Genomic DNA, 278,638 nt, shown 5'->3' on the forward strand with positions numbered 1-278,638 from the left:
CGAGCTAAACGCGAGCTAACCGGCACGAGCCAGCAACCAACATCGGACAATGAGGGCGAATTATACGTTTCACCACACACTGGAATTAGAGCCACCGGCCTCAACTGGAAAACCAGTCTAAAACCGGTATTATCATGTTTTCGTTTGGTAGTTGTGCTTCTGTTCCTCTACTATATGGTAACATATTTGGTTTCGAGGTTCATACCTCCAGCCGACTGCGTAACGTGCCCAACGTGCCCAACGTGCCCAACGACTTCAACGTTTCTTTAAATTCAAATTCACATTGGTTTGGTGAAGTCTGATACAAAATTTGGCTAAATAAAAAAATAAAAAAAAATAAAATTGTGTATTGTTTTCAATTTTTGTTTCTGGGCGCCCCCGTACCAGATGGAATGACGGAAGCCGAATGAGAAAACGTAGTATGTCGAACGATGCATCTCGGATCGACAATTGTTAGTGGCTCAGTTTGGCAACGAGTTACTTTTGTTTCTCTTATTTGTCAAATGCTTTTTTTTTCTTAGAGAGCAGTTCGCTCGTTGAAGACGATCACAGCTTCGTTGTGACTAACTAGTGATACACGTCCCGACAACGTATCACTATTGCCTAGAACATTCGATGCCTTCGTCTTTTTCAGCGCCATCGTGGCGGCAGCGTCGTGACGAAGACCCCGGTGAGAAATTTTCACACCAATAATAGGCACGACGCTACGGCCCGTCTCAGTTTTCTGATTTATAAAAGCAGAGTGAGTTCCAACCTTTCATTTTCTTGATAAGTAGTGCCAAAATTAACTGAGTGAGAATGACAGGACGACTGCTTGGCTGGGCAGGCCGAATAGGGGGCTTATTACGTGCCCAGGATGGTAGTGAACGTGTAAAGTAAATGGTAGTAAATTTGGTCGGGTAAAATAGACTTTATCCCACATTTATTTAGTTATAATTAGAGGCATTAATTTCTAATTGTTATATTTAAGGTTAAGCTATATACATATGTTAAGTGTGTTGGCTTCGTTTCCAACACACGAAGAAAATTCTCCAGAATGGTCAAAAATATAAACTTTGGTACCACTAGAAAATAAATCGATAATTTAAACAATAAGGTACCTTAATTATAATACATTCAAATTGGTAAAGTCTTCATTTTTATTTTTATTTTTCAGAGGTCGGGATTCCAAATCATATGAGTTCGAAGGACTACAGAACTCCCTAAAAGAAAACTTTCCAAGTTCAAATTATAAAACAATAAAAATTTTCTTTTAAACTAATGCATTATTTAGTCCCTCTAGGTAGTTTAGGAATAAATTTTCTAAAAAAGAACAAAAATTGCTTCAACATGACAGTTTTTTCCTTTTTATCTAACCAGCGCAATACTTGACCCAAGTGAGAAAGCGCAAAAAAATTTTCATGTTGAAGCAATTTTTTCTTTTCAACATTTTTCATTAAAAATACATGGAGAAGATAGCTCTTTTCAAGGGATATTGACTGATGTTTGTGTTTTTTACATGCATGTAATATTTTAGCCGTAATTAATTTTTTTAATTTCAAACTTTTTGCGTCGGGAGGGTAAAAGAACCAAAACTGTCAAACTTTGGGCACATCATTTGGGTCTTATTATACGCCAAATCAATAAAGTAATAGATAATTAAGATACCTTAAAACCTTTAGAATTTTTTAGAGTAAAAATTCACTTAGATAGTTATAGTTTTGGTTCTATAAATTACAATAATAGTAACCTCTTCCTTACACCCATTAAAGCGGCCATTTTGATTGCGCGCCTAATTCAAATATAATATAAATGTAATCTATAATTAACTAGCAAAGCAAACTATTTGAAACGAAATAATGTTCTATCTAAATAAATAGAATTTTTTACATGTGCCCAGTGTTTTATATAGCATAAAGAAATAGTGTATTTCATTATTTAAAATACAAGAAACATCAGTTCCAAAAACACGCATTTGAAATAAATTTATTCGTAAACTACCTAGAGGCATTAAATAATCCATTAGTTTAAAAGAAAATTTTAATTGTTTTATAATTTGTACTTGGAAAGTTTTCTTTTAGGGAGTTCTGTAGTCCTTCGAACTCATGTGATTTGGAATACCGACATCTGGAAAAAAATTAAAAGGTTAATATGAAGACTTTACCAATTTTAATGTATTATAATTAAGTTACCTGATTGTTTAATGTATTGATTGATTTTCTAGTGGTACCAAAGTTGATACTTTTCACCATAGTGGAGAATTTTCTTCTTGTGTTGGAAACGAAGCCAACACACTTAACATATGTATATAGCTTAACCTTAAATAACACTATTAGAAATTAATGCCTCTAATTATAACTAAATAAATGTGGGATAAAGTCTATTTTACCCGACCAAATTTACTATATTGTTACTATACTTTTACTGAATTCAGAGAACCTAGTATACTGCACTGATCTGTATCTACTTATAAACTAAATAAATGCTCAGCTAGAATTCCAATGTTGCCAAAGGTAGGAATGCAATGTTGCCGTCATTAATTGGTAATATCTATTAAATATCTATATACAGTCATGCTTGCAAGTTTCTTTAGAAGGCAAATGGGTCTATATCCTTTCATTTTGTTTGGACAGAAGGGATACTATGGTGCCTACCATACCCTCGTTTTCTTTCCATTCTTCTCTTCCTCTACGTTTCAGTTAATTTTCCTACATTTAATGTGGCACCTTTTTCGCGGGTTGCAAAGAAAGAGAAATAGGAATAGCATAAAGGGGTACGGTAGGCACCAAAGTATCCCCTCCATCAAAAAGAAATAGAAGGATATAGACCGATTAGCCTGCTAAAGAAACTTCCAAGCATGACTGTAGATATTGCAAAATATTTATATGAAGTCATAACTGTGCTAGCTTAGTGATATAGCACTGTTTTACTATCAATGAGGTCCATGGTTCAAATAAAAAATCAAGTGATTTTTATTCAGTCTATATAATGCCTGAATTATTAACAGAATGTGTATGCGATTAGCTCAGTGGTATAGCACAAGCTTACGAAGAAAAAGGATTTTGGTTCAAATCTAGTTGTTGGAAATATATTTAACATTATATGTTTAGTATTCAGTAGATTTAATTGGTTATTTAGATGATAAAGTGAATGTACTATTTACTTTACTATTATTACGACATTTAAAAAAGTATAATTTAGTTTACTATTGTATGTCTATGATAATTAAGTTAGAAATACTATACTATACTATATTATACTATACTATACTATACAATACTACACTATCCCTGAGAGATTTTTCTTGGGAAAGATTGAAGGCTATCCCGTGGTTATGGGCCCCAAAATGTTTATTGTTTCCCCAGGGGTTCCAGCCGGGTTTTGATTGGTTGTCAATTGAAGGGAATTATCTCGTGTAAACTGAGGAATTTTTCGTTTTCATTTATTTCTTATTCCATTCGGCGTATTAAACTACGTGTCTGAGCTGAATTTCAAATCTGTTGGTGTTTGTGTTCATTTTATAAATTTATTTATTCGGTCGAAATTCAAATTTTGGAGGTTCCCGCCGGTTTGTGATTTGCTGCAAAATTGAGGGGAATTATCGCGTGTAAACTGGGGAACTTTTCGTTTTCATTGATTTCTTATTCGATTCGCCGTATTAAACTACGTGTCTGAGCAGAATTTCAAATCTGTTGGTGTTTGTGTTCATTTTATAACTTTTATTTTGTGTTTGAATGTTTGTTTACAAATATCGTAGGCGGCTGTCGTTTGTCATTTGTTCTGGATGCTGTCATGCAGAGAAATGTGACTTTTGGATTTCGGATAAACTTTTCTACTAATTTACACTATGATTTCATTTTCCTAGGTAAAATTTTATCATGAACTTCCTTTTGCTGGTTGCCTTTAATTATGTGTTTTATAATATGACATTGAACTTTGCATGTCACGTAAGTTTATCTTGACCTAGATTTTTATGTTTATAATTCTACCATCAACTTATTTCTTCAAATTCTAGATGCATCCTGTCAGTCATTGTAATTTATCGACTTGCGCTCAGTCACTTTCCATGCCCAAGATCCATTACTGTTATCACACCAGAACAGTGAAGCGTTCAAGACCATTACAATTCAGATTTTCATATAACCCAATATAACATAGGCAACCTTATTAAAGGATTTCACGTTTTTGGTGTTGTAACCTGAAAGCTGCAACAGTGTGTTTGTATTATGGCCATTTCTACTTCTGTTTAGTAGGAAACCCAGCTGAGGGATAGGTTGGGTTTTATTTCTCATAGGTAAATTTGTAATTAACGTAGAGAAATCATTTGTCCTATTGCTACCTACAGTAGTAGTGTCCTGAAGAGTGTGATGTGAGTAATCTGATTTGTGTATTTATATGTATCAGTTCTGCTTGATGAAAGTCAAATGCCTTACTAAATTCATCACCTGGCTGATAAAGTTGAAGGTAAACATTAATCACTAAAAAATCAATATCACTATGCTACTGTAATACTTAATGACACTTTCTTTGGCCTCAGGAAATTCATCTCAACATGAGGAGTAATGCTGTTTGTTGGTGTGAATTTCAATTTTACGGTTTTCCATTATGGACATCAGTGTGCTTCTTGGAAAAGGTAAAGAATGTTGATATATTGTTTTTTAATTTTTATATTCTCATAAATTTTATACATTTTTTTAATTGCTGCATTGGATATGCGGTATTGACGATCTCTGGATTCAGAAAGAGAAAGTTTTTTCGTGTCATTTGTCTTAGTTGACTTTAAATTACTTTTCTCTTCAGGATTTTTGTCGTCGTATTCTTTATCCTATTAGGTTCCCACATACCATTTCTTGGATTGTATGCTGCTAACCATCTGTTGAGTTCTTTAGGCGCTTTTAAAGTCAGCAGGTGATTTAAATTTTTGTCGCTATGATGAAGGGGAAGTAATCTTAAATCTGATGAGAGACGGACACGTGAAATTGCAACGTAGAAAGTAGCAAATGACACTTGAGGTTGGAAGGGTCTTTTGTTTAAATCTACAATTAGTTTATCACACGTTTGACCCTGTATTTTGTGGAATGTAATGGCAAAACCCAGCTCGTAACCATGAATCTTTTTGGCTTTTAACGTCATTGTTTTTCTGAAAGGAATGTTGACTTTACAACATTTGCTTTCGCTGCTCATACCTAATGGGATAACTACTTTCGTTCTCTCCAACGTTAAGTCCGATGAAATCGTCGGGATTTGCGTGTGGTAGTTTTACTAACACAAAAAGTGGATTGTACTGCAGTCTCACGTCGTCTTCATTCGGCTGCATAAGTTTCCGTAATACTCTATGGACATCTTCGTAAGGGTCAAGAACTAGAGAATGCAGTGTTATAGGTGTACCGTTAGATAAGCCGCGACGTGGATTGATATTGTCTTGTAAGTATGCTGGTGCACCCTTGACAAAAACTCCAGTGAATTGCGTGTAGTTGTTGTAGATGTAGTTAGTGTCCTCTAAAGTGAGGCTGTTTGCCACAATACCGTCAATTGGTTTGTTCCATAAAATTCTTGGGCAGTTATTTCTTTTTGAAAGTGCTTTTGATTGCTGCTCGTTAATTCTGCATCGTTCCTCGTTACTGGTTACAACAATAGTCGCTTGTGTCCAACTGTTATTTTTTTCAATATCTTCTTTAGTTAAAGATTTCAACACACTTAATGATTCATTGGAAATGGATGTGCTCGTTGAAGAAGATCTCAGTTGGTTTAAGAACTCTGCGTGTTTCAAGTCGTCAGCAGCTCGCATTTGTTCAGTGAGTTACATTTTTTTGAATGTTTTGAATAGACTGATGCCGATGTAACGAGAACCTGTCGCAGTATTTTCAGTATTTAAAGATACATTTTTGTTCAGCAAGCTCAATATTCCGCTATACAAAGTTTCAGCCGGTCTAACAGGTGGGAGCTGAAAGAAACCACCCATGGTCACAATGGCTAAACCACCAAAAATTTCTTCGTTTTCAATGATGTGTTGCAATCTGGTATTGATGTGCCCGAACAGTCGTGGTCCAACATTCGATACTTCATCGATTAAAAGCAAAGCTATGGTTGAGACTTGAGCTCTATGTCTGAGATTATTCAGAGTAGTGACTGTCGGTTTTTCGGGGCAGGAATCGTTCGAATGGGAAATTGGAATTCTGCAAAAGTTATGGATTGTCCTGCCTTCAGGCAAGTTACTAGCTGCTATGCCAGTTGGTGCCATGCATCCAATAGTGAATTTATATTCCAATGCAAGTTCATCAATGCATTTTATTAAAATACAAAAGTTTTTCTCATTTAACTTTTTTTCCTTTCCTACCAGGAGTAAAATACATACATTTTTTAATAAAATAAACACACATTTTAATCTAGCTTCAATGAAACTTGCATTGTAGCAAATAAACAATAAACTAAAAATACAAAAGAGGTTTTAAAAAAGTAAACAAAACTGCTGAGAAGATGTCGAAACCATGGGAAAGAAAACAAATGAAGGTTATGCCCCGTGTGCCATGTTACATCATAGAGTCCTATGACAAAAATTGTGTCGCTGAGGGCAGCACATTGAAAGACGCGACTTAACGGTACGACTAAGTGGTGGTCACATTCGTCCTAACGGTACGACGCGTTGGCTGATATCAAGTTGAATCTATGCTGTAATTGTAAACTTCGTGTAGGTCGCCAGGGGCGCTGCCAAGCAGAGCCTTCTTTGTGGCCGATATAAAAAATAGCCGTTGTTCGAATTTTTCCCCCTGTAGAAGCAGACGCCATTATTGTGTCAAAGTCAGTTCAAATAAATCAGTGATAGAACCTGCCTAAGTTTAGCCCTCAAAAGTATTTTATCACAGGTATTAACGTAATTATTGTAACAGGTTAAGATTAATACTTTTCATGGTCCTTCGAACCTTTTGAGACTGACGATATCGTCCAATTAATTAACGTAATTTAAAAAAGTGTAGACTTTGAGTGTGAGATTCAACACGTGTTGTAAGGAATTACGTGTTGGGGAAATTTTCAGCCCACTATTAATTTATAGTGTAAGTGTTTTGGCCTATTTGTTACCTAACTAACAGTTGAATTTTAATTTCAAGTCGTTAAAGGTGTTGGATTTCGCAAAAATACAGTCTTTTGTTTCTTCTTAAATTCATTTTTGTGTTGCTTTCTCATACACAATATTGCCTTGGGATGTCCCACTATAATTGTTATTTATACAAATTTTTCAGATCACCAATGAAACTTCACAACAAAAATGGCTGCCAAGAGGTTGAATCAAGCAACGTTGACGGTAACCATAGAAGTTTTGGAGAAAGAAATTCCCAAACACCTGAAAAATTATGAAGACGCAGCTTCTGAAAACAGATTGCAGGAAGCTGAATTTATCAAGAGCAAAAGAAAGTCCGTTAGTATCTATGGATAAAATGTATGACAATTCATTTATGAGTATTCGGAAACATAGAGGAGATCCGGCATTCCAAGCATTAAATCACGCATATGATGAAATGGAAGATGTTAAGAAATGGTGGAATTCTCAATCTGTTAAAACACCAGAAAGTAGGGTACTTGCATTTAAAACTTTCCATGAATTTGAAAATATGGATCATGTGGAAAGATGGGCATACAGAATGATAATGTTTCAATATATACCTGAATCTGATAAAATTATTATGAATTATAATTCTCCAGATGGCAAAATTTACCCAATTAATTTCGTACGAGATGGGAGGTACCAACAATATTATGGTCATGGAGTCAAAATCCATATGCATTAATTCAATCACCATATTCTACCCAAAAAATACAATACGCTATACATAAATGGCATGAATCTAAAGATGTAAAAATTTAATGTGTTAATTGGGAACCTATTTATGCAATTTGGTCTACATTAGCAGATCCATCTAGACAATTTGCTGAATCACCAGGACATCAAAAAATCTTTGAAACATATCAAACGATGGAAGAAGCAGAAGCAGCAGCTAAAGAATTAGTTTAAAAATCTCAATTAAAGAAGGACAAGGAGAAAAACGTGATAGAGAAGACGATATAGAAGAAGATGGAGAGAATAAGAAACCTAAATTAGAAATACAAGAAACAGAACAAGATAAAGTTATTCGCCCTGCAAGTCCCGACACAGCTAGACGTGTTGGTGAGGAGGCTCTAGCTGAGACACACCTAGATCTTCAGAAATAAAAAGCGAAGACGATATGTCAAGAAATACAGCAATAACTACTACTACTGGATCAGAATCAAGTGCAAAAAAGGGAAGATTCGAAGGTTCTGGGACAGAACTGGTAGGAGGTGTGACAATCAGTTTAGGCCCACCAAGATCTTTAATTCAATTAAAAACAACAACTATATCGTGTGACGTAATTTTACGTGACTTTCATCTACTTGATTATGCATTTGGATTTTCCCAATTTGAAAGCGGATGGAAATTAAGGACTGGACAAGCTACAGCTGGAGCAGATTTTACTTTTAACTTTGTGGATAGATTTACAAGATATAATAGAGTTGCTGCTCAATGTATTCCACTGGATATTCCAGCTTTATGTTTAGATCAAAAGGCAAGAGCTGCTATAGATTAAATGCCATGGATGAGAATGAAATTTCTCGGAGGAAAAATATCATTCCATGGTCCCAGACATAAAGTCAATCAATTAATAAATAGTACAAGAATGGCATATAGTGATGGTGGACCAACATTAAACAATGTTGACAGAAAAATTATGTAGAAAATGTATTATCGTGAAAGAGATTATAATTGGATATTTGATACAAAAGGCGATGCTACTGCAATAGATAGTGTTTATACAAGAGACACAATAAGTAACTCTTCAACCGATAATATGATAGAATATTCAGTAACAAGTGCTGCTCCGCGTCTAGGTCGAACGAAAGCGGAATGGAACAATTACATTGCAAGAAAATCATTTGCACAATTAATTACAGACCACAATCGGTCGACATGCATTTAGTTTCTTCAAATGGCGTGGCTCAATAGAAAATTGGAAAAAAAATTGCAATCGGTATTCAAATCCTGATAAGTGTTTTCAAAATATATGGGATCTTTATAATATTCTTCGTTTGTATGTACTGCAAAAATTCCCTTAGAACGAGTAGAATTATTATTTTTTAAATTTAATTTTTAAAAAATCACTATTGCTTGATGTAATATTTTTATAGATGAACAAGAAGTTTTTATAGTGCAACCACAATTATTCAACTCTTTAACAGGGATCTAACGTCGATCTCCAGGCTGGAGATCGATGTTAGATTCTGGAGACGTTAGATGCTGGAGACTCCAGCATCACAGTCAGAACCGCTACACATACGCCATTGGTAACGATAAAATCATGCACAGGCAGCTAGAAATTAAGCTAAATTGTAAAAGAAATATTCCACAGCCCAAGCCCCACGTTTCAATCAATCGCTTTAAAAAACATACTACCCTGGGGGGTTGCAAAAAATGTCGAGCTGCTACTTATCCTGAAACGTTATTACCTTAAAGCATAAACAAAACAAATTGTAGACTTCTACAATTCTGCCTTGTCGTGTCGACTTCTTCTTAAAGAAAAATAGACAAACAAAAGACTCTATACTCTGTCAATAGGTGGCTTTAAAAAATGTAACTATTGTTCCGATTTTTGTGCAGGATACTGTACAGCTTAGCGAGGGAAAAACAATTTTGACCAGCCTGTTTGGGTTATTGCGCATTGGGTCCTGTCCGGAGCATCTGTTCATTAAAAGAACAACTGGTTCGTTGGTAAAATTGCGCACGATAAGTAAAAATACATTATATAAACTTTATACATCACGATCGACCCAGGCGTTTCTTTGCCATACGTATGGGATTGGAGATGGTTGATCACGAAAGCAGCGAGTATTTTTTGAACTTCCAACTAAAAGAGGGTCTATTTTAAAAGAATCATTCGCGTTTACGCACAGAACGAGCGTAAGTCAATCTTTTGCCCGAAGAGCCTTAGTACCCCTAATGGTTTCTCAACATCCCTCTTTACTGCTAACGTACATACGTGTAGGTCAAGCACGATTAAACAAGCAAGTTTGGTCCATGTTGTGCAAGACATTCCATACTCTGTAGCAGACCAATTAGTCAAGAATCGCCTATGGAAATAGACTAACTTAATCTAGGATTTAAAAAATTAAAATTTAAAAGAAAAATACCGTAATGAGAGGTTCCGCTTTTGTGACGTTAACATCTCCAGTCTCTCCAAAAAGAAGAACACTAGGCCTGATCGAGCAACGCTATCTCCAGTTGCCACCCATCCAGATTCTTTAAAATCCCAAATTTCCTTAGCCATAGCTTCATTTGATGCCTGAGCTTGAATATGTGCTCGTGAAAGAGAGAATGGTTTACATCTTGAAGTAAGATTGCGTATTGCATTAAGCCAATTCAAAATAGAATCGTCCAATTCGCGATACCGAGACTAATTTGCCATCCGTTATTTTTACGGCTTAAAGATTTTATTCTGTAAATATATTTTATGTTTTCTTTGATCACTCTTATTCAATGAATTTGAAACTTGGAAACGCAAAACAAAGAAGCAAAGTACATTTTCGACTTATTTTCCTCAATAAATTTTATGACTTTCATTTTGTCTTTCAAGAAGACATTTTCTTTATTTTTTTTATAGGACGCCCATGTAATACAACAGGCTTTACCATTTCTTGAACTGACACAGAGATCAAGTTACACAATAACTAATTTCTTTCTATTGTTGCCCACCCGAATTACTGCCGTGGATCATCTTAGGTTGAGTCACTGAACCAATTTACACCATTACCTAAAATTGTGAAAACCAATCCAAGTAATACTTGTTTGCGTGTTTTAAAGTGCATAAGCCATTAATTCCCACCACCGAAACATGGATCTAGTCCATTATACGGCAAACGGTGGCGCTGAAATACGGCAAAGAAAAATAGGTTCGATAACCGATCCGGTTCCATAGCTAGACTGTTCTACAACTGGACGGGCACGGTTCATAGCGTTTTGGACCCGTAACAATACTAAAGTATAGAAATTCAAGACGGCGAAAAATCCTATTCGACAACAAAGTTAGCGACCAATACAATCGACGCGGATTCTTCGCTTACAACAAGTGATTAAGCAGCTGAAGCCCAGTTCGTCAGTGACAACCAAAATGGTATATTGAGAGGATTTTTGTAAAGTTATTTAACGTCTTATTGTACAAAACTGTTATTAAAGCGAATCCAAAGTGGTACAAGTAAGTATAATCACACAAGTGTTGTATTTGCAAAAGAATAATACAACAAGTGATGACTTAGACTAAACAATGTCTTAACTAAGACCAAAAAGGGATTTAACTAGATTTGTTAAACTTTACCAGACTTGGAGAAGCTCTGAAGAACACTAGATAACCCAATGAAATCATCAAACGGAGCTCAGCCAACTCCGGGAGCTCCCCCGTCCTACCATGCAGACTCAACTTACAGAGTTCCACGGAAGCTTTTTATACCATCACGCGAATACCCTTTCCGGACTGCGGGTCTCCGTGTCTTCCTTATGCGGATTTCTCCTGATATAGTTGTTTTACCACGGTCGCAGGTTACACTGATGTTTAAAGACTGGGCTCATGTTAAAAGAAGGTAACTGTTTTGGTTTCAGGGTAAAAATCAGGATAGGCGTACCCGCCTATCTCGAATACGGTATAACCGGGCCAATAGGGTCGAAATACTAGATGGATTTTGTTTTGGCATAAATCGATTGGTTTGGGGTTGCATCATCAACCCACATATCACAGATCGGTCTCACGAACATCCGCAGTTTATCCAACACCGAAAAGGGTGATATCCTACGGACATCCTTGGAACTGCCAGACCTCCAGGTTGGATGTTCCTTGGGTATTGACTGAATATTGCAAGACTTCCCGGGATGGTGCCAGTGGAAAATATATGATCATCCGAAAGGACTTGTTTAGGCTATAAATAGCACATTTTTTACCGTAAAAAACCTTTCAGAAACGGGATTCGAAATCGGGACTGTCGCTTCACAATCGGTTCTCCTACCATTCTGTCATCACATTCATATATATTTTTTTTTAAATCTATATTTTGCTACTAATTCGAAATATTGTGAAATACTTGAGAAATATCTTCTGCTGAGGATGACTTATATATGCAACAGCTGTCTTATATAATTATCAGCTTAGTACAATTTTTAAAACTTGCGTAGAGTTGTATTATTTTCATTCTATTATTTATTTTGCTGTTCTTGTTACACTATGAATTGCTCATACAAATTATCGAGCAAATCAGTATTTTAAAAATGGAATGAAAAAAACTGTTAAGTCCCCTTTGTTTTAAACAAAATTTATTTTGTCTATCAAAATCAAAACATTCAAAAATCTTCTTGGCTTTTGGGGTGACGTTCGTAGAATCAATTTTTTAGACATCAATTTGCACTTTAATTGTGACTATCCGACGCAAATACCTGGAACTACCCATAGAGTACATGGATATCTAATGGATGTTTGGCCATGAATCGGACATCCGACAGCAGAAGTGTGGTAGGTGGGAATACGTACCCCGATTGAACCTTGGAAGTCCTGCCCCTATGCCTTGAGATGCGAACCCCGATCGGCAAAACAGCGCCTTAATGGGCTTGGGACCGATCCCTAGTCTTAATATATCCTAGTTGTTTAAATACTGACCATTTGAGGCGCCAAATTGAGTTCCTTTTTCTTCGAAAGACATAAACCTATCGAATTCTAGATCTTCCATCGTACCACTTTCAAACCTTTCCATGATCTGCTATTTCTCATCTAGTGGCTACAGAGTTCTCATATAGTACAAAACAACAACATGCTTCAAAAGAATGGCATTCTATTTAAAATGTACTGCAGCGCCAATAGACTTTATCCCTTACCACGGTTGGTTCAGCAATCAAAAAATTTAGTGTCAATGGACTTTGCTGCTCCGGTCAGAAGTCGGGAGACTCAAAAGCCCGACTCTAACAGGCGAAAGGGGCAGCCATGTTTAGGGATTTGTATTAGAAGCTTTTTTACATTATGTTATTAAAGCAAATTCAAAGTGGTACAAGTAAGTATAATCACACAAGTGTTGCATTTGCAAAAGATATCGTGTTCTGTCTGTGCTCAAATACACCTCCGAACCCAGTGAAACTGTGTCAATACGAATAGCTAACGTTTAATTCACTAGTAATCAACCTGAATTAATAAAAAGTAGCTGAATTGTCATCCAAAACACTTAAAAAGGTACTTATTTTTATTCCCGTAATTTCCCTTAATTTCCACGATTTACTATACTTTCCGTAATTTCTAACACTTTTTCCGCTTTTTCTCAAGCAGTGAACACCTTAAGAAATAGAGTCACTGACCCCTCGCTTGTATTAAATCTTAACGGATTTTATAAATTTGTTGCTACTTCATTGGCGACCTCGTCACTATGTCAATATGCTAATGTCATGAAATTCGTTCAAAACGAACAGCTAGGGATAACATTCTTGTTAGTTTATAGTTTGATTTGATTTTTCAAAAACATAAATTGCATCCGTAATCCAAACTGACTCTTTTATCATGATCATAGAAATTTGTAAAAATAAAAATAAAATTTATTTCTGTTAACTTCTCAAAAGTTGACAAATGGTTTTTATGTCGCATCCTTCTCGTAACAATACGTTTGGCGATCAGATATCATGTTCGATAGGCATAAAAAGATCGTCATTCAACCAAAGTTATTTGATTATCGCATATTTGTTATGATCTCGGTAACATTCAGCGAATCCTCACATAAGGAAAATATGACGAACTGGGACTGAACCAAGCTGACTACTTAGCACACACAAAATGTGTAACCAAGCGGAGCACGAGTCTTCATCACTAAAGGGTCGTCACCTTTTTGAGCTCGGTATCCCTTCATACGATCGTCGCTTACCTAAATATGTGTCGTTTTGTTAAACATGATCTAACCACGAAGAAAATGTCTAAAACAAATTCTCGTGTATATATTTTTTAAGTCATTCAAAAGACAAATAACAAAAAAAGAAAAAAAGCATTGTCTTCTATCTATTTCAATATTGCGTAAACCATTGTAATATGTTTAACAGTACAGTAAGCGTCCAAATAATTCTCTGGAGTCCAGAAATTGACCAGGTCTTCACCGAATATCCACGAGAGCAAACTAAGTAGGTAAAGAATTCAAAATTAACGATAGGGATTCTATCAAAAATCATCCTCACCAGTTTTTTTTGACATTTTCCCTTTTACATGGTGTCATTTTTCATCAGAACAGAGGTACCTGTTTGAATCTTATTCGTTTTTCAGTTTCTTTAGCAAGGAAGCGGACATTGGTGTCGTGTTGTAGAACACATAATGGTGCAGTGTAACGTTGAGTTCCCGTAATTTTCAGCTCAGTGGCAAAGAATTGCCCAGTAATCTAGTCGGCCGACTCGAGTTTCTGCTATTTTTTTCTATACGATCGATGGCGTTTACGGCCAAAATTCACTCAAAGTATGGGAAATCAGGCAATGAACTTACTTTTCAGGATAAGGCTTCGTGACGTAGCCTGGGAACGAACTTCTTTTGTAAAGACTATGTAAATGTGTTATTTATTCCGTTTCCGTTACATCAATTGGTCTCGTGTCTGTTTTGTCATTAATGTTGTTACTTTCCAGGTGCGGTGATAAGTACTTTTCTCGAATATGTGATTCTGATAAAATTGTATACTCAATTTTTGATCGTGTGCGATACTTTTTGTTAACCTGGCTGAAGGTCTTGTAAAAGTTATGACTCTGAGGTTTAATGTCGGCCTATGGTCCTCAAAATATTTAGGTGCAGATCAGATCTTAAGTTATAGAGGAATCCTGCACTGATAAGTAATTTTACTTGATACAGCTTTACCAATGTAGCCTTCTAGATAAAAGGAGGAAAAGCGAGCAATATATATGACTGCCATCAAAACTGCAATAAATTAATTCACTTTAAATTCATTTGAATGTCCAAGACTATGTGGAAAAATTCAAAAAAAAAATAGTGTATTTGTATTTTTGGCAGAATCCCTACCCCTATGACAACAAGAAATATGACATTAATAGAACACGGAGTTACCTTTTATAACCCCTAATGAATATTTTCGACAGAAATACTAAACGTTTGTCCTGCACAGGATTTGAAGTTTCCAAGTTCATGTTAACGAATGCGATTGCTTTATCTATTAGCTATTCACTTACAAAATTTTTGACAGTGATATCGCTACTAGCATTTATCGTCCTAAGGACATCCTAAGAACGTTCGGGGCTCCTAGCTACGTCCACCGTCTTTCGAGACGGTTTTGAGGTTCCATGGACGTAAAATTTGGAACGTCATTGGTATCAGCCAAAATGAACGTTCAGGTGTGTGTCAACAACTGGTTGTATTGAGACTCTTAGTCTGGGGTATAGGGCATGTGAGGTTGAACTCTAGCAGCCAGATCCAAAACATCTTCCCCCTTCATTCTTTCTTGATTTTAATACACACGTTAACATACACCAACACTGAATTTTACTTCTTACACGAGGTTTTGAGGGACATGAAAAAATGACTTTGAATGATGAGAAAGGCGATATAGCGAGAACGGCGATGAAAACATGAGGAACGACTTTCTTATTTCTATTTTACCAGTACATATTTTTCTTTCATCATTTATAGAAGAAACCTGAATTTTCACTGGTCGTGTTGTCTCGATATCAGCTTAATCAAGTCACTAACGAGGACATTCGGTTGAACGATTGTCACATGAAAGCAGCTCAAGTTCTCATCAAGAAGATTTCCCCAGAGGTTGGAGGTCTAATGGACACTGTCCATGGTTCAAATCTTGGCTTCCCAAAAGTAAAGGAGAAGAAATGGATCCAGATTCTACACGATGGAATGAACCACTGGGTTACGGCTTACAAGGCACCTGACGAAGATTTTGTAAAAATTTACGACAGCTTAGAGCACGAGGACAACCTGCACGTCATCGCCTGCAACTCTGCTTTGCTGCGACACGAAGGAGACAGCATTTCATATGCCTATGTGAAATGCCAGATACAGAATTCGGAGTCAACTGTGGCGTTTTTGCCATCGCCTTTGCGGTGTCCTTAATTACCGGTGGTGATCCTACCAATGATAATTTTGCTAGCGACACGGATTTACGGCAACACCTGAAGAAGTGCCTCAGCGATGGCAAAATGTCACCGTTTCCAAAAACTAACGAAAAAATTAAGATGAAGAGATCATCGAAGGTTAAATCGACGAAGATTTTCTGCCACTGTCGTTTGGTCAAATATGACCCACTGAACGACAATCCGGATTGGCCATCCAATAAAAAGAGAGAGAAGCGGCTGAAAAACATCGACCCAGATGCTCGTAAAAATGCCAAATCCGAATCGAAATGGAACTACATTCAATGCAGCAATACTGCTTGCAAACAATGGTACCATTGAGGCTGCGAGGAAGTGTCAGATGAAGACAAATCTGATAAAACGAAGAAATAGTTCTGTCAGAAATGTCGTTTGTAGTAATGGCATGCTGATATTACTGTTTTTCATGTTCATTCGTGCTTATTGTATTCAAATAGTGTGTCAATTGCAAATCCAAGACTTTTCAATACAGACTTTTAAAACATTTTAAATTTTAAATCACGAAAGTATTTTTCGAAAAATTGCATGCGGCAAGTGGCATGTTTATTTAAAGGAAGAATGAAGAAAAACATTTCGGGTTCTAGTGCGCCTTTCGTTATTTAATAGGCGCGCATATAAAGCGCGCACTTTAGGGTCGGCGCGCGGGTGTTTTATGTCGCGCAGTTTAGTGGTGCAGGAGCGCACAAAAATCCGCGCATTTTAGTGGCGCGCTCACGCATTTTATGGACACCCTAATGAGATGGGAAGGAATGTTATATGAGACGGACAATGAATAAAATAGAGTGAGAGAGAGAGAGAGCATACACATTAAGTTTTTAAAGTATGAACGACCCGAGCGTGTTGAATCTGGATGATTAACCATAGTGGCCGGTGGACTCCAAGGTGGTTTGACAAGATGGGGCACTACAGTCGTTGCTGGCCTTACCTTAGGTGGTCGACCATGACGAGGTTCAATTGCGGGTGAGGAATTTGATGGCTGCTGGGCCGGTTTAGGGATCGCGCCTGATGAACTCAATGGCTGCGATATATGTCGACGTACACCGGTTGTTGATTGTTAAGCTGTATGCTCCGAAGGGTGTGATTTTTGCAGCACTAGTATCGGTGACGCGATTGGTGCAAAAGAAAATTACCCTAGAACCGGCAGAGTAGTCATATGATGGACTAGTCCGGAAGGAGGAGGTGCTTCAGCTTAAGGGCTGGAAGAAATCAATTGAAGACGGCCGGACGGACCATGCCAAACACGTTGGAAATCGATTTGTCTAAATTTATGTTGCGGCACATGCGACGAAAGAATAGGCCGTCTTTCAATCGAATGATACAGGAGTCCGGCTCAGTACAGACGGGGTGGACAGAAAGAAGTAGCTGCTTGCCGACGTTGCAGCTGACTATGAACAAAAGCCGCTGAAATGAACTGTGGGCCTAGACGACTCGTAGTAACGGAAGATTACCTCTAATGTGACGGCCCTCCAGAAGAACCGTTGAAGAAGAAAGATCAGACGATGCTGGTGTAGATTGGATAGCTGCTAACGACTCCCACAGCGTCCGGCCATCCGCGAACATTTTGCGAATCGTTCTTTTCGCCGTTTGAATGTGACTGTCCACCAGGCTGTTGGACTGTGCGTAAGGGGTCGCCTCTTTTAGCTAAATTAGCTAATAGACCGAACCAATATATATCGGTAGTTGGTTAGCGAATAAACCGATCTTATGTAGTATAGCCTGTTGAATAGCGATTGCAATCGCTAACCAACAAATAGCGAATGCAATAGCTAACCGGCTTCATTTCATAGCGGTTCGAATCGCTAATGACTTTTGATAGCGATTGCAGTAGCTAATAAGAACACTTATGGAAGAATTACTGATATTATATAGCTCTTTGGATAGCGATTGCAATCGCTAACCAACTGTCTTAAATAGCGATTGCAATCGCTATTAAGCACATTGATTAAAGAATTTTCATATTATATAGCCCATTGAATAGCGATTGCAATCGCTAACCAACTGCCTATATAAACCCCCTTGGATAGCGATTGCAATCGCTATTAAGCACATTGATTTAAGAATTTTCATATTATATAGTCCCTTGAATAGCGATTGCAATCGCTAACCAACTGCCTCTATATACCCCCTTGGATAGCGATTGCAATCGCTAACTAACTGCCTCTATATACCCCCTTGGATAGCGATTGCAATCGCTATACAACGTTTCTTTGCGATATTCGACCGTTTCGCAGCCCATTGCCTGGGGGCTGTTTTGCACAGCATTTCGTGTTTTAACCACTCTTCGTTTCGCGTTTCACTTTTGCGTTTTAGGGACACCCGATGACCCGAAATCTAATTTGCTAAGAGAATTGAGGATTCTACACGAAAAAAGTTTATGGGGTCTTTTTTTTCTACACTCAAAACTTCTTTGTCTTCCTGTGATCCAGTTATAATACAACCGCCTTTGATTTCACAATCAGAATTACAATTTTCTCAAATTCAAATTAGGAAGGGTGGTTCTGCCGTAGTATATTTAGGTTATTTCAGGAAGACCGAAGTGGCTGTGAAAGTGTATTACATCGATAACCCTCAATTACCAATCTACAAACGCATGTTGGCTAAGGAAGCTGCTCAGCTAATCCTTTTAGAGCATCCTAACGTTGTCAAATGTCTTGGAGTGTGTTACGAGAAGAGCTGTTTGGTTCTTGCTCTTGCGAAAAAGAAAGTAACAGTGGAAGATGAATCTTACACAGTACACTCGCTTAGACAGCTAATAGATGTTTTAACCCCAACTTTGTTCATACTTAAGTTGAAGTAATATTATTTTCACTGACATACATTACAACTGTAATCTAAAAATCTGTAATATTGTTTCCAGGTACGAGGCAATATTTCAAATAGCTTCTGGACTACAGTATTTGCATTCGCAAAAGGTGTATCATTGTGATATGAAAAGTGCCAATGTACTTGTTCATGACCAAAGCTGCGACAACAGTGATTGGACTTTTTGGCTTTGTTATGTTGGGGAAACACACATGGAAAAGAATACTAAAATAACATGTTCAGTAAGAACAGCAAGAAGAGATTGAGCCAAACAAGGCACGGTATCATTTGAGGCCCCAGAAATATTCATTTCAGCAATGAGAACCAGCAAGAGTGACATCTATTCCTTTTCCATGGTTATTTATGAGTTGGTGCATCTCGAATATCAATATCCATGGGCATCTGTGTATCGCATGGGGAAAGCTGAATCAATATCTACTTTGATTATCGAAGCTGTGAAACGTTGTGAAAGACCACAAATTTGTGAAGAAGTAGCTGGTTCATCATTAGCAAATTTAATGATATCAATGTGGGACCAAAACCCAAACCTAAAACCTGATGCTGCTCATATTATTGCAAAAATAGAACAATTCATGGTAATATTACACTGAATTTCCGAAATACTATAACTTTAAATACTAATTTTAATTTTTTGGTATAATATAGGCTACGGACGTGCCAAGTGACGATGTAATTCAAAATGCATCTCGTCTTCCCATTCAAAACACTTCTATGTTTCGCCCTGGAGCTGCTTCTCCTCTTAAATACGCAGTGGCCAAACGATCGTCAATTATTAATGCTACGAGGCTGGAAATACCGAAACGTCGGCTCTTTGCTGATCAAGGGATTTCTTCTAGTGTTGATGAAACTGGGCGTGGTGATGTAATTATTTTCCACAACTATTTCTGTGTGTAAACCATCAAAAATTTATGCCAATTTCCTTCCCAGGTTGCTATGACAAAATCTGTTCCTAGTGGCAGTGACAAACATACTGATAATCTGGCAGTAAAGAGTTTCGAAGACAACCCGTCTGTTCAGCAGGTAAGTCTTGGAACTGATATGAACCATTCAGTTAGTGATGTATTTCTTCCCAATTTAACATCGTGAGATACATTTGTCATTTTCGAGAAAGATGTCTCTGCCATTAACAGTTCTGGTGTCAAAGAATCATCTGAGCTGATTCGTGCAACTGCCACTACCACCTCTCAAAACAATGATGTAATTCAATCAAAATAGAAATGCCTTTTTTTTTAGCTAAAACACAATTCTTTTCCTTTTGTAGGAAAATAGATATGATGTTTACAGTTCTCGACCAACAGTGTCTTGTTTTGAAGACAACCCGTCTGTTCAGCAGGTATATCTTGGAAGTGTTATGAACCATTTCAATTAGTGATGTGCTTATTCACAATTTAACAACGTGAGATTAATTTTTTGTCATTTTCCAGAAAGATGTCTCTGCCATTAACAGTTCTGTTGTCGAAGAATCATCTGAGCTGATTCGTGCAACTGCCACTACCACCTCTCAAAACAATGACGTAATTCAATCAAAATAGAAATGCCTTCTTTTTAGCTGAAACACTTCTTTTCCATTTGTAGGAAAATAGATATGATGTTTACAGTTCTGGACCTAGTGAAGCATCCACCAATCTTATTGCTCCAGCTGTCATTACCAACACGGTAATCAAATTATTTTATTTTTTCTTCCTCATACAGAAACTTTGTAAATGTGTACCAGCAGGTTAATGAGTATCAGCATAGTTCAGAGCAGGAGCTGGTGTGGCAAGGGTACGCTTCTAAATACCTAAACGCAAAATTTCAGTTAAAGCCGTTCCAACTAGAAGCAATTCGTACCTTCAAATCTAAAAATGATTGCATTGTCATTCAAGCTACTGGATCTGGAAAGTCTACATGCTTCCATATTCCAGCTCTAATGCTGAAAGATGATCAATATGGCCTTGTGATTGTCCCGACTATCACTCTCGGTGAGAACCATCTGCAAACTTTACAAGACATCAAAATAGCATCCGCATTCTTCAAGTCAACCACCGAACAACATGATTATAAGATGGCTTTCGATTCCAGTGTGAAAGATGCCGAAAGAACGTCCGTGTTGATTATGATGCCCGAGTTCCTTTTCGGAAGCAAAAATCATACTGGCCTCATCGATCGAATCGAAAGTAAACGGCTTAGTTTCATTGTGATCGACGAATCCCATCTTTTGTTTGATTGGGTTTCTCTAACAGGCCTACTAACGGTTTGTGATCTGTTTCCACGACAACTGACTGGCCATACACGTACTGGCGAAACCTCATTAGGCCGAACTGGACAGCTAGTAGCTGTTTCTAAATTTGAAAATACCGCTTTTGCGTGACAGTTAGGGACGTGGATGAGTATGCAATCGGTTGATCGTTTTGTAGTAGCACAGCTCCAATACCAATGGGCGACGCGTCGACTGAGACCACACCAGGTCGTGAGTGGTCAAACAACCGTAGCACAGGGAGCGACGAGACAGCTACTTTTAATTTTGCTAGGCACCTCTTTTGTGGTACTTCCTCAATCCACGCTGCGTCCGCTTTCAGAAGATTTCGTAACTGCCTAGTTAGACCAGCCAGGTCCTTGCAAAACTTGTCAAGATAAGTCACCACGCCTAGTAGTCGGATGAGGTCTAGCGGCCCGGAAGGATCAGGCATGTCCACAACGGCATCTATTTTACACGGATCTGGTTTCAGAGTGCCTTGGCCAATAATAGGGCCCAGCCACGGCAACTCCTGCAGAAAGAAGCGAACTTCTTTAGCACTAGCTTTAGGTTTTGTAGCCGACAACGTACCAGAACAGCGCGCAGATTAACTTACAGCTCTTCCTTGGTTTCGCCCGTCACCAGAAAGTCATCAAAATATATAAACACGCCTGGTAATTCTCCAAAGAAGTCGGACATGGTTTGAAGATTTATTTCAGGGGCCGACTTTAACCCAAACGGCAGCCTGAGGTACCTATAACGAACTTTCGGTGTTGCCATAGTGCAGAGATAAGAAGCTTCGTTCGAAAGTGGGATTTGGTAAAACCCAGAAGCAGTATCCAGGGGTGGAATTCTATCTGTGGCTTAAAGTCAAGTATAAGTTTTAAGTTAAAGTAAGAAAATTTTATACTTAACTAAGTATTACTTTTTTTTAAGACAAACTCGAATTCCAACACGTGCTTAAGTACAGTTTTTGCCTTTACTTAGTTAAGTACTAGGTAGCAAAAGTCGACTTAGACTTCAGTCGGGAGGAGCTTATTTAAATTTGTAGAAGCCAATGGAAAACGTCGTTACAAGCACACAAGAAGTTCCAAATAGCAGACTAAATTAACAAGTGATTTTTGATTACGAAATTTCTTCTAGTTTTCCATTCGATTTTTCTTCATTGAACGGATTAATTGATAATAATGGTACGTAACGCATCGGCTACATGGAGTAGTAGTGAAACAGAAATTTTAGTTGACGAGCTCATCGCACGAAAGGTATTGTTGTGTTTATATTTTACCGTTTCTTATAGTTTTTTAGTCCCATAGTCCGAACGAGACTTACATCTCGTTTCAGTGTGTTTTACAATGATTCTATTTAAAATATTTTTGACTCAATGACATTTGTTTTTTCCATAAGGATATAATATTTGGTGCACAATCAAGTACTGTTACGAACAAAAGCAAACAACAGCATTGGGATGAGATTGTGGCTACAATTAATCAGCAATTTCCAAGCCAGCATCCCCGTGATAGGGAAGAGACTAAGAAAAAATGGAATAATTTGTCGTCAGATGCAAGAAAAAATCTAAAAGAACACAAGAACTCTGTAGAGCAAACCGGTATTGTACTATTTCATTTATGTGCCATTTGAAAACATTTTTCTAATAAAAGAAAATACTGTGATTAATAGGAAAAGGAAAAGCTTTCCCAATGAAACCTTTAAACGAGAAGATTGTCAACATGATTTGGGGAGAAGTAGTAGCGCAGCTTTGCCGGGAAACAGCATATCCGTATATTATATTAAACTACATTCCACAAATAACATTATTTCAATGAAATTTATCAATTAGGGCGGAGTAGAGACAGACGTGATGGAAAACGCTAATGATACTCTACGTATTAATAATAGTGCCTCTAGTGCTTCTCTCCATACAATGAATGCCTCTAGTTGTGCAGTCTTGTAAGCCATAATATTTCTTTCTTCTTAGCCATACACTAATCCCATTTTTATTCACAGGGCTAAAACGGTTCAATCGTCTTTTCTTGAAAACGAGGAAGACGACTTATCTACATTTGAGTTTGATGATAGCCAATCAAACCAATCATCTTTATGTCAAACATTTAGTAACGCTGACTTTGCTGACGGTGTACCATCCACATCCCGAGTTGTAGCTTTGCTCCCCAAACGCACATCAACTCCGGTATTGTCCACTAAAACAACAGATCATAGTTCTGCAAATATCGTGTTTGCGAAACGCTCTCAAGCAACTTTGGCACCGGTTGAAAAAGATGCTCTACTAGTTGCAGTAACTTCATTTTCTACGACGAATGGAGAATCTTTAAATAAAAATCCTTTAGCTCTTCGTGATATTGTCAATCGCGCCAAAAGAGCACATGCTGAAAAATCAAACGTTTCTGTTTCTAAGAGGTTGATGCGCGATCGCTTTGATTTGCTGCACTCTGTCATTGCAGTAAGACAGCTTATAGGAAAACCAATTGATGCCGAAAAAGACATTCCGGTAGACCTTTTAGAAATGATGAACAACCCGTCTCAATTAATTTGAAAGAGCTATGTTACAAGTTTCGTTTGATTCTGTTTAATCAATATGTGCAATACAAACTTGAAAGCAACTTATTTAACGAGTGAAATCATTCAATGTCATTCGATTTCGCTTTTCGAAACCTTGTCTTCGTAGACGTAGAGCTGCTTGAGCCAAATTTTCTTGTCTATCGGGTTGATTGTCATAATCTTGTTCCTCAAAATGATTAACTGCTATATCGTCGTCGAAATCTGGTTGTCTTCGTGATAGGGCTATATTGTGAAGGATGAAGCATGCCATTATCACGCGACAAGCACGACCGGGTTGCATGCGTATTCCAAAGAAAAGAGCCGGAAACCTACGCTTTACCATACCAAAAAACCGTTCGATTACGCACCTAGACTTTTTGTGAGCAACGTTAAATCTTCGTTCTGGTTCATTGCTCGGCACTGCATATGGCGTAAGTAAATAAGGTGTACATGCATAGCCACTGTCCCCGATTAAATGAAAAGGAGAAAAATCTCCTCTTGCTAACCGTTGACCAATTATACTTTCAACAAACATTGCTGCATCATTAGTGCTTCCGGGTTTCTTTGCATAGACGCTTAACGCCCTACCATTGGCATCACAAATAGCCTAAATAATCATTTGAAATGTAACTTGGTTTCCGAATCATATTTTTGAAAAGCGTTGGACTAACCTGTACGTTGATAGAATGAAAATTTTTAAGGTTAACATAGATTTTCTCGTCAACCCATGGCCTTGCTATTTTTATATGACATCCATCAATTGCACCAATTATACCACGAAAACCAGCAAATTCTGAGAACTCAAGACATACCTATAAATTAATGTCAATGAGATTAGAATGAGAAACCATATAATTATTTCATATGTACCATATTTAAATTTTCTGGGAAAGAAATCCATTCTCGTGCTATAGAGCATAATGCACTTGAAACGTCATGTACGCTGCGACACACCGATGATTGACTCATTCTAAGAACATGTCCAACCTCTTTTTGAAAAGTTCCAGTGGCATAAAAATTTAGTGCAGCAAGAATTTGCTGCATCGGTGTAAGAAACTTTCGACCATTTAATTTTCGTTCGAGTTTATCATTTATCAATCCTGTATTAATTAGAAATATTTTGTACGCTCATTAACATTAGTGTGGTCCAATTTGTATACCTTCAATAAATTGGAGTGAAGCTCTATCAAAACGAAAGGTTTTGTATAATTGATCGTCATTAAAAAACTCGTCGTACATATCGGTTCGTCTAGAATAGAAAGGAACCATTCTTCTGCGTACTTCAATGCGCCTTTCACGCCGAGCTTCTTGGTCATCACTACTTGTCAATTCGTAGTTCATTTCGTCTAAGTCGTTTAAAAAGAACTCTAGCTCTTCGTTGAAACCTCTATCGTCATTCATTTTAATTGAAACTGTCAATCAACAATAACGTATGTTAAATAGCGCCACCTTAATATGGAGAACATTAATCGGGTTTAGTTTTTAAGTGTACTTTATTGCGTTTAAGCCAAGAAATAGTTGGCTTAAAAAATTGACTACTTTTGCTTAAACTTAAGAGTCCTTTGTCTCCTTGAAAACTTTTGAGTAGGACTTAGAATTCAATATTTAAGTAAAGTACAGAAATAAGTACAAAACTTTGCACTTAAAGTACATACTTCTACTTTAAGCCACAGATAGAATTCCACCCCAGGCTGCAAAAATAGCGAGCCTTACTTAATTTGCTGGACAGCCGTTCAACAGTGGGAACCGAAAATTGCTATCGCTGTATTGCCTTGTTGAGCCCCGAAGGGTCCAAGCAGATTCTAACATCTCCATCTGATTTTCCAACAACTATAATTCTGCTTACCCACTCCGTGGGCTCTTGAACAGGTGCAATTATGCCTTCAGTCACCATGTCCTCGAGTTTTTGGAAGACCCGCTCTTCCAATTTGAATGGAAGTCGACTTGCTGCATAAACAACTGGGTCAACTTTGTTAGCTCCTGCTAACAACTTAATGTCATACTCAACGGGCAATTTTCCTAAGCCTGTGAAAACATCCATCAACTCTTGCACTATAGCTGGCTGTTGCGGAGACACCGGTGAATGTAGTGATTTAATCCGATGAATGAGGTTTTGTTCCCCACACGTTCGTAAACCCAAGATGGCTGGTTGGCCCGATTCATTGACAACAACAAAGTCAGTGACGAAAACAACACCTCGGTGTGCTACTTTTGCCATGTGTAGACCCACTGATAACTGACTGACTGACTTTCTGATGAACTATGAACCGATGACTGTCGTTGATTTGTTGGCCAGCATTGGTCTGGCGTACCACCCGTTGACGATTGCGAACCAGGTTTCCTTTCTGGCTTCCGGTCGGCTTGTCGAACTTGGAGCGCATGTGCAGACTCCACTACTGGAGCATTAATCTGCGTTTGCTGCAATTTTGACGATACACATGCCCGAACAACTTCACACGCTTTTGCAAGCAACAAGTTTTTTTTACACAGTAATTTTTCCCACACTAAGGGATCAGCAATGCCCAACACAATATGGTCTCGTAACACTGACTCAGTACCTGTGCCGTAACCCCATGACCTATCTAGTCCACGTAACTCAGTTAACCGCGTGTCAAACGTTTCACTAACGAGTTGGTGGCGTCTCAAGAATGAAAACCTTTCAAATACTTCGCTTCGACATGGCTCAAAATGAGCTGTGATTTTGTCAAGTACAGAAACAATTTTTCTCGCATCGGTATTTCGGTTGAACTCGAACGGGTCGAAAAATTTTAGACCCTCGCTGCCAAGTAAAGTCATGAAGACACCCACTAACACTTCTTCGTCGGGTGGAGTCTGGTCCGTTTTCGGTGCCACAATATACCATTCGAACAGTCGTTTCCACACGCTCCACTGAGTGGCCAAGTCTGTGGCACCAAACGAGAAAGGTTCTGACGCTTTCAAAGACGACGGCATAGTTTCCTTAGTCTATAACACAACTGGAGTTAAATCGCACACTATACAGGATTCAAAAGATAACGACAGATGAACAAGAGTTACTTTGCTGGCAAAATGTAGCGGCCACGTGACTAAAAGCTCACACTTTGCATACAACGAACTTCTGACACCATGTTATAAAGACAAGTGCGTGAGATGAACTGTTGTATTCTCTGCTCCTCTTGGTATTTATAGGCAGCTTCGGGGAGACCTCTGGTAACTGGATCCTCAACACTTTAGTGATCCATAAAAAGAGTGCGCCATAAGCAGCAGATATTATTGAAAGATGGTTACCTCTTGAAGCTGACCCAGAAATTGTTGGAGCTCAGAAAGTGGAATATTTATTAAAGAGAGTGACACTTTTGACTAGTCCATTTTGAACGGAGCTGAAGCTTCTTCTTCGGTAATGGACGTTGAACTCCTTCCTCCTTCGCCACCTAACCCAGTTAATAGCATAGCTAATTTATCAGAAGAGAGAATTAAAAGTACGTAGTTTAAGTATTTGTATTATTTTACCGCCACCAAAAAAATACAGAAGATCCCATTTTATTAGGATTAGCCCAAGACTCAGATTCTATTTAACTAAGTGATATTACATTAACAGAATCTTTTCGTTACATTAAGCTTTTTTAAATTTCTTTTATGACTAACACTTTGTATCGTTTTGGTTTGCTCCATTTGTTAATTCTTGTTTGTACAATCAACTCCCATTTGACCAATTGGAGATCGGTCAACCTCTTTGTGGTAGAATCCTCTTCTTGGGAAAGAAGTGGAGGAGTTGTTAAAACATTAAGTTCTAATATGATTACTTCAGCTATTCATTCTAATCTTACAGCACCTTCTTCCATTCCCGCCCTTCTAGAAACTCATATTTTGTTCCCTTATGGTATGGTAACAGTTTTTCGAGTTCACCATAGCGCTGCTTCAATGGATGGCTCCACACTCCATGAACATACATTTGTATCTTACCATTAACACATATACAATATTTTATATAGATAAAAATCGTTATAAGTTTGTCATTACAGAGATTCGAAAACGGAACTATAGTTTCCTATCGTTCATCATTAACACTGTGCTATACGCATTCACAGACTATCAAAGTTTGAGTGATGAAAAAATCGACCATAGTTGGCTCTGAGACCAGGTACAGTATATAGAACCATTCAGTTACAGAACCGCGTTCAGGCTGTTTTTATAACTGGGTCGGCATAGTATGCACTGTGATTTGATTAGAATATTTCGATAAATGATGAAAATGAATAAATAAACAATCCCAAAATTCTGCATTTTCTTTTTTTTTCATTGCAATAGTCGTTAACCGCATGAAAGTGAATAAAGAAACAATAATGAATCCTTAAATAAAGCTTTTGGCCATTTTTTGTGTGTGAGCTTGAATAATCGTTAGGCGTTGATTACTTATGCGTTTTTACACATTATTCTGTTTCTGACTTTATATTTGGATTCAGGAAGAAAAGTGGAATATTGTGAGGACTCCGAATAAACTTAAGTTGTAACATTTAGTTAAAGCTATTCATCCGATTTTTGATGCTTCTACCTCACTTGACCTTCTTTCCCTCGCTATCACTTTATTTGCTATTTTCCGCTTGACTAAGGTGTAAATGACTCGACTTTATCGGTTGACCTTATTTTCTTTTATTACACCAGTTTGTATATCTTCGTTAACTGGTGGCACATGTTTTCATCTTTTACAACACCCGCTAACCCTAGCATTCCTAGGTTAAGATGTGGTATAAAACCCACCTTCAATTTGTTTTTTCGAGTAAATAATCCCGTATTTGTCATGTCTAGTAGACAAGTAGTTTTAGTAAAACTACTTGTCTACTTGTCTAAAACTGTATTATACGTAGTGAACTTGACTTTGCTACTATTGTGTGTGCCTTCTCTTGGAGAAAATAAACTGTCTGACAACCCACAGCATCTGTATCCGTTCTTCGACTCCTCCATCAACTGCCCTTGACGAGAGACGACTTACTAAGTTCACTCCACCGCCTTCCGGTCCGCAGAGGAATACCTCAGTAACCATGACGCCGATGTAACTACCTTCTAGCAGTATCCTTCATCACTTTCTCATCGTTGTTCATTTCATATCCAGGTACCCAACGTGACTAGTTAATGTTTCCTAACCAATGAATGTGTACCACCCATAAAATAGACTGGTAGAATTTTCCTAATTTGTAATAAATCATATGTGTGTGTGTGTTTTTTTTAATATTATCATAAGCGATTCAACCAGTCGCGTCAGCCGTGTCTGGCGAATTAGTCTTTCGGCTGGAACGTGTTACAGAAGTCGGGCTTGTTGATCCCCTACAGTGGTGTGGGACATATTGATAGCTGTGACATAAGGTTCGATCGGTGGAGTAGTAATAATTGATGCAAATCGATCCGTACCGATAATCATGGTCTATTAACTTAAGGTCTGACAATTGTCACCTGTTAGTTTTTTCGTCTGCTACTTCCGCGGATAAATTCTGGGGCAGCCGTTAGGGGCACTGACTACCCGGTTCTGGCATAGATGTCGAATGAGAATAGATTGGAAAGCCCGAACAATAGAAAAAATTTGTCAATTTTTGAATTATAATAGGCGCTTTTTGGCCCAAAAAATTCATAAAAAAAAACTTTGGGCTAGAGTAAATTTACCTATTTAGCCGTTTTGGGGTAATTTTACTTCAGTTGAAGTTTCGTTTTGGCGTGCACATTTTTTTTAACTTCTCGTTCAGCAAAATTTTAATCTTCACTTTTTACAAGTACTTTTTTTTACTTCAGCTGGAACAAGGTTTGGACCTTGTTTCAGCTTTGACTTTTCCAATCCAGCTTAAAATCACGCCCCCTTACATTTATTTGGCAACCTTGTCTTCAGATGACTTATGTCGTTATTTCACATTCAAACATTTGAAAGTATTTTTGAACATTTTTTTTTAATTTTTAACTTGGTAATTAAAACATTTTACAATGGATTCTAATAACATTATAGATATTGAAAATGTTTAAGAGCTAGGGGCTACTATTAATCAACCTACTACAGAAAAAAAGGATGTTTCAAAAGTGAAAAAACAAGTGTGTTGGACGGGGAAAAAAGATAAAATCCAATTAGCAATTGACAAATCAGCAAACGAATTATTTATGGGTATTATTACTTGCAAGTGTAAGTTATATGGTTTAGTCTTGAAAGTTTTATGTTTTTATTTCAGAATTCATGAAAGATCACATACTGATAGAAAAATTGAAAAAGAATGTAGAGACCTGGAAAAAAGTAGCCGAGGGAATGAGTACTGGTAATTTTAACATACTGGGTGACCCGGTTAAATAATGGTGAAAGTGAAATGGAACAATCAACTTGGGAAATGAAAATGTATTCTACACTCCTTTAACAAACAGGGGTGGGTACTGAAGTCTTAAAAGAGAAGTCTTCGTTTTACGAAGACATGCAGATGATCACAGGTAGATACACTTTAAATAGAGACTTTCAACGTTACAGAATAACTGATTAGTTTGTGAGTGTAGGTAATGCAGTCAGCATCCATTCAGAATACCTGGGAGATAGTTCAGATGAAAGAAAACAGCCAAAGATATTGAATTTAAAATCCTCCATCAAGAAGGAAAAGAATCTCATAGCAGGTAGCAAACATGATGCTAAGCATGTAAATTATTTATTTACTGTACTTTGCAAAGGGAAATCGAAAGTAACCACATTATCCAAGGAAGATAAAGAGGCAATGATATGGCCATGGCGTCAGACACTGATCCAAGGAATATGTTGAATTCCAGCAAAAAATATCAGATAAGCCAAGACGTCAAACGAAACGAACTAATAATAGAGCACCAAACGCTGAAAATCTATTGTCATTGATGAGAGAATCAGAAAAAAAGAGAGTCGAGGAGAAAAAGAAAAAGGAAGCCAAAAAACAACAACAACATAAGAAAAAATGGTTGTACAGCATGATTTGGTAAATATTTTGAGATGTTTGGCAGTACCAGTAATTGTACCACCGCATCCTAAACGACCAAACAAAGGAAAAGACGATTAAATTCCATATTCATTTGATTGAAGTAAAATGCTGATATTTCTATTTGTATCAGGAAAAAGTCGAAACGAGATAAGAAACCGGAGACTAGTCAGAGTGACAGTAGTTCATATGGAAATAAGACTGATTAAATATTTTGACGTACTAATGGAAATTGATCAACACTTTGCCTTCCATAAGGTTTTCTCAAGTTTTTTTTCGAATGGTAATTATATTATGATATTCCTTTCAATGTTTTAAACAAGTATATCACTTACCATTCCTAACTGTTATTTTGAAACGGACATGCGTGCAATTGAAAACATTAAAAAGAATCCTCATTCAAGTTCTATCACTCATTCTATTTCCACAAATTTGAAAGTTGTACGAAACCTGTTCCCTGAAATTACATTCTTTCTCTAATAGATTCTCTTTTTCGGTTACCGACTTGATTGTTGTGGTTCAATCCTGGATATGGTGGGTTCACATTACTGTGTAGGGCAGGATAAACGTGAATATTTTAACAGGAGTTGTATTTGAACAAAAACAAATGAATACAACAAGTGATGACTTAATTCTAAACAATGGTTTAACTCGAACAAAAAGGGATAACCATTACCAAAAGTTGGAGAAGCGTCTGAACACCTCTAGGGAAACCAGGGTACTCCTCTAACGGAGCCCAGCTTCGGGAGCTCACCCGATGGAGACTCATCTAACGCAGATTCGGGGCAGCGTTTTATACCGTCGCGCGAATTACTCCCCTTCCGGACTGCGTATCTGCGAATCTTTCAAAGAGCGGACCTTTCCCGATAATTTCTTCACCACGATCGCAGCGTTGTCCAAGGAGCGGATGAGTCATCTCTGCGAAGAGATAACCAATCTCCCTTTTCACCCGCGACAATTTAGTGATTAAGGTCTCCGTTGCTTATTCAAATGTTGTGAATAACGCAGGTGACAACAATGTTATGTGCTTCATGTATCGTGGCATAGATATCTTGGCATCGGCGGAAACGATTTTACAAATCACCAAAAGCATTTTCCACAACAATACCGGCAGAAAGTCAACGGTTAAAATCTTTTTGCGAATGCTTTAGACAAGCAGCCGATAGGGCACTAGCAGCCATGCTTTCAGTGGGAAAGCTGAGCCTCCAATCAAATGATACCGATCATGGTTAACAAGTTTTTGATTTTCTAGCTGTTGATATAACGATGATTTCAAAATACATGCGATTCCTGGCTGCTTCCAGGAAAACCAGTAAATATATTGAAACAATTGGCGTGATGATGTTAAGTTAAATTTGACACCAATTACATTACCAAAACATAGCGGCAAAAACAAAAGGGAAAAGGTAACAGACGGAGGGAGGAATCGGGAGAAGACTGACTCACTGACTGCCTCGCTGGTCGACTGGTGACTTGACTGGCTGCTGGGGAAGTTTGTCCGTCTTTTATACGGCAAAACAGAGAGTCGAATTTAAAGTCAAACGAGGTCAGGCGTGTTCAAAAATATAAGGTCGGTGGAAAAAGGCTGGCTTTACCGTTAGAGTAATAAAAGTAGAAAGTGGGTCATTCAGGGCCACAAATTTGGGGTAAAAACAGGGCAATAAAAGCAACGCGTTAAACTTTACCGTTTGAATTTTGATTTGGTCGGTGGATAAATACAATATATCAAAATCATTTCTGAGCGAAAACTACCAGTTTGTAGATGATATAGAAGCAATCCAAATGAGACTCTGCTAACACGGAAATGTCTCCAGAAATCTTGATATGTGTTGTAGTGCCTAGTGCTAGACCAAGACTGCCGTGTATTGCCTTCCGTGTTGGCTATCACCCCTCCCTGTCGGCTCACCGACAGGTGGCCACATCTGGTGAGTGATCACCTAAGTATCACATTACAACATCTCCCTTTCCTTAAATCATCACCAAAAGGAAAAGACACATAATCGAAGTTTGAATGAAAGAGGCAGCGATGACATGATAGGGAGCGTACAGAATGAAACGAGACTGTATGAGATGGGAGGATGATTATGAAAGAGAACATAATGATGAGATGAGGTCGATGAAACGAGACAAATGATGAGACGAGGTCGATAAAACGAGACATTTTAAAGGAAATACCAAGGGACGACAGACAGATAAACCAACAACGCAATCGGACAAATTATTTATTCTTGGTCGCGTTCATGTTGATTCCAAAACGGACGCCAGATCTTGTAGTACCAAACGGTTCAATCTCCGGTAAAACAGCGGGAGCATCAGAAGACTCGGACATATTATTGGGGCCCACCTGAGCCCCAAATAAACGAGCGGGAGCGGTACGGGATTGAAAACCACTGTTGACTGGATGAGGGCTGGGTCTAAGTCGAGATAACGGAGTGGCCGGACCGGCGGGTGACGGCTGCGCACACACTTGGATCAGAGTTTGAGGCACCGCCGGCGTAGGACACGTCGCGGCCAAGGTTGGGCGAGACTGCACCGAGCTTGCCGTCGACGGACCTGGCTGAGCACGATGTGGAATTGGGTGCGACACATCATAGCCAGACACCATTGGAAAACGATGGCTCACGTATCCATTATCGACGTTTATCGCCCACCGCGTCCGCCGAAATAAGCGATCGTCATCTAGGCGAACCACATATGACTGCGGCTCGGGGCAGACTGAGTGAACCACTCCACGGAGCCACTTGTGTCCCACCAGTGCCCTCACCACCTGGCCGACCCGAAGAGCAGAGGCTCGTGCGCTCGGCAATCCCGCTTGAAGAGAAGCCGCTCGAGTTTGACGTACAGAAAGTTCCCTCTTTACCAGAGAAGAAAGGACAAACTTAGGCTTTAACTCAGCCAGAAGGAACGGAAGATTGCCGCGTAAATGACGGTCCTGCAGCAATATGGACGGAGCCGGAAGAGTTGATGACACCGGAGTAGATCGAATGGCCGCTAATGACTCCCACAGCGATTTTCCCTCTGCAAACATCTTTAAGAGAGTCCTCTTCACGGTTTGGATATGGCGCTCCACCAAACCATTTGACTGGGCGAACTCGGGGCTGGACGTAACTTGTTTGACGCCAATCCGCCGGCAGAACTCCCGGAACTCAGCACTGCAGAACTGGGTGCCATTGTCCGACTCTCTGAAGTTATTCCGGGCGGCCAAAGTCACAGAAGAAACGGGATACTTCACCAATAATGGCAGACGAAGTTGTCGACTTCATCGGGACTACGCATGGCCACTTGCTGTACGCATCCACCAGCAACAAGTAAGACACTTGGGAGAACTCGAACAAGTCGGCCGATACAAGCTGGAGGTTTCCTTTTCAGTACTGGACGCAACCACATTTTCGATCACTTCTTCTATATGGTTTGCACGAACTTCTTTAAAGGCCTTAATCATATTACTCCCATTGTCGGTGATAATGATCGGAACTTTGATGTCCCATGCTTTGAAGACTTTTTTGATCAAATTGGCCACTTCAGTTCCAGTATGAGGAGGTGGAAAGTGGATCAAATCTATAGTGATGTTACGTTTAACTTAACGGATAACGTAAAACATGCGTTAACGTACCATTTTGAGGGTCCGTTAACTTAACGGATAAACGTAAACGTAATATTATTTTCAGGCGTTAAATTTTGACGTTATTTGCAGAAAAAACAGCGTTGCCTTTTTTAAATTCCTGTAGGTTGACAACCAAAACAATGGGCATTACCCATTCTGCCAGCCTATTGAAAATTTGAAAACGCTGCTTTCTTTTACTTTTAGTCTGCTAGTTATTCACAATTTATGAATTTAAATTCAAAAAGCATGAAAAAAGGTTGTCCATGTGATTTAAATTTGGAACTCGAATTCATATGAAATGGAATCTGAAGAATCTGACTTGGAGGAAGCCACGCCATTTGTACCTGCTAGTTTATTCAAAAAGAGCCCTATTCATAACTATTTCGTGTACAACAAAGAAACTAACAAAAGTTTGTGCAAAAATAAGAAGTACAAAGCTGAAATTCAAGGGAAAAATTCCACAAATCTAGTTAACCATTTGAAGATCCCAGTGCACATCAACGATGAGTACCAGAAATATGTAAAAGAACTAGTAGACTACAAAGAAGCATCCACAAGTAAGAAGCGTAAACTGTCAAAGACAGTAACACCAAAACTACCACAACCAACTCTTCAGCATGTACGTATTAATTGATACATTCATTCTATGGGATTTTACTAACTGTATTTTATGCTTGCACTCTTATCAGGTACTTTCAAGAAAGGTGGTGTATTCTAAGAATTCCCAAAAACAAATTTTACTTCGCAAGAAATTTGCATTTTTTGTTGCAACCACATCTTTTGCAAATTCTCTTTGTGAGAATCAGGATTTCAATTCTTATATTCGTCTTTTGGATGAACGGCACACACTTCCTAACCGGCAAAGGCTAACTAAAGACATTATTAGTCTGGCCTGCAAAGGAAAAGAACTGATTAAACAAACAATCAAATCCGGTCTTTCCAAGCCGATTGCGACAGCTGACATTTGGTCGAAAAAAGGATTGTCCTCGTCTTACTTAGGTATTATTGAATACTTAAGCTTATGTTTGCTTGACTCTTTTATCTATACATGTTGTTTTTCTGATTTGTTGTAGGAGTCACTCTTCACTATGTCTCATCGGAACACAAATTGCAAAAGGTTGTTGTTTTAGATTTGATCCACTTTCCACCTCCTCATACTGGAACTGAAGTGGCCAATTTGATCAAAAAAGTCTTCAAAGCATGGGACATCAAAGTTCCGATCATTATCACCGACAATGGGAGTAATATGATTAAGGCCTTTAAAGAAGTTCGTGCAAACCATATAGAAGAAGTGATCGAAAATGTGGTTGCGTCCAGTACTGAAAAGGAAACCTCTGATTGCGGAAACTTATATTCAGATATTGAAGATCATACTGATGAGCAAGAGGAAGAGGATCATACGGAAAGGGATATGTCGTCCAACGAAGAAGATCAACCGCTTGGATTTCCGACTAATTCCAACAGTGAAACTGAGGAATCAACAATTTTACTGGAGAATGAAGAAGTTGAGTATGATAATTTTGAGATTCAAATCACAGACGCTCTAGCTCACTGTCGAATCATCAGACGTCCAAATGAAAGTGAAGAGGAACTTAAGCTGAGGAGGCTTTCATGCCTCTCTCACCGCCTGCAGTTGGTGATGTCCATTTTTGATAAGTTCAAAATGGAAGCTAGGAGATCAACTTCTGATGAAGCCTACGAGACAAGACGCAATATGCCTGCTTTTGCGAAAGTTATAGCAAAGTGCAGAAAACTAGTATCAAGAATTAACACGTCTTCTATCGCAACGCCACTCCTTATCAAACTGGCTGGGAAAAAACTATTGAGTGACGTGAGTACTAGATGGTCTTCAAATTATCTTGTGATGGATAATATGTACACTCTTAGAAAACCCATTAATGATGTGTGTGAGCAAATGGGTTGGGATGGCCTGTCAAATTCGGACTGGATTTTATTGAAGCACATCATTGATCTACTAGAACCATTCGCCTCTTACACTCAGTTGGTCAGTGCTGACAAGAACATTACATTTTCTTCAGCTGTTCCTTGCATCGAGGAACTCAAATTACATCTAGAAGAATGTGCTAAAATCCCAGGATTAAATCTGGTGTCAACAGCGATGCTTCAAGATTTGATTAGACGACATGACTTCATGACTGATGAGAATCATCCCGAATTCGACAGTATTTATTTACTGGCAACTTGTCTAGACATTAACTACAGAATTTTTGTTCTTTCCGATCAATCTGTGCAGGATGTACTTGTGAAGAAGATCGTCAAAGTCGGACAGCAAATGGGACTTGAGTACAATTCAATTTCAAACGAGGAACAAAATCAAGATCGTGACGCTCACATGGAAACAGCACTAGAAGATAATTCCCGGGAAAATTTTAACACGTCTTCTTTTCGTTTGCTATCGAAAAAAATTGCACAAAGACTTTCAACTGATACTGCCCGCTCGCCATCTTCCCTGTCCGGCACTTCTCATGTCGATGATGAAGACGCTCTGCGCCACTATACGACTATTGAGTCCGAATTCTTGGACTACTTCAAACTTGCCACTCATGAGATGAACTTAAAAAACTCAAGCGATGTTCAAACCCCCATGAAGATGTTTTGGCCGCCAAAGTTTTTTTAACGTGCAACAAAGATCTGCTGAGACCAATGCTTATGTAGTTTTTATCTTTTTAACTTCTGATCAAGTGTTTAATTTTTAACTATTGAGTCAGTTTAGAATTAAGAAATAACTAATATTTACGTTTTCAATGTCATTTACTAAGAACTTGTCATGACTGTATTCAAAACAGTCGCGTAGTCATAATCAAGACCATTGATAAAATATTATTCCTTTGATTTCATCACCTAACCTGTGCATCGCAATAAATTTAATAATCAAGATCCTTTTATTATTTTACAATTATTTTTTTCTTTAACGTAACGTAAAAATAACGTGTAACGTACGTTAACGTGCTGTTTCAAACAACGCGTTAAATAACGTATTAACTTAACGTATAAATTTCAAAGCTACGTTAATTTAACGGATAACGTAAACGTAGTCAAAATTCTATAACGTAACATCACTACCGTTTGCCACATTCCCATAGGACACGAATGAGACATCTTTTAACATGACATTCGCCTTTTCGAAATCAGAAAGAATTGCCGTCTGAATGGAACAAGTGATAAATAGTGGCGTTTACTAATTTACATAAAAATCTAAAAAAAAAACTTACCAAATTATGGGACTTCACTGTAAATGAAGTGAAATTGTGGAACACAATTGTGACGTGGTCACATCCTGGTCGGTGGAAGGCACTAAGTCGAAACACCAATTCGGACATCGGTAAGAATGTGGTTCCGTTTGGGTTCTTGTCCAATTTTTCGTGCATTGCACTGTGAGTGGCCAAAGCAGAACCATTGGCACCGAAAAATCCCACCCAGTTTTGTATCTTCGTTGTTCTAAACGGGAAAACACTATAAGAAAATGTATGTTAAACTCGACTACAATTACAAATAAAACCTTTTTACCCATTGACGAGAAAATGATTTCAAACCATCGAAACTTTGTTCGGTAAGGAAACGTCCTCTGGACTGACGTCCTACAAAAGCAACATGGTTCACTCCTTTTGTTGTAAACGGAGGATACCTCACCATGGATAATTTAGCTTCTTGCTAAATAAATGCATTTCCGCAAAATAAGTAAGTGATATTTGACTTTCATAAATAATACTTACTGCCTGCGATGTCTGTGGAAAGTTTCCCCTGTAATAGGCTTTACACACCCGTTTATCAGTTGTGTTCGTGGGATAAGAATTGGGTACCTAATGTTTTAAAATAAATTACAATTAGAAATGCAATTCATAATAATGGCAAAGTTGTACATACCTGATTGAAACAAGATGCGCACATGAGCCCTTCCGGTAACTCCAACCACACATTTCAAGGACGTGTTCGTTACGAGGTACAGCAATACACAAATTTTCTTCTTTTGGCACAACATGTGCCTGTGATAAATCTTCTAAAAATACAATATAAAATAAATGTTCTGCAACGGCTGAGAATGAAATAAAAAAATTTATTGGTAAAGAACAAACCCTAACAGTAACTTTGTAATAGTTTCTAATCCACTCGACTTGACAAGCACAGCACTAATTTCGAGATCGTCATCTTCACTTGAGCTTTACGACTATCATCAACTGCTGTTACCAGATTTGAAACAATGGCGCCGAAATTGACCAAGGATTTTCTATTCATTTTGATAAATGAAATTACTTTATCGATTGTAACTAACGACTTTTCGATGAAAAACACTTGCAAGTTAAAAAAAAAACCGAAAATTTCATCTGCTAAACAAAGGGGAGGAATTCTGAGAGGGACAGAAAAAACTTCAGCGATTGCATTTTGTTGTAAATTACTTACGAGGAATAAAGGTGAAATAAAATTTCTTCTTTTGCTACAAGTAACTTCAGCTAAAAATCGTTTTGACGTGAATTTTTACAATTCACCTGAAGAAAAAGGAGAATTGAATTCATTCGCCAAAACGCGCCTTATGTAGAAAAATTATTGAATTAAATAATTTAGTTTTTCACTTTGATTAATCAGAATATTTTGAATATATGCTATGTAATGAATATTCATTACATAACACGACAATTGCATGAATTCACATTTGCAAAATTATATTACCATTTTACCCAGTTTGCGCAGTTTCTGTTGCTCTTCTTTCAGTGTTTGCTCAACACTGTTTTTATAGCGCTTAGATTCAATATGGTAACGACTTTTAATATATTCATAAATATAAAAAGAAAAAATTTATTCTTTGTGAGATTCACAGCAGATTTTGGGGATGCCGAGCCCATTCGTTGCAACATCCTTGATGACTTTCTCAAACGAATCGCGCAGGTATGCCTTGTCAACCTTGGAGTGATTTTGAAGAATTTTTTCAACCTGGGCAAAATTGTAGTACCTTCCTAGTAAGGCACATCGCAGGAAACCTTGACTTTTCATGTAGGTGATGTAGGCTGCATAGAAATCACTTGGCAGTTCATTTTGTTCTGTAGTTAAGGAATCAAAGCCGCGTTTGTAATGTATCTGGTCTTGTCGAGTGTGAAGAAGGTATCCCAATATATAATATGTTTAACTTTATTGGATGAGGTATAGGTTGTCTACATTTTTAGTCATTTTGCTGATCGTTGAAAAAATGAGTTCTTTGAGTAGCGCAACTTTGAGATTTTTGCACATTCCTGCGTCTTCATCAACATTTCTCTTGAAATTTTTTATCATACATTTGTTTAACTGGTTAAAAGATGCATCATTTCTTGGTCGTCCATATTCCTATCCACTCGAAGGGCATTTCTAACTGGGACGTAGATGTAAAGCAGGCGGTAAATTCGCAGAAACGTGGTTACCATTGGCGCATCTTGACCTCCTCTATAAGATCCTACTATGCCCAAAAAAGCACTAAAATAAAAAAATTCTATAAAGTTACAGTTATAGCCGATTGTAACAATTGTTCAAAAGTGGAAGCTTATTTCTAAGCAATCTTGATTAAACTTTCCGCTAAGGACAATGCCTTTATGACGTTATGCCGCTTACGTCAAACTAATTAAGCGCATTGGTTTGAGCTGAATACGCCAAAACTTTGTCGTGATGGCATAATGACATAAAAAAGCCGTTTCATAACGGCTTGAAATTTGATATAAGAATTTTGGATGATAATTCTTATGATTTTTGGGACGGAGGGATGAACCAATGAAAATAAAGGAAATAAATAATTCGTGAATTTCAGAAATTAGAGCTACTACATTGTTGTAAAGGCACTAGCGTATGACTTGATGAAAACGTTTCAAATATTGCTTTTAAATTTTACTAGTTCAAGTTTTGAGAATAAAAGGATAGGACAAGTGTGCAAGGCCCAAGTAAGCTTTTTATTGAAAATTTATTGAGTGTTTGGAATTTTGTGACTGGGAAAATAAATTTAACATGTGTTTTCATGGTGCTTTTAGGTCTGTTGCTTTGAGATTCTGGACTGAGGCTGAAACATTCAACTTGATTGAATATGTTTCCCACTTTCCATGTCTTTACGATTCTCAGAATGCTCAATACAAGAATGTTCTTATTAAAACTCAAGCTAAAGCCAAGATTGCAAGTAATTTTGGTAACGGTGGTAAGAGTCATGCATTATTTTGCCTTATTATACTTATAATTTATTTATTGCCTATTATTAGATCCAAATGAAGCTTTCACAAAGTGGCAGCTGTTAAAAACACGATATTGTCACGTGGTCAATGACCACGTTATGTGATCCGTTTAGTATTCAATACTACCGGACGTGTGACGTCAGAGTTTCCCTCGTATATAGTCCCCCCGTAGTCGTGTATCGGGGCTCAGTCTTAGTCTTGTTAACCGTGAATACAACGCATTGCTACAATATCAAAGAGAGAAAAAACTTGAAAATGAGCAGCCACCAAGTGGAAGTTCAGCCTACGCTGGCAGAATCAAAGCAGACTGGATGTTTATGGAGCCGATGTCCTTTCTTGAAAAATACATCAAGCAAAGAATGTAACTATTGAATTTATGAAAAGAAAGTATTTTTGTATTCTCTTGTTTTTAAACACAGGCGCACAAGTAACATTAACAGGGCTGAAAAAAACTCCGGGTATAGCAAAGAACAAACCTCTTTCTTCTCCTGTTTCAAAGATCAGTGACGATAGTGAATCTAGTTCAATAACCATTGACGACGAGAACTACCAAATTCATGAAGGCTATATGAATAACATTTCAAAAAAAAAAGGTTGAGATTTGTCCCGATTCCGACGACGAAGACTTGAACGAAGACTTGGCATTAATCAATGACTGAAGTTCTTGAAAACGATCCATTAGGGGATGAAGAGAGACCAAGTACATCATCTGGTTTACCAAAACCTCAGCTCAAGAAAACTGGATTCCCGGAGAGTGTAATGCAACCAAAATCTGATCAAAATAATAATGACTCTACCACAAAGGACGGGCAAGGTATGGGCTAGTTGTTTTAAACAATGTGTGGCGAACTAATGTGTCTTTTACGTGCTGTTCTCAATAGGTTCAACGAAGGACGTAAAACGAAACTCCATTGACGACAGCCGACCAAATTCTAAAAGGAGGAAAAAGAATCCCGTGTTGGCAGCTGATGAAAAAATAGATTCGGCCCTAATAGCAATGGGAAGCTTTTTTTCGAGCAGGATAACTCAAGTTCCTGAAACGATAGTTCTCCCCGAAGTACCTACAAACCCTGTTTACAGTGATTGGCTTGCATATTGTTCTACCTATGCTAAAAGAGTTGCTTCCATTAGCGATGTTGGTAAAAGAGATGACATTAGATATGAGATGGAAGGAATTCTGTATCAACATTTGAAATCTTACAATGCCAACAAAACAACGTGAATACAATCATTCATAATCAGACTCAGAGCAACAACCATCCTCATTAACAAGTTAAAATTTCCACGGTACACTACCTTCATCGAACAATAGTCTTTCAATAAATTTCTAACAGACTTAGCTTCCCTTGAATAGTTTCAGCCTTGTAAGGGAACAACTTCTGTCAAACCTGTATGTGCTCCACTTGTTTGCTTTCTCCAACCCCCTTCGATTAGTTTGCCATCAGGACCAAAATGGTCAGCCAAACTCGCACCACTGTATTCCTGGTCTTTGTCAATAAGAAAGTTATGAAGTATTATAGAAGCTTTAGTGTAGTGCTCGACGTGTTCGGGACTGGCATTTTTGTTTGTTCTAAAAATTCTCCAACGATTGGCAAGATGCCAAATTCATTCTCAACAACTCTCCTTAAACTCGAGAGTCTAAATTTCCAGCATAATGAATACTAGCAAAACTTTCCTGAAATACTATTTGGCATATTATTACCTGTAATTAAACACCCTTTCTTGAATATTCATAAGTCCAGTAGTTCTACCAGGGCATGGTTTCATCATAAATGTTTTAAGAGGAAATGCATCGTCCCCGACAAAGAAGTGTGGGGTCACTTTGTTGGAGAATGGTAATTTTGTTGGGCCAGGTAGACCCATCGACCCATCGACCCATCTTCTAGAGATTTTGATATTTCAGACGTACTATCAACCTGCTTGTCGCCTCAACACGAGTTGTAGCGAGCTAGCTCTGCCCGGGTGAGCTTTTCCATTCGCTCAGCCCGAGTGAGCCAATGTTCTAGGTTTACAGCACTCGTGGCGGCAGTTTCAGCAACCGCAACTGTAAATACTCACTTTATAGACAATGGCTGTATTTCTGTATTTCTGTTTTTCTTAGTTTAAATACTTTAAATTGAATTTGTAGTGACATGGGACGACCAAAACTTCCCGAAAATGAAGAAGAAGCAAAAATACAGAAAGCTAAGAGGTTAGAGGCCCAAGTCGAGGCCAGAGAAAAGAAGGCATTTAAAAGAAAAGCACAAAATTTGGCGAAAAAACTTGTTGAGAATAAGAATTACAGGAAATCCTCAACGCCACAAGAATTGTACGAAGAAAGGATTCTCTGGTGGAGGATTTTCTAATGATGCGCATAAAAACCAACCATCAAAAAAGCTATTGGCTGATGGGAAAAATGAAGTTGAAATATTAATTCAACAGCTCGACAAGGAAGTTCTTTTTATGGATCCTTTGCCAGCACGTCTTTCAGATCCTCAACAACTAACAGGTTTCATATTTGTTCACTTTAATATTTGTCTTTATTTATTGTATTAGTTTATACCACATTTCATTTGATATGCGTTTAATCTTCCTGCAGCTGCAGCATGAGTTTCTCTGGAAGGAACTTCGAGAGCAGTTTGGACATCTTACGAATGGCATGCAAGGATTTCTTTCCCGTCTTCATGGGCAATGCCATTCCTGGTACTGCCAGATATTGTTTTTTGGCCACTGGAAAGTTGGAGCTCCTGGAACCCTCCCATATAGCACATTTCTGCCGTCGGATGTCCGAATCATGGCCGAACATCCGTTAGATATCTATGTACTCAATGGGTAGTTCCAGGGATGTCCGTCGGCTAGTCACCTTGGAAGTGCAATGGATGTGCGAAAATTATATTCTACGGACCTCCTTCCAACAGCCAAAAAGATTTTCAATTGTTTCATTTAAGGATCGGCCTCGAGCCAATCGGGGCGCTTTTTTGCAAATCGGGTTTCTCATTTCGGGCCAAGGAGGCGTGGCTCAGGGTGGAAAATTCTTCTCCCCGAATTCAATTGGGGTTTGCAATCAATTGGATTGCAATCAATCGATTCATCAATGAAAAAAACATTATCGATTGACCCGATCTATCCGATAACAACCCCGATAATAGCTCGTTCTACCCGCTTGCCCCGATTTTTACTCTGAAACCGAAAGAACGGCATTTTTTTTTATTGCTTCGGGGCAACGGGTTAACCTCAAATTTTTTCCCCGCACCGCCCCGGTTGAAAAAGTGGCACCTCATTTCAACCCCGAATGCACTTTATCGGTGCGGGGCGGTTAACTTGATTAGAACTAATTGGGGTCGATCACTAAGTTTCATTATTAATTGTCAAAATTTCTTGAGAGGGGGAAAACTTAACCGTGTTCAAATTTTTCCCTTGAACGTATTTTTATTTGAAGTCCAGCATTTAAAATGAAAAATTTAAAAAATAAAGGAGTAATGATCTATTTGCCGGATGGTTTATTTTAAAATTTATTACAAAAATGAATAAAATATATGAAAGTCGTGAGTTTGTTTGCACAAGCTTTCCGTTTAGCTTACGGGAACCAAGCCATTGAAAATTAACTCACAGAAAATAAATATTATTCGGCATCTAATAATATTAAAACCAAGTATACTTATGATAGGATTATAATTTCAAATAATAAAAAACTACTTTAAACTTAATAAATCATGCTGAAGTTTAAAATTCAAAAAATATTTAGCATAAATTGTTTAATTTCAATTTATACACCTCTGGTTTAACCTAAGTTCGACATCATCTTGACTTCTTAAAAATCCTGTATGTGATTTGTTATCGAAAAAGCTCAAGTGTTTTACAACAATTCCATTGTATTGTTCGAAAATGATACATAATATATCTGTAGATTGGCACAGTGGTTAGTTTATGGAGGGGTTTCCGGAAGGGGAATAAACATGTATGGGGTGAGTGCATTTAAAAATATTACTAAAATTACATAAATAAAATAAATGGGGAAGAGTCTACTAATCTACTGGGTATAGAGTTACTACGGGAAGAGGGGCGTTATCCTCAGCTTCGGGGTTTGGTGCACCATGATGGAAATGGGCACACACCATATCCATTGATCCCTGGATCGCTGCCAATCGGGCCTTGAATCGGAAGGCACCCCAGGATCTTCCGTTGATTCCGAGAATCGAACGGATTTCGTCGTTCCTGGGGTACCATGATCCAAGAGACCCGACAACCAGGGGGAGAATCCTCCCATGCGAAAAATATTTATCATATTTCCGCTGGTAGGCATTCTCCATACTCCCTGGTTGGTCATAGGAGACCACGACGTCAACCATCACCCGGGAACCGGATAGTTGAAATTCAACATCCGGTCTTAACCTTTGCCCGGGGATGGCATTGTTGATCGTGACGTCGTGTCCCTGCTTGACTAGCAGCGACTCCAAGAGATCTTGGATGGTGTTGTGCCTCTTGGTGGCGAGCTGGAGACCTTCTTCACAGTGGTTAAGCACATGAAACCCGGTCTCGTTTTCCTTTCCGCATCGGCGGCAACTCGTATCTTGCTCCTGTGAGCAAAACCACGAGTGCCCCCGAAGAGGAAGGATGTCGAGCCGGGCCCTGTGAAGATATCTCCAGTCTCGGAAGGAGAGGGGCGTACGGAAGGATACCAGGCGAGCCATGTCTTTCGACTTGTCTTCCAGGGAGAGGCCAGTGGCAACTACTCCCTGGTGGCTCTTGTCGGAAATTAGGTCCCTGGTATAGCGCTGCCGAGCTACTTTCCGAAGTCCGCGGACTGCCTTGACTGGGCTTACGGAGACGTCATCGGCGACAATTCTTATATTTTCATCGCCGGATACATCAATCCGCACTCCCAGTCGTTTGGCAGCTTGGCGGGCAAGAGTCCAAAGATTGGACCCTGCCTCCGCGTACCTCAGTCTGTAGAGCCCCCCATCCACGGATCCCGAAAGATATTCCCCAACTGGCAACACTCCTGGATGCTCGTTTCTGAACCCTCGCCGGATGGTTTCATGGAGCTGCTCTCGACATATGTTCCTCACTGTAGGGTCTCTACAAGTGAGGAGCTGAGCAGCCCTGGCGATGGTCCAGATATCGGCATCATCAGTGAGGCGGCATGTTCCTAGGCCCCCAACCCGCCGGTCCGCGTAGAAAAACGGGACCGTTGCGTGATTGGGAAGGTTGCAAATAAGGCCTAAGAACTTCCTACACTCAGTGTCCAGTTGGGTGAGCCAGTCTTTCAGGACCCGACCCGAAGCGAGGTGATGGGAAAGGGAAGGTAGAAGGTGGCTACGGAAAATCTCAAGTTTTTGCCATGGTGCGAGGTGGGAGGCGGCAATCTTGTCAAGGTTAGGGATAAGGTCAGTGGGAGGACGAAACCGCAATTTCCCGCCGATCGGTGTACCAAGATATGTCTCTTGGTCGTCTGGTCCCAAGCACCGAATGGGTTGAGTACCGATTCGGCACAGAGCCTCAGACGGCTTGCCTTTGTCAATGACCAAGCAAGCACACTTCCCGGCGTTGAATTGCAGCCCTAAGGTGTCAGCGGTGAGGGATAAAATGTCTAAAATATTTTGGAGCTCGTCAGGAGAATTTGTAACCACGGCAATGTCGTCAGCATATGCCGTGGTCTTGACGAGCGAGCCAAATAATAAAAATCCGGGGTTGATATTGGACTTTCCGGCCCTGACGAGGGGCTCGGAAGCCAGATTAAAAATAGGGGCGCTAAGAGCGTCACCCTGACGAACACCTGCTGTTGGGGAAATACGAACAGATTCTTTCTGAACGGCAAAATCCATCCGATTCCCCGAGTAAATGTCCGCCAGGATGCGCCGGAGGTCGTCTGGTATCGGAAGAGAAGCAAACAGCTCTCCAAGAACGGCGTGAGGAACAGAACCAAACGCATTGCACATGTCTAGCCATGCTATAGACACATGCCTACGTTTGGTCCTTGTCTCCTCGACAACGGTCTGCAAGAGCTGTGTGTGCTCCTGGATACCATGGACCCCCGGGAGGAAACCCTTTTGCTCGGGAGATAACCAGCCAAGATCTGAGGCGACCTCTGTGAGTCTCTGGCTGATTACTCCCGAGAACAGTTTGTAGATGGTCGGAAGAAGGGAAATTGGCCTAAAGTTGGAATAATCGCTAGTGTCCCCTTTCTTAAAGATGGGGACTGTTCGCGATATTTTCCAACAGTTAGGAATTCCAATCTTCCAAACTATTCTACAAACTGTTTCCAGCAAGATGCAGTCGGGGTCGAGGGCTCTTAGATGTCGATATTCTAGGCCATCGACCCCTGGTGATGTATTTGTAGCCCGGCGAAGTTTAGCCTCAAGCTCTTTTTGGCTAGGCGCACGATTGAGGAAGTCCATCTGGTCCCTTGATGGATGGGACCAGTCGCAGGTGTCGTAGAGTACCCTCGCACTCTGGCACTGCTGCGAAGGTAGACTCGAGCGGTGGTAAGTCCTCTCGAGGTATTCCTCCGCAGCTTCAACAGTGCCATCGTACGAGGGTGAACGATCTCCGAGCACCTCTCGAACGGCTCTTCTTGGGTAGATATTGAAAAGCCGTTGAATCTTCCTCGCTTCGTAGGCCTTGAGCTTGATCTGTCGCCGGGCCTTCTGCATCTGCCGGTTTTGGTTTCTTTTTCTACCATTAGGGTTTCCTCGGGGTTTTTCAGGGCTAGGGTCTTCTAAAATCTGTGCTTTGAGGAGCCAGTCAGCAGTGCAACGTTCAAGGACGCCTTCGAGATCAAGAAGAGTCTCGCAGCTCAGAAAAGCAGGTACCCAGAGACAAGCGAAATCGCTGCCTCTTTGGCTTTGCTCTTCTGAGCTGTCTTGGCTGCATCCTCGAACATTTTGCTGACTGGGGGAAAAGGGTTGGGTCTCTTGAAGGGGATCGGGTTGTGGCCCTTCCGGAGCTACAGGAGGTGGATAAGAAATTTCTTGTAGAGGGAGTTCGTAGAGCCAACTAAAATTTTGTGTATTAAAAGATGCGGTGAACTCCCTCTCAAGAATTAAAATGGGGCTTTGGGTAAAATTTGCTGGAGATTGGGCATTACCAGGCCCCTCCTCTTCGATCGCCGGCATTCCCATCACGGATAACTCTTGACGCTCATCTTCTGTGACAGCGATCTCCTCTTGGAAGGTCGCTACCACAGAAGAATCCCGAACAGAGGTATCCGCGTTGAAAAACCGTGGCGACCGGATGGAGGGTGATTGCTGTGGTGCTGAGTGCAATCTCTGGTAATGCCCTTTTAGTGTGGGGCCATCTCCAGCAAATCCACACACTCCGCATTCCCAATATTTAACTAGTCGGAGTGTGTGGGCTGTCTCTAGGTGTCTGTGGATACTACCCATGGCTCTGGTGTTAGTTGCCAAGGTAGTCCACTCACACCTAGGACACTTCGTGGGTTTCCCAGGGTATTTTAAAATTATTTTGTCCCCTTCAATTCTGGAAGGGGAAAACGTGGGGAGAGAAGAGTGAGCGGGATTAGGAGACCCCTGCGAACCATCCATTGCAGATGCAATGGTTAGTTCGAGGGATTGGCGGAGAATACTGGAGGAAAGGGACTCAGTACAAGGTCTTGCATGTCTGCCGGCTGAAATAAACGAATTAAATTCCTTTTTACAAGCCAAGGCAGACATACTGGGTGGTGTACTGAACCCCTCTCCTAGAATGTCTTTCTTTTATGTGTGTCTCCGCCAATTGTCTCTTGCGATCCCCAGACCAGGGACCGCTACCTCGCTCACCTTGACAGGATTTCTCCCCACATTTTAAAATGTTTGGCAGAGGAACTGGGATTTTAATGATTGTCCCATGGAGTCTTACTCTAGTAGAATTTCTACTAGATGCTCCTTCCTCTGCCATTGCTACCCTGGGCCCACTTACATATAAGAGTGTAAAACAGAAATTCTTAGGAAGTAAAAACAAAAAATGAAATAAAATTCGGAAAAATATAGGGAGAAAAATTTAAAGACCAATTAAAAATTTGATGAAAAATATATTTTTTTATAGGATTTGATAGGATTAAAAAATAAATAAATAAATAATAAGGGAAATGGGAAAAAAAATTTAAAAGAACGGAAAATGAGATGAAAAATGAATATAAATAAACAAGTAGAATTGAATATTAAAATTAAAGAAAAAATAGTATTGAATAAAAGCAAAATATTTGTTTTTGTAAAAACAGAAGAGTTTCTCGGATGAAGTTAGATAAAAGAGAAGAACAATATAACGAGCTAAAACATAACATCAATAAAACCCAGAGCCCTTTGAAAACACGTCTGCTCTCGACAAAGTCTAGCAGAAGACCCCCTCAGTGGAATAAGATTCGACTGTGATGCGGGAGACCCGAGTTCGAATCCTGTTATAGCCTAATGTTTTTTCATGAATGGATGTCCAATACATGTCATATTTATAGCCAAATGAAAGCCCGTTCGGATATCCTTAGAATGTCTGACGGCGCTGTTTAGGGCGGTCAAAACCAAAAAAAATACATCCGTAGGACATCCAAATCGGATATCGGGCTGTCCGGAGGATATAAAAAAGATGTACTCAACATCCGACCCCGACATCTGTCGGACATCCGACGGACTGCCTTGTGTTATGTGGGCTAGGAGAAGAATCGGAACAAGTCTTCATTTTTTTTTCGCGATACGCTAACGTTTTGAAAGTAATGAGCGATGCAGGTGAGAAAAAGTGTATTTTCCTTTTTCAATGGAATTTGTTTTAATAATATGAAGTACATTTTAAATATCTACAGGTAGAAACGACTCTCTAACCCTGGTTATATTATATTGGAATTCAAGAAAAGAAAAAATTCTGACGAGATTGATCACCTCAAGACTTCTCATCGTAAGTAGCCTAACTCAGCAGCCTTATTCGAGCGAATTACAATTAAATTTCAACGTATTTAGGCTGTTCATCGTGTACATTTCTACCAAAAACGTTTGGTATATTTATTGGGAAAAAGAGGACTGACGGAGGCCGACCTTCCTCATGTACATCTTCAACTTAACAACAAAGCCTTTGAATATATCAAAAGTAGCCTATTCATTCCCTAATAATTTCTCAGTTAAATTTTCGAATCGTACAAAATTTTATATTCAAATATTCAGGCAACAGAGGAGACAAGAAAAAAACAAAGTTGGAAATTGTTCAGAATGAAATAGAAACATTGTATTACGAACACTCCAATATGCATGATAGAATTGCAAGTGTTTTGGAAACTGTTCTATGCCTTTTCATACTGCTAAAATTATTTGAAGATTAACTTATTCTAATCAAATTTTTTAGCTACTTGCAAATGGAAAGCCCACATTCGGAATAAAATATCCAAGTTGAATGTAAAAATAAAAGCAAAGCTTGTAACTTTAAATGCTTTGGCAGAAAAAGATTGGATTACCGAAATAAATGGAGACGTTGACGATCCGCTAACGTTCCAACATTTTACGGAAGGAGCTTTCCCGTGGGAAGAGTCAAACGACGGTAATGAAATGCAAACTTGTCCTTTGGAGTGAATTTTTCTTGATGATGTATTTCTAGCCTCCTTCAGGGAAATTTTAAACTAATCGATTGTTGGATGCTGCTTAAAAGGAATGAAGAATAGCCGGGTCAATCTATGAAAGAAATTTCTCAACTTCTGTATTCCCTAAAGAAAAGTATTGAATTTCATCATGCTGAAGTTGAAAACCTGATGCAACCCGATGAGACTGACCATTTTGTTGTTCAAGAACAAGAATTGGTTGAAGATTTGCTGCCACAACCAGACAAAATGCTTTTTAATCAAGCGCAAGCGTCAATCAAGTTTGCAGAAATTCGCCGCCTTCAAATGGTCCTAAATGATGCTTTAAGATACTTAAAGTATTATCAATATCTAGAACCGGGTGATTATGAAAGTATGCTTAATGAGGAAGAATCTGACGGTGATGAAATAAATGAATGCCACGATTCTGATAGCAATGACAATGAAGCCTGATACATGAACCTATGCGTCTTACCATTACAAACCTAAGGAACATTTTATTCAATGAACTGAAGAATAAGTTGTAACATTGCGTGTTTGTCATCATGTTGATACTGTACCTGTAGGCGTTGGTCACATTTCTCTGTTTTTTAAACTGCCTCTCAGTTTTAAAATGTTCGGAAACTAAGATTTAAAGAAAATAAAAACGCGAATTCTAAAATACAGACATTAAAAAATTATTTCTAACTACTATTTATTTACTGCCTCAAGTGTTTAGGTTTTGTCTTGAATTCTAAAAGAGAAAGAGCTTAACCATCTCTATCTATTTCTTTAAAAAAATAACTTGTTTGAAGATTAACTCTTGCCATTATTATTGAAATAGGTAGAGCTGGTTAAGCTCTACGGATAACTTAAAAAATATATTGAAATAGTGCCCAGTGAAAGTTTATGAAAAGTTACTTCGAATATTATTTCTCTCTTCAGTTTGAGCACCAGGGTCGAGTATAGGGCTAAATGAGAAAAAGGCGGAAAAGGATATGAACATTGATCTCTTTTCGAGAATTTTTATTTGATACACTTTCGAATCAAATTTTGCATAAATCAAAAGATCTCAATGAGAGCTTTCTAATTCTGCAAAAATAAACTAATTTGAAGACTAACTTTTGCCATTATTCAACTTATAAATTTTTCCTTAATTTTAGAAAGGGGAAGGGAATAAAAATAATCACAAGTTTGGAATGGTCGTTTGGCCGTTTTTGTTTGCATATTCGCAAAAACTTTGTGTTATTCATGATCCTCGTTTAATCGTGCATCTTATAATTCCTTTGAATTTCGAAAATTTTGCGTTTTTATTGCCGAATGAGCTAAAAACGTTACAGCCAATCACAGCCGAAGTGAACCACGCTTGGTAACTAGGCGGGAGATTTGAATAACGAATATTACTTAATGGATTCACCTACTATAGCCCTTTTAGAAATCAAAACAAAACCTAAACACTTGAGGCAGTAAATAAACAGTAGTCAGAAATAATTTTTAAATGTCTGTATTTTAGAATTCGCGTTTTATTTTCTTTAAATCTTAGTTAAATACTTTAAGTACCTTAAAGCATCATTTAGGACCATTTGAAGGTGGCGAATTTCTGCAAACTTGATTGACGCTTGCGCTTGATTAAAAAGCATTTTTTCTGGTTGTGGCAGCAAATCTTCAACCAATTCTTGTTCTTGAACAACAAAGTTGTCAGTCTCATCGGGTTGCATCAGGTTTTCAACTTCAGCATGATGAAATTCATTACTTTTCTTTAGGGAATGCAGAAGTTGAGAAATTTCTTTCATAGATTGACCCGGCTGATCTTCCTTCCTTTTAAGCAGCATCGAACAATCGATTAGTTTAAAAATTTCCCTGAAGGAGGCTAAAAATACATCATCAAGAAAAATTTCACTCCAAAGGACAAGTTTGCATTTCATTACCGTCGTTTGACTCTTCCCACGGGAAAGCTCCTTCCGTAAAATGTTGGAACGTTAGCGGATGGTAAACGTCTCCATTTATTTCGGTAATCCAATCTTTTTCTGTCAAAGCATTTAAAGTTACAAGCTTGGCTTTTATTTTTACATTCAACTTGGATATTTTATTCCGAATGTGGGCTTTCCATTTGCAAGTAGCTAAAAAATTTGATTAGAATAAGTAAATCTTCTAATAATTTTAGCAGTATATAAAGGCATAGAACAGTTACCAAAACACTTGCAATTCTATCATGCATATTGGAGTGTTCGTAATACAATGTTTCTATTTCATTCTGAACAATTTCCAACTTTGTTTTTTTCTTGTCTTCTCTGTTGCCTGAATATTTGATTATAAAATTTTGTACGATTCGAAAATTTAACTGAGAAATTATTAGGGAATGAATAGGCTACTTTTGATATATTCAAAGGCTTTGTTGTTAAGTTGAAGATGTACATGAGGAAGGTCGGCCTCCGTCAGTCCTCTTTTTGCCAATAAATATACCAAACGTTTTTGGTAGAAATGTACACGATGAACAGCCTAAATACGTTGAAATTTAATTGTAATTCGCTCGAATAAGGCTGCTGAGTTAGGCTACTTACGATGAGAAGTCTTGAGGTGATCAATCTCGGCAGAATTTTTTCTTTTCTTGAATTCCAATATAATATAACCAGGGTTAGAGAGTCGTTTCTACCTGTAGATATTTCAAATGTACTTCATATTATTAAAACAAATTCTATTGAAAAAGGAAAATACACTGTTTCTCACCTGCATCGCTCATTACTTTCGAAACGTTAGCGTATCGCGAAAAAAAAATGAAGACTTGTTCCGATTCTTCTCCTAGGGTTCCAGCAGCTCCAACTTTCCAGTGGCCAAAAAACAATATCTGGCAGTACCAGGAATGTCATTGCCCATGAAGACGGGAAAGAAATCCTTGCATGCCATTCGTAAGATGTCCAAACTGCTCTCAAAGTTCCTTCCCGAGAAACTCATGCTGCAGCTGCAGGAAGATCAAACATGTGGTCTTCAAAAGCAATTCTTGTCTGCGCTTCTTTAAAATTTAACAAATGAAATGTGGTATAAACAAATACAATAAATAAAGACAAATATTAAAGTGAACAAATATTAAACCTGTTAGTTGTTGAGGATCTGAAAGACGTGTTGGCAAAGGATCCATAAAAAGAACTTCCTTATGTTGAGCTGTTGAATTAATATTTCAACTTCATTTTTCTCATCAGCCAATAGCTTTTTTGATGGTTGGTTTTTATGCGCATCATTAGAAAATCCTCCACCAGAGAATCCTTTCTTCGTACAATTCTTGTGACGTTGAGGATTTCCTGTAATTTTTATTCTCAACAAGTTTTTTCGCCAAATTTTGTGCTTTTCTTTTGAATGTCTTCTTTTCTCTGGCCTCGACTTGGGCCTCTAACCTCTTAGCTTTCTGTATTTTTGCTTCTTCTTCATTTTTGGGAAGTTTTGGTCGTCCCATGTCACTACAAATTCAATTTAAAGTATTTAAACTAAGGAAAACAGAAATGCAGAAATACAGAAATACAGCCATTGTCTATAAAGTGAGTATTTACAGTTGCGGTTGCTGAAACTGCCGCCACGAGCGCTGTAAACCTAGAACATTCGCTCACTCGGGCTGAGCGAATGGAAAAGCTCACCCGGGCAGAGCTAGCTCGCTACAACTCGTGTTGTGTCGCCTTCACGACCATAAGCTCCAATGTCAATAAGAGGGAAACGATACTTTGCGTCGCAGACGGCCATGAGTACAATACTGAAAAATTGCTTGAAGTTATAGTAGTCAGATCCTGAATTGGCTGGGCACTGAATAGCTATATGTTTTCCATCAATCGCTCCTACACAGTTTGGCAAATTCCAGATTTTTGTGAACTCATATGACAGACGTGTCCACTCCTCTGTGTCGGGTTGTATAAGATGATCTTGAGCCAACACTTGATATAATGCTTTGCTTGTTTCTAGCACTATTTCTTGAGCAGTGGATCATCCTATTCTAAAACCCCAAGCCACCGTTTGAATGCTGTCCCCTTTACCTAGAAAAAACAATGTGATTGCCAGACGCTTCCCTATATTGACAGAAGTTTGAAAGGTGTAATCGATAGCACATAAAAATTTCAAAATTATATTACCAGCTGTTATGCTTTTAGGTAATCTTGTATCCTCCTTCTTGATCACACTATTTAATTTTCTAACTAAATAAAAGAAAGCTTGGGGACTCATTCTTGTAAACTTGTAAAACGTTTCCAAATTTCTATCTATTGAAGCCTTCATTATGGTAGTAAACCAAGAGTGACGCTGACGCTTATTAAAGGTATTGTGCATGCGAGTCCATAAACGGCCAGTAATGAAATATCAACCATCAGAATGTGAATTCAAAAATAAAAATTATTGCCAATACAAATTACCCAGTGGTCGACGTTTACGAAGAATAGCTATTTGTTTCAACAATATTTTAATCCGTGCAAGAAAAATTAAAGCTACAGCACCTTCAAACATTTCTGTTACATAACTCTCATCCATTTTGGTGTAGAAACACTTTTAGTTGTGACTGTATTTAAATGACTCAAGAAACTATGCAGAAAAAAAATGTAAACAAACAAGCAGAAAACAATTTAATAAACGCCATCTACACACTGTTGTTAAAAACACTTATAGCAGATTTTACGCTGCTTTCGTTATAATTGCATAAAACTAGACGAACATTGTAAACAAGTGTGGCCGACAAAGATACATAATGACTTAACGTCAAACTTAAAAAAAAAAACGCCAGTCTGAACGAGCCTTAAGCTAGTCTCCAAGAGGAATGGACGTGCATTTTTGTTTGAAGCTTTTGAATAGGCCTCAGTTTAATTTATGGCCTCCAAAAAAACCACCAAACATATTTTTTTTTGCTTCCAATAGCCTGTATGTATCCTCTCCTTATAATGGCTTCCATTAAGGACGTCGAATGCATTATTTAAGATAAGGCACATTTCCTCTGTCGCTTTCGTATGCTTGAATACCTCTATTCTTGTGGGATTTTTCAGTCGATATAACTGAAATGCTTTTGCGACGGAACGTGAGAATAATCTGAAACAACCAATTATGCAATCATAAGAAATATTTATTACCATTAAAGTAGGTTACTTGGGCCATAAATCTGACGTTCATTTTCGAGAAGCTGTTGGGAAAAACATGCTCATGTCTGAGTCGAAACGCTACTCCCATTCCGGCGTCCTTCGGGTTATCCCATTCAAAAAGAGTAACGAAATGTGAATGCCACACTATTTCCCCCCTAAACTTTATGCAAACAAAATTAAAGCTTACTTTTTTGGTATGATAATCACAAGAAATACTTGAATGGCTTCATCCACGTAGCATTGTTTCGGGACTTCCAGTTTCGTTTCTTCACACGGTATCTGATTAGCTGAGCGGCTAGTAGCTGAGGATTGGAGTATAGACAAAGGTGAAGACGTTGAGCAATGAAGCAGTTACTTACTCATTCTTGCCTCCTGGCAAGAAGGAGGAGCAAAGACTCAACAGCTAAGGTGAAACAGCTCATGGGTTGCTAGGACAGCCTGAGAAGTCTTAGGGTCCAGAATGTCACGTGAGAGTACACCAAATGAAAACGGAAACAAGCCTATGATAAACAAAAGGAGAATAGACACCAGCCTAGCCAGTACGAGGTAGGGAGTGCTAGCTTGCTAAGAGGAGCCCCAGCGGAGACGGTTTTGGTGGATAAAAGTGCACATGGCTTCCCACACGCCACGATTTTCCGGGATTAAGGGGAGTGATGGAGGCCAGATGACATCATAGACACTACAGACGGCTTGAAACAGAGTTCGTTCTTGCGAAAACCGAGGGCAGAAGAATAAGAAATGCTCCGTAGATTCGAGAGGAGCACCGCATCCACAATTGGGGGAGTCGTTGAAGCCAAAGCGACTTTATTGAGAGTTAAGTAGAGAGTGCCCTGAGAGGATTTGTACAACCTGGCTGGAAAGGTGCTGACTCGAGATAAATGCTGCCGTTTGAACCTTTGGGAAGAAAGCCCTAGTGGATGCACCGGCCTGACCACTGGCCCACTCTCCGTTCCAAATTGACGCAACGGATTGGTGGATTTCCAATTTCACGGCCGCTTTTAATGGACGCAGAAGCTCTGAGGAAGTACAGTTAGGAACACCAAGTTGAGCAATTGAGTTGGCCAGATAGATCCAGGGGTTACTTGAAGAAGAAAGGCATGAGAACAATACAGTATTCTCTGTGATTTGCAACAGCGAGTCACGATTTAGCTGCTGTAAGCTGAGAGTTTAGTCGATGGCAGCAGAAATGAGAAGCTGGAGGTAGATGCCGAGAAGAGTTCGATACGGCAGTACTCTCGATCTAGCTGAGACGCAATTCGCAACGCTTTTTAGATGCAAAATTGGATGGCTGTAGGCTCATTCACATAGGGATCCAGGGACCCATTAACACTCTCCTTTACGCCACAGTAGTTCATTGCCAAGACACAGAAATGCATAGAGTTCTCTATTCGCCGATGCCCAGTGAGTAAACGAAGCTGGCAAAAGTAAAAGTCTAGTGATTCTGAGTCATTAGATTCAAACCTAATCGCAGCATATTTTTCGACGTTTTTTTTTGTTGGGAAAACCTTGCTTAAATGTTTTTTGACGGGATTTTAGAAATCGGTTGCACAACAGACCTATATTTTTTGAATTATAGTGTTTTTCTTGTAATTGGAATTGGTAATTATTTTAATTTAATAAGAATTAGTAATTGCGGAGGCAACCCTGATATCAATAGTAAACAAATTTGCTATTCAGCCAAATATAGTACTGCAGACGATGATAATTTTAGATTTTCGTCTGCAATTTGTATCGATACTAACCAACAATAGTGAATTCTTTCCAACTTACGTAATAGTTACTGACTTGAATAGCATAGTGGTATAAAACGATGGTCATGACAATAAGGATCCGTGTTCGATCCAGATTCCCAAAATATTTTTTTTTTTTGGTCTGCAAATTATATATATAGTATATTATTATATTATTAAATTATATATATAGTTTCCCATAGTATGGGAAAATGATGATTTGGCATTCGTAATCGTTGATAATTTCAAGGTTTTCTATTTACTATTTTCTATTTCCTATCGAAATTTAAAACACAGATGGTAGAACTTGAAGGCAACAGTTGTATTTTCTTTAATACACAGCATATAAACAAAGGAACCTATAGGTATAAACTTTATTTTTAATTTTGTTTTGTACGATTTTTGAACAGTACGCCATCTGTTGAATATCGGTAAAACTACTTGGAAAGTATCGATACAACGATATATCTAGAAATATCGACTATCTAACATTTATCTAAAAATATCGATATATCGTTAAAAAATTTTGATAGATGCCAACACTACTAACGCATGATATACCCCAGTTGTGACAGTTGAGACATGAGAGTTGGCTAATAATAATTTGGTCAGGATTACGTTCTAGCTGGTTCTAGTATTGAAACATTCAATAGACTAAGGATTACAGAAAACCGGAATTTATTTTTACTTCTGTCAAGAACATGATTGCTTGATTTCTTTTTTTCGCCGAAAATAGAGATAACTGGAATGGCTAGTCCTCGTTCATCAACTTCATTAAACCCACCAGAAAACGGAACGTCACTTATTCCAAACGACTGCCCATCGGCGCGATTTAACACAACTCCCGCTTTGCAGAAAAGTCAGCATGTATCAAGAATTGCAAATCATAATCAAGAAATTGACCAGGAAGAGCTTGAGGATAAAGAAGAATTGAAGTATGAAGCAGCTCACGTAATTACACTTTTTGTCCCTGTCTCACTATGCATGATGGTTGTTGTGGCCACCATCAGCTCAGTAACCTACTATACAAAAAAAGGAATATACTTGTAAGCAAGTGTTATTTTACCCTCTAAAGCTGATAGTTAATTTTCCATTTTATTGCTAGGGTATATACACCATTTCATGAAGATAGCCCAGACACTGGAACCAAAGTGTGGAATGCTGTGGCAAATTCATCAATTCTCCCTAGTATACATTTACCGTTTGAACATAGTAGGCGCATGGCTTACGCTTTCTATACGCTAGGTTCTGGTACATAAAGGGTTATATCTACCGTCAGAAATAACTGAAGGAAAAAGTCGGGGGGGAAGAATAAATATGATTATCTTACCAGTATACAACCAATATAATTACCAGGTTTCTAAACAGTAATGAGGTTTTTTGGAATCAGTGCAGAGGACTAGTTTAACACTTGGAAATACTGAATTTAAATACGCTACTTCTACGCTAATCAAGCAAGCTTTTTCAACGGCTTCAGTTTTTTAAACTCAGTTTGCTACTGGTAAAAGAACGGTATTAATTACATTTTGATTGACAAAGGCCTTGCAGTATAACCTACCCGGGTAATGCTGGTATTGAAGAGGTATACAAATTACGCTTCGACTGCTGCAAGCGTAGTAGCAATTTGTAAGTATTTTAACGTGAATGAAGCCGGTTTATAAATAGTCAATAATCCGCTCACATTGAATTTTTTTGTTATTAATTTACAGTTTTCTATAAGCGTTATATTCCAGCGTACAAAGAGTAAAATTAACCACAGTTTGGTAAAAATTGTTCTATTTGTGATACTGGTTTAAGCCGGCATGCTATTGGATAATATTACGTTCTGTTTGTAACACAGAGAGTTTTATATAAGATTCTATATTTAAATAAGCGCACAAATACATATTCAAACATCATGACAGCGTATGACGAAGAGAAGTAACAAACTGTTTCGTACATTCATTTGGTGATTCAATATCGGGTAATTTTGAAAAATTGCCTTGTTTATACGGCATAGCGAACATTTTCCCCATAATTAGGTTAATGTTCCATTCTCCCACTCTTTCTTCCAATTTCGATACAAGGAATGTTTGATATTTAGAAGATGGATACTGGTGAAGGGAAGCATTTTCTTTACTAGAAAATTTGAAGCCAATTATTCTGAAAATGTTGCTGCCTTTGGGATGCTCAATAAAATCATTACATACAACCACATTACCATTATTCAAAATGCAAACATTGTTTGGAAATTTAGTACTTAAAGTGAAACTGAGAAATTTCATTCTTTTTTCCTGGTTTTTCCCTTTACGTTCAGTAAAACTGAACGTAAAGGGAAAAACGGCAAGTTCAACAAGTTTCCTGGTTTTTCCCTTTACGTTCAGTAAAACTGAACGTAAAGGGGAAAACGGCAAGTTCAACTTGCAGTCTCTCAAAGCTATCCATAATTTCTCCATCCGCAGTTGTTGGCAACAAATACTTGTGTCTTTCCATCAATCGATTCATAATTTGTTCAAGTGGCCTGTTTCCCGACCGTAAAACATTCCGAAAAAAACGGAAAACATTTTCAAAAACAAATGCGCTTAAAGTTCCTACACCGCATTGAAAATTATGAGCATCTTCAGGTAGATTAATAATAGCGTGAGTGGTTGGCCTGATTGGGTACTTTAAATCTTTCAACCGCTGCACGTACAATCGTAAAACCTTCTTGCTTTCAACAATATCTGCGGATGATACGGGTTTAGGATTGAAACCGCCCATCAAAAGCATAGAATACTGAAGTAACATTATGTTTGTGAGTTGTTCTTCGCTCAATAAATCCTTAAATGTAGGGAAAAGGTAATACATCAGAAAATCTCTTAATTCGTGGTGTTTTTACTTCTTATAGCATCTAGTTAAGGAGCGCAGAGTTCGATCAAATTCAAAAGGTTTGCAAGATGCAAACAATTTGAGCCGTTCATCTATCTGGGATAGTGCATTGTGGCTCAATTTTCCCTCTTTGCGATGTTCTACTAAACCCTCTAGTCGTCGGCTAAAACAACCGGCGTACATGGTATGCATTGTGTCAATAATGAAACCAGAGATCATCGGAAAGTTTAATTTAGTAAAGAATGGACTTAAATCATTAATATTATTAATATTGCCATCCGGGGAATCGTTTCTTTTTGTGTAGGAAAGAAAATCTTCATCTAATGTAGGTGAAGCGTTAAGATCCTTAAACTGTATAGTGCCCTTTTTATTGGTAGCGGGTTTAGTAGTCGACTGGGTGGTGGTATTTTCATCCTCATCTACGCATCTTTCACCTTTCTGGATGCACCTTTCACAGCTCCAGTAGCCGGAATGACCTTTAACTTTTTTCAAGTATGACCACATCGGCCAATCCGCAATTACGCATCTAATTGAAACGGTGAATTCTCTAACGGATATAATAGCAGGATTGCCGTTGTCTGGGTCAAGTCTATGAAGCTATTTCATTGGAGGATTTAAGAATCTGTTTACGCGGTTTCCCGCGACCATTAGCAATACCTATTATTACGGGGAATTGTGTTTTCAAGATTATAGGAGGAGCGTCGGAAAAAGCTGACTCTTTTACCGAATGAACTACCATCATTATGGGGATGCATTCGTTCTTCTCGGAATTCTGAAATAGTTGAACACCGTCAGCATTCAAATCAATGGTGAAGTGCGGTAGTTTTTTAAGGGTGGTCGAGGCTGGCTGTGCTGAACTGCTGATGCCTGCATTATGGCCGTCAGCGCGAAGCAACCGTTTTGCATGCAAAATTTGCTCGTTTTTATCAAATCAAGATCTATAAAAAAAATGTTACAGGAAACATAGCTTAGTATAAATCACATAGGTATTTTAAATACCTTTTTGGTAATTGAGAGAGGAAGAATGTCTTGATGTTTTTTGTAGATACTAGCATACTGAATGAGTTCAGCATGCTTGAAAAACACACCCGGCGAATCCCCTGTAATTCCATTTTCCAAACCAAAATGAACACATTTGGCTTCCCCTTTATCGTTTAAATGGTAGATAACCAGTGACAGCTTGCGCACTGGCCTCCTTTCACGTCTAAAATCAATCCCTTTATCAGGTACACCAGCCGACGCATCAGACCTAGCAGCAGGTTCAACAGACCTAGCAGCAGACCTATCAGACATAGCAGCAGGAACATCAGGTCTAGCAGCAAACGCATCAGGTCCAGCAGTAGCTGTATTAGATATAACAGAAACCGCACAAGGTCCAGCAGGAGCTTCTCCAGGTCTAGCAGCAACTTCTGTTAGAATACGTATACAAATTATGTAATCAACGTCATCGGCTTCATTTCATTTAATATTCTAACACGGTGGCGAAACCCCATTCAACAAATAAAATAAGTTGCATATTTACCCGGAGATGGTGAGCCGTTATAGATTCTGTAAGAATCAACAGTGATTTCAACGTCTTTATCTCCTCCAATGTTCGGCAAAACTACCCGTTCTATGAAAGCTTAACTGCTTTCTACTCTCAGTAACTGCTCTCCGGTAGTAGGAAGAGTGTCGTAATCTATAACTGGTCGATAGTGATGTAGCAGCCGCAAAAAGTAAGTAATATGGCTTTTCTTTTGGGTTGTGTACACTGCGTGGTGTTGTAGCAGTCTTGTAAATGAAACCATTTTCATAGGAACAGTATGAGGTAATAGCAACCGAATCAGACTTTCGTCGTCTCCAACTTGCTCGCCATCCATGCTACTGGTATCGTCTTCTTCACTAGTCATTGATGCATTTCCAATTATGCTCTCTTCCGGATTAACCATCTGCTGATGCATATAGTCCCAGTCGGCCCTTTCATCTAAATAAGTGGCTAAAGCACCAAAAGAATTGATCGGTGACTCAAGTTTGCCATCTACGTGTCTTGGTACTATATATGTACTTGCACTGTATATATTAAACATGTTATTGCTTACCTGATGTACATTGATTCACTGTTGTTTACGATGCTTGGTCATTTGCTACAAAATTACTAGATATCTTTGATCGGCCAATGAAACTTAGAATTATTAAAATATCAAACATTATCTGATTAGTATTACAGTCCAAACTGTTAATTATGCGATTAAGGTAACTAGATAATAATACCTTCGGCAGAAACGTCACAAGTTTTCTGCACCAGATTGAAGACTGCTGCAACATTATTCGAACAATCATTTAGTTTGTTCCAAATGAAAAATGTTGTTTATAAAAGAGGAACGTAAAAGGCAATGAGCCCAGCCATTGCGACTTGTAACACTTGTAAAATAGCGGTAGGGTGGCAAAATGATGCAGACTTTCATACCGAGATATGATATCGATTAACTACTGGTATCTAGACCAAAATATTAAATAGTCTTGTTAAGAAATATCTGATGGTGAAAGTGCCACGGATTGAGGCTTTCTATACGAATTGACGTTCGGTTGATAACCATTGTTTTTACATGAAAGACGCATCACGTGATAACTAAACAAGCTCAATTTTCGTAAAATCTTAATTTTGTTTGAATTAGTTTTGAAAATTGTAAATTCAAAAAGTGAAAAGGAACGTTGTTAGCCGCACGCGTTTGATGATGTGTTTCAAGTAAGCAAAACAACAATCGCTGATTTTTAGTTCAAACTAGTCGCACGCTACTTGTTTTCCAACTTGTTACACCCTAATTGTTGGTGAGATGGTTCCAGAAAATCTTAAAACGGTTGTCCATAATATTACCATTCATTTGAATAAATCTGCATAATGCTCGATAGAAAAAAAACAGGGCTTTTTAGAACAACACGTGTCATAAGGAAAGAAATGTATAAGTAGTTTCAAGGGGCAGCAACAAAAAATAATAGAAAGGTGGAAGAAAAGGAAATTATTTTTTGTCTCATCATTGTGCCTTGCTTATTTTTTCATTTAAGTAAACGGAAAAATTGTGGATGCCTATTTTTTTAAGGAGGGATGTTGTTTTGAAGATTTTTTTTTACTGTGATTACTCGGTAATCAACTGTGAATGCCAATGGTGCGTTTAAATTGTTTCTTGTGGTACGGATGTTTTTTTTTTAAAGAAAAAGTGTTTGGCGCGAGATTGCCGCGTCAGAGTCAATTTCATCGAAAGTGGATTAACTAAAAATAACATTTTCTTTTTTTCTCTTGGACTTTTCGTTTGCGAGAATTGTTTTTTGTTTTTTTGGTTTTTTTTTTGGTTTTTTTAAGTTTGTACTTGGGGATAAATCCAGATCTAGTGAAACAATTGGGGTGATGATGTTTATTTAAATTTGACACCAATTACATTTCAAAACACAGCGGCAAAAACAAAAGGGAAAAGATAACAGACGGAGGGAGGAAGACTGACTCACTGACTCCTCGCTGGTCGACTGGTGACTCTCCCCCTGCTGGTGAAGTTTGTCCGTCTTTTATACGGCAACGCAGAGAGTCGAATTTAAAGTCAAACGAGGTCAGGCGTGTTCAAAAATATAAGGTCGGCGGAAGAAGGCTGACTTTACCGTTAGAGTAATAAAAGTAGAAAGTCGGTCATTCGGGGCAACAAATTTGGGGTCAAAACAGGGCAATAAAAAGCAACGCGTTAAGTTTTACCGTTTAAATTTTGATTTGGTCGGTGGATCCTTACATGGGTCCCCGTCAAAATAGATTGCGTCTCGCAATCTCTTTTCTCAACATAGTAAAACATGCAGTTCAAGAGAAGAAAAAGTAAGCCAGGAATATTCGAGGAGTTTTATCGCGTTGGTAGCTTTCTCAGATGGAATGAGACAATTTTTTTATTCGGAACGAAATACAGCGAAGGAGAAAAGATACAGCATTAAACGAGTAGTGACGCGGACGTCTGGGAGCGCGGAGCTCAGTGTGGCGTGTTCCGTTGAAGGAAATACGTTCGCCTTTGAGCACGGAGCTCGATAAAAAATAATCTGAAGTAAAGTGTCTAAGCCTAGACGGTCTTTTGAAATCAGATTTTACAACAGCAAAACAAAGAATATGAAGAAAGAGTGGTGACGCAGACGTCTACGAGCGCGGAGCTCAGTGTGGCGCATTCCGTCGAAGGAATTTTTACGCCTTCGAGCGCAGAGCTTGATAAAACAAATTTGAAGCCAAAGTGTCTAAGCCTAGACAGTCTTTACGAATCAGATTAAAAACAGCAAAATAATGAATATGAAAAAATGAGTAGTGACGCGGACGTCTGGGAGCGCGGAACTCAATGTGAAGAACACTCGTCAATCAGGTGTCATTTCTGAACCGGAGCGCAAACCAATCTACTACATCCGGTCCGGTGAAACCAGCGATCAAACAAGTCTCGTTTGATCGACGTCCCCCAGGTACAAGAATAGAAATCCAATGTAACAATTGCAACGGATTCGGACACTTTGCAAGAGATTGCCCCCATCCTAACCCACGTTGGTCAAAACCGAATTCGGGAAATGGGCAAGCCGCCCCATCGGGGCAGGAGCGGCAATAAATGTGAAAAAAGTCCTCAAACCAACCAATCTGGCTCTAACCAAAGTTCATGTCGCACGAGTGGGCCCCGTAAAGGCCATGGTCGATACAGGAGCCATGTACAGCGTAATCGAAACAATAATGGTTCAACATTTACTAAAAGATGAACATCTAACAGGAGGGACTTTGTTGAGTTTTAACAAAGAACAGGTTGCCGTAGTGGGAGAAATCTCGCTAACAATTAGATTCAAAGACCGTGTCGTGGACCTACACAAAGTAAGGGTGGTAGAACAATCTTTGTTCCCACTAATCTTGGGTGTTGATTGGATGAGTAAAAGCAACGTAGGTGTCCGACCAAGCCTCCATGATCGGTTTCAAATGGAAGCTGTTATGTTCCCTGAATTACCTATCTGTGATATCTTAGCAAATCCCGAAAGCTCGGGACAGGTTAAAAACCCCATAGAAGAGAAAATCGACGATGAAAACGGGTTGCTGGCCGCCATCACTCTCTCACCCGAATCACCACCCGTTCATGTCGTAAGATACGTGCAAGAGTCATGTGTTATTCCCGCCAGAACAATGAAATTTATCCGAATAAGCATCGAGGAATCAAACAGTCATACGGCAATTGTGGAGAGGGCCCATTCAGCCTTTCCCAGCAAAGAATGGGTAGTACCGCACTGTCTGGTGAACATAGAAGGAACTCATGTCCGCGTTCCAGTCACGAATCTGTCAAATGAACCGCTGCTACTTAAAAAGGGTGAAAAGCTTACCCGAATTAGTCCATGGGGTTCTAGCAAAGACGCAACAGATAACGAAGGGATATGTGGCAGTCTCTTAGAAGAAAACGCGGGTCTATCAGACGAAATAAAACAGAGAATGACCAGCCAAACTACTATTTCGAACGAACAGAAATTAGAGCTATATACAGTCCTGGACAAATATGCCGAATGCTTCTCCAGTGAGGGAAAAGTCGGAGTAGATGCTGGGTACGCCCATCGCATCGACACAGGCGAGTCTCGTCCCATAAGCACACGACCTTGGCGAGTCTCTACATACGAGCGCCAAATAGTAGCAGATCAAGTGGAGAGTATGCTGTCAAAAGGAATCATCGAGCCATCTAACAGTCCATGAAGCGCTAATGTAGTGCTTATTAAAAAGAAAGACGGTAACCTACGGTTCTGTGTGGACTATCGACCACTGAATTCAGTCATCAAAAAGGATGTTTATCCAATGCCTAGACCAGACGACCTTATTCAAAGAGTGGCCGGTGCAGTAATCTTTAGTTCAATGGACATCAAGAATGCGTTTTGGCAAGTACCAGTACACCCTGAGGACCGGGAGAAAACAGCATTCGTGACGAACGATGGTCTTTTCCAGTTTAAATATTTATCTTTCGGGCTCTGTAACTCTCCCGCAACGTTTGTAAGAATAATCGACCTCGCACTTCTCAATCTGAAATGGACACACTGCCTCGCGTATATTGACGACATCTTGGTATTCGGTGCAAATTTCAAAGAACATCAAGAACGTCTAGAAGCCGTCCTCGCTGCCTTCCAGCGTGCAAAGATAACACTTAATGTGGAAAAATGCAACTTCTGTGTCTCACACGTCAAGTTCCTGGGACACCTGGGTGAGGGTGATGGCCTCCGACCAGATCCACAAAAGATTGCAGCGCTGGACAAATTTCCAACACCAGTGGATGTCACGTCTTTAAAAAGCTTCCTCGGTTTAGCCTCTTACTATCGAAGGTTCATTTATCAGTTCGCCCTTCTGGCCTCCCCCTTACATCAGTTGCTCAAAAAAGGTGTAACTTGGGATTTGAAAGAAAAGCATCAACAGGCCATGAGGAAGATGCAAGACGCCCTCCTGACGGCTCCAACCTTAGCACACGATGACGATGATGTGGAGACTTAATCTTGAAAACCGACGCCAGCAAACATGGTCTAGGAGCTGTGCTGAGTCGAGTCAAAGGGAAAACGGAACGGCAGATAATTTTCATTAGTAGAAGGACTTCGAAAGCGGAAATCAATTACCACAGCAACGCTTTAGAGTGCCTCGCCTTAGTATGGGCCTTGGAAAAAACTAAAGCCATACGTATACGGAAGAAATTTTACAGTCTTCACCGACATTTCCGCACTGAAATGGCTATTTTCCAAAAAGGACATCGATGGAAAATACGCTCGCTGGATCCTGGCACTTCAAGAATTTCAAATACAGATAAAACACATCAAGGGCCACTTAAACGTCGTAGCAGATGCTCTCTCTCGCTTCCCAGTCGGAGAATCAGAAGAAACGAACTTACCCGAGGCCATGTGTTGTGCCATGGTAGGAAGCTTCCATCCTCCGGAAGAAATCGCCCTCCTACAACATGATGACAGAGCTACAAGATTAATCAGAATGCAGTTAAGAGAAAACGGTGCCGCCGCAAGCGATACGTTTGTATTAAGAAAGGATGTGTTGTATCGAAAAAATCGTCAAACAGGATGAAAACTCTTACTGGTGGTTCCTTCATTCCTAAGAAGACAAGTACTTAGCACTTGTCATGATGATCCCTCGTCCGGTCACATGGGTATTACCAAAACATATCATAGAGTGGCAGAAAGATACTGGTGGAAAGGCTCCTGGAAATCAGTAAAAGCGTATGTATCGTCGTGTAGAGTCTGCCAGTTCAACAAACCGGTGTCTGGTCGAACAGAAGGACAGCTTATGTCCATACCAGTACCCAGCTCGCCTTTTCATACTCTCGGCATGGACCATATTGGACCTTTTCGGCAAACCCCCAGAGGAAATGTACACGCATTAGTTATAATGGACTACCTAAGTAAATGGATAATCGTTGCTCCATGTCCCGACGTCAAAACAAGGGGAGTTGTAGAGATTCTCAACCAGGCGGTAATTCCACAACATGGCTTCATAAGAAGAATTATCACCGACCAAGGAACTGCATTCACATCAGAATCCTTCGCCATGGAAATGGAAAAATCCAGCATTCATCACGTTTTAGCAACCTGCGAAAGGCCTCAAACCAATGGGCAAGTTGAACGAGCGAATAAGACTTTGGTGTCCGCGTTAAAAAGTTACGTTAACCTGGCCCACGATGACTGGGATCTCCATATACCGATGGCCACATTAGCGATAAACTCCGCTCGACAGTCAACAACTAAGCGCTCCCCATTCGAGCTAGTGTACGGAAGAATACCGATTGTATTGTATTGTATTGTAACAAATGGGTGTACAGCTAGGGCGAAATGTTTTACGTCCTAGCAACTGGTCTTCGACGTAGCAAGGACCTTACACACCTGCGCTTGTTTGTCTAGATGTCGTCTGGGTAGGGTGGTGAGGGGAGGGGGGGTGTTGAGTAGGGGTTTAGAAGCTACTGGCAGGCGAACGTTCCATCTGGCGGAGGCGAGTGAAATTCTATGTTCGTTGATAGCTGGACGCTAGGCTGCAGTCGTCTCGTATTCAATGGCGCCGTTGTGTGTGGTTGGCTTTCTGGCAACCTCCAGTGTCGTGAGCTGATTAAAGGTGATATAACTACCACCTTCAGGCCAAGTTGTGTTTGTGGAGGTAAGCAATGTTTTGTTCTACTGTTGTTGTTGTCATGGTGCTGGAGGGGAATATTTTTGTTTACGTTTGTTCAGTGAAGCTAAGAGAGGGAGGGGGGAAGGGTAACGTACGATGCATGTTCAATTTGAGTTTTTCGTTGGTTGGGATGATGTTGTAGTGTGGAGTGATGGAGCTAGACTGTATGTCTAAATTTCTTTTGGATTTCCTTCAGGTATGCAGGGGAGAGTTTAATGTGGATGGTTTGTGATCCCCCGTAGGTGATCTGGTAATTTGAGTATTCTGTTTTTTGACTGTATACGACTAACTTTTCTTTTCATTATCCCCAGTTTACATTGCTGCTGCCGTAGAGTACTTGAGTGGGTGTTATTATCAAGATGGAGAGATTCTGAGAGGCATGAGGATCCCGAAGTGCTGGTGAAGGCATGTCTTAACAGGATGCTGTATGTAACCATTACTTGTCTGATTGCTAATCGTTAGTCCTGTTTTCCCCTTTAGGTGATGGTGGCCATGAGATGACTATTGGTAGAGTCTTCATGCACTAGGAGAGTCATTCCTTGGAAGGCCGATCTTAACCCAGTAAAAGGAGCACTGTGAGGGGTGTTGCACTGTGCCTACTGGCCGGCCTGCTATGGACATAGTCCCCATTCGTGTGGTAAGTTGCTGGTTATTATTTCAAGATTTTTTTCAGCAGGAAGTGTGTGGTATGGAGATTCCACCCCGTCCGGTCTGGTTGAAGTCTAACAACCGAAAAAAAAAGGCTGGTCCCCATTGTGATCTAGAGGTGTTCGTAAATGCCATTGGTATCCTTCCCTTCGTACCTCCCTCGTTTATCTAAACGATGCTAGTAAGGCCCGTTTGTTTTAAGAATGTTGCCAGTTCGTTGCGGATAAGAAATTGGGTGCGGGTGTCGAGTTTCGTGTTGAGGCCAAGCAAGGTCTCGAAGTTGAGCACCAGTTTTTTGTTGTTGAACAGTTGTCTCATCTTTTGGCGCGCTCGTTCATTTTTTGGGCATTCTACTAAAATGTTCCGGGGATCTTCTATGACGTTACAGCCATACCGGCAGCTGGGGTCCGCTTCCATGTTTATTCTGTGGTTGAAGGCATTGAGGTAGTGATGGCCGGACCGTAGTCTGTGGAGACAAATTGCGATCTTCCTATCTTTATGTTGGTGCCATTTTACCGTCCGTAAAGAGGATTTCATTAAAATGCAGGGTTTTCGGCAGTGTTTGAGGGTGGCAAGGAAGTTCTGGGCCCAACTCTTCCTGAACATGGATATTTTTTCGCTCGGGGACAGTTTGTTGCTTATCTTGTTGTCTGTCTCATTGGCCTGTTGATTTACGGCTAGCTTGTCCACCTGCTCATTACCTGCGATGCCACAGTGGCTCGGTATCCATATGAGGGTGGTTAAAGTGCCACTAGACAACAAGCTGTCCATTAGTTCCCGGATTTCCGATATCGCTTCATTTTCAGAAGGGTTAGATGATTTAATGACTAGGATAGCGGGGCTAGAGTCACAGAATATTTTCACCCCGGGGTAGGACTGGTCACTATTGTAGATCATTTGGAGGCATTGTTTGATGGCTTGTAATTCTGCGGAGAATATGCTAGAGTGTTTAGCCAGCGTCCATGCCTTGGCTATGTTGAGGGCGGGGATAGCCATCGCGCATGTTGCAGTGTTGGTGTCGGTGGATACCGACCCGTCGGTGTAGGCGATAAGGATGGAATCGACCTGCTTTTGGAGTAGGATGTTGAAGAATGAAGCAGTTTTCTCCGGGTCGATTGAGGCAGTCTTTTTCGAAAGAGGAAACCATTTAGTTATGCATTTTGGGGGTCTGCTAGGCGCAGGGTGTTTGTGGCGTGAGGGAAATAGTGCGACCTCCGGGAAAGTGTCGAACTCTAGCCGTTTGAGTTTCCTCATAGTTTCCGATAGGCATGGTGCGCTCCTCTAGGGGTAGATCCCGGTGTAATGGTACTCGATTTTTGCTGCTGTATACATAGGGTTATGGGGCTTGTGCCCGAGGTTCAGAACATATTTGCTGGACAGCCAGTCCCTCCTCTCGGCCAGTGATTCGGTGCCAGATTCCGCGTAGAGCACTTCCTTCGGGGTGGACAGTTTTGAGCCTAGTATGGTTCTGATGATCGCCCTGCTGACCACGTTGATTTTTTCTAGATTAGACTTACTTGCGTTACCATACGCTATGAGGCCATAGTCAGATTTGCTGCGGACCAGGCTTTTGTATAGAAGGGTTAGCGTGTCCACTGGTGGCCCATATCTTGCATTGGCCACAACGGTGAACAACCTTTTGAGGTTAAGGCACTGTTTATGAACGTGTTCAATATGGGTCTTCCATAGTAGTTTCTGGTCGAACCATACCCCTAGGAACTTGAAGTTCGGATGCGAGCGGATGCGGTGGCCGTTAAGGAAGAGCAATGGGTCAGCGCCTGGCTTGTAGGATCTAGTGAAGGCCACAATGGCCGATTTGTCCGGGGCAAACTTCCATTTCCTGCTCCAGCTGAAGATCCTGTTTAGGGCGGCTTGAAGGATATCCTCCGCATCAGAAGGCCGTGGGCTGGGTGTGTATATAGTGATGTCGTCAGCATATAGGAGGGTTTTTATCGGGAGCGGGTTCGAGGGGAAATCTGTTAACATTATGTTGAACAATAGCGGGCTGAGAACTGCTCCTTGCGGTACACCATTTTCCACTGATTTGGGGAGGGACAGTTGGTCTCCAACTCTGACTCGCATGCTCCGATCCGTCAGGAACTCTTTAAGCCAGGCGAGCACGGGGCCGGTAATGCCTAGTTTGGCCGTTTTATATAAAAGTCCCTGGGTCCACACCGAGTCATACGCCTTCGAAATATCGAGGAAGGCTGCAACCGTTGACTGCTTTTGGCTGAAGCTACGTTTGATGTCGGACTCGAGTTGGATTATGTGGTCGTAGGTGCTGCATCCTCTTCTGAAACCTGCTTGATCTTTGTTCATCAAACCTTTTGTCTCGAGAAACCAGTGGAGGCGATTTGCGATGAGGCGTTCCATTGCTTTGCATAGGCAGGAGGTGATCGAGATCGGCCGATACGAAGTAGGGTCTTCTGCCGGTTTCCCAGGTTTTAGAAGAGGGATTACTATGGATTGTTTCCATTGGGGAGGGACGAAGGCTGATTTCAGGAGCGTATTGAATAGGTGTTTAAGGTATATTTGGTTTTTGGCAGTTAGGTTCTTAATCATTAGTTTGTGGACCAGGTCTGTTCCGACAGCATTGCTCTTCGACTTGGGGAGGCATCTGACAATTTCTTCCGGGGTAATGGGGTCGTTAAGGATTTTGGGGGTAGGCGAGGATATGCTAGCGTTTATGAATTCTTCAAATACAGTATTAGTCGGGATGTTCGCCGGATAAGCGTCGCCAAATTGGAGCAGAAAAGCCTCGGTTTTTTCTTTCGGAGAGTTGATGACTCCGCCGATCGTATTTATGGCTGTACCGTCTGCAGAGATGTTAGTACCTTTGCCTGTCATACATTTGACAAATGACCAGAGTCTTGGTTGGTCTTCGGGGCCAAGGTTGGACAGGAATGTCTCCCAGGTTTTCTTTTTTGTTGAGATGATATATTTTTTCTTAATGGCTTCCGCTCTGCTCCATTCCGCACGTAGGTTGGTCGATAGGGGGGATTTGCGCCATCTTCTGAAAGCTTGACGGGCATTTTTTACCAGTCTGTTGCATTCTTCGTCCCACCACGGCCGGCTTTGTTCCCCAGGCTTCTCTGTAAATGGCTTGGGTTTCTTGAAGTGGAGGAGGTTGGACACATTCATCGCCTTGGTAAATCTTTCTGCTGCCTCTGCCGGGTCCGATACCGAGATGAAGTTGTCCGCTTCCAGTGATTCCTGTAAGGATTTATTCCACTCTGCCCACTTTTTGTTGTTTATGATCCATCGTTCTGGTTGTCCTGAGTTGCGCGCAGGCGTGCTATTTAGGGTGATAGTTAGGGGTAGGTGGTCGCTTCCCATAGACGGGCCAACTTTTATCGAGGCTGCTATGGCTAGATCCGGGGATGTGATTGTGAGATCGATGGTAGATAGTTTCCCGGTTGATGGGTCAAATCTAGTCCCCAGGTTCGACGGTGTTATGAGGTACAAGGTTTGGCTGTTTAGTAGAGCCTCGTACATAGACCGGCCTGCTTTGTTTGTGTGTGTCCCGCTTTCCCACATGGGGTGGTGGCCATTGAAATCGCCCGCTATCACCATCGGGTTGGGTCTGTTGAACAGCTCTTCAATATCTGCCACTTCGCAGTCCCCTTTAGGAACGTAGGCAGAGATAAAGTCGGTTAGGGAGATGGTGGGGGACATGATGCTGACACCAATGGCTTCTATGGTGTCGGAGGGGGTTAGGTGCAGTGGAGAAAAACTTAGGTGCTTATGAATTAGGATCGCCACTCCTCCCCCTTGTCTGTTGAGGTGGTCCTTCTTGAGGATGTGGTAGGCCCGGAACTTAACATTGAATGATGGCTTCCAGTGCGTTTCGCTTAAGAGTACAATATCAGGTTTAACTAAGGAAAGATAATGTCGGAATTCTTCTAGTTTGGCTTTTGCAAAAGACTCTGGCATTCCACTGAATGCACGTAATCTTGTGTGGGTTAGGTGTTTTTGATCGTCTAAGGGTCATTGGCAGGATTCATGAGGTCCATTGAGTCATCGTTCCATGTTACTCCAGCGTTATAAGGTGAGCCGATAGGCTGCTGGTCTGCCCATTGATAGTTGGTCGTAGATGTTTCAAGGGGATGCGCTGTTGAATTTAAATTGAGGCGTTGGCGGGAAGGGGGATGACCAGGTGCGGTACCTGAGGATCCGGACAATTTGCAGAGCATTTCTTCTATCCTATCGAATCTTGTTTGCGTCTGGTTGGCTGTATCGATCTGTAGCTTCTCAATCCCATCCAGTTTATGGTCAAAGCTATTTACTTTCTTGTTAGTAGCCATCAGATCAGCAGCTATGGTGTTGATCTATTTCTGGAACTGGGGAATAGAAGCTTCTTTCAGCTCTTTCACTTCTTTTTGCAAGAGCATCACCTGGGTCTTGAGTGCTGCCATCTCATTAGATTGGATCGGAGTCTGCGTAGCAGGTCCGCTTGAGGCCCTTTTTGCGGCCGAGCTGAATAGAGAGGACTGCCTCTCGCGGGCTTCTTTTATCGTTATCCCTTCAAGGAACGCCATTTTTATTATTTTATTCATATCCAGGTACGCAGGGCAGGTGTAGCTATTTGATTCATGGGATTTGCACCCGCAGTTGATGCAGTGAATAGAGCATTCTATGTCAGGTAGATGGATTTTCCCGCATTTGGTACAGCTATGGTCTTTTTTGCTGCATCTTGTGGCGGTGTGGCCTAGCCGGAGGCATTTTCGGCACCTGTATGGGGTGGGGATAGAGACCTGTACTGGGAAGCTCATGGATGCAATTTTTACCCTTTCCGGGATAGCCGTTGCGAATGTCAGGATTAAAGTTTCGGACAGGGTGTCTGGGCTACCTCTCATTGGGAGGCGTCTGACCTCCGTGACATCTTGATCAACAAGAGCTTTTAAGATATCCTCCACTGTATCACTAATTGGGACGCCGAAGATAACACCGTTCTTTATAGCCGCCGAGCTATTAGGGACGGAGCTCTTGATGGGTCTGCCTATCAAAACTTTCATGCCTAGCAAGGCCGTTTGTTGTGCGGGATTGACCGGGGATATCGAGAGATCACCTCCGCTTAGAACTACACTATCCCGTGGTTCTCCGTAGGCGCTAAGAATGGCCCTTTGCATGGCCTCCCTTTCTGCGATCGCCATTTGTTTGAAGTTAGGACCATTATCGTTAAATTTCAGTATAACCGGTGTTAAGTTGGTTTCAGGGTTTCGGAGTCTTTTTGTGGGGGGGGGAGTGATTCCGTTCATTGTTCCTATGAGACTTTTCGCGGCACAAGTTTCACAGTAAGGTATTCCTTTCAGGTAAGGCGCGAGTTTGGTGCACGATATTCCGTGGAGGATGGGCGAGATAATTGAGGAGACTTTATCACTTCGCACTGTCACTATAGGTGTTTGGAGCTGCTGATCGACACGTCTGGACTCAGCCAAGGCTAGGACCGAACTCCATTTTTTTCCCTGATGTAATGGTGCAGATTTATACACAATACCAACACTAGTTTGGATCGTTTGTTGCACAGCGATATCAACGTGATTTCCTTCAAAAAAAATAAAACATGCACCTATGAAACTAACCCAACGTTGCCAGCTCGATTAATCAAGTTTCCGGACGAGCGATCGGCCCATCGCCCCGATTGGCTGTTATCGGGGTTACCGCCACGTCCCGAAAAAAGTCAATTGGGGACGATCGGATGACTAATTTTGTAAACCGAGGCGGGGCGGGATAAAAATCATGGGATAGCCTCGGAAGACCCACCCCCGAAACCTGAAAAACCTACCGCTTAGATCGTGGCCGAACCGTAACGGTGGGCAATGGCGTGGAGCATGGCTAGTACGTGCGCAGCCCATCAGCCAGCTACTTGGCTTATTGATGATGATGGGTAGAGCACACCCCGAGACAAATGAATAAATCGTGATAATTATTTGGCGCCATGAAAGCCGTCATTTAAAAAAGGGTGGTGGTGCTTACCCACAAAAAAACAACCAAACCCACTGAGCTTGAGAAGTATTTACTGGTTTGCACCAAAATGTTTTTTTGTTTTTTTGTAGTGAACCGTAGGGTAAGGGTAACGCAAAATTAGCAAACGGAGGACGAACCCTGATGACCATTCCACTGCTGGATTCGGCCAATGATAAACGTTTTTTACAAAACCTTATGGCAGTTCTAGATAATTCCCACCAAAAACAAATGACTGCAGTACGTGGATCCTCGTAACTGGCGTTCTTTGTGCATTAATGTAAAATATTTTCTTCACTCTAACGTGTGTCTTCGCGCACTTTCAACTGCTGTTAAATACGAAAATCTGACTTGTGCTATTTATTAATCTTTTGTTAAATTTTATTTAAAGCAAGTAAATGCAAACCTATACGCAAAGCGTGACTCCGCATAGAAATATGTTTTCTCTGTGTTGCAGTATCTGTAGGGCCATCAGTTATCAGTTGTCCATAGATGTCTTAGGTTGTGGTTCTGGGAAATCAACTTTGCTTCTTGGACCACTGGGCCCCGAACCGAGTTCACACTCACCTTTTTAGAACACCAGATCCGGTCGCAATTATGAGGATAGAAACAAAAAAAATGCATACTGGTTATTTAATGTTGTGGCGGATGATTTACACTTCATATTACCCGTAACAATTTCGTATTCACATCCTTCAGCGCTGTTACCCCAGTCCCCAAGAAAACTTAACCAGTTCAAATTTCCTTCGTAGCTTTGGAATGTGATTAGATTGAATACTGTATTTGGGATCAAAGCATAAAAACGCATGATTTGTTGTGCTTACCTAATGTTGCTCGGCAACCACGGAATGAGAATAAGGTTATCCCATGTTGTCCAAGCGATTCCTACATATATCTATAAGACAATTCAATAAAGAGAAAAAAAAGTCGAACGTTATTTGAAATTCGATATGTTATAATTATTATCATGTATTCTTTCCTTCATCGGTGAAGTCCTGGAGAGGTAAACCCGGGACGTAGGTATGCACGTCTGGTGTTAAAGCGTTGAAGGTTAACAGGTAAACTTGGAAAGCAAAGCTGTTATTAACCGGTAAATTTCGACAAACCTGGTGATCCCCAAAGACCATGCGAGCCATTTGCACTGTACACCACCGGATGAGTTCCCATTAGCTCAACGGTAGGCGGATATTGCGGTTCATATCTCGCATCCTTTTCGTAAGGACTGTCGTCATAATCCGGGTCAACCTGCATTTAAAGTTGGTTTATTCTTTCCCGCTTTTGGGTATGGCGACATGAAAACTATTATGGGTTTAAGCAGCATCTCGTACCGCAGACCAAACTTCTTCTCCAACAAAGAAATGAAATTTTTTTGTAGTCTCATTCCATTCATAATAAGCGCCAAAGCTGTGAACGTTAAGGTGAATCATATATGGCTGTCCATTCTTTTTGGAAGATACAAAGATAGAAATTTTAAAGATTATTTAGTAACAAGAATAGAACTTATCAATAGACGTACTCTAAAACGCAAAGCATTGTGTTCCCAGTCTCCTACATGATTTCCAAGATTTTTTTCTGCTCCAGCACAGCTCCCATTAATTGGAACGCCTGAGATGCCGTCAATGAGTAGAAATAGCCACAAAGTTCAAAGTTTTCGTAAAAAGTTAAATCTTACTACACTATTTTTTTTTCCCGCTAGGACACCGAATAAATAAATGCAAATACGCTACCGACACATGCATCCTTCCCACGATTATACGGGTAAAAGGCAAAATAAGAAACGTCAAGCGTTTTAAATACATCGTCGTATTCACGGTATATTGTGTAGGTTGGTACTCCACCATTCTCAATCGCCTGACCGAAAAACATGCCCAGGTTGTAACAAGAGGGGCAATCTAGGACGACAAAGAAGGGTCATGTTCAGAAAAATTGCAGCAAAATTTTATTTTTTTAAATGTCTTATTCAAACATACCTAAAGGTTCTCGCGTTTGCATGTGTAACGTTAAACTCGCTTCACCGCCTATAATTTTTTCGGGGGTTACATAGTCCTGGATAATTACACTTTGGTTATCTTGGACGGTGACTTCCGGTAAAAAAAATTCGACTGAACTCGGTAGAAATTTTTCTTCGCTGTGTAGCCAAACCAAAGGGGACCAGGATCGAATAAGTTCTTCGACTACACATATGAAGACATAGTTAAACGTACTTGTGATTACAATAGGGAATTAAATTATATATACGTATATATTTTAAAAAAGGGTATTTAAATTCTTTACATGGATACCTTCGGGTGTAATTGCTATGGCAGGGGTTGACATCAATCCACAAATGGCGACAAATACATAAAGTCTCCATTTCCGCACATGTTCCGTTTGTTGATGCATTATGTACTAACAAGGTGAATGTGTTCGGATTGAACGCCCCAATTTCACTACCAAACACTACCCAAAGTGGGAAGACCTAGTTATAAACTTTCAACAAAAAAAACAAATATCAGATAACACCTATGTTGATTGTTTAAGAAAAGTACACACCTAATCTACTGTGCTGAACCTCTGTTTTGTCTGTTTCATTATACTGATATCAAACAAAATAAACAATACCGTCTCAATGCAAAAACACATCATACAATACGTACATTCTGACGTCAAACCTACCGGAACGCTTGAAGTCGAAGTGACTATTTACCTATGTCAATATTTTACTGTGGATTACACTATCTGCAGAGATCGAATTTAAGACGATGTATGACGACGTTACAAATGTCTTCAAGTATTTGTATATTGCCTGATATCGCCTCTTCAACTATTCATACGTTTTTAAACATTTTATTAAAACTTGTAAATCGACGTAGTAATAATCAACGAACTATCTAAAAAATTTCAAATAAAAATTTCGAACAAGAATAAAGAATCAATTAGAAAATAGAAAGAAAAAATATCTATTTTCTAAAATAGAATTAGAAATTTCTAAATTCGTCGAATAAAACTTAGTATGGCTCTATCCAAAATTCTTATTTTTTCGAGCACTGATTCCACTGTTAGCCGAGTATCAAATTTTCGAATATGCAATGCAATATGCATATGCAAGTTCGAAGAATAATTTTTTTTTTCCTTTGCGTTTTTAAGCAAATAAGGCTTGATCCCTGTTTTCTATGGTTCACCGCCTAAAAATAGTCAATTTGGGGTGATCCAGCAGACTGTTTTGCAAGTTGAAGGTTGGGTAAAACAATTTTGCCGGATAGCCCAAAATTTACTAGTTATGGGGGTGAACTTTAGGGCACCCGGGTTTCAGCAAATCAGTGTCGAGCTCCGACTGCACAAACACAATTAAACATTCTAAATTTTTGTTAGAAATTTACTGGAAATTCGTGAATAAGTGTAAATCAGAGCTCAAAAAGAATCAGAACAACGAACAGAAAAACACTAGATTTATCCGACAAATAAAGAACAAAAAATTTACGATTCTTTATTCTTAAATGAAATTTTTATTTCGAGTTAATTTTATTTGGTAGAACACTGATTTGATTCGACAATATTTGGTTATTACCGTCATTTTATTGTAGATCATTTCTGTAAACGTCAAAAGGACAACGCTTAACCATCAGGATTTTTCTTGACGGGAGATTTCTGTTAATATCGCCATCTAAGCAAGAAAACGCGGATTTTAAACTCAATCAGTAAAAGAATACACAAGTTATGGAAAATACAAAACTTACATTTTCAAAACTTTGTCTCGTCCACCAGAAACAACTCGTTGCGAGTCAGGGCTCCAATCAACTGCAAATACTTCATCTCCGTGTCCAGGCAAATCCAAATGTAATTTCTTTGTCTTTAGGTTCCAAACTGTTAAAACAAACAAGCTAATCAAATCTTCTATACAAAAATTGGGAGGAAAAATAAAAATAATAATAATAACAATAACAATAACAATAACAATAATAATACTAATACTAATAATAATAATAACAATGACAATAATAATACTAATAATAATAATAAAATAAAATTCAGCCAGCAAAAACCTTTCAAAGTAGAATCAGCGCTTCCGCTTACAAGTAGGCGGGAATCCGCGGACCAGGCAATTTGATAAACGGCTTGTACATGACCCCTAAGGGTAGTTATGAATGTACCAGTTCACCCATCCCAGATTTTGATGGATTTGTCAAAGGATGCGGATGCAATAAGTCTAGAATCAGGAGAAAACTTAACGTCATTTACCAACTGCTGGTGACCGGTCATCCGTGCTAAAAAGTGAAGAGAAACAAACGAAACATAACAACAGGGTTTTTCCATCAAGCAATATCACAAAAACATACCTATATGCTTTTTATCTGATTCAGGATTCCACAAAAATAACGTAAAATCATCCGAGCCAGACACTAAACGTTCGGGTCCGATTTGTTGTACTTGCTTGTATCGGTCCAGAGCTTTATTCTGGGCTTCTTCAGGTGACAAGATTCTCTGTGGACGTCCTACTTCTGCTGGTTCGAAAGCTCCGGCACGGAGGATGAGAAGAAGGAGGAACATCGCTCCATAAGCCTCATCAGGGAAAAGTGACTACCCCAGTGTCCCTTTATGAAAAGTTGCCAGATTTCGGGAACTGGACCTGAGACCCCACGTTGCCAGTTCTAAAAAACGACATTTTGGTGAAAGTCCCTTAAATTTAGGTTTCCATGACGACAGTCGTCTGCTTTGTGATGTTCAAAGCATGGTTTGAATGTTATTGTTACGCTGTTAAAAGATTTCGAAATGCCCTTTAAGTGTGCCGTTCCAACATGCTCGTCTTCTAAAGGTAGTAGAAGTTTATTTAAGAATCGTGTTTCATATTTCTCAACCCCAAAAGATCCAATGCTGCTTGCTGAATGGGAAAGCAACCTTCACCTGTTGGATGGTCAACATCTTTCATCAAAGTCGAAAATTTGCCAATTACATTTCTCAGAAAGTGAAGGAAAACATGAAGGAAAATGGCAAAGATTGCTTTATTTCCCACAGAAATTGGATACTTAAGCCAAATGCTCTACCCTCAAGTGGTAAGTTGTAAACGATTGTGTAGTTGTTACCACCATTGTCTATGTACACAACGAGTTTATTTTAGAATGTTGTAACATTTTTTCTTATCCCTAGAGAACGACTTAAATTGTGATGCTCAGACACCTTTCATTGGAGTTCGAATAGTTCAGCCATTGCCACTTGCACTGGATTTACCAGCATTTATCGAGGAGGAAGCTGATATGCAGCACTCATAAGCAGTGCAGTCCCTTCCATCGTCTTTAAATGGTAAAATGTATGTAATTCATTGCATGGATGACGATAACTGATTCAGGTTTTACAATTTTTATAGGAATGAATAACACCAGTTGTGAAGCTGAGATCCCTTTAAGTGTAGTTGAAGAACTAGGCACTGACAGATCTACCTCAAAAGGATGTGCATGTACCTGTACATGTGGAAAATTAGGTCTTACAAACACTGGGGTTTGTACTATTCAGGAACAACATGGAGAGAAACAATCATTGGTTATTGATAATTTATCATCTGAGACTAACAATGCGGGGAAGCGCATCTGTTTAGACGATGCCACGGTAAATTTTTCTTCTTCAGTCTCACCATTTCAAACAGATATAAGTTTTAGAACCCTATTCATTTCTGATTATAACTTTTATATTGTATTCCCACTATTAAGGTTTTTACGGCAATTGAACAACAAACCCAACTGCAAGTGATGGCTACTGCTGAACAGATATTGAGCACAATAGTGTCATCTTCTTATTTTAGAGCAAATGAAGCAGTTTTAAAAATACCGCTACCCCCTGCTTGGGTTTGGGTCAAAGCTGCTATTGCCAAAGGATGGACGTGTAAAGAATTCGTTAGTGATGACATTTTTACAGCTACGTGTACGTTTAGAAAACGGATGACAGTTAACTTTGAAAAGTTACAAGTGGACTACTCAGTTTATGGGATGGAGTGTCAAAACCAGGATCTTATTACTAAATCGTTTACGAACATCTCCGAACTGTGTAACGCAATAATTCGTTTTCATAATACGAAAGTTTGCTTGGGTTTTAAAATGGACAACCTTGACATCTCCAGTTTGGCGGAAATAAAAGGCGGAATTCTGAAACACGGAACTTGGAGAGCAACCAGGTGATTAATTACTACATTTTACCATATCTTACAACGTTCTACATAATTTTTTTTATTTTGAAGTTGCCAATTGCTGTTGGCCAATGGGCGGCGAAACACATGCACATCATGTTTGTCTTTACTCAACGGTACCCGCAAAAGATTAAAACGCTTGGCGTTCAGGAATCGCCAACTGCAGAACGCACATTACCGTTTTCAAACGAAACAACAGTTGATTCAACGGCTGCGTTTACAATCGTTGAAATTGGATGTAGCCAGGCGAAAAGTGAAAAGGGCAAAACTAAGTAGCAAGGTAAAATCAATAAAGACCTCTGCGTGACCTTGTATGATCCGAATTACCTCTTTGTTACACAGTCCTTGAAAAAGAAGATAAAGCAGCTTGAGGAGAAGTTTGATGCACTGGATCACTCGAAGGTTGAGATGTTAATAAAAGATGATGTTCAGCTAACTGATTCGGTAAATTGAAATCCCCTACACCGAATATGCACAACACCAGCTCTACCTCGCACGCAGTCTACTACACCCAGTATAATCCACCCAGTGTTCTCAAGCCATTCTACTACACCCAATGTTCTCCAGTCATTCTACTACACCCAGTGTTCTCCAGCCATTCTACTACACCCAGTGTTCTCAAGCCATTCTACTACACCCAATGTTCTCCAGTCATTCTACTACACCCAGTGTTTTCTAGCCAGTCTACTACACCCAGTGTTCTCCAGCCAGTCTACTACACCCAGTCTTCTACACCCAGTCTACTACACCCAGTCACTACACCCAGTCTACTACACCCAGTCACTACACCCAGTCTACTGTAGTACTACTGTAGACACTGTATATTACTGTAGTACTGCAATAAAATATTTAATTTTTCCTTGTTATTATGATTTCGAATATTATAGGATAAGCGAACAATTCTTATGGTTTTGAAGAAGGCTAAATGCCTGAATAAGAAAAGTATGAGATACGATGCCGATTGGCTCTTAGATTGCCTTATCCTTCGCTTGAAGAGCAAGGCAGCGTATGATCAATTGGTGACGTCGAAAATGATTCCAGTCCCTCATGTCAATACTTTGAAAAGGCTGCTGAGTGGGATGTCCACTCATTTTGGTTTCAACACATTTGCCCTTCAGGCAATGAAGCGGGCTCTATCAGGGCTCCCGGACATACAAAGAATGGGATCGGTCGTGTTTGATGAAATGTCTATTAAAGAGGCATTAAACTTTAATGCCCAGACGTTTAACTTTGATGGCTTTATAGACACAAACAGTGAAACGAGTTCTACGATATTACCAGCAATTCACATACGCCTGGAAGAAGACGAAGTTTTGGACACGGAAGAATTGAAAATGGCTGACCATGCCTTGGTATTCGTTTTTAGGCCCTACATGGCTTCCTGGATACAGCCTTTTGCCGTATTTGCCTCCAAAAACTCAACTTCCGGTGAAGACCTTTACCGCTTGGTTCTGAAGGCTCTTGTATTGTTGGAAGAACACGGTGCCATCGTTAAATCAATTGTGTGCGATGGAGCGGCAACGAACAAAAAGATGTGGAGCTTGGCTGGTGTTTACGGTCACACGGACGACCATAAAGCCATTCTGAACAACGTAATGTTGCATCCAACAAATCAAGAAAAGATATATGTTATGGGCGACGCCCCACATCTGATCAAATGCATCCGCAACCATATATTGAACACGACTAACATTCAAGTATTTATAATTCGATTAAAAATGTAGCGCAATCGATTTTTATTGTTTTTTTTTTACAGATGTCTGGGAAACTTGTTAGCTGGACCCATGTCGAAGAGCTTTTCGCGACTGATAGCTCAACTGTTGGGGGTTTGCAGGCTTGTTCTCGCCTAACCCCAGTCCATATTCATCCAACAAACATGCAAAAAATGAATGTTTCTCTGGCAGCACAAGTAAATATTACAATTCCACGCCCTTCTATTTTATAAATATGTTAATATACCAAGAATTATATTAGGTATTATCAAAATCTGTCGCGGATTTGTTCCGGTATTACAGAACGCAAACAGAAGACCCTGAGCTTGCGCTACGTTTCAAAGACACTGAAGGAACTGAAGAGCTGTTCCGTTTAATTAACGATGTATTCGACATCATGAACGGACGATGTAGAAAGAATGCTATCTCAAGAGACGACTGGGAAGGAAAAAAAGACGTACTGTACAGAATTTTATAGCAATCATGAGTAAATAAAATAACGAAATAATATTACAGCGACTCAGAGAGCTGCTTACGCACATAGACGAATCTGAGTGCTACGGATGGGATTTTGAGGATGGATTTGACTGCCCACCTTTATATCCCGCGTTTGCCTCGACGTTGACTCTCTCAACATTGAGAGTCACCATACTCAGCACTATAGATTTGGTGGAAGAGCTGTTGGACTTGGGTTTTACCTACGTGCTGACGGGGAAATTTAATCAAGATTGCATAGAAGTAGAATATATACATCATTTCTTTGGTGTGCAAGCTTATAATAATTCTTTTAAAATTTAAATTTCTAGAGATTTTTCGGGATTATTCGCTCTTGCGGAGGCTCATGCAATAAACCAACTGTTTCATCATTTCTTCAGCTCTTTCGCATGCTGACACTGTACTACCCCACCAAAACTATTATTGGATCAAATGTGGATGGAGTGGAGCGCATGGTTCTGCTTTCATCCTACAAGGACTGGCTCAAAAATTTGTATATAAATAATCAGAAAGCTTTCGCCGCCAAAAGAGCCCAAATGAAGGACATTTTGTTAAAGGGGATTGTAATAGAGCTAGGACCCTGGGTAAAAGAAAAAGATAACTCCACGGAAGTCAGCGACAACATCGTCTATTATATCGGGGGCTATCTGGTCTATTCTTTTGGGAAAAAAAACAAAACATTGCGCTTGTTGTGTGAAGACCATGGCGGCAGAAAACGGTAGTAGTTTGCCTGATAATATGACCGCACAAACTCTGACGAAACTGAAATCAAAGGGTTGGTTAAAATGGGCGTCATTAGATTTGTTCAACCTATTGACGATTGTTGAAAAAACAATTATAAAGTTTGTAAACGAGGGAATTATTTTTTTGCGTGATGCTTTCGAAGCAATTTTAAGGGAACTCGTTTTCGATAATCTTCCTCAGGTGGGCTGCCATAAACATGGCAATGAGTTCATGACAGAAATCATTTTCAAATTTATGATATTGCATTTCAAATGTATCGCAAAAAGAAAAAGCATGTAGAGAACGGAAAAGAAAAATAGCAATGCACACACACACGCAAAATTGTCAAAAAAATAATGTTTCCTATCTGTCGTTCAACCCTGTTAAGCCCGATAAGGCATAACAGGATTGACCGTGCTCTAGCCCGACAAAGGCGAACAGCCGTCGTTTGACTTACTAGCGCAAGCCCGATAACGGCGAACGCAGTAGTCGTTGAATAAAGTGCTACGGCACCAAACAAAAGTTTACCCGAAAGAAAGGCATACAGTCTGGCAGGCTCACCCCCGTAAGACCCGACTGACCTTCTGCGCCAGCAGTAATCTGGCCTTGCGGGATAATCAATCCTGAAAGCAGTGGGCCTTACTTATTTCAACAATGAATGTGGATATAGACCCTACTGGCTTCTTAGTTGGCATCTACCTCGTTATGCTCGCAGCACTGGCGATATTCGAAAAGTAATTTTCGTATTTATTTTCGATTGCGTCTTCTTAATAAAATGGGTTTTTTCCCCCTTGATTTTTAGGGTTAGGAGTATTGATATTGCTCGCTGTTTGACTTTATTCGCGATCTTAGATGTCACCGTCTTTGGGCCGTTCAAAAAGTCACTTTCTGCCTTTCACCACTCTTGGTTAAAACGTCATCCTGGCCAACGAATCAGCATCAAGGAAGTTGCAGAATTGACTCGTCCCGCTTTCCAGCAAAAAATGTCTCCATCAAACATGATAGCCGGTTTCAAATCTACTGGAATTTATCCATTCAACCGATATGCAATTGATCAATCAAGATTTGCACCTTCATTGGTAACAGACTTGGCAGGTAATATTCATTTACAAACTATTTCAAATAGTGTCTTTCTTGTCAACAATTTTTACATTAGTTCCTTCTGCTGAACTACCCGACTCTGTTGCTACAGACAATTCATCAGTGACAAGTGATAACTCAAGCCTAGACCATATAACTCCAGAACAAATTCAACCATTTCCAATGGTAAAACAAACTGGGATGAGGAAAAAGAAAGCGTGTAATGTAGGTTCAACTAAAATTCTAACATCAACTCCAGAGAAAAAAATTATAGAAGATCACCATAATCGCATTCAAGCTAAGAAAAAGGGACTTGCAATACCTACGACAAATAAACCAAGGAAAGTGAAAAGTAAGGGCAACCAAGATATATGCATAGATGATGAAAACAAAGAAAATGATTGTGTTAAAGTTACACGAAAGAAAAATTGTGAGAAGGGAGATAAATGTGATGATGACTTGTCGATTAAAAATTCTTCTGCCCTTTCTGTAGTAAACAGAACCAGATACGAACGTGCAGCCAAAAGGAACTTGTTTTCATAACCGTCTTATTGTATTTATTCAGCTACAGTTGTTTTTTCATCTAAGTATGATCTCGAGAGAACTAATCAAGTTTAGTCAACCAAGTAATACATTATGTTCACCTGAAATCCTTCTTTCATGCCTTTTCTTTTTAAGTAGACATTCACCAAGAAATGAAAAGATTATTATACATAAATTTAAGACAAATAGTAACACAGTATTATTATTTATGAATGATAAATATTTGGAAAATTTTGCCACACTGATTGTCTGCTCTGCTTTCCACAAACAAAACGTCAACTTAGCTCCGCCCACAACTCCTCCCATTCAACACAGAAAACGCTGCCAATCAACCCCACAAGTGTCTGGTCCAATTAACCCAAAAATTTCTTTGACAAAAAATTACAAATTTCTATAAGAATAGGACACTCAGTATAATTACAATTAGTATAGAAAAATGTAGAATAACATTTTCTTCAAGTGTTACTATTTTGAATTTTTTCTCTTAATTACACAGAAAAACTATCTTAAAAATAATAAAAAAAAATTTAACAATTTTAGATACCTGTTTTTAAATTTAATTCTAACTTAACAATAAAAGCGTTTTAACTTACGAAAATTCATCCCCTCAAGTTATTTGGAATTTGAAACAAGGCTGTACAAATAAAAAAATTTTTTTAACAACTGGTTCTGCAAAACATGCAAAATCCATTCAACCCCAAAGTCAAAGCAGCCCCGGTCTCCCCTACTTATAATACTATAGTTGTGGGCCTTACTTATTTCAACAATGAATGTGGATATAGACCCTACTGGCTTCTTAGTTGGCATCTACCTCGTTATACTCGCAGCACTGGCGATATTCGAAAAGTAATTTTCGTATTTATTTTCGATTGCGTATTTGTGTGCGGCAATACAAATTCGTTTATTTGACACTTGATCGCAAAAAACCCGAGAGCCTACCGACCGAAGCTTTTACTCTTACGACTCTTCAGCGGCAACTGGCGCGAAAAAGTTTAGGAGGCTACAAAGGCTTACCTAATCATTAAATCACACGGATCTATGAAACACATATTGTACCGTGAGCTAGAATCCCAACTTTCTGCAAGACTTTTTCACATTTTCTTAAGCATTCCCAATCACAGCGAAGCCTTCTAGTCTTTACACTGTTCTGCCATACTCGTTAAAGGTGTTAATAAGTGTGTAATAGATCGATCGATCTCCTATTGACGTATTTTGTTATAAAACTTGTGTGCAATAGAACAAGTTAAATTATTGGGAAAGTCATATAGTGGATAAAACCAATAATTCTCCAGGCGAGGCTCGAACTCGCGACCTCGGCATTACTTCTTTTTCCTTTGCATTATTTATCAGCGCAATCAGTTACTGTCTTTAAGTACCATGCGCTAACCAACTGCGCCACTGGAGATATTTATCTTGTATTCCATATATACTAAGATTTTAAATATTGTCGCGGAGGGACAATAGCAGAAATGCTTATCTCTTCCTAGAGAAGCTACAGCTGACGCTGTAATTGTGTGATTTTTGATTTTCGTGACTTAATCATTCATAGAGTGTTCGCCCACATCGCAGTTAAAATCTAAATAATCTCTATCAACCTTTCTGCTTCGAGACAAACATTTTTAGATGCAATGCCATTAATTATTCATTTCCTTTACCTCTGGCGAGACTCGAACCCGCAATCCCCGGCTTAGGAGGCCGGTGCCTTATCCATTAGGCCACAGAGGCTTGCGAGTTAATAATTTGCATTTAACTTTTTAAAACATGAAATTGTTTACGTGATAACTACCCATCACCAAGCAACAATTTTGAAGATGTATTCTGCATTATAATATTCAACTACATGTTTGTACCACTGGCAGGACTAGAACTCTTAATTCCCGGCTTAGGAGGCTACAAAGACTTACTTAATAATAAAATCCCACGGATCTACGAAACACATATTGTAGCGTGCATTTAGAATTTAACTCTTTGCAAGACTTTTTCACATTTTCTTAAGCATTCCCAATCACGGTGAAGCCTTCCAGTCTTTAAACTGTTGTGTACTCGTTAAAGGTGTTAATAAGGTTGTAATAACTCGATCGAACTCCTATTGACCTATTTTGTTAGAAAACTTGTGTGCAATAGAACACGTTAAATTATTGAGATTGTCACAGTGGATCAAGACCAAAACTTCTCCAGGCGAGGCTCGAACTCGCGACCTCACCATTACTTCTTTTACCTTTGCATTATCGATCAGCACAATCAGTTACTGTCTTATAAGTACCATGCGCTAACCAACTGCGCCACTGGAAATATTTGTTTATTATATTTGTTTTGTATTCCATATATACTAATATTTTAAATATACTAGTGGATTAAAGAACTCTCAAAGTGTTAATTCCCATTCAGTACAGGTATTAACAGATTTTGATGTTCGTGACCCAATCATTCACAGAGTGTTCGCCCTCATCGCAGTTAAGATATAAATTATTTCTATCAACCTTTCGGCTTTGAGACAAACAATTATAGACGTAATGCCATTAACTATTCATTTCCTTTACCTCTGGCGGGACTCGAACCCGCAATCCCCGGCTTAGGAGGCCGGTGCCTTATCCATTAGGCCACAGAGGCTTGCAAATTAATAATCTGCATTTAAATTTTGAAAACATGAAATTGTTTACGTGATATCTACCCATCACCAAGCAAAAATTTCGAAGATGTATTCTGCATTATAATATTCAACTACATGTTTGTACCCCTGGCAGGACTAGAACTCATAATTCCCGGCTTAGGAGGCTACAAAATCTTACCTAATCATAAAATCCCACGGATCTATGAAACACATATTGTAGCGTGCATTTAGAATCCCAACTCTTGGCAAGACTTTTTCACATTTTCTTAAGCATTCCCAATCACAGTGAAGCCTTCCAGTCTTTAAACTGTTGTGCCATACTCGTTAAAGGTGTTAATAAGTGTGTAATAGCTCGATCGAACTCGTATTGACCTATTTTGTTAATAAAACTTGTGTGCAATAGAACAAGTTAAATTATTTGGAAAGTCATAGTGGATAAAGACCAAAAGTTCTCCAGGCGAGGCTCGAACTCGCGACCTCGGCATTACTTCTTTTACCTTTGCATTATCTATCAGCACAATCAGTTACTGTCTTATAAGTACCATGCGCTAACCAACTGCGCCACTGGAGATATTTACTTTGTATTCCATACATACTAATAATTTAAATATAGGGGAGAGTGGGGGCAATTGATACACTTTTTGGTTTTTTGTATTTCTTGAAGAAAAAACTGAATAATTTAATATAAAAGCTATATAGAATTGTAGCCTATTATCTCAGTTACTAAACTGTATTTTTTCAAATGAGAAAAGATTAATTTTAATAGTAGTAAATTGTAAAAAACTGAGGTTGCTTCGAGTGTTTTAATTGCCATGGTAGCAGGGCAATTGAAACGGTGTGTCAACGCAATTGCAACGCGGGTTTTCCCATAAGGAAGCTTCTTTATACCCACATAAAATGAAAATCACGATATCTCAGCAGCCACAACTGCTAGTGTGATCAAATTTTACCAATAGGTACAATGCGATTTACAGATTTTTAAAATATGCTTAAATTATATCGTAATTTAGTTTAAAATATTTAAATAATTAAATTAAAAAAAAAACATTAAGCAACATGCTTTTTTAAATAAATCCCAAACAGCGAATACAAGTATTATAGTTGTGTTAATATGATGATTTACATTTGTTTAAATGAATTACGTCAAATACTTGCAAAAAAATGCAACCACTCGCAGACAGGGAATATAAATAAAGTGTTTCAATTGCCCTGCAATAGGGTCATCGTTACATTTAATTATTAAAAATTATTTAAGAGTGCAGGGAAAAATTAAATGACATTAAATTGTAGAAAAATGAATTGCAAATCATCTGAAACTAATTTTATTACTAAAACGTAGCGTTTTAGGGGTTAAAATAAAACAATTGAAAACGCAAATTTAACAGACGGAGAATAAAAAACAGTTTTTTCGAGATATCTTAAAAAGTTTTTAATAAAAAAACTCGTAAATTTTTCTAAACTTGTAAACCCCTCATTCTATTAACCCTAATTTTTTTCAAGAAAATCCCTCGTATACGGCGAGAGAAACAATTTTTGTTTCAATTGCCCTGTGTCTCAATTGACCCCACTCTCCGCTACTAGTAGATTAAAGAACCATCAAAGTGTTAATTCCCATTCAGTACAGGTATTAACAGATTTTTGATTTTCGTGACCCAATCATTCATAGAGTGTTCGTCCACATCGCAGTTAAAATCTAAACTATTTCTATCAACGTTTCTGCTTCGAGACAAACATTTATAGACGCAATGCCATTAATTATTCATTTCCTTTACCTCAGGCGGGACTCGAAACCGCAATCCCCGGCTTAGGAGGCCGGTGCCTTATCCATTAGGCCACAGAGGCTTGCAAACTGATAATCTGCATTTAAATTTTGAAAACATGAAATTGTTTACGTGATAACTACCCATCACCAAGCAACAATTTCGAAGATGATTTCTGCATTATAATATTCAACTACATGTTTGTACCACTGGCAGGACTAGAACTCATAATTCCCGGCTTAGGAGGCTACAAAGGCTTACCTAATCATTATATCACACGGATCTATGAAACACATATTGTACTCGTTAAAGGTGTTAATAAGGTTGTAATAGCTCGATCGAACTCCTATTGACCTATTTTGTTATAAAACTTGTGTGCAATAGAAAAAGTTAAATTATTAGGAAAGTCATAGTGAATAAAACCAATAATTCTCCAGGCGAGGCTCGAACTCGCGACCTCGGCATTACTTCTTTTACCTTTGCATTATCGATCAGCACAATCAGTTACTGTCTTATAAGTACCATGCGCTAACCAACTGCGCCACTGAAGATATTTGTTTTGTATTCCGTATATATTAAGATTTTAAATATACTAGTAGATTAAAGAACTCTCAAAGTGTTAATTCCCATTAAGTACAGGTATTAACAGATTTTTGATTTTCATGACACAATCATTCACAGAGTGTTCGCCCACATCGCAGTTAAGATGTAAATTATTTTTATCAACCTTTCGGCTTTAAGAAAACAATTATAAACGTAATGCCATTAACTATCCATTGCCTTTACCTCTAGCGGGACTCGAACCCGCAATCCCCGGCTTAGGAGGCCGGTGCCTTATCCATTAGGCCACAGAGGCTTGCAAATTAATAATCTGCATTTAAATTTTGAAAACATGAACCTGTTTACGTGATAAATACCCATCACCAAGCAACAATTTTGAAGATGTATTCTGCATTATAATATTCAACTACATGTTTGTACCACTGGCAGGACTAGAACTCTTAATTCCCGGCTTAGGAGGCTTCAAAGACTTACTTAATCATAAAATCCCACGGATCTACGAAACACATATTGTAGCGTGCATTTAGAATCCCAACTCTTTGCAAGACTTTTTCACATTTTCTTAAGCATTCCCAATCACGGTGAAGCCTTCCAGTCTTTAAACTGTTGTGTACTCGTTAAAGGTATTAATAAGGTTGTAATAGCTCGATCGAACTCCTATTGACCTATTTTGTTAGAAAACTTGTGTGCAATAGAACACGTTAAATTATTGAGAATGTCACAGTGGATAAAGACCAAAAGTTCTCCAGGCGAGGCTCGAACTCGCGACCTCGGCATTACTCCTTTTTCCTCTGCATTATCGATCAGCACAATCAGTTACTGTCTTATAAGTACCATGCGCTAACCAACTGCGCCACTGGAGATGTTAAATTTGTATTCCATATATGGTAAGATTTTAAATATACTAGTTGATTAAAGAACCCTCAAAGTGTTAATGATCAAAATATTGACAAAAATAGTCTACATCGACACTGAATCATCGATTGTTCCTTTTGGTTCTTCCATTCGATTCTTGCTCCGCCGCAAACATGATAAGGTATACCTAGCATTCGTATAAAAGACAACATGTGCATAAAATAACATATCACAAATAGAAGTAAATAAAAAAATTAATAAATAGAACTAACTAAGGAACTCGCTTACTTTTCCATTTCCTCGGCTTCTTCAACTGTGTCCGGTAGAGTTGTCTTGTTAGTTTCAGGTAAAAGAAGACAAAGGAGTCCTACACTCAGGTTGACACCAGCAAATACTATGAAAGGCAATGCTGGATCAATTTTCCTTCCCTGTGTATAAGCTGTAAATTCAGGTAATCTCCAGTAACGTAATATTTTACGTAATTTGCTTACAGCGGTAGCTATAATAGGTGCTAATATCCCACCAACACGGCCAAAGGTCGAACAGAGTCCTACTGCAGCACTTCTAGCTGATGTAGGGAACAGATCTGACGTATAGGAATAGACCGTTGCCATCACGCACGATATGAACAGTTTTCCGAGCATGGAAAAAGTGATCCTGATTGCCGGAGGATCTTTATCACAATCAAGCAGCTATTCATGCTTCTCTTTGCCCTTTTAAGCAAAATAATATATCTAATTCATACCTTCAGGAACAAGGCCTGTTATCAGACAAGCTACGCCACTGGCAATCAAACCGCCGCTGAGGGTAGGTTTTCGCCCAAGTTTGTCCACGAGAAAGATACCGCTAATATAGGCTGGGATTTCCACAGCCCTGTGGGTAATCAATTGAAATGATAAGAAATCAGTGAGCTATAGACAAATTGGATACTTGCATTGCTAGTTCATAATTGAGGAAGAAGTCATCAGATAAGTTCGTCGCTGCAAATGTGATCCCGTATTACCCCATCACGGCAGCAATCCTTTAGGTTTTTCCATCACAATTAAATCGTTGTTCTGGGATGCTAATAGTATATACTTGATGTACAAACTTGATACTTACCAAGCCAAGAACATGATCGCAAATCTCTTCAATAGAACTTTGGAATGAAATACATCTTGAATGCTCTCTCCCTTTGAAACGCTGCCGGAAACTGGTTCCCCTTCGTGATCGCGGCCACCTGTCTGTTAAAATATTCGTAGACATGATTGTGTCGTAATTTTGCTGTTATAAAAATCTTAATGTTTTGTTTGACTCAATGGACATTTGCAGACTTAATATATAAGATGTTTAAGGATTTTGGTGTGTACATCGTCGCTTTTTTCTTTTTCAACAAAGATCAAGTGATCTGGCACGTTTTTCTTATTCATTTTCGCCGCCTGAAGGATGAGGAGACGGGCTTCCGAGTAACGTTTCTTCGCGATTAGCCAACGGATCGATTCCGGGACGACCCTTTTCATTTCAGAGAATCATGCATAGATCAGCAACAACTTGATGTAAAACACGTACAATCGGAGTTCTTACCAATAAAGGGAGACGAGGGCAAACATTGGAACACTGATGACGAGTTGCAGATTTTTCCAATCGCGGATGTAAAAAGCCACCAAACCAAGGACTGCGCATCCGACGGTAAAAACGCACTGGTATATGAAACCGCACATCACACGGTATTTCTTGCCAACAGCTTCCACACCTAACTCGTTACCGGGAAACGTTTTTAATTGGAAAGAAGAGTAATAAATTCATCGTTTTTTCAGTAGTGAATAGTTTCAAAGTTACCAAACAACTTACCCCATACGAAAAGTATAAGAAAATGGCCGATGGCGGTGACGCCGCACAAAAATCGCAACACGCAGAATGTAATGAAATTCGGAGAAAATGCCAAACCTGTGGTTAGAGTGGCAAGAAGCACAACGTTCACAGAAAACGCCAACTTGCGGCCAATTCTAAACAACAATATTACTTCAATTAGGATAACCTTAAACAGGTTCGATACCTATACACCTACTGACTTGAATTCTGTATAAGAAAACTAGGTATACCTATCGGCTATGTTGCCAAGTGTTGCTGCACCAATTAGCATTCCAAACATGTAAACTGAGCTGGCCAGGGTTTCTTTCCATTCGTTTTCGCAGGTCAAATCAAACTGTAAAATAATGATTCTTACATTTAAAAAAAAAAAAGCAATTCTACAGGAGTATATGATAAACAAACCTCCGTGACGATGGTTGATTGGAATAATGATGTATCATAAATCCAATGGTCACATCCTACAATCATTGTTGGGTCAGTCGGGGCGTTAGGTTGCTGGCATTCTTCTAAGTTTGTCCAAGTGTAATTGTAACGATTGCATTGATCCGGGGTATTGTCTTCTTTCCAGGGAATTGTATTGTTTAGCCAAGGCGTGAAGAAGTGATTGGACTCAGACGAAACGCTATAGTCAGCATCGCAGCCCTCTACAAAACATCTGAGCAAGAGTTATACATTTACAGTTTTGAACAAACAATAAACATTTAACAGATTATTTACCTATAATCAGGAACAGCGCCCGTGAACGTGTAAGACATCACCACCATACCCGGGAAAAACGCGGGTACGCAGAGCCATAAAAATGTACGTAGTTGATATTGTCCTAACTGCCCTACATGTTCCAAAATGTCGTCGTAGTTGAAGCTTTCCCCTTGCTGTGTTTTAAGGTCATTTTGCTGACTCTTTGTGGAATCGTCTTCGTCGCAAATGGAGCTTGTGGATGAATGTTCCGCCATTCCCATTAATTGTGTATTCAATTAAAGTTGAAAAAGGCTTAACTTTCGCTGTTTTAATGACAGAAAACTCCAGGAACAAGAATTAGGCCAAGCGCGGAGCATTTGCTACATTCATGCAGCCGACTGATCACCAAAGCGACTCATTTGCGCATGAAGACCCCTCTTAATCTCTTAATCTCTAGAGAAAAAACGAAATCTTTAAAATTACTTATTGCAAAAGAATTTGTAAAGTTTAAGTCCCATATCAAAAACGAATTCCAAATGGCAATGCATGTCTGTTTGACAGCTGACGTTTGGGATGCAAAGAGACGCAGTTTTATGGTTGTTACAGCCCACTGGCTTAAGATGCTTCCTGATGGAACTATTATTCGGATGTCAGCTGCGATTGCTTGCCTTAGGTTCCCAGGTGATTACATATTTTTATGTGAAGAAAATAAGAAACTCATTTTTCTCATTTTATTCTACAGGGTCGCATACTCACGACAAAGTAGCAGAAAATATTATGCAAGTCATGGATGAATACGGTTTGCCGGCATACAAAGTGAGTCATGTTGTAACGGACAACGGATCGAATTTCGTTAAAGCATTCAAACAGTTTTCCGTAAGTAAAGTTTTGTCTGAGTCCTTTTACCTGAAACATTTGTTTATTTCGAATATGAACTTTGTAGGCCGAAATGAAGAAATCTCTCGTCGAGTCTGCTGTAGCTAAGCTAGCCGAACATGTTGCCAACGAGGCTCAACAATTTGAATTTGAGGACGAAATTGCTGCAACTTCTAGTTTGCTACTTGATTGCAGCCGCAACTCATCCCTTCTTAATCTCTATAGTCTGGCCTTGATTATACTGATGTAGTGTGCTCTAATCATAGCTGTCATTCATCGTCTATGTTATTATCTAATGATCATTTTTCGTGTCATGCAAGCCCAACAGTGGCAAGGCTTCAAATGCCATTGTTTGCCTTGTGTTTACTGCCGTTTTATGTACATAAGCTTCGAGCTGTCTCACACAGCTTGGAACGAATAACTAAACGTCAGCATATTAAATTCAGACGCATAAAGGTAGGGAAAGCACAAGAGATGAGATACTGCATTTTTTGGTGCTACATTCATTTTTATTGGCTTGATTTGATCCAAAATGATTTCATCAGAAATATGATTGTGCTCCAGAAGCAAGCCTAAAATTTCATGTACAGTCCATGATTGGCTTTGGAAGCACGGACGCAATGCGTTCCGTTGGGAAAGGGTACTGTGACACCAATAATTTTAAAAATTACGATTCATGATGATCATGTGTCGGAATGTTTACACTATTAGGTTGCAGTTTTATTTTTATGGTTTTAAATTCAAACGAAAATTGTTAGGGGTCGCAATGTATAGTGGGTATTCGGAGTTCGTGTTTAATCGACATCGCCTACGTCTTGTTAAACAATTTCAGGGCTTACAAGAAAGCCACCAAAACTAGTTATAAGGTGTTCTAGATTTTCACTTTCATGAATGGATCCGACAAGTAATTCAACCTCAACAGTGTCATTTTCTTGCAGCTTAACTGTAGCCTGTAGAATCACAGGGAACCACCCATGCATGTCGTTGGAGTTGACATGACCTTCGGCCAACATTTGTGCAGTTTTTTCTTTCTGATTTCTGTTAGCCCAGAGCCGAACAGTGATAATGCTTGTGCCCGAAATCTCCGCACTGGCCTTCAATGCTAAATTTAAAACACTTGGAATTATTGAAAGAAAGACCCACCCTGCTTCGTAATGTCGCTCGACATCCGACTATTGCATAAATCTAAGAGAAAAATAATAAAAATTTCCGTAATAACCGGTAAAGTAGAAATGGTAGTTTCCGTTAATTGGCACTGTGAATATTCCTGATGCTTGGTTAAACGCCTTTCCATCATTTAATCGATTTATGAGGTACGGCTGTATAGTATTCTTTTGATCAAAGCTACTGTTCCTTTGAGCGAAAAAAGCAACGTTTGTCTGGAATTGTAAATATACAGTTACATTTGCAAACGCTATTCGATTCCCATTTGTTTAAAAAAGCCAATAAAATTCAAAGGAAAAACAGAGTTACTTACCAGTTTTTTAGAGTAACGCTGCTCTTCGCCATTAATCTTTTCTACCACTTTATCTATCTTTTCCTCGATTGTTTCCAGTTTTTTCTGTATTATCTGAAATGAAATAGAAATGCGTGAAATCTAAATGTACCTTGAAACGAATAAATGCTTCACTACTGCTTACCTTGTTGGCTATTTTGGTAAAAACTCTGATTTCATCTTCTGATACATTTCCGCTATCTAAAACAAAATGCAGTTTGGATTAATTTAGCACAAGAAACTAAATGGATCAAACGACCAATGATAACAAGCAACATAAGAGATAAAATGGGAAACTTTAACTTCCGATGATAAAAAATCGATTATCACTGCAGTAAAACTATTTTATGGAAACTTTACAATCTCTATCGCATTATGGCCTTTCCTTTTGACAGACCTATCAAAAAGGAGTATTGGAGGAACACATGGCTCGAGCAATCATCGTGACAGGGTTGAAAACGAAAAAGAATGGAAGTAGTGCACTGATATACCTGAGCTTTCTGGAAGAATTGCAATAGTTGTTGGATTATTGGTTATTCCTAAAGCCCCTGTGGTATCAAAGAGGAACGAGAAATTCATTAGAGGCTTATTTAACGAAGGCCTACAAATACATTTAATTATGACACCCACATTCTTATAATATTATGTTTACTCTCCCTTGGCATATAATTATGTCTACATTTTACTCTCTTGCATTTACTCTTCTTTTGCATATTACTCGATTATTGTAATCCGCATAGTAACCATTTGTCATAGACATCTTAGCGTTGACCTAATTGAACACCTGCTGTCTGACTCACACGTGCGACGCACATCACGCCACTAAACAAACTTCCGTGATTGGTTACACGTGCGACGCATTATCACGCCATTAAATAAACATCCGTTTGATTGGTCGCACGCGCGACGCCAATCAAGCCATTAAACAAACACCCTCTGATTGGCTGCACGCGCGACATAGCGACACGTCAACAGCATCACGCCACTTTGACGAGATGCGAGGTTTCATGGTGAACTCAAAATCTAAGAAAGATCAGACAGCTAGCAGCTCGCTAAATGTTCAGTTGCCTTCAACAACACTAGTTCGACATCTAACTTGCCTTAGTGTTTTCTCTACAAGTGTTTCTCTGACTACCTGTTTCCGTAAGTGCCTATCTGAATTGTATTTCCATTCGTGTCCATTTCGTGTCTGAATTCGCCGCATCGCTCGCGCTACTACGGTAAGATCAATTTACGTTGTCTCCACTTACACTTTGTTTCCCCTTAGTTCTCGTATTCTTATGCGTGTAGTCTCTCTTATATTTTATGGCCTAGTCTAGTAATACACTGTCATCATTGTGGGTAAACGCCTCCGAGTTCCGTGGTAATCTATTTGTCTTAATCAATAAAGTCATTCGCCCGAGAGGGAGGATGCTTTACATAATGGTGGCAGCGCTTTTTGGAACTCAACCACAATGAATGATGATGTTGTTACTGGCGGGCATAAACTTGTACATTCCCCTGTAAACAAGCACTTTCAGCCCGAAATAACTGTTACCTTACCCGATCAGGAAACCGTAGCTCGATCCCTTGATTTTGATAACTTGACTACCGAAACTCAGTTTGCACCAGATACACTTCAGAGTGGTAGGACTTTGGAGACCACTGCCGAAGCAATTAGTAGATCCGCTTCCCCAGTTTTAAATCCCAAAGTACACCCAAAGAACTCTCAGTTACGAAAACTACGATCGAACGCTGCGTACAAAGCCGTAGCGGGGCTTGATACAACTCCCTCCCGAAAAACTCGAGCAAGCGCTACGTCCGAGGTTGCGTCAGGAAAACGATCACCTTCCTTTTTCGCTAGATTTGCTGTACGTATTTCACCCTCTAAATCTCCTGCGAAAGTAGCGACCAAAACTAGTTCTTTAGCAAGCACAGTTCTCGGTTTCTTCCATACGAAGAACACACCGAATGGAAAATCACTTGAACCTGAGCCTGAGCCATCTATTCAACATAGTCAAGAACAATCACGAAAAGATATTCAAAACCAAGGCGAGCAAGCTCCCGTCCCTAATACTTGCGATCAAGAGCCTGAAGGAGAGAGAAGCGGATTTCCAGTCGAACGATCCGAAGGTGCAGACCCAGATAATTCGTCTGATACAGGACATCCGACTGACGAAGCTATATCAAGACGACCAGAACCCATCGACGGTGTGGAAGGAACCAACGATCCTACTGAAGTACTTAACGTCGATCCTAGAGGTGAGACTCAGTGCACAATCGAAGAAGACGACAGTAACGGAACAACAGACGTCCGAGCTGAAAGCGATTTTCACGTCGTATGCGAGACAGTTCTTGACCTTCCTGCTGGGACAGTTTCACAGCATAACCGACTTGCAGAAAGGCAGGGCTATCTTGGAATTAACCCTGAATTGTGGGACCACATACAGACACAGAGAGGATCAATATCGCCATCTCTCGCAAGAAGTGGAAGACCTTTCCATTCACTTGCAGACGGTATCTCTGGCCTATCAACAAATATTTCTGGCGGACATTCGCAACCTTACGCTATACATACGGGAGCTGCAACTACTGACTCCACTGGAACCACTGACGCCCGAGATCAACTTACTGCTGAGGAAGCTGGACAATTTCCCAGGAGCCAGCAGACCGAACAACGTACAGCTAGCAGAGGAGATCAAACGAACGCTCTCCCAAACCAAAACCGAATTGAAACAACTGCTATCACTGGATATCACGGGACAGATACCACAGCAATCCGTGGCACCACAGCAAGTACCACCGCTGTCGAGAACCCCTCAACCACCGATACCAGTGCGACACACCGTCCACCGCCCTATTCGTCAACCACACAACCAGCCTACAAATCGACACAACCTTTCCCCGGAACAACGGTCCAGGCGGACAGCAGACGTTGTTGCGAATCTCGATCGCCTACGAGCAGCGTTCCAGCACAGTCTCAGACTTCGCAACAGGGAAATTTAGGATTTCGATTACCGGTTCAAAATAACAACATGGCCTACAATACTTCCCCCACCAGAGCAGCAACAGTCAGAGATTTGGACGATTTTCAAAATAACCAGCATACTTTCTCCCGGTTACAATTACTTCCTTCTTTCACCGGAAGCCCTATTACTCGTTTGGACTCTTGGTTAGAATCATTTGAAAGTATAGTAGATGGGTCGGGATGGTCGGAAGAAAAAACGATTCAGATGTTACGTGCTAAATTAACGGACAGAGCTTTTTCCGTCATTCAGGCAATTTTAAAAGAACATCCGCATAATTATGAGTCAATTAAAGAAGCATTGCTTGACCATTTTCATGGCGATGAAAATGTTGATTTATATCTTCAAAAGTTTAACAAAGCCAAACGTAAGCCAGGTGAAAAAGTTGTCGATTACGCGCTACGTATACAGGAAATTTTTAAACGCGCGTATCCCGTAGGTCATTCCGAAAAATCGTTTGCAGTTATTCTCATGCAAAAATTTATTGAGGGATTAGACTCCAAATTGCAGACAAAAATCAAATATAAGGAATTTAAAGATTTTAACGAACTGGTTGCAGCAACACGGGTGTATGCCCTCAGACTAGAAGCGTTGGAAACCGATCGCGAAAAACAGGAGTTTATTCGATCCATAGACGGGTCACAAGACACCAACAGTGCAGAGTTAAAAGAAATTAAGCAGATGATAATAGACCAAAAAGAAGCTGTGAATAAGGCAGTTGCCAATATTCGCCACGGGGATAAACCTGTCGAAAAAAAGAAAACAGAAAGCGAAGAAATTAAAGACGTACTTAATGAGCTTATGCAAACCGTGAAAAAACTTCAACTAAATAAAAATGACGTCTCTTATCCGGCAAACGCAGCATACCGGAAGCAAGTTTCTTTTCAAACGCCTACTGTTAACCAGTATAGTAATGGTAGACCGTTTCCGCCGCGCTTCCCTAACAATAGTGGCAATCGACAATTCTCAAACACACAGAATAGGCCTACAAACGCTACACCACCGTTTCCGAGATCATCTGACGACACCAACAATAGGCCTACACAGCCGTCGATAATTTGCAATTTTTGTTGCTATCGTGGTCATATTCAGGCAGATTGTCGCCGTTATCAACGTCAAGGACTAGAACAAGCTCAGCCTCCTATATGTTATTCTTGCCGGGACATCGGCCATACATCTAATAATTGCCCTAAGTTCAGAAGCACCAATAGGCCTAACATACCAGGTTCCCCGCAAAACCAGGGAAACCAGTAGGGATCAACTGTAGCTTCGGGTCAGTTGATGAAGAGCCTCATTTTAAATCCCGACAAGTCGCGAAATTAACAACCATTACGAATGAATCAACTCCAAGAATTCCATTAAAAATTTTCCAGGTCCCGTTACAAGCATTATTTGATACAGGCGCGTCTAAAAGTATTATTCACGAGAGAGTATTTAAAAAGTTGCCCCCTAGAGGTCAGGTGATCTGCAGTCAGCTTGATTTCGATTTATATGATGTAGGGGAGGAAAAGTTACATACGTTGGGAAAAGTGACTTTGCCCGTTGGATACGGAGAGTCAATTTTGCAACAAGAATTTATTATTACAAATGGGATTTCTGAAGATTGTATCCTTGGATGGGACGCAATTCAGAAACACGCATTTAAGCTTGATGGAGAAACGAAGAGCATTTATCTAGCTAGAGATGGGCAAGGCTCATCTTCTGTTTTTAGGGTACCGGAAATGGCAGTTACGACGGTCAAAAAGACGACGCTATCTCGTCAGACGTCGCTCGTAATTGTAGGCCAGCTAAAGGGTTCATTTCCGTATGTTTCCCCTAACACCGCATTTATATTTACACCAGTAGAAAATTTGCCGGCAGGAGTTTATATTGAAGAATTTATCGGAAAAGTATCGGGAGATGGAACGTATAATATTGTAGTTGAAAACCATTCGTTAAACCAAGTCAAAATCCCAAGAAACACCAAATTAGGCGTAATTGAAATTATTCATCATGTCATCGGAAAAATAGCTTTAGATCAACGAGAAGCGAAGCCTAACGAAATAACTGAGCCTATTGTAATTTCAGAAGTCGACACTGAATTTCAAGCACCGCTCTCTAAATTATTAAATGACTTCCACGACTTGTTTGCGTCAAAAGATTCCGAACTAGGGAATACTAACCTTATTAAACACACAATTGATACCCAAGGACGAGGCCCCATTCGACAACGCCCATATAGAGTAACAAATAACCAAAGGAAATTATTAGAAGACAAAGTGCAAGAAATGCTTCAAGCAAATGTAATTCGATATTCGCAGTCCCCATGGGCTTCACCCGTGGTATTAGTAGAGAAAAAGAATGGAGAAATAAGATTTTGCGTCGATTATAGGAAATTAAATGATATTACAAAGAAAGATTCTTTTCCCATGCCAAGAATTGACGAAACTTTAGATAAATTATACGGAAAAAAATTCTTCACAACTCTCGATTTAGCTTCCGGCTATTGGCAAATTCAAGTTCATGATCCAGATATTGAAAAAACATCTTTTGTTGTAGAAAATAATCTTTACGAATTTAAAAGAATGGCATTCGGTTTGTGTAATGCACCAGCCACTTTTCAACGATTAATGAATTATGAACTAAGAGACGTCTTAGGAAGTAAAGCATTAGTATATTTGGATGATGTCATAATTTTTTCAGACACTTTTGAAAATCACTTACGAGATATCAGAGAAATTTTTACCCTATTAAAAGAAGCAAATTTAAAATTAAAACTTAACAAATGTCAGTTTATTAAACGTTCAGTAAATTATTTAGGGCATGTTATTTCAACGGACGGTATTAAACCCGATCCTGCTAAAATTGATAAGATAGGGAATTACAAAACGCCAACTTCTGTTGACGAAGTGAGATCATTTCTTGGGCTTGCTGGATATTATAGAAGATTTATTAAAAATTTCGGTTCAATAGCTAAGCCGTTAACTCGATTAACGCATAAAGATCTAAGTAGAAAACCTTTTGCCTGGGGAACGGAGGAACAGGTTGCCTTTGAGAAATTGCGCACTTCTCTGGTAACTCCCCCAGTCCTCGCTTATCCAAATTTTAACGAAAAATTTTTGCTTTTTACTGACGCATGCGATTATGGAATAGGAGCCGTGCTGTCTCAAATGCAGCATGGGCAAGAACATCCAATAGCCTACTCTAGTAGACAATTGACCAAGGCCGAAATGAAATACAGTACAACGGAAAAAGAAGCATTAGCCGTAATTGATGCAATTAAACATTTCCGACATTATCTCTTGGATAAACCCTTTGAAATTATTAGTGACCATCGTCCTTTGCAATGGCTGAAAAATCAGAAAGATAATAACGGTAGGTTAGGTAGATGGGCTATACTATTAGCTGCTACAAATTATGAATTAAAGTATAGGCCTGGACGTATTCATCAAAATGCTGATTGTTTATCACGATTGAAAGTAGCTAGTATTCAGCCGGTACCAAATAATATTAAGTTAATTTGCGAAAAACAGCTAGAAGACGACCTTTGTGTAGCCATTAGAAATTATTTAGAGAAAGGAGAGCTCAATGAGGAAAATAGCCAATCTAAACCTGAATGGGCTAAAGAAATTGAGTATTTTGAAATTAGAGAAGGTACACTTTATCGCCACGAAGTGCCTTCCAAAAATAGTAAGCGTAACGAAATTAATTGTCAAGTAGTGTTACCCTTATCGCTCCGCCATTTAGTATTAAAAGAATTACATGACGCACCGATGGGTGGACATTTAGCTTTTTATAAAACGTATTTGAAGGTCAAAAATCATTATTATTGGCCTACAATGAGAAAAGATATTTTAGAATATTGTCAAGCTTGTGAAACTTGTATAGCTAACACTTCTTCCACATATAGAGCACTTTTGCACCCCCATGAAATTGCTAAAGCCCCTTTCCAAGTAATTGGCATGGACTTTTTAGGCCCTATTACTCCCGCTTCGCCTAATGGAAATAGTTATATTTTAGTTATTACTGATTATTTTAGTCGCTGGGTGGAAGCAGTTGCTCTAAAAGACCAAACTGCCCAAACCACGGCAGAATGTGTATATAAAACAATAATTGTAAGACATGGTATGCCTAAAGCCATTATTTCCGATCGTGGAACGAATTTCACCTCGAAATTGTTCCGTTATTTTTGTAAGAAATTAAAAATTGACCAAAGATTGACAACGGCCTACAATCCCGCTAGTAATGGCGAGACAGAAAGGTTTAATCGGACACTAACCGCGATGTTAAGAAAAGAATTGAAAGACGGAGAACATGCAAATTGGGAAAATATGTTAGACGATGTTTTATTCGCTTATCGTAGTTCAGTTCACTCTTCGACACTTGAAACCCCTTATTATTTAGTTCACGGTAGAGACCCTAATCTTCCCATTAATGAATTTTTAGACGCTGTCCCTCAAATTTTTAAATCTGTATCCGACTATGTAGGAAATTTAGCTGATCGATTACGCTATAGCTTTCAGCGAGTCCGTGAAGAAAGCGAGAAAGCACGGAATCGTCAGCGTGAACAATATAATAAACGCGCGAAAGAAAGAAAATATGTCGTAGGAGATAGAGTTTTATTAGATATTCGTGTAGTTAAAGAAGGTGACAGTAGGAAATTCACCTCGAAATATAAAGGTCCTTATAGAGTTGTAAAAGTACATACCAATAATACAGTAGATATAGCCGATAATTCCTATGTATGCCAGCGTACCCACGTCAATCGTTTGAAACCTTTGTACGAAACAATGCTTTGGAAGACTGAAGATTGTCCATCCATTGAAAACTCATTGGACTTTGAAAATCGATTCCGCAAATCGATTGCGACTCAGACTACCGATATCTTCGAAAATGAAATCGGACCCGACATTGACAATCCAGACGAAACCTTTGACAGTGACGCCCTCCCATTTGACACTAATTTTCCGACTCAAGAAATTGGTCAGCGAAAGTTAAGCCAAGAGAACGTCGCCGTTTCATCTCATCAAAATACAGAAAATCAGTTGCCATCCGCTGAAATATGCGCCGATGCTACAAGTCAGCGTCATTCCACTCCAATTTCCGATGACAACTCCACACGCGACACTAACGAGTCCGAAAATCCACCAACAGAGTCCAAGGACGATTTGTCAGTAGAAAAGCCGGAACACCAAAATGCTACCGGACGACGCCCGCAAAGAAATCGAAGAAAACCAATTCGCTTTACTGATGGAATGGTCGAATGACTTTATTGGACGGAAGCGGACGAGACATCCTCGTAATCACCATCCCCGGGGCAAGAGCTGGGATGCCAGCATCAACACCTGCCGTATCACCGTACGAACTTCAACACCAACCAGACATCGACCGCGATTCACCAGCGCCCAGCACCGATTCTCGGGAGTTCCTGCATTGGCGGCACAGAAGGATCGACCTGATTATCCGACGATTGCGCCGAGCAGCTCTACAAGAAGACGGGTTGCCGCAAGCCGCCACCCGTCGGCCTCCACAATGACGTCGCCGTCGTGATTTTCTTTTTTTTTTGTTGTACCCTTTGTAGTTATTAAGTAGGAATACATTGGTTGTTTTATGGTATCCCATGAAAAAAAAAATAAAAAATAAAAAATAAAAAAAAAATAAAATAAATAGAACATAAGAAGGGAGAGAGAGAAGTAAGTCTCTCCCTTAATAGTAGAGAAAAAATAAAAATAAAATAAAACAAAGGAAAGGTATAAAAAAAAAGGAAACAGAAGTACTCTGAAAAAAAACAAACGAACAAACAAACACAAAAAAAAAAAAAAAATATAGAGGAAAAAGAAAATTACCTCTTTAGACGATTGAACTTCTTACATACTTTCCATACGTTGGGATACCATAAAGCAATGTCGTGTCCAACAAGTATAAAATAATTTGTTGTTTCTTTTTGCCTCTGTGTTCTTTGAAATATTTGCATTTAAGTTGTTCCCTCTCTGAGTAGGCCCATAAATTGCAAAACTTTCCATAGAAGTAGCAGACATTTATAAAAAAAAAAACAAAAAAAAAACTTGAAAGAAATAGTAGAATTTATTAGAAGTCCATCTGTTATTCTTATTCGGTAGCAATACAACATTAGAAATAGTAAACAGTAAAGTATTGAGAAAAGGAAATTAGAAAAACCTTGATAGTAATGTATTCCAATTCAGTTCAACAACTCCCACTTCTCTTAGAGATCCGTACACGAACGAAACAGCTGAAATTTTTCTAAGTCCCATTATATATCACTTCCCTTTTATGATTTTCTATAGCTTTACTATCACTGCAAAGACTTTTCCCATATACACTACACATAAAACAGCGCCACCGCTAGCGCATTCCATTCTTACACACTCCAACATACGCTAAGTTTTTCACTTTCCCTTTCGTTTTCCTACTGTAGCTTCCCCGCCGCAGCAATATTGAAAATATTCAAAGTTCTTTTTTTTTTTTGCCGAAGGCTATTTTCTCTACTCCCCCTATTCCATTTTTATTCCCCTCCGCTTCTTCCCCCCATTTGTACTTTTCCCCTGCATTGGACTTAGAAAAAAAACGAGATATGCGCGTGACCTTCCACGGCAGAAAAATTTTCCGCCGTAAAAACTTTGAAACGTTTCTTTCTCGTCAGCATTTCCACACGATTCAATATTTTTCAATTCTTTCTTTTTGATAATTAAGCTCACTTTCCCCTCTTTCCAACGATATAAATTTATTCAAAAAATATTGTGTCCTTCTACCATAAAAAACGGTTATATTACGACACCCCCTATTTTTCTATTATTTTGCCGTGGCGTAGCCGATGAAAAGCCGACGGGAAATCGTTGACCTTTCAAAAGCCGTCAGAAATTTTTCTTGTTGTTTTCTCTCTTTTACTTTGACGTTTACTTCCATTATTTCTTCTTCATATTTGATTATCTTAGCTAGTAAACCCACATGATGACTTAGACTAAGTTGGCCAGTATACTTTTCATTTTATTTTTGTTATGTCATTTACCATATATTTTTACATCGAAATGTCCTCGTTACCATTCCTACTGCTGCTATGCTTTTACGGGTTACACCCGCAGGCATTTGAGACAACTGTGTGCGATTGTTTTGAACCGAAGAATATGGGAATTATTCAATTTTCCGATTCAAACTGCAAACCGGAAACAAACAATACCGATACCGTGCAAGTGAAATACACCGTTTACAGTGATGAACGTGCCGCGGTAAAACTTCCCGGTTTTATTTGCGCGCAGTGGATAAACATTCGCCGTATTACGAAGACCTTTTTCGGCCAATTAGTGATCGTGCCGGACAAAATTTCTATTGATACGACACCAACCGAGTGCTACGACATGATAAACAATAAAAGGTGTGGTGAACATCATATGACTTTATCGGACAACAAATATGTTTTTGGACGTGATCCGGAAATTGTCGGATACTGGTTACAAACAATCGATTCGGAAATTCTGAATTGTGTGCTCGAACAAGTTCAGCTCTATCAACAAATGGAAGATGAAGATTTTTCGACACCTATCGGCAAAGCTTCCGCAAAATCTGGTAGCTTATCCCACAATCACCTTACACTTGTCTGGGACAAAACGTACACGCAAAAATCTCAACATACAATGCGAATTGTTGAATCTGGAACCGGCTCACTAACGAAGAAATTGGGAGATGAAAAATATTTTCGTCTCTTGGATGATCGCCGCCAACTGGATTTCCATTTAACTCCTCAGCCACCTTGCGTTCCAACTCAACAACACTGCTCCAACCGTACTACAGCCTTTAACATCGTCGGCCAATCAAAATTGTCCCTGGTAACGGCGGCCATCATGGAAAAATTTCCGCCAATCACCGTAGAGACTCCCGCGCCATCTAGCGCTGAAGATTTAGACAAAGCGGCAAATAAACAATATATTCAAGACCGTGTTACCGATCGTGAAAATGAATTAGTGCGTATGATTCAAAGGTTAGAATGTGATGCCCGGAAAGCAAAACATGAAAGAGCAATTGCAGCCGCTCAGTATAACGGTTGGCTTGCTGCTTCACATTTAAAATTACCACAGTGCACGAAATTACAAGCTTTCGGACAAACTGCTGTTGTGGTTAAGTGTAACTCAGTGAACGTCACATTTGAAACTGTAATTACGTCATGCGGACCACAGCCAAAATTCAACAATTATACCATTAATCTCGATGGCTGGGAATTAGTTAAATATTCCCCATGCTATTGGACCAACGGATTCGTTAACTTCAACGATAAGCCTTACGCTTTTCGCAACAACACCTGGAAAAGAGTTGACGCTAACATGGTATTGCCGGAACAAACGCTGGCACATTCCTTCCGTTACGACGACGTAAAATTCTTCGATTATGAACATCGTACCAACCCTGCTTACAACGACAACCTACTTAACCACATGAATGTCATGGCTGATATAGTAGCCGCCATGAATGAACATCCACCGACCGAATTTTCGTTGAATCACCAGCCCAGCGCATCAAGTGTGTTAGTGACAGCCGCTGGAGTAATACATTATACCAGCTGGTGGGAGACCATTAAAATGTGGTTCTTCATCAGCATATTCTGTATTCTCGGCCTAGTCATCTTACGTATCTGCTGCTGGTTGGGTATCTTTCGATTCATAAGAAAATTTTGCGGCTATCCAATAGAAGAGGCTCGTTCAACAACCACCAACCGCACCGCCATGCATCCAGTTTGATTACGGGACGTAATCTCGCACCGCCGGGAGCGATGTAACGAAGGCCTACAAATACATTTAATTATGACACCCACATTCTTATAATATTATGTTTACTCTCCCTTGGCATATAATTATGTCTACATTTTACTCTCTTGCATTTACTCTTCTTTTGCATATTACTCGATTATTGTAATCCGCATAGTAACCATTTGTCATAGACATCTTAGCGTTGACCTAATTGAACACCTGCTGTCTGACTCACACGTGCGACGCACATCACGCCACTAAACAAACTTCCGTGATTGGTTACACGTGCGACGCATTATCACGCCATTAAATAAACATCCGTTTGATTGGTCGCACGCGCGACGCCAATCAAGCCATTAAACAAACACCCTCTGATTGGCTGCACGCGCGACATAGCGACACGTCAACAGCATCACGCCACTTTGACGAGATGCGAGGTTTCATGGTGAACTCAAAATCTAAGAAAGATCAGACAGCTAGCAGCTCGCTAAATGTTCAGTTGCCTTCAACAACACTAGTTCGACATCTAACTTGCCTTAGTGTTTTCTCTACAAGTGTTTCTCTGACTACCTGTTTCCGTAAGTGCCTATCTGAATTGTATTTCCATTCGTGTCCATTTCGTGTCTGAATTCGCCGTATCGCTCGCGCTACTACGGTAAGATCAATTTACGTTGTCTCCACTTACACTTTGTTTCCCCTTAGTTCTCGTATTCTTATGCGTGTAGTCTCTCTTATATTTTATGGCCTAGTCTAGTAATACACTGTCATCATTGTGGGTAAACGCCTCCGAGTTCCGTGGTAATCTATTTGTCTTAATCAATAAAGTCATTCGCCCGAGAGGGAGGATGCTTTACACTTACCTTAAAAGAGAAATGTAAATATTCACCAAGTGCAAAACTACACTCGGGGAAAAAGAATATTAAGGAGCTTACCAGCATCTATAGTTGCTTCTGTGGTAACAGGTTTGTTTTCCATATTCGGCGTTGGTTCCGTCATAGTTAATGCCTGATCATAGGCATTTGACACTATTTCTGCATTGGAGTTTTAATCAGATTTTTTTTTTTCGGGATAAACTATTAACTAAAGAAACTCATTATATGAAATATACACACACCCAAAAAAAATGCCCATGACTTTGACTGAAGAATTTCACTACCCTTCCAACAGTAAATAGAAAGGAGAATTGGTGATTGATACCTGAGATTTCTGAAAGATCTGTAGTTATCGGATTATCGGTTGTTCCTAAATCCTCTGTGGTATCAGGAGAAATTCATTAGGTAGAAGGATCAGCGGATAGAAAAGCGAAAAAACAAACAAACATGCATAGTGAAGAATTTCACTATCATTTAAACAGTAAATGGAAAGGATAATTTTTGATTATTACCTGAGACTTCTGAGAAATCTGCACTGGTGTTCGGATTATCGGTTATTCCTAAAGTCCCTGTGGTATCAGGAGGAATGAGAAATTCATTAGGAGGAAAGGTTATATCTTAACAGAAAAATGTAAATGTTCACAAAGTGCAAAATTACACTCGGTAAAAATGAATATTAAGGAGCTCACTGGCTTCTGTAGTTGCTTCCGTGGTAGTATCTTTGGCTTCTGTACCCAGATAGGAATTGTTGTCCCATAGGGGCTCCAAAGCAGTACCAATGGCACCGCTGCGACGAGTTCATCCAGTAGATGTTCCAATCCAATCCCTTGAAAAATGAAGTACTTCCATTTTTCCGTTATATTTCGTTTGTCTCCCGTTGATGTCCCTAGCCCGTCCCATTTCTTTTCTTTTGGCTCTCTATCAACACTTAATAAAATTCGTTATTATCATATCTTTTTTCAGCGCGGGGAAATTTGCTCACTCCCTTTTACGACAGAGTTATCGTTTCGCTCATTAGATGGTTAGTTCAATAAATTTTGTAAGCAGTTTCTATTATTTTTTTTAATAATTTTTTATTTTCTATTTTTACTATCCTTCTTGCTGTAGATTTGTTATTGTTTATTGGTAATTTATGGAAAAAACATTTTTACTTGACTGTTCATCAAACAGTTCTTGGCAACGTTTACGCTCATTCTGGACTTGGTTGTAGCGTCTGTTTCCTGCATGGTGTGAGAAAGCTGGAAAAGAGTATCTCTGTTTCTTGCTTCAGTTAATAGATATTTTTATTCAACAAGGTTGTTACTATTTTTCCATGATTCTAGGGCTCTATTTGTTGATTTAGCTCATAACGAAATACGAATACCATGGTTGGAAGGGTCATGAAATCAATCATGACCTACGAGTGTGGGAGTTGTTTCTGCTATGTAGGCCTCAATGAGGATAAAGTTGCTTTTAAAACTTATACTATTTGTGATATTGTAATTGGTGAGTAAATTGCATGCTTCAAATACATTTTTTTTTAGCTTTCATTCGACCAAATTTAAACAGTTTTTTATATTTTTCACAATTTCAGACGGGTTTGTGAAGTGCACAAATCCATGACAAGAGATGCAGTGGAATCGAAGATAAAGAATTGGTTTTGTCACTGCCCAAGGTATGCCTTCAAGAACAATGAAGATGAAAAATAAATGGGGAAGACGAGCTCCGACAAGTTGATAGCGACTACTAATTGCTGACTAATTTATCATTTTCTACGTAAAGTGCGATTATTAATGCACTGATTAAATTTCCTATTTTGAGTTTCATATTGTACCTGATAAGTTAAACTATTTTGAGTTTCATATTGTAATTGATTAATTTAACTACTTTGAGTTTCATATTGTACCTGAAGAAATAAAATAAATTTGAGTTTTTTTAGATAAATTACAGAAAGAAATTACGAAAGAGTCTCTTTATTTTATGGAAAATAGCGGGATTGTCGCAAATTCATCAATATATGCAGCGGAAAAAATGAGAATGAATGAAGATACTATTCGTATACAAGACGTTTATTACGCATCTCACTTGTTCCATTGACATACCCAATTCCGTCCGAATGACGTCCAAGGTCTATCCAATGGGACGAGATAGGTACGAGTATGGGATCTCGGCGAAGCGGACATTACCCATGCGTAAAAGACGTCCAAGGAATGTAAACTTGGAAATCTGGTATGTTCCAAGTACATCTCAGACGTCTCAAAATGGCGTGTTTGGGACGTCTCTGGGATGGCACTGTGTTATCTGGGTAGTTGCTTCCGTGGTAGTATCTTTGGCTTCTGTATTTGCTTCCGTCGTGGTGGCATCTTTGGCTTCCATGTTTGGCGTTGGTTCCGTATTAGCTGATGTCTGAGAAGAGGCAGTTGACGGTAGTTCTGTATTTGAAGTTTTAATCGGATTTTTTGAACTAAAAATTTAGGGTTGAAGTATTAACTAAAGACAAATCATTTTATGAAATACACGGCTACTGTGGATAAAATCTACGTGTTTCCGACATGTTGCCAACTGACATCAAGTTTACAATACTTGCTTAGGTGGAAACTTCGCCGAACGCAGCGAAGAGAAAAGCGGAAAAAACAAAACAAAAAAAAAACATGCATGGCTATGAAGAATTTCACTACCCTTTAAACAGTAAATAGAAAGGAGAATTGGTGGCTGATACCTGAGGTTTCTGAAAGATCTGTCCTCGTTGTTGGATTATCAGTTATTGCTGAAGTTCCTGTGGTATCAAGAGAAATTGAGAATATTCACCAAGTGCAAAACTACACCCGGGAAAACAAGAATATTAAGGAGCTCACTGGCATCTGTAGTTGCTTCCGTGGTAGTATCTTTGGTTTCCGTGTTTGGCGTCGGTTCCATAATAGTAGATTCCTGAGCATCCACATTTGACGGGGTTTCTGCGTTGGAGTTAATACAATTATGGATGAACTATTGACTTAAGAAATACACAGCTACTGTAGATAAGATATACCTGTTTTCGATGTGTTATCATCTGGCCCCAAGTTGACAGTACTTGCTTGTGTGGACAATTCGCCTAACGCGGCGGATAAAAAAGCGGAAAAACAAAACAAAAATGCACGGCTATCATTTCACTAGCCTTTAAACTGTAAATAGAAAGAAGAATTGATGACAGATACCCGAGACTTCTGCATTAGTTGTCGGATTTTGGGTTATTCCTGAAGCCCCTAGTGGTATCAAGAGGAATGAGAAATTCATTAAGTGGGAAGGTAACCTTAGCAGAAAATTGTAAGTATTCACCAAGTGCAATGCAACACTCGAGAAAAAAGAATATTTAGTAGCTCACCGGCATCTATAGTGGCTTCCATGTTCGGTGTTGCTTCCGTAATGGCTGCTGCCTGATCAGGGGTATTCGACGGTAATTCTGTATTGGAATTTTAATCAGATATTTTGAAAAAAAGAATTTAAGGACGAATTGTTGATTAAAGAAACTCCATACATAAAATATATAGCTACTGTCGATCAAATATACCTGTTTTCGATGTGTTACCAGTTGGCATCAAGTTTACAGTAGTTGATTGGGTGGAAACTTCACCGAACGCAGCCGATAGAAAAGTGGAAAAAAAAAATACACGCATGATGTGAAGAATTTCATTGTATCCTTTAAACAGTAAATAGAAAGGACAATTGGTGATAGATACCTGAGATTTCCGAAACATATGGTTTAGTTGTCGGATTATAGGTTAGTCCTAAAGTGCCTGTGGTATCAGGAGAAATGAGAAATTCATTAGATCGAAAGGTAATACCTTAACAGAAAAATCTAAATATACATCGAGTGCAAAACTACACTCGTGAAAGAAAGAAAGAGCTCACTGGCACCTGTAGTTGCGTTGGTGGTAACATTTCTGGTTACCATTGTTGGTGTTGGTCTCGTAGTAGCTGATGCCTGAATAGAGGCATTTGACGATGGCGTTGAATTCGTAATAGTTGATGCCTGAGCAGAGGCATTTGACGGTGTCGTTCGATTCGTAATAGCAGATGCCTGAGTGGAGGCATTTGACATTGACGTTGGTCTCGTAGTAGCTGATGCCTGAGTAGAGGCACTTGACGTTAGCGTTGGTATCGTAGAAGCTGATGCCTGAGTGGAGGCATTTGACATTGACGTTGGTCTCGTAGTAGCTGATGCCTGGGTAGAGGCACTTGACGTTAGCGTTGGTCTTGTAGTAGCTGATGACTGGGTAGAGGCATTTGAAGTTAGTGTTGGTCTCGTAGTAGCTGATGCCTGGGTAGAGGCATTTGAAGTTAGCGTTGGTCTCGTGGTAGCTGATGCCTGGGTAGAGGCACTTGGCGTTGGTCTCGTAGTACCTGATGCCTGGGTAGTGGCACCTGGCGTTGGTCTCGTAGTAGCTGATGTCTGGGTAGAGGCACCTGGCGTTGGTCTCGTAGTAGCTGATGCCTGGGTAGTGGCACTTGGCGTTGGTCTCGTAGTACCTGGTGCCTGGGTAGAGGCACTTGGCGTTGGTCTCGTAGTACCTGGTGCCTGGGTAGAGGCACTTGGCGTTGGTCTCGTAGTACCTGGTGCCTGGGTAGTGGCACTTGGCGTTGGTCTCGTAGTACCTGATGCCTGAGTAGAGGCACTTGGCGTTGGTCTCGTAGTACCTGGTGCCTGGGTAGAGGCAGTTGACGGTATTCCTGTAATAGAGTTTTAATCAGATTAAAAAAAAAAAAGGACGAACTATTTACTAAAGAAACACATAGTATCAAATACACAGACACCGTGAATAAAATATACCTGGTCTTGTTGTGCCACCAACTGGCATCCTGGTTACTGTAGTCCTACTAGCTTGAGTGGTCAATTGGCCGAATGCAGCGGATAGAAAAACGGATAAAACCAAAACAAATGCATGGCTATGGAAAATTTTACTACCCTTTAAACAGCAGACAGAAAGGAGAATTAATGACAACAATCATAATACTTGCAATATTAAGTTTTACCATTGTTTTCATAGTCGAATTTTCGTTTTGCTTTCGGATGTACAAACTACAAATGAGTCTAATTACGGTCTCTCTGCTTATATTTGGTACGTATAATACCGGCTACGTGCTTTTTGAAAAACAAAATTAGTTTTCACTCAACAGAAAAATGATACGTCCGAAACGAACAAGATACACGTTAAGAAGAAAAAGGTTACAAATTTAGCAAATTATTTTAGAATCAGCTTTCAGTCTTCGTTTCAATCCATGTAGCCTTTGTGGTTCTTCTAAAACTTTACATCTAAACATGTTTCAGAATTCAACAAAGCTAAGCTATTTTGATTGAAATTGAACGCGGAATTCGAATTTCAGGTCAGATTTAGCGTAAGCTAATCTGTTTCAAGTTTTGATTAGAATTTGAACATGTTAGAATTTCATTAGAAGGTCCTACTGTTAAAACTACAAGTGTAACTTGAAAATGGACCTGATTTTCGTGATCGCCGTCGAATTTCGAGTAGGAATCAAGAGCTTTTAGCCAAAGTTGGGATTTGACCAAAAATCGCAAAAGTGAGAAGGCTACAGCCTTTGCTGTTTTTCAAATTGTTGGACATTTGGACATATCTCAGAATTTGACCAAACTTCAATAATCCAGCCAAAATTGAACGAGGATTTCGAATTTCAGGTTATATTTGGCGTAAGCTAATCGATTTTCGTGTTATGAGTAGAATTTGAGCATGTTCGAATTTCTAGATTTCCATTTCGAACGTCCTACTGTCGAAAATACAAATCACACTTCAAAACGGACTTGATTTTCGTGATCCCCGTCCAATTTCGAGTAGGAATCTAAACCTTTTAGCCAAAGTTGGGATTTGACCAAAAATCGCAAAAGTGAGAAGGCTATTGCCTTTGCTGTTTTTCAAATTCTTGAAAATTGGGACATATCTCAGAATTTTGCCAAATTTAACTATTCCAACCAAAATTGAACGAGGATTTCGAATTTCAGTCCTGATTAACGACTTTACTGTTAAATTTTGGACATGTGTATACCGTTCTGTTTAGAGCCTTTGCCTCAATAAACTTTACTCTCTAATGGAAAAAGTAAGTCAATGACCAGCATTCGGCTGTTTAACTACATAAAGAGTCCATGCAACCATGCCAATATGCCATATACCTGTGCCATATATGAAATACGAAATGACTTCGTATTGAGGTATTGAGCCTCATCTTCCGGGTCGAACTAGTGGCGCCGATGTGTTAGGAGGCTACAAAGGCTTACCTAATCATTAAATCACACGGATCTATGAAACACATATTGTACCGTGAGCTAGAATCCCAACTTTCTGCAAGACTTTTTCACATTTTCTTAAGCATTCCCAATCACAGCGAAGCCTTCTAGTCTTTACACTGTTCTGCCATACTCGTTAAAGGTGTTAATAAGTGTGTAATAGATCGATCGATCTCCTATTGACGTATTTTGTTATAAAACTTGTGTGCAATAGAACAAGTTAAATTATTGGGAAAGTCATATAGTGGATAAAACCAATAATTCTCCAGGCGAGGCTCGAACTCGCGACCTCGGCATTACTTCTTTTTCCTTTGCATTATTTATCAGCGCAATCAGTTACTGTCTTATAAGTACCATGCGCTAACCAACTGCGCCACTGGAGATATTTATGTTGTATTCCATATATACTAAGATTTTAAATATTGTCGCGGAGGGACAATAGCAGAAATGCTTATCTCTTCCTAGAGAAGCTACAGCTGACGCTGTAATTACGAATATGGAAATTCGTTGTAATGTCATCGGGCATTACTCTTTATTAAGCAGAAATTTTAAAAATAGATTAAGAAAGTACGTTAAGTTCATGTAACCTTAGGGGAGGGGCGTATTTTCAAGGCTAGTATAAAACCCACTATTTTCTCTCCCTCATTAGTTCTTATTCCGCTAGACCCGTAGCTACTAATTAAAAGAGTGTTATTCTTTTTCTCGCATGTATTTCACTTGTTTTGAGTTACAATACATCCCTTTAAAGTCAAGTGTGACAATATACTAGTAGATTACAGAACCCTCTAAGTGTTAATTCCCATTCAGTACAGGTATTAACAGATTTTTGATTTTCGTGACCCAATCATTCATAGAGTGTTCGCCCACATCGCAGTTAAAATCTAAATAATCTCTATCAACCTTTCTGCTTCGAGACAAACATTTTTAGATGCAATGCCATTAATTATTCATTTCCTTTACCTCTGGCGAGACTCGAACCCGCAATCCCCGGCTTAGGAGGCCGGTGCCTTATCCATTAGGCCACAGAGGCTTGCGAGTTAATAATTTGCATTTAACTTTTTAAAACATGAAATTGTTTACGTGATAACTACCCATCACCAAGCAACAATTTTGAAGATGTATTCTGCATTATAATATTCAACTACATGTTTGTACCACTGGCAGGACTAGAACTCTTAATTCCCGGCTTAGGAGGCTACAAAGACTTACTTAATAATAAAATCCCACGGATCTACGAAACACATATTGTAGCGTGCATTTAGAATCCCAACTCTTTGCAAGACTTTTTCACATTTTCTTAAGCATTCCCAATCACGGTGAAGCCTTCCAGTCTTTAAACTGTTGTGTACTCGTTAAAGGTGTTAATAAGGTTGTAATAACTCGATCGAACTCCTATTGACCTATTTTGTTAGAAAACTTGTGTGCAATAGAACACGTTAAATTATTGAGAATGTCACAGTGGATAAAGACCAAAAGTTCTCCAAGCGAGGCTCGAACTCGCGACCTCGGCATTACTTCTTTTACCTTTGCATTATCGATCAGCACAATCAGTTACTGTCTTATAAGTACCATGCGCTAACCAACTGCGCCACTGGAGATATTTGTTGGTTATATTTGTTTTGTATTTCCATATATACTAATATTTTAAATATACTAGTAGATTAAAGAACTCTCAAAGTGTTAATTCCCATTCAGTACAAGTATTAACAGATTTTGATGATCGTGACCCAATCATTCACAGAATGTTCGACCACATCGAAGTTCAGATATAAATTATTTCTATCAACCTTTCGGCTTTGAGACAAACAATTATAGACGTAATGCCATTAACTATTCATTTCCTTTACCTCTGGCGGGACTCGAACCCGCAATCCCCGGCTTAGGAGGCCGGTGCCTTATCCATTAGGCCACAGAGGCTTGCAAATTAATAATCTGCATTTAAATTTTGAAAACATGAACCTGTTTACGTGATAAATACCCATCACCAAGCAACAATTTTGAAGATGTATTCTGCATTATAATATTCAACTACATGTTTGTACCACTGGCAGGACTAGAACTCTTAATTCCCGGCTTAGGAGGCTTCAAAGACTTACTTAATCATAAAATCCCACGGATCTACGAAACACATATTGTAGCGTGCATTTAGAATCCCAACTCTTTGCAAGACTTTTTCACATTTTCTTAAGCATTTCCAATCACGGTGAAGCCTTCCAGTCTTTAAACTGTTGTGTACTCGTTAAAGGTATTAATAAGGTTGTAATAGCTCGATCGAACTCCTATTGACCTATTTTGTTAGAAAACTTGTGTGCAATAGAACACGTTAAATTATTGAGAATGTCACAGTGGATAAAGACCAAAAGTTCTCCAGGCGAGGCTCGAACTCGCGACCTCGGCATTACTCCTTTTTCCTCTGCATTATCGATCAGCACAATCAGTTACTGTCTTATAAGTACCATGCGCTAACCAACTGCGCCACTGGAGATGTTAAATTTGTATTCCATATATGGTAAGATTTTAAATATACTAGTTGATTAAAGAACCCTCAAAGTGTTAATGATCAAAATATTGACAAAAATAGTCTACATCGACACTGAATCATCGATTGTTCCTTTTGGTTCTTCCATTCGATTCTTGCTCCGCCGCAAACATGATAAGGTATACCTAGCATTCGTATAAAAGACAACATGTGCATAAAATAACATATCACAAATAGAAGTAAATAAAAAAATTAATAAATAGAACTAACTAAGGAACTCGCTTACTTTTCCATTTCCTCGGCTTCTTCAACTGTGTCCGGTAGAGTTGTCTTGTTAGTTTCAGGTAAAAGAAGACAAAGGAGTCCTACACTCAGGTTGACACCAGCAAATACTATGAAAGGCAATGCTGGATCAATTTTCCTTCCCTGTGTATAAGCTGTAAATTCAGGTAATCTCCAGTAACGTAATATTTTACGTAATTTGCTTACAGCGGTAGCTATAATAGGTGCTAATATCCCACCAACACGGCCAAAGGTCGAACAGAGTCCTACTGCAGCACTTCTAGCTGATGTAGGGAACAGATCTGACGTATAGGAATAGACCGTTGCCATCACGCACGATATGAACAGTTTTCCGAGCATGGAAAAAGTGATCCTGATTGCCGGAGGATCTTTATCACAATCAAGCAGCTATTCATGCTTCTCTTTGCCCTTTTAAGCAAAATAATATATCTAATTCATACCTTCAGGAACAAGGCCTGTTATCAGACAAGCTACGCCACTGGCAATCAAACCGCCGCTGAGGGTAGGTCTTCGCCCAAGTTTGTCCACGAGAAAGATACCGCTAATATAGGCTGGGATTTCCACAGCCCTGTGGGTAATCAATTGAAATGATAAGAAATCAGTGAGCTATAGACAAATTGGATACTTGCATTGCTAGTTCATAATTGAGGAAGAAGTCATCAGATAAGTTCGTCGCTGCAAATGTGATCCCGTAATACCCCATCACGGCAGCAATCCTTTAGGTTTTTCCATCACAATTAAATCGTTGTTCTGGGATGCTAATAGTATATACTTGATGTACAAACTTGATACTTACCAAGCCAAGAACATGATCGCAAATCTCTTCAATAGAACTTTGGAATGAAATACATCTTGAATGCTCTCTCCCTTTGAAACGCTGCCGGAAACTGGTTCCCCTTCGTGATCGCGGCCACCTGTCTGTTAAAATATTCGTAGACATGATTGTGTCGTAATTTTGCTGTTATAAAAATCTTAATGTTTTGTTTGACTCAATGGACATTTGCAGACTTAATATATAAGATGTTTAAGGATTTTGGTGTGTACATCGTCGCTTTTTTCTTTTTCAACAAAGATCAAGTGATCTGGCACGTTTTTCTTATTCATTTTCGCCGCCTGAAGGATGAGGAGACGGGCTTCCGAGTAACGTTTCTTCGCGATTAGCCAACGGATCGATTCCGGGACGACCCTTTTCATTTCAGAGAATCATGCATAGATCAGCAACAACTTGATGTAAAACACGTACAATCGGAGTTCTTACCAATAAAGGGAGACGAGGTCAAACATTGGAACACTGATGACGAGTTGCAGATTTTTCCAATCGCGGATGTAAAAAGCCACCAAACCAAGGACTGCGCATCCGACGGTAAAAACGCACTGGTATATGAAACCGCACATCACACGGTATTTCTTGCCAACAGCTTCCACACCTAACTCGTTACCGGGAAACGTTTTTAATTGGAAAGAAGAGTAATAAATTCATCGTTTTTTCAGTAGTGAATAGTTTCAAAGTTACCAAACAACTTACCCCATACGAAAAGTATAAGAAAATGGCCGATGGCGGTGACGCCGCACAAAAATCGCAACACGCAGAATGTAATGAAATTCGGAGAAAATGCCAAACCAGTGGTTAGAGTGGCAAGAAGCACAACGTTCACAGAAAACGCCAACTTGCGGCCAATTCTAAACAACAATATTACTTCAATTAGGATAACCTTAAACAGGTTCGATACCTATACACCTACTGACTTGAATTCTGTATAAGAAAACTAGGTATACCTATCGGCTATGTTGCCAAGTGTTGCTGCACCAATTAGCATTCCAAACATGTAAACTGAGCTGGCCAGGGTTTCTTTCCATTCGTTTTCGCAGGTCAAATCAAACTGTAAAATAATGATTCTTACATTAAAAAAAAAAAAAGCAATTCTGCAGGAGTATATGATAAACAAACCTCCGTGACGATGGTTGATTGGAATAATGATGTATCATAAATCCAATGGTCACATCCTACAATCATTGTTGGGTCAGTCGGGGCGTTAGGTTGCTGGCATTCTTCTAAGTTTGTCCAAGTGTAATTGTAACGATTGCATTGATCCGGGGTATTGTCTTCTTTCCAGGGAATTGTATTGTTTAGCCAAGGCGTGAAGAAGTGATTGGACTCAGACGAAACGCTATAGTCAGCATCGCAGCCCTCTACAAAACATCTGAGCAAGAGTTATACATTTACAGCTTTGAACAAACAATAAACATTTAACAGATTATTTACCTATTATCAGGAACAGCGCCCGTGAACGTGTAAGACATCACCACCATACCCGGGAAAAACGCGGGTACGCAGAGCCATAAAAATGTACGTAGTTGATATTGTCCTAACTGCCCTACATGTTCCAAAATGTCGTCGTAGTTGAAGCTTTCCCCTTGCTGTGTTTTAAGGTCATTTTGCTGACTCTTTGTGGAATCGTCTTCGTCGCAAATGGAGCTTGTGGATGAATGTTCCGCCATTCCCATTAATTGTGTATTCAATTAAAGTTGAAAAAGGCTTAACTTTCGCTGTTTTAATGACAGAAAACTCCAGGAACAAGAATTAGGCCAAGCGCGGAGCATTTGCTACATTCATGCAGCCGACTGATCACCAAAGCGACTCATTTGCGCATGAAGACCCCTCTTAATCTCTTAATCTCTAGAGAAAAAACGAAATCTTTAAAATTACTTATTGCAAAAGAATTTGTAAAGTTTAAGTCCCATATCAAAAACGAATTCCAAATGGCAATGCATGTCTGTTTGACAGCTGACGTTTGGGATGCAAAGAGACGCAGTTTTATGGTTGTTACAGCCCACTGGCTTAAGATGCTTCCTGATGGAACTATTATTCGGATGTCAGCTGCGATTGCTTGCCTTAGGTTCCCAGGTGATTACATATTTTTATGTGAAGAAAATAAGAAACTCATTTTTCTCATTTTATTCTACAGGGTCGCATACTCACGACAAAGTAGCAGAAAATATTATGCAAGTCATGGATGAATACGGTTTGCCGGCATACAAAGTGAGTCATGTTGTAACGGACAACGGATCGAATTTCGTTAAAGCATTCAAACAGTTTTCCGTAAGTAAAGTTTTGTCTAAGTCCTTTTACCTGAAACATTTGTTTATTTCGAATATGAACTTTGTAGGCCGAAATGAAGAAATCTCTCGTCGAGTCTGCTGTAGCTAAGCTAGCCGAACATGTTGCCAATGTTGACAATTATTGATGCACATCTTGTGAAACCATCCGTCGCAACCATTCCCGTCACATACGATAAACTCCAATCCTTTTTTCTCCCAACCTGTCCTACGACAATTACAATACAATAATTCTGCTTCGACAGTCTCGTGAGTCCTCGTTGTACGATGCTAGTACCGGCTAGTACCCAGTGATCCGATCCATCGTAAACGATCTGCAACCATTGATCGTCTCGTGCTTGATTATTTGTTTCCCTTTAGGTTGAAAGTTACGTTGAAAGTCAACGTCTTTTGGTTGAAGGTCACGTTGCTTGCCGATTGATTTCGTTTGTTGAATCAAACTAATGCATTAAAGTTGTTTAAAAAGATGTTTGTTATTAACTTTTCTTTCAAATCAATCAGGCATCTAGGAACGGGGAAAACGTTTCAAAATTGGTTGACGAAAACAATTTTTGATGTTAAGTATCAAGTATGATGATGAATCATACTTACAGAATAACGACGCAAGGATCACAAAAGTCACCATCACTGATAAGGACTGCTCCGAGATCGCAGCATTGGAAGAGTATTTTCCCGAGGCGACTCACATTTTATGCCATTTTCACGTCCTTAAAGCGGTTGATGCTCGTCTAAATAAAAAGGTTGATGGTAAGGGATTAACTGAACAGTGCAAAGACGAAATCCGCGAGCATTTTCGAAAAGCTCTGTACGCGGAAACGGACGCTGCCTTTGAGCATGAAAAACAGCATTTGTTCAATCAAGGTAGCTTACAAGTTATTTTTATAAAAAAATATGTTACTTTATATAACATCTAAATTTGGTAAGGGGGAGGAGAGTCTTTCGTCGTACTTTCAGCTGAATTGGTTTAACATCGCACCAAAGTGGACGACTCTCGGGCGCCGTCACTTACCGACGTTTGGTAATAACACAACAAATCGTTTAGAAAGGTAAAATCTGAATTTAAACCAAAAAAAATTTAAATTAAAAAAACATAATTGTTCTATTCACTCAGGTCCATCAAACCATCAAGGAAATATTTCTAAAAACGAAGAGATTAGATCTAGTAATACGCCATCTTCTAGACAATATCAAGTTACGGATGACGGAGAGAAAATTGAAGCAAAAAATTAGAGAGCTGCGCTTTCCCCACAAAAACACCAAAACCAATCCACTGTTCCAGGACTATCAACGTAAAATATCCCCATTCGCTTGGAGCCTTGTAGCTGAACAGATCGGGATTGTTACAAAGAAGAAAATCTCATACAACTACATTCAGAAGGATAAAGTGTACGACATCAAGTCGAGGAACTACAATTACCGGACTCGTACTGATTTGACCAAGTGCACTTGTCAATTTTTCTCGAATTATGGACTGCCCTGTCGCCACATCATATTCTTCCTCATCAAAGACAAGAAGGAAATCGAAGCTAACTGTTTTTCACAACACTGGTTGGTTGGCTGCCCGGAGGTAATTTGCATACTTTTAGTCACAATTTACAATACTTATTCTTAAAGTATGTATAGGACGGTGTAATAGTACCTGAGAGTATCGCACCACCTACAGTAATCCAGGAAACAAAGAAAAAAAGGATACGTCCTGTGACGGCCAGAGAACAATTCAACATGGCCCTGACGCTCTTCAAAAAAATGGCTGAGACCCTAAGTGGCCTTACTTCCAGTGATTTCCAAGAAAAAATCCAACTTTTTTTAGATATTCACGATCTAGTTAAGAAGGAGAAACCAATTAGGTTATCTAAAACGGGTAAATTAGTTTCTTCAATCTAAAATTTAATATTAATTCCAACTATTCATCTTACCTTAGATGATTTCCCAGATGGAGAGGTCGTTAATCAGGGGCAATGGAGACGAGGCGAGGCGCTGAACCGGATAATAAGTGTCCTGTGGTTTCACCGCATCCATGGAAGGATCTCTGAATTTCACGGGTCCCGAAAAAGCGAGGAAAACCAAAGGGAAAAGACAAAAGTCTTTTCAGTGAATTCCATGGCAGAAGACAAGGAGGAGCGACCAAGCGTGTACGTAATGAGAAGAACGTGAAGCCTAGGAAACGATTGAGAACAGAAAACGTAAGCAAATGTCTTATATATCCTAACAATACGTATAATAACTGTATTGTGTTTCTCACTTTTGATTAGATGGGCAGACTTATGAGCAAAGAGATGGAAGAAATGCTAATTTTGGCTGTGGAAGAAGAACACATGAAGGATTTTTATAATCAAGATTCCTCAACACAACTTCAGGATTTACCTAGTACACTAGAGGTAAACCAATATCATTAATCCATTGAAAATTATCCAAGTTAATACTCATTGATCTCCTATAGATAACTATCGACGCTCCCACCATACCTACACCCAGCGAAGTTTCACCTGTAAACAAAACGGACGTTTGCATCACCACAGCCACTGATGTTCCACCTGTCGATGAAGTGGACGTATCCATCACACTGATCACACCTACATTATTCGATACTTCTGTAGAGGTAAAAAAAATATATTTAGAAGAATTTCAGTATAATGATTCAAATTTCCTTATTACCTTTAATAGCTTGTGTCTTCGACTGATGGTTGCCTTCGAAATAAACGGGACAGGAGTAAACAACCCTATCTTTTCTTGGATAAGCCGCAAGTATTAACAAAGACGAACAAACTCATGTCAGGCGACATCAACAAGACGCAGGCAATCCTGAAAAAGCAAAATCCAGAAATAGGGGGTTTGTTCTGCTGTACAATTGGAGGCAGCCTTGAATTCCCCCGAGCGCAGGGCGATCAATGGTTGCAGATCGTTCATGACGGATCGGATCACTGGGTATTAGTTGCCAAAGGATTTATTCAACGTGAACATGTACTGGTTTATGACAGCAGTCCCGGCCATCCATGGAGAAACGAGCATGTCCTAAGTTGTATGTCCAGTCTCCTCCAATCATCTGAAAAGGAAATGACATACATAATCAAAGATTGTCAACGGCAGAGCAATGGGTATGATTGCGGGGTATTCGCAATTGCTTTTGCTACGAGCTTGGCATTTGGAGAAGACCCTGCTAGAAGAATGTATGACCCCATAAAGTTACGCCCTCACCTTGTTCAGTGTATGGATTCCGGCAAACTAACTCCATTCCCATCAGTTCCAAGTCGTGCAACGAGGACTCACGAGACTGTCGAAGCAGAATTAATGTATTGTACCTGTCGCAGGACAGGTTGGGAGAAAAAAGGATTGGAGTTTATCGGATGTGACGGGTGCGTTGTCGCGGATGATTGTGACGGATGGTTTCAAAAGATGTGCATCAATAATTGTCCTAAAGATATGAAAGATAAATGGTTTTGTATTAACTATCAATAATTGTCCCAAAGATATGCATGATAAATGGTTTTGTATTAACTGTCTCAAATAAACTTACTGTACAAAGAAATGTGTTGCTGCTTTGGCGATTAAAATACATTGATTCAAGACATTTTCTTATCAACATAAGAATGGTATAGACATTGGCCACTATTGCATGCCTTTGTAGAAGGAAGGGACTGTTGACAATCACCAGTCTGCATTCCATCCATCCATCTGGACTGGTGCAAATCACTCTTGAATGCCATCGTAGAAGATATGGACTGCTGTAAATCACCAAGTACAGCACAGATTTCTTTGCTATCAATCCCTCTTCCTTTACAAACACCTGTAAATAACAAAATCAGTGTTGTTAATCAAATAATATCAACAAAATGAAAGAAGAGATTCTAATCTAACCTAGTTACAATCAGCGTGGTAAAATTAGTTAGGGCAAGTTAGGCAGACGAAAATAAACAAAACAATTTGGCAGACAAAAAATAATTTTAGAAAAAATAATAAAACTTAGCAACGCCGCCGTGAAGTGCAATAGCATGTATTGGCCGTTGGAGTACCTCACCGGTGAGGTGCAATAGATTTTACCTTACCAATTAGCTAGGTACAACATGCATACGAATAAAACCAACCATATCCATGTTTGTTTTGAAAAATTTATCGGTTATCTTATTTCATTTATCTTTATTTAAAATGAGTATTATCGCTTCTGGTGTCTATGACTGCCATAAAACTCTTTTGCATTTAAAAAATCTACGTATTTTGCGTAGAAAACTATTCTACACCTGTTACACCATTTTCGACATTTTCTTTCGGGATGGCCTTATACCCTTCTTCAATGGCGAATCAATATAGTCCCAGATTGCCTCGATGGGATTGAGATCGGGTCTCTGTGATGGCAAAACTATCCTTGCGATGTTCCCTAGAATATATTTTTTTACATTTTAAGTTGAAGATAATTGTATGAATAATGATTCTGCAAATCAAAATCATGTTATAAAAATTAGTTACCAAATTTCTCTTTTTATTCTATATCATTTCTTCAAAATGTAAATGAAAGTTTAGTGTCGTTATCCTCCTGGAACACAAATCTTATCAGTCGTTTTCCCTCTGAAATGGCTGTTTGAACTAATATGGAATAAAAGCCTTTTTGATCCATTATTCCAATGACTCTTTTATGTCGTGTAACACCTTTATTTTATAAACCATCTGACACCATGATGCTCCCACTACCGTGCTTTATTGTCGGTAAGAGTCATTCCTTGCTGAATCTTTCACAAGGCTGTCCACCGTGACGGCACAGCTTTTGTGATTTTTAATGGTGATGCCAGGGGAAGTACGCAGAGTAATTCAAGTCACTGTGGTTCAAAGAATAGAAAGAATTCTATCTGTGAAGTACAACACTTAATGTGGATTCATGTTCTAAAAAAAGAAATAATGTTACTTCGTTTACAGAAGTTTTAAACAGTATAGAGGCAATTCACTTCGCGGTTTCGCGTGTCAATTGTTTCTGCGTCCGCCATTTTTGCTGGTTGGTATTGTTTTTATTCTCATTGTTTGTATAGGGTGATGTTAAAATTTTTGAATGCAAATAACATTTGTGGAAAAGCAGTGTAGTTTTTTGTTATTTTTATTCCAGCATCTAATGTCTACATCTCTTGTTAAGTATTTGTTTAAATTTGTGTTAATGGACCTATATGGTTTTATTTTTAAAAAATATTTGGTTCAGGGCTGTCATGGGTGACAACGTATTTGAAATCGAAATTCTCGAGTCAGATTCCTTGCTCGAAGAAGAATCTGTGTTAAATACCGATGTTCAAATAATCAACTTATCTAACTTGACAATTTATGCATCCACATTGCAGCATGAAGATAGGTGTTGGTATGCAGCCAAACTATTATTAGTAGGTTGGTATTGCCCGTACACAATTCATGAAGAATATTGGTGTAACGGACTTACAATCAGTGAAAAAAGACTCAGGTTACCAATCTGGATTTGGTGAATTACCTCATCTGCTCCAAGTCTCCTTACACCCATGAAGACCTTAAGGCATAAAAGGGACTTGAGGCTTATAAAAGATTCATCGACTGTGGTATAGGTTCATTGTATGTGCTAAGCCTGCTCAACAAAAATGTGTTATTGAAAGCAAAGGTTCTTTGGTTTTTTTTTTGTTTATTGTACACATCAGTTTAATGTATAATTTTTTTTAAGGTTCGTCATTCTATGAGCATTAATGATACACCAGCCCAGCCATGGGCTGCATTCAATTCAGCTGGCGTAGTCATTGCTGGACACTGCAATTGCACAGCAGGGTATGTTTAATTTGAAATTTAGATTATAATGTGTAAAGTGATACGTAGTATTTACCAAAAAAAACATTGCAGTTTAGGTGAGGTACAAAAACAGGTTAGGTGAGAACAAAAACACGATTAACATAATTGTCATAACTTACCTAGCACAAAATGTGAATCAAAAACTGTATAGTTATTCGTAACTTTCTTATCAACTAGATTCAGTCTTTTTAACCAGACTGCTCTTCGTCTTTTTTCCTATTTCCAATTCTTCTTTCCCTAGATTTTTACGAATACAGGGGACATAAAAAAAACGCACACTTTTATCCCTGCTTGATTTTTTGCAACCTGGAGCACAACAATACTGGAAACCCATGACTGCCCTAAACAAAATATGTTTTTAAATTAAACAATAAAGGTCCATTAACACAAAATTTTTACAGATACTTACCAAAACATATAGCAATGAAATGAAAGAATAAAAATAAAAATAAATTTAGCCATCTTTTCACAAATTAAATTTCTATTGATAAATTTTAACCTCAGCCATGAAGGAGGAATGGAGGAGGAGCTGGTCGGGCAAATTTTTGAGGCGATGATGATATCTGCCTCAGGGGAAGGATTTGTTCCTTTTTCTGCCACCAGATGCGGGAGAGTAGCGAAATATGTGAAAATCTGGGCTTTCGCTGGTTGCTATCGTTACGGGTTGGCACGGGTTTGAAAAATATGAAAAGGCTGATTTCTTAAATATCAAACAAAACATGTGTACTTCATGAAAAAACAAAATTTACATAACATTTTAGACAACTTTCATTGTGCGTGTTTTCGCGTAATTATTGCACCGGAAACATCGTTGCTTATTTGATTGGCAATATATTTGTAACGAATAATCATGAAATCGTATATCAAATTAGTCATTAGCTTAAGAAAATGGGAATCACAACCTACTTTTGGCAGTTTGTCTACGCACAGCGTGTAGAAAATATCCCTGAAGGAGTCATGTTGAACGATATACCCTACTCCGCAAAAATCTAGAATGTAGAACTCGACTTGCTTCAGCATTTGAAAGAGGTTCGGGGAAGAGAACCTTAACTTGCCCTTACTTTTAGTTTTTGTGAGATGATGCGCATTGAATTCGGGAGAAATATCTTCCTCTTTCACCTCCATTGTTTCATGACATTCCTTACAATGCTTACCATCTTTTACGAAGCGATAAATCAAGTAACCGCTTATTTGAGGTACAACATTTTGATTTTTAACAGTGACATCGACATCGAAATCGAAATTATGTTCGATCTCTACCTTGATATTTGTTAGGAGAATATCCTTTATGTAATTCTTAAACGTTTTGTTCATTTTTCGATTGTCCTTGAATCTTTTGATGAGCCAGTCAGTATAGCTAGTTAGCATTTCCATTTTCTCCTGGCCGTCAACGTTGCAGCCGCGGAGAACGGTTTTTGTTGGATAGTACAGACTCAGCATCCTGAAAAGCTGCAGGAAAGACAAAGCGGTTGGTTTATTTTGGCCTCCACCAGCTGATCGAATGATTCCAAAAAACCGCTAAAAAAATTAAATAATTAGAATTTCTTAATACAAAAACCAAAACAAAATCACACCTCCAAGCAGTCCTGGTTGAATTTCGCAGTTAGGACGTATCTCAAAGCATATGTTGGACTTAATAGGAACTCCACAAGTTCTATCATCGACTTAATAGTGACCCGCAACGCCTTAATAGTATGTTTAGAAACGAACGGCGGTGGATACTCTGGACGCTCAACTCCTTGATAGAAGCACTGGGTCTTGTCTTTTGGCCTCGTGACTACGGGGAGTTTCACTTTTATAAAGCAAGAACTATTTTTTAAAAGGTCATTCAGTTTCAGTAGATTCTGTTGTTGAGTATAAACATCGCGAGAATTATTAGAAGCAACGAAGAACGGTAGCAAAATTTTAAAAAAAACCTCTTTCTTCATTGGCTAGTTATCCATTGTAACGCCGTCTCTTGGGCAACGGGCGTTCATTAAATCGAAAGTGTCATTTAGTAATTGAACGATCTCCTCTAGTGGTTGACTGTTTTGGAACTGTAATCTTATCTCTTCATCAAGTTGTGGACAGGTCCGATAAAACTTAAGTCCTTTGGACACTGATGTTGATAGAACCTTAAGAGAAAATACAAATAACAACTGAAAGACTATAGCGTAAATCACAGAAATACCTGCATCGCCAAGCTGACATTTATTTTTTGAAATGAAGTAGGGTTTATATGCATGTCGCGAAGCTTTGGACAAACAGATCCCTCTCCAAATATGTTGTCTGTTTTATACAAGAGCTCTATCAGCCCGTGTGGCGTCATCAGTTCGCCTTTACACTGGAATAATAAAATATTAAAAATAAAATAATTGTCAAAACAGTAGAGCACTATTAATACTACCTGCACAGTAGGATGATTGTACATTTGATTTCCGACACACTTAAATGCATGGGGGGATCTTGCAGCACGAAAATCTCTCTGTTAGATATTGTTGGATGAGCAAAGGTGTTTTTAACGTCTTCCTCATTTCCCTTTTGAAAAATGCCAGCCCCAGCCAGCTTCCAAAATTTCATGTTCGTTGAGGCCCCATCGCTGACAACCGCCAAAATCCGTACACCACGAGCCTCTAAACGAATGATTGCCGCTATGACCAATCTATACAGATCTTTCCCAGACGCAGCGCCAGCTGAAGCAAACACTCCAAAAGGCTGGACCCATTTGTCTAGCAATGGCCTAAAGCCGCGTTCACACCAGAGGTTTTCGGCTAGCCGAAAGATAAGAGATGAAAAAAACGAGCTGAAAAACGAGCTGAAACGAAAAAAAATTTCATCTTTCCAAAGACGAAACTTTCTAAACTTTTCGGCACCGAAAAGTTTCAGCTAGCCGAAAAACGAAAGCTGAAAACTGAACAGCCAATCACAGCTTTCCATTTGATGCGCAATTAATTTTTGATATTAGGTCAACATCATCAATGCCAAATCTGTCTGCTGTCATTCTTTCAAGAAGTCGTGTGTTCCTCGTGATTTGTTTCGTGTTGTTGTTCATAGTTTCTGGAAAAAAATGCCCAAGTTAGTCGCAACAACGAAGTCATCGAGGAAATCTCCTAATTAGCTGGGAGTGAGCGATACAAGCAAAAAAATTACCAACGCGTATGTGTTTTATTTATAATTTCATAAGTGTGTGTGGCAATGTGATCGTCATCCCTCATATTTTTATTATTTAGGAATCAAAAACGAGTTATTAAAATATGGTCAATTGCAACGACTGAGAGATTCATCCAGTCTGTTGAAAAGCAGCCGGTTCTGTATGACGTGACGATGTCTAATTATAAAAACAATGTATCCCAAGCTACAGCTAGAGCTGTCATCGGAAGGGAATTTTCCATTAGTATGCTGTTTATTACATTTTCTACAAATTATTCAAATATATTCTGTTAGCTATTTTATGTAACTGTTTTTCAACAGGTCCTGACGAAGTAAAAAAGAAATGGAAGCAATTGAAGGACACCTACAGGATTGAAAAGAAGAGGCTGAGTGAAGAAGATCCAAGTGGCAGTGGTTTGGATGGATCCAAACGTGCGAAGAAGCGTTGGACTTATTTCGAAAAAAATGGGATTCCTTTCCAAAGTGTAAGATGTTGCCGAGTATGTATATATTACATTTAATTTTTTATACGTAGGGCGACAATTACAAATATTTCTACTTATCAGGAGGGTCACAAATGTGGACGATGAGGATGAGGAAGGAAAACGAAATGAATCTTTGGATGAGGAACAAAGTAATACACCTATCAAAAATTGGAGAATGACAGAAATTTTGGAAAGGGAGGACTTTTATTATTCTTCTGGTACCACCTTTCAAATTTTGCTCACAGAAATGCTATAATAAAAGACTTGTACTTTCAGATTCAGATCATCACGACGAAGAAAATGCGATGTCCTCGTTGAATGATTTAGAAAGTGCTTCTGATTTTTCTGATCATTCGTTTATTAAGGAAATGGATCTAATCGCGAGTGGTAGTTGTAATAAGGAGACCATCGAGGGACTGAAGGAACCTGGTTTTAAGACTCCGATTTCTTCTGCTCCAAGTCCAACTGCGCCTAGAAAGACTAAAGGTATCATTAAGAATGTTTTTATGTTTTGTCCGTGGACTAGACATTACGTATTATTTTTTTTATGTAACAGGCAAGAAGGCTAGTCTGGAAAGCGAGGCTGCCAAAGAAATCGGACAGTTAATGAAAACAATCGGTCAAGTTTTAGAGAGCAAACCCGAAATTAAGAAACCCAATCCTCTCGAGCGAATCCTCAACGACATTGAAGAGGTCGTACGAGGTGAAGAGGCCCTACGATCAGCTATGGCAAAAACTTGGGATTGCGTGTGGCTGCGATTGATGACGAAGAGACACGCGATAACATCCGCCATGAAATAGAGCAGGCAATTTACCACAACAAGCAGGAACTCAAGAAGAAAAAAACGCTGTAGTGACTGGCGAAGGAAATCACTCGCAACACAGATAAAAAACGATTAGAGTCAATAAGAGATTTGTCACTTCTATGTATTTTAATGTGCAATTTAATGCTAGTGCAATTTGTACAAACTGCAACACAGTAATAAAACAGGGAAACGTTAATATCGCCATTTGAAGTTGTTATTCATGCTCCAAAAAATAATCTTCCTGCCACGGAACAATACCCTCATTATTAAAATATTTCCTTTGGTAATCACGAACTTCTTTCACTGCATTTGATGCATTTTGTCCGATCTTGGGAGCTAAGTCTTGGAAACAGCAAGTTGATATTTCTCTTTCGCTGATGTCTTGACGCCATTGGCCCGCTGATAATGTGCCGTTCCGATAGCGGTCACCGTAACTTGCATCACCATACCTAGGATCAGCAACTGAGAGGAAATTGTGCAGCACCACTCCTGCAAGGACTAAATTCTTCACATTCTTTGGATGAAAAGGAATCGGTTTCAAGAAGACCCGCCAGCGTGCTGCCATGATTCCAAAAGCGTTTTCAATAGTCCGTCTTGCTCTGGAGAGCCTGGATAAATTAAGAGCGGTTTTTATTTTAGAAGAGATTATGTCGCTGACATTTGAAAATTAACCGTAATATGTTACCTGTAGTTGTATATCATCCACATCCTGGCCATGAGACCCGTGCAGCGGTCTGGATAAGGCTTCCACATGTACACTTCTTGAGGAAAAGCGTCATCAGCTACAACACCATAAGGCATCTCAGGGTAATAACTTGGATTCGCTTCTGGGAGACGACTAGGTGGAGGTAGTCCTATAAGATTCATGAAATGTCATAATGACTACATTGATATTAATAATTTAATCAAATTAGCCCACCCAAGGAATTCGTTTCAAATTGCTTTTTCCATTTGGAAGAGTTGTAGACACTTCTATCGTTTTATCTGCCGTATGCTCCAAAGTCAACCAGCGTGAAACAATAATTAGCGTCACAGATAGCCAGAAGCACCATACTGAAAAACCCCTTATAGTTGTAGTATAAAGAACCTATATTATCAAAAAGTAATGATTATTATTAATCAATGTAAACATGTGATTGATCATACAATTATTACGAACCTGAGTGGGCAGGACATTGGATTGAAATGTGTTTACCATCTGCAGCACCAACACAGTTGGGGAAATTCCAGCGGTTATAGAACTCATTCGCCTTTGTTCTCCATTCTTCTGTTGAAGGTTTTTTCACTACGTCCCCTTTTAGAACTTGAACGAGGGCTGCTGTGATAGTATTGACTGATTCCGTTGCAGTAGAATGCCCGACACGGAAGGCGTAGCCAATGCTTCTGAGGTTATCGCCAGTAGCAAGAAAACGGAGTGTTAGGGCCAGTCGTGCACCTATAGAACAAAATATGTTCTGCAATTGTGTTGATATTTGGATATTTTTGGTACCTAGTGGTATGCACTTGCGATACTTTGTGTCCTTTTTATGCAATGACTGCACTGTACCCAAACGCAGAAGAAGATCCTCAAATGTAGTTGGTGTCATCCTTGTGATATTAAAGAAGACGACTTGGTCGTGCATTGCAGCTTCTCTTAAGATCGTATTGTACCAAGAATGCTTTGCACGATTTTCTTCAGTGTTATGCAAGCGTGTCCACAACCTTCCTATCGGTCGTCTTCTACGGGCAACTTCACATTTTCTCAATGACAACTTCACTTTCCAAAGTGATAACATGATGTAAACGACCTTCAGCTTCCAAATCCAAAGTTCGTACTCATAATTACTCTCTTCTATTCCTACTTCCATTTTAATTTTAAGAAAAAAGAGAACTCACAATAATCACACACAAAAATCAGAAAATCTGCAGACGACACAAATAATTAAGTAGCGAAAAAAGTAATAAGCGCCATCTACCAAGATGAACAAATTTGTAGTGTGAATAGTCGAAGATGAAAACGAAATTTTTTCATCTTTTGGTTTTCATCTTTCATCTTTCGGCTAGCCGAAAAACCTCTGGCGTGAACGCGGCTTAACCATAAAAACTAGGGCGTGATCAGCCAAAACAGGGGTTCCGCTGACATCAGGTTCAGGTCTCGGTCCATCACCATCGTGGTTATCTATTTCATCTCGGTTACGAACCGGATCAGTGTTGAGATTTGCAAACCCATCGAATGCAAGCGACTCGGTGTTGAAATCGGGCTTGGGCGTCAGAGATACCTCGTCGAAAGAAATTATAGGTAGGAGTTCTTTGCCTTCTTTGCCTTGGACAATTTTTTCGATTGCTTCTAACGCTGGAATGTTGTAGCCGAAATGGCAGCTAACACCGCTCAAAAGTTTTAAAAGGGTACTACGGCTTGGAAGGGGGAGTAGTTTTAGTTTTCGAATATGTTCGTAGCTAGCAACGCTCTTGATGCGTAAAAGAAGGCATTCCAGAAGCCACTCAGCTTCATATCTCATGCCGTATTTGTTTTTGGCTTGTGACTGTGTAATAAAGTGTAATGGTTTTCAAAGTCAGCAGTGTCTGTGAAGGAAAAATAAATCGTTTAAGATTGACAGGTATCACAGTTATTTCAGGCATGCATAATGGTAACATTACGAAATAAATAAATATGTAGGGAAACATGAATAATAAAGAAGAAATACTAGACTTTCAGGAGATAATAATGATGATAGATAAAGATAATAGGGATGATGATAAATAAGGTATTGTATATTGACATGTTCACACGGATGAGCAGGAAAGGATGCAGGTTCTCATATGTAGGAATCCGATGGGGATAAGGTATCATTTGTTGGCATGGTCGCACGGTTGAGCAGGGAATGCTGCAGGTTCTCATATGTACGAATCCGTTAGGAAGGATTTAATAGGATTGAATTCAAAGGAGTGTTACCTTGGAGTCCATTTTTGTTTTCATTTTATCTTGAATGTTCTGTAACGTAGTTGATTTTGCAATTTCACTCATCTTGGCCCTCAAGTTGACGACATCTTTCTTCATGACCTATTCAAAAACATTCATAGTAAAGATATACTGGAATAGATTCACACTGTTCTAGGACGACTTGTTATACCTGCAATCTGGCCTTAGCTCGTTGCTTCCATTGCATCAACATTTTTATTTTATTTGATGCTAATCTTAGTTTCTGAACCACTTGTTCTTTAGTTTTACAAGCGTACTTGGTTTTATTGGTGGCTTTACGCGTTTTCTGATCACGGGCCATCCTCATAGTTAAAAAACGCAAAAGTGACTGACACTCTGTACATGTAGCACTACCGTTGGCTGATAGTAAATGGCATATGCATTGCATAAATGATATTTAAAGTCAGCAGTTAAGTATTGCATAAGTTGTAAACAATGAACGTACCTAGTAGCTCTGCAAATATCGTTTTCGTAATCAGGTTCCACAATATATAATTCAGTATTCACATGACTTATATTTTGAAATTTGGCGACTGAAATTCCGACACATCGACCTCTTGCCGCGAATTCTCTCAATATGTAGTTTGCTTCAGCGTAATTTGAGAATTTTTGGGGATTTTTAATTCCAGAATCGACCGGGTCACATAATTTGTCAAGCATATAAGTGGTCACAGTTGAATGTAGGAAGTCAACAGTTACTGATTTCCTAATGGAATGAACTTCTCCAACAAACATTGCTTCAACCAAATGAGTATTGTGGCTGGGTCTGTTCGCGAGTCCTTGGTTTAACTCTGTCCAGTTGTCAGCCGGAATGAATATTCCGAGATCGTCGATTGAGGTGGGTAATGAAGAAATCATTTCAGGATAGTCGGCCACAACAGATCTCTCAAAGGTAGACTTGTTGTTTGGCTGGTGATCACTATGTCTACGAAGAATAACGTATTGTTAATGTATGACGATCGATATTAGTATTTACGTAACTTTATTGTTACCTTGAGTTCCCTTGATGTATGACATTACATTCTTCAGTGTTTGAAGTCAGGACATCTGTAACAATTGAAAGTTGTGTTTCCTCAGCACAATCATCTACATGCATGCCAACATTCTCATTCACATGAAATGGGGTTGTGGTCTGTAGATGGGATTGTTGTAGTTGCAATATCTGATGACATGGCTCTCTTTCATATGTTTTTCTTTTAAAGGGTAAAGAAGTTGTAGAGCAACTTTATTCATCAACAGATTTCCTTTTTTTAACTGTCGGTAGCTGTGGTTCATTACCTAACAAATATAAATTGTTTAATGATACTACGAGTAAATATACATGACTTATTAATAACTATTGATCAATAGGACTAATGAAACCATATATACCTTCCTCCGGTGTCAGATTGATAGATGGTATTCCATGTGGTAAAAGCCTGCTTCGCATTCCATCAATTGTATTTATGGTTTCTTCTTCAATATTTATTTTATCAACGCGAAAATCACTAGACAAGAAATGACGTGCACACACTCTGCTTTGGGGCTTCGGAGCCAAATTTTCTCTTTTAACTGAATGGAGGCTAACTGCAGTTATCCATTTGCCTCTTAGTTCAAAGTCTTTTGGAAAATAAAAACTACTATGTTTGGTAGGATTTGGATGTTTTCTTGTTGGTTTATAACCTTTCCTACACCCTATGATGCAACAAGTCATTATCACTTTCACTTTCTTTCTAAAAAATATAAAAAATATGCCCTACACTCAAAATTTCACTTCAACATGCTTAGTTTTGACAAGCAAGCATGATGGTAGTTTTGACAAGAGTCTAGCAGATGAAAAGTCCATAACGGTGGCAACCAAAATAAAGCATAGATTTTCTCATATTTCGTTACTCTTCCGCATCTGGTGGCAGAAAAAAGAACGAAAATTCTGCCCGAGGCAGATATCATCATCGCCTCAAAAATTTCTGCAGGGCCTTATGGGAGCAGCGTCTCCTTCTTTCCTCCTTCATGCCTCAGCCTATAAACACAATGAGAAAAATAACACAAAAACCCAGCAAACATGGCGGACGCAGAAACAATTGACACGTGAAACCGCGAAGTGAATTGCCTCTATTAAGGTTACTAGTAATAAACACACAACAATTTAATGCAGTAACTTATCCTAAATCTGTCTTAGGGTGCGTTTTATCGTCAACCTGTAGTTGAGCTGCTCAACTTTTTGGTTGACCGTAAAACGGTTTTTACGTTGATTGAGTAGAACTTTTTGGTTGAACTACGCAGTTAACCATAAAACGAAAATTGATCTCAACATGTGGAAAGCCCCTCCTCCTTTCCCATCCCTTTCAGAAATACTTGTAACGGATACTAATTGTAAATTTTATAGAAATAAAAAAAAAATTGTTGTTTTAGGAAATAACGGTGTCTGTAAATTTTTCAAAAATATTGATCGTAGTATTACGTAGTTTATTAAAAATTTGCAAAAATTTTTAAATCTATTGATTAGTGTGAAGTAGCAGACATAAAACGTGAACATGAAAAATTTTTAACAGCAAAATCCAGATGTCACAATTTCTTCAATGTCTATTCAGAAGTTATTTACTTATCTCTTATCTCAAATTTCTGGAATAGTAACAAATGTTAGTGTAGGAATTATTACAAAGTTTAACATATTTTTATTATATATTTTTTTATTTCATATATTTTTATTATTTTTTTATTATTTTACCTCTTGGCCTTAAAACACCTTTGTATTCATTGTGATTGTGACAGTCTGGACTGTGATTGAACTTTTGTGGTTGAGCTCGCAAAATTTGGTCGAGCACAACCTTGGTTGAACTTTTTGCTTAACGAAAAAATACTGATTGAGCTTAATTTAGGTTCGGGTTGAGCTAAAAATATGACGATAAAACGCACCCTTACTAGGACGTGCAGTACTGGACCGCCAAAGGACTTTATAAGGACGTGCTTGAGCCACGGTCCTTTTTAAAAATAAATCACGTCTGTCAGAAGACATCTTATTTTGATCTATTTCTTTAAAAGCCACGTTGCCACAATTAACAGTGTAGCGCTGGGGTGATTGGCGGTGAAATAGGACCGAAACGGAATAGGACTGGAGAAATAGGACTGGGAGAAATAGGACAACTTTTTAAACACATTTAAAACAGTCCTATTTCTCCTTTGACCAGTCCTATTTCTCCTTGGATATAAGGCTATTTCACTTGCCTTTATCTTACATATTTAAGGACAATGAGCCTCCAATCCGGTAGGCGAAATTGGGGGGATATTGCAGTGGAAGAGCGTTGGCTTTATATGCCTACGCCCTTGAAAATTACCGTTGACAAAATGGCAACGCTTACTTCGCTTGCATGCTAAGAATTCCTTATCCTATTTAACTTTTTATTTCAGAATATGAACCGTCATTTTTGACTGAATACAGTTCATTTAACAAATAATTAAATTTAATAAATCTAAATGTTGTTTAACTTTTTCTATTGTAAATTTTTCGTACATCTTGCAACACAGAGGGGGTTGCGTGGGATGATTCGTACCTTGGAATCTCAGCCCCTTTGGTGAATCATCCCCCTCCCTAGAAGGGTGAGGACCACGCCCATCGTAGCCCCTCTATGATGCAAGTCGTAAGAAGAATAAATAATAACCAAAGTAAAATTGCACTCACATTTATGAAATGATTAATTTTTTGATAAATGAACTATGTATTGTAAAAAATTTCGGTTAAAGTACTGAAAAAAATTTTTTTTTATCATAACGAGTTCTTAAGCTGCAAGTGAATTAAGCGCTGAAATTTTGTCAACCGTAATTTTCAAGGACGGAAGGATATAAGCCAACCCGCTTGTCTCGGAAAATTCCCCTCCCATCTTGCCTACCGGTTTGGAGGCTCATTGTCCTGAAATATGAAAGAGTAGGAATAAAAAACAGGCCTTACCTTAGGAGAAATAGGACCGGTCAAAGGAGAAATAGGACTGTTTAAAATGTATTTAAAAATCAGTCCTATTACTCCCAGTCCTATTTCTACAGGAAAAATAGGACTGGAAATTTTCAGTCCTATTTCTCCAGTCCTATTTCGTTTCGGTCCTATTTCACCGGCTACCGCTGGGGTTCAACTTTGTAACAATTACGTACACCACATCAAATAATAATCTAGAATTGCTTTTTTTTCAATACGTAGTGATTGGTTAAGAAGAAGAAGCTCAGTCTGTGATGCAGGAGTCCAATGATCGAAACTCAAAACAATTATGTTTCTTCTCCGGTATTTTGGTCAAAGAGCGGAATGTGTCGATTTATTAAATGCTAAATTTTATTCAAAAATTCATTTCTTAATGATGGAATCCAAAATTATTTCACTGTGTCAGTCTAAAAATACCTGTTATGTGGTTGAATCTTTCGAATATGGTTAGTTGTTAGTTTATGGAGGGGTTTCCGGAAGGGGAATAAACATGTATGGGGTAGGTGCATTTTAAAATATTGCTAAAATTACATAAATAAAATAGATGGGAAAGAGTCTACTAATCTACTGGGTAGGGAATTTCTACGGGAAGAGGGGGGATATCCTCAGCTTCGGGGTTTGGTGCACCATGATGGAAATGGGCACACACCATATCCATTGATCCCTGGATCGCTGCCAATCGGGCCCTGAATCGGAAGGCACCCCAGGATCTTCCGTTGATTCCAAGAATCGAACGGATTTCGTCGTTCCTGGGGTACCATGATCCAAGAGACCCGACAACCAGGGGGAGAATCCTCCCATGCGAAGAATATTTATCATATTTCCGCTGGTAGGCATTCTCCATACTCCCTGGTTGGTCAAAGCAGACCACGACGTCGACCATCACCCGGGAACCGGATAGTTGAAATTCAACATCCGGTCTTAACCTCTGCCCGGGGATGGCATTGTTGATCGTGACGTCGTGTCCTTGCTTGACTAGCAGCGACTCCAAGAGATCCTGGATGGTGTTGTGCCTCTTGGTGGCGAGCTGGAGACCTTCTTCACAGTGGTTAAGCACATGAAACCCGGTCTCGTTTTCCTTTCCACATCGGCGGCAACTCGTATCTTGCTCCTGTGAGCAAAACCACGAGTGCCCCCGAAGAGGAAGGATGTCGAGCCGGGCCCTGTGAAGATATCTCCAGTCTCGGAAGGAGAGGGGCGTACGGCAGGATACCAGGCGAGCCATGTCTTTCGACTTGTCTTCCAGGGAGAGGCCAGTGGCAACTACTCCCTGGTGGCTCTTGTCAGAAATTAGGTCCCTGGTATAGCGCTGCCGAGCTACTTTCCGAAGTCCGCGGACTGCCTTGACTGGGCTTACGGAGACGTCATCGGCGACAATTCTTATATTTTCGTCGCCGGATACATCAATCCGCACTCCCAGTCGTTTTGCAGCTTGGCGGGCAAGAGTCCAAAGATTGGACCCTGCCTCCGCGTACCTCAGTCTGTAGAGCCCCCATCCACGGATCCCGAAAGATATTCCCCAACTGGCAACACTCCTGGATGCTCGTTTCTGAACCCTCGCCGGATGGTGTCATGGAGCTGCTCTCGGCATATGTTCCTCACTGTAGGGTCTCTACAAGTGAGGAGCTGAGCAGCCCTGGCGATGGTCCAGATATCGGCATCATCAGTGAGGCGGCATGTTCCTAGGCCCCCAACCCGCCGGTCCGCGTAGAAAAACGGGACCGTTGCGTGATTGGGAAGGTTGCAAATAAGGCCTAGAAACTTCCTGCACTCAGTGTCCAGTTGGGTAAGACAGTCTTTCAGGACCCGACCCGAAGCGAGGTGATGGGAAAGGGAGGGAAGAAGGTGGCTACGGAAGATTTCAAGTTTTTGCCATGGTGCGAGGTGGGAGGCGGCAATCTTGTCAAGGTTAGGGATAAGGTCAGTGGGAGGACGGAACCGCAATTTTCCGCCGATCGGTGTACCAAGATATGTCTCTTGGTCGTCTGGTCCCAAGCACCGAATGGGTTGAGTACCGATTCGGCACAGAGCCTCAGACGGCTTGCCTTTGTCAAAGACCAAGCAAGCACACTTCCCGGCGTTGAATTGCAGCCCTAAGGTGTCAGCGGTGAGGGATAAAATGTCTAAAATATTTTGGAGCTCGTCAGGAGAATTTGTAACCACGGCAATGTCGTCAGCATATGCCGTGGTCTTGACGAGCGAGCCAAATAATAAAAATCCGGGGTTGATATTGGACTTTCCGGCCCTGACGAGGGGCTCGGAAGCCAGATTAAAAATAGGGGCGCTAAGAGCGTCACCCTGACGAACACCTGCTGTTGGGGAAATACGAACAGATTCTTTCTGAACGGCAAAATCCATCCGATTCCCCGAGTAAATGTCCGCCAGGATGCGCCGGAGGTCGTCTGGTATCGGAAGAGAAGCAAACAGCTCTCCAAGAACGGCGTGAGGCACAGAACCAAACGCATTGCACATGTCTAGCCATGCTATAGACACATGCCTACGTTTGGTCCTTGCCTCCTCGACAACGGTCTGCAAGAGCTGTGTGTGCTCCTGGATACCATGGACCCCCGGGAGGAAACCCTTTTGCTCGGGGAGATAACCAGCCAAGATCTGAGGCGACCTCTGTGAGTCTCTGACTGATTACTCCCGAGAACAGTTTGTAGATGGTCGGAAGAAGGGAAATTGGCCTAAAGTTGGAATAATCGCTAGTGTCCCCTTTCTTAAAGATGGGGACTGTTCGCGATATTTTCCAACAGTTAGGAATTCCAATCTTCCAAACTATTCTACAAACTGTTTCCAGCAAGATGCAGTCGGGGTCGAGGGCCCTTAGATGTCGATATTCTAAGCCATCGACCCCTGGTGATGTATTTGTTGCCCGGCGAAGTTTAGCCTCAAGCTCTTTTTGGCTAGGCGCACGATTGAGGAAGTCCATCTGGTCCCTTGATGGATGGGACCAGTCGCAGGTGTCGTAGAGTACCCTCGCACTCTGGCACTGCTGCGAAGGTAGACTCGAGCGGTGGTAAGTCCTCTCGAGGTATTCCTCCGCAGCTTCAACAGTGCCATCGTACGAGGGTGAACGATCTCCGAGCACCTCTCGAACGGCTCTTCTTGGGTATATATTGAAGAGCCGTTGAATCTTCCTCGCTTTGTAGGCCTTGAGCTTGATCTGTCGCCGGGCTTTCTGCATCTGCCGGTTTTGGTTTCTTTTTCTACCATTAGGGTTTCCTCGGGGTTTTTCAGGGCTAGGGTCTTCTAAAATCTGTGCTTTGAGGAGCCAGTCAGCAGTGCAACGTTCGAGGACGCCTTCGAGATCAAGAAGAGTCTCGCAGCTCAGAAAAGCAGGTACCCAGAGACAAGCGAAATCGCCGCCTCTTTGGCTTTGCTCTTCTGAGCTGTCTTGGCTGCATCCTCGAACATTTTGCTGACTGGGGGAGAAGGGTTGGGTCTCTTGAACGGGATCGGGTTGTGGCCCTTCCGGAGCTACAGGTGGTGGATAAGAAATTTCTTGTAGAGGGAGTTCGTAGAGCCAACTAAAATTTTGTGTATTAAAAGATGCGGCGAACTCCCTCTCAAGAATTAAAATGGGGCTTTGGGTAAAATTTGCTGGAGATTGGGCATTACCAGGCCCCTCCTCTTCGATCGCCGGCATTCCCATCACGGATAACTCTTGACGCTTATCTTCTGTGACAGCGATCTCCTCTTGGAAGTTTGCTACCACAGAAGAATCCCGAACAGAGGTATCCGCGTTGAAAAACCGTGGCGACCGGATGGAGGGTGATTGCTGTGGTGCTGAGTGCAATCTCTGGTAATGCCCATTTAGTGTAGGGCCATCTCCAGCAAATCCACACACTCCGCATTCCCAGTATTTCAAAAGTCGGAGTGTGTGGGCTGTCTCTAGGTGTCGATGAATACTACCCATGGCTCTGGTGTTCTGTGCCAGGGTAGTCCATTCACACCTAGGACATTTAGTGGGTCCTCCAGGGTATCTTAAAATTATTTTGTCCCCCTCGATTCTACAAGGGGGAAAAGTGGGGAAAGGTGAGTGAGCGGGATTTGGGGACCCCTGCGAACCACCGATTTCAGAAGAAACGGTGAGTTCGAGGGATTGGCGGAGAATACTGGAAGAAAGGGACTCAGTGCAGGGCCTTGCATGCCTGCCGGCTGAAATAAAGGAATTAAACTCCTTTTTGCAGCCAATGCAGACATACTGGGTCATGAACTGAACCCCTCTCTTCGAGTGTCGATCTTTGATGTGTTTCTCCGCCAACTGTCTCTTGCGTTCCCCTGACCAGGGCCCGTTACCCCGCTCACCCTGGCAAGCTCGTTCCCCACATCTTAATATGTTTGGCAGAGGAACTGGGATTTTAATAGCATTCCCATGGAGTCTTACTCTAGTAGCGTTTCTACTAGATGCTCCTTCCTCTGCCATTCTAACCCTGGGACCACTTTCATAAAAGATTAAAGGAAAGAAAGGAATAAAGGAATAAAAAAAAATGAAAAGAAAAGAGCAGAGAAATTATATAAAAAAGGAAAGAAAATGATTAAAACGATAAATATATTGGCTATTGTTTTAAAAAAGGTATCAAAAAGGTTTCACGAAAAATAAGGATAAAAGATCGTCTGCTCATGTAAACAAACGATAAAAACGGGAGCTCATAAAAACACGTCTGCTTCGGACGGAGTCAGACAGGATAGTGCATATGCGAATATGGTAGACTACTCGACTGTCAAGCGGAAGACCCGTGTTCGAATCCGATGGCAGAATAATGTTTTTAGCGTTTTTTGATAGAGCAAAAATTCGTCCCAGTGAACGCCCAAATGAGAGCTTTGGGTGACCATAAAAATCCGTGTATTAGAGCAGTTTTTGCCGGTCATCGACACCTGCTAAAATCGTAATGAAGTCGTCATTGTATGATTTCAGGACAGAACAAAGAAATCCTAGTAGTCCCGTTAGGATGAATAAATATCCTTTAAAAAACGTCAGTGTGGTGTGTGGGGGTAGAATACTTTACCCATTAGAGAATATACACATCGATTAGAGTGTATGAACAGAAAATTTTGAATTTCGCTGTGGAATGACAATGCGGGATGGAGTGTGTTTACATCAAAAGGTGTTCACAATCATGATGTCGGTTTGGGGGACAACATCTTGCAACTGGAGTGAACGAGTTCTTGAAAACAGCACGAGCGCTGCGAATGGTTCGACCAGGATCTAAGACAATCTTAGAGCATAGCCTACTATATATAAGGAAGCCGAAAAGATTGGCATCCCCACCGTGTTGAAAGTTGAAGCCGATTTTGCTCACCCTTCCCTTATTTAGGCCCCTCCCAAGTAAAGCCACGGGAGCCATCTAGGAGTCGAGAAAACGAACTTTTTTAAAAACATCATCTTTCGTTGTTTTTTGAATAAATTTTTGTTGTTGGTGGGGATAGCGGGGGGGGGGGTTGGTGATTGCGGAATAAAATCACGAAACAATTTATGAACGTGCCTTTTGTGTTGCTTGGAGCAATTGTATTGCCAGGTATTACATTTCGTAACGTGTACGGAGCCATTTTCCAAATTTGTAACATTTCAGGAAAAAAGGCAGTCAATATAAAATGGAGGTATCGTGTATAATTAAAGACTGGGAATTCCAGGGGGAAACTCGGAAAAGAAAAAAGGGTAATGTTTCATCATTTATCTTCAGATCAAATGATGCGTAAGAAATGGGCCGACAGCATTACCAATAGTTTCGGCTTTAAAAAAGAGCTAAAGGCTATAGGGGATGCGTCTTGCGTGTGCAGTGAACATTTTAAAGAAAGCGACTACATAACGTGATTCACCGGGACTAGACGTTTAAATTATAAATGTGCAATTTCATGCACAGCACAAGAAAATTGCGAGGTAAAAAAAATGAAAGAAAAATTAACTTGTCAAACAATATTCTTTTGGGGAGTACTCATTTAAAAAAATTAATCAGGTGCAGTTACGGGCCTCAAATATTGGACCGTCTGTCAAATTAAGTTATCCATTAGTTTCAACTTACCGTAATACGAGACTTCAAACGTTGGAGGGAACACAATGGTTAGATGATTTGAATGAAAACAATGGTTTTTCAAAAATAACCAATACCCTTTACAACGAATGGCAAATTGAAATAATGAAAAATATTCCACGGCAGAATAATTCATATGACTGTGGCGTTTTCATCTGTCAATATGCTTACTGTATTTCAAAAGGAGTCGCATTCAACTTTCAGCAGAACGATATGATAAACATAGGACAAATAATGAAAGAAGAACTTGCCACAGGGAAACTTCGTAACAGACTGTTGATGGTACCATCCGTTTTATCACCGCAAATGGCCCTGTTTGCTCCTTCGCCGATTCCGGCTCTTCCACCGGCAACGCTTTTGCTACCTCCTTTGCCAATACCGGCTCTTTCGCCGGCAACGTTTTCCCCACCGCCTACGCCGATTCCGGCAGTTACAACATACAGTCCAGCCAGTTCGATTTACTGTACAGCCGAGTCATACGTACCAGCACCTAAGAAAAGAAAGATTGTTAACGATAAGGGACATATAAAATATGACTATCGTTTAACTAACACAGGTGCGCATGGCGTAGAATCGCTTCGTGAAAAAGTAAGGTTTCTACAGCAACAAACAAGAAGACTCCAAGTAAAATTATTGGAAAGCAATGAAAAGCTTAACCAGTAAAAAAAGGACATGGCAGATCTAGATAAAAAGACGTTAATGGTTGCGAAATTGCATGACCGACGCGCCGATAAGGAACTGATGGCGATCTTACTACTAAATCAGGTATGTGATATGAAAAACAAATGGTTTTTTTGTGTTATGAAATTTTAATTACCCACATTTCAACAGGCGGAAAATATGATGAAAAACAAATTCTCCTGGGAGCCTGAGGTGATAGCATCTTGCATTATTCTTCATGTTAGATCCCCAGGGATATACAAGTACATCTGCCGGAGTAAACTTATGTTTCTCCCGTGTGTCTCCACTTTAAGGAGCTATATAGGCAAATCTACTACCGGAGATGTCGGCTTTCCTCCACTTGCCGAAAAAAGACTGAAATCGTTGGCCATTAACCTAAGGGAACAGGAAAAAGAAGTCAGTATAGAAGTTGATGAAATGTCGCTAGATCCAAAAATGAAGAAAATCATGCAATGGGACAGAATTGTCGGACAAGTTAACAGTGGTGGTGTTCTGGTAATTCAAGATGGAAAACCTATTCTAGATAACCGTCTATTGGCCTTTCACATGACTGGACTTTCGACGGCTTTCAAATGTCCTGTAGCTTACTTTTTTGTACGGCAACTAACAGCTAAGGATCCTTTTAAGCTAACCGAATTTGTTCTTGAAGATGTGGAAAAATATGGATTTAATGTTGCGAGGATTGTTGGCAACAACGCCTCTACCAACGTAAAGATGTTTCGAATGTGGAGCCCTAATGGCAATCTCGTCCCATTCATTGTTATTTGATTTTGATTGTTATTTTTCAGTTTTGACTACACACACATATTGAAAAATATACGAAATTTGCAGGCAGATCGGGTATTTGACATAGGTGGTCAACCTGTTTCTTTTAAATTAGTAAGAAGAGTTCAAGAAATTCAAAAAAAAATTTCCTTCTTCCGTCCCTATCGCAATCTTACGGACAAGCACACAAACCCAAACACATTGGACAGAATGAAAGTTAGACTTGCTTATGATTTGTTCAGTGACGAACTCATAGCAACATTTGAACTGTTCAAGAAATACGAAGCGGAGGGTTTTACAAATGAAGCAAATGTTAACGCTACGATCACATTCATGAAGCACGTAAAAAGGTTTTTGTTTCAAATTCACGATGTGAGTAATACGACGCAACATATCTGCAAGCGATTAGCCATAAAAAAGCATTTCACAAGAGCTAATGATCCGCGATTGAAGTATCTTGAAGAAACTCTGCCCAATTACTTCAAAAAATGGAAGGAACACACAAGGAAAACTAAGAATACCCTTGGTTTTCTGAGTAAAGAGACCCATGAAGCACTGATTTTTACTTGCGCATCAAAGCAGCATGCATCCGCTATTTGCTATTGGAACGAAAATTTCAAATTCGTTTTGACCAGAAAATTTTCCACTGACAACATTGAAAGAATGTTTGGCGCTATTCGTTCAATGGGAGAGGGGAACAATAAATGCGACGTCGCTTCTGCCACTTTCACAATCAACAAGATTCTTCGCACGAATATTTGTCACAGTTCAATCCATAGCAATGTCCAAATAAAATAGACAGGGAGACAACGGCTAATTTACTGAAGGAATCTACGAGTGGAAAGTCACCTAAAAACTTACGAACTAAAACTGTTCTCAAACAACTGGAGAATTCTACACTAGCCATTCTTGATGAGTTAACTAAAGTCCCAGGTGAGGCCACCAAAATAATCCTTACTTACATCTAAATTTACAATACCTAACTTTGTTTACTAGATTACCCATTCAAAGAAACGGGAACGGCAGCTGTCGCGAGAAGGGGGGGATTTTTAATAAGATGTCTATACGAACGACAGGAATGCCTAAGTTGCATTGGAAAACTGAAAACAATAAATGAAACCAGTCAACAGAAGAGTGACTTCTTGAAACTGGTTTTTCTCTTAGACTACATTCTAAATCTCATACAAATTAGCTAGAGGAGGTTTGTTTTACCCGAGTGGGCGTTTTGTTTCCCGACTCGTCACCATCGAAAAATTCCTGCGAAATGTTGTTCCTTTGATGCAGGAGGCCACGCACATAGTGAAAGATCTGGTTGAATTTATCAAGCCACACCTGACATTCCCATCCGTAACGGGAAATTAGTCGATTGCGTTTTAGACAAATTTCTTTCTCCTACGATAAGCAATTATGCTAATTACAAATCAGCAATGAAAAAACCTAAAATAGCATTCAAAAAAGGAAAACCTTGATTACGGAAATACAGAATTTTTTCCTGGAAAAATGATTTATCTTGTTAGTTTTGCTGTTTTTTAAATTTCATTTCGTCCTCCATGACAGTAATAAGTCACAACATGGATGTAAATGGTGAATTATTTCGCAATCACACCATCACTTTGGAAATGACATATTCATTCTCGGGACAGTCCGCTGCCCACACGATTCCTCTTCCACGCCGCTTAGCAATTAATATTTTTCCTGTGGTCCAGTCTGGTTTTACTGGTTGAATCATCTCTTTACAATTGACTAATTGCTTGCATCAGCAGAAGTACAGCTGTCTAGAAAAAAAAAAAAAAACATTATATGTAAATGGGTCATGAAAAGAAAGTGTTCATAGAGTAAATTCTTCACTATAGGCTTAAACTGTTTATACCATCACATAACAAAGTGAGATAAATATATGGCAAAACGCCTCCAGAAATAGCATTTATTTGAAATAGTGGACTCTGGCTGAGTTTGTTATTTAAATCAGTAAACTGCTGCTAAACTTGTGTTATTGGTTATTAATTGCTAATAAGTCACCTAAAGCCATGTTTCATAAGCTGGCTTTTTAGGTCAGAAGAGATAGTTCAGCTTGTTCTTGACTTGAGTCACACTGCATTTGCTTCATCTACTTTTAAAGAGTCGATTGAATGTGCTAAGTTAATTTGTTGGTGGTAAAGGGGGTGATAATGTGAAGACAGCAACATAGCCATTCTTCTCGCATACTCCCTGTGTTGGACAAATAAAGTAATAAGTTTTAACATTCAAATCAGAAAATGCTAATGGAAACTAGGTTAGTTACCTGGTTGTATGCAAATATGCTGACATAAGTTCTCGACACTGGCAAAATCAAACTGTTGATAATTTGAAACTGTAATTCTGGCAATCAGAACAACTGTAGAGCCCACGAACATGTTCCATTTCACTGATAACTCAACAACCAGCAATTGCAAGACTCCATTTGTCTCGACATAGCATTCAGTTAATTTCACTCTCTATGTTGGTTCATAACTTCATCTAGAAGAGAAAAACAGTTGTGAAATAAGTGAAGGCAACAGCAATACTAAATCAATTTAAAAAAAAATTTTCTAATGCACGTATCACTCGGATATTTGTTGCAATATTTAGAGAAGTGATTGAATTTGCATGACGTGAAGAACTTTTACAGCAGTCAACACTTCAAATACACATATGGCCAAATCCTTTCAACTTATCCAGTAGGCCACCATAATCATAACCAAGGAAAACTCTCCATACAAACAAAAACAAACGACGGAATAAACGTCAGGTCAGCAACAATAACACCTTCCATTCCTTCCCCGAGAGCATTTACATAGATAGAAAAATTACAAACCAAGTTTTTAACTATCGCCACTAGACGATAAACAAGCTCCCGTGGCTTTACTTGGGTGGAGCCTAAAAAGAGGAAGGGAAGCCGATTTGGCTTCAAGAAAATGCTTAATCCTTTTGGCTTCCTTATATATAGTAGGCTATGCTTAGAGTTAACTCGCTGAAGATATCCTGGGGCAAGAATAGCCTTGAATCCAGTACTGGAGAGAAGGATTCAGCGAGAAAAAAGAGCTAACCAGCCTTTACCTACAAGAACCATTGATAAATTGCTAGATTTAATGAAAACTAATCCTGAAAGAATTTAGGTAAAATAATATGAATATAAGTAATAAGCAAAACAAATAACTCATTGTTTGTAGCGGAAACATATGTGGACATAATTTTTTTATTGAGCGACCCATTCCAAAGAAGATGACAACGTTTCAGGTGTCGGGTTGGTTTTTCTGCCGTTAATGTTTCTTACCCAGCTTGGAAAAATAATTGCAATGTATCAACACGGAATTTTACATTAAACAATAAATGCCAGTTAAAGTTATAAAAACTAATTTTACATACCTTTTTCAGGATTTTCCCGTAGCATTCGTGTTTATGACCAGAAAAACATGAAACCTCTATCGGATATGCGACATAGTTATCCCGATTTATAGGTTCGCTTTCCTGACGACCTAATCACCATAACCGATATCATCTCTGACTACGAACTTGCCTTCATGGGGGTTGTTTCAGATGTTATTTTGGACGCGGAACCATGAGGCTGATGGTTTCATTAAAACCAGACCCTCTTCAGTAGGGGAGACTGGAGTAAGCCGGGACGGTTTTCGTTTCCCCCCTATATCTCCCAAACTAATCATTAAATTAATTTATTATTTTGTTTTTATGTATTCCATACGGTAATGTACCCCCCATATTTTTTATATAATTTAATAATAAACCATTTTCCCATATAAGACCTGTAAAGTTTTCTTAGATTTGTGGGAGGAACCTATTTTGAGGGGTAAGTGAGGACACTAGGGTGGGTGGTGAGGGACGTCCTCCGTTTTCGCCTTAAAATTCATTAAAAAAAATTTTAAAAATTGAAATAGCGTCCCACTGCATAGACTCTATAAATTAATAAATGTTTCAATTTGATTATTGTGTTCATAAAAATTTTTTCTTATATGATAAAAAACCCTTATTACAAGATAGGTGGGGGCTGGGCTTATTGTAATCGATTAATATGCTGAATAATCGATTGCTTGTGATCATCGTTGGCGTCATGAGCTCGGTGATGATTGATGGGCTTGAAGGCCAAACCCGCCCACTAATGTCCCATTTTAGTCAAAAACAGCTGTCCCGATTTCCCGATAAAGAGTATTTTTTTAAAACGTTAATATTATCTACAGTAATTGATCGAAAATTATAATTTTTGTTTTTAACAATAAAGAAATGATTAAGCTTCATTTCCATATTAAATTTACATGCTATTTGCGATTATTTTTTTCTATAAACATTAAATGGCGGAGACAAAATTAACTAAAAAAAACCCGTTTTTTTGTTTTGTTAATAACTAATACAGTTATTGACAAAACTCAACCAAATTTCATGCCAAAGTAGATTGTATGTATGTAAATAACATACTAAAAAAATTTTTAATTTTATTAAAATCTACTATTTTTCCCCCTACTGTCCCTCTTGACCCGGTGTCCCGGCATACTCCAGTCTCCCCTAATCACCCTTTCAGGAACTAGCGGACTGGGGGTGCAGTAGCCCAATCATTTAAGAAATAATTTGCCTTGCTTTTTTGTCGGCATAACTGATCTATAAAGAATACGAAGTAAATATAAGTCTACTACAACATGTATGTGAATAAAATGAAATATTCCCCATCTGAAGGACACAAACGATCCCATTGTCGACGTTTTGCTATGGATTCTAGTGAGACTCAGCGGGCGATTGCCACTCTGCATACATATTAGACCGGCTTTTAGATAGGGAAAGGGGCTCCCGAACAGTTGATTCAGCTGTATCAGGAAGAAAAATAGAACTAATAATTTCGCTCAGGCATCGCACAGATGGTTTAACAAACGCTGTGTTCATTCCCACATAAAAGTTTTGGAATTCATTGATAAGTAAGGTCTGATATTATTGTTTAATTTCAAAATTTTAAGCTTTCTTTCTTGATTTGATTAAATAAAGGTAGCAGAGGAAACCAAATCTTGTGATTTTCAAACAGCTGAGAATGGTGGCCCAAATAGCAAAGGATCAACAGTACGTGTACAGAGGAAACGGAACAGGAAAAAAGCAAGGAATTTTACCCTGCTGGCGGATGGCTAATTGATTATCCGTGGGTTTCTAGAGGGGATTAATTAAACCTTTAATATTCAAATTTATTAATTTGTCTTATTCTACGATTCATTAGAATTATGAGTAATGCTGTTGTGATGTTTTTTACCTCATTGAACTCAGTTGCTCCAGGACAATTATCTAATAGGAGCCTTCACTCCGGTCACGAAAATTCTGATAGGATTATACCACTCGTCGCCAAAAAATCAGCAAAACCCCATGCTTGCCCTTCCAAATGCAACACGGCACACCGCTCCGTTGACGACTTCTTTATCGAACTGGGTCTTGAATTTTTATTGCAATTGGTGATATTTTATCTTGACTTCCAAGACATAGCCTTTTATACAGAAAAAGTCGAAATGAAAATTATGGCTTATTTTTTTTTTTTGCTTTTTTTCAAGGTCAAGGTACTTAATCGGGGAAGCTACCACGATTGCAATCAATCGATTAATGCAAAAACATAATCGATTGACTGTTTTACCCGATTGATCCGAAAACAACCCCGATAATAGCTCGTTTTACCCGCCTGACCCGATTATTACCCTGAAACCGTAAGAATGACCACATTTTCAAATGGCGTCAGGGCAATCGGGTTAACCTCGTTTTTTTCCCCGCACCCCCCATTGATAAAGTGGCACCTCAATTCATCCCCAAATGCCCTTTTTCGGTGTGTGGTGGTTTACACGATAAGAGTTAATCGGGGCCAATCGATAAGTTTTATTATTGATTGTCGAAATTTATTTTGTTCCAAAAGGAGGGAAACTTAACCGTGTTAAAATTTTGCCCTAGAAAATATTTTTATTTTAGGTCTAACATTTACTACGAAAAATATTAAAAAATAAAGGTGTAGTTATCTATTTGCTGGGATGGTTTATTTTCAAATTTACTACAAAATAATAAATGAATTTTTGTAAGTCGTGAGTCGTTTTGCGCAGGCTTACCGTTTAGCTTACGGGAACCAAGCCATTGGAAATTAAATTAAGCTATAAAATAATAAAGCAAAGAAAATATATATTATTTCGCATTTAATAATATTCAAAGCAAGCATACTTGCTAAAATATGAAAACTTATTGGAAACCATGGCAACCATTTGAAGCTGTGTGATTTCGACGGACGCGAAAGATTCCCGAAACAAAGAAGAAGATTTTGCCCATGCACGGACCGCTTGGCAAAATCTTACTGAAAAAGACGCTTATCGTAAAAATTTAGCGAATGACAAAAAGACTTAAATTATGCTTTGAAGCTAACGGCTGGTAGAAGAAATATTAAACATATTTCATTTGTCAGTTTGTTTAAATTAAATAAATCCTCTTTTCAAAAAAAAATTTTTTAATTTTTTCTTAGATTTATTTTCGAAATGCTATAATTTTTTCCGTCTTTTAAAATCGTCTGTCACCAATAAGTTTTCATTTTGCGAGAAAATATGCAAAACGGAAAACTTGAGAAAAAAGTCGGGGCGGAGGAAAGGTAACAATTCATAGGTTAGCCTTTCCCGACCTTTTTCTCAATTTCTTCGTTTTCCAAATTTTGCTCGTAGCAAAAAATACTAAAATCATGGCAACCATCTCGCTTTTGCAGTCAAAAGAAACAAAAAAAAAAGTTGCATGCTTTTTTTTTGTTTGTATTTTGCAATTAAATACTATGCCTTCTAGCTCTCATTAGGAATTTTTATTTTTGGGGCTACCGGGGGGTATGCCTCTTTTTTGTGGAGGATACTGTACCTGTTCTTAACTCATCTCTTCAACCGATTACTTTTCACGCCGGCATAAGAATTGCCGAAATTGAATCGACTTATACGCCGACGTGGCTAGAACTAAAGGAAGGAACAGTCTGTAACATTGCAGAAGGCAAACCTGGCAAATAAATTCCAGAGTTTCTGTTAAAACCACTAGAAAAGATTCCATCAATCTATCGTCTTGAAATGACCAATTTGCTTTGCAAGTATAGTAATCTTTTTCATCACGAACATTCTTCGTCCTTGAAATCTACGAACATCAGTAAAAACCATATCGACACCAGAGTTCATCAACCCATTTGATCTTTGCCTTACAGAGTCAGTAACACGGAAAGACGTGCCATCCAGTCCCAAGTTAAAGAAATGCTTGAATCTGATATCATCCAACCATCTTCTAGTCCATGGTCATCCTCTGTTGTGATGATTCAAAAAAAAATGGTGAACTTCGATTTTGTATCGATTATCGTCGCGTCAACGCACTCTCTCTCTCGTCAACGCACTCGAACTGATGATTTTCTTGATCATCTAAGGGGTACTTAAGTATTCACATGCCTTAACCTAAAAAGCGGTTACTGGCAAATCCCAGTTGATGAAACCAGTCAGCAAAAAACAGCCTTCATTACCCCAGACGGGCTTTACGAAAGCAAACGTCTGCCTTTCGGCCTCTGCAACGCACCCGCAACGTTTCAACGAGTCATGGATAAAGTATTGTCCGGGCTAAATTGGAACGTATGTTTAGCTTACTTAGACGATTTGGTCGTTAGCGGGAAAACGTTTGACGAACATTGTGATGAACTAGAGTCGGTATTCATCGCATTGGAGAAAGCAAATCTTGCATTGAATCTGGAAAAATGCGCATTTGCGCAGAATCCAATCATATACATCGGTCATGAGGTAAATACAGAAGGTATACGTCCTGACCCCTCAAAACTGTCTGCTATTACCGACTTTCCTTCTCCAAATCTCAGTAATCCTCAACAACGATTGAGAACTTTACGCAGCTTTCTAGGAATAGTGTCCTACTATCGGCGTTTCATGGATGGGTTCGCTTCGCTTGCTGCACCTGCTGCTTGCTTTTCAAAAAATTAAAGTTCTACTGGTGAACGCCCCTGTACTGGTTCATCCGATTGAAGGTAATCAGTTAGAAGTCCATATTGATGCTAGTGGGCTAGGGCTTGGAGCAGTTCTGATGCAGCTGTCTGCAGGGGATTTTCACCCTATTTCCGACATCAGTCGACGCCTATCACCTGCTGAGACAAATTATCACTCGAATGAACTAGAATGTCTTGCCTTAGTGTGGGCTGTTTCGAAGTTTCGTCACTACCTGTATGGACAGTCATTCCGCGTGAAAACTGATAATAATGTAGTCCGATGGCTAGCCCATAAAAGAGACATTCGAGGGAAACTTGCCCGGTGGATCTTACAACTTCAAGAATTCGATTTTAGTATTGAACATCAGAAAAGTACAGAAAATAGGGTAGCCGATGACCTGTCACATCAACTCGTGACTGAAGAGGAACCTTTACTCAACGATGAACGTTCGTTTCCACCAACCCTCAAGAAAGTTTCCGAAAACTCGGAAATTTGTAACATTCGTCAGTACTCTAAAGAAGAGTTAGCTTTCTGGCAACAAGGCGACGCAACAATTCATGCACCACTACTTCAATAATTAGGATTTCAGGTAAACGAAAGTACAAACCAAGTCAAGAAAATCAGAAAGCCTGATGGCAGGTTCCACATGGAAAAAGGAATTCTTTATCGACTAAATCCGGGTAACGGAAAGAAATATCAACTGGTCGTACCATCTATTCTCCGGTGAGAACTCCTTGACGCATGTCAAAGCTCACCAGATAGTGGACACTTTGGAGTATTTAAAACAAAAGCGAAAATTTGTGAAACCTATTGGTGGCCAAACCTTAACCATAGCGTTCGTGCATACGTCGACTCGTGCTTCTTCTGCAAAAAGAACAAAAAATTACCGCAACCAGTTGCGGAGCTTCATCCAATAACACCACCAAAGACCCGTTTTCCTTTATCGGAATGGATCATATCGGCCCATTTAGACGAAGTGAAAGGGGAAATCGATATATTCTGGTCGCTATAGGTTATCTATCCAAATGGATTATTGCTAAGCCGGTGGTCAATACGTCAGCGGCCCTTATCCGTCAATTCATTCAAAACGACATCATCAATCAACACAGTTATCCTCATCGTATGATTACTGATCGAGGCAGTGGATTTAGAGTCAAATCTCTGCAGACACAATTACAAAAATTGGGTATCGAACAATCATTTTCAACTACTGAACATCCTCAATCAAATGGACAAGTGGAGCGTAACAACGGTTCCTTATTGATGGCTTTTAAAGCCTATGTAAACGAATCTCACACCAACTGGGATTTAAACATTCCAGAGGCGACCCTTGCCATAAATACTGCGAGACACGAAAGTTCAAAAAATACACCATTTGAAGTTGTGTATGGACGCCGGTCTGAATTTCCACATGAACGACAGTTCCCGTGGCCGTCAACCAGACGGATCGTAAATCATAGAAAGTTTCTTCGTCGAATTCTTCGATTCCGACAAGAAGTACGAAAAAACTTGTTGAAACAACAAGCCGCCGTCAAAAAACGTCACGATTCAAATGTACGAAAGACTCATAAATTCAAGAACGGGGGGTTAGTATTAGTCACACGCACTTAACGTTCCCCACATCATACACAAAAACTGCTACCAAGATACAACGGACCTTATCAAATAGTTCGCCCATGTTCAAAAGTAACTTACCTAGTAGAAGATCTTATAGCAGCAAGAAAGAAAACTATGTGGCGACGATTTCTCGCACACATCAGTCAATTGAGACACTTCAAAACACCTCAAGAATGTGAATGGGCCACCAGCCGCTCAATCAAAAGATCGCCTCATAATCGAAAAACGTTTGTTTTCTTCTAGAAAATTTTCAAAAAATTTATCAACATACATGTTTCTTCTTTTTTGTCATTACTTAATCTGTTTAATTTTGGTTTTATAGTAATAAAACTTGAGTCAGGAAAGCCTCCGTAACAAGGGATACAAACGGCTCTTTAAAAAATAAAGGTCGCTTTAAGCATTTTTTTCAAAAATTGTGTCCCTAAGGAAGGTGGGAAGACGGAGAGCGGAGAAGAAGAAGAGGAGAGTTAGCTAGTGAGTCTTAGGCTAGTGAAAAAGTACAGTGTGTTATCCCTAATACCCTATAACGTTACCTAATGCGGAATATTTGGTATGTTTTTCCCTATCAAAGCGCCTTTTGTTTTTGTTCAGACCGTCCAGGTATTTATGTCGCTGGCATGGACGGTCTGGTTTTTTTTACCTAGTGTTCAGATCGTCCAGGTATCTATGTTGTTGGTATGGATGGTCTGGTTTGTTGACCTAGTGTTCAGACCGTTCAGGTATCTATGTTGTTGGTATGGACTAGCGTTACAAATTTAGTTTTTTTTTAACCCAATAAAACAAAATTAAATAATCGGGTTTTTTTAAAAACGGAATAAAACTAAATCAATATTGGATTTTTTTCTGAAAAATAGATAATTAACTAGATAATATTTGGTTATTTATTGGGTTTTATTGGGTATTTAAACTAAATAATAATTAAATAATAAACTCGATAAATTTTTTTCACTTCTTTGTCTTTTATTTATGGAAAAAAAACATTTTAGCAACAGTTCTTAGTTATTAATTCTCAATATTTTGAGTATTTTAAGTTAATCCAATAGTACAATTGAAAAAAAAAACCAAAAAAAAAATCCAAACTTGAAAACAGTAAAATGATAGGTAGTGATAACTGAAAAGTTGATTCGACTTACAAGTCCTTAAATAGTTCCCTGTAGTTATATTTGGCGCAAGCCTCAGATTCGAGTAATTTTGGGCCTATGTTTCCTCGATTTCCATCGGTACTCAGCCCAGCCCAAGAAAAAAGCCGTTCAGTTGAGGCCGATGTGGCCGGAATGGCTAAAAAGTCGAATGCAGTTTTGCTTAAGTATGGAAATCGCAATGAATTTTGAACCCAGATGTGTGATGGATCTTCCTGGCTCAGAGTCAGATCAGTTGCATTCAAATTTTTATCCAAATACGAAAAGTATTCTTCCAGTTCTTTTTCGATTTCTTCTTTGAGTAACTGCTGTTGAGATTTGGAAAAAGAATCAGTCATAACAATGCGTTTTTTTTTACAAAGTGCCTGTTGAGCAGCGATTTTCTGTTTTTCCTTTTTATTTGAAGTATGCAATCCATCAGAAACAGAAGTTTTGCCTTCTGTGGATGTAACTGTAGATGTAGACGAACTGAGGGTCTCTCTGATTGAAGTTATAGATGTAGATGGCGACAACAAATGCATCTTCAAACGTTGTTTACCAGTTACTAAAATTATCGAGTTTTTTATCGAGTTTCTCATAAAAAAAGTGAATACTCGATAAAAATAATCGGGTTAAAAAAAACGAAATTAAATAAAACTAAATAAAACTAAATAAACCAAATAAAACCAAATAACAAGATAAAACCAGATATCGGCAAAACTAGATTTGCAACGCTAGTATGGACGATCTGGTTTTGTTCTAGAGCAGGACGTCGGTAAAGACGTCCGACAATGCTCGACATGCCGTTAAACCTTGTAACCCTCGGAAGTAGACAAGAAATAATCAAGTAACGCCTAAGAAAACAATCAGAATCGTAACATTATATAGTATACTATTATCCCTAACTTTAAGCTAGGAAAAAATAACACAAAAAACGCGTCTCAACGAGATGAATTTTACTATACCTAGTTTATCAAGGTGCAAATAATGTCTTTCTGTAGTAAATACACTAATTAAATTATTACCTTCCCTAAGTGTTTGCCGGGGTAACACCCATGCGGACTTACCGCACGCCAACTTTCCCTTTTTTCCCTTGAGGCTGAACTATAAGGTAAATTCCTAACTATCCATAACTTCTAGGCTACCTAAAATTAGGGATAGTTGTATACTCTATAATGCCCGTTTAGAATATGCACTTCTCTTCGAATGCTTTCGTCCATCACCTTAGTTGCACTCTTCAACGTTTGTAGGGGAGAACGGGGTCAACTTGGACACGGGTCATATTGGACAAAACCCCTAAGTGCTACATGTTATGGGAAAATTTTTTTTTTTTTAATTTTTGTATAGACTGCAATGTTTAACGTTCTAGAAAGAATATTGATTAAAATCGAATCATTATTGTTCTTGTTATCGCAGAATTAAAAAATGGCCCTGTTTGATGTAATATTCTTCCCTTTCCCTGTCCAGTTTCGCCCCGCCGTTTAAATAAAAACTAAAAAAAAACGACTTCATTAAAATCCTTATAACTCGTTTATTTTAAGACTTAAAAATTACAAAAAAATTTTGACAAAATTCTAAAAATAAATATTAGAAAAAGAACATAGAAATCTAAAAAAAGAGGAAAGAAATTTTTTGTCCAGTTTGACCCCGTTCTCCCCTACAACTGCTGTCTTTTCAAGCCTATTTTATTTTTGTTACCAAAATTTACATATATCCATTTTACACTTTAATATCAAATTATTCACTCAGTCAAATAAAAGCAAAAACACACTAAAATGTTACCTGTCAATCGAGGAATAATTTCCCTCTCTATTCACTCAAGTCAAAACAAAATATTAAAATAAATTAAGTAAAACATAAATTAAAATATACCCAGCGCATGGCTGATGGAAGTTAATATATGCTCTATTTTTATTTTCCCATATATTTCGTGTTTGCTTATGTACGCGTATTTAGAAAAAACAGTTACAGAAGGAATTGCCACAGCCGCTACCCCAGTGGTTGTCGCGTGAAGGGGAGCGGCTAGCGCGCAACATTGGCGCGGCAACGCGCTCAGACTCAATGAGCGAAAATTTTCAACTTCAAAAAATCATTATAAAATAATGGATCATTGTAACACGATGGGACTTTTTCACTCTTATTAAGCAAATAATGATCTATGTGTAGCGTAATCTATACTCCCGGCTAAGGTCGTATATAGCCGCAATTAAAGTTATTCACATTAAAAATGGTTATCACATTTAATGTCATTATTGACATTTAAAAACTTCTTTTAATGTCAATAAGTAAACTTTTTTTAATTCAAGTGACGATCGCAACTAAATAGTTTTGAATGGTGAGTTATAAGTGATTTAGTGAAAAAACGGCCACCCGGAAATTAAAAAAAGGGGGAAGTTTGCACCTTTATATTTCGCTTCCGGCTTCAAGGACGAAGTTAAAAATTTGCCAGACCTTTTCTTATGTCTTGAAAAACACAATATAAAAATAAGATTTTTCCGAGAGGTTCGCGAAAAAAGTTTTTGTATTTGGATGGAATGACCCCGAAGCCAAAAACTTAAAGTTGTAATTCTTATGTGAAAACATTATGGGAATGTCTTCTTTTAGGAATCAAAGTGACATCTAATGAATACGTTGAAATGGTGAATGCTGGAGACCTACATCAACTGATTTCCTTCTCTCTTGTATGAATCGATGAAAAAAATTAGGTCGTTGAACAACAGTCGCAAGGCATTGGATATGGCCATACCATGCGATTGGTCTAAAAAATTCGGGGTATTCAGTGTTCACATACAGCTATGGGCATCAGTCATTCTTAAGGGTAGATTATTAAGAAAAAAAAATTAACTCTTTTGTGTCAATGTGAACTAACGTTATTGGATATTAATTATGTGGGTATCAAAATAAAACGCTGATTTCGAGAAAGTTCTTTGTTTTCTCTCCAAACCAATGGTATTTATATGAACGGAACCAGTCTTTGGATCCACGATCAAGATCAAGATGAAAAAATTTATCGCCAATCCAATCGTTCGAGATTGATTTGAGATAATTGGCATTCAGATAAAATTGATCTGATCCGATCATTTTTAAAGATCAAACTTTTCGCATCTAGCGGTAGATTTCGTTGTCGCATGTACCCTACTAGCATTCAGACGTCATAGTGATATCCCAGCTAGGTCCTTTCCTACTGAGCAAGATATCCAATGCGACGTCTTTAGTAGGTAGGACATTCTTAAGTCCGGTTTTTATCGTCTTTTAAGATCATCCATTGGACGTCCATTAAATATCTAAAAAAAAATACAGAAAATAAGAAAAGCCTTAGCTCGGAATCGAACCTTGGATCTTCCATACTGTAGCGAATCATATGCTATAACCACTCAGCTGTTATTAAACATTTTGGATTGTATTAAATTGCTTTTATTAGCGTTAAATAAAATAAAATAACTTGGAATAACTATTCCCACTGAGGTTTGAGGGTTGTGGTTGGGTTATAGTAGTTTTACTATTTCTTAAGAATAATAAACCGTTCGGTGCAGTACGCCGTACCAGTAAATGTTGTTATGTATTGTAATTAAGCTCTGCGTAATAATTTAATGCATTCTTACAATGTCAGATTGCGACTCTTTTTAAAATTTGGGCCGTATTGCTGGAAAAACTAGGAATGAGAATTTTAAACATTGCTTGGTTCATGCACTCCACCACCCGACAATAGAATTCCAATGATTGTAACATAAACTTTAATGCCTGACAGTAGAACCCCAACACCCGATAGTAGAACTCCTGTGATTTAAAAATAATATTTTATGTCCGACAATGGAACATCGATCATTTAAACATAAAATTTAATATCCGACAGTAGAACTCCACCACCCGACAGTAGAACTCCAATAATTAAAAAAGAAAATACATATGCCCGACCATAGAACCCTATTGGTTTTTTTTTATTGAAATTGGTTGCCACCAGAAAAACTCCAATAAGATTCATAAAGTCTGGTTGCGCTATGCGCTTTCTACGCGGATAGGTGAGTGTAAAGCGCGATATCTCCTTGAAAGATGTATTTCATAGTTCGCAGCACTGACAACCCAAAAAATGCACTGGGACGAGTCTGTAATTTTTCCTTCGAGTATACCTTTCATATTTAGTGTGCAGTTCCGCCAAAGATTGGTTTGCCTCTAGGTTTCCTTATAGTGTTTGAAATTCTGCACGGGGATGGTGTCGTATTTGGCTAACAGTTCACCAACTGGACTAGCAATTTAGGGAAAATAATTAAAAATTTGGCTCCACTTCTTATGAAGACATGTGAAGCATTAAGCAACTTTTTTTGGATTCGGAGGGGGTTTCGTCGCCCCGTAACTACCACACCACTCTATTAGTTACGAAGCCTATTGTTCGACCACGTGATTTATTGCCGTATGACATTTCGGTTTATTGCCGAAGCATCGTTGTTCGGACCAGCTGAGAAATATTTAACGTAGGAGTAAGGCATGATTCATCCACTTCTGATTTATAGCGCAACGCCAGTTGCCGAATCCTGTTTCGTGGCCAAAAAACAAACCGCCGAAGTTACACTGGCTAATCTAAAGTGAAAATACCAGATTGTGAAGTCCATAGTTTCAACAATGAATAAGCTTCGCTTTGGAGCCGTGAAGGTACAGACTATATGTTGTATTTTACCTTTTTGATAATCTGTTTCATATGTTAATTGTTTCGTTTTACTGGAAGATACAGCTACATTTTATAGTCAGCGACCTTTCCCAGATAAAACAGTGCCGTCCCAGAGACGTCCCAAACACGTCTAAGATGTACTTGGAACATACCAGATTTCCAAGTTTACATTCTTTGGACGTCTTTTACGTATTGGTAATGTCCGCTTCGCCGAGATCTCATACTCGTACCTATCTCATCCCATTGGATAGACCTTGGACGTCATTCGGATGGAATTGGGATGTCAATGGAACAAGCGAGATGCGTAATAAACGTCTTGTATTCAAATAGTATCCTCATTCGTTTTCAATTTTTCCGCTGCATGTATTGATGAATTTGCGGCAATCCCGCTATTTTCCATAAAATAAAGAGACTCAGTAATTTATCTAAAAAAATCTAATTTGTTTTATTTCTTCAGGTACAATATGAAACTCGAAGTAGTCAAATTAATCAATTACAATATGAAACTCAAAATAGTTTAACTTATCAGGTACAATATGAAACTCAAAATAGGTAATTTAATTAGTTCATTAACAATCGCACTTTGCGTAGAAAATGATAGATTAGTCAGCAATTAGTAGTCGCTATCATCTTGTCGTAGTTCTTCTTCCCCATTTATTTTTTCATCTTCATTGTTTTTGAAGGCATACCTTGGGCAGTGACGTAACCAATTATTTATCTTCGATTCCACTGCATCTCTTGTCATGGATTTGTGCACTTCACAAACTCCGTCTGAAATTGTAAAAAATATAAAAAACTGTTTAAATTTGGCCGAATTAAAGCTAAAAGTAAAATGCATTTAAAGAATGCAATTTACTTGCCAATTACAAAATCACAAATAGTAGAAGTTTTAAAAGCAACTTTATCCTCATTGAGGCCTACATAGCAGATACAACTCCCACACTCGTAGGTAATGATTGATTTCATGACCTTTCCAACGATGGTATTCGTATTTCGTTATAAGCTCAATCAACAAATAGAGCCCTGGAATCATGGCAAAATAGTAAAAATAATACTTTGTTGAATAAAAATATCCATTAAATGAAGCAAGAGACAGAGATACTCTTTTCCAGCTTTCTCACACGAGGCAGAACAAAGACGCTACAATCCAAGTCCAGAATGAGCGTAAACGTTGCCAAGCACTGTTTGATGTACAGTCAAGTAAAAATATGTTTTCCACAAACTACCAATAAACAATAAGAAATCACAGAACAGCAAGAAGGATAATAAAAATAGCAAATAAAAAATTTTTCTAAAAAATAATAGAAACTGCTTCCAAAATTTATTGAACTAACCTTCTAGTGAGTTGATTTCTAAGTGTTGATAGAGAGCCAAAAGAAAAGAAATGGGACGGGCTAAGGACATCGACAGGGAACAAATGAAATATAGCGGAAAAACGGAATTACTTCATATATCAAGGGATTGGAATGGAACATCTACTGGATGAACTCGTCGCAGCGGTGCCATTGGTACGGCTTTGGAGCCACTATTGGACCACAATTTCTATCTGGGTTGTTGTCGCTGTGAAGAATACGGCTCGAAAGCGAGATTGGCCCACGTGAAAGGCCTATGGCAGCAACCATAAAGTCAGCTTTCGATCTTTTCATGATATATAAAATAAAACGTGAGTGTTTATCGTGCTTACCAGTAATTTTTTGTCAAGTAGCCTGTTATGTTTTTTCTTCTTTTGTTTATGAACGAATGCACTTAACACGTCAACCAAAGAATTTGCAATTTAATCTGCGCTTTCGCTTCCTGTATGTATAAATCTCTTTTAGCCGCTTGTTCATTCCGCTCTCTCTGACACTTTTCAAATATTTCAATTTTTTTGGCCCTCCGTTTCTGTCTCTGAAACTAAATCCCTGTACCTAATGTAGGATTCTTTCAGCTTGTTCCACCTACCATAAACCTTAAGCCAGGATTTCACAGGATTTGGACTGAGTTTTTTTCTATGCAATCTAAGTTTTGCTGCAATTTCAGCAAATACTGTTTTTCTTGGAATCTTCTTGTAGGACACTTCTTCCTAATGGTCTTTAATAACCTCCAACAGTTTGGTACTTGCCCCCAGGTTTGGCGATTTTTCCGCTTGAGATCTGAAGCCCGCCCAGAGCTCTTCATCGGTACTGTGGTCACTTTCAGGCATAGCGTCGCTTAGGTCCAATGCTGGTCCTTCCTGAATAGTTTCCGTGAGGATTGTTGGGAGTTTTTTAGTAGCCTCAACGTCCTGCTGTTAATTTTGGAAGCGGATTTGTTCTTCTAAAATTTCTCTAGCATTTTAGTCTTAACATTTACATGGTACATCATGGTGGGATGGAGGGACTGCGTCGATGTCTACTTCAACGGTGTACATTGTTCCTGATAAAAAACCGTCAATGGATTTAAAAGGAGGCATACAAACATTTATAACATTCACTGTCGGGTAGAGTGCCCGAATAAATGTAGAAAGAATCACTTTTATAAATAATGTAACCATAGGCAACCGCATTGCCGATATAGTTTAACGGAATTTTTTTCAAGCGTGTCTTCCATGACTGAACACTAACTGATGCCCTCACTGAAATAAAGAAAAAAAATCACTTAACATAATTTTCTTTTTCTCTCTAAAGAAAATACCTTTAGAAAAACCTTTTTAGTTTTTGTTTTTGTAACAAAAGAGAATATCACCCCACCACCCTTCCTATTGATCCTGTAAAAAAAAGAAACTCATCCAAGGGTGCTAAAAATTTTTTCCTTTTTTTGCGTGAGTTATTGCGATAGGAGGCAATTCAGTTATTAGCTCTCGCAGTGAGCAAAAGTATACTTGATTTATTGGTATCAGATGTGCCGAAGTTAGAGAAAAATGAATACGAAGAAGAAATGTCTAGTTTCTATTCAAACCATATGAAAAAGATAATTTCTGTGGGCATTACGAGTTTAATGCGTAATTCCCATGTTCGCGTTTTTGGGTTAATAATGTTTTATTTCATTAAGGCATGATTCCGTTTAACTTGCAGTTATGACGCATTTATACTAAAATGTTTTTGTTTATTGTTGTAGATTTTGCAGAACGACCATCCCATGTTTTACGGAAGATGTCTTTCATCAGCATTTTCGTATGACTCGCACTACATTTGCAAAATTAGTAATCTTTTGTGATACCCATCTACCTAAAACGCCAGAGAACCAGCTAGAAACAAAAGAAATAGTTTACATAACCCTATGGTACTTGGCCAACCGTTGTTCATACCGAGTTATATCCCTCTTGTTAGATCGTTCAATTTCAACAATCTGGAGAACGGTCGGTAATGTCACGGGAATAATAGAAATGCATCTCCATCACTTCACCAAATTACCAGCCGCAATTGTAATCCCTGCAGTCAGCGAAGAATTAAAAAAGCTGGCTGGATTCCATGGTGCTATAGGTGCCATGGATGGAATGTATATAAATATTTAAGCACCAGAAGCAAATCAGAAGGACTCTAATAATCGTTTCATCATTCCCTTATTCTTCTAGCCGTTTGCATCCCAAACCGTTCCTTCAGCTACACGTTTGCTAGTTTTCCGGGAAGTGCTCACGACGCTCGAGTTTTCCGATGTTCGGATTTAGGAGCTATTACTTATGATAATCCAAATTTGCTTTTTTTTTGTATATTTGCATATTTTTCTGTATTCACATTAGCAGCAACAGCAGAACACAGCAATTCGTGGGGAGTAGTGAAATGGTAATAGTCAGTACAATTATATACTTACCTTATATTCTTTGCTGAATGATGTGTTGTGGACTCACCTATCCCAAACTCTCTTATACCTTTCTCTCAGCAAGAAAGCGAGACCAGCAAGTCAGAAATGGGATATCGTCTTGTATTTTACATGGACTAACGTCCAACACCCCACTCACCCAGTCGTTCGTCAAGTGTCCCAGAGACCTATTTCTTGTCACCAACTCACCCACGACCCCTCTGGCAAGTCACACACACACACAGGGAAACTGGGGGAGGCTAGGAGGTGGGCGGTTTACCTACCGTACACATACACGTATTATACACATAGGGAGACTCGGTACGATCGTACCGCAACAGATAGAATTGTCATGATGCTGCAGCTTTCCATCAAATGAAACTTTTACGATATGCAGCCAAGTGAATCGTACTCAGTTGGGATACTATTTTCCTACAATAATAAAAGAAATACGATAGAACTAGTCAACAAATATTTACTTTAATACCTGTGTTTTTTTACTATCGCATACACTCTAACACTTTGCATTAACTGTCAAATTGTGATAACCAACAACTAAAGAAAAAAACACTGCAACAACCAATGGCAAAGGCGGAATTTTTTTTTCTTTTGCTGGGATTCGGGGACGTAATTTTCCTTAGAAAATTCTGCGCAATCTTGCTTATTCTCTGCGAATTCACAGAGATATCAAGGAACCCGGAAAAGGCCTAAGCTCAGAGAGGAAAAGGAAACACGTGAATCAGATCAGAGAGGAAGGCGAAAGAGGTCAGACGAAAGACGCAGGTGTAACCACTCCCGTAGAGATCCATCAAGCGTAGAGGATAGCAACAGGTGCAACCAGTCACCGGATCGCGACAGCAGGAGGCATTTGTGAGCCCAGACTCGCTTCTCACGTTGGCGGCCTACTGTTGCCGAGGGGGACGACAAGAATCAGGGGATGGACGGTGTTTCGAGTGATTCTGCTTGTAGTAATGACCAGCCGGCGTCTAAAAGTTTCCAGCTAGACAAGGCCCGGCCAAAAGAACTTAGATCGTTGATCTGTCCGGAAGCCGTCGGAGTACAGACTGTTAACGACAGAAGTCGTTAGGGATAAATGTAATTTTATTTTTTGTTTTATAGGTCTGTATGTACGTGTGTGTGTGTGTTTGTGCTCGTGTCATTGCCAAGGGGCAGACAAGTCTTAACTTGTCTGACCTTGGCTAAACTATAGGACTGACCCTTTGGTTTTTCTATAGGTTACCCTCCCTTACACTTCCGCCACCCCATTTACACCTAAAGTTAATGGTTCGCGTTAGAGCCCTTCTTTTGTTTTCCCCTTTTCATGCATTTCCGTCGTAGTCGAAGACGGAGGGAGATGCGGCAACGAGGTCATTTTCAATCGTTTTCGTCGTGGCTGCAGTTGCAACCTGTTGTTCCCGTTTTCGTGTTTTTGAAAAACTCATGTTCGTTTTTAATTCAATCGTAGCGTGGCGTTTTAGTCACTGAGTAACCCACATTCCATTTCGTTTATTTCGGTGGTTAACATTTTGGTGCATCGACCGGGAACTTCATCGTTCGTGTTTATCTTCGCCATCACCTGTCCGTTCACATGGCCATTCATCCGTGGTCCCCCGGCTCATCATTTGAACACTTCAATCAGGACGTAAGCATTGTTAGCTGGTGTAAAGGGATCATGTATTTAACCATTCTTCCCTTTACGAAATAATTTAAATTAAAAGCGGTTTTAAATAAATGAATAAGAGACGTCTGATCCACAATGTAATGTATTTGGTTTCTAAGTCTAAACTACAGACATAAATAATTAGAGGTGTGACATACCATTTGGAACAGTTGGGTAGCGTGCGGGTAAAGTCTTCACTTCACAGATCGACTTAACGGAACTTTACTGCTGTTTTAACTGAGTGTTTTAGCCACGGAAGGAAGCTAAGAGGAACTAAGAACAGGTGGATGGAAACGGAAGAAGGCGACTAACTATGAGAGGAAAAGTCACGGCCTTTTATATGAAAAAGATGCGGCCGTGACCCGAATAAAGAAAACCATAGGGAAAGAAGGCTCTGTGCAAAAGCCACCCCCGACTGGAGTTGACAGTTCTGTCAACTCACTTAAGTCGAATTTTAGGGAGGTTAAGGGGTATCCATCCTCTCGGATGAGTCACGGAGGGGTGAGAAGAATAATAGTTTAAAGTTGTAAGATTTACGGGATAAAGCGTGAATTTGGAGTATAAATTAGTATTTAATAGTCCTGTGTTAAAGCCACCCCCGAACTGTGGTGACAGTTCGGACAGGTCACTTAACTAAGATTCAAGTGAATAATTAGTAAAAATATTTCTAAACCTACGGTTATTTATGCATTGGGATCTTAATCTAAAAAGGGTGGAATGTCTTGGCGCGTGCGGTGCAGGTGTATGAATATTCTAGACGTGGGAACAGGTAGGAAGATGTTTCGGAAGTTTTGTGGCTAGATGAGGATGCTTCCGTGTTAGTCTGCTGATGTAAGAGCTTCGGGCGATGCAGGTGTCTTTCGGGAAGTCGACGGAAAATCTGTCTGCTCTGTTGCTGCTTGTAAACTAATGGTGGGTTCGGAGGGGGGCTGTGTGACGAGGGATATGGGGGAAATAAAATTAAAAAGTCCTGCTTCCAGAATGGGAATTCTGTTACACTGGCATATTTTTGTCCGACCTATGGTGGTTGGTCAATTCTTGTCAGTATTTGCTTATCTCGTCCTATTTACCATCGTCGATACCTTTTCAGGGCCGTCGATTGGTAGTTTTCGGTGTCCACTACACATGCTCAATCGTCGATACCTTTTCAAGGCCGTCGATTGATCCTTTCATTTTCGTCTGTGCATATTTTCAATCGTCGATACCTTTACAGGGCCGTCGATTGTTAATTTAATTTCGTCCGTCTTTCTTATTTACAATCGTCGATACCTTAACAGGGCCGTTGATTGTCAATTTAGTTTTCATCCGTCGTTTATATTTCAATCATCGATACCTTTACAGGGCCGTCGATTGTTAATTATTGACTCTCTATCTGTTTACAATCAGTAAAACAGCTTCATCATTCCACGAAAAAAGAACACCCCGGTGGCTAAGCTGAGAAGAAAGCTGATCCGTAAAGGCTTTCGGCAGGAACAATATCGTTTCCAGCATATCAAGGATCTGGAACCTGCATATCGAGAGACTGCAAGCGGGACAACTGCAAGACTCATCGCCCAACGGAGACCAACCGAAGACATGCAAGCTGTTATTCTTCCTGCTCCGCGTAACTAAACTTTTAAAGTTTATTTATATACAGTTTTTCCTGGCAACTTTAGTTGTTTAGAGTTGTCCACACCGGAACTGCTTCTTCGGATTCAAGCTGTACAGAAAGTAGCGGAATTTATTCTAAACTTACCGTCAGTTTCAGACAGCCAGCCCAGTCAATTACGTCCGCCACTGGAGCCGATCTCACAGCCACAAGCTGCTGACCCTACTCCACGTCGCATAAGGCTAGATTATTTTCGTTCCGCAGGTAGAAGAGATACTGACATACCACCACAACCACCGGAGGCTTTGAGAGCTGCTTAGTAGTTAAATCTGCTCAGTCACGCCGGAAGACTGGACCACGGCTAGCGGATTTTTTTTCTCCACCGTCACCAAAGAAACCTCGTTTCTACAAGCCAAACAGTCTGCGACCAGTCGAGCAGCTTCCGGATCCACCTACTCCTCCAGGAGTTCCAGTGTCTGAGCCGGACGAGTTCATCCCTAATCTTGCTGATTGTGAAGTAAGAAGCGAAGTTGGCGAAACTGAGGTAGAACCTACGCATGTTTAACCAGAAAAACCTGCTAAGAGTTGGAGAATCTGAAACGCAAGGACGCAGATCGTACGCATGGTAACCTCAAGTCAGCTTTTCGGGAATTCTGACCAACAGCCTCGAAGGAAATAATTCATTTGAATATTGTATGTTAATTCCCGTGCTGGTTTAACAATATAAAAGTTAAATTGAATTCCATCGCTTCAACTTGTCTTATTATAACCAATAGAGCGAGATCGTCAATTAGAAGAAACTCTAAGTTACCGAAAACTTATTTACCTAGCGAAATGGCTCAACCACGTACACGTGACGGCAGCACAACTAGTATGCCAGATATTGGTATTCCGGTTAATCGTAACAGAAATGATACTGGAATGTATATAAATATTTAAGCACCAGAAGCAAATCAGAAGGACTCTAATAATCGTTTCATCATTCCCTTATTCTTCTAGCCGTTTGCATCCCAAACCGTTCCTTCAGCTACACGTTTGCTAGTTTTCCGGGAAGTGCTCACGACGCTCGAGTTTTCCGATGTTCGGATTTAGGAGCTATTACTTATGATAATCCAAATTTGCTTTTTTTTGTATATTTGCATATTTTTCTGTATTCACATTAGCAGCAACAGCAGAACACAGCAATTCGTGGGGAGTAGTGAAATGGTAATAGTCAGTACAATTATATACTTACCTTATATTCTTTGCTGAATGATGTGTTGTGGACTCACCTATCCCAAACTCTCTTATACCTTTCTCTCAGCAAGAAAGCGAGACCAGCAAGTCAGAAATGGGATATCGTCTTGTATTTTACATGGACTAACGTCCAACACCCCACTCACCCAGTCGTTCGTCAAGTGTCCCAGAGACCTATTTCTTGTCACCAACTCACCCACGACCCCTCTCGCAAGTTACACACACACACAGGGAAACTGGGGGAGGCTAGGAGGTGGGCGGTTTACCTACCGTACACATACACGTATTATACACATAGGGAGACTCGGTACGATCGTACCGCAACAGATAGAATTGTCATGATGCTGCAGCTTTCCATCAAATGAAACTTTTACGATATGCAGCCAAGTGAATCGTACTCAGTTGGGATACTATTTTCCTACAATAATAAAAGAAATACGATAGAACTAGTCAACAAATATTTACTTTAATACCTGTGTTTTTTTACTATCGCATACACTCTAACACTTTGCATTAACTGTCAAATTGTGATAACCAACAACTAAAGAAAAAAACACTGCAACAACCAATGGCAAAGGCGGAATTTTTTTTTCTTTTGCTGGGATTCGGGGACGTAATTTTCCTTAGAAAATTCTGCGCAATCTTGCTTATTCTCTGCGAATTCACAGAGATATCAAGGAACCCGGAAAAGGCCTAAGCTCAGAGAGGAAAAGGGAAACACGTGAATCAGATCAGAGAGGAAGGCGAAAGAGGTCAGACGAAAGATGCAGGTGTAACCACTCCCGTAGAGATCCATCAAGCGTAGAGGATAGCAACAGGTGCAACCAGTCACCGGATCGCGACAGCAGGAGGCATTTGTGAGCCCAGACTCGCTTCTCACGTTGGCGGCCTACTGTTGCCGAGGGGGACGACAAGAATCAGGGGATGGACGGTGTTTCGAGTGATTCTGCTTGTAGTAATGACCAGCCGGCGTCTAAAAGTTTCCAGCTAGACAAGGCCCGGCCAAAAGAACTTAGATCGTTGATCTGTCCGGAAGCCGTCGGAGTACAGACTGTTAACGACAGAAGTCGTTAGGGATAAATGTAATTTTATTTTTTGTTTTATAGGTCTGTATGTACGTGTGTGTGTGTGTTTGTGCTCGTGTCATTGCCAAGGGGCAGACAAGTCTTAACTTGTCTGACCTTGGCTAAACTATAGGACTGACCCTTTGGTTTTTCTATAGGTTACCCTCCCTTACACTTCCGCCACCCCATTTACACCTAAAGTTAATGGTTCGCGTTAGAGCCCTTCTTTTGTTTTCCCCTTTTCATGCATTTCCGTCGTAGTCGAAGACGGAGGGAGATGCGGCAACGAGGTCATTTTCAATCGTTTTCGTCGTGGCTGCAGTTGCAACCTGTTGTTCCCGTTTTCGTGTTTTTGAAAAACTCATGTTCGTTTTTAATTCAATCGTAGCGTGGCGTTTTAGTCACTGAGTAACCCACATTCCATTTCGTTTATTTCGGTGGTTAACATTTTGGTGCATCGACCGGGAACTTCATCGTTCGTGTTTATCTTCGCCATCACCTGTCCGTTCACATGGCCATTCATCCGTGGTCCCCCGGCTCATCATTTGAACACTTCAATCAGGACGTAAGCATTGTTAGCTGGTGTAAAGGGATCATGTATTTAACCATTCTTCCCTTTACGAAATAATTTAAATTAAAAGCGGTTTTAAATAAATGAATAAGAGACGTCTGATCCACAATGTAATGTATTTGGTTTCTAAGTCTAAACTACAGACATAAATAATTAGAGGTGTGACATACCATTTGGAACAGTTGGGTAGCGTGCGGGTAAAGTCTTCACTTCACAGATCGACTTAACGGAACTTTACTGCTGTTTTAACTGAGTGTTTTAGCCACGGAAGGAAGCTAAGAGGAACTAAGAACAGGTGGATGGAAACGGAAGAAGGCGACTAACTATGAGAGGAAAAGTCACGGCCTTTTATATGAAAAAGATGCGGCCGTGACCCGAATAAAGAAAACCATAGGGAAAGAAGGCTCTGTGCAAAAGCCACCCCCGACTGGAGTTGACAGTTCTGTCAACTCACTTAAGTCGAATTTTAGGGAGGTTAAGGGGTATCCATCCTCTCGGATGAGTCACGGAGGGGTGAGAAGAATAATAGTTTAAAGTTGTAAGATTTACGGGATAAAGCGTGAATTTGGAGTATAAATTAGTATTTAATAGTCCTGTGTTAAAGCCACCCCCGAACTGTGGTGACAGTTCGGACAGGTCACTTAACTAAGATTTAAGTGAATAATTAGTAAAAATATTTCTAAACCTACGGTTATTTATGCATTGGGATCTTAATCTAAAAAGGGTGGAATGTCTTGGCGCGTGCGGTGCAGGTGTATGAATATTCTAGACGTGGGAACAGGTAGGAAGATGTTTCGGAAGTTTTGTGGCTAGATGAGGATGCTTCCGTGTTAGTCTGCTGATGTAAGAGCTTCGGGCGATGCAGGTGTCTTTCGGGAAGTCGACGGAAAATCTGTCTGCTCTGTTGCTGCTTGTAAACTAATGGTGGGTTCGAGTGGGGGCTGTGTGACGAGGGATATGGGGGAAATAAAATTAAAAAGTCCTGCTTCCAGAATGGGAATTCTGTTACACTGGCATATTTTTGTCCGACCTATGGTGGTTGGTCAATTCTTGTCAGTATTTGCTTATCTCGTCCTATTTACCATCGTCGATACCTTTTCAGGGCCGTCGATTGGTAGTTTTCGGTGTCCACTACACATGCTCAATCGTCGATACCTTTTCAAGGCCGTCGATTGATCCTTTCATTTTCGTCTGTGCATATTTTCAATCGTCGATACCTTTACAGGGCCGTCGATTGTTAATTTAATTTCGTCCGTCTTTCTTATTTACAATCGTCGATACCTTTACAGGGCCGTTGATTGTCAATTTAGTTTTCATCCGTCGTTTATATTTCAATCATCGATACCTTTACAGGGCCGTCGATTGTTAATTATTGACTCTCTATCTGTTTACAATCAGTAAAACAGCTTCATCATTCCACGAAAAAAGAACACCCCGGTGGCTAAGCTGAGAAGAAAGCTGATCCGTAAAGGCTTTCGGCAGGAACAATATCGTTTCCAGCATATCAAGGATCTGGAACCTGCATATCGAGAGACTGCAAGCGGGACAACTGCAAGACTCATCGCCCAACGGAGACCAACCGAAGACATGCAAGCTGTTATTCTTCCTGCTCCGCGTAACTAAACTTTTAAAGTTTATTTATATACAGTTTTTCCTGGCAACTTTAGTTGTTTAGAGTTGTCCACACCGGAACTGCTTCTTCGGATTCAAGCTGTACAAAAAGTAGCGGAATTTATTCTAAACTTACCGTCAGTTTCAGACAGCCAGCCCAGTCAATTACGTCCGCCACTGGAGCCGATCTCACAGCCACAAGCTGCTGACCCTACTCCACGTCGCATAAGGCTAGATTATTTTCGTTCCGCAGGTAGAAGAGATACTGACATACCACCACAACCACCGGAGGCTTTGAGAGCTGCTTAGTAGTTAAATCTGCTCAGTCACGCCGGAAGACTGGACCACGGCTAGCGGATTTTTTTTCTCCACCGTCACCAAAGAAACCTCGTTTCTACAAGCCAAACAGTCTGCGACCAGTCGAGCAGCTTCCGGATCCACCTACTCCTCCAGGAGTTCCAGTGTCTGAGCCGGACGAGTTCATCCCTAATCTTGCTGATTGTGAAGTAAGAAGCGAAGTTGGCGAAACTGAGGTAGAACCTACGCATGTTTAACCAGAAAAACCTGCTAAGAGTTGGAGAATCTGAAACGCAAGGACGCAGATCGTACGCATGGTAACCTCAAGTCAGCTTTTCGGGAATTCTGACCAACAGCCTCGAAGGAAATAATTCATTTGAATATTGTATGTTAATTCCCGTGCTGGTTTAACAATATAAAAGTTAAATTGAATTCCATCGCTTCAACTTGTCTTATTATAACCAATAGAGCGAGATCGTCAATTAGAAGAAACTCTAAGTTACCGAAAACTTATTTACCTAGCGAAATGGCTCAACCACGTACACGTGACGGCAGCACAACTAGTATGCCAGATGTTGGTATTCCGGTTAATCGTAACAGAAATGATACTGGAGTTGGCAGTCAAAGTGAATCATGAGATTCCAGAAGTCAAACGTCCCGTACACCAGAAGAAAGAATTCAAGCAATCGAAGCGGCACGTGTCGAACGAGACACATTAGTCGCTATCCTTGAGCAACAGTGTCGTGAGATAGAGCAGCTGATTAGTAACCATGGTCGCCGTTCAATATTAAACCATCTTAAGACACAGATCCATATTCGTTTGGATCAAGTGCGAGATGCCTATTTCTTGTACAATCAAAGCTTATGGTAAGCCAAGAAGCCGATGACAGATGCCTATAATTATATTATAGGTATAGAGATTCGTGTACGAGGAGTATCACAACAAGTAGATCATTACCTAGATGGTCGACGTAACTCGCCAGCTTCTACTGCCAGTCCTGCTACTCGGGGCCAAGCTGATAAAGAATCTTTCTTCACAATGGATGAATATCGTTACAATTCACGGCCGCAAACGCCTGATCCGATGTTAAAGCAGTCAATGGATAGGACTAACGATCGATATAGATTCGATACCTCTCGACCTGTATGGACGATTTGGAGCCCGCCCATGTCTGAGTATAATCCTAGACCATTAGAGCAATCGGGGAGAGGTGGTCCACCACCTCCTTTAATGCCATCGTTCAGCAGCGATGATTGGATTAACAGGCGTACAGCTCCACCAAGGGAAGCTTCAGCGGGGTTCAGCCCAAATTGGCTAATGAATGCGTTACCACAGATAAAGATAACGCCATTCAATGGCGATCTAAAGGAATGGCCAACCTTTATCTCTTCGCTTAGGGACATGATCCATAATGTGGTACCATCGGACACCCAACGCCATGTTTTCTTAAAGCAGTCGCTCACTACAGAATTTCGTTCCTACATAGCCGAATACTAATATAAGTGGACAATCCGTCCACTTATTATGATGCCCTAGTAGAACTTATAGCGATATGGTCAACCACAAGTGGTTGCTCGGAGCCACTTTATGGCTCTTATGAATCCTCCTTCAATCCGAGATGATGATTCAGAGGCACTAGCCAAGCTCAACCGAACTCTTCATGGAGCCATGCATGCCCTAAGGACCGGCGGATATGAGCAAGACTTGGGAATCGGGAATGACTCTGGAACACGTCGTCTCTCGTTTACCTCCGCGAATGAGTATTAGCTGGGGCGTGAAAGTGTATCGGATGACTCCAAGACAAGCTACTCTCAAGCATATAGCAAAATGGATAGGCGAGATGGTGATGGGTGAATTGATGACCAGGCCGTCTACTCATAGATCACCAGCTCCACAGAAGGAAAAGAAAGCGGGAAGTGCTAAGCCTTTCACCAAACCAACTCCTCTCTTTGGTAAAGGTCCTGTTGTTTTTCACATCTCCACCAGTCAAAAAACTGCAGCAAAGTCCTCCCTCTGAGAGTAATTCGTCATCGCTGAAGAAAGGCGTTATTAAGGAGTGCATTTATTGTGATAACGTCCATTCGATAAAAACCTGTTCCACATTCAAAGATCTAGATGTTACAGCTAGAGTGGAGTGGGTAAAAGAGAAACGATTATGTTTTAGGTGTCTGATTGGAACACATCGGGGAACTGAGTGTCCCACCGAAATCGTTTGTAACATTGGAAACTGTGGTCAACGACACCACCCTCTATTGCACGGAGCGCCTCGAGTTTATCCCGCATATGCTTCAACAACTAAAAATGCAGGTCAGCTATCAGCAAAATCGTCTGATGATCGCGCAATGACCATTAAAAACAGGGATACGGCTATCAACACTTCCCTAGCTATCGTTCCTGTGTTACTTCAAGTTAACGGGGTATAAATAGAAACTTTCCTTTTTCTAGATCCAGGATCGACCGTTAACTTAATTCGATAGGATGTAGCTAAACAGCTCAAATGGAAAAGGAATGCAAAGAATGTATACTTTTGGGTCGTTTCACGGCCAAGACCCACAGTTTCAATCAACTACGGTTAGTTTGACTGTTAAGGCTCGTGATAGATCTTTCGAAGCCGATTTAAAGCAGGTTTCTACTGTGCCGACTCAGTACCTAAAGTTACCATGCCCACCGAAGGAGTTAATGGAGATCCGAAGTCGTTACCCTCATCTCAAAGACGTAAAATTGGTTTATGTTGGAGAACCAACCATCCTTATTGGAGCGGAAAACCAATGGCTGCACTTACGTATCGATGAAAGACTACCTCCTGTTGGAACCGACGCTTCCTTTGGTTTATTGACGCCATTTGGTTGGACTTGCATTGGCGATCTAATATTAGGGACGCAGCAGCATGATTCAACGGTTCTTCGTTCAAACAAACCACTGCTGGCGGTGCAAAAACTTTGCTACCATGTACAAGAATCACCGACGGAAGCACTACTTTTACGTCAAGTTGAGAAATTGTGGGAAACGGAAAGTTTTCCAATTGTAACTCCAGCTCAAGCGCTAGATTCAACCGAGGATAAACTAGCGAGGAAGAAATTCGATGCAACTATTCAATTCGATGGAACCAGGTATGAAGTAGGTCTACCATGGGTTTCAGATGATATCGCACTACCCTATAATTACAATAGTGCATTGCGTCGACTTTTTTCTATCGAAAACAAATTCACGCACAATTCTTATTTTGCTGAGAGATACAAAGCCGTAATCAATGACTATGTGGCAAAGGGATTCGCACGGCCTCTCAAAGAAAGTGAATTGAAGGACACCTTTGGGAGAAATTGGTGCCTTCCCCATCATGGTGTCGTAAATCCTCGGAAACCTGAAAAGGTTAGAGTGGTCTTCGATACTTAGGCGAAGTATCAAGGAGTTGCGCTCAACGAAGTGCTCTTAAAGGGTCCCAATCTCCTCAATGACATAGGTTCTACTCTTCTACTCTTTAGAGAAAAACCGATGTCCCTATCTGGGGATATTCAACAAATGTTTCTTCAAGTTGGCGTGAAGAATGAAGATCGCTCTGCTATACGATTTCTATGGCGTCCACTTGGCTCTCGAAAAAGACCCACCGTATATGAAATGCAGCGACAAATTTTTGGATCAGTTTCATTCCCTTTCATCTGCTCCGAAGTCCTACGACATATCGCTGACCTACATTGTGAAGAATTTTCTGAAGCCGCTGAACGAGTCTACAAGAACTTCTATGTAGATAACCATCTGGATTCTTTTTACACCGAAGAGGAGGCTAGTCGAGCGGTCAAAGATTCTACAGCATTGCTAAAAAAGGAGGGATTCCATCTGAACCAATGGCTCTCTTCATCTCGACGGGTATTGTCACGTGTAGAAGGTGATCGTAATCAGCCTCGCCTGAATTTATTCTAGAGGATTTGCCCACGGAGAGAATCTTAGGTTTTTTATATGACAGCGAAAGTGACAGCTGATCTATGATGTTAAAACCGACGTCGAAGCGAGTACTAAGCGTCGGATCTTGAGTGCTGTGTCTACCTTGTATGACCCACTGGGGTTTTTATCACCAGTGATCCTTTGCACCAAAAGAATTCTACAAGAATTGTGGCTTGTCAGTTTTGACTGGGATGACCAAGTTCCCGAAGTAATTCAACACCAGTGGAACAAGTGGACTACTAATCTTAGCCAGCTCGAAGCGTTCAAGATTCCACGAGCTTTAACGTCTAGTGACATTCAAGACATTCAGCTGCATGCCTTTTACGATGCATCCACCGTTGGGTTTGGCTCTGTGGTATATCTACGAGTAACCTATCGAAATAATATTGTTGCCGTAAATTTCGTTACGTCAAAGTCCCGCGTGGCACCCCTTCGTCCGCTGACCGTTCCGAAATTAGAACTCCAAGGAGCAGTTGTGGCACTACGTCTTGTGAAGTTCGTCCAATCGACCCTTCGTATTGCAATCAATCAAATCATCTATTGGTCTGACTCTAAAATTGTCCTTCAGTGGATAGCCTCAAAGACATGTCGCTTTCAGACGTTCGTCGCTAATCGAATATCCGAAATCTTAGAGCATTCTCAACCAACTGAATGGAGACATGTCCCAGGTATCGAAAATCCGGCTGATGAGTGCACCAGAGGGCTTTTTCCTGATGAGATAATGGAGAATTACCGTTGGGTTAATGGCCCAGACTTCTTGCAGCAAGAAGAAAACGCCTGGCCGACAACCATTAAACTTCCCGAACCTTCTGTCGAAGATCCAGAGGTATCAGCCACCAACTGGATTGGGCTCGTTTACGGCCCCGCTAAAGAAAATAGGCTCTGCTCACTTTTGGAACGAAATTCCAATTATGACGTAGTGATTCGAATTGTTGCATGGATTCTTCGTTTTATTTCCAACTCGAAATTGATATAGCTGGATCGTGACAAATCACGCATTGGTGTCAAATGCATTCACCACGCTGCTAATCATTGCCTCAAAACTGCGCAATTGGAGATATATTCCGAAGATATAGAGGCTTTTAAGGATAAAAAGCCTTTAAAATTGAGTTCGACGCTGATTACTTTATCACCATTTCTGGATGAAGAAGGAATACTTCTTCGTCGCTTGAATTACGCCCCCCTTTCGTTCGACATCAAGCATCCTAAAATCCTGCCTCACGATCATCCACTCACGCGTTGAATCGTCATGAGAGAGCATGATATCCTGTTTCATCCATCTCCAGAAAGACTACTCAGCTCAATTAGGTCACAGTATTGCATCATTAAAGGACGAGTGGCTATCAAGAAGTACCTGCACAAATGCTTTACTTGCAAACGCCATAGAGCTACTCCCTGCATTCCTTTAATGGCCCCGCTTTCACGTCATCTTCTTATTCCGTTCCAACGTCCATTCACTCATGTGGGTTTGGACTATTTCGGCCCATGCAACGTCACCATTTATCGCCGCAAAGTAAAACGATATGTTTTGCTGATAATCTGCCTCAATACTAGAGCGGTACACTTGGAAGTTGCAGCGTCACTTGACTTATCGTCTATTTCGATCGCCTTTGCTTCGTTCACCGCCCGAAGAGGTCGCCTGTCAGTCGTGTATAGCGACAATGGAACTCAAATTGTTGCTGGGAACAAGGCAATCCAACAAGGCATCGAGCGTCTCAAGGAGCAGAATATCGTTGGTCAAATGGTAAAACAAGAAATCGAATGGCATTTCTCACCACCATTAGCGCCTCATTTCGAAGGAATTTGGAAAAGTCTTGTGAAATCGGCAAAGGTGGCTCTGGAAGCCATTGTGGTATCGCGTCCGCTCACTGAAGAATTACTGGGTGGTTTTGTGATTCAAGCCGCTATTGAATGGACGTCCACTGACTTACGTCAGCGTGGACCCTCGAGATCCAGAACCACTTTTCCCTAATAATTTTTTGTTAGCGTAGAACTCGTCAAATACAGATGACGACGTCATCGAGGATGAAAAATTGTATTCTCGAAAACATTGAGAGGCCATACAAGTCATGACGACCCACTTTTGGCGCCGATGACTTCAAGAATATCTCTCCACACTCACTGACCGTCGAAAATGGCTTTTCGATAAAAAGAATTTGGCTGTGGACGATACCGTGCTTTTTGTGGCCCCGAATTCTCCTAGAGGACATTGGCTTATTGGTCGAGTAATCCGAATAATTCCCAGTCCAGACGGAATCGTCCGCTCCATGTTCGTCAAGACCTCTACTGGAGAATACCACCGCCCGGTGTCCAAATTATGCCTATTAAAATCTGATGTTACTGATGTATAATTGTGTGTCTCTGTAATCAGTAACAGGCCCCGCTGTTAACGACAGAAGTCGTTAGGGATAAATGTAATTTAATTTTTTGTTTTGTATGTCTGTATGTACGTGTGTGTGTGTGTGTGTGTGTGTTCGTTTCATTGCCGAAGGGCCGACAAGTCTGAACTTGTCTGACCCTTTACACTTCCGCCACCCCATTTACACCTAAAGCTAATGGTTCGTGTTAGCGCCCTTCTTTTGTTTTCCACTTTCCATGCATTTCCACCGTAGTCGAAGACGGAGGGAGATGCGGCAACGAGGTCATTCTCAATCGTTTTCGTCGTGGCTGCAGTCGCAACTTGTTGTTCCCGTTTTCGTCTTTTTGTAAAACTCGTCTTCGTGTTTAATACAATCGCAGCGTGGCCTTTTAGCCACTGAGTTAACCACATTCCATTTTTCTTATTTCTGTGGTTAACACAGACACCTGCATGAAAGTTCTTTTGCCTACGTTAAAAAAAAACTCTTTCAACTTGCAGGTACCTATGCTTGACCAATCCACGGCTAGAAGGCTTAGAAAAGTAAGAGGTGAGGAGGCGAGCAAGGTGGAGGCTAGGGAGAAGGCCCTGATGGCTTCGCAATTCAAGATCTTAGATATTGCCAAACCTCTCCTCTATCTATGGGTTAGCACAACAGAAGCGAATGCCGACCCTCTTCTGGTCACCGCAGCGGTATCAGCCTTGCAGTTGTGGGGCCATGCCTTCCACAGTATCATGGGGCAGAGGAGGGAGAATGATCTGCAGCAGACGTACCCTCGCTTCACAGCCCTCTTGAATTAGTAGGACCGATTCAAACAAAGGAAGTGCTCAGTTCTCTTCGGGAGGACATTCCTGAGGAGTATGGTCAGAGAAGCGTCGGATGACCAGAAGTTGAGGGCCTTGGGCTACACCGGAGGACGTCCAGGCCCCTACGTTCGGTCTAGCAGACACGTCAGATCTGGCGGTGGCTCTCGTAGCTCAAGAGGTGCGAGATCGGATTCAAACTTTACCTTAAGCAACAATTTCCAGCGAAACGTCAAACCCGCTTCTTCCAATCGTGGTGCAAGGTCAGGTCCTTTTTCCCCGGATCCAGTAGTTAGAATTTCCAAACCGATATCTCCTGGTATGGCCAGAGGAAGGATAAGTGGGTTTGCGTCCTTCTGGCCTTAATTGACGGCAGATAGATGGGTTTTGGAAGCGGTGTTGTTGGGAGTTAGGAGCTCATTCATTGAAACCCCTTTTCAAACACGTCCGGGGACAAATAGGGTTCTCAATTCGGAAATAGAGACGACCTACAATGCCGATGTTGCGTCCATTGTTGTTAAGTAAGCCGACACCGGCATACGTCGGCATAGTTGTATTCACGTGAGACTCGATTCGAATACATACGCACGAGGGCACCAGGGAAAGGAGACTGCCGATCGGGACGAGAAACCTCTCAACTCGCCCGTAGCAAGGATGAGAGACCTCTGGTGGTAGACGTGGTGGGCCAGGAATGTATAGTACCCAACAACCCTCCTCGAGCTGTTATGGCGCACAAGCGCAGTCATAACAGCTGAACACAAAAGTATGATGCTCCCCCCTTCCAAAAAAAACTATATAAAGTGAAATTTTGCCAGTATATTATATGTCGAACATCACTCTCTTCTTTCGAAGACGCTCACCCTGACGTACGGGCTGTTGTCCAGCGTCTGCTGCTGTATCGAGCGAATTGCTGGTGGTCCCGGGAGGGAGAGACGCACTTGGGATGTTGTCCTGTTGTGTGCCATCCAACTGCCCGGCTGCCGCCTGCTGAACCTCCGTGCTGTCATCCGCGCCAGCGCCTCCGTGAAATGCTGGCGGCTCGTTAGTATTCGGAACAGCTACCATCGGTCGGAGAAATCTTCGGTTGCGCCACAACACGCTCCCGCTTGCGAATTTGATCCGGTAAGAGCGATAACGGCCTATGCCGACCACGACGCTGACTTTGTACCAGAGTTTTGACGTTGGATCCCGCACCCGCCCGTGGCTGCCCAATGATAGCGGGGCAAGTGGCCGAGCGTGTTCGTCGTAACGGAACTTGACCTCCACGTCGATCGCTGTTTGCCGGTGACGGCCTTCCATGGCCGACTGCCAACGAGTAGCGTATGCCGTTCGGTGCGCTGGAATAATGGACCGTAACGGATGTCTGAAAATGATTTCCGCTGGTGACTTGTCGTTTTCCCTCGGGTTGTTTCGGAACTCCAACATTCCGCGGGTGAACTCGTCCGATGTGATATCACCGTGGGTTGAGATTTTGGTCACTAGGTCCTTCATCGCTGCAACTGATGCTTCCACATGGCCGTTGCTTTGGGGGTAGTGTGGTGTAGTGTTGCCCCACCCTACGCCCCATTGGCGTAATTTGGTCTGGAAACTGTGGGCTTCGAACTGTGGGCCGATATCGGAACGCATCCGCACGGGAACGCCCAGGTCGACGAAATTTTCAATGACAGCCTGTGTAACTTCACGTGCGGACGGGTCGTGACGCCATTGGTGAACGACGGGCCATCCGGATAGGCGGTCCGCATAAACGAGGACGTGTAGCGGGCCCACCAGGAAAAGGTCGGCGAAAACATCTTCAAACACCCGTGTTGGCAGTGGGTCGTGCATTAGGGGCTCCTTCTGTTGACGCGGGAGCCTCTCCTGACATGCCTGGCAGCTTTCCACCCATAAAGTGATGTCGTTCGATTTGCCCGGCCAAAAGACGGTTTGACGCGCCCGGTGCTTCATTCGTACGATGCCCTATGAAGTAGCGCAGCTCCGTGATGTTAGTTGGTTTCGGAAAATCCGAGATAGCCCGTAACTTTTCTGGATCGACGGATATACCACCCGGTTGGATCTGAAAGCCGACCCACTGGAGCTGCGTGCGGGCAAATTGAAATTTTTTCAGGCTGAAGGTGATACCGGACTTCCTGGTCGCTAACAGCACCGCACATACTTCTGCTACGTGCTCCGGGAAGCAATTGTTGAAACGGAGCAGGTCGTCCACTACCCGAACGGTGTTACGTCCAGCAATTTCTTGACAGCCGGATGGTCGGCAAAAGGAAGTGGCCTGGATCCGTTGACGTAAAAAGGGATGGCGTCTTCCGCTAGCTCGATAACCATATCCGGGCCTTCCATGCAATTGAGTGATCCTGTTTGGTCGAATACATCATCAAACAGTTTGGCAATATCGTTCCTAATACGCTGTATGTCGTCTGGCGACGGATCTAGAGGAACAATTCCATCATAATAGTCCGGTCGGCCTAGCAAAAAGTGTATGTTGAACCCCAAACAAATTGTAATAAGTTGTTTTTTACATGAGCTGTGTTTATATCCCTTTGATCTATGCCCTATTAAAAAGCTCCCGAAAAATATTAATATTTAGTGTACTTATTTTAATTTTTAAAATATGCGTGTTTTTGTGATTCGATTAAAACTATTAAAATACAAGAAAATAGAAATTTGAAAATATGAACTTTGTTAGTTATTCCCTCATTTACATTCAGGCTAAATTTTGTTTACATAATCTTAAAAGTGTGAAATTCACAGCCACTTTTAGCTGGTCACCTCCTTTTTTCCCCCCTTAAAAACGCGTCTGTTTTTTACACGGCTCTTATGTAAAAATCATGACAACGAAAATCGTTGCCGATAGTGAACTAGAGTTCGCTCCTCATCCGTTAAGGTCTCATTTTAATCGGCGGTTTATCCTTTACCACCCCAATAAATGATTTCCGGGAGCTAGTTTTACTTTTCAAGTTATTTCATGAAATATAAACCCAATTTTCCCCAAATTTTCTTACTACACGTTCTAGTTTCCGCCACTGGATGGCCACTGTTGGATACATGTAAACAATATAACAGAACGCCACAGCGCTCACTGCGGGTGTGGCGGAAACTAGAATGTGAGTCAAGTGACCGAGTGTCGGAGCAGGTAACGCATAAGTCGGCTGCTTCTGCCAATCCGCGCAAGCGAATGTAAAAATCGTCGAAAGTTTCTGAGGTGCTCTGGCGACAGTCCTCGAAGGCGACGCGATCAAGTGCGATATTTTGCTTTGACCGGATGTAAGTGTTGATTTGGTCCAGGACGTCGGTCGGTGATAATGATGTTGCTGAAGAAATTTCGAGCGCCACCTCCACAATCTGCTGCATGGCTGGGTCAAGGACCATCCGGAAGGCGGCCATTTGTTCGTTGGCTGGGTATGTCGACAGCTGACTCAATTGGCAGAAATCGTTCCAATGATTCCTCCACGTGCGCAGTTGAGAGAACGATGCGTCGCCAAGTACCTTGTCCAAGCATGATGGATCGATTCTACGTCGTTGCGGCGCTCCTCCGCCAACATTCGCGCCACCGACAGTGCCACCGCCACCTGTGCCTCCGCCGCTGCTGCCAGCGCCACTGCCAGCCGAGCCCCCACCGCTGCTGCCAGCGCCCCACCGGCCAAACCTCCGCCACTGCCACCAGCGCCACCGCTAGCCAAACCTCCACCCCTGCTGCCAGCGCCACCGCCCCCCTGTATCAGCAGCTGTAATTGTTGAGTAATGGTATTCAATTGTTGCGTCATCGCCAGCTGATTCTGTTTGACCGAATCAAGCCGACCGGCTGCTGCCGAAGCTGCTGCTGCGGCGGTTGCTGCCGCGTCTAATGCGTCATCTACCGTTGCCATGATGCCGGCTGTGCTCGGCCGTGATGACCTGGGCAGGTTTGAAGTTGGTAAATGTAGACGGGACGAAGACCTCAAATTTTATGTGTGCCCAGGTGTGGACATAAGCCTGCTTACGGCCTACGGATTGTCACTATAGATCAATGTCGCTTGTTCAATGTGGCACTCAGTTCAGATCGTAGCACGTGATACAGACACTCACTGCTCCCGTCAGAGAGACTCGTCCACACAACACAATGGTGACAGTGAAAAAATGGTCACCACGCCGCCTCAATATGCCATAAAGTATGAAGAGGCAAAAGAAACCGCCCCCAGGAAAGTTAACTGTGTGTCGAAATGGCTCGCTGCTATGCGAACGTGATGAATCATAGCCCCAACGTAGCACATACAATGTAAAATGACCGCTAAATAGTTACCACAGCCCGAACGGGCAGAGCCGGTGGAGGTGCAAAAACACGAGATGCCAAGATGGCCGCAGCGTGGGGCATGGACACCCACGCACTGCAACGTTTCCCCACCGTGCGCGACAAGAATACTGCCAGTTGGCGAGTACGAAACTCGCTTAACACACTGAGGGATCGAAAATTAGTTCAACTGTGCCATGTTAAGTAAGCCGACGACGGCATCCGTCGGCATAGTTGTATTCACGTGAGACTCGATTTGCATACATACGCACGAGGGCACCAGGGAAAGAAGACTGCTGATCGAGACGAGAAACCTCTCGCCTCGCCCGTAGCAAGGATGAGAGACCTCTGGTGGTAGACGTGGTGGGCCAGGAATGTATTGTACACAACAATTGTCAAAAGGAGTAATTGTAAGACTTCCATCTGAAAACAAGTGTTTTTGTGGGCGTTATTTTTGTTATCTCCAAGAGTTCGGGAGAGGGGGGTTATAGACCAAAAATAAACCTGAAGGGTCTTAACGAGTTGGTTGAACATTTCCACTTCAAAATGGAAGGCATAAGTGTGATGAAGGGAATGGTAAGAAAAGGAGATTTTTTTACGAAGATTGATCTACAGGACGCTTGCCTCACCGTTTCCATTCACCCAGATGATAGAAAATTTTTACAGTTTATGTGGACGGCATCTTTTTTTCAATTTTTTGCCTTTGTTTTGGATTGTAATCCGGTCTTTCACCCAAAATTCTTAAGCCACTCGTGTCCTCGTTATGGAGGAAGGGGATTAGAATGATAGTCTACTTGGACGATTTTCTAGTTTTTAATCAATCCAAGGAAAGGGCTGAAAGCGTTTTTTGTGTGCGATTGCATTATTGCAAAAGCGCAGGTTCCTTATAAACTGGGGTAAATCGATCAGCGTGGCTGCGCAAGAAAGAAAATTTTCGGGTCTTTTAAAAGACTCCAACGAGCAATCGCTTTCTCTACTACCTCGAAAGGTGCAGCATATAGAGGAGATTTGCCAGAAAGCAAGGGCAGCCGACACGGTTTCGTTTAGAGAAGTGGCGATCATTCTAGGCAATCTGGCGTGGACAATACAAGCGATACCGTATGCCCAGGGTCATTACCGGTCCATCCAGCGACAGTTTTGTCGGAATCTTCGCGGGTCGAAGAGGAATTTTCGGAGAAGATCCGAATAGATGCAGTCAAAATCAGATCCAGATTGGTGGGCCGAATATGTTAGAAGAGTAAATAATAGACCACTTTCAACAGAGGAGCCAGACTTGGTAATATTTTCGGATGCGTCGCTCTCAGGGTGGGGTGTGGTTCTAAGCGGTGCGACAACAAAAGGACCTTGGACCAGCCAGGACCGGTCTCGCCACATAAATGAATTAGAGCTGATTGCAGCCCTTTAAGCCCTGAAATCTTTCACGAAGCAAGCGTCACGAGTTTCGGTACGGCTGATGATGGACAACATTACAGCGGTACACTAAGTGAATGAATAGGGTGGGTCCAGGTCGGTAGCTCTGTGCAGAGATCGTAGCGGTGGGAACCACGGGCGATAACTATTAATGCGGTGTATCTTCCAGGTGCGCTAAATGTGGTTGCATATCAACTGCCAAGGGCGCCCTCGGATTCAAGCGACTGGAAACTCAACCCAATGATATTCGGTCACCTGAGAGCTCGCTGGAGTCTAAGGGTAGACCTTTTCGCGTCGGAATGGAACAAACAGCTGGGCCAGTTTTTCAGTCGGGGCCGCTAACCTGGCTCGCTAGCGGTAGACGCGTTCAGTATCAGCTGGGCGGGTCTAAAGCCCTACGCATTTCCACCATTCTGCCTGATTCAGAGATGTCTGGTGAAGGTATTGAAAGAGTAGGCGGAGTTAAGTCTGGTGACACCATATTGGCCGGTGCAGCCATGGTTCCCGACCCTTCTCGAACTGGCGTGCGAACCAGCACTGGTCCTTCCGAGGAAGGAACTACTTATTGGCTCGGCGGGCCAGCAGCACCAGCTAACAGAGTACCTCCTACTGATTGCTTGGAGATTTTGAGGAGACAATTCGAAAGCAGCGGCCTTCCGGTACAAGTGGTCGAGCTTCTACTCGGAGGAACACGCAGCGCCACATCAGCTGCTTATTAGTCCGCGTGGAACGGTTGGCATAATTGGTGCGTTCAAGGAAACGCAGATCTCATGTCTCCACCTTTGACTAAGGTACTAGAATTTTTAGCACAGCTAGTGATCCAGGGAAAAGCTTATAGAACGGTAAACATTGCCCGTTCCATGCTCTCATCAACGCTTGGCAGGATTGACTGCTTTGATATAGGCAAGCACCCTCTTGAGGTGAAGCTTATGAAAGGCGCCCACAACAAGAGCCCTTCGGTCCCAAAATATTCAGGGTTTTTGGACGTGAGGATTGTAGTATATTTTCTAACCTCTTTGGGCCCGAACGAAGTTCTTTCATTTGCGCGGCTCTCAAACAAGCTGGCTATTTTGCTAGCTCTTTCAACTTCATGCATGGTATCGGAGTTGGCTAGCATTGCCAAGGACTTTGTCGCGATGGAAGATAACTTAACAAAATTTTCTCTCTCCAAGCAAAGGAAAACCCAACGTGCAATCCCGCTACAGGTCATCACCAAGCAGAAATTGCAACCCCTTCTCTAGCATGTCAGATCAGGACGCTGGGAGCCTACATGGCAGTGTCAGAAAAGCTTCGTTCGGGCGCAAAAGTTAGGTTGGGGCTTCGGCCTCCCTACAATTCAGTTGGCGCATCAACCGTAGGGCGCTGGATCAAAGCTACCCTAGCAGAAGCGGGCATTAATTCAGAAACATATTGTCTCGGGTGAAAAGGGAGATTGGTTATCTCTTCGCAGAGATGAGTCATTTACTCCTTGGACAACGCTGCGATCGTGGTGGAAAAGTTATAGGGAGAACTCCGCTCTAAGAAAGATACACAGATACGCAGTCTGGAAGGGGAGTAATACGCACGACGGTATAAAACACTGCCCCGAATCTGCGTTAGATGAGTCTCCATCGGGTGAGCTCCCTGAGCTGGGCTCCGTTAGAGGAGTTCCCTGGTTTCCCTAGGGGTCTTCAGGCACTTCTCCAAATTTTGGTAATGGTTATCCCCTTTTTGTTCGAGTAAAACCATTGTTTAGATTTAAGTCATCACTTGTTGTATTCGTTTGTGCTTGTTTAAATACAACCAGTGTGACAATTGGTGGAGACGCAGTTCGTTACCGGTAAGTAACAAATTTGTGCTGTGGTGTGGAAATTGTTGAAGACGCAGCTCGTTGCCTGAGAGTAAACGAAGTCGTGCTGCAGTCATTGTTAGCCGAGGCTGAAGAGGACAAACCCACGGCTACCGAGTTGCCCAAGAGACCCCAGCCGACGATTGTATCCGCTTCGAGAACTTTCAAGCGTTCCGGTAGAAACTTCATCTACCCCAGCCTCATCGTTGGAGAGTGGAACTTCCTTTGTTGGTGAAGCCCTAAATTTTGAAGGTCCTATTCCAAAGGACCATTTGACAGAAGAAGCTGACAGTCAGGGTGAATCAGTCGAGACTGCAAGAGATTCAGACTCGGATTCAGAAACCAACGTCATTTTGAGAGCTGCAAGTCCAGTTGTTCCAGTCGGCAGACAAAAATTTTTAGTGCCATCAAGGCATATTAAGCAGCCACAAAGACAAGCTATGGAAGCTGTCAGAAAATTTATTAGCTCGCTAATCTTCTGAAAAAGTTCGGAAGAAGATGCGCACCAATGGATGGAGCGCTTTGAAGAACATTCTAACCACAACAGATGGGGTTATATTATAAAAAGAAATGATTTTGAAAAGTATTTTGATGACGCCGCCAGGAGCTGGTTCAAATGTGCAAGGCTCCCGAACGAGTGAATGGTAAATCTCAAACTGCCGGAAGAAATGTGATTTCAGCGCTTCTTCCGTGGCCGAAGGCAGACGGTTTTTTCAGAAAGAAAAATCCTTAAGACTATCCGGGAAATACAAGAAACATTTGAACAAGTAAGCGCAACCTGAAGGAATAAAAATGATGGAGTAAAAGTCCCTTATTTGCCAAGAGGACGCAAGCTGATTTTTTTGGGTCTCATCAATCTTCGTGGATCGCAGAAGATTAGTACAGTCGGGTCGCCTGTCTTAAAGAAGGGGGACCTGTCACGGGTGAAAAGGGAGATTGCTTATCTCTTTGCAGAGATGAGTCATCCGCTCCTTGGACAACGCTGCCATCGTGGTGAAGAAATTATCGGGAGAAGTCCGCTCTAAGAAAGATACGCAGATACGCAGTCTGGAAGGGGAGTAATTCGCGCGACGGTATAAAACGCTGCCCCGAACCTGCATTAGATGAGTCTGCATCGCGTGAGCTCCTGGAGTTGGGCTCCGTTAGAGGAGTTCCCTGGTTTCCCTAGAGGTCTTCAGACGCTTCTCCAACTTTTGGTAATGGTTATCCCCTTTTTTTTCGAGTAAAACCATTGTTTAGATTTAAGTCATCACTTGCTGTATTCGTTTGTGCTTGTTTAAATACAACCAGTGTGACAATATTCAGCCTTTGTCAACGAGAGGCGCTTCCACCTCTAACTTGGTGAATTCAGGGGGGCCGACGGATGCCATGCTCTCGGCGGGGGGCTGGAGTTCACAGACGACATATACTCGTTTCTACCGACGCCCAGCAATGGGCAATACGGTGGCAGGCACGTTGCAGGGGAACCGTTAGGTCCTTACCAGGGGTTAAAACATGCTTTAAAGTCACCTAGATCCAGGTCGAGCCACTTGTACGGCAATTAGTTAATTGCTCGAGGTCGCTAATTAGCGACTGATGGGCAATTGAGATTGCTGTACGAGTGGCGAGACCTGAATCTAGGTGTTGACGCTTGTATTTCAGCTGTTTTTTCAAAGCTAAAAAAAACAAACAACAACCCTTTTACTTGAATTAATTTTCATGGATAAACTAGGGATGATTAATTATTTATAAAGACTGGAGAAGACGCAGAATGTCTTAAATTGTAGTATTCTAGAACATTTCCTGAATTGGAAAAGTATTACTAGGGTAAATAAATCAAAAACCCCCTTTTTTCCTATCTCACCCTGCAATCGAAACCCCCCTGGATTTTTTAAAATTTTGCAACGCAGCATCCGAAACTGGTCTATTGTCGGAGAGTCGAGTTTAATTGTCTGATGCAATTTTTTATTTTAATTTTTTTTTTAAGGGGGGTTCTAATGTCTCTGGAGTTCTACTGTGTATGGAGTTCTACTGTCGGGTTTATTAATAATTTTTAAAAATATTTTTTAAAGTTGGGTTCTTACGTCTATGGGGTTCTACTGTTTTTTTAGTTCTACTGTTTTGGAGTTCTACGGTCGTCATACCATCCGATCTTCTCAGATTGATCGGATCGCAGATCAAGATAAAAAAATTTATCGGAACGGCAAGTCTCCCCTCGTCGAGTATCTCCTGTCATAATTTTTCTTCTTTTTTTTTATTTTTTTTTATTTTATTTTTTTTTTTTGCCGGCAAAGCATACCGTTTCCGCGATTTCGTGGAGACCAGTAGCGCTCGGCTCGTTGCGTTGTTTGGATCGATAATCGAACTAATTTATGGGTTATTTTGATTTTTTTCGGGTAATGTCGTACGTTGCACCGGGCTGAAGCTGCACCTATTCGGAACTTCGCAAACGGATACAAAACCCTTCAAGCTAAACGCCATCTAGCGACAGCGATAAACATTTTGAAAAATTTACAATTTCTTCATTGCTTAGTCCTCCCTATTAATTAAGAGATCTATAAATCAGAAAAAACATAACGCTGCACTCCGCTGTTATGTCAACTACACAATACCAGTTCGGGAGTGCCTATATGACAACTAACAAAACGCACAGAACATTTATGAACCCCCTGGAAGCCTGTGTCGAAGCCCTATTACCGCTCACGCCATCTATTGAGAGCAATATCGTAAAAAAGGTGTCGGCGGTGTACTATATCAGTCATCTAGACAGAATCCCTATCGGGAAATTCCTTCGCAGAACCAAGAGGCAGTCATAATTACACACGGAAACAAAAGAAAATAGGAAGAGTTGGTGCAACAAAAAAAGTCAGATTAGAAGCCATAAAATAACGAGGCGGTTGGAAGATGATAAGTAGACCGAAGGGATTCATCCAGAAAGATCGTTACACTCATAAAGAGCTTGGTCGTAAATATCGCACCGAACCATCCGACCGGCGAAAAAACGGCCATTCAAAGAATCCCGTGCTGTTTCAGCCCCTACAACAAACGAATATCATTTAGAAACCGCCAAAATCAAAGAGATATTTTCTTATTTTACCACTTCCAGCCGTGAATTCAACGAAAATCTTAACGATTATTTCTGCATCTTCATCTTCAGATTGTTTCTCTTGATAAATAATCACCCGCTCAACATTTCCAAACCTGCCGACAAGAAAAGTTCAAAAAAAATTTTTAATTCTTTTCAAGTACTTCACTCATGAAAACTTACTTTGAACATTCATCGGTGATTTCTTCTTGCAGAGTTTCATCAACATCTTCCGGACCAACCATATTACGAAGGATGATGACTCGTGACTGATTAAATACCCATAAATGAAGAAAAAAATATAGTAAATGATTTACAAACACACTGAGCTTCATCGCGAATATCCACACACAAAATAATGTCGTGCAATATTTGGGCGACTCACCTCAGCTTTTCGCATTAACTTCTGCATGACCAAATGTCGAGCTGATTGACCCTTAATGGATATGTTCTCTTGCTGTTGAAGTGTTTGCGGTTCAACTTCATCCAACAGTTTTTGCTTAATCTCTTCTTGCTGCTGTTTAACCTAATTAAGAACACCCATTATTTGTGGACTTTAATCGTTTTAAACGTAAAATTTTTATACTTTTGCTTCTTCCTGGGCTTTACGCAGAATTTCATGGGAATTAGAAATCGGCGTTTGTTGAGCCTGGATTTGTTGGACGGGAGGAGTGTTACTGAAACCACCACCAGCTAAAACTGGAGTCACCACGGTAGGGGGTGGTATAGTAACTACGTGCTGACCTGTTTTTTATCACTTTCTTTAATTCTCCATGCTTCCTCAATCAGCCAGCTTTTGATCTATAGAACCAATATTACGTACTTGTTAACCGAGCTGGTGAGACCACTGATGGTCGCAGAGGTAAAGCTGGCGCACCAAGTTGAGGGATGGCCAACCCTGGAGGAGGTATTGCTAAATTGGAGGCTGCAGCAGCAGCTGCAGCAAGGGCAGGTGATGTCAAACCTAGAGCGGTAGTCAGCGTTGCTGCAGCAGTTGCCAATGTTGGATTGAGAAGAGCAGAGAGACCAGCTACAATAGAAATCAAAGATTTTTCTTGTTAAACAAAATCTAATATGCTAACAGAATAGAAGTACCTAATCCTGGAAGTCCTCCAGTGCCTGATAAAGCACCAGCGACAGCATCCATAGCTTGAATACGCGCAGTAGCGGCAGCAGCAGCTAAAGCCGCCTGAGTAGGTAGCTGTCCGGTGGGGGGTGGTGCATTTGGATTCTGCAATAGATGGAGATCATATACTCAATTGCGCAATTGCCACATTTAGATATACTACCACTGAAGAGTTGGGCGGCGTAATTGCGCGTCCCACCCGCAGATGTTGGCCGCCTAAGTCAAACATGTTCATAGATGCTATCGCATCATGAGCTGATTGAGTGGTTTCATATTCAATAAAACCATAACCGCGATGTTTTCCAGGGGCAGGGCCTTGGGCCAACTGGCACATTTTAATTTTACCGAAGGCCTCAAAAACACTAAATTTAAGCACACATAAAAACATTTTAAAAAAGGAAAAAAAGTTTACACTTGATGATTTTGAAATGAGAAGAACTAGTTCTTAACCACAATTACCTTTTGATATCTTCTTCAGTCAAATCTGGATGAACAGATGCTATAAATATACGATTGTAGTGACGGGATTCCTCCATAATTTCGTCGATGACTGGTTGTGCTTGAGGCATGTTACTTGGCCGCCCCACCTATGAAACAAGACTTGTATCGATAGTGAAAACTTTTATAACATTGAATGGATCACATTCATCGACGCTTAGACTGTTAACATCGATAAGTTGACTATAGTTTTTTTTTTAAACCGAGAGAAACTCACCTTGATATTTCGTCCCCCAATTACCACGCCATTCATCTGTTCCAAGGCTAGTTGTGCAGCCTCCGGAAGTTCATACTCAACAAAAGCGAACCCTTTATGCTTCTGCGTTATGGGATCCCACGACATGGTGATAGATTTGATCGGCCCAAATGGATGGAAAGACTGACGAACAGTGTCTTCGCGTAATTCGAAACTTATGCTTCCAACGTAAACTCTGCACAAACAAAATTGACATGATTGCATTAATCTTTCACAATGAAGATGGCTTCATACCTGCACATCAGAACTAAAGCTTGGTGGCGTTGTAAGGACTTTGCTTGCTATTCGTTGAATCATCTAATTAGAGTGAGTTACAAACAAATTGTTAAATGCTATTTTTCACCTGCTGTTGGTGAGCCAACGTCTGTTTCATTAAGACCATTTTGATACTTTGCTCCATAGCGTAACGTTTTGCTCGACTGACAGCTTCTGCTTGTTCACTTGTTAATTGGGGAGGAGTGGACCCATACATATCTCGTCGGGCGCCCGATCCTGCTTCCGTGAATCGAAAATTTTATTGTAACTCAGTTGCTTTGAGAAGAAGGAAATTTTCAACATACCAGCCGTTAAGGGTCCTGTCTGGTCCAAATCTTTTACTGGTCCAGGAAGATAGTCACTCAGTCCTCCATCTGCAAAAGATAAATGTTTAGAATGTCAACGTAACAGGTTTTGCTTAACCACACTCCTCTTAAAGAAGAAAAAGAAATATGATTAAGATGTGTGTTTGCCACTGTACGGAATTGCATATTGTCAGTGCTTTCGCTTTAAATTATTTTTTTTAAATTCAACTTTAAAGAAGAAGTGCAATGCAACCGTTTTTTGGTTTCCGTCTGACAATATGCTCGCCGCAACAAATTGCGAACGTACAGAGACAAAACGTCAAAAACTGAAAAGGTCGATAACAGTACCATAAAGGGGAAATAAATAGTATGATTAGGTGTATAAATACAAAATCGAAATGTCCCTTAATATGGACTAGGCACATGGTTTAGAAGGCCTTTTTTTTTACCCCGCGCCCCTGATGTGGGCACTGCGGCTATAGTGTGTGAGAATGCAGGGGACGGTCATTTGGTTGACGATGATCGGCGGTACACTTTAACCCACGGGCACGATGGAAGCAAAAAATTTGTCACAGGAGGGGAGTAAAAAAAAAACACGAAAAAGGGGAGGGCAGGATAATCAAAGGATCAAAAAGAGAAAAAAGAGACAAAAAAGAATAAAAAGCATTATCTTCAGACGAGTTCCTATATCTTGGTTTCAAAACTTCATCATAACATAACTTATAACATAAAATGTCAAATGAAATTCTTCCTCAAGTGGAATATATCACAGATTGCCAACATTATTTTTCTCTTATACTTGATTATATCCCACACAAAAATTTTGTTTTATCCCCTCATCAGCCCATTAACAGACTGAAATGTTTCATTTGATGAGGCCACAGAATAGATCTGAAAGGCAGTTTTAATCTACTTACTGTACCCTCATGCAAAGTGAAATACAAAATAATATTGCATTAATTACATTATTAATTACGATGTAACACTGAAAACAAAATTAAAAATTATCAATAGTATTTTATACCACTTGCAAGATCCAGCCTTGGATATTTTAAAACTGGTTCTTCTTCTCCATCAACTCCAGGCGGTGGGGTCGAATTCTGTATAAGGATGGATAATTCAGATAAATAAAATCAATAAAGAAGGTCAAAGACATAGAAAACATGGAAAACCATAAAATACATGCTTCTAAATCACTGTAAGATGTGAAAAAAGCCAGTAGATCTGACATGTTGTGTTTTACCCTGCCATTTTCATTCGTCATTTTCCAAAATCTTTGTCAAATATTTCGAACTAACACGGCGAACTAGGAATAGTCCCCCTTAACTCTTAAATTGTAAGAACACGATGGCGTCTGGAATTGAACGCGACTTGCTCACTTAAGACAGGCCACCATCAAAAGAGAACTGGGATACTGAGGATACCTAGAACCAGAGTCATAGAGGGATGGTTCGTTCATTGCGACGACTTTGGCCATAAGGCTAGGTCGTCAATTTTCGAGGGTTTTTTTAGCATTTTTTTTTGTCAGTTTTTAACTGATACAACAGAGGGCAGCATAGTAGTTAAGGAAAAACGCTAAAAGAAAGGCTTGGATAGCTAGAATTTAGCTTATGAAGGTAACTTTAGCTTGGAATTGGAAATGTATGAATCAAAACCGTTGCGAAATTTAAAGAATATCTTACGTATAAACTCCTTTTTAAATATATTGGTACAAGCTAGCCTATGATTGACATGTAGTTTAGTTAAAATCCACTAGGTGCCATCACCATCGTTAAGGAGAATTTTGACGACCAAGCCTTATGGCCAAAGTCGATGCAGTGAACGAACCATCCCCTCTATGACTCTGCTAGAACCTAGATATATATTTATTTTTTTAGCTTAAATGTGCCTCTTTAGAATATATCAGAAAAAAACTTAACTCTTATATTTGCAGCATTTAATGTAAAAAACCGTAGTTTTTCTCAATGTTTTGCATTAAAATATTTTATTTTGTTTTCTTTAGTAAAAATGGTGGGTAGGCCTGAATTTATTATTTCCATCGGTCCTCCGAAAAAACCTCCACCAGATGGCGATTCCGTGGAGAGACGAAATTCTATCACAGGGTTTTCGATTGACAATCACCATTCTATTCTGGTTTTGGAAATTAATCTTTGGTTTAAGGTTTACATATTCCACACGATTCATCATATACTCTTCGTCCTGCAAAGGAACTCATGCTGCTTAGTACATATTCAATAGAATGGAAGACGATGGATTTTTTGGTTTTGACACTTCTTTGCCGGTAACATCATAATTTTTGAGACTTTTAAGGTTCTTGAAATCCTCAAATTCTCATATTGAAATCAATGAATCAATGTAGTCTGTCAGAAAAGGCCCCAAACAAGAGATTGGTGATGTTGAACTTGAAGATACTTATGATGCCTTGAATGACGAAACCTTTGGTGTCATTAATGCAGGTTTGGTGACACAATTGATCTACTTATAGCAGTGTAATTACTTGTCAGTTCATTATTTATTTTTGTTAGATGAAGACTGGGAAGAGGAGCATGAAAAATTAGCTGAATATTTAGGAGAAATTCCAAGACAAGAATATGCCAAGACTGGTGTAGGATATAATGAGGAAGATTTTGAAGAATGTGCTTATCCCGGACCACAGCCAGGTCGTGTGAGGAACAAAAGAGTTGACAAAGCTGACAATGTTTATTTTGAAACTGACAATGAAGATGCTGCAAATGTTGCAGCAAGTGTTTCCCAAATCTTGTTGGATGATGATGATATTGACAACATTATTTCCAGGCCCATCAATTATTCTCGAATGGAGAGTAAGGTAGCCCAGAAGCAGTTTTGACATATAACAATTTGTAACTTGTGAGGCTCAAAAAATTTTTAAATCTTGTTTTATTTAGTTGTTTGGACAAATGTCTCCACAGTCATCCATATTTGACACTGACATTGTTGGATCACCATCAACACCATCTATATGGTCTACACTACCTTCAGACATAAGAAAGTCCTCAGAGGAAAGTCCAAAAGTCATCCCTGTGATTCCAAATGGCAATCCAATTCCATCTATGGGAAATCACAATCTACTTCACGAGGGATTGTTTAAGACAGTTGAAGAACTTGAACGACACTTGCTCCATCAACCTAAACGGCTAACAATGGAAGAGCTAGAACGAAATCTTTTGAGTAACCGACCATTACCTACAGGATCCATTCGTTCGGTTGAAGAAATCGAAGCCGAGTTAACGAGATCGCAACCACCTCGACAAGTTGGAATGATGCCGCCGCCTCCTCCTCCTCCCGCTCATCTACAGTCATACTTAAGGCTACCTCCACCTATGGGGATGTCTCTGCCTCCGCCTCCGCCTGCTAGAGCTCCCATGCCGCATCCTGTGCAGATACCATTGCCTGTATTAGGGACAAGGTCGAATGGCCAGATGCCATTGCCTTCTCAGTCTTCACAGTGGACACGAAAGCCTCTGGAACACTCGGAACAGCAAAGCCCACCATTTAATGCTGCACCCGTAAGCCATAGCAATGAGAAAAGAAAAACGTTTGCCGCCGGAAATTATGACGATTACAACGGACTGATGTCAACTAAAGAGAAACAGTGGTTGATGAGTATTCAGATCAACCAGTTGATATCAGATAATCCCTACGTTGAAGATTACTATTTTACTGTGCTTCGATTGAGATGCCTTGGGAAGCTACCGGGTCGCGACAGTAACGAAGGGCCTAAGCTGGTTATGCATGAACGAGCTAAGATAGAATCCCGAACATATGCCCCGACACAGTTTGCTAATTCGTTAGGCAAACTTCAAGTGGTTACCTACACGGCACCGCGCCGTATAATTGATGTAAGTATATCTCACACCTCGCCCGAAATGAATCAGGATCCACAAGTTGCCGTCAAAGACATGAGGAAATTCAAACAAATTTTGCTGGACATAGAAAAGATGTATGTGTGGTTGCTTGATTTGGAAGATTCTGAAATGCGAGTAGAATCGCTACCGAAAGACGCGGAACCTGGTCCTCATCATCAGGCAACCATAGAGTATCAGCACAAACTTCAGTCGTTTTTGGCGGCCGGAGATCGCCTTCAGCAAGTCATGCTCGTTCGGAAGGGAAAGGTACTATGTTGCTTCTTTTGGTCGAAAACAAGAATTTTGGTAGTGATGTTAATCTCAATGCAATCATAATATTGAATTGAAGACGTAAAATGAAAACATGTGTAAATGTTTCAACTTTGTTCAATTCGAAACGACAGATTTTGGTTCTTCGCGCCTGGAATCGGTTTATGCCACAATTTCAAGAACTGATTGTCCGCACGATTTTGCTGAATTGCCTCATTTTGATTCGGCGCGATAACCTCGACCATGTTTTGGTACGATTCCTGCCATTAGTGAACGATGTACTAGCTGCAATTGAAGATCTACAAGGAGTTGTAAGCATGGCTCAGTTAATTGATGCCGCTCAAAAGAACAGTGGATATGTCAGTGTTACATCCACGAAGGTTAGTGTTGGTTTTTTGTTTTTTTAATCCTTAATTAGCATTTTATTTCGTAGAGGAAGTTGATTGGTGAATATATTAAATGTATCCTTTGCAGATGGGTCTCGACTTCATAAGCTTGATCATGTGTCGAGGAACAGAACTCGTGACTAAATGCTTAGACGATCATACAAAGAGTCAATGGTTTGCGTTCGCGCGTAACGTTGGCAACTCCCTTCTTGCCGCTTCCACTGCACTGAAATCGGACCTTGGACTGTTAAATTTAGAGCATTTTCAACAAGTTGGCATGGAAGAATCAAAGCTCAGTGCTTTGAAAATTGTTTTACATACTATTACTAACGCTGGACAAGAAATCTAGATGATTATCTCGATACGAACAAGAGGAAAAAGAACGATGATGTTGAAATGAATTGCTCTTTGCGAGGATCGAAACATTCATTACAGAATGAGAGCACCAAAATGAGAAAATAGTTGTGTTATTTGGCTGTGTGCTATGGGTTGGCTCTGGCCTATTCTGAAATTTGTGGTGACGTCAACTTGTGAATTATTGCACCTACAGTCGTGCGTGCCTTCTCGGCAGGAAATGCTCATTGTTTCTGTAGATTATTGTACCTTCTGACTGCTTACAACTGAAATTGACGTACACACGCGTTCTGTAATTATGGCAAATACAAGCCCCAATGAACCTTAACTTCTTCAGTTTGGTTCGATTTTGTGTCAAGTGAAAGAGTTTATTGGCAAGTGCCAGGTGGTGGCTTAAAACTATTAACGCCATCTAGTCTCAAGACATTTCTAGCAGATTAATTTCTTGCGGATACTTCTATTACCATTACTATAGATGCATAAGACGAACAAATGGGTAATGTCGAAAAATGTTGTCAAATAACCTTCCGTTTCGGGATGTTAAAAAACAGCTGGAAAGAGGTTAACGGGAACGCGATTTTCAATTTCGACGATATAATTTCCCTGGCTGAGCAGAAAATGTTGGTCGGAAATTGTTTTCGGTCCAGCAGCCTCTGCGTGCACTGCGAATCACTGTCGAGGAAAATTTTTCATTACTGATTTGAATATATGCAAAACAACCTCTTTATATTCAAAACTAACCTCTACCGCTAAAACCGAATTCAGAAGCCTGCGTGTAGAATCCAGGGTAGGCATAAGTAATATCTGCAGGTGAAACGCAAACGCGGTAGCCTTGGTAATTTGGAGAACTAAAATTTGAATGATTTTAGAATTAATAAAAGCAATTGTCCGTCCTGGTACTAGTGACTGACTAAATGTCTTATTATATCGTTTGTTATTCAATGAAATCGGTGTCTCACCAGCCCATACTGAGTAAAGTACGGACTGCAAAACATAGTTTCTTTGCGAATGGTACAAGAGACCAAATAAATCGCCGATGAGCCAATCTGAAAGAATTTAGCAGTTAGAAATAAATTGACATGACTCACTCGTAAATGGTCCAATAGCTTCTTCCCGTAACGATTATGGAACCACCTAAATCAATTAGCCAGACAGACCATGAAAATTTGGATATCCAAAACAATGTTGAATGAACTTAAATTTGACGCACCATAATACGGACTTAAGTCCAGTGAATCAGTAGCGGCAAATACTTCATAGGACTGAAACCAGTCAACTTGATAGATGTTTATGGAATCGGCTTGGAAGCCGTAAGGTGATCCCGCGTAGCGAACCGATGACACCTGGTAAGAGAAGGCTGTCTTACATATTTGTGTCGTATCTTAATAAGAATACAAGCTAGAAAAAGGTCGAAACATAAAATGAAATTCTTTGGTTTGTTGCGCGCTTCAACCTTCATTAATCTTGCGCGAGGTTGTGTCATTTCATACCTGTATGGTGCTACCAGTAAAGTAGAGAGTGAAGCACGCTCATGCCGTAAGATATCAAACCTTTAGGGATAGCTTAAATGTTACTGCAAGCTAGGATGTGCATTTACTAAGAAGGCGATGACAGAATCAATATTTAGGCTGCAATATCAATTGCAGAAAGCGTTTTTTTTTTCAACATTAAGCAATAAGTAAACGAAGCATTTTAGAATTTGACACTGACGAATGGCTTAGCAAGGGCTTTATGATTGGCAAAAGGGAAAAATTGAAAGTTCGGAAGTGTTTTCTTTGTTTACATGGTACGATTAGCTGTCGGAAGGGAGCTAATCATAAATTATAGCATAAACAAGTCCACATTTGCGCAGTGCCGCCATTCTTTTGGATATAATTGATAATACAGCGACCGAGTTAGATCAATAACTGTACCTCTTAAACTACATATATCGAACGGACGATACACGTCCTGATACGCAAATTTTTGCTCAAATTATTTACCTGATTATTCAAACCTGTCGGTAGATCCTCACAAAAGTTTTCTCCCCAATAGAATGCTGATAATCCCAAGAAAACACTATTGTAACTTGGGTTTTCATAAAAGAGCCATCTAAAAGAAAAGGCAACAAAGAAAAATCAAGCATGTACTTTTGTATCAGGGCGCGGAGACACAAACATCTTATTGAAAGGCATCTCGTTGTAAATGAAAGCTTTTTTATGTCACACACTTTTATGACACCACAACGGTATTCTAGATCCAGGTGAATGGCGTTAATATAAAATAAATAACCAAATCTGAAGCGGTGAAAATGGGAAAGGAATGTTATTTCAATGTGACGGAGGACGATGTTCCCACAGAAAAAAAACTTATTATTTGCAGAGAAATTACACCATTTCCATAGACTCGCCATTGTCAAGTTTAGCAGAATGACCAAACAATTTTAAGCATCACTTTCTTGGTGATGCATTTCACAAAGATCCTTTACGGAGCTTAATCTATTGCGCTAATTTAAATATCCCCCCAAACTAAAAAAAAAAAAATAATAATAATAATAATAATAAATGTCGAAATTTGGCTCCTTGTTGAAGCATTACATTTCAAACACGACCTTTGATTTAAATTTATAACATTTCAGTTTCATCTGTAATGCGCAACCATGGTGTTTAAAAAAGGGTGTGAAATGAAACACTTCAGCAATAAATAGATCGATTAAATAGCGTAGATCGATACAGGTCAGACGATAGCGGGAATCAGTTGCATTGGTTATGGTGACGTTTGTTTTAAACACATTAATGTCGCTCCACGCATTTACTACTTACATGCCCCGAATAACGCACATAGAGGACGCCAGGTCGTTGAAGGCGTAATTTTGAAGATTTTCGACGTAATTATTGACACTTATCCATGATCCGGGGCTACTTAGTGGCCCATCGTACAACTGAAGTGTGTGATCGCTTTGTCCTGAATCGATTTAGTTTTTTTAATTTGCATGCTGAACTGACTATTTAAACAATTAACATTATGACTAACCTTGAATCCCGCTGGGTGCCAGAACAAAGAATAAAATTGGCAGTATGATTGACAGGAAGTTAACCATTTCGGTTAGAAGGTTGCTGCAGTTGCTATGTAAGATTTCCGATCGGAAAGAACCTAGGGTAACGCAGTACGATTATAAGCTCAAATTTGACATGGCATCGAATGTATATCGAAGCGCTATCTCCCAGCACCTACGCTTGCATCACGATGAGGGCCGTGTCGTACTGATAAAGCTCCTATCCTTAATGTAAATCAAGATACTCAACCAATGAACTAAAATAATAATTGCATCAAATGGCACATGGGACGATTTTGTTTTGCAGTAATTTTTGAAATTCGTTTTGGAAATGGTAAAACCTGAGTAGACTACAAGTAGGCTGAAAATGATTTGTAATGTGTTATTTTTCGCAAAAAATGATACGTTGCAATTGAAAAATGCAAAAAGTGTGGAAAGTGATCGGTTATTCGATTTGACTTATACATGATGTAATTTTGTCCCTATTTTTGGGCGCCACATGGGATGTAGAAGTGTAGAACTCTTCTTTTCTGTCTTGTCTTCAATCTAGCCGAGTTTCACTACTTCACCAATAGTCTAGCAGTTTCGCTAATGGATTTTTCTTTTGTCTTCATGCACAGGTTCCCTCACTAATCTAGCCGAAGGCGACCTAAGATCTTAGAAACAGAGCAGGGATCCCATATTATGAAACTGCTTCGTGGAGAGAGATCAAAGAAGTTTCAAAACACGGCTGACACAACAAGAACATGGAGACTTTATGTACACCGATGATCCTGGTACAGTCTGATGGATGACGATCACAGATAAATTGCTTCCACCGGCTTATACGCTGTCCCATTTTAAAAATGTTCTCTGCGGTTGTCTGTTCAAATTTTCTCTCCGATTTAAAATGAACATTTATCACGGTGTGAATTATTGCCCCTAAACTATAACATCATAACGTGCGAATAAAAGTCTTGTGCGAGTCGCCAAAGTTCCGATATATAGGAGCCAAACGCTGTCATTAACTTGACTAACCGTCATACGGCAGTATGGCAATAGGAAAAATATTGTCACGTACAAGAAACGTCTATTGGTTATTTGGAGTCAGGGGTGGTTCACCCCCTCAACCCTCGATAGGTTAAGGAACAAGGGGAAACTAAAACGTAGTTAAGTCGTAGTAAGTCGTTTAGTCCTAGTCTGTTCGGGGCTCTGTCTGATTGTGGATGTGAGCCAGTTGTCTGCGCCGTTGTTCCGATTCGGCCAGCGGCTTGGTGAGCACGACCATCAAGTAGTGAGGCGACGTGAACACCCTCCCCCTATCCGTCTGAGCGTGACAATATTGCGAAAACAGTAGCAGTAACATATCTTAACCGATAACTTTAACAAATAACAATAACATATTAAGAAGATCAGTACCTTATTTCACGTATGCGCTTACATGTACCTAGTGGAACGCTGACGAAAAGGTAATTCATTGCTGATACTTTTGGCAATAAAAGCTTATATCATTGGCGTACACCCAAACCACTAGTAGGCTAGTATAAATGATGCGTATTAGAGACGGTTTCTCTGATATCAAATGGAAGCAGAATAAAAGGGAGAGAATATCGGACATGCGAAATTTAATTGACAGTTATCACTGACACAGTCCACGTTCGTCTACGAAGGAAACGCACAAAAAATTATTTGAAGAAGAAAAAGTCTGCTCAATTGGAGGACAGCATGGACAAACTTTCACTAAACACTAAAGTTTAAACAGCTTTTTGTAAAAAAAAAGTATTTTTGATCAATATGCTTGTTCCGCAATCCTGTCCAACTGAAGATTACAGTTAACGTACCCGCATAGCTTGGCCAGTGTTGCACTCCACGGGTTCTAGTTGTTTTCCTTGTCAGTTTGTGTTAACATGTGCTTTTCACAGCCTATTTCCGGCAATGTAAACTACCAAAGCTTGAACAACCAGTATTGGACGCCTCAAAGAATTTCTCCTTCTCCGCATGAAAAATTCACTCCTACCTTGGCAAGTCATTGTAATTCCCGTTACCAAGCAAGAAAACAAAACAAAATAAAAAAAAAAAAACTCGGTACGATAACTACTGAGACAACGCCCATATTGTACTTTTCTTACAAAATATTTTTTTTTTATGTTAATTTATTCCCGCCCCATCAAATTTGCACGAAGTTCACATTAGAGAAATGTATTCTCCGAGGGATGCCAAATCAATGTTGTATAAAACAAACGATTTTCCGACATTTCGTAGTACCGAAGATCATCGGGCAGTCGGCCGGGGACATTGTTTACAGTCTGTTCTATTCCTGGACGCACGCAATCTCATTGCGCCAAGTTCCTAGGAACTATGTTTGCTATTCAGTGGCTCAGTGAGTCATTTCCAAGAAGATCGCGAATGTGTATCATACGAAGAATAACAAAAATTTGCGATGTGTATGGGTTCTAATAAAACTATGTGACTGTTGCACACCACTAAATACCTGGTACAGTGAAGAGTATGATGAAAGTGTATAATTTCAGGATGGACTAAAGAGTCGTCTGAGAAACAGGAGCACACTGAAAAGAGATTGAATAAAACGCAAATAAATAACACGTTTTGACTGTATTTGACGGCTGTATCGTGGATGTGCAACCAAACCGCAATATTAAACAGATGCTTGAACAGCTGTGTTCACACTCACAGAGTACGTAACGAATATTTTTGAATCAGGTCTTTAAAATTGCTACTCCAGGTACTACACACAATTCTTAAAAGTCGCCCGAATTCGACATTTTCTATCATCTTGTCAGTTCAAATTTTACTTTTTTTACATTGATATTAAGTCACTGGCCTGGGTATTCTTTACTATTCACTATTTTTTTTTTACTGTTCTTTGTCCGCACGTTTTAACCTGCTTTGTCAAATAAAGGGAAGGGAGAGATTTATTTTTGCGCAACCAGACATAAGGGTTAGAGAGTACAAATAGACAAAACATGACACACACACACACACACACACACACACACACACACACAAACAGTTAAAAAACGTTTAGTGAAAACTAGTTGCGATGAGTCCATGACAGAAAATGATAAATGAATAATTTTTGGTTGGCTATACTGATCGCAGGGCGTCTTTGTCGTAGCCATTAATTACATAGATCTGACAACAATCGTTAAAAAAAGGGTTAACAAGCGTTTCTTTATTATTATTTTTTTATTATTACATATTTTTTGCTGCAAGAAAATTGATGGTTTTTCTAACAAAACAAAATGAAGTCAATGTCGCATACTCTGAAGATGTAATCGAAAAACTGTTCAAAGTTGTTTTCGGAGGCCATATAAAAAAAAGATCCATCTTAAAGTGGTTCCCACCCGTAACTTACATGCTCTAATTCTGCACTAAACGAAAAAGTGAAAATACAGGTGTTTTCCCGATTCATGGCCGCTGTACAGCCTCCATGACACCGTTCCAGGACCAGGATTATGTACAGCACGTTGAAGTAGTCGTTGTTTACAGCGATCATTGTGTTTATGAAATACAATGTGTACGATGAATATGTATTAATGGGAGGGGATATATCATGCCAGCTATTCAATTGGTGACGAGAGAAAATATTATGTGTGACCGGCAGCATTAAGAAAAACTATTATAAAGGGAAAAGGACATAAACCGTGCTCAAACGAGCTGTTAGTTGGCCAAGTTTAAACGAGCTAAAAATGCCCTTGCTAATTAGCTGACCTTCTTGCATTTCATCTAGCCTAGTTTTGTTTGATCGGGTTTAATGCAACGGTGATTTGCAGTTTCAGCAGCTGGTGGTTCAGCCACGCCACCAATTCAAGGACAAGAGGTTTGTCGTGAGTAGAATAATATTTAGCCTCCAGTTAGCTGGCTGCCACCGGTACCTGTAAAAGGTATTTACTTTTCGGATCACGATATTTCCTCAAGCTCATGCACACGCTGGTACAGCGCGTTGGCTACGTTCGTGACCTAGTTCTGTGATGAGGCACTTAATCATTGTGCCGGCCGTTGATCACGCTTCTTGAATACCTAGCACAGCTGCAGAGAACAGCCGGCTATAACTTGGTCATCGTTTATGAATTTTTTTGTTCTCTCCTCAATTTTGCCATGAAACCCAATTTCTAAAGTGTAACACGATTTCTGACATCATTGATAGTTTCAGGTATATTTGGATCTCGCAAAAGAATTGCCATTAATTAAAAAATTCTATTATAATATCAGTTTCAAAAACAAAAAGAAATTTGAAACGTGTGATGTCAGAATACACAAGAATTTCTTGTTTGTGGGTCTGAATGAAATATTCAATATTATCTACATTATTATTCTTGGCTGGTGACCTCTACGCTTTGTGACTGTCATTGGTTAAAATTACGCGTCAAATTTTCTCTTGTTTGGTGACACATAAAAGACGTCATTATACATGTTGTAATTAAATTAAATAGAAATGGGAACAATGGGATTTTGCCCCGATTCTGTTAAAGTAAAATATCAAGGACATGTAGTTGCCATCGCTTTTTATTCCGTTAAGTCTACCAGCCAGGTTTTGGTGATGAAAGATTTATTTCATATGCACTCTGAGTTGATTGGGAAAGAAAAATATTTTGTATTTTACAACCATTCGATGCAACTCTTGTTTTTCCGGAAGAATAGGCAAGAAAACCAGTGCATAAAAATGCACGTTTCACGTTTTTTTTCTCCTTCATTCTCAGCTTTTCTTGAAAGTGAAGGAGGGATAAAACAAAAAAAGAAAAAGGAAACTAAAAGAAAAATAAAGAAAAGGAGAAAAAAAAAAAAAAAAAGGAAAAAAAGGGAAAGAAAGAAAAAGTGGGGAAGGGGGTGCTAAACAGAATGCAGGTAGCCGCTAGCTGGCTTTGTGGCAGAGTATAGGAACTTAGGGAGAGCTGTTCACTCTCTTCTCATTCTTCGGCTGAGTTTCGACTGCCAAGCACCTGAAAACCGCGTGTCCACAAAAACAGTAACTTTCTCTTTCGCTGTAGACCTTAGTCTGGTCAACCGAGTGTTTTAGACGACCACTTTTAAAACGGAGGAAAAGATCGAGCCGTTTGAAATATTATCTTCCATTCACGGTGAGTTGCCCATCTGTAATTCTAAATTGTTTTGCATATTATTCGACTTCAGTTTGACATGAATGCGATCCGTATGTAAAAGAAATTAGAAATCCCCCAAAAAAAAAAAACAACAACATTGTCATAGTGCTAAAAGAGGATCAACCATTTGTTTACCCTTACTGCCAGCCGTTTCCAGGAATATAGTCAGCCAGCCTTGGACTATTAAGCTTTAATCTTCTCAGAAGCGATTGATTAGAATGATTTTCATTTGTACACGTATTGAACGTGAGCCTTTTGCAGTGGAAAACGACGCGCAGGAAGCGTTCATGTGCATGCGTGGTGGTGCGTGGTACGTGGTACAAAAAAGTAGCGGTGCTCTATGGTGTTGGTCGAAAAGAGTCGATTGTTGACATTGGTCGCCATAGACAACGTCGAGGCATCTCTGCATTAATAATGGCACGAGAGACCCTAATCAGAATCAGCCTTACGCACTCAGCCAGTTGAACGTACCGACGCCATTGCCGAAGGATTTCTGTGAATTACAGTCAACGTTTCCCTTCTACTCAAAATCGAGTTGTTTCTTTGGTGTAGTAGAGATTAAATGAACGAGTTTCACTTTCAATTTGCATAGCATGTCGCTTTGTGTCGTCACTGCGCCTGTGCGCTGCCATTAACTGTGCAACTATATCAACTTAATTCTATTTTACTATTCGTCTCCGGCCATGCAGCTCAATTCCATCCACGGTGTAGGCGCCATGGGACACGGTGCGGAAATGAATGGATGTGGCAAGTGCCTCAAATATCTCATGTTCACCTTCAACTTGTTAGCGCTGGTAAGTTTCAATTAAAACTTATTTATCGTACTACTAGTTTTAGATGGCGTGCATCCTAAAGCCGTATCTAGTTTACCAGGTGAAATTATAAAAACTAGGCCGATCGAGCTCGGTTCTATGTCATAATCTATGAAGAGTAGTGCACTTTCACTTTTTCCTTGGCCATTCGGGGCCAGGGCTGACCTCTTTTCTTTTCGAGGACTGACTGAGGCAGTGGAGCCAGTTACTTTGGGTTTTTGTGGCTTTCCACATGCCTTTGGGCACTTCGATGTCTAAAAGGCTTGGCTAGGAAAAATGAAAGACAATTAAGAGCTTCATTTGTGTTTGTACAAGATGTTCTTTAATCTATTATTGGGGTGTGCGGTGTACACTTTTTACAAATGGCGAAACTTTCGAATCATTCGCACCCCCAACCCTCTGTTAATCGAGCCATAGATTAAGCACTCAGAACAGGAGTATAATACATGGTGGTGTAGGCAACCAACCTTTACGATGTTTTTTATTTTTCTAGAAACCAAAATTTCTTTATTTTAATTTCCCTCCTCCCCGACAGGTTGGTGGCATCGTGGTGATGGCCGTCGGTATTTGGACGTGTGTAGATCACGCTTACATGGAACAATTGCTTGGAACCAATTTGTACATGAGTGCCGCCTATATTCTCATAGCTACCGGTGTTGTCGTCATCCTAATCTCCTTTCTCGGGTGTCTCGGCGCTGTCAAAGAAATCAAGTGCATGCTGCTCACCGTAAGTCTTTCTAATTACGCAATTCAGCCGATATAGCTTTGCCGCTGTAACGATGCAGTCAGCGGACGACTAAACTGTTGAAACTTGTTGTTTTACACAGTATTTCATAGTAATGTTCGGCATCTTTGTGACGATGCTGGTTGGCGGTATTTTGGGCTATGCATTCCGCGCGAACGTTGCCGTTTCAATGAGGACGCGAATGTACTCTTCTCTCGGCGAATACGGCGTTACTAGAGTTGTAACTGATGCCTGGGATTTCACGCAATCCAAGGTTAGTATGAATGAAATCGTTCTACGATGTGAAGAAAAGAAAAGATAACACTTTAGATGAAGAAAAAGTGTTTAACGTGATTTTGCTGCATTGCGCCAAATATTGCCTAATCGTTGAAAAGCTCTGATGTTTTGGGCATTGGGCTATATCTGAAACTTCTTGTTTTGTGCTTTAACAGTTGCGTTGTTGCGGCGTCGAAGGCTTTGATGGCTACAAAGTCTGGAGGACGGACAATCGAAACTTTAACAGTAATTTACAAGTGCCACTGTCTTGTTGCCAGAAAATATGGACCAGCGGCCAAATTGGAAACAACGGAATCAATAGTGGAATACTAAATGCTGGTCAAATGGACCTGGCTGGACAAGTAATTAGAAACTTCTGTTTTTGTTATTTATACTTTCCCTCTTGCGCTGTATAATACAGCATTTATTTTAATTTATTTTTTTTTTATTTATTTTTTTTATATTTTTAGTCGTACATGCCGTGTCAAGGATCTCCGAATAGTAATACAGCATACTTGACTGGTTGCTATGACAAAGGCCTTGAGGCAGTGAAAGATCAGGCAGCGATTGTTGGTGGAGTAGGGATAGGCATTGCATTTGTCACGGTACGTACTGCTTAATGCTTAGATTGAAATTGGACTAACTCTTTCTCCGTTTATAAATGCAGCTAATGGGAATGATATTTTCAATGGCACTCTTCAACATGATAAAATAGCGCTAGGGGCGCGGTGGCCTCTTCACCTTCTTTTTCTCCATTTCCCTCCATCTTGAAGTAAAAAAAAAAAAAAAAAAAAGTGTGGTTGTTTTGCTTGTAATTTTAGATTATATTGTCAGTTCGTGATTATTGTGTGGTTGCCTATTGTGGTGTCGAATGTCAATGCTGCATCTGCATGAAATGGTGCACTTTTTTGGTACTCAAAGTTATTTTTTTTTTCCCACTACGGATCCTATTTACCTTCGCTGGGCAACCCGAGGTTCACGAATTAAGAAAGATCTTCATGGTGACACGCATATGGGCTGTCTTCTATGTATAGGGTACCTTTTGACTTTCGCAGGACCGACCATAGTGCAGTTTCACCCTAGAATCTGAAGTCAATCAATATCAATTTTATGACTAGCAGGACTGCTCACAAATGGCTCGATACTCTTGTCAACTTAGTCCTAGTCAGTTGGCATGCACCTTTAACATAATACACGTTCCCGGCGTATTTTATTTAAATATTCGACAAATGACGTCCGTGTTGTAATTTCTATTTGTTTCAATGGCGGGCGCTCTCTGAAATTTTCTTTTTTACACCACTTTTTTAATGAAGAAATAATAGGAAAGGTTTACTCCACAGGGGTGAAAGTAGCAATGGCCAACTCATGGAAGGGGATAGGTCTTTCATCTTTCGAAATTTTTAGGTTTTCAACGCGACGCTCGTTGCGAGAAACTATGCAAATCTAGAAGAGCAGCAATTTTTGGTGAACGTAGAAGAACGAAATACCAATTAGAATGAGCATGCACAAATTTTTTTCTGCAAACGTTGTTTGCGTTTACAATTCGCCTCCTCGATTGCTATGATCACAGTTCGCTGTATGAGCTGTAGTCCTACCGCCATTCGAGGAAAGGTAAACAAGAAATATTTTATTGCACAATATGGATTATCTGTCGTACAGCTAACCGTCGCAGTAATCACTCATCAGAGTCTTCGAGAAGATGATTGATGAACAGTGTATGTGTTCCCGATAAGGTGATGTCGCTTATGTTATGGTATTATGTCCTGCACCCAGCGGAATTCAAGGCGTACTACATCGAAGGAACTTTTTCAAAAATAAGGCAGTAACTGGCGATAAATTCATGATTTTGTCATTCCACTTGCACAATCGATAACTTATTTTACAACTGATATCTTCATTTTTCTCGTATGTTTCTTTAAATTGACGATTCTTTCGTCTGGTTTGATGGAAAATCACTAGGTGGCAGGAAATCCGTTGTCAAGAAACTTAGCCAAAGACAAAAGGTCATAAAAAACGGACGACATTGCATTGCGGGGGAACCCATACTCACATACACTGTTCATCAGCCTTTGGCTCTGAGAGGGATTTTTAAAACCATGTTGGCGATCTTTACAATTACCTTCCACCATCATAATTACGAAATATATACGGCCAATAAACAAAGTGTACTTGCGTTTTCCATTTATTAGTTTGTCCATCAAGTAGAAACTAACAAACTTACACGAAAAGGTGAGAAAACCCAGTTTCAAGCATCTTTTTTTTCCACCCACAAATTTAGTTGTTATTTTATTCCAATAAATGGACATGTCTTCCTTCCGTTTCATCAAGAAACAAGACAGAAAAGACATCATCAAAGAATTCCTTGTAATAAACACAAGCACGTTTACAATCCGGTGCCCAATTTACTTCCAATAACATGGGCTGTATGGACGGCCCTGTGTCATCGCCATCTAGCAGAAAAGCAACAACATATGCTTAGTAATATTTCCTTTTAGCGTATAGCATAGTCTAACGAGAATGCTGCTTCCCATTGCAAAAATAAAATATAAGAAGAAAAAAAGTAGCTTTTCCTTTCGTTGGGAAGAGTGAATAAGCAACTTCAGAACGTACCTAATACGTTATCTGTCCACGCTAGCATTAAATCAACTGCATACATTGCGCGTGACTGGGGCGCAGAGGTCAGAGAAGACATGCTATCTGCTGTCTTTTCTGTGCTGGCTTTTAACAAAGCGGAAAGCATTGAAAATATTCGTTCTTCAATCTTGGGCCATTCTTGTCCAGGATTTTGTTCTTCAAAATATCGGACGAAGTCATGACAGAACATCTGTTTTCACAAAAAATTATAAATAAGAAAAACGATAGCAAATTTTATATGTTTTCTACCTGATGCAGATTGGACGCAGAATAATTCATAACCGTAAAATGGCGCTCATATTCATCAAAATTATCGAGTTCAAAAGGCTTATTCGCAAACCGAATCCAAAAACGTTGATACACAAAAGCCTTCAGCGGGTCGACAGAACTAAGAAGAATTATATAACGCAGATCAAATTTGACTTTAGCGTTAATATCTTCTCTGTAAAAGAGGACTGGACGATCAATATATTTCTGGCATATCTTTGGTCCGCTAACAGCCAGACGTAGAATCATATCAAGATTATCCGTGATGTGAGTGTCCATGCTACGGGCCAAATTCCATGGCTTAATAATCCAATAGTTTGGTATTCCTCTATATCAGAGAGAATTAAAAATTTACAATTTTATACAATTAAGATTTAACATGTTAGCGAAGTAATTAGATTTTTTCTTGGTCTGAAAGTGGTACTATACCGTACAATTTTTTTTGTGCCATATAATAAGCCACTAGTTTTGGAAGCTCTGTTTTCAGATTGAATGTCGTAGGTAGCCAACAAGGTTCATTTTTCAGAACTTCTTTAGAGGTGCAAGGATTTTTTTTTGCTCTTCGGGCAATAATGCAAAGCAGATCTTTTACCTTATGAATAAAAGAAAAGGTTACTTTGACAAAATTAGTGTTATACAACTAGATGATATTACGGTTAGCAAATGTTCACAAGGAAACTGGTTGATTCGTTTAAATGGGAAGTTTTCGCTTAACATTCTGAAAGTAAAAAACAAAAGATGGTTTTATAATGAAAATGTTTGCTGATAAAATATTTGAATTACTTAAAGTCTTTAAAATGTGATGACAACCAAAGAATTTCTGCTTCATCGGGATTATCTACAAGCTGGAATCTAGGATGTTTCAAGTAATCTCGAATGAAAGCGTATTCGACGTAAGTTCGAATGGGTTGATCCTTAGGCAGATCTGGTATCTCAATACCGGTAATCGGAAGTGTTTCAGTCATTCGACTAGCCTTGGCAAGAAAAACAAAAATTCCTCAACCAGCCTAGCGTAAATGATCTTTTTTACGCTAACCGAAAAGTAGTCCGATGACGGTTCGCCTTGTTCAAGGCTTACGGAATTAAGGAATTTTTCAGGAAACTCCGTGGACCAGGGAGCCAATAAAGCTGATCGCGTAATTTCGTCGGATCCCGAGCCTTCAACAAAATCCCGAGTAACTTCTTCATTTTCATCGAGATCCGTTATTGGGAACATAATGGAGTACGTAGCTTGCTCGATCATGTAAAAGAACGGGACAACGCGAACGGTAGGACAATCAGCGTGTTGAATGCGAGATCTATATGAATTGCGGAAATAATATGCACAGGATTAAGGAGACATACTTCGATTCATAACAAATTTGCATTAAAATCCGATACTAAATCTAGATAGCTTGAAATATATAAAACATATTCTTATGTATCTATTAATAGGATTTAAAAAAATAAAAGTCTTGATAAACCAACAGAATACCCAAATTCATCCATGATGTACCAGATGGGGAGACGCTCCTCAGCTTCAAAATTTTGGTTACCTGGTTTAGTTATGCATGTTTACAAAAACCATACTAGCATCTAGCAATGTCTGAAACTACCTATGCTGTAGCTCTGACTGTACTTCCACATACAAGTCATCACTTCCTTTATGGCTGCTTCAATATCAGCACCTTCATGGTAAGAAATACCCATAAGAGTGCACATTCTAGTAAGAAGTCCTGAGATGTTGTGCAAATGGGACTTTACTTGATCAGGGCGAAATGTCCAAGCATGGTCAATGAGATATATACTAAAAAAGAAACTTATGTTAATGTATTCTTGCAAAATACCAAGCAAGCAATCTTACTGCTCTGGATCTGCTGCACTTACACCCCCTGGACGTGTAACCATTACTTTCCACCTGTTAAAGGTACTGTTCATGAGGGTTATATCATCATTAATTTCAGCTATACTGAAGCTATCTCCAGCATCAAAGTTCTTGTTTAAGAAATAAAATGTAAATACAAATAAACTGAAAGGAAGACAAATTAAATGTAAACCATACACTATCTGTGAGTTTGCTGTGTAATGTCGCCCAATAAATTTCAGGAATTCCCGAAGACTTTAACCTTCAAAATATTCAATAGTTTAATGATTAAGTATAAAAATTCTCAAATTTACTGTGCATAATGAAGAGCTAAAAAACTTTTTAGGCCATCTAAGCCATCCACGAGTTCTACAGATGACATTTCAAACACAAATTAACTAGTCAGAATAATGCTCCGGCGTAGAATTAGAATGCAAGTATGCAACGAAGTCTCATAAAAAAGGAGCCCCGGTAAATCGTGTACGCGTACCGTGTATTGGTATATCGTGGAAAGCGATCGTGGAATGGCTTCGTCCACCTTAAGTCCTTAACAGGCGGCAGAGTCATAGATAACATTGTTTGAGAACACCACGTAAAACGCCTGTAAATAAGCCACGCCCCACGTAACTTTTTACGAACCTCGCTCCCTCCGAAAGTGCTGGCACCAAGCGGATTTTGACTGGGAAAGGATACCCTTTTGCATGGTAGTGCGTCAGGTTTCCGCATGGTTGCAGCACGGTCGGAGAGAGCGAGCCTATGATCACCGTGTAAAATGTCGGGTTCGCGAAAAGTGACGCCTGCTGACTGAAGTAGTTTGACCATCTAATCACGATGTACCAGGAGCAATTTTCTAATAAACTAATAATATGGGACTAATATCCCCCAATGCCTCCTGGTAGCCTACATCGTGATCTAATCTTAGACCATGCAGGCAGAGCTCAACAATGTGGAATGAATCGTTTTTGGAACGATCGTGTGCTGTCCAATCTATCAATAGTAGACGTCAACAACAGTTTAAATAAAATTTGGTTTTTGGCTATAACCCCTCAACTCCAGATGACACTAGTTACGGGAAAGGGTCAGCCTTCTGACTGTTTTTTTTTTTTATTATGTCATACCTTCGTCCTTCGTGTAGTCTGATATTCACTGCTGATATTCACGTTTTTTTCTTTAGTTATTTTATTGAGGTAAAATCCTTCAGTGGGTACTAATTGCAAATGCATTCTTTTCTTCAGAGTCGTGCGTGTCATAAGATGATGCTTTTTTGGTATTATTTTGTTTTTTGATATAGTTTTAAATGATTAATGTCATTTAAAATGACATTGATGACAAATATAGTACATAAAATATGACACATTGACACGCACGATTCTGGAGAAATAAATGCGTTTGCAATTAATAACCACCGAAGGATTTTGTCTCATTAAAATAGCTAATGAAAAAAAAAAAAAATGATGAATATCAGCGGAAAGACTGGAAGAAGGTTTCACATAATAACAAAAACAAAAAGGTAAAATCTATTTCCCCCCGGCAGCCGGTGGGCGCTAGGTGTCAAAATTATCTATTTCCCCCCGGCAGCAAAAAGGGCGCTGTGCCCTTTGCGAAGCCTGTGCTGCACAGATTGTTATTATGGGCTCCCTTATCAGCCCGCCAGTTTCCTCTACAACATCCATTTTTGTCTGCTACAGAAAGTAAACACGTCTACAAAAAAATTAATAATAAATAAAGTACAGTCTATATCGAGGTCAAATAAAAATTACAAGATTACCTGATAACGAAGGAATTTCGTGATCCAATTATGAATGGAACGGAAGATAATTTCAATGGAAAAAATTAAAACTAAAACTACAACGGGCGAAACTCCGTAAGCCGCCATGCAAGAACTGTTACGAGTTCGTGTCCAATTTTTTTTTCACAATTTCATCAAACTGGCAACTTCGGACATTAGCCAACTCTATCGAATGTATTTTAACTTTTAAGAAACATAAAGAAATTTGACTCATAGTTGCTATCTTATGTACTGGGTACTGCTTTTTACCGAAATTAAAATATCAAGTGAAATAAAATTAAATAACAAGCAAGCTACTTGTTATATAATTTTATTTTTTACTAGTCGTTTTCTTTTACTTGAAGCAGGGGTCAGTGTTTACTCTGATTGAAGTAACAACTACTGTATTTTCCCGTAGCATCCACCTGATTGTGTTCACTGATTCAGGTGTGCAATAGCTATTTAAACACCAACGCCGCACTGGCCGGGGGGAAATAGACAGTTTTGTCACTAGCGCCCCCGCAGCCGGGGGGAAATAGTACATTTTGACATTAGCGCCCCCCGGCTGCCGGGGGGAAATAGGCGTGACCATTAAAAAACGGTCAGAAGGCCTACCCTTCCCAAGGCCTACTTAATGGTTAAGGCCTGTAAACTCAGATACCTCCTATGGCGGGTAGGCGTTCCCTAGAAAAACAAGGGTTACGACGACGCCATCTGGCGCTCGCAATTATAGCCTCGTTAAAAAATACCCCCAAAAAACTTTAACACTTGTTATAGTTACATAAACACATGAATGAAGCTAAAACAAAAGGAAATCAAATCTTTGAAATGAAAAGTGTGCTAGTTTGACAGCAATATGTCAATTGAGTAGTTAAAAAGAAAAAAGTAGTATGTTAAAAATATATAAGTTTTATCATGTTAATGAAAAATTTTCTTCTTGTTCTTGTAGTTAATTGAATTAATCACTTAGGAAAAAAATCTATAAACGGATTAAACATTTTCACTTAGAGATAAAATAAAAAATTTATAATATTTTACTCAAACTGATAACATGACATAATATAGACTTGAACCTACATACTCATAACGATAAATCTCAAGATGGAATCCTTTTCCACCATCCCAATAGACCAAGATCGGATGCTGAGTTGCCAAGGCTGAACCTGCGGTATTTGTCCTCTCGGGCCCTATAGGAGGGAAATGAAAAATAATATATTTAATTAAGTTGTAGTTAGTTTTATTACAAAATCTTTTGGAATCGTGTACTATACCTCTGTGCTGATATAATACAAAAAATTTTATCTCCAAAAAAGCTGTTATTTTTTCAGGAAACTTTTTGAAAGGTACTTGTTTACCTTTCCACAACACCCCCCCCCCCTCCCCGTATTACAACTGTAGAACAAGAAGCAGACGTTTTTCTAAGTAAATTTCTTTTTCCTTATGAATAAGTCCTTTAGCATAATCAGATAACTGAAAAAGACTAATTGTGTCAAATAACTCATTACTGACATCACAAACTACACTACTCATGACATAAAAAACGAAAACAGTTTGACACTACAGTCACTAGTCACAGTCAATCACTTTACGTCTGCTACGGTACATTGTAAACAAGTACCTTTCAAAAAGTTTCCTGGAAAAATAACAGCTTTTTTGGAGATAAAATTTTTTGTATTATATCAGCACAGAGGTATAGCACACGATTCCAAAAGATTTTGTAATAAAACTAACTACAACTTAATTAAATATATTATTTTTCATTTCCCTCCTATAGGGCCCGAGAGGACAAATACCGCAGGTCGGAATTCAGCTTTGGCAACTCAGCATCCGATCTTGGTCTATACCGATACGAGATTGATTGAAATGGTGAAATGTAATGATGAAAATATTGCCTAGTGGACACAAATCTGTTTCAAAGAAATGATTTTCTCCACTTACTGGAATTCTTTAACGAAAAGTTAAGGATTCTAAGATACTCTCAATTAAAAAATACAAGGAAACCCTGTTTTTGCTTGATCTTGTATTTAGGTTTTCGAAGCAGTAGCAGTAGCGAGCGTCAGATGGTGTCCTCCTAGCCCTTGTTTTTCCTCTGATTGGTTGTTGCCAGGTAACGCGTCACCGCCATAGGAGGTATACGAGTTTACAGGCCTTAAGCATTAAGTAGGCCTTGCCCTTCCCCGTAACTAATGCCCTCTGGAGTTGAGGGGCAAAAGCATAACATTTTCCAGGCGTGGTCTGTAGGTAAATTTATTGAAGGTAGTTTGTAAATTCAGGTTATTGTTTCATTTGCAATATGTACATAGATTTTGTGTTATCATATATATTAAATGTCTACTGTATCTAATTATAAAATATCGGGAAGGCCAAGCAAAAAAACACAACTGCACGCAGTCTATGATATCAAAATTGTCGAGGGCACCTACAACCTCACAGGTTCCTTAGAGTATAACTGAATTCAGCAAAAAATTACTTAACTCTTCCTAATTTGACTAGGATTCTGATTCAATGATTAGTGACCCTCTTCCATTGTCAACATGGGAGGAACTTTCAGTGTCTCCTCAGTCAATAGACACTGGTAGTAATCCTGGTTCTATTGTGCATGCAGCCAACAACCAGGAATTTATAGTTGTATCCACAATTGAGGTAATGATTATAATCTTGTTTCATTCAATTTCAACATTTGTAAAACTAATTTGTTTGGAATTGAGCAATACTGCAGATGCCATCCGAGAATAATATACTAGTGTGAAGGAGAAAGTGGAGTTCTTAGAAGATTTTAAATGAAAATATGCTGATGAAGAAGGCCTTAAATGGTAATCCACATTGGTCGTATAATCTTAATATATTCATTCTCTAAGTTTTTTAAAACCTTTTTAAAGGAATTGATCAATACTGCCAAACCTCTTAAAGAAGAGAATGCCACCCTGAACCTGAAGGACAATGTCCAGAGTCTAAAAGGCTCGAACAAAGCTTTATTAGTGCAGGAGGCAGCATATGAGCTAATCTAGACCCATTAAATGAATAAATATTTTTTTTCATTGCAGGTGGAGTGGAATAGATTAGCCTACCTGGATGGTGGAAAAATTAGGTTAGGTTTGGTAGGTTAATATTTTACAATTTTTCAGTTATGTTGTCTCAATTTAAATTATTTTGATGTAATATCGTTATGTTTTGTAAGTAACTCAAGTAACGTAAAAAACGATTACCTAAATTAGACTATTACTAAAAAGGTGTATATCAAAGTGGTAATGTGGTGTACTATGGAACTAGTTTTCCGCGTTCAAATCGCCGCGATAACAGGCTTGTAAAATTTTAAAATCTTATCTTTAGTAAAGTTTGTGGATGTTAATATTATTATCCTAATGTAGCTTCATGGGTAAGGAACTATTAAATCAAAGCAGTGGTGTGATGAATTAAGAGGTACTGTTGGGATACCACCATTTCTGTCGGGACAGGAATATCCAGCTCGGACGGTGAAAACGTAGCTGGGTTCACAGTCGACGTACAATGTAGATCTCAAGGTCATCCCAATGTCCTTTTTTTGGACGTCGTTAAGGATCATCCACTGTACGTCCTAAAATGGAGGTCCAATGGGTATCCTTTTCTAGACATAAAAAAAAAAAAAAAAATTCTATGCCCAACCTTATCTCTGTAATAGAGCAAGTGACTGTGACTGACGCGTACCGTACTGTTTTACGAGCGCACCTTACTATTTTAAGAGAGAAATTGTGGCTGGCGGCCACGTTTGTATCTCGATACATACATGGCTTCCAGCCACAAAAGCTATCTTAAAACACCAAGGCGCGTTCGTACAATAAATTTGCGAGTGATCCAGCCGAACAGTGACTTTATCTCTAATTTTCCAGCCATCCGGCGACATTATGCTATACAATGGCAATATACTTTCGGAAAAACTATGTTCTACTCCATAGGAATCATAACTGATCTGCTTATTTTTTGTGTTAATTTTTACGTTATTGCTAGCCAAAAAATCTAATCCTAAGATACAATTTTCATTAAGATTTTCCATCACTTAAAAGTTGTGGTTAATTAAATGATTCTTATTTATTGTTATTTTAAATTCATATTGGCCTAATGATTTGAGCTCTTGTCATGATACTGTCCTAAAATTCGGATCATCGATGTTTTTATCACTTATGTTAAAATAAAAGCTAGATGAAATTAAACTGGCTGCTGCACCAGCGTCTACTAAAACTTTTGTTTCTTTTTCAAAAATTCTAATTGGGATACGTATAAGTTTAGGTATTTCTGCCGTAAAGCTAGGTTTTACATGATAGTGATTAATGCTATTGGAATTATAGAGTGAGTGGTTTCCTACATTTGACGTCGTGGTTGACGGTTGATACGTGCCATATCTGTCCAACATTCTCTTGCAATGTGTCCTTTTTTGTTACACTTGTAGCACGTAATGTCACTGTTTTTCGCTGGTTGTGTGTTGTGAAAAGGTTGTACTCGTGGCTGATACTGATCACCAGTCGATTCACGCCATGGCTGATTTTGAGGGTTCCCAAAATTTGAGGGTTGGTATATATTCCTTCGCGGTTGATACAAATTATTCTGTGGCCGTTGAAATTGTCTTTGGTTTAGTTGCCGTTGGCCATTTTGATGTAGCCCGTATGAATAAGGTGTGTGGCGTTGCGTTGTTGATTCTTGAAAATTCCCTTCCCCTCTGGGCGTTATAGTTTTCTCTATATGGGCTGGCCTCTCTGCTTCTGGAAAAACTTGGTTCTCGGCTGCGTGAGTAGCTTGATTCGCGGCTGTTTTGCTGGTTATTGTTAAATCGTACTCTCGGATACTGTGGTCTTGAATTGTGTTCCCGTGATTGTGATCTGCGAGGCTCGTATTGGTCAGTGGCTACTATGACTGCAGTTTTTTCCTGTGATATTTCATTTTTATTAGCACATTCCATCTCTAAAATTTTCTGTCTTACTTTCTCTATTTCGAAATCCTGTTGTTTTCCATGGTGTGCAATGCCAGCAATGACTGCTGTTAGTTCTTTGTCGTCGTTGTTTTCCTTGTTTTGTAATATCTGTTCTGAAATAAACAGTTGTTTGCATAGTGCATCGAAGTCGTTGGCATCTTCTGGCATCCGTAGGTAAAGTTCCGTTTTTATTTTTGGTAAGATCCCTTGGATTAAAATTTTAATTTTGGTGGTATCCCGCATCTTTTTTACTTTACTCAAGAGCTGGTCTTCCACAACTGTCTTGTTGTGGTCAAGTTTTTCTTCTTTTCCTTCGATTCCGTCGTATAGGTTGTTTAGTCTTGACACGAAAGCTTTGCAGTTTTCTTCCGGTTTCTGTTTTAGCTGCAATAATTTTTTCTTTAAGGTGGCTAGATCATAGGCGTCTTGGAATCTTGCTATGATTGCTGATCGCCAGTCATCGTATTCAAGTTCATCTCCTTTTTCTGATACATATTCTTCGTGCCAATCCAGAGCTTCACCTTTAAGTTTGTCTGAAAAGAATCGTAATTTTTGGGTGTCGTCACAGTTGTTGTTTCTTGCTACGTGCTCCACTGTTTTAAGCCACTCCGTTATCATTTTGTCTGTGCTTTTTCCTTTGTATGGGGGGATGGATTTTTTATCTTCTCGAGAGAACAGTTCCCCCAATACTTTTACTATTGGTTGAGTAAAGGTTTTGATCATGTCTATTTCTTCTGCGGTAGGGGTTTTTTCTGTTGATTTCCCTATTGGGTTGTGTCTCGAAGTCTCAGCTTCCTCGGAAGTATCGTGGTCAACTCCCATGATTTTAAAATTTGGTTTTTCTTTGTTACGAAGTTCGTTCTGTTTCTGCAATAGTTCTATTGTTTTATTCTGGGACTCTATTTGTTTTTTTTAGAGTTTCAATAGTTTGCTGTTGCTTTAAAACTTGTTCTGTATCTTATTCGAAATGTAATGATTTGTCGTTTATTTGACTTATTGACGTTAGATCGTTGATTTGTTCTATTAGTTTTGAAACTTCTCCTGTATGTTCTTCTGTTCTAGAATTGTCTGAGCTCTCTGCTTCGATGTAAAAAGCTTCTTTTTGCTTGTAATCCACTAGACGTTCCTCAAGGCGTTGTATCTTCTCTCCTGTGTTGAAATGAGTGTTTCTTTATCTCTTATTTGTCTTTCGAAGTTTCTATTCCTTGCGGCTAATTCTAGTTGCCCTTTGTGTAGACAGCTTCTTTCTCCCTTTGTTGTTTCGAGAGAGTTTTTCAATTCTATTACCTCCTTTTCTAATTCGTCGCTTCTTTCTTTCTGTGCCTTTTCATGTTTCTTAACGGTATTATAACTTTCTAGGAGTAACTTGTTTTCGTTTTGGAGTTTGTTTATATTTTCTTGACCTTCGGTTTCCACGTGTGCTGTAGTTTCTTCCTTCTTTTTAAGTAGTTTTTTAAGATATTCTTCGTTTTCTGTGTTTTTTCGAAGTATTTGTTCTAATTCACTGATTCGCTGATAAGTTTTTTCCAGTGAATTCTTAAAGAATTCGTTACTTTCCATTATTTTTTCGGTCAATTGATTTGGGTTCTTTTCTTTTTTTGCAATTTGTTTTTGTAAGTTAAAGTTTTCTAAGCTGATTTCGTCTGTTCGTTTTTTCTCTGCGACTTGTTGCGCAAGTGCTTCTTCTTGGAGAACGGTGTTTACTTTGATCAAGAATTCTTTCTCTTTACCGTTAACAGTTTTTAACTGTTGTAAAAGAGTGTCTACGTTACTAAATTCTCCTCCGAGTGACTGAATGACAATTGTTGACACTCACAAAAAATAATTAAATAAAAATAAAATAGATAGAATTGAAGGTAAAAAAAATTGAGAAATGAAGAAATGAATAGGGTACCCAATATTAGGAAAAAATGGAGAGAAATCTAGAAAATAGTTACGAAAACTTATTGTTTAACGTGAAGAAGTTGGTTTCGCCGTAAGACACTGCAGGAATGGCAGACCAACTTCGACACAGCTGAGTTTTTCACATTTACAAGAACACGCAACACAGGAAGTTCTACTGCTCTATTTATAAAACAAGAATGAATTAAACATCGGTATGTTTTCATAGAAAAACGGTTTCAAAACCCGATTTTGGGAGAATCGGGAAAACTTTAACTCCGAAAGTTTTAACAATTATAGGAGTGGTATATCTTGATCTATCCATCTCTGTAAAAATATTGCTTAAAAAGTACTTATTGGAGAAGTAAACCGCCTCGCCATTTTTTAAGTAGTAGGTCGGTGCTGTTTAGCGGGTCTAAGGTATCCTCCATCTCCCAGTAATACGTGAAATTTAAATAATTTTTTTGCGGAGAAACTATAAGACTAAAATAAATAAATTTTATAGAAATGAATAGCTCTTGATAAGGGCTATTTATTTCTGTATAATTTTTGAAAAAATATTCATACACAAAAATGTTTCAAAAACAATGAAAATTGTTACTTAAGTCTATAGGATCGAGTATATCTGTAGAGCACATAAAATAAAAAAACTTCTTGTCCAAAATATTTTTGAATTTAAAGTTAATGAAAATTATCTTAATTATTTTACAGAAATGAATAGCCATTAGAATTTTTTTCAAAAAAGGGCTATCCATTTCTGTAAAATATATTATTTTTGGTCTTACAGTTTTCCCGCAAAAAATGATTTAAATACTACTTTTTATTGGGGGGTGGGGATTACCGGATACCCGCTAAACCGCACCAATCTACCGGGAAAATGGCAAATCGGGTTACTCTTCTAGTAAGTACTTTTTAAGCAATATTTTTGCAGAAATTGACAGATCTTATCAAAATATATTCATTCCTATAATTTTTTGAATTTTTTGACTTAAAGTTTCCCTGATCATTACAAGATCGGGTTTTGGAACCACCCACCAGGCCCAAGGGGTGATAATTTACACTAATTAAAAAAAACACACTGTTACTTAATTCAATCTATATATAAAATGAAAAAAAACAAACAATAAATATAAGTAAATATATTGTATTTGTAAAACCTAATAAAGATCAAACAATAAATGCAAATAAAAAAAAAAAAAGAAACAAACAAATCAAAGTGGCAGCCCCACGAAAAACCATACTGTGTACATAAGACAAAATGTGGGAGCGGAAAGCAAAAAGACATGGAAGGGTGTAAGGGTGGAGAGAGCCAATCAGAGTGCCAGAATAGTCCCTCTGGAATGTAGCGGTGACGGTCTCGACCCTTCGAGACCGTCCAGTTGTCATTGAAGACTTTTCTGAGATGCACCTGCTCTCACCGCATCTGACCCGCCGCTGCCATGAGACCGCTGTTTTCGGACTCACGCTCCGCCAGATGCCCCATGGTCACATTTAACAGCGTCGACTGCTCCTGGAGAAGGTGTACCACCTCCAGACCTTTCTTGTCAAATGACTCAAGCACCGAGTGCACTGATTCCAAGTCCTTCGTCTTAAAGGTCCCGAAGAACCAGTTAAGCAGCTGACCAAATCCGTCGAACAGCCTGCGCTTTCACCTGGTTCCGTTGTCCTTCAGGGCTCGTTCCCACTCCCAAAACTCCTACCTCCGGCGCTCCGCTCTTGTCTTGATTTCAGCCAAGTCAAGCGCAGGACCTACAAAAAATGGTTTGACTTCTATAGGGAAATTCCCTGTGATTGCCTTTTCAAACGTGCGTGACATATCGTCTACCCAAGCTATCTCAAGTTTCATTACTTGTTCAGCTCGCTTAGTAGGCACGTCATAGATAACTACCCATTCCGATTCACCCAGCGCCAAAGTTGCTTCGGGATAAACCATCGCTCCTTCGGTCGCGACGAACATCCCTCTCATCTCATTTGCCTGAACTATTTGGGCTACGACACAGACCAATATGTAAGAACAGCATATTCTTCATCCACCCGTGAGCCCGTTTCTTCCTGGTCGGACGGCCCACCGGCGATTCCGACGTCGCTTGTTTTTCTGTTGCGGAATCCCCCCGACTTGTAGGCTTTCGTCCTCTTCGGCAAACGGCTCCAACAGCCGGTGTCTCCTTCTCTCCTTTGCTTACCTGGCCGCCGGTCCTACAGTTGCTTCAGCAGTGTTAGTGTCGGGTGTCATTTCAGTGTCGGCTACGGATGTCTCACCCGTTACGGTTTCGGCACGCGGCATACCAGCTTAAGTTTCGGCATGTGCTTTACCCGAGCTGGTTTCGGCATGCGCGACACCCGAGTTGGTGTCAGCATGCCCAACCTTCTCATTTCTTTGTCGCTATCGGACTCCACGCCCGCTTCCACAACCAACTTCTTCATTTGCGACACATGCACCACAATAGTTTTCTTTCAACCTGGTTTCCAAAGTTCGTAGTTCAACTCAGTGACCAGCCCGATAACTTTAAATGGTTCCACATACTGATGCAGTAGCTTTCCCACGAGCCACTTCTTCCGCTGCGGCCGAAAGACTAACGCTAGGTCTCCAGGGTTATACACCTGTACCGCACTGCTCTATCAGCATGTATTATGAAGCTATTAATATTCTTCGTGCAGTGGTCGCTGGCATGCAACATGTTAGTTGTATATTAGTCTTCTTCTGATTCTGTGGTTAATAATTCAAATTTTGTGCGCCTCCTTTTCCTATCGTTTTCTTCGTTTTGAACTGCAAGTACTTTTGTTTTGTTGTTTTCACTGGAATTTTCCAAATGCGGAACATTCTTCGTATTCGCTGGTTTCTTATGTAATCTTGTGCATAATTTCCTTCTTTGTCCGGATTGTCGTCTGTGGCACCATTTTTCGGAAGCACATTGACGATGTTGGGGTTCCCATAACGAACTACAACCATTATAGCAGATTCAAATCTCGGCAAGGATCTCTGATTTACGTCGACTCCTCGTCACTGATCGCAGGCTGCTAAGGCGATCGCCCTATTATTAAACTGAGCTGCAAAGTGCAACATAGTTTCTGCTCCTTGTCCCGACTGGCTGATGAGTTATGTTTCCTAAAGGAAACTTATGCTTTCTTGTTGATTAAGTGCTATTGCAACCACGAGCGGGGTCTCTCCTAAGGAATTTCAGGTGCGCAATTTGCAATGGTGGTAACCTAACACGCATAAAAGGTGCGTATTGTTTGTTGCAGAGTCCCGGTGTGCTATCGTTTGTCCATCTTCCATAATGCCTGGATCAGCTCCAAATTCTAGCAGTAGATCCGTTTCGTCAAACCGTTCTTCCCTTACAGTTCCATGCAACAAATTTTGCCCGTTGGAAGAAAAGGCGTTTAATGCTTCTTCCAGTTTCTCTCCTCCCTTCTTTTCTATTTCTTTTTTTAGATACAGGAATTCTCGGATGGTTTCTCGAGGTGCATAAATCATTTCGTAGATCCAGTTCCTATATATATTGGCAGTATCCTCCTAATTTTTTAGTTGGGCTTGTGCTATATTCTCCATTTTAATTGGTCCTGCCCTTCCATAAGATAAAATAGTTACTGTCTTCATTTTGCAGTTGTTGCACGATCTTGTAGGTTCCTGGCAGACAGGATCTTGTAGGCTTTCTTCCGATACGTTGTCAGGGTTGACGTTCTCCTCCTCTGGCTGATCCTCTTCGGATAGCGGGCTTTACTGGAACATATATTCATTATTACTCTCGCTTTCTTCTTCGGATACAAAATTATTTAATTCGTTCTCGGTGCAGCTACTATATCGGCATTCGTGTTCTTCTTATAAACCTAAGGAAACAGTTGTAGTACTACTGTCACTGTTGCTGCCGTCGTTGCTGTCCGACTCTCCTTCCTCTTTAATGTAGTCTGCATTATTGGATCCCATTCCGATGTTCGTTGTTGAACTTGATCTACGAAGCTATATGAATTGTTTTCTTTCTTTTTTTTTTAAGTTACTCTTTGTCTTTTCCTGTTGTAAATACAGCCCCAACTTAGTAAAAAAAATCACTGCATTTTCAGTCCTTCGTTCCGTTGTATTAGTTTTAATTAACTGTGTTGCCCCTCCATTCTTTTAAGGTTTTGTGCTGTGGTAATAGTTTATTATAAGCATGCATCATTGTAATATAAACAACTATAGGTGTTGCAACGCTATCGTTATTTCCCTTATTGTTATATATTTTGGGCTGGGTTAGTAGTGCAGCGGCATAGGTCTTCCCATACCATTCCATAACCAACGACGTACGTTTATTTTGTATGCCTGCCAGTGCAGTTCTTGTTCTCATTTTCCCATTTTAGCTCCGTCATTGGATACAAATTTTCCGTTCTGGGCGCACTTGGTTTTCTTATTTTGTTTTTCATTTCTCTATCTTGTGAAGTGGATGCCATTAGAGTCAGTGGAACAAATTCTCGTGTGAATGGTTGCTCTTCCACGCCCTCTGGTAGCATTGCATCCATTTCATGTCAATCTTTATTTTCTTTTGATTTTTGTAATTTTCTTTTCTTCTCCATTTGTTGCATGACTCGTGGAAAAGGGTTGGAAACTATGAAGATCCGTAGGCAGATAAGGAAGATTATAAATCTTATAACGGATAATCCCATAATTTTAAGTGTGTCGAACCAAGAAAATATATTCCCAATTTGATTATCTTGTTCTTCGGTCACAATGATATTTGACAATGACAGAGATTTTGTCTCTCCCTCTTGTGTTCTTCATACTAGGGAATTTCATATATTTAGTTGTCCTATCTCCCTTGTATCATGGACATCGGCGCCACTAGTCCGACCCGGAAGATGAGGCTCAATACCTCAATACGAAGTCATTTCGTATTTCATATATGGCACAGGTATATGGCATATTGGCATGGTTGCATGGACTCTTTATGTAGTTAAACAGCCGAATGCTGGTCATTGACTTACTTTTTCCATTAGAGAGTAAAGTTTATTGAGGCAAAGGCTCTAAACAGAACGGTATACACATGTCCAAAATTTAACAGTAAAGTCGTTAATCAGGACTGAAATTCGAAATCCTCGTTCAATTTTGGTTGGAATAGTTAAATTTGGCAAAATTCTGAGATATGTCCCAATTTTCAAGAATTTGAAAAACAGCAAAGGCAATAGCCTTCTCACTTTTGCGATTTTTGGTCAAATCCCAACTTTGGCTAAAAGGTTTAGATTCCTACTCGAAATTGGACGGGGATCACGAAAATCAAGTCCGTTTTGAAGTGTGATTTGTATTTTCGACAGTAGGACGTTCGAAATGGAAATCTAGAAATTCGAACATGCTCAAATTCTACTCATAACACGAAAATCGATTAGCTTACGCCAAATATAACCTGAAATTCGAAATCCTCGTTCAATTTTGGCTGGATTATTGAAGTTTGGTCAAATTCTGAGATATGTCCAAATGTCCAACAATTTGAAAAACAGCAAAGGCTGTAGCCTTCTCACTTTTGCGATTTTTGGTCAAATCCCAACTTTGGCTAAAAGCTCTTGATTCCTACTCGAAATTGGACGGCGATCACGAAAATCAGGTCCATTTTCAAGTTACACTTGTAGTTTTAACAGTAGGACCTTCTAATGAAATTCTAACATGTTCAAATTCTAATCAAAACTTGAAACAGATTAGCTTACGCTAAATCTGACCTGAAATTCGAATTCCGCGTTCAATTTCAATCAAAATAGCTTAGCTTTGTTGAATTCTGAAACATGTTTAGATGTAAAGTTTTAGAAGAACCACAAAGGCTACATGGATTGAAACGAAGACTGAAAGCTGATTCTAAAATAATTTGCTAAATTTGTAACCTTTTTCTTCTTAACGTGTATCTTGTTCGTTTCGGACGTATCATTTTTCTGTTGAGTGAAAACTAATTTTGTTTTTCAAAAAGCACGTAGCCGGTATTATACGTACCAAATATAAGCAGAGAGACCGTAATTAGACTCATTTGTAGTTTGTACATCCGAAAGCAAAACGAAAATTCGACTATGAAAACAATGGTAAAACTTAATATTGCAAGTATTATGATTGTTGTCATTAATTCTCCTTTCTGTCTGCTGTTTAAAGGGTAGTACAATTTTCCATAGCCATGCATTTGTTTTGGTTTTATCCGTTTTTCTATCCGCTGCATTCGGCCAATTGACCACTCAAGCTAGTAGGACTACAGTAACCAGGATGCCAGTTGGTGGCACAACAAGACCAGGTATATTTTATTCACGGTGTCTGTGTATTTGATACTATGTGTTTCTTTAGTAAATAGTTCGTCCTTTTTTTTTTTAATCTGATTAAAACTCTATTACAGGAATACCGTCAAGTGCCTCTACCCAGGCACCAGGTACTACGAGACCAACGCCAAGTGCCTCTACTCAGGCATCAGGTACTACGAGACCAACGCCAAGTGCCACTACCCAGGCACCAGGTACTACGAGACCAACGCCAAGTGCCTCTACCCAGGCACCAGGTACTACGAGACCAACGCCAAGTGCCTCTACCCAGGCACCAGGTACTACGAGACCAACGCCAAGTGCCACTACCCAGGCATCAGCTACTACGAGACCAACGCCAGGTGCCTCTACCCAGACATCAGCTACTACGAGACCAACGCCAGGTGCCACTACCCAGGCATCAGGTACTACGAGACCAACGCCAAGTGCCTCTACCCAGGCATCAGCTACCACGAGACCAACGCTAACTTCAAATGCCTCTACCCAGGCATCAGCTACTACGAGACCAACACTAACTTCAAATGCCTCTACCCAGTCATCAGCTACTACAAGACCAACGCTAACGTCAAGTGCCTCTACCCAGGCATCAGCTACTACGAGACCAACGTCAATGTCAAATGCCTCCACTCAGGCATCAGCTACTACGATACCAACGCTAACGTCAAGTGCCTCTACTCAGGCATCAGCTACTACGAGACTAACGTCAATGTCAAATGCCTCCACTCAGGCATCTGCTATTACGAATCGAACGACACCGTCAAATGCCTCTGCTCAGGCATCAACTATTACGAATTCAACGCCATCGTCAAATACCTCTATTCAGGCATCAGCTACTACGAGACCAACACCAACAATGGTAACCAGAAATGTTACCACCAACGCAACTACAGGTGCCAGTGAGCTATTTCTTTCTTTCACGAGTGTAGTTTTGCACTCGATGTATATTTAGATTTTTCTGTTAAGGTATTACCTTTCGATCTAATGAATTTCTCATTTCTCCTGATACCACAGGCACTTTAGGACTAACCTATAATCCGACAACTAAACCATATGTTTCGGAAATCTCAGGTATCTATCACCAATTGTCCTTTCTATTTACTGTTTAAAGGATACAATGAAATTCTTCACATCATGCGTGTATTTTTTTTTCCACTTTTCTATCGGCTGCGTTCGGTGAAGTTTCCACCCAATCAACTACTGTAAACTTGATGCCAACTGGTAACACATCGAAAACAGGTATATTTGATCGACAGTAGCTATATATTTTATGTATGGAGTTTCTTTAATCAACAATTCGTCCTTAAATTCTTTTTTCAAAATATCTGATTAAAATTCCAATACAGAATTACCGTCGAATACCCCTGATCAGGCAGCAGCCATTACGGAAGCAACACCGAACATGGAAGCCACTATAGATGCCGGTGAGCTACTAAATATTCTTTTTTCTCGAGTGTTGCATTGCACTTGGTGAATACTTACAATTTTCTGCTAAGGTTACCTTCCCACTTAATGAATTTCTCATTCCTCTTGATACCACTAGGGGCTTCAGGAATAACCCAAAATCCGACAACTAATGCAGAAGTCTCGGGTATCTGTCATCAATTCTTCTTTCTATTTACAGTTTAAAGGCTAGTGAAATGATAGCCGTGCATTTTTGTTTTGTTTTTCCGCTTTTTTATCCGCCGCGTTAGGCGAATTGTCCACACAAGCAAGTACTGTCAACTTGGGGCCAGATGATAACACATCGAAAACAGGTATATCTTATCTACAGTAGCTGTGTATTTCTTAAGTCAATAGTTCATCCATAATTGTATTAACTCCAACGCAGAAACCCCGTCAAATGTGGATGCTCAGGAATCTACTATTATGGAACCGATGTAGAAAGTAAACACCTCTTAGACTAGTTTCACTGATTAACTTATTTCTTTATTATTGCTTGATATGAAACTCGACAAATATATCAAGCGAGAACAAAAGGATCCAAAGGCACGAGAGTTTTCAAGTAAGAACAGTGATAGACAGTTTTACTATGCAGACGACGTGAAGACAAGAAGAAAGGGTTGCCAGGTCGATAAATCGCAACATCCCCACTCAAACCGGAACTACTCCAATTCTTGTTCTGAGCTCTGGAAAAGCTGGGCCCGGAAGCGCCTTGGTCAGTAGATCGGCTAGTTGGTCTTTTGTTCCGATATGGACGACTGCAATGTTGCCGCTCACCTGTTGCTCACGGATATAGTGATAACGTATATCAATATGCTTAGTCCGACGATGGAATTCTGGATTCAGTGTGAGTTTTACTGCGCCTTGATTATCGCCAAATAAAGCTGTTGGTTGTGTCTGTACGCAGCCAATACTGTCGAGTAATTGGCGTGCCCAAACAATTTCCTTTGTCGCCTCGCACATGGCTACGTATTCCGCTTCGGTGGTCGATAGAGATACACAAGATTGGCGTCTACTGCCCCACGCAATTGGTCCCCCATTAAAGATGAGAAGAAATCCAGAAGTTGACTTGCGGGAATCAGTGTTGCCAGCGTAGTCCGAATCTGCGTATGCGGTTAATACCTGGGGTTTTTCTCCGATTTTGTAGACCACTCCAAATTTTGACGATCCTTTTAAGTATGACAGAATTCTTGTTACAGCTGACCAGTGAACTTGCTTTGGATCGTGGCAGAATTGAGCTACTTGTCCGACAGCATATGAAATGTCTGGACGTGTGCAGACCATCAAGAACATTAAGCTGCCAACTGCCTCACGGTATATGGACTGGTCACAAGATGGTGAAGAGGGTCCGCCATCAACACCTGCCAAGGTAAGTCTGGAAAACGGGTCCGCTGGTAATCCCTTTGGGTTGCACTCCGCCATTTTAAATCGGTGAAGAATGCGAATGATGTACTGTTCTTGTGAAAGATAGATAGTTCGATTAGGACGATCTCTATCGATTTTTATGCCGATGAAAAGATCAGCTTCTTGAGTGGAAATTTCTAGATGATCTGATAGCTGGTTAATTATTTCCAGCAGCCGTTTCTTGTCCCGTCCACACAGAAGACCATCATCGACCCAAATTGCTAGGATGATGATGCCGTCACCACCATTGTGATGATAAACACAAGAGTCAATTGGGCTTCGAGTGAATCCAAGATTAACAAGTAGGCCATCAAATTTAATATTCCACAACCTAGATGCCTGCTTAAGGCCATACAAACTTTTCTGCAAACGACAAACGTTGGTTGGGTAGGCAGTTGAAGTAAACCCTGTCGGTTGATTCATGAAGATTTCTTCAGTTAGTTCACCATGTAAGAATGCAGTTCTTACATCGAGTTGTAGAATTTCCAAATCGTTCGCTGCTGCTGTTGATAGAATTGCTCTTACTGATTCGTGGCGCACAACTGGAGAAAATGTTTCGTCGTAATCAACGCCCTCCTTTTGTGAGAAGCCCTTGGCTACCAAGCGAGCCTTGTAGCGAACGGGGTGACCGAATGAGTCCATTTTCACTTTGTAGACCCACTTACACTTAATTGTCTTGCGGCCACTTGGAAGTTTTTCTAGACGCCAAGTTTGGTTTTCTTCAAGAGAACTCATTTCTTCTTCCATAGCACTAATCCATTTTTTCGCATCTGGTGATGTGATTGCTTCTTCGTACGACTGTGGTTCAATGATGCTTGAGGAATCCTCGGTTGTGGCACAAAGAAAATTGGGGTCTTCAATGAGACGATCGGGTTTTCTTCGGATACGAGCTGTTTTGAGAGAAGGATCCATTGCGGCTTCTGGTGCGTCAAATCCATGAAAGGGTTCAATAACATCTTCCACTTCAATAGTTGCTTGTGTGTCGTTGGAACATATGATTGAATTAGACACGGTGGCACGATCATTGGATGCGGATGCATCCCCACCCACTCTATGTTCAGTCAAAATGTCAACATCAGCTACATCGCAACAGGGCGGCGACATGATCGGGGCTTCACTTAGATTTTCGTTGAAAATAACATCTCTCGATATTTTTACTTTGCCGGATGAAGGGTCGTAGAGTCGAAAGGCTTTCTGCGTTTCAGAGTATCCAACAAACTGGCATTTTTGTCCTTTTGGTTCAAGTTTTGATCTTTCATCTTTAGGAATGTGATAGTAGGCGTCACAGCCAAATATGTGAAGATGGGAGACATTCGGTTTTCTTCCGTGCCATCCCTGGTAGGGTGTCATTGTTTGCATAGCCTTGCATGACACTCTATTGTGTAGATATACAGCTGCTGCTGAGGCCTCCGCCCAAAATTGAGTTCCAAGAGTTGATGAATGGAGCATGCTTTTTGCTGACTCAAGAATTGTACGATTGTATCGCTCAGCGACTCCATTTTGTTCCGGTGTTTTTGCTGTACTTGTTTGATGGACGATTCCTTTGTTGGCAATCCATTGCATTAACTCCTTGCTCATGTATTCCCCTCCGTTGTCAGATCGAAGGGTTACAATGCGTTCATTAGTTTCGGTTTCAAACAAGGCAATCAGTTGTTGAATGTTCGAGCTTACTTCGGACTTCTTCTTCAGGAACCTTATAAAGCCAAATCCGGTGAAGTCATCACGGAACGTAAGGAAGTAGAGAGATCCATTAAGCGACGGAACAGACATTGGTCCACATAAATCACTGTGGATAAGACCACCTCTTTTTGTTGCTCGAGTGCGACCACACGTAGGAAACGGGAGTCGATGATGCTTACCGAAGACGCATCCTTCGCAAAAAGGGGGGGTGTCCGTTGAATTATCTATGAAGAGACCTTCGACGAAGTTAGCAGAATTCATTTTCTTTAACGTAGCAAAATTTACGTGTCCCAGACGTTCATGCCAAATCTGGATGGAGTTTGGTTTTGCTCTGGCAGCGAGTGCTGCAGATACCGCTGGCGGTTGGTAGTTTAAGAAATGCATCTTGTAGAGCCTCTTCTGAATCTTAGAACCAGTTCCAACAATTTTTCCATTGTTACTAAGTGTCACACCGTTGTTGTCGAATGATGCTACAATATCGCGTTCTGTTGTTGCTCCTATGGAGAATAAGTTCACACCTAGATTGGGAACAAACAAAACTTTGCGTAGGGTACCATTATGTCACACATCATCAACTTTACATCTGATGGCAATGTCTCCAACTCCTGTAGCATGAAGAGCTTCGTTGTTTTTGCCGACACCTTTGATAAGACGCTTGCCTGGTGGGATCTGCTGGAAATTGTTGAATAAGTCTCTGATATCAGACATGTGTTCACTCGCTCCTGAGTCGGCATAACAACAATCCGAATCAAATTGAATACCAGTGGATTTGAAGGCATACGAATCTTCTTCGGTTGGTCGTTCAGTTCTAGATGATTAAGTGAGGAGAGCGTCGCCACTGCCAGCATCTCGTTTTCCTTGTAGGTAGGACTGTTTCAACCAACAGTCTTCTTCAAGATGGTTAGCTCTTCGATTAAGTTTTGTGCAATAGGCACAGATTACTTTTGGGCGATGTTCATTTCTGTTGAATTCTCTCTTTGACTCAGAGAATGTGACCTTCCCTTTCCTTTTGTTAACAAAAAAGGCTCCAGAATCAGATGGCTCCATAGTAACGTCAGCTAACTTCAACATGTTCTCTTCAACTTGTAACCTGGACGCTAGAAGCTGGATTGTCTTGATTTTGTCGCCAGTGCTGTTCCAAGCAGACATAAAGGCCTTGTAGTTTCTGTTACCATTGAGAGGAAGAGTCGAAGTTATCTTGGCTATGATCTGATCATCCGAAACAGGAGAGTTGACATCACGAAGTTGAGCTGCTAAGGATTCGATGGCAGCAATATGAATCATTATGTCATGATTGGAATCATACTGATAGGACATGAATTTACCCATCAACAAATGCTTGTTTTCCATGCTTGCTAGCTCGTATTGGTTCAGAAGGCGAGTCCACATTAGATGAGATGTTGTGCAGTTCATGATTGTTCGCATGACTTTTTCTTCAATAGTAGACACAATGAAGTTTTGTGCTGCGATATCCATCTTCATCCAATCATTGATCTCATCAGTGTTGGCTGTTACAGCGGCAGCATTTGAAGGATTTGCAACTGGGGCTACTACTGTTGGCTTCTGATAGACTCCTTCTACTACGTTGAGTAGACCATGATTCATTAGAACCAGTTTTAATTGAAACTTGTAGAAGTTGAACTGATCTCCTTTGAACTTTGAAATGTGAGAAACATCTTTTGCAGAAAAAGTTCCAGCGGCCATTTTAGCTCTGTTTCAGAAACCAGCGTGAGTTCACTTTCTTGCTTAAGTATAGTTATTACAATTTATAATACCTATGGCGAAGCTGGGCCCATAACCTGTAGAAAGTAAACACCTCTTAGACTAGTTTCACTGATTAACTTATTTCTTTATTATTGCTTGATATGAAACTCGACAAATATATCAAGCGAGAACAAAAGGATCCAAAGGCACGAGAGTTTTCAAGTAAGAACAGTGATAGACAGTTTTACTATGCAGACGACGTGAAGACAAGAAGAAAGGGTTGCCAGGTCGATAAATCGCAACAACCGACGCCAAACACGGAAACCAAAGATACTACCACGGAAGCAACTACAGATGCCAGTGAGCTCCTTAATATTCTTGTTTTCCCGGGTGTAGTTTTGCACTTGGTGAATATTCTCAATTTCTCTTGATACCACAGGAACTTCAGCAATAACTGATAATCCAACAACGAGGACAGATCTTTCAGAAACCTCAGGTATCAGCCACCAATTCTCCTTTCTATTTACTGTTTAAAGGGTAGTGAAATTCTTCATAGCCATGCATGTTTTTTTTTTTGTTTTGTTTTTTCCGCTTTTCTCTTCGCTGCGTTCGGCGAAGTTTCCACCTAAGCAAGTATTGTAAACTTGATGTCAGTTGGCAACATGTCGGAAACACGTAGATTTTATCCACAGTAGCCGTGTATTTCATAAAATTATTTGTCTTTAGTTAATACTTCAACCCTAAATTTTTAGTTCAAAAAATCCGATTAAAACTTCAAATACAGAACTACCGTCAACTGCCTCTTCTCAGACATCAGCTAATACGGAACCAACGCCAAACACGGAAGCCAAAGATGCCACCACGACGGAAGCAATTACAGAAGCCAAAGATACTACCACGGAAGCAACTACAGAAGCCAAAGATACTACCACGGAAGCAACTACAGAAGCCAGTGAGCTCCTTAATATTCATTTTTACCGAGTGTAATTTTGCACTTTGTGAACATTTACATTTTTCTGTTAAGATATAACCTTTCCTCCTAATGAATTTCTCATTCCTCCTGATACCACAGGGACTTTAGGAATAACCGATAATCCGAACACCAGTGCAGATTTCTCAGAAGTCTCAGGTAATAATCAAAAATTATCCTTTCCATTTACTGTTTAAATGATAGTGAAATTCTTCACTATGCATGTTTGTTTGTTTTTTCGCTTTTCTATCCGCTGATCCTTCTACCTAATGAATTTCTCCTGATACCACAGAGGATTTAGGAACAACCGATAATCCGATAACTACAGATCTTTCAGAAATCTCAGGTATCAATCACCAATTCTCCTTTCTATTTACTGTTTGAAGGGTAGTGAAATTCTTCAGTCAAAGTCATGGGCATTTTTTTTGGGTGTGTGTATATTTCATATAATGAGTTTCTTTAGTTAATAGTTTATCCCGAAAAAAAAAAATCTGATTAAAACTCCAATGCAGAAATAGTGTCAAATGCCTATGATCAGGCATTAACTATGACGGAACCAACGCCGAATATGGAAAACAAACCTGTTACCACAGAAGCAACTATAGATGCTGGTAAGCTCCTTAATATTCTTTTTCCCCGAGTGTAGTTTTGCACTTGGTGAATATTTACATTTCTCTTTTAAGGTAAGCCTCTAATGAATTTCTCGTTCCTCTTTGATACCACAGGGGCTTTAGGAATAACCAATAATCCAACAACTATTGCAATTCTTCCAGAAAGCTCAGGTATATCAGTGCACTACTTCCATTCTTTTTCGTTTTCAACCCTGTCACGATGATTGCTCGAGCCATTCGTTCCTCCAATACTCCTTTCTGATAGGTCTGTCAAAAGGAAAGGCCATAATGCGATAGAGATTGTAAAGTTTCCATAAAATAGTTTTACTGCAGTGATAATCGATTTTTTATCATCGGAAGTTAAAGTTTCCCATTTTATCTCTTATGTTGCTTGTTATCATTGGTCGTTTGATCCATTTAGTTTCTTGTGCTAAATTAATCCAAACTGCATTTTGTTTTAGATAGCGGAAATGTATCAGAAGATGAAATCAGAGTTTTTACCAAAATAGCCAACAAGGTAAGCAGTAGTGAAGCATTTATTCGTTTCAAGGTACATTTAGATTTCACGCATTTCTATTTCATTTCAGATAATACAGAAAAAACTGGAAACAATCGAGGAAAAGATAGATAAAGTGGTAGAAAAGATTAATGGCGAAGAGCAGCGTTACTCTAAAAAACTGGTAAGTAACTCTGTTTTTCCTTTGAATTTTATTGGCTTTTTTAAACAAATGGGAATCGAATAGCGTTTGCAAATGTAACTGTATATTTACAATTCCAGACAAACGTTGCTTTTTTCGCTCAAAGGAACAGTAGCTTTGATCAAAAGAATACTATACAGCCGTACCTCATAAATCGATTAAATGATGGAAAGGCGTTTAACCAAGCATCAGGAATATTCACAGTGCCAATTAACGGAAACTACCATTTCTACTTTACCGGTTATTACGGAAATTTTTATTATTTTTCTCTTAGATTTATGCAATAGTCGGATGTCGAGCGACATTACGAAGCAGGGTGGGTCTTTCTTTCAATAATTCCAAGTGTTTTAAATTTAGCATTGAAGGCCAGTGCGGAGATTTCGGGCACAAGCATTATCACTGTTCGGCTCTGGGCTAACAGAAATCAGAAAGAAAAAACTGCACAAATGTTGGCCGAAGGTCATGTCAACTCCAACGACATGCATGGGTGGTTCCCTGTGATTCTACAGGCTACAGTTAAGCTGCAAGAAAATGACACTGTTGAGGTTGAATTACTTGTCGGATCCATTCATGAAAGTGAAAATCTAGAACACCTTATAACTAGTTTTGGTGGCTTTCTTGTAAGCCCTGAAATTGTTTAACAAGACGTAGGCGATGTCGATTAAACACGAACTCCGAATACCCACTATACATTGCGACCCCTAACAATTTTCGTTTGAATTTAAAACCATAAAAATAAAACTGCAACCTAATAGTGTAAACATTCCGACACATGATCATCATGAATCGTAATTTTTAAAATTATTGGTGTCACAGTACCCTTTCCCAACGGAACGCATTGCGTCCGTGCTTCCAAAGCCAATCATGGACTGTACATGAAATTTTAGGCTTGCTTCTGGAGCACAATCATATTTCTGATGAAATCATTTTGGATCAAATCAAGCCAATAAAAATGAATGTAGCACCAAAAAATGCAGTATCTCATCTCTTGTGCTTTCCCTACCTTTATGCGTCTGAATTTAATATGCTGACGTTTAGTTATTCGTTCCAAGCTGTGTGAGACAGCTCGAAGCTTATGTACATAAAACGGCAGTAAACACAAGGCAAACAATGGCATTTGAAGCCTTGCCACTGTTGGGCTTGCATGACACGAAAAATGATCATTAGATAATAACATAGACGATGAATGACAGCTATGATTAGAGCACACTACATCAGTATAATCAAGGCCAGACTATAGAGATTAAGAAGGGATGAGTTGCGGCTGCAATCAAGTAGCAAACTAGAAGTTGCAGCAACTTCGTCCTCAAATTCAAATTGTTGAGCCTCGTTGGCAACATGTTCGGCTAGCTTAGCTACAGCAGACTCGACGAGAGATTTCTTCATTTCGGCCTACAAAGTTCATATTCGAAATAAACAAATGTTTCAGGTAAAAGGACTTAGACCAAACTTTACTTACGGAAAACTGTTTGAATGCTTTAACGAAATTCGATCCGTTGTCCGTTACAACATGACTCACTTTGTATGCCGGCAAACCGTATTCATCTATGACTTGCATAATATTTTCTGCTACTTTGTCGTGAGTATGCGACCCTGTAGAATAAAATGAGAAAAATGAGTTTCTTATTTTCTTCACATAAAAATATGTAATCACCTGGGAACCTAAGGCAAGCAATCGCAGCTGACATCCGAATAATAGTTCCATCAGGAAGCATCTTAAGCCAGTGGGCTGTAACAACCATAAAACTGCGTCTCTTTGCATCCCAAACGTCAGCTGTCAAACAGACATGCATTGCCATTTGGAATTCGTTTTTGATATGGGACTTAAACTTTACAAATTCTTTTGCAATAAGTAATTTTAAAGATTTCGTTTTTTCTCTAGAGATTAAGAGATTAAGAGGGGTCTTCATGCGCAAATGAGTCGCTTTGGTGATCAGTCGGCTGCATCAATGTAGCAAATGCTCCGCGCTTGGCCTAATTCTTGTTCCTGGAGTTTTCTGTCATTAAAACAGCGAAAGTTAAGCCTTTTTCAACTTTAATTGAATACACAATTAATGGGAATGGCGGAACATTCATCCACAAGCTCCATTTGCGACGAAGACGATTCCACAAAGAGTCAGCAAAATGACCTTAAAACACAGCAAGGGGAAAGCTTCAACTACGACGACATTTTGGAACATGTAGGGCAGTTAGGACAATATCAACTACGTACATTTTTATGGCTCTGCGTACCCGCGTTTTTCCCGGGTATGGTGGTGATGTCTTACACGTTCACGGGCGCTGTTCCTGATTATAGGTAAATAATCTGTTAAATGTTTATTGTTTGTTCAAAGCTGTAAATGTATAACTCTTGCTCAGATGTTTTGTAGAGGGCTGCGATGCTGACTATAGCGTTTCGTCTGAGTCCAATCACTTCTTCACGCCTTGGCTAAACAATACAATTCCCTGGAAAGAAGACAATACCCCGGATCAATGCAATCGTTACAATTACACTTGGACAAACTTAGAAGAATGCCAGCAACCTAACGCCCCGACTGACCCAACAATGATTGTAGGATGTGACCATTGGATTTATGATACATCATTATTCCAATCAACCATCGTCACGGAGGTTTGTTTATCATATACTCCTGCAGAATTGCTTTTTTTTTTTAATGTAAGAATCAATTTTTTACAGTTTGATTTGACCTGCGAAAACGAATGGAAAGAAACCCTAGCCAGCTCAGTTTACATGTTTGGAATGCTAATTGGTGCAGCAACACTTGGCAACATAGCCGATAGGTATACCTAGTTTTCTTATACAGAATTCAAGTCAGTAGGTGTATAGGTATCGAACCTGTTTAAGGTTATCCTAATTGAAGTAATATTGTTGTTTAGAATTGGCCGCAAGTTGGCGTTTTCTGTGAACGTTGTGCTTCTTGCCACTCTAACCACTGGTTTGGCATTTTCTCCGAATTTCATTACATTCTGCGTGTTGCGATTTTTGTGCGGCGTCACCGCCATCGGCCATTTTCTTATACTTTTCGTATGGGGTAAGTTGTTTGGTAACTTTGAAACTATTCACTACTGAAAAAACGATGAATTTATTACTCTTCTTTCCAATTAAAAACGTTTCCCGGTAACGAGTTAGGTGTGGAAGCTGTTGGCAAGAAATACCGTGTGATGTGCGGTTTCATATACCAGTGCGTTTTTACCGTCGGATGCGCAGTCCTTGGTTTGGTGGCTTTTTACATCCGCGATTGGAAAAATCTGCAACTCGTCATCAGTGTTCCAATGTTTGCCCTCGTCTCCCTTTATTGGTAAGAACTCCGATTGTACGTGTTTTACATCAAGTTGTTGCTGATCTATGCATGATTCTCTGAAATGAAAAGGGTCGTCCCGGAATCGATCCGTTGGCTAATCGCGAAGAAACGTTACTCGGAAGCCCGTCTCCTCATCCTTCAGGCGGCGAAAATGAATAAGAAAAACGTGCCAGATCACTTGATCTTTGTTGAAAAAGAAAAAAGCGACGATGTACACACCAAAATCCTTAAACATCTTATATATTAAGTCTGCAAATGTCCATTGAGTCAAACAAAACATTAAGATTTTTATAACAGCAAAATTACGACACAATCATGTCTACGAATATTTTAACAGACAGGTGGCCGCGATCACGAAGGGGAACCAGTTTCCGGCAGCGTTTCAAAGGGAGAGAGCATTCAAGATGTATTTCATTCCAAAGTTCTATTGAAGAGATTTGCGATCATGTTCTTGGCTTGGTAAGTATCAAGTTTGTACATCAAGTATATACTATTAGCATCCCAGAACAACGATTTAATTGTGATGGAAAAACCTAAAGGATTGCTGCCGTGATGGGGTATTACGGGATCACATTTGCAGCGACGAACTTATCTGATGACTTCTTCCTCAATTATGAACGAGCAATGCAAGTATCCAATTTGTCTATAGCTCACTGATTTCTTATCATTTCAATTGATTACCCACAGGGCTGTGGAAATCCCAGCCTATATTAGCGGTATCTTTCTCGTGGACAAACTTGGGCGAAGACCTACCCTCAGCGGCGGTTTGATTGCCAGTGGCGTAGCTTGTCTGATAACAGGCCTTGTTCCTGAAGGTATGAATTAGATATATTATTTTGCTTAAAAGGGCAAAGAGAAGCATGAATAGCTGCTTGATTGTGATAAAGATCCTCCGGCAATCAGGATCACTTTTTCCATGCTCGGAAAACTGTTCATATCGTGCGTGATGGCAACGGTCTATTCCTATACGTCAGATCTGTTCCCTACATCAGCTAGAAGTGCTGCAGTAGGACTCTGTTCGACCTTTGGCCGTGTTGGTGGGATATTAGCACCTATTATAGCTACCGCTGTAAGCAAATTACGTAAAATATTACGTTACTGGAGATTACCTGAATTTACAGCTTATACACAGGGAAGGAAAATTGATCCAGCATTGCCTTTCATAGTATTTGCTGGTGTCAACCTGAGTGTAGGACTCCTTTGTCTTCTTTTACCTGAAACTAACAAGACAACTCTACCGGACACAGTTGAAGAAGCCGAGGAAATGGAAAAGTAAGCGAGTTCCTTAGTTAGTTCTATTTATTAATTTTTTTATTTACTTCTATTTGTGATGTGTTATTTTATGCACATGTTGTCTTTTATACGAATGCTAGGTATACCTTATCATGTTTGCGGCGGAGCAAGAATCGAATGGAAGAACCAAAAGGAACAATCGATGATTCAGTGTCGATGTAGACTATTTTTGTCAATATTTTGATCATTAACACTTTGAGGGTTCTTTAATCAACTAGTATATTTAAAATCTTACCATATATGGAATACAAATTTAACATCTCCAGTGGCGCAGTTGGTTAGCGCATGGTACTTATAAAACAGTAACTGATTGTGCTGATCGATAATGCAAAGGAAAAAGGAGTAATGCCGAGGTCGCGAGTTCGAGCCTCGCCTGGAGAACTTTTGGTCTTTATCCACTGTGACATTCTCAATAATTTAACGTGGTTATTGCACACAAGTTTTCTAACAAAATAGGTCAATAGGAGTTCGATCGAGCTATTACAACCTTATTAATACCTTTAACGAGTACACAACAGTTTAAAGACTGGAAGGCTTCACCGTGATTGGGAATGCTTAAGAAAATGTGAAAAAGTCTTGCAAAGAGTTGGGATTCTAAATGCACGCTACAATATGTGTTTCGTAGATCCGTGGGATTTTATGATTAAGTAAGTCTTTGAAGCCTCCTAAGCCGGGAATTAAGAGTTCTAGTCCTGCCAGTGGTACAAACATGTAGTTGAATATTATAATGCAGAATACATCTTCAAAATTGTTGCTTGGTGATGGGTATTTATCACGTAAACTGGTTCATGTTTTCAAAATTTAAATGCAGATTATTTATTTGCAAGCCTCTGTGGCCTAATGGATAAGGCACCGGCCTCCTAAGCCGGGGATTGCGGGTTCGAGTCCCGCTAGAGGTAAAGGAAATGAATAGTTAATGGCATTACGTCTATAATTGTTTGTCTTAAAGCCGAAAGGTTGATAAAAATAATTTACATCTTAACTGCGATGTGGGCGAACACTCTGTGAATGATTGTGTCATGAAAATCAAAAATCTGTTAATACCTGTACTTAATGGGAATTAACACTTTGAGAGTTCTTTAATCTACTAGTATATTTAAAATCTTAATATATACGGAATACAAAACAAATATCTTCAGTGGCGCAGTTGGTTAGCGCATGGTACTTATAAGACAGTAACTGATTGTGCTGATCGATAATGCAAAGGTAAAAGAAGTAATGCCGAGGTCGCGAGTTCGAGCCTCGCCTGGAGAATTATTGGTTTTATTCACTATGACTTTCCTAATAATTTAACTTGTTCTATTGCACACAAGTTTTATAACAAAATAGGTCAATAGGAGTTCGATCGAGCTATTACAACCTTATTAACACCTTTAACGAGTACAATATGTGTTTCATAGATCCGTGTGATATAATGATTAGGTAAGCCTTTGTAGCCTCCTAAGCCGGGAATTATGAGTTCTAGTCCTGCCAGTGGTACAAACATGTAGTTGAATATTATAATGCAGAAATCATCTTCGAAATTGTTGCTTGGTGATGGGTAGTTATCACGTAAACAATTTCATGTTTTCAAAATTTAAATGCAGATTATCAGTTTGCAATCCTCTGTGGCCTAATGGATAAGGCACCGGCCTCCTAAGCCGGGGATTGCGGTTTCGAGTCCCGCCTGAGGTAAAGGAAATGAATAATTAATGGCATTGCGTCTATAAATGTTTGTCTCGAAGCAGAAACATTGATAGAAATAGTTTAGATTTTAACTGCGATGTGGACGAACACTGTATGAATGATTGGGTCACGAAAATCAAAAATCTGTTAATACCTGTACTGAATGGGAATTAACACTTTGATGGTTCTTTAATCTACTAGTAGAGGAGAGTGGGGTCAATTGAGACACAGGGCAATTGAAACAAAAATTGTTTCTCTCGCCGTATACGAGGGATTTTCTTGAAAAAAATTAGGGTTAATAGAATGAGGGGGTTTACAAGTTTAGAAAAATTTACGAGTTTTTTTATTAAAAACTTTTTAAGATATCTCGAAAAAACTGTTTTTTATTCTCCGTCTGTTAAATTTGCGTTTTCAATTGTTTTGTTTTAACCCCTAAAACGCTACGTTTTAGTAATAAAATTAGTTTCAGATGATTTGCAATTCATTTTTCTACAATTTAATGTCATTTAATTTTTCCCTGCACTCTTAAATAATTTTTAATAATTAAATGTAACGATGACCCTATTGCAGGGCAATTGAAACACTTTATTTATATTCCCTGTCTGCGAGTGGTTGCATTTTTTTGCAAGTATTTGACGTAATTCATTTAAACAAATGTAAATCATCATATTAACACAACTATAATACTTGTATTCGCTGTTTGGGATTTATTTAAAAAAGCATGTTGCTTAATGTTTTTTTTTTAAATTTAATTATTTAAATATTTTAAACTAAATTACGATATAATTTAAGCATATTTTAAAAATCTGTAAATCGCATTGTACAGTATCCTGCACAAAAATCCGAACACCGATTTAATTTTTTAAAGCCACCTATTGGCGGGGTAAAGGGTTTTTTGTTTGTTTTCCTTTAAGAGGGAGGGTAGACGGGGTGATGGACACATAGGGCAGGGTTGGGTAAGTCTAGAAATTTTTTTTTATGCCTTAAGGTATTACGCTTTAAGGCAAGTAACAGGTCGGGACATTTTTGCAGCCCCCAGGGTGATGTGTTTTTTTTCTACGACAGTTGGAAATGTTGGATTTAGGCTGTGTAATATTCCTTACCCAAAATAAATTACACAGCTGCCTGTGCACAATTTTGTCGATACCGATGGCATATGTGTAGAGCCTCTGATTGCGTCGCCGGAGATCAGTGGTCGATTCCCGATAAGGAATTGCAATATATTTGGTATCTTTATAATATTCTTCATTCGCATATGCTGGGAATACTATTTTTTTAGAACGAAGTAAATTATTATTTTTTAAGTTATTTAATAAACAAAAAAAAAAGAACAAATTGCTTGATGAAAATTTGTTTTATATACGAACGAGAATTTCTCGTAAAGTAACCACAATAATTCATCACCTCATCTGGAATCGAACACCGATCTCCAACATCACATTCAGAAAGGCTACACCTACGCCATTGACAACGACGTAAAATTTCACAGGCAGCTGGAACATAAACTAAATTGTTTCGGTAAGCAACATTACCAAGCCCAAACCCTAAATTTCCAACTGTTGTTTAAAAAAACACACCACCCTGGGGGTTGCAAAAATGTCCTGACCTGTAACTTGCCTTAAAGCGTAATACCTTAAGGCATTTTTTTTTTATGTCTAGACTTACCCAACCCTGCCCTGTCGTGTCCATCACCCCGTCTACCCTCCCCCTTAAAAAAAAAAAAAAAAATCACCACCCCGCCAATAGGTGGCTTTAAAAAATTAAATCGGTGTTCGGATTTTTGTGCAGGATACTGTACCTATTGGTAAAATTTGATCACACTAGCAGTTGTGGCTGCTGAGATATCGTGATTTTCATTTTATGTGGGTATAAAGAAGCTTCCTTATGGGAAAACCCGCGTTGCAATTGCGTTGACACACCGTTTCAATTGCCCTGCTACCATGGCAATTAAAACACTCGAAGCAACCTCAGTTTTTTACAATTTACTACTATTAAAATTAATCTTTTCTCATTTGAAAAAATACAGTTTAGTAGCTGAGATAATAGGCTACAATTCTATATAGTTTTTATATTAAATTATTCAGTTTTTTCTTCAAGAAATACAAAAAACCAAAAAGTGTATCAATTGCCCCCACTCTCCCCTATATTTAAATTATTAGTATGTATGGAATACAAAGTAAAGATCTCCAGTGGCGCAGTTGGTTAGCGCATGGTACTTATAAGACAGTAACTGATTGTGCTGATAGATAATGCAAAGGAAAAAGAAGTAATGCCGAGGTCGCGAGTTCGAGCCTCGCCTGGAGAACTTTTGGTCTTTATCCACTATGACTTTCCAAATAATTTAACTTGTTCTATTGCACACAAGTTTTATTAACAAAATAGGTCAATACGAGTTCGATCGAGCTATTACACACTTATTAACACCTTTAACGAGTATGGCACAACAGTTTAAAGACTGGAAGGCTTCACTGTGATTGGGAATGCTTAAGAAAATGTGAAAAAGTCTTGCCAAGAGTTGGGATTCTAAATGCACGCTACAATATGTGTTTCATAGATCCGTGGGATTTTATGATTAGGTAAGCTTTTGTAGCCTCCTAAGCCGGGAATTATGAGTTCTAGTCCTGCCAGGGGTACAAACATGTAGTTGAATATTATAATGCAGAATACATCTTCGAAATTTTTGCTTGGTGATGGGTAGATATCACGTAAACAATTTCATGTTTTCAAAATTTAAATGCAGATTATTAATTTGCAAGCCTCTGTGGCCTAATGGATAAGGCACCGGCCTCCTAAGCCGGGGATTGCGGGTTCGAGTCCCGCCAGAGGTAAAGGAAATGAATAGTTAATGGCATTACGTCTATAATTGTTTGTCTCAAAGCCGAAAGGTTGATAGAAATAATTTATATCTTAACTGCGATGTGGGCGAACACTCTGTGAATGATTGGGTCACGAACATCAAAATCTGTTAATACCTGTACTGAATGGGAATTAACACTTTGAGAGTTCTTTAATCCACTAGTATATTTAAAATATTAGTATATATAAAATACAAAACAAATATAATAAACAAATATTTCCAGTGGCGCAGTTGGTTAGCGCATGGTACTTATAAGACAGTAACTGATTGTGCTGATCGATAATGCAAAGGTAAAAGAAGTAATGCTGAGGTCGCGAGTTCGAGCCTCGCCTGGAGAAGTTTTGGTCTTTATCCACTGTGACAATCTCAATAATTTAACGTGTTCTATTGCACACAAGTTTTCTAACAAAATAGGTCAATAGGAGTTCGATCGAGTTATTACAACCTTATTAACACCTTTAACGAGTACACAACAGTTTAAAGACTGGAAGGCTTCACCGTGATTGGGAATGCTTAAGAAAATGTGAAAAAGTCTTGCAAAGAGTTGGGATTCTAAATGCACGCTACAATATGTGTTTCGTAGATCCGTGGGATTTTATGATTAAGTAAGTCTTTGTAGCCTCCTAAGCCGGGAATTAAGAGTTCTAGTCCTGCCAGTGGTACAAACATGTAGTTGAATATTATAATGCAGAATACATCTTCGAAATTGTTGCTTGGTGATGGGTAGTTATCACGTAAACAATTTCATGTTTTCAAAATTTAAATGCAGATTATCAGTTTGCAAGCCTCTGTGGCCTAATGGATAAGGCACCGGCCTCCTAAGACGGGGATTGTGGGTTCGAGTCCCGCCAGAGGTAAAGGAAATGAATAGTTAATGGCATTACGTCTATAATTGGTTGTCTCAAAGCCGAAAGGTTGATAGAAATAATTTATATCTGAACTGCGATATCGTCGAACATTCTGTGAATGATTGGGTCACGATCATCAAAATCTGTTAATACTTGTACTGAATGGGAATTAACACTTTGAGAGTTCTTTAATCTACTAGTATATTTAAAATATTAGTATATATGGAATACAAAACAAATATAACCAACAAATATCTCCAGTGGCGCAGTTGGTTAGCGCATGGTACTTATAAGACAGTAACTGATTGTGCTGATCGATAATGCAAAGGTAAAAGAAGTAATGCCGAGGTCGCGAGTTCGAGGCTCGCCTGGAGAATTTTTGGTCTTTATCCACTGTGACATTCTCAATAATTTAACGTGTTCTATTGCACACAAGTTTTCTAACAAAATAGGTCAATAGGAGTTCGATCGAGTTATTACAACCTTATTAACACCTTTAACGAGTACACAACAGTTTAAAGACTGGAAGGCTTCACCGTGATTGGGAATGCTTAAGAAAATGTGAAAAAGTCTTGCAAAGAGTTGGGATTCTAAATGCACGCTACAATATGTGTTTCGTAGATCCGTGGGATTTTATTATTAAGTAAGTCTTTGTAGCCTCCTAAGCCGGGAATTAAGAGTTCTAGTCCTGCCAGTGGTACAAACATGTAGTTGAATATTATAATGCAGAATACATCTTCAAAATTGTTGCTTGGTGATGGGTAGTTATCACGTAAACAATTTCATGTTTTAAAAAGTTAAATGCAAACTATTAACTCGCAACCCTCTGTGGGCTAATGGATAAGGCACCGGCCTCCTAAGCCGGGGATTGCGGGTTCGAGTCTCGCCAGAGGTAAAGGAAATGAATAATTAATGGCATTGCATCTAAAAATGTTTGTCTCGAAGCAGAAAGGTTGATAGAGATTATTTAGATTTTAACTGCGATGTGGGCGAACACTCTATGAATGATTGGGTCACGAAAATCAAAAATCTGTTAATACCTGTACTGAATGGGAATTAACACTTAGAGGGTTCTGTAATCTACTAGTATATTGTCACACGTGACTTTAAAGGGATGTATTGTAACTCAAAACAAGTGAAATACATGCGAGAAAAAGAATAACACTCTTTTACTTAGTAGCTACGGGTCTAGCGGAATAAGAACTAATGAGGGAGAGAAAATAGTGGGTTTTATACTAGCCTTGAAAATACGCCCCTCCCCTAAGGTTACATGAACTTAACGTACTTTCTTAATCTATTTTTAAAATTTCTGCTTAATAAAGAGTAATGCCCGATGACATTACAACGAATTTCCATATTCGTAATTACAGCGTCAGCTGTAGCTTCTCTAGGAAGAGATAAGCATTTCTGCTATTGTCCCTCCGCGACAATATTTAAAATCTTAGTATATATGGAATACAAGATAAATATCTCCAGTGGCGCAGTTGGTTAGCGCATGGTACTTATAAGACAGTAACTGATTGCGCTGATAAATAATGCAAAGGAAAAAGAAGTAATGCCGAGGTCGCGAGTTCGAGCCTCGCCTGGAGAATTATTGGTTTTATCCACTATATGACTTTCCCAATAATTTAACTTGTTCTATTGCACACAAGTTTTATAACAAAATACGTCAATAGGAGATCGATCGATCTATTACACACTTATTAACACCTTTAACGAGTATGGCAGAACAGTGTAAAGACTAGAAGGCTTCGCTGTGATTGGGAATGCTTAAGAAAATGTGAAAAAGTCTTGCAGAAAGTTGGGATTCTAGCTCACGGTACAATATGTGTTTCATAGATCCGTGTGATTTAATGATTAGGTAAGCCTTTGTAGCCTCCTAAATTCATGGGCTGGATGACTTTTGAGAGCAAAGTCACCGGCGAATGTTTGCGTTTGACCGGCGGATGTTTGCGTTTCTACGAGTGGGTCATCACTGGTCATGAGTTTTTTAAGGCGGTCCTGACACCGTGGCCAATGCGGGTCGCAAGTCTCCAGCGTTAGCACGTTTCCTAAGCCATTGTAGTTGATGCATTTCTTGTTCGGAGGTTTACCATTTTTCAGTAATCCCCAGTTTATCATGTCCCAAATTATATTGCCTTTACCGTGGTTGAATTTGAGCAATCCTCCGAATATTGGTGAATTAATTGTAGTAGTCATTGTCCTTCGTTGCTCTAGTTGAGTTTCTTCTAGTTCGTCGATTGATGTTTCCGGAAAATTTTCTATTATTTCTGGGTTTGTGTTGATGGTCCCCAAAACCCATTGTTGATATTCGTCAATGTTTTCTGGTCTGCTGCATTTGATAAGTTCCAATGCCTCTGTTTTTGTCTCATTTTGCGTTCGAAGAGTTATGCACAGATGTTGTTTTCGGGATATAAGTTGATAGTTTAACATATTTAGTATCCACTGCGTTGATTTGTCAGAGCAATTTTCAGCGATGATTTGGTTCGTTTTAGTTGTTGTGATACAGGTGATCAGTTTTTCGGATTCTTATGGTTTGGTGTACAATATATTCTAGGTCAGTACCGGCAGGGAGTGGGTCGTCATTATAAAATTGGTGGTGTATTGTTAACTGGTTAGTGGTTTTAGACGAATTAAAGAAAATGTAGACAATGGTGTTTTTATCAGCTACTTTTCCTGATTCAATTATTTGGGTACCTCTAAGGTGACCAAGTATTAATGGTCCCCCCGCATAAGAGATATTGTAAAGTCGTTTTCCAAATTCTGTATCTGCGATTTGACTGTTTAATAAAAATTCTACTTCTTGTTTTACTGATTTCTTGTGCGATTTTGTAAGGGTTGGGGTTTCTTATCGGTACTATATTCATTGCATGTCCATGTGTAACAAAACGACGAGCGAAGCCCCTTCTTACCTTTTTTTTGCTTAATTAGACTAAGAACTTATTTTGTAAACTCTCCTTAACTTGATACCCCACTAGTTGACCTAGTTCTTAGACTTTCTAGAAAATATAAAAAGCGAAAGGATCAAGTCTCGGCACGCCCGTTATCAATAGAAACTTTTACGCTTTGTTAAAAGACGCCCAAAATGGCATTAACTTGCCGTCGAAAAAAATAGATATATTTTTGTCTGTTGGGAATTGCCCGAAATGGCCCGAAACTGCCCGGCATTTTTTTAACAATCGTCAAAATTCGTCCGATACCGTTCGAATTCGTCCGCCTATACCTCTTCGGGACCTTCAGAATCGTCCGATAACGCCCGATTTTGTCCACCTATACCTTAACATTTTCCCGTATGTCCCCCACGGGATGATGACTAACAAATAAAAATCCACCGCAAACTCCCAAACGACAGTCAGATCTACTCTGCTTGTCCCGTGTGCCAACTTAGGCCTCTGCCGCTCTTCCTCCGAGCCCGCTACCGTAACTCTTGCAGGCCGTAGAATAAGTACCGCTTAAGTAATCCCTAAGTAGCTGTTTGACTCTTACTTTACGTCTAAGCCTTGAAGTTAGTACCGATTGGTAACATTTAAGTCTCATGAGTCTTCTTTCCTCAATTTACGAACTTTTTTAATTATTCTACGGGTACCTGTTGCAAATCGGCTTATAATACCCGGCTTTTTATTCACAGCGTGCGTGCTGTTTTATGCTTGCTAAGTATACAAGACATTGTAAGTAAAGACGCCGCATAAAATTTAACTTTCCCGTATTAAAGACAACATGACAACTTCGTGTACTCCTTTACAGAAGTAGCCATGTTAGTGGGGCTAAGCAGGAGGTTAGAGTTAACTTGTATAGGTGGTATAACTTTGCGCTTGCTTTTGGTTGAAATATACGAAATGTTAGAGGTATCCCTAATACTTTATATCCGGGTTGAGTTAATTCTTTGTTTTCTCTATCGGGTTTGTTAAGGAATGTTATCTCTATTTGTCTGGTGCTATCTAGTAGGATAGATAGGCTTGTGTAAGTGTTTGTTAATTCCAAATATAAAAAAAAATTCCTAAATATAATAATATATAAAAATTCCTTCACCTAAAAAAATAATTTGAGAACTCGAAACATTTGTTGATCGTTTTCTCCAAACTATAGTGTTATGATTTTGTCCATGTCCATTTGTTTGCTTGCGTTAAAAAATCCAAAAGGACTTTCGATCAAACTGTTGGGTGATTCTTGTCTTAATGGTATTTCTTCTGCTAGGTAATTCAATACGTGGTATTCTCTAGTTGCGTACCTTGCTCCTTCTCCTGTTGGAGTTGCTGTAAAGCTAATTGTGGTAGGGCTAGATTGCATATTATTGTCTTTACAGTTTTTATCATTTACCATATCCCAGAATTCTAAAGGAGTGATTAACTTGGTTTCTTGTGAAAAAGCAGTGTCAAATGAACCTATCCAAAATGATCCGGTGATCTTCTTGATGTAACCAAGAAGATCACGTTTTCCACGATTTTATAGGTTTTGGTTTTGTCATTAATGTATAATTGGTGGGAAACCTACGCTGATGATTTATTTCTAAGTTATCTTTGTCACAATAATACGCTGAGTTTATATCAAGTATTCCCCTCGTTCTTGGGTTTCTACAGTCTCAAACGGAAGAATAAATGGTGTTAACAGATTGAAACGGAACTAAAAGGCAAAGGAATAGAAATATCTTTCCCATCTGTTATAAAATAGAAAGAACTTCGTTTAGAATTTATCCATCCTATTCCTTTGTCGTAAATTATAATGCTTGTTTGTCGGATGGCTTTTAGGGATTAGGGTTCGGAGTTCAGTATAAGACATTCGTAGGTCGAGGAATGAGGTGATAGGGTTTTTTTTTGGGTAGGGTTACTTCCTAACTGATGTCTATTACTTCGTATGATATATTTACGTTCGGGGATGTTTTCTGTTCTCCTTGGGCCTCGTTTGGAATTGTTTGTATGTTTTACTGTGCATTCTTCTTTGTTTTCTGTAATAGTATTGGTTTCCTCTGTGTATATAGTTTTAGACGATTTGCATGTACTATGGATTTATTCGAAAAACTATATCCGTTTTATTCGAAATGGTCCATTCCATCTATTTACAAACTTTCCTGTGGATATTGGGGCTTTCAGCAATACTAAATCTTCGATGTTATATTTAATGCTTTTTGTTCCCTCATCATAATGTCTTTTCTGTTTGGTCTGGGCTTTAGAGAGATGTTCTTTAGCTAGTTCTTGCGCTTTTCTTCATTGATAATTATACATTTCACTTTCGTTTTTATGCATTTTGAGATCCCTTTTAATTTTAATGTCATTCGGTAGTACTGGTTCTCTTCCGTAGAAAAGGTAAAACGGAATATCCTTAAGTGTTGCCTGCTTGGAAGTGTTGTACGCAAAAGTGACAAATGATAAATGTTATATTGGTCCCACTCTTCGGGTTCATCTACCACGTAACAGGCAAGCATGTCCCATTGCGTCCTGTTAAACCTTTCTACCAAACCATCAGTTTGTAGACGATAAACTGTAGTTCTCATTTGCTTAATTTTAAATAATTTACATATTTCTTCAACTATATTTGAGAGAAAATTCGTTCCTTGCACTGTTAGTAAAATGCCTGGTGCTCCGTATTTCGTTACCAATTTATTTACTAAGATTTTTGCGTTTTTTTGTGCGGTCTGATTTTTCATTGGAAATGTAAAAACGAATCGACTATCATAATCGGATAAAACTAAAATATATTTCTATCCCTTCACACTTTCTTGATTTGGTCAAACGACATCCATGGAAATCCTTTCCCAGACACTGTCGACGGGTGGCAAAGGCTCTAATTGGACTTTACTTGTACCAGCTGCTTTCCGTCGTACACACATCAAACAACTGTTAACGTATGCTGTGATGTCAGATCGTATATTTGGCCAAAAGAATTGTCTTTGTAGTCTAGCTAAAGTTTTTGTTATTCCTAAGTGTCCTGCCAACATATGATCATGATTATCTTCCATTATTTCTTTTTTTTAAACATCTGGTACCACTAATCTGTCGTATTTATCAACTAATTCTCTTTTTTCATTTAACCTGTGTAATAGACCGCAGCAACTCCCCCCAGCAACAGCAGCCCCACCCAGCAAGAAGGTCGTCAAAAACCGATAACGTCATTTCCGCTTCGTATCTGGAACGTCCAGCAATCACCATGCATGCAGCAACCAAGGGCATTAGCTGTTGCGGCGATATCGAGTTCGGTGTGGTTATGTTCGTGCCGTTAATCGTCACGCGGGAGTTGAAGGATCGTGCAGCACCATAAAGATCGGGCAGATTAAAGGCCTTGTCACTGCTAGCCATACAATGCGCTAAGGTGAGCTCGTATAGCTGTCGTGGGCACTGGATCCAAACCCGCTCCTTGCAGTACTTTGGATATTTCATGCTCCATTTCGACTTAAATGCCCATGTCCCGACGATGACGGTCGACTTGTCCCCATCCCACAATGTGGAGCACAAGTTTACGGTATTATTTTCTGGTTGACGTAAACATCTAGTTATTTGTATCACTAGTGTGTTCAAAACATGAAGTCTCACTTCTGCTATCAGGACACGTCCTGCTGGGGTCATAATTACTCTACCGTTGATAATGTTCAGATACGTCTGCAAATCATGTTCGTACACTAGTGATGGGTCATTTGAAAAGTAAAATCTTATTTTTCTGACACCGTCAACTGTTCTTTTCATGAAACCTCCGTCAATAAGTGGTAATTGACCGAAGTCTTGTGTAAGTACGTCGCCTGAATAGTGCATGGTGGCGTACGCGGTCACTAAACCATAGGAGTCAAAAGCTCTACCTATGGTATCCATTGTCATGTCATAAATGCTGTGATTCATGATCGCTTTATCACAGGGTATCCTGCAGTGTTCAGCTCGTCTGAGACACCGCTGTTTTCCATTCACAAAAAGGTCCGCCGCATTATCCTCACTCAGACGCCCATCTGTAACGGCATTACGCAGCAACAACATTCTCTCTGCGTCACGTTTGGAATCATGCAGGTCTAAGATCGGTGTGCAACAATGTACTCCTGATCTTCCAGCCAGAACGTGTTAAACGTAATTTCCCCTAAAATCCTAAACCTGCATTTCGTTGCTCTTAGGGTTGTAATGGCATTCACGCAACATATACTCTAAAGTTATGTGGCATAACGCGGCCGCTAGGGCATGTCCTTGCACTTTCCTATTGCTGCTGACTGTTTTAAATATAGGGAAAGCACCTTGTAGTCTGCCTAATTCAGATGGTGTTTAGCATTCACTGACTGTTATTGTGTCTTTATTCGAAAAGGGTGAGCTTATAATGCGTGTCAGCAAGTCCGATTCATTATACAAGGCTTGTTCACAACCTTTCCGTAATATTTCATCCATCGGTACTTTGGCGAAGGTAGCATATTGCTGAAGTCTGCTAACATCTGTCGCCATTCGTCTCATTTCTTCTGCGGCATCAAAGTCATCACCACCAATGTGCGCATCACTTAGCACAGTTTCTCGCAGAAATTCCGACAGCATCATAGTACCGGTCCCATCACTATGGTACACACCGCATGGGTGCATTGTCACTAAAGGGATGACGCTGTCTCTACTCACTCGCATCTGTATGTATATGATTACGTCGCGAACTAAAGGGAAACTTCCCAATATACGAACCGCTGTCATCACATCCAAATCATTCCCTGCGGCCTCCAGAGCTGTAAGTACATGAAAATAACAGTAACCAGGCCTGTCTCGCGACTCTGGATACCTAAAGGGTGCTATCCTCAGTAGCGACACAGCGGTTGGTACCAATCTGTCTGGTAGGCTGTTAGACCTAGTTAGTCCGGCCGCATAAGACTCCCGCCCTGCTTCAGGCTGAAAACTTCTATCCTCCTTGCTTTTTACGGCGCGCAAATCCGATTTCACGGACACAAACTCTCTAGCTGATTTCTCAGCACCTCCTCCACTCCTTTTCTTTCGAAAAACTCCTCTCCTCATTCGATACATTTCGGCACTTTTTCGAGCGTTGATTTGGTTCGGCACTCTTTCGAGCGTTGGTTTGGTGCTTTTTCAAGCGTTGGGTTATAAACTCTTTCGAGGTATTGGGGTTTTATCCCTTTCGGGTGACCAAGACAAAATCGTTTATAACCATGTTTTCATGGTTCGACACATTAAAAATTCTTATCTTATCTATTATCGGATTCATTATATTCATCGTATGCCTACGCATATTCATCATTTGTGATCCTTTCACAAGAATCATGGAAAAATTCGCCAAACTAGAAGATTAAGACGATATGGAATCAATATGGAAGAAGCACACGAATTAACTTCAATGATTGCAAATTCAAACATTCGACCACCAGAAGAAATAATAGAACAACCATTCACTAGGATGACGGCTCCTACACCCCTTACCATGGAAAGACCCTCACAATCACGCCCAGCTCAACCAAGCGCACCGAAACCACGTAGTATTTACGAAACAAGTTTTTTATTTTTGGGTGAAAGGGGAAAGTAGTAAATGTATTAAAAATTCAAAATATAACACATTAAAAAAAAAAAAAAAAGGAAAACTTCAAGTGAATTGTCTTCGTTTTACCATTAGTGTTTAAACAGCCACCAAACAATCAAGTGTGAAGTAAAAATGGAAGTATTTAACGTAGTGAAGAAAAACAACGAAGAAACCTTAGTGATGGAACAGAACAGTGAAGACGCAGTGCAACATAATGAAGCAAGTGATAGTGAAAGTCAACCAGAAACAAACTACTTAGTGATCGAAAGTGACATTGAAACAGAAAGTGAAGCACAACGAGATGGACTCTTCGGGGATTATGGTTTTTATCCACCAACGTTCGAATTTAATCCAAATGCTACACAAAAAGCAACACTACCTAAATGTAGTAACTGTGCGATGAAAACGCACCCAACTTTATCGGCAGCGAGAGCAGATGCCATTCAAAAACGAACACAAGCCATCACACGAATACGTGATCAAGAAATTTTCTTAGAAATGATAGACGCTCCAAGGGAAGAAATAAGAAGATGTATCATCCAGAAATTGGGTCCTGCTGCATGGGATTACAACCCGAAGGCAGAATTTCTAAACCAGAAATTTAACAACAAAACACTACTTCATACAAGCGTGAAAGCGGGAAAACTGGACATAACGGATTTACTGTTAGACTACGGAGCTGACCCAGACATAGAAGAGGATGGCCAGACCATTGCACATAGAGCGGCAGCAGGAAATAACAAGCTCTAAATCAGGATATTACGATATCACAAATACAAGTTTTCATCGTATAATAGCCTTGGAGAAACACCACTAACGGTCGCCATCGCCTACGGGCATGAAGAAGTGGCTAGTTATTTGTGGATAAGTTCCAACGTTGCCCAAATGGCAAAGGACAACAGCACCGTCCTACATTAGGCCGCCAAACATGGAAACAATACTCTCGCTAGAGCAGCATGCGAAAGGAAAATCCACATTAACATCAATCAAACGACTAGACCAGGAAACTATACGGCCCTGCGCCTAGCCACAATGTATAGGCAGGATCACATAGTAAATATCTTATTGGAACACGGAGCATATCCAAACATAACTGATGTCAATGGAAATACCCCGCGGGATTACGCGTTTGACGAACAAAGGTGAAACATATTCGAAGATTGGGACTATATAAGAGGCCGCAAGAGAAAAACTTCTGACAGCGAATAAAAACTAAAATTAAAGAAGAAAAACTAAAGGAAGAAAAGAGAAGAAAAGCATACAAGAAAGATGATTGATGAATGATTGAAATCTGTAGTAGCATTCCAGTAAAAAGGAACGTAGACCATCAATTATTAACTAACAATCTTATTAGCCTAAAGACAACGAATAGCGGTACAGGATAGACCATCATTTATTAACTAACACTCTTATTAGCCTAAAGACAACGAATAACGGTATAGGAAACATATCTTGTATTTTGTGCCTCATACTATATACACATAGCCCAACAAACAAGAATAACGGTGAAGGAAAGAAAATAGGTGACAGGTAAAAACAAGTTTTCACCTAACCATTGTCACGCCACATGCCGGAAAAAAGTAAGGAGAAGAACAAAATCAGAAGACAAAGAGAAAAAATTGGAGGACCAATTTCTTCTTGTCGAAGGGGGGAAGGAATGTAATAGACCGCAGCAACTCCTCCCAGCAACAGCAGCCCCACCCAGCAAGAAGGTCGTCACGAATGCAACCTTCCCTGAGGATAATAGTTTATAATAAAAGTAAAAGTTATTGTAAACCCCTCCCTTCTTAACCTTCAATCTTTTGGTATATAAGTGCATGGTTGTATCGTCTTAAGTAGAGTTAGTTTACTGGCAAATACACAGTCTAGAAACTATTACACCTGTAATCATTTATCTTCTTTACTATTCTGCCTTTTTTGCTTTTCATTTTCATTAAGTTCCTTAAAGTTTCTTTGCATTATATATGTTCATGTTGTAATCCAACTCTGTCGTTGTCTATAATTTTGATTTCGCTTTTTGTTCATGATCTTTTTTCTACAGTGACTATAGACACTATTGGAATTCGACTAAGTGTATCGGTAATCTGGTGAGTTTACCCTGTCGATAACCAATTACGATGTCATATTCCTATATTTTAAGTGCCCATCTAGCTAGTCTGCCTGCTGGTTCTGTTTTACACATTAACCAGACTAAGGGTCTATGATTTGTAAAACCAATGAATCTCCGTACGTATAAATATGTCCGAAATACTTAAATACCATGAACGATTGTACGATTCCTTTTCTGTGGTCGACCACTTGGCTTCGCTGTCATTTTTATGCCTGGAAGTGTTAGCAATGACGACTTCAACGCCTTGCTTGGCTTGTGGCCACTCCATACCCCTCGAAGCTAACGATTCCAAGCTAAATTTTTTAAAGATATAAGCTTGATAATGCAAGCTAAACTAGGCCAACGCTTCGCTTTGTATTAGGGAAGAATTGAAGACTGAGCCGGGATCGAACTCGGGTCTCCGAATCAAAGTCGGATGTTTATCCCACTGGACCATTCTACATATTTTAGTAAAATTTTTCAATGATAAAATCAAATCGTTATAAAATACTAGAGTATATTTTTACAACAAATCATCAGCAGGATTTTTTTTAATAAAGATAAAATCGAACTTAAGGTTAAGTTATAAATTTTATTGAAATTGAATAAGTTATGCTGAATGTTTTTTTATTTTAAAACTTAAGCATAATTTAATTATTTTTCAAGAACGTATAAATATTTAAAATTAAAATCATATAATAACAATGCTTCTTTTGAATATTGTTTTACTGTTGAATATAATATACATTTTATTAACCCCATTATTTCTAGCTTAAGGTACTTTCAATAGTTTGGTTTTCGTAAGCTAAGTGTCAAGTTTGCGATTTCATAGCTAGCACAAGTTGAATTTTAAGCCGCTTCAGTTACCCCCCAAAACTCAAGCTAACTCAACCGTAGTCATAGCTTAAAATCTTGCAGCCAGCGACAGGAAAGGTTGATGATGTTAGGATTTAGACATGGCCAAAAACCAAGTTTACCGTTCCGTATGGGTGATTTGAGCTCAGGTTCGTTAGTCTCAGCTGAATCCGATGATTGGGGTGGAGATTGTATTTGGGCAAAAACTGCTCCTATTCCATATCGCGGTGCGTGATTCGTTCTATGACTACCGTGATTTCTTTTTTTTCGTTGTTTCCCTTGTTTTGTAAAATTTGTTCATACATAAATTTTTTTTACAAAGTGCATCAAAGTCGTCAGGATCTTCAGGCATTCTTAAATATAGTTCTGCTTTGATCTTCTGGAGGATTCCTTGCAGGAGAATTTTAATTTTTGTCCCATGTTTCATCTTCTTCACTTTGCTTAGTAGTTGGTCTTCCACGATGGTTGTTTTATCATGATCTAATTTGTCTTCTTTCCCTTCAATGCTGTCATACAAGCCATTAAATCTGGACACGAATGCTCGGCAATTCTTTTCTGGTTTTTGTTTAAGTTTCAAAATTTTTTTAAGAATAACTAAGTTGAAAGCGTCCTGGAATAAAAAAATAGGCGAAAGTTATTCACTTTGCTCTTCACTATATTCTTCGTACCATTCCATGGCTTCCCCTTTTAGCCGATCTGAGAAAAACCGCAACTTTTGTTTGTCATCCCAGTCGTTATTCCTGGCAACGTGCTCTGCCGTTTTCAGCTATTCTCTGATGAATTTTTCTATTTTCTTTCCTTTGAAGGGTGGGATGGATTTTTTTTCTTCTCTGGAGAAAAGTCAGGCTAGTTACCATGACCTGTTCGTCAGTTGTTGCTTCTTTGCTAAGTTCCTTTCTTAAGAGTTGGAGGCATCGTTCCTACTGCTGGTGTCGTGGGTAATTCCCATCTTGAGTTTTCGATTCAGGTGGTTGTTTCCTTTTTGTAGATGATCTATGTCGATTTTTGCGACTCTATCTGGTTTTTTAGAGTTTCTGTCACTTGTTGCAGTTAAGAAACTTGTTCCGCTTCTAGTTCGAAATGCAACGATTTTCTCAATTCCCGTTAAAGATGTTAGTCTAAAGGGATAATGGGTTTATTCATTCTTCCCTTTACGGAATAATTAAATTAAAGCAGTTAAAATAAATAACAGAGGCGGCTGATCCACAATTGAAATGTATTGGTTACTTAGTCTAAGTCTACAATTATAAGTTAATTGAGGTGTGACATACGAATTATGAACGGTTTAACAATGTGAGAGGGAATACCCGATTCACCGAATTAAGTTAACTGAACTAAACTGGTACACTAAACAGAGCTGTTAGGTCACAGAGCTGGAAAAGAACCGAGATAGAACCGGAAAGGAAACTAAAATGAACTCGTCGGGAGCCCGAAAGGAACTTTCTATGAGAACAAAGTCATGACCTTTTTATACGGATAAGATGCGGCCGTGACCCGAATAAAAAAAGACAATAGGGAAAGAAGATCCATGCTAAAGCCACCCCAGACACGAGTTCAGAGTTTTGTCAACTCATTTAAGTCGAATATTAGGGAGGTTAAGGGGTACCCATCCACTAGGATGGTTCATGGAAGGGTGAGAAGAACTATAGTTTTAGGCCGTACGATTTACGGAAGAAAGGGTGAGTTTGAGGTATCAATTAATATTTAATAGCCCTGTGTTAAAGCCAACCGCAAACTGGGGTGACAGTTCGGACAGGTCACTTAACTAGGGTAAGTGAATAATTAGTGAAAATATTTCTAAATCTAAGGGTTATTTATGCATTATAATCTTAATCTAAAAAGGGGTTAAATATTCTGGCACTAGTGGTGCGGGTGCAAGAATATTCTAGGCGTGAGAACAGGTAGGGAGATGTTCTGGAAGTTTTCGGCTAGACGAGGGTGCTCCCGTGTTAGTAGGCTGATGTAAGCATGTGTCCACGGGCGGCGCAGGTGTCTTTTGGGGAGTCAATGGGGAAAAGGTCTATTCTGTTGCTGCTTGCAGTATTATGGTGGGTTCTAGTGGGGTCTGTGTGACGAGGGATGTGGGGGAGAGAAAGTGAAACAACCATGCTTGCAGAATGAGAATTCTGTTCACTCTCCAGATACAATATTTTTTCTTTCTGCTCAGGTCTGTATGCTTGAACTTCCACTAGTTCTATTTCAAGATCTTTGCTCTTTGCGGTTAGGTCAGCTAGATTCTTACGCAAATATATTTTTTTCTACCTGTGTCTCGGTAAAGGCTCTTTTGGTCTCTCTGATCTCGTTTTCTAACTGCTGGATCCTTACCGTAGTGTATCTAACTCTTTCTCGGTGGCGTCTAGTTTTCCTACTATCAATTTTCTTTCTTTCTAGAGTCAGTTAATTGTCTCTTGGCCTTCTTTTTCTACAGTTTCGATAGCTTCTTCTTTCTTCTTCAGTAAACTTTTAAATAAAGTGGTTTGCTGTGAGAATACTTTCCTGATTATTCTTATTAGTTGCTTAATCCGGACATTAGCTTTCTCACGCGAGTTTTTGAGGGGGTTGTTTTTTTGCAACTCTTAAAGGGAGCTACTTAATGTGAATTTTGGAACTTTTAGCTTTCTTTTTATTACTGTCAAGTTGTTTATGCAAATTTGCATTTTCCAAATTTAAATCAGCTAATAGTTTTTTTTTATTAATCTGTTGGAAAAGGGCTTCTTTTTGTACTACAGTTATTGTGCCAGATAAAAAAAATTTCTTTACCACGAATAAATTTTAGTTGTTGTTAAAGAACATATACTTTACTATCTTCTCCACCATGCGATGCTATGGGAGTGTTAGTTATCTTGGTTATTACGTTAGGTGTAATATTGTAACGAGTTATCGCCGATGGGTTCGGTGTATTTCTGAATCTCTACAAAACGCAAGCACTACACAAAGTAAACACAACTGTTCTATTATATTACTGGCACGAAGGTCTGCACTACAGTCCCATTTATAGTCTTCCAGGCGTGGGAAAGAGTCAGTCGGCAAATCCGATGTATAAAAAATCGGATGACGCTCGAAAGATACTTCCGTCGGTCGTTGGTCTACCCGTTACAGCTATAACGGATGGCAAGAGTTCTCTTACGAATGATGCGTGAACGCTACATCCCCCCTTCAGCCTGCGACTCGTCCCGATCGCACTATGGCGACGAAGAAAAAGGAAAAAAAAACCCAGAAAACAAAAGAGACACAAGCCATTTTGGGCCAAAAATCAATGCTAATAAACAATTTTCAGCCGAAAGTAAAGGAAAACAAATACATGCAAAATTCAATGTTAACTAAACACACAACAGAATGCTAGAAGGGTTACTGGTCAAACCAATAGACATTTAAGCAAAAACCAAATTACTAATAAAACAAGCATGAAACAAAAATAACAGCTACAAATAGCTATTGAGAAGAGAAAGAAAAGGCACACAGGAAACACAAAAATAATTTCAGCCAACAGAATAGGGGAGAGAGAGAGAGAGAAATATATATAATGGGTTGGGTATCAGTTATAAACGCTCTTCCACCTCGGCCTTATGAATAGTGAATCTACTTTCCAATTCGACTATGCGTTGAGTCAAGGCTATTATGGTTGTCACGGTTTGGCGCAAACCAACAAATAGAATTGCTCCCAAACCAAAGAATAAAATCGCTATAACTGCTATTAATTCGAAGAGTATCGAACTGTTTCGGGTTGCCCCGCACCCCGTCTAGCTTTCTCTTCTTCCTCGATGATACGCAGATGTTCCCCCAAAAGGGCTACGCGACCTTGAATCATAGCTCGGCGCGTCGGGCACTTTCAAAACTTGCCCTACTAATTCAAGTTCAGTAAGTGACGGCAGTGAAACGTTGTTCAGTGCATATTTGACATTCTTCCTGAAGCATGCTTGAAAAATCCAGTTATCCGTGTGTGCGGTACACGACATTGGGACTTCAAAGACATCAAAAGGTTTTCTTCTAATTAAAGTATTAACCTTTTCACGACTTTGCGGGAAAGGAATCGTTATTGTTGTTTCTTCAGTAGTTGAATAACCCCACCTCCTATGGCTCAGATAGACTGTTTGTTGGCCAAGGCAAGGTGAAACATGAGTCGCGCACTGGTAGCGACTACGGGCTTTGTCCTTAACAATCAAAGAATATGCACACCCGGGTCCCCTGTGTTTCCGATTGATGGCGCTACTTATCGGACAAATTAAAGTTGGTGACATTAAACAACGAAATGCGTCATCTGCTGATAACTCTACAAAGGCTTGTCTATCAATTGCTACGGCTAGGAATGGTGAAAGAGGATAAAATTGTGCACCTTGCGTGGCATTGCCTATAGGGCGCGGCAAGCTGATTACTTTATAGAGTGTAAAACGAAAAGAAAACTCAAAAACAGGTAAACGAATAAAAATTCTAAGACCATTATTAACCGCTGCCACGAATACTTTAGCTTCAGTGTACACCTTCCAGACATCGCCCTTCTGAATGGATGGACTCAAGGACCATCCTGACGGCAGGACAGATTTAATTTCTTTCAGGGCGGCTTGAACTTGCAGCGGTGGAAAAAGTGTAGCTGGTAGACGTTCCATAGCCATAGTAGCCAATCCAACGGCAAAATTATCCATCACCTCTTCGATCCATCCCACGGCGGACTCAATTTGACGGAACGCATCTCCAACTTTCGTGGTAGTAATCCATTGCCTTTCAATCTCTTTTATCACCCCGTCCATTTTGTTGTCCATTTTCCAGGCCTTTCGTTTGATTCTTGCAAAAACCGCCTGTAGCTCGGCTACGACGTCACCACTTGCCTTAGTTCTCACAGCGTCTCGTTAAGGAGAGATGCATGAACTTCCAAGGCATGCACAATGGATGTTGTCTCCGTCGAAAGATTGTTGATCCGGCCGTTCACGTGTTCAAGATCTTCTTGGGTAGAGACCCTAAAAAGCCAGTTAAGAACTCGACCTCCTCCATCCACTGGCAACGTTTCACTCTGGACTCTTGTACACCGACGGCTGATTTTAGTTCGTTCCAGCGTTGATGAATCTTCCGCAACTTCAACAATTCTTTTTGTGCCCGTTCTTTCACATGTTGTTGCAATGCCTGTTTAAACTGAGACTTAGGTCCGTCGTAGTGATCGGTCATGGCATTCATTCGAATGTCTAACCATTCGTATAATGATTTTATCACTTGGTCCACTGGATCAAACGTAAAATCCGTCACCCCTACCCACTCCGAGTCGGAGAAGGCTAATTCTCCTTCCGACTTGAAGATCACACCTTGATAGGCGATGATTTCGCTGTCAGCTACTGGACCTGGACCTGACATTACGGCAAGTAAAAACATCAGCGGAAAGGTGAATAAAAATGTTTTTCTCGGTGTCCGTATTCTTGTAGAGCGTCGAAGGCCGACGCCTTCGGATGCGATGACTGTATCATGTGACGGCCCATCACGTGCCATGGGAGTGTAAGCTGGAGTGTTCCGGTTCACTCCTCTTAGTTCAGGTCCGTGGACTCCTGACGAGTTTCCAACGTCAGCCTCTCGTTTCGGCGTCAGAATGCTTACGCAATCGACGAACGGTTTCATACGTTAAACATGAACAATTTCTGTTTTCACCGTTCGGCCGAGCCGCAGCTCGTAGTTACTAGGGGTGGTTTGTCGTACGACCGTGTACGGTCTCAGCCAACGATGAAAAAGCTTCTCAGAATTTCCTACCTTTCTGATAGGCTTGTAGATGTACCTTTTCTCCAGGCAGATATGTCCTGCCTCCCTCCGGCCCTCGTCGTAATTTTTTTTCTGTTTCTGCTGCACAGCAGCAGCTCGAGCCTGTACTTCCAATCGGGTCTGTTGAAGACGTTACACCGCCCACTCGGATGGATCCCGGTCAGGTGGAGGTACCAAATTCGGATCCGCGTTGAGGGCGCCATCGATGGGGAGAACATCTTCTCTTCCGTACACTAGATAGAGTTCGTCCCGTGTTTTTATGTCGGCTGGTGTTGTAAGCAAACGTTACGAAAGGTAACTACTCGTCCCAATCCTCATGGTCGGAGCTGACATACAGTAGGTGCCAAAAGTATCCGAACACTTCGCGTTTTCGGTTTAGCATGGGTTCAAATGACGGAGCGCATTTAGCGCGATTGAGAAAAAGAGGGTTAAAAAATCCACCTAAGTCAATGAAAATAATTTTGTGGCTTAATAATAGATAAAGGTATCTAAACAAATTTTTTTTAAATTTTTATGACTTGTAGCCGCTGGCCGGCATATCAGTGCACAAGTATCCGAACGCGAGTTTTTCCGCCGTGCTTTCTTATGGCACTACATGTCTTCTTTATTATTTTTTGAAATATACCAAATTTAATACTATCAAAGACTAACTAGGCTTTTTATGTGTACAAATACGTAATCTACTCCTTCCGGCCACTTGTTATGCTTAAACTGAAATCCCTTTTTAGTAATTAATTTTTCCGTGGCAGGCTATGTGTCATTTTCTAATTTTTTCCCGTCAGAAAAATAGTTACACATGCGGCAACTAGGGGCGCGTTGTTTTTCTACTTGAAAATCATGCAAATTTAGGTAGCCTTTGTCTCTAAATGCGCGAAATCTCACTAAGAATGGCGCATACCCGCGCCTCTAGTTGCCGCATGCATAACTATTTTTCTGACAAGAAAAAATCAGAAAATGACACATAGCCTGCCACGGAAAATTAATTACCAAAAATGGATTAAAATCATTTGAACCCATTTGGCACCTACTGTACATGGACAGCATGTCAGCTAGGGTGTGGTTAAATCTCTCCACCAAACCATAAGCCTGGGGACGGTAAGCCGTTGTCGTACAATGGTTCGTCTCTAGGGCCTGCAACACTGGCGTGGAGCTCCGTGTCTTAACAACACACATTTCACCAAAAAATCTGCCAGCACCGACGCATCTGCTGAAGGTAGCGCTCGAGTCTCCGCCCACTTGGTGACGCAATCCAAGGCTACAACAATACTTTTATTCCCACTCTTGGACAGCGGAAAAGGTCCCAGAATATCCATCCCCAGTCTCTCAAACGGACGTTTGCTTCTTTGAATTTCAATAAACCCCACTGGTCGCTGATAGACTGGTTTTCGGGACTGGCACTCCCGACACACTCGCACAAATTCACGCACGTCCTCGGCCCTGGCTCACCAGTAGTATTTACCCCTCACTTTATCAAGAGTACGAGTGATACCTAGGTGGCCGGCAGTAATGTCATGATGGCAAGAGCGCATTATTTCGTTCTTAAAGGATTGAGGCACACATAACCTTAGTAGGAGGCCGTCGTCAATGACCTTGGCCTGACACAGCAGACTGTTCTTAAGTCGATACTGGCTGTATTTCCTTCCTTTCTCCAGCCCCGCGAAGACTTGGTCCCACTCCCCTTGCTGCGCTTGCTGAAACTCACTCTCATCAACAGTGAAGGCAGCTAGAGTACACTGCAGCTGGTCATCGAACTCCTGCGGTGCGTCGACTGGATAGCGGAAAACGCATCTGCATCCGTATTTAGCCTTCCATTCCGAACCGGAATGGAATTTCCGGTGTATGATTCGTAACATAAATTCCTGAAGCTGTAGGCTCCAGCGAGCTAGACGTCCGGCTAGATCCTTCTTGGTTAGAAGCCAACACAGAGCGAGGTGATCGGTCACCACCAAAGTATCCATTCCCCATATGTGACTCCGAAATTTCTTAACGGTCCAAACTAAAGCGAGACACTTTTCTCCGTGATCGAGTAATTTGACTCACTTGGAGACAAGAGGCGACTCGCATAGTCCAGCGGCCTCTCGATGTTGTCTACGCGCTGTACTAACACCGCCCCTAAAGCGTAATCGCAGGAGTCAGGGTGTATGTCGAAAGGCCTGGTAAAATCGGGATAGGCCAAAGTGGCATCACTCACTAGAGCCTGTCTCATCAGGCCAAAGCTAACTTCTTGCGACTCTTTCCACACGAAGCAACCACCCTTTTTAAACATGTCCGTCAGGGGTTTGGCTGTGTTTGCAAACTGAGGAATGAACCTGCGATAATAGGAGCAAAGCCCCACAAAACTACGTAAGCACTTCAACTGTTCACTCGGCTTCCAAGGGTCGACGAAGAAGGAAAATTTGCGACCGCTTTAATCTTTTCTGGATCAGGCCTAACCCCATCCCCACTAATGACCCCACCAAGGCCTTGACTTCGCTGGCCCCAAACTGACACTTCACCAGCTTAATTTTCAACCCGGCCTTCCGCAGGGCGGTCAACATTTGTCGCACTCGCAGCAAGTGTTCATCCACATCAGCCGCGTAGATGATGATGTTGTCCAGGTAAACGAAGCAAATCGTCCATCTCAGGCCGGTTAAAACCAAATCCATCATGCGTAGAAAAGTCCCCGGTGCGGAGGCCAACCCGAAGGGCATAACCAGAAACTGTTAAAGACCGTCGGGGGTAACAAACGCCGTCTTGACCTTATCCTCTTCGTTTAGTGGTACTTGCCAGTACCCATTTTCTAGATCCAGCGTCGAGAAGATGCTAGCGTTCTCCATCCGAGACAACGTCTCATCGATCCTCGGGACGGGTAAACATCCATTACTGATATGGCGTTGAGGCGGCGATAGTTGACACAAAAACGCCAACTTCCATTCTTTTCTTCACTAAGACCACAGGCGATGCCCACGGGCTTGTTGAACGTTCAATCTCACTTCGGCCCAGCATTTCTTCCACTTGTTTCTGCACAATAGCCCTCTCTTTACACGCACTCTTGTAGGGAGATTGATGTACCGGAGCGGCTGTACCAGTATTTTCACGATGCTCTGCAATCTTGCACACCCTCAGCTCTCCCTTCTTCAAAACAAAACAAGTGTCAAATTCCTCGAGTAGCTCAACCAACTTCTCCACATCAGCAGGGGGAAGCGTCGATGCTACTTGAGCCCGAAAAGCTTGACGAGGAATAGAGGTCACTCCCAAGTATAATCTGAGCCGCTGATTTACTCAGCTGCGTCCTCCCTAACATCGTCGCCCAGCGAATCTGACATTCCCTCTTCATCCACGGCGACAATAGAGGGTTCCACGGCCTCCATCTGCCCCAAAACGGCCCCCTATCTTAGATAGTGCACCGATTGGTTAAGTTAACCATCAACACCTGTCCTAACGGCTGATCCGAAGACACAAGCACTTTACCCGCCGTCACCCCCATGGCTCGAACAAGATGTTCAGATGGTTCAATCATCCACGTGGCCTCATTGAGAGTCGTGGCTTCTATCTCCACCGGAACAATGACGCTGAGTGGAAGTATTCTACCCGTCTTTCTGACCAATCTAGGTGCATTCACGGCCTCTTGTTCTTCGATTACGTTAACGGGTAACTCTCCTAGCAATAATTCAGCGCCAGTGGGGACGTAATTTATTTAGAGCCGTTTGAACTGGCTCAAAAAATCGTTGTCCAGCAGTAACTCGATCCCTTTCATTTCCAATACAATTACTTTCCCACTGGCCTTCATTCCTCTATGCTCGATTTCTACCTCGAGGGCTCCTAGCGGGAGAGCTCTCTGGCCGTTTACCATGACTACAGACGGTCCGTCCCATCCCATACGACGAGCTCCTAGTTTCTCTTGCAGGCTCGGAGATGCAACCAACACCACTGCCCGGTGTATATCACGGCCTTGATCCTTATTCCCCGGCACACTACCTCTTCCGTTATCAGGCGGGAAGAATCAATAAGCAGTACGGCCACCTCCCCTGAGTCGTCTTCATCGGCCGACACCATTCCCACGGTTGTCCGGTCATCTTCTTCGGAGTCCCGTCGATTAGCCGGCATTTTCATCATCTTCCTTACGCCTATCGTTTCTTCGCCTGTTCTCTCCCTCGTCTCGACGATCACTCCGCTGACCGCGCTTTCCATCTTCTTTCTGGGGCGCACTTTTCTGGTCTTGGCCCTTCTCCACCCTACAGAAACGAGCGATGTGCCCCGCCCTGCCACAATTTTGACAGATAGGCTTCCCGTCCGAAGTTCGAGATGCGAACGACACATTATTTTGAGGCCGCCCCGAGTTTTCCCGTCCACCCTCCGGCCTAAGAGATTTTGACGCGCATTTAAACTCGGCGATCTCAGTTTTTAATTCCAGTACCAGGTCTCTCAATTCGGTCCTAGCTTCCTCCTTTGGAGGTTTCTTCATTGGTCCCAACACGCTAACGGCCCGAATGATACTTCCGTCTAGTGTCGGCGATAATCTAACATTAATTAGATACTGACTATCGGAATTTTTAGTAGATATTAATCGATAAATGAATATTGAATCTAATATCCAAAATTTTTGAAAACAAACGCATTGCAAACCATCACGTCTGCTAATTATCATGTTTGTTGACTTTTCCTGTGATGTCTTTTGCTTATTAGTGTACGTATTTGAGGTGAGTAATAGAATAACTGAAATCTTCCGTGATTTCTGCTTAAATTCAGTCATATAACAATTGCAGGAAAATATTTTAAATTCATTTGGCGTTTAAAGATATGTGTCCATGTTCTGTCTGAAAGTTAAGCCAATAATTTTCAAGGCTGTTACTGAAATACCCATGAATATGACCAAGGTAATATTTTTACAAGAATTGCCAACTATACGATGTTGATATGAGTATTTCTTTTTCCAGGTCAATGGCGTCAGTAGTAGACATGGAAAAAGATTCTGCGTTAACTTTCAGGTGTGTTGGTTGTCAACGCCCAAGTCACTTTTAGATCGAAGACATCAGTGTTAATCTATTCAGTGTTGTTATGAAATGAGACATGCAAATTAAAATGTACAACTAGGTAAACGACTCAATGTTGATTGATTAACGCCTGAGTTTCTTAATATTCATTCATTCTTTACCCAATTTTTATTTCTTGGCCAGGTTTCGAAGGAGGAATGATTTAGACAACCTGAATTGGATGTTTTGGGCATTTATATCATTGTAGCAGGTAACAAACAGCTTTTTCTGCCACATGGAAGCAAGTCGTATTAATATTCCTATGCATTTTTGTTCAGAAACAGCAACATGTTTACATTGTCAGGAGAGAGTCTGATTCTTTCCCCAGAAACTTGTTCCCCAGCAGATGAAAAAAGTTGTTCACATGGAACTGATGTAGCCGGTGTGCATTGAAACTTGGTGACCACTTTTATAAATGGCCAAAACTGACCTTCGTCTCTTTTAGTTTTCCAAAACAGCAAAGGATCCGAGTTGCGAGGCTGAAGGGGTAAGATGTTAGATTCTTCCGTCAGAATTATTCTGTTGGCTTCTTTGTTTGGTCCTTGGGCAGTAATGTTGGCATTTTACATGGCGAAAGCTTCATCGTGTCCTTCCCAGATCGAAGACTTGTTTTGTTGCATAGATTGAGCTGCCAATTGCTGACTATCTTTACCTCTCTCCTCTGAACTGAAAACGATGTGGTTTCTTGTTCTTTTCTCGGCCTCACTAGAAACCACAGTACTGAAATAGAGATCCAGTTTCTTAAATCTGTATAGTAAGTTAATATGTTAAATTTAAATAACGAGGCAATAGAAGTTAGCTTTCGTACCTGGGATCCAGATATGTGGCAATTAATTGAGGAGTTGAATGCGTGCACGTTTTCTGACTATCTTCAAACCTTTCTTTAAGCCCCGTAATTAGAAATGTTAGAAGTTGTTTAAGTTTAAATATTATTCAGCCGTTTTGTTATCAAAAAAATCCATGGAATAACTTTGGAAATACTCGGGTAATTTTGTGAAGATAGATCCTTCGTTAATTTGTCAAACGACTTTAATATTTCAACCGCGTTGGCTAGTATTTCTCATTCAAAGTCATCCAAATCTAAATCACGTCTATCAATGACGGGGGAGCGCAACGCATCTTGAACGAATTCTTTAAGATCAATCAACGACCAAATCATTATGAGGCTAGAACTCCATCTCGTCGCCACGTCTTGTGCTAAGACCTTAATAGTTCGGTCTTTACATAAAGATGCCAGTTTAGCAGTTGCTTTATGGCTTTGATGGGAAAATGTCACTATTGCTCTCGCACGTAAGAGAATGGCCGAGAATTCAGGAGTTTTTTCAATTGCTCCTTTTACAATCAAGCTGAGCGTGTGCGCGAAGCAATGAACGTGATGCCACCCAGCACAATTCGGTAAGCTTGCAAGTATTTTTATGGCACCAACGACATTAAAAGCGTTGTCAGTTACGACAGCAACAACTGTAAAAAATCAGGAAAACTTGATAAATGTGGCGAATGTATAAGTTATGTTATCCTTATGGTTACCTTCATTGAAAATATTCCAAGTATCTGCTATTTCTTTCAACTTGTTGGCTAAGTTTTCACTTGTACAGGACTCTTCCATGTGTTCAGTAGTCAAAACTCGGGATATCATTTTCATCTCCGAATTAATAAAGTAAACGGTCACAGTAATATAGTGGTGATTATTGCGGCAAGTCCATCCATCGGTAGTGAGAGCCACCCATCGAATCAGAGCAAGTTCTTCTTTTAATTTATTGACTGCTTCGTTGTACATTTCAGGCAAATGTTTGTGGGTTATGCTACTGCGACACGGTAAAGTGATCCTAGGATCCAAATAGCGTACAAACGTGATGAAAAAGAGATTGTCGACAAGTGAAAGGCAATGCATTCCTCTCACAATAAAGAGCATCAATTGACGTAGAAAATGTTTCATTTTTTCGCTGTTGCGAAGATGAAGCAAAAATTTCCCATGGCCTGAAAAATAAAGCCATATAAATTGTGCAAACACACACGCTTAACTCGGTTAAAGTCATTACTTGATTGTGAGGAACTGGAAGAAGAAGATGCTTGGGTTGAGCTATTCCCCCTGTCATTCGAAGTTGGAGCATCAGTGTCCTTCGGTGTAAATGACGGACCAGCAGCATTTATTTCCACATCCACCTCATTTTTACATTCTGTTCAACAAAATTCAGGGAAATACATAACTTTTAAAACTCACTCCGTCTTAATATTTTACCTTCCGTTTCGTTCCTATTCTCGTCCAATAATCTTGGTCGTTTCGGCGTTGAGGAATATTTTGGTCGAGACTTTTGCAGTTTAGTCTGAACTTGCAAATAAATATCTCGATGATGGATCGAAAGATGAGACAGCATATTCGTGGTATTTCCACAAAATCTTAAAATGGCTTCACAATGCAAACATCTACACTTTTTAGCGCCTAACGATCCCACTTTTTCAAAATGGTCCCAAACGGGACTTCTTCCGTTTTTGGGGTTCTGACATTTTTCAATAACGATTTTGAATCCAAAGAATTCCACTCAGTGACGTAATGTAATTCAGTGATGTAATTCAATGACGTAATTGAGTGGCGTAACGCGTTTAATTTTTATTTGTGAACGTCATCTACCGGTAGCCTATACATTTGTATGAAAAAGTTACAAACAGCTGAGCTATGGTTAGATACTAGATATATCTGTAAATATCGATTATCTAGAGAAATCGTGGAGATATCGATATATCTACATTAAAGTTAGATTATCGCCGAGAATACTTCCGTCGGTCGTTTGTCTACCCGTTACAGCTATAACGGATTGCGACCGTTCTCTTATGAATGATGCATGAACGCTACAATGTTATCTGTGGTCTGCATAGTTTCCTTCAATGTAGAGTGCGGATAAAGTTGAAGTGTGTTGTTGTTCTGTGGATTAATTTTTGTTTGTCCTCTATCTACTTAAACTTTAGTGTTAATGAGATGGTTTTGTGGGGTTTTTTTCGTAAAAAGGTTCGTACTCAAGCTCTACGAGCTCTTTCCAATGTGGGATGAACTGTTCTTTAAGTTATTGTGTTTCGGACTCAGGTTCTTGGGTATCAAGATTATCTAGGGTAGGGTATAAAGAAGGTAAGTGCTCATGAGTTAAGTCGGGGTATAGTGGATTAGTATTGAGAGCAGTCTCTAGCGAGGTTTTAGAGATACTATACATTCGCTTACATCTGATGTATTAGGTTCCGACGCACCTTGTAGTCTCACCAGCAAATGCACTTTCTAAATTTAATACAATACTAAAGAAATCTTTTTACTCGCCTTTTAGTCTCGTTTTGACCTCCAAACGTAAGATCTGCTTTATGTATGCATTTTGTTCTCGGTCCACATTACAACGATCTTACTGAGAGTACAAAACAGCTCTGAAAGTACAATAAACAGAAACGAGTTTATTTACTCCTAGAAGGTAGCCTTCACCGGATGAAGCATCCGCTGGTAGTAACATCCACCGGTGGTAACTTCCGCCGGTGATATCATCCGCCGGTGGTAACATCCGTCGGTTTTACATCCTCCGAATGCAACATACGCATACGTGCTCCCGTCGACCGTGACGCATGCCAATCGTGACATCCGTCAACCGTGACGTGCAGTATCCTGCACAAAAATCTGAACACCAATTTAATTTTTAAAGCCACCTATTGGTGGGGTAACGGGTTCTTATTTGTTTTTCTTTAAGGGGGAGGGTAGACGGGGTGATGAACACGACAAGGCAGGCTTGGTTGAGTCTAGACTTTTTTAAAAATGCCTTAAGGTGTTACGCTTCAAGGCAAGTAACAGGTGGGGACATTTTAGCAACCTCCCAAGGTGGTGTGTTTTGAAAACGATGGTTGGAAATTCAGTGCTTGGGCTTGGTAATGTTGCTTACCGAAACAATTTAGCTTATGTTGTAGCTGCCTGTAAATATCTACGTTGTTGTCAATGGCATAGGTGTAGCATTCATGACTGAGATGCCAGATATCGGTGTTCGATTCCAGAAACAGTGATGAATTATTGTGGTCACTTTATAAAGAATCTTGCTCACATATAAAAAAAATTTCATCAGCAATTTGTGCTTTTTTGTCCATTAAATAATTTAAATAATAATAATTCCCTTCGTTAAAGATATTTCAAGCAAATTTGAACGAAGAATATTATAAGATACCATATATTTTGAAATCCCATATCGGGAACCGAACGCACAACACATCTCCGGTGTCGCAATCAGATGCTCTACACATATGCCATTGGTTTTGATATAATTGTGCACAGGCAGCTAGCTAAGTTATTTGGGCAAAAAATATTACACAGCCTAATTCCAACATTTCCAACTGTCGTTTTGCGCGTACTTGTAATTTGCGCTGCAATTACAGGCGACGTCTGACAAAATAGCGTCGTCTTTTGACCGTTGTAACTGGAATGTCTGGTACCCTAGAGATAGCTAAAGGGTCCTGCTCATCTCTTGCTAAGTAAATGCTCTTGGCTTCTCTATCAAGCCGAAATCCGTGTTTTTCTATTGCATCCCATACAAGGATATAGTCTTCTGAAACGCCGTTTGTAACAATAAATTCTTGTCTTAAAACTGACTCTCCTTTCCGAACAGGAAAACTTCCCAGCGTATGTTATTTTTTCTCCCTTGCAACTTATAAATCAAAATCAAGCTGACTGCAGGTCTCTTGATCTTTAGGGGGCAACTTATTAAATAACCTCTCGTGAATAATACTCTAAGACGCGCCTGTATCAAATAATGCTTGTAAAGAGATTTTCGTTTGTTTATTGTTTATTTATTGTTTATTATTTATTGGTAATGATTGTTAATTTTACGACTTGTCGTGCTTTCAAAGGAGGCTGTATATCAACTGGCCTGAAGCTACAGTGGATCTCTAGTGGTTTCCCTGACGTTTAGGGGGACCTGGAATGTTAGGTCTATTTGGGTCTCTTATCTTAGCAATGGAATATCTTATTAATTGAATTTTTTCGGTTGATTTATTCTTAATGATTGTTAATTTTGCGACTTGTCGTGATTTTAAAGGAGGCTGTATATTAACTAACCCGAAGCCACAGTGAATCTCTACTGGTTTCCCTGACCTTGAGAGGGACCTGGAATGTTAGGTCTATTTGGGTCTCTTATCTTAGGACAATTGTTAGATTCGTGACCTATTTCACGGCAAGAATAACAAACAGGGGGTGGTGCCTGTTCCAGATTACGGCTCTGAAATTTGCAACAAGTAGACTGGGTGTGGCCTCGATATCCACAAAAGTGGCAACTCATCAAAGGTTGTGAGGGTCTGTAGGGGGAATCACTAGAAGGTCTTGAAAAGGAGGAAGTAAAATTCCTAGGTCTATTCGTAAATCTCGTAAAGTGCTGAGTGGCGGTGTCGTTACTACTGCAACGTGAGGGAGAATAACCCAAATTTTTTTCACGATTAAAAGTGGGGTTTTGGAACAAAAGCTCTTTACGAAATAGTATGTTGGATGGATACGACACGCCATCTTTTGAATCAAATTGCAGATGTTCCATGGCCTGTGTTAGTTCGTGAAGAACATTTTTTATCTCATCGCTTTAGTTTTTGGATTCTTCCACTTGCCGATTCTCGAGGTAAATGTTGGCTACCGCATTAACCACAATTTCTTTTTTATCAATTATGATTTCTATTATTTCTATTAATACAGCATGCTTAGAGTCGTAAGACCCGTCTATTTTCCTAATAAAATCGTTCTTATCGCGGTCTGTTTCTAATGCTTCTAATCGAAGAACATAAACGCGTGTTGGTGCTACAAGGTCGTTAAAATCTTGAAATTCTTTATATTTTACTTTCGACTGTAATTTAGAATATAATCCCTCCTGCAAATGGGGGGCATAATCCACAATTTTCTCTCCTGGCCTACGTTTTTCTTTATTAAACTTTTTAAGATATTGTAACACTACGTTATATTCAAGGGCAGTAAGAGTAAGACTAAAAGCGATAAAAGATTACATGGGGACTATAAATGAGGGAAACTCTGACGTCATACGTCGGGTTGTACTGAATACCAGCCGGATCGTATAACGTCATTGACCACGTGACATCCCCGTCTCTAGCTGCATTCTTCCTCGAATGCATTTCTCAAACAAATCAACAACAAACAAGAAGACGCAAACTAATTTTACGTCTATAAGTCCAATAGGTTTTAATGGATAATAAACAACCCTTTCCAAAATAAAAACAGGAACACCGCTAAATAGGGGGTAATGGACATGTCTGTAACCCCGATACAGGCGAAACAGACATAAAAAAGCTAAAGGCAGGAGGATGCGCCCTTGTTAGACCTGGTGCTTAATGGACGATTCCAGATCACGCAGTGTCGCCAAGCAAATTTGCTCATTTTCCTTCATACGTTTGTCTATTTCGGTGAGGCCATGCATGGTACTCCACCACCGAGCACGTCGCTTCTTAGTTTCTTCTTCTATGAATTCCTCCTCCGTCCGTAGGCGTTCCCGAAGATCAGCTATATTAGCGTCTTCTCTCTTTCCACGGCACCACTCTATGCTGAACAAAGCCATACTGCCCATGACAAACACTGCTCCCAAACCTCATAGCTCGAATGAGGATGTTTAATGTCCAGACGCTCGTTTGTCCCGTTCCCAGTCGTCTTCTTCCAAAGCAAGGATTCATTTTTTTAAACTAGCTGCGCTCACCAGACTTTCGCTGATCCATCTCAAGAATGCTAACAATGAAGCCTGCAGTGATGAGTTCGTAGACTTCCCGCTCGTCACGCTTCCTTGCCATTGGGCGTCTGTAGTTACAGCCCAGTTTACTCCTTTTAGACGTGGCAAAAAGTCGTTCCCCTTCCTAGTGGATGATAACGAGTCTTGCCTACTGGCCTGCAAAATCCACTCATCAGTTTGAATGAAACACCCGTGCGGGATTTCTACAATACAAACCAACGGAAGCTTCGCTCTCGAAGAATCCCTCGAAACTGTCTGTTGCGGACATTCCATTACCAGAAAGCGGGGATTATTCATTGATACTGCCCATTTCCTGTTGCCCAGGTAAATGGCTTCCGGGCCTCTCCATTCTACTACAACAATATCGTACTCCGTTTTCTTTTTGTCAGTGTTTTGCTGGAACAGCGCCATCACACAAGTTTTCTTAAAATTTTACGGTAGATGGCTTTACTGGGCGGGCATAATGAACTTGCCCGTCCCTGACATGAGTGTACCTCGGACTCCGTAAGCTCAATAAATTTTTCCTGATCCCGGTCTACCTCCAGAAATGCCGGTATGGGTGCGTACTGAAGACCGAAGTTCCCTGCAGCACTAAACACGGGCAACACAAAAGTTCTTTATAACTCAAATGTCTTGGTAATCTCAATTATCGGCAGATATATGGCATGCTGGCCATGTGTAGTACTGTTTGAAAAACATGGAAGGCTTCGTCCACCATCGCCGTCATAATCCCTTGATTTTCTAATGAGTTCACTGCAAACACCACATTATGTTTCCATTTGTTGAAGTATTTCTAAAGCGATTGGTGCGCCTTGTCCCGCTGCAGCATGGCCAGCACATGTTCTCCGAGTTCCCGTAATGTTTCGTTCAATAGGGTTGCTTGATGAGCCACTGCATTCACTATTCCCGTCGTTTCCCCTCCCAAGGCCTGCAGCTGAGCATTTAGTCTTTCTAGATCTTGATTTGTCGCAATCCCAAATAGCCAGTGCAGCACGGTATCGCCGAAGTCGATAATGCCTCTCTTGGCTTGCCTGGGTCCTCCTGCCACTGCCTACCGTAGCGTGTCGTACCAGTCTTGTATATTTCCCAATAGTTCTAACCCGTCCGTCACCCTTTCCGACGTCTGTGCCCGTAACCGTGCACTCCCATTTGTTTCCTCACCCAGCGATTCTCTTTTCTTACCGATTTGGCGAACCAAAGGTGCAGTTTGTTGAGGGATTCTTCTATGGGTCCGAACGAGATTTCGGTTACCACTACCCATTCCGAGTCACTAAAGAAGACCTATCCTTGTAACTGGAATATTACCCTCACGGAAGCCTCCTGGGAATGTCCTTGGCTGGGTTGTACCCCCTTCAGTGGCCCCAATAGTCCTAGAAGAAGGAGAAGAGCCTCCAACGCCACCTGCGGTATTTGCCTGTATCGTACTGGTGACATCCGGGTTCATGTCGATCGTCACACCTGATCTTCCATCCTTCCACTTCGAGAATCTTGTACCCCCTCCGCCAGGAAAATATTCAATTCTGTCTGTCGTTCACGGACGTCTTCCACCCCGGCAATTAGGTTGCTGCATTGCGGCTCCACTAGACACGCTTCTGATCCCGCATATCCTCTTTCTACCACTGTCCATTTGGCTCCTCCGACAAACTTCTTCATTTTCACGGCGTGCACCAGTTCGTTTTATCGACCGCTCGGCCCTTTTAGTTTCTTAATTTAATGCGGACGTCTGGCGTACCACAACGAATGGTCCCAGCCACAGGTGAAGTAATTTTTCAGCTCCCCCCACATTCCAGAATGGTTTGTACACCAATACCCATTTCCCTGGTCTAAATTCAGGTGTAGCTCTTCGAGGCACGTCATAATGCTGTTTTGTCGTTCTTGTACCTGTATCAATCGTTCTTTCACCATCTTCCTCGCAGCTTCCAAATTCCGGGCCAGTGCGTCAGGATCCTCTGAAAGCGGCGTTGCGCGAACCCCCATCACCATATCCACCAGAAACCGCGCTTCTCTGCCTAGAGGAGGTAAAACGGTGTCTTCCCGGCCGATTCATGAATACTCGAAGTGTACACAAATGTATTATTGGGCAGAATGTCGTTCCAGTTCGTGTGTTTGCTGTTTATATACATCGATATCATATATCCCAGAGTGTGGTTTAATCTCTCGACCAGGCTATTTGTCTGAGGGTGATAAGAAGTTTTTGTTCTATGGTCCACTTCCATTGGACGCATGACTTCCTTTAAGAAACTCGGCGACAAAACACTCAGCCGCGTCCCGAGCCGTGGCCGTCGGGATGGCCCTCGTTGCTGCCCACTTGGTTAGATAATCCATCGCAACAATGATATTGTAACGTGAGATCAACGGGAAACTCTGTTTATTAGGGGAATCTGGTCTCAACACAGCTAAACTACACAAATGCACAAACTAAGGGCGAACACTGTTAGGGTTAGGGAAATGGGTTAAACTAACGGACAAACTGAACAGGTTAACAAACGACTAACTCATCAACTAACTGACTACCTCCCCTACCCTAGTCTCTGCTCGGCTTTTTATGGCACCATGTCTCCCACCCATCCAAGGCTAACACGATTGGAGGGTGTAAAATGACCGTTTCTCAGGGATGGAAATTCTCTCCGTTACATTCATAACGGAGGGCGAGGTTATTTCTCACGGTTCTCTCTCTCACATTACTTGTAGCAAGAAGCTTACCTCCATTTGTTCACTACATCCCCCCCCCTCTCAGCCATGTACATGTTAGAGGTCCTCCTGTGTGGACACCCCGAAGAGCCAATTGAGGATTTTGCCACGTCTGTCGACTAATCCCCACCTCCGCCTCGCTGCTTTCAGGTTGACGGCAGCTTTCAGGTCACTGAAACGTTAGTTACAACGCCGCAGCTTTCCTAATTCGATTTGGGCTTTCCCATTAACGTGTTGTTGTAACACGTGTTGTTGCCCCAACTTCCTTGGTTGAAGCGGCCTTAAACTCATCCACTACTGTTAGGAACAAGAGTAGAGAAAAGGTCAACAAAAATGTTTTTCTCGCCGCTCGGATCCTAGCAGAACGCTCCACCCTCCTCTTCAAAGGGTTATGCGGTCGGTCGCGGGAGGGTTAACTCTGCCTGCTATGTTCCGTTACCGGCGTGAGTCAGCGGCGGGTCATCCCTAGAGGTCTCTTCCGGTTCGTCACTACCGGTCATAGGACGTATGACTTGCGTCGGGGGCCTTGAGCTCACACAATCGACGAAAGGCTAAATCCGCTCCACATGCATGATTTTGGACTTGAGGGACCGGCTCAGTTGGAGCTCATAGTTGCAGGGGGTGGTTTGGTGTACAAACATGTACGGCCCAAACAAGCTATATAGGAGTTTTTCTGACAGAAATTAAGACTTCTTCACCCGGCAGGTAAGTCGGGGCCTCTCGGCGCCCTTCGCCGTATCGAGTTTTCTGCTTTTTGTGCACAGCAGTACTGAGCTTCTTCACATCTTGACGTGCTCGTTGTAACCTCTCCAAGGCCCACGCCGATGGGTCCCGGTCGCAAGGGGAACAAGATTCGGATCGGAATTCAAGGCTCCGTCAACGGAGAGAATTGCCTTCCTCCCGTACACTAGATAGAAAGGAGTTTTCCCAGAGAAAGATTAATCCCATTCCCGATGATCCACACTAACGCACATGGATAAGATGTGGGCCAGAGTAGGGTCAGCCACTCGACCAAGCCATTGGCCAGAGGGCGGTATGCTGTGGTCGGCGTATGGTTGGTTCCCACCGCCTGCAACACCTTTTGCGTTACTTCTGCCATGAAACAACGTCCCTGGTCGGTTGTTAATTGGCGAGAGGCACCATGACGCAACAACACGCACTTCACTAAAAAGTAAGCCACTTCTTGTTGGAAGTCAAACTACAGCATCTGTTATAATTACTTACCCTTACCCTAATGCCGTCGGCAACTACTCTGTCCTCCACTCCTCTTCCTTGTCTTCCTTTACAAGGACGGTTATGTACAGGTGGGGCTTCTCACTTTTCCGTCTGCCTCTGTATATGATTGTAGTGCTTAGAGGAAGGAGAATACAAGTAAAGTAGATCACAAACTGTAAGTACCTGTCTCAATCTCCTTCTGCTTCAGTGAATCCTGGTATAGTGAAAACCGCTAACTCTAACAGGTTATGGGCCCACCTGCGAATACCAGTGATACAAATTTCTCTATCCAAGTAAACTGTTTGTTCAGCCTGTTTTTTCCTCTCGTTTTTTTTCCCTTCTCTCTCTCTATCAGAAAGATGGCCAACACCACAGCAAAGGACACAAGTCACATCGCAAAGTTCAACGGTGACAACTGGCGTTCGTACAGTTTTGGAATCCAAATGCTGTTCGACAAAAATCGACTCAGCTCGGTGGTTGATGGGACCAACGTGTTG

The 278,638-nt window shown here is 40.0% G+C and overlaps 22 protein-coding genes, 11 long non-coding RNA genes, 23 other non-coding genes and 7 pseudogenes across 70 annotated transcripts; 27 read left to right on the forward strand and 36 right to left on the reverse strand.

Moving 5' to 3' along the window:
• Positions 1-1,881: 1,881 nt before the first annotated feature.
• LOC116935541 lies at positions 1,882-2,441 on the reverse strand. The gene is made up of 4 exons (XR_004401318.2): positions 2,369-2,441; positions 2,172-2,297; positions 2,042-2,106; positions 1,882-1,980 (listed from the first exon to the last, which is right to left on the reverse strand). It is a non-coding gene; the product is annotated as an uncharacterized LOC116935541 (long non-coding RNA).
• Positions 2,442-6,755: 4,314 nt separating this feature from the next.
• On the forward strand, positions 6,756-8,527 carry LOC116935545 (annotated as a pseudogene).
• On the forward strand, positions 8,199-9,004 carry LOC123470529 (annotated as a pseudogene).
• Positions 9,005-9,798: 794 nt separating this feature from the next.
• On the reverse strand, positions 9,799-15,178 carry LOC116935553 (annotated as a pseudogene).
• Positions 15,179-22,297: 7,119 nt separating this feature from the next.
• On the forward strand, positions 22,298-23,810 carry LOC123470329 (annotated as a pseudogene).
• A 9,093-nt stretch (positions 23,811-32,903) lies between these two features.
• On the reverse strand, positions 32,904-34,444 carry LOC116918546. Its single transcript, XM_045170762.1, has 3 exons — positions 34,441-34,444; positions 34,033-34,243; positions 32,904-33,942 (listed from the first exon to the last, which is right to left on the reverse strand). Exons 1-3 carry the CDS (start codon positions 34,442-34,444, stop codon positions 32,904-32,906), a joined length of 1,254 nt encoding a protein of 417 aa, XP_045026697.1.
• A 14,681-nt stretch (positions 34,445-49,125) lies between these two features.
• LOC116935542 lies at positions 49,126-50,671 on the forward strand. The gene is made up of 4 exons (XM_045170725.1): positions 49,126-49,185; positions 49,260-49,351; positions 49,414-49,540; positions 49,615-50,671. The coding sequence occupies exons 1-4, from the start codon at positions 49,173-49,175 to the stop codon at positions 49,767-49,769; spliced, it is 387 nt and encodes a 128-aa protein (XP_045026660.1). The 5' UTR covers positions 49,126-49,172; the 3' UTR covers positions 49,770-50,671.
• An 844-nt stretch (positions 50,672-51,515) lies between these two features.
• LOC116935547 lies at positions 51,516-54,559 on the reverse strand. Its single transcript, XR_004401322.2, has 9 exons — positions 54,113-54,559; positions 53,543-54,049; positions 53,091-53,452; positions 52,728-53,010; positions 52,562-52,653; positions 52,373-52,499; positions 52,192-52,298; positions 51,929-52,120; positions 51,516-51,870 (listed from the first exon to the last, which is right to left on the reverse strand). It is a non-coding gene; the product is annotated as an uncharacterized LOC116935547 (long non-coding RNA).
• Positions 54,560-54,722: 163 nt separating this feature from the next.
• LOC116935546 lies at positions 54,723-56,736 on the reverse strand. Its single transcript, XR_006644181.1, has 3 exons — positions 55,319-56,736; positions 55,094-55,262; positions 54,723-55,026 (listed from the first exon to the last, which is right to left on the reverse strand). It is a non-coding gene; the product is annotated as an uncharacterized LOC116935546 (long non-coding RNA).
• A 653-nt stretch (positions 56,737-57,389) lies between these two features.
• On the forward strand, positions 57,390-58,223 carry LOC116935537 (presenilin homolog). Its single transcript, XM_032942828.2, has 2 exons — positions 57,390-57,878; positions 57,938-58,223. The coding sequence occupies exons 1-2, from the start codon at positions 57,580-57,582 to the stop codon at positions 58,089-58,091; spliced, it is 453 nt and encodes a 150-aa protein (XP_032798719.1). The 5' UTR covers positions 57,390-57,579; the 3' UTR covers positions 58,092-58,223.
• Positions 58,224-67,669: 9,446 nt separating this feature from the next.
• LOC116935366 lies at positions 67,670-68,278 on the forward strand. The gene is made up of 3 exons (XR_004401239.2): positions 67,670-67,819; positions 68,031-68,084; positions 68,146-68,278. It is a non-coding gene; the product is annotated as an uncharacterized LOC116935366 (long non-coding RNA).
• Positions 68,279-69,763: 1,485 nt separating this feature from the next.
• Positions 69,764-72,799, reverse strand: LOC116936294 (probable RNA-directed DNA polymerase from transposon X-element). The gene has a single exon (XM_045170763.1). The coding sequence runs from the start codon at positions 72,413-72,415 to the stop codon at positions 69,764-69,766; it is 2,652 nt and encodes an 883-aa protein (XP_045026698.1). The 5' UTR covers positions 72,416-72,799.
• Positions 72,800-74,791: 1,992 nt separating this feature from the next.
• Positions 74,792-75,728, reverse strand: LOC123470448 (putative vacuolar protein sorting-associated protein TDA6). The gene is made up of 5 exons (XM_045170706.1): positions 75,553-75,728; positions 75,426-75,476; positions 75,271-75,331; positions 75,116-75,198; positions 74,792-75,013 (listed from the first exon to the last, which is right to left on the reverse strand). The coding sequence occupies exons 1-5, from the start codon at positions 75,695-75,697 to the stop codon at positions 74,925-74,927; spliced, it is 429 nt and encodes a 142-aa protein (XP_045026641.1). The 5' UTR covers positions 75,698-75,728; the 3' UTR covers positions 74,792-74,924.
• A 13-nt stretch (positions 75,729-75,741) lies between these two features.
• LOC123470447 (putative vacuolar protein sorting-associated protein TDA6) lies at positions 75,742-78,103 on the reverse strand. Its single transcript, XM_045170705.1, has 6 exons — positions 77,994-78,103; positions 76,729-76,915; positions 76,417-76,620; positions 76,174-76,338; positions 75,963-76,051; positions 75,742-75,888 (listed from the first exon to the last, which is right to left on the reverse strand). The coding sequence occupies exons 2-6, from the start codon at positions 76,826-76,828 to the stop codon at positions 75,757-75,759; spliced, it is 690 nt and encodes a 229-aa protein (XP_045026640.1). The 5' UTR covers positions 76,829-76,915; positions 77,994-78,103; the 3' UTR covers positions 75,742-75,756.
• LOC116935550 lies at positions 77,857-78,988 on the reverse strand (annotated as a pseudogene).
• Positions 78,989-79,073: 85 nt separating this feature from the next.
• LOC123470487 lies at positions 79,074-83,162 on the forward strand (annotated as a pseudogene).
• Positions 83,163-86,437: 3,275 nt separating this feature from the next.
• Positions 86,438-86,558, reverse strand: Trnal-uaa. Its single transcript has 2 exons — positions 86,521-86,558; positions 86,438-86,473 (listed from the first exon to the last, which is right to left on the reverse strand). It is a non-coding gene; the product is annotated as a tRNA-Leu (tRNA).
• Positions 86,559-86,805: 247 nt separating this feature from the next.
• On the reverse strand, positions 86,806-86,878 carry Trnar-ccu. The gene has a single exon. It is a non-coding gene; the product is annotated as a tRNA-Arg (tRNA).
• Positions 86,879-87,323: 445 nt separating this feature from the next.
• Trnai-uau lies at positions 87,324-87,445 on the reverse strand. Its single transcript has 2 exons — positions 87,408-87,445; positions 87,324-87,359 (listed from the first exon to the last, which is right to left on the reverse strand). It is a non-coding gene; the product is annotated as a tRNA-Ile (tRNA).
• A 245-nt stretch (positions 87,446-87,690) lies between these two features.
• On the reverse strand, positions 87,691-87,763 carry Trnar-ccu. The gene has a single exon. It is a non-coding gene; the product is annotated as a tRNA-Arg (tRNA).
• Positions 87,764-88,213: 450 nt separating this feature from the next.
• Positions 88,214-88,335, reverse strand: Trnai-uau. Its single transcript has 2 exons — positions 88,298-88,335; positions 88,214-88,249 (listed from the first exon to the last, which is right to left on the reverse strand). It is a non-coding gene; the product is annotated as a tRNA-Ile (tRNA).
• A 1,198-nt stretch (positions 88,336-89,533) lies between these two features.
• Trnar-ccu lies at positions 89,534-89,606 on the reverse strand. The gene has a single exon. It is a non-coding gene; the product is annotated as a tRNA-Arg (tRNA).
• A 347-nt stretch (positions 89,607-89,953) lies between these two features.
• Positions 89,954-90,075, reverse strand: Trnai-uau. Its single transcript has 2 exons — positions 90,038-90,075; positions 89,954-89,989 (listed from the first exon to the last, which is right to left on the reverse strand). It is a non-coding gene; the product is annotated as a tRNA-Ile (tRNA).
• A 232-nt stretch (positions 90,076-90,307) lies between these two features.
• Trnar-ccu lies at positions 90,308-90,380 on the reverse strand. The gene has a single exon. It is a non-coding gene; the product is annotated as a tRNA-Arg (tRNA).
• A 446-nt stretch (positions 90,381-90,826) lies between these two features.
• On the reverse strand, positions 90,827-90,948 carry Trnai-uau. The gene is made up of 2 exons: positions 90,911-90,948; positions 90,827-90,862 (listed from the first exon to the last, which is right to left on the reverse strand). It is a non-coding gene; the product is annotated as a tRNA-Ile (tRNA).
• A 276-nt stretch (positions 90,949-91,224) lies between these two features.
• Positions 91,225-93,893, reverse strand: LOC123470788 (annotated as a pseudogene).
• Positions 93,894-94,839: 946 nt separating this feature from the next.
• Positions 94,840-109,179, reverse strand: LOC123470791. Its single transcript, XM_045171617.1, has 9 exons — positions 109,142-109,179; positions 108,965-109,021; positions 108,778-108,831; positions 108,513-108,611; positions 96,332-96,388; positions 95,986-96,041; positions 95,823-95,915; positions 95,565-95,724; positions 94,840-95,447 (listed from the first exon to the last, which is right to left on the reverse strand). Exons 4-9 carry the CDS (start codon positions 108,574-108,576, stop codon positions 95,164-95,166), a joined length of 714 nt encoding a protein of 237 aa, XP_045027552.1. The 5' UTR covers positions 108,577-108,611; positions 108,778-108,831; positions 108,965-109,021; positions 109,142-109,179; the 3' UTR covers positions 94,840-95,163.
• LOC123470792 lies at positions 103,427-105,143 on the reverse strand. 2 transcript variants are annotated; one of them, XR_006644626.1, is made up of 3 exons: positions 105,002-105,143; positions 104,671-104,839; positions 103,427-104,397 (listed from the first exon to the last, which is right to left on the reverse strand). It is a non-coding gene; the product is annotated as an uncharacterized LOC123470792 (long non-coding RNA). The 2 variants fall into 2 exon arrangements; XR_006644627.1 differs by lacking the exon at positions 105,002-105,143 and having other exon boundaries at positions 104,671-104,861.
• LOC123470789 lies at positions 105,873-107,652 on the forward strand. The gene has a single exon (XM_045171616.1). It carries the CDS (start codon positions 105,967-105,969, stop codon positions 107,569-107,571), a length of 1,605 nt encoding a protein of 534 aa, XP_045027551.1. The 5' UTR covers positions 105,873-105,966; the 3' UTR covers positions 107,572-107,652.
• Positions 109,180-110,687: 1,508 nt separating the features above from the next.
• LOC123470488 (endochitinase A-like) lies at positions 110,688-113,123 on the reverse strand. Its single transcript, XM_045170764.1, has 9 exons — positions 112,326-113,123; positions 112,148-112,204; positions 111,979-112,035; positions 111,793-111,870; positions 111,626-111,673; positions 111,460-111,522; positions 111,287-111,385; positions 111,151-111,207; positions 110,688-110,863 (listed from the first exon to the last, which is right to left on the reverse strand). The coding sequence occupies exons 1-9, from the start codon at positions 112,603-112,605 to the stop codon at positions 110,688-110,690; spliced, it is 915 nt and encodes a 304-aa protein (XP_045026699.1). The 5' UTR covers positions 112,606-113,123.
• A 1,843-nt stretch (positions 113,124-114,966) lies between these two features.
• Trnai-uau lies at positions 114,967-115,088 on the reverse strand. The gene is made up of 2 exons: positions 115,051-115,088; positions 114,967-115,002 (listed from the first exon to the last, which is right to left on the reverse strand). It is a non-coding gene; the product is annotated as a tRNA-Ile (tRNA).
• A 574-nt stretch (positions 115,089-115,662) lies between these two features.
• On the reverse strand, positions 115,663-115,735 carry Trnar-ccu. Its single transcript has one exon. It is a non-coding gene; the product is annotated as a tRNA-Arg (tRNA).
• A 446-nt stretch (positions 115,736-116,181) lies between these two features.
• Trnai-uau lies at positions 116,182-116,303 on the reverse strand. The gene is made up of 2 exons: positions 116,266-116,303; positions 116,182-116,217 (listed from the first exon to the last, which is right to left on the reverse strand). It is a non-coding gene; the product is annotated as a tRNA-Ile (tRNA).
• A 246-nt stretch (positions 116,304-116,549) lies between these two features.
• Positions 116,550-116,622, reverse strand: Trnar-ccu. Its single transcript has one exon. It is a non-coding gene; the product is annotated as a tRNA-Arg (tRNA).
• Positions 116,623-117,068: 446 nt separating this feature from the next.
• Positions 117,069-117,190, reverse strand: Trnai-uau. Its single transcript has 2 exons — positions 117,153-117,190; positions 117,069-117,104 (listed from the first exon to the last, which is right to left on the reverse strand). It is a non-coding gene; the product is annotated as a tRNA-Ile (tRNA).
• A 276-nt stretch (positions 117,191-117,466) lies between these two features.
• Positions 117,467-120,133, reverse strand: LOC123470793 (organic cation transporter protein-like). The gene is made up of 11 exons (XM_045171618.1): positions 119,751-120,133; positions 119,436-119,688; positions 119,264-119,367; positions 119,013-119,167; positions 118,746-118,914; positions 118,532-118,673; positions 118,284-118,405; positions 118,117-118,203; positions 117,928-118,055; positions 117,674-117,855; positions 117,467-117,610 (listed from the first exon to the last, which is right to left on the reverse strand). The coding sequence occupies exons 1-11, from the start codon at positions 119,990-119,992 to the stop codon at positions 117,467-117,469; spliced, it is 1,728 nt and encodes a 575-aa protein (XP_045027553.1). The 5' UTR covers positions 119,993-120,133.
• A 4,449-nt stretch (positions 120,134-124,582) lies between these two features.
• Positions 124,583-126,851, forward strand: LOC116919831. Of its 4 annotated transcripts, none has more exons than XR_004392047.2 (3): positions 124,609-125,719; positions 125,784-126,206; positions 126,267-126,796. It is a non-coding gene; the product is annotated as an uncharacterized LOC116919831 (long non-coding RNA). The 4 variants fall into 4 exon arrangements; XR_006644629.1 differs by having other exon boundaries at positions 124,612-125,962; positions 126,030-126,206; positions 126,267-126,851; XR_004392046.2 differs by having other exon boundaries at positions 124,620-125,962; positions 126,021-126,206.
• A 1,953-nt stretch (positions 126,852-128,804) lies between these two features.
• LOC116919830 lies at positions 128,805-131,014 on the forward strand. Of its 2 annotated transcripts, XR_004392044.2 has the most exons (6): positions 128,805-129,523; positions 129,598-129,761; positions 129,839-130,017; positions 130,084-130,220; positions 130,279-130,488; positions 130,559-131,014. XR_004392044.2 is itself a non-coding variant. In XM_032925885.2 (4 exons), the coding sequence occupies exons 2-4, from the start codon at positions 130,178-130,180 to the stop codon at positions 130,801-130,803; spliced, it is 498 nt and encodes a 165-aa protein (XP_032781776.2). In that variant the 5' UTR covers positions 129,779-130,017; positions 130,084-130,177; the 3' UTR covers positions 130,804-131,014. The 2 variants fall into 2 exon arrangements, 1 of the variants encoding a protein (XP_032781776.2); XM_032925885.2 differs by lacking the exons at positions 128,805-129,523; positions 129,598-129,761 and having other exon boundaries at positions 129,779-130,017.
• Positions 131,015-131,213: 199 nt separating this feature from the next.
• On the reverse strand, positions 131,214-132,503 carry LOC116919833. Of its 2 annotated transcripts, XR_004392051.2 has the most exons (5): positions 132,298-132,503; positions 131,968-132,243; positions 131,728-131,895; positions 131,494-131,662; positions 131,214-131,416 (listed from the first exon to the last, which is right to left on the reverse strand). It is a non-coding gene; the product is annotated as an uncharacterized LOC116919833 (long non-coding RNA). The 2 variants fall into 2 exon arrangements; XR_004392050.2 differs by having other exon boundaries at positions 131,968-132,503.
• A 94-nt stretch (positions 132,504-132,597) lies between these two features.
• On the reverse strand, positions 132,598-136,045 carry LOC116919832. 2 transcript variants are annotated; one of them, XR_004392049.2, is made up of 7 exons: positions 135,507-136,045; positions 135,139-135,441; positions 134,760-135,045; positions 134,213-134,692; positions 133,919-134,127; positions 133,741-133,848; positions 132,598-133,672 (listed from the first exon to the last, which is right to left on the reverse strand). It is a non-coding gene; the product is annotated as an uncharacterized LOC116919832 (long non-coding RNA). The 2 variants fall into 2 exon arrangements; XR_004392048.2 differs by having other exon boundaries at positions 135,139-136,045.
• An 8,365-nt stretch (positions 136,046-144,410) lies between these two features.
• On the forward strand, positions 144,411-145,248 carry LOC116918136. Its single transcript, XM_032923753.2, has one exon. The coding sequence runs from the start codon at positions 144,589-144,591 to the stop codon at positions 145,195-145,197; it is 609 nt and encodes a 202-aa protein (XP_032779644.2). The 5' UTR covers positions 144,411-144,588; the 3' UTR covers positions 145,198-145,248.
• Positions 145,249-147,071: 1,823 nt separating this feature from the next.
• LOC123470795 lies at positions 147,072-148,519 on the forward strand. The gene is made up of 2 exons (XR_006644631.1): positions 147,072-148,328; positions 148,383-148,519. It is a non-coding gene; the product is annotated as an uncharacterized LOC123470795 (long non-coding RNA).
• A 31,754-nt stretch (positions 148,520-180,273) lies between these two features.
• LOC116918647 (uncharacterized protein K02A2.6-like) lies at positions 180,274-181,398 on the reverse strand. Its single transcript, XM_032924376.1, has one exon. The coding sequence runs from the start codon at positions 181,396-181,398 to the stop codon at positions 180,274-180,276; it is 1,125 nt and encodes a 374-aa protein (XP_032780267.1).
• Positions 181,399-189,663: 8,265 nt separating this feature from the next.
• On the reverse strand, positions 189,664-193,913 carry LOC116918886 (poly(U)-binding-splicing factor half pint). Of its 4 annotated transcripts, none has more exons than XM_032924680.2 (16): positions 193,701-193,912; positions 193,482-193,557; positions 192,907-192,990; positions 192,458-192,526; positions 192,241-192,392; positions 192,132-192,178; positions 191,859-192,072; positions 191,603-191,730; positions 191,307-191,505; positions 191,113-191,248; positions 190,841-191,047; positions 190,604-190,761; positions 190,403-190,543; positions 190,201-190,286; positions 190,030-190,133; positions 189,664-189,968 (listed from the first exon to the last, which is right to left on the reverse strand). In XM_032924680.2, exons 5-16 carry the CDS (start codon positions 192,367-192,369, stop codon positions 189,859-189,861), a joined length of 1,659 nt encoding a protein of 552 aa, XP_032780571.1. In that variant the 5' UTR covers positions 192,370-192,392; positions 192,458-192,526; positions 192,907-192,990; positions 193,482-193,557; positions 193,701-193,912; the 3' UTR covers positions 189,664-189,858. The 4 variants fall into 4 exon arrangements, with proteins under 4 accessions (XP_032780571.1, XP_032780570.1, XP_032780568.1 ...); XM_032924679.2 differs by having other exon boundaries at positions 192,241-192,389; positions 193,701-193,911; XM_032924677.2 differs by lacking the exon at positions 192,907-192,990 and having other exon boundaries at positions 193,701-193,913.
• Positions 193,914-194,510: 597 nt separating this feature from the next.
• Positions 194,511-197,661, forward strand: LOC116918885 (protein PAT1 homolog 1). The gene is made up of 6 exons (XM_032924676.2): positions 194,511-194,738; positions 194,817-194,913; positions 194,983-195,284; positions 195,364-196,590; positions 196,728-196,973; positions 197,068-197,661. The coding sequence occupies exons 1-6, from the start codon at positions 194,697-194,699 to the stop codon at positions 197,326-197,328; spliced, it is 2,175 nt and encodes a 724-aa protein (XP_032780567.1). The 5' UTR covers positions 194,511-194,696; the 3' UTR covers positions 197,329-197,661.
• Positions 197,662-197,774: 113 nt separating this feature from the next.
• On the reverse strand, positions 197,775-202,963 carry LOC116918889. Its single transcript, XM_032924681.2, has 8 exons — positions 202,838-202,963; positions 200,346-200,465; positions 200,135-200,276; positions 199,316-199,424; positions 198,544-198,676; positions 198,422-198,467; positions 198,075-198,181; positions 197,775-198,005 (listed from the first exon to the last, which is right to left on the reverse strand). Exons 2-8 carry the CDS (start codon positions 200,410-200,412, stop codon positions 197,914-197,916), a joined length of 696 nt encoding a protein of 231 aa, XP_032780572.1. The 5' UTR covers positions 200,413-200,465; positions 202,838-202,963; the 3' UTR covers positions 197,775-197,913.
• Positions 202,964-205,260: 2,297 nt separating this feature from the next.
• Positions 205,261-208,497, forward strand: LOC116918892 (tetraspanin-9). Its single transcript, XM_032924685.2, has 7 exons — positions 205,261-205,445; positions 206,156-206,260; positions 206,814-207,005; positions 207,106-207,276; positions 207,455-207,640; positions 207,749-207,883; positions 207,946-208,497. Exons 2-7 carry the CDS (start codon positions 206,183-206,185, stop codon positions 207,991-207,993), a joined length of 810 nt encoding a protein of 269 aa, XP_032780576.1. The 5' UTR covers positions 205,261-205,445; positions 206,156-206,182; the 3' UTR covers positions 207,994-208,497.
• Positions 208,498-209,444: 947 nt separating this feature from the next.
• Positions 209,445-212,604, reverse strand: LOC116918890 (tubulin--tyrosine ligase-like protein 12). 4 transcript variants are annotated; one of them, XM_045171515.1, is made up of 12 exons: positions 212,513-212,604; positions 212,221-212,284; positions 212,023-212,153; positions 211,775-211,965; positions 211,654-211,714; positions 211,216-211,477; positions 210,963-211,153; positions 210,834-210,897; positions 210,614-210,771; positions 210,162-210,507; positions 209,889-210,102; positions 209,445-209,728 (listed from the first exon to the last, which is right to left on the reverse strand). In XM_045171515.1, the coding sequence occupies exons 1-12, from the start codon at positions 212,596-212,598 to the stop codon at positions 209,565-209,567; spliced, it is 1,932 nt and encodes a 643-aa protein (XP_045027450.1). In that variant the 5' UTR covers positions 212,599-212,604; the 3' UTR covers positions 209,445-209,564. The 4 variants fall into 4 exon arrangements, with proteins under 4 accessions (XP_045027450.1, XP_032780574.2, XP_045027451.1 ...); XM_032924683.2 differs by lacking the exon at positions 212,513-212,604 and adding an exon at positions 212,337-212,493; XM_045171516.1 differs by lacking the exon at positions 212,513-212,604 and having other exon boundaries at positions 212,023-212,076; positions 212,221-212,465.
• A 1,573-nt stretch (positions 212,605-214,177) lies between these two features.
• On the reverse strand, positions 214,178-215,113 carry LOC123470762. Its single transcript, XR_006644542.1, has 2 exons — positions 215,062-215,113; positions 214,178-214,977 (listed from the first exon to the last, which is right to left on the reverse strand). It is a non-coding gene; the product is annotated as an uncharacterized LOC123470762 (long non-coding RNA).
• Positions 215,114-215,982: 869 nt separating this feature from the next.
• LOC116918893 lies at positions 215,983-218,005 on the forward strand. 2 transcript variants are annotated; one of them, XR_006644543.1, is made up of 5 exons: positions 215,983-216,031; positions 216,094-216,223; positions 216,284-216,433; positions 216,510-216,603; positions 216,670-218,005. It is a non-coding gene; the product is annotated as an uncharacterized LOC116918893 (long non-coding RNA). The 2 variants fall into 2 exon arrangements; XR_004391708.2 differs by having other exon boundaries at positions 216,004-216,223.
• Positions 218,006-221,314: 3,309 nt separating this feature from the next.
• LOC123470763 (flocculation protein FLO11-like) lies at positions 221,315-229,180 on the forward strand. The gene is made up of 9 exons (XM_045171518.1): positions 221,315-226,646; positions 226,714-226,849; positions 226,949-227,761; positions 227,883-227,939; positions 228,051-228,107; positions 228,215-228,292; positions 228,412-228,459; positions 228,563-228,625; positions 228,700-229,180. The coding sequence occupies exons 1-9, from the start codon at positions 226,635-226,637 to the stop codon at positions 228,750-228,752; spliced, it is 1,317 nt and encodes a 438-aa protein (XP_045027453.1). The 5' UTR covers positions 221,315-226,634; the 3' UTR covers positions 228,753-229,180.
• A 4,016-nt stretch (positions 229,181-233,196) lies between these two features.
• Positions 233,197-236,343, forward strand: LOC123470764. The gene is made up of 11 exons (XM_045171519.1): positions 233,197-233,459; positions 233,539-233,595; positions 233,884-234,051; positions 234,172-234,228; positions 234,362-234,415; positions 234,582-234,680; positions 234,795-234,851; positions 235,142-235,197; positions 235,268-235,360; positions 235,459-235,618; positions 235,736-236,343. The coding sequence occupies exons 1-11, from the start codon at positions 233,261-233,263 to the stop codon at positions 236,017-236,019; spliced, it is 1,284 nt and encodes a 427-aa protein (XP_045027454.1). The 5' UTR covers positions 233,197-233,260; the 3' UTR covers positions 236,020-236,343.
• A 987-nt stretch (positions 236,344-237,330) lies between these two features.
• On the forward strand, positions 237,331-239,956 carry LOC123470765 (organic cation transporter protein-like). Its single transcript, XM_045171520.1, has 11 exons — positions 237,331-237,674; positions 237,737-237,989; positions 238,056-238,159; positions 238,256-238,410; positions 238,509-238,677; positions 238,750-238,891; positions 239,018-239,139; positions 239,220-239,321; positions 239,368-239,495; positions 239,568-239,749; positions 239,813-239,956. The coding sequence occupies exons 1-11, from the start codon at positions 237,433-237,435 to the stop codon at positions 239,954-239,956; spliced, it is 1,743 nt and encodes a 580-aa protein (XP_045027455.1). The 5' UTR covers positions 237,331-237,432.
• A 276-nt stretch (positions 239,957-240,232) lies between these two features.
• Positions 240,233-240,354, forward strand: Trnai-uau. Its single transcript has 2 exons — positions 240,233-240,270; positions 240,319-240,354. It is a non-coding gene; the product is annotated as a tRNA-Ile (tRNA).
• Positions 240,355-240,799: 445 nt separating this feature from the next.
• Trnar-ccu lies at positions 240,800-240,872 on the forward strand. Its single transcript has one exon. It is a non-coding gene; the product is annotated as a tRNA-Arg (tRNA).
• A 233-nt stretch (positions 240,873-241,105) lies between these two features.
• On the forward strand, positions 241,106-241,227 carry Trnai-uau. Its single transcript has 2 exons — positions 241,106-241,143; positions 241,192-241,227. It is a non-coding gene; the product is annotated as a tRNA-Ile (tRNA).
• A 2,594-nt stretch (positions 241,228-243,821) lies between these two features.
• On the forward strand, positions 243,822-243,943 carry Trnai-uau. Its single transcript has 2 exons — positions 243,822-243,859; positions 243,908-243,943. It is a non-coding gene; the product is annotated as a tRNA-Ile (tRNA).
• Positions 243,944-244,393: 450 nt separating this feature from the next.
• On the forward strand, positions 244,394-244,466 carry Trnar-ccu. The gene has a single exon. It is a non-coding gene; the product is annotated as a tRNA-Arg (tRNA).
• A 245-nt stretch (positions 244,467-244,711) lies between these two features.
• Trnai-uau lies at positions 244,712-244,833 on the forward strand. Its single transcript has 2 exons — positions 244,712-244,749; positions 244,798-244,833. It is a non-coding gene; the product is annotated as a tRNA-Ile (tRNA).
• Positions 244,834-245,279: 446 nt separating this feature from the next.
• Trnar-ccu lies at positions 245,280-245,352 on the forward strand. Its single transcript has one exon. It is a non-coding gene; the product is annotated as a tRNA-Arg (tRNA).
• Positions 245,353-245,597: 245 nt separating this feature from the next.
• On the forward strand, positions 245,598-245,719 carry Trnai-uau. The gene is made up of 2 exons: positions 245,598-245,635; positions 245,684-245,719. It is a non-coding gene; the product is annotated as a tRNA-Ile (tRNA).
• A 1,093-nt stretch (positions 245,720-246,812) lies between these two features.
• Trnai-uau lies at positions 246,813-246,934 on the forward strand. The gene is made up of 2 exons: positions 246,813-246,850; positions 246,899-246,934. It is a non-coding gene; the product is annotated as a tRNA-Ile (tRNA).
• Positions 246,935-268,002: 21,068 nt separating this feature from the next.
• On the reverse strand, positions 268,003-277,426 carry LOC116918412. The gene is given in 7 exon segments (XM_045170770.1): positions 268,003-268,053; positions 268,055-268,159; positions 268,161-268,254; positions 269,283-269,484; positions 269,562-269,684; positions 269,747-270,046; positions 277,366-277,426. Coding segments are annotated over 7 exon segments (936 nt in total).
• Between the last annotated feature and the right edge of the window lie 1,212 nt (positions 277,427-278,638).

This window comes from Daphnia magna, linkage group LG3 (assembly GCF_020631705.1).
Source record: "Daphnia magna isolate NIES linkage group LG3, ASM2063170v1.1, whole genome shotgun sequence".
Lineage (NCBI taxonomy): Eukaryota > Metazoa > Arthropoda > Branchiopoda > Diplostraca > Daphniidae > Daphnia > Daphnia magna.

Excerpts from the sequence above, each read along its gene's own strand:
- LOC123470763 (XM_045171518.1), top strand. Across the intron at positions 226,850-226,948 it reads TGGTGGCACAACAAGACCAG|GAATACCGTCAAGTGCCTCT; the intron begins GTATATTTTATT and ends ACTCTATTACAG. Across the intron at positions 228,293-228,411 it reads GGAAGCCACTATAGATGCCG|GGGCTTCAGGAATAACCCAA; the intron begins GTGAGCTACTAA and ends TGATACCACTAG.
- LOC123470791 (XM_045171617.1), bottom strand. The coding sequence starts at position 108,576 with ATGACGGAACCAACGCCGAATATGGAAAACAAACCTGTTACCACAGAA. Across the intron at positions 96,389-108,512 it reads AGAAGCAACTATAGATGCTG|GGGCTTTAGGAATAACCAAT; the intron begins GTAAGCTCCTTA and ends TTGATACCACAG. Across the intron at positions 95,448-95,564 it reads CTACCATTTCTACTTTACCG|CATTGAAGGCCAGTGCGGAG; the intron begins GTTATTACGGAA and ends TTTTAAATTTAG.
- LOC116936294 (XM_045170763.1), bottom strand. The coding sequence starts at position 72,415 with ATGCCAGAGTCTTTTGCAAAAGCCAAACTAGAAGAATTCCGACATTAT.
- LOC123470789 (XM_045171616.1), top strand. The coding sequence starts at position 105,967 with ATGGGAATTATTCAATTTTCCGATTCAAACTGCAAACCGGAAACAAAC.
- LOC116918647 (XM_032924376.1), bottom strand. The coding sequence starts at position 181,398 with ATGAAGCACCGGGCGCGTCAAACCGTCTTTTGGCCGGGCAAATCGAAC.
- LOC116918892 (XM_032924685.2), top strand. The coding sequence starts at position 206,183 with ATGGGACACGGTGCGGAAATGAATGGATGTGGCAAGTGCCTCAAATAT. Across the intron at positions 207,277-207,454 it reads GGGATTTCACGCAATCCAAG|TTGCGTTGTTGCGGCGTCGA; the intron begins GTTAGTATGAAT and ends GTGCTTTAACAG. Across the intron at positions 207,641-207,748 it reads AAATGGACCTGGCTGGACAA|TCGTACATGCCGTGTCAAGG; the intron begins GTAATTAGAAAC and ends TTATATTTTTAG.
- LOC123470765 (XM_045171520.1), top strand. The coding sequence starts at position 237,433 with ATGGGAATGGCGGAACATTCATCCACAAGCTCCATTTGCGACGAAGAC. Across the intron at positions 237,675-237,736 it reads GGCGCTGTTCCTGATTATAG|ATGTTTTGTAGAGGGCTGCG; the intron begins GTAAATAATCTG and ends ACTCTTGCTCAG. Across the intron at positions 237,990-238,055 it reads AATCAACCATCGTCACGGAG|TTTGATTTGACCTGCGAAAA; the intron begins GTTTGTTTATCA and ends AATTTTTTACAG.
- LOC116919830 (XM_032925885.2), top strand. The coding sequence starts at position 130,178 with ATGACAGAAATTTTGGAAAGGGAGGACTTTTATTATTCTTCTG. Across the intron at positions 130,221-130,278 it reads GGACTTTTATTATTCTTCTG|ATTCAGATCATCACGACGAA; the intron begins GTACCACCTTTC and ends TTGTACTTTCAG. Across the intron at positions 130,489-130,558 it reads TGCGCCTAGAAAGACTAAAG|GCAAGAAGGCTAGTCTGGAA; the intron begins GTATCATTAAGA and ends TTTATGTAACAG.
- LOC123470488 (XM_045170764.1), bottom strand. The coding sequence starts at position 112,605 with ATGTCAAATGCCTCCACTCAGGCATCAGCTTCTACGATACCAACGCTA. Across the intron at positions 111,871-111,978 it reads TGGTAACACATCGAAAACAG|AATTACCGTCGAATACCCCT; the intron begins GTATATTTGATC and ends ATTCCAATACAG. Across the intron at positions 111,386-111,459 it reads TGATAACACATCGAAAACAG|AAACCCCGTCAAATGTGGAT; the intron begins GTATATCTTATC and ends ACTCCAACGCAG.
- LOC123470447 (XM_045170705.1), bottom strand. The coding sequence starts at position 76,828 with ATGCATCAACAAACGGAACATGTGCGGAAATGGAGACTTTATGTATTT. Across the intron at positions 76,621-76,728 it reads CATAGCAATTACACCCGAAG|TCGAAGAACTTATTCGATCC; the intron begins GTATCCATGTAA and ends TCATATGTGTAG. Across the intron at positions 76,052-76,173 it reads TGGGAAGGATGCATGTGTCG|GCGTTCCAATTAATGGGAGC; the intron begins GTAGCGTATTTG and ends ACGGCATCTCAG.
- LOC116935542 (XM_045170725.1), top strand. Across the intron at positions 49,352-49,413 it reads TCACCTCAAGACTTCTCATC|GCTGTTCATCGTGTACATTT; the intron begins GTAAGTAGCCTA and ends CAACGTATTTAG. Across the intron at positions 49,541-49,614 it reads AGCCTTTGAATATATCAAAA|GCAACAGAGGAGACAAGAAA; the intron begins GTAGCCTATTCA and ends TCAAATATTCAG.
- LOC123470764 (XM_045171519.1), top strand. The coding sequence starts at position 233,261 with ATGAAACTCGACAAATATATCAAGCGAGAACAAAAGGATCCAAAGGCA. Across the intron at positions 234,681-234,794 it reads AGAAGCAACTATAGATGCTG|GGGCTTTAGGAATAACCAAT; the intron begins GTAAGCTCCTTA and ends TTGATACCACAG. Across the intron at positions 235,361-235,458 it reads AGCGTTACTCTAAAAAACTG|ACAAACGTTGCTTTTTTCGC; the intron begins GTAAGTAACTCT and ends TTACAATTCCAG.
- LOC116918546 (XM_045170762.1), bottom strand. Across the intron at positions 33,943-34,032 it reads GAAAAGGAAACCTCCAGCTT|TCGACAACTTCGTCTGCCAT; the intron begins GTATCGGCCGAC and ends GTCCCGATGAAG.
- LOC116918886 (XM_032924677.2), bottom strand. The coding sequence starts at position 193,721 with ATGACGAATGAAAATGGCAGG. Across the intron at positions 191,731-191,858 it reads TTGGGGGACGAAATATCAAG|GTGGGGCGGCCAAGTAACAT; the intron begins GTGAGTTTCTCT and ends CTTGTTTCATAG. Across the intron at positions 191,048-191,112 it reads TGGAGGACTTCCAGGATTAG|CTGGTCTCTCTGCTCTTCTC; the intron begins GTACTTCTATTC and ends TTTCTATTGTAG.
- LOC116935537 (XM_032942828.2), top strand. The coding sequence starts at position 57,580 with ATGGCTAGTCCTCGTTCATCAACTTCATTAAACCCACCAGAAAACGGA. Across the intron at positions 57,879-57,937 it reads ACAAAAAAAGGAATATACTT|GGTATATACACCATTTCATG; the intron begins GTAAGCAAGTGT and ends TTTTATTGCTAG.
- LOC116918136 (XM_032923753.2), top strand. The coding sequence starts at position 144,589 with ATGATGAAAAACAAATTCTCCTGGGAGCCTGAGGTGATAGCATCTTGC.
- LOC116918885 (XM_032924676.2), top strand. The coding sequence starts at position 194,697 with ATGGAAGACGATGGATTTTTTGGTTTTGACACTTCTTTGCCG. Across the intron at positions 194,914-194,982 it reads CTTTGGTGTCATTAATGCAG|ATGAAGACTGGGAAGAGGAG; the intron begins GTTTGGTGACAC and ends TATTTTTGTTAG. Across the intron at positions 195,285-195,363 it reads ATTCTCGAATGGAGAGTAAG|TTGTTTGGACAAATGTCTCC; the intron begins GTAGCCCAGAAG and ends TGTTTTATTTAG.
- LOC123470448 (XM_045170706.1), bottom strand. The coding sequence starts at position 75,697 with ATGCAGGTTGACCCGGATTATGACGACAGTCCTTACGAAAAGGATGCG. Across the intron at positions 75,332-75,425 it reads CCAGGACTTCACCGATGAAG|GAATCGCTTGGACAACATGG; the intron begins GAAAGAATACAT and ends AGATATATGTAG. Across the intron at positions 75,014-75,115 it reads TGAATACGAAATTGTTACGG|GTGAGTGTGAACTCGGTTCG; the intron begins GTAATATGAAGT and ends TGTTCTAAAAAG.
- LOC123470793 (XM_045171618.1), bottom strand. The coding sequence starts at position 119,992 with ATGGGAATGGCGGAACATTCATCCACAAGCTCCATTTGCGACGAAGAC. Across the intron at positions 118,056-118,116 it reads CTCAATTATGAACTAGCAAT|GGCTGTGGAAATCCCAGCCT; the intron begins GCAAGTATCCAA and ends GATTACCCACAG. Across the intron at positions 117,611-117,673 it reads CACCTATTATAGCTACCGCT|GGAAGGAAAATTGATCCAGC; the intron begins GTAAGCAAATTA and ends GCTTATACACAG.
- LOC116918889 (XM_032924681.2), bottom strand. The coding sequence starts at position 200,412 with ATGGTTAACTTCCTGTCAATCATACTGCCAATTTTATTCTTTGTTCTG. Across the intron at positions 199,425-200,134 it reads ATGTGCGTTATTCGGGGCAT|ATGGCTCTTTTATGAAAACC; the intron begins GTAAGTAGTAAA and ends CTTTTCTTTTAG. Across the intron at positions 198,006-198,074 it reads ATTCGGTTTTAGCGGTAGAG|TGATTCGCAGTGCACGCAGA; the intron begins GTTAGTTTTGAA and ends TTTCCTCGACAG.
- LOC116918890 (XM_045171515.1), bottom strand. The coding sequence starts at position 212,598 with ATGTTATCTATGACTCTGCCGCCTGTTAAGGACTTAAGGTGGACGAAG. Across the intron at positions 211,966-212,022 it reads AGTGCAGCAGATCCAGAGCA|TATATATCTCATTGACCATG; the intron begins GTAAGATTGCTT and ends TTTCTTTTTTAG. Across the intron at positions 211,478-211,653 it reads TACATCATGGATGAATTTGG|ATCTCGCATTCAACACGCTG; the intron begins GTATTCTGTTGG and ends CAATTCATATAG.